Source organism: Cyprinodon tularosa, unplaced genomic scaffold (assembly GCF_016077235.1).
Source record: "Cyprinodon tularosa strain WSP-4 unplaced genomic scaffold, ASM1607723v1 ctg463, whole genome shotgun sequence".
NCBI lineage: Eukaryota > Metazoa > Chordata > Actinopteri > Cyprinodontiformes > Cyprinodontidae > Cyprinodon > Cyprinodon tularosa.
Window position 1 is genome coordinate 1,272,501 of NW_024039189.1, and position 207,979 is coordinate 1,480,479.

At 36.5% G+C, this 207,979-nt stretch overlaps 3 protein-coding genes across 5 annotated transcripts; 1 reads left to right on the forward strand and 2 right to left on the reverse strand.

Annotated features, from left to right (window-relative positions):
- Positions 1–20,197: 20,197 nt before the first annotated feature.
- Positions 20,198–28,377, forward strand: dct (dopachrome tautomerase). 2 transcript variants are annotated; one of them, XM_038301203.1, is made up of 8 exons: positions 20,199–20,723; positions 20,808–21,107; positions 21,486–21,586; positions 21,683–21,849; positions 23,315–23,494; positions 23,595–23,730; positions 23,815–24,016; positions 26,022–28,377. In XM_038301203.1, the coding sequence occupies exons 1-8, from the start codon at positions 20,405–20,407 to the stop codon at positions 26,192–26,194; spliced, it is 1,578 nt and encodes a 525-aa protein (XP_038157131.1). In that variant the 5' UTR covers positions 20,199–20,404; the 3' UTR covers positions 26,195–28,377. The 2 variants fall into 2 exon arrangements, with proteins under 2 accessions (XP_038157130.1, XP_038157131.1); XM_038301202.1 differs by having other exon boundaries at positions 20,198–20,723; positions 23,595–24,016.
- Positions 28,378–31,798: 3,421 nt separating this feature from the next.
- LOC119793886 (glypican-6-like) lies at positions 31,799–162,107 on the reverse strand. 2 transcript variants are annotated; one of them, XM_038301170.1, is made up of 10 exons: positions 161,629–162,107; positions 116,076–116,234; positions 104,192–104,583; positions 97,449–97,614; positions 68,396–68,526; positions 67,604–67,747; positions 65,515–65,544; positions 35,620–35,756; positions 33,815–33,990; positions 31,799–32,180 (listed from the first exon to the last, which is right to left on the reverse strand). In XM_038301170.1, exons 1-10 carry the CDS (start codon positions 161,777–161,779, stop codon positions 31,975–31,977), a joined length of 1,692 nt encoding a protein of 563 aa, XP_038157098.1. In that variant the 5' UTR covers positions 161,780–162,107; the 3' UTR covers positions 31,799–31,974. The 2 variants fall into 2 exon arrangements, with proteins under 2 accessions (XP_038157098.1, XP_038157099.1); XM_038301171.1 differs by lacking the exon at positions 65,515–65,544 and having other exon boundaries at positions 161,629–162,105.
- Positions 162,108–183,347: 21,240 nt separating this feature from the next.
- On the reverse strand, positions 183,348–185,866 carry LOC119793920 (zinc finger BED domain-containing protein 4-like). Its single transcript, XM_038301220.1, has 2 exons — positions 184,398–185,866; positions 183,348–184,146 (listed from the first exon to the last, which is right to left on the reverse strand). Exons 1-2 carry the CDS (start codon positions 185,693–185,695, stop codon positions 184,038–184,040), a joined length of 1,407 nt encoding a protein of 468 aa, XP_038157148.1. The 5' UTR covers positions 185,696–185,866; the 3' UTR covers positions 183,348–184,037.
- Positions 185,867–207,979: the final 22,113 nt, after the last annotated feature.

Consider the following 207,979-nt stretch of genomic DNA (forward strand, 5'->3'; position numbering starts at 1 on the left):
CAGCCAGTGCTGGCCTCTCTGCAAGGAACCTCAAAGAGTCTGATCACTGACTCCTCCATCTCATTTTAGGCAAATCAAAGTGTGAAAAGTCTTTCCTGAAGCAATATCTCCATCATCAGGTTGGGTCAAGAATGTTTATGAAGGCTGTGTGTCATATTACCTGTAATCTCCCAAGTCTGAACCGTTGTATTTCTTACTTTCTCTATGCTCCGGGAAAAAATGCCAAAATTATCTTGCATAGCACCTTTTTCCGCAACACCTCAACATGGAGAATCAAAGCCTCAAAACCATACATGTCGCTGTGCCCAAGGTCACCGGGAGAAATGAGAAATCTCTGTGTACTGTACAGTCCACCCCATAAACATGCCACACAGTCCTCTGAAGTCTGACTCCGCTTTAAAGAGAGTCCAAGTTTGTTTAATAGCACATAATGCAATAAGTCGATGCACCCGCACTAGAGTTCAGAGAGGGAACGCTTGAATTAGGTTTGGGGGCAAGAAGGTGGATGGAGAGGAGGGGCTGCTGAGGTGAGTTCTGCAGGTGAGACGGATGTACTGACACAGTGTCTAACAGAACATCAGGCTTAACACTTTTGAAGTCAATTGCTTTGGCAACAATTTTTTTGCTGTAACTTTTCTAAAGATCTAAGAGGCACCTTTATTATTAGTAGGAGATTTTTGTGGCCGACTAAACCTGAGTAAATCTTTTTTTCATATTTCACTGCAGTGTGTGAAAACATTTAGATAGATTCAGACTGGACATAAGATTTTTTTTTGTGCCTAAATGCATGCATTTTTAAAATAGAAATTGTTAAAGTTATAATTTATAGATATCTGCAAAACAACCTGTAAAGATGAGGTCAAAGAAAATGATTTTTACTTTGTACAATCTGAAATATTTGGCTTTTAATGTTCATGGTGTTGTTTTCTAGCGAAGATGATGTCTTGTTCTGTACTATAGTAAATATAGTTTATGGTCTAAAGATATGCTACATTTTTTTATAACTTCTTTCTTCCCTAAATGTACAGTAAACAATTTTATATTTATTGCATAGGTTTAATTTGTAATATATATATATATATATATATATATATATATATATATATAGATATATGTATATGTATATATATATATATATATATATATATATATATATATATATATATATATATGTATATGTATATGTATATATATATATATATATATATATATATATATATATATATATATATATATATAATATATATATATATATATATATATATATATATATATATATATATATATGTATATATATATATATATATATATATGTATATATATATATGTATGTATATGTTTACATATATATAATATTTACAACACAAAAAAGTAATAATATAAGAACATATTTTTAATATTTTAATTTTAATATTTATCTTTATAAAAGAGGAAACAATTTTAGGGTGTAATGAAGCAGAAATGATGTGGATGTGTGTTGTATCAATGGTGAATTATAGCAAAAGGAATTAAATTCAAAGTGAGAATCAGATTCTTAGCTTTTTTTCTTTTTTCCTGGCTCTAAAGCTCCCACTGCTGTCTGAAGGGCCTCATTGCAGCAACACTATGTGTTTAGTTTCAGAGGACTGAAAGTTATTGTAAAAGAAGAAAAAAAATTATATATATATATAACTCACTCAATTACAACTATCTTATGTTTTTGTTGTTTATATGTTTCCTGATCGGTCACTGAAATGATACAGTTGATAACCCAAAAGACGAGGTATGAGATTATTCATTCTCTCTATCCATCAATAAGGATGAATAATGTCAGTGAGCTGCCTAACAAATGTTTTTTAAACTGACATGACATTTTTTGTTCCATTGCCAAATGACCGCTGGCTGAGATTGCTGGCACTCATATTAATTCTCAGGTTTTCAAGAGAAAAAAAAATCTATGGTATGTAGAAATAATGACGTTGAAGAGCAGATGCCCTCAAGGAAGAGTCACAAAGAATTATATCTGTCTTTAACACAGGACACAGGCGAAAAAAGATAAGTACCTGTCACTTGGCATACTCTCGGCTACATGTGCCTATCAATAAGAGAGATTATTTTCCCCAGTTATTACAACAAAGATCTGCAGGGCTCGGATATTGCACCTTTAATGAGAAGGAATGATTTCCTCCTGCACACTTATATAGCCACACTTAGAGTGAGTGAGCTGTAAAGCCATCAACACCCCCCTCACCCTCTGTCAATTCTACTAGAACTTATTAATATGAAATATTGCCAACATAAATGCACAGGGATTATTTATTACATTTTAACAGGATTATAGTGTGCAAAGCTTGATTTAGGATCCCCACACTTTATTATGACATTGTGGTGCAGCAGTCAAATTCCACAGACTTGTTGTAATTAACAGAAACAAAATAGATAATTTATGGATATATGGAACCAGAACTAAAGAACTAATCTTTACATACAGACTATATATTTATTTCACAATGGTTTCCATCTTTTCCTCTAAAGCTCGGGTCCTCTACCAGGTTCTGCACAGTATCTTTGCTGTTCTCAGAACTGCACTTTTCTGGACCGACATGTCAGATGATTCGGGGGTCCCTGCCCTGGTGCCCCAATGACCAATGACCACGGGCATCACTGGTGCGTTGACCTTCTAGGTTTTTCTCTCTCTTTGTATATATATATATATATATATATATATATATATATATATATATATATATATATATATATATATATATATATATATATATATATATATTAACCACGCATGATGAATATGTATTTTATTGTAGTAGTAAGCTTTATACATATACTACTACTACTAGCTACATTAAGTCAATGTGTTACATCCCAAATTATATGAAACAATTTTTTATACTTCATAAAACTACCTTTTGAAAATAGATGTGATAATTTAATTCATTTGACATACATAAAAAGGTATATTAATACAATTATCCCTATCTAAAGTGGTCTAGTTGGTAAGGATGACAACAGATAGATAAATAGACAGATTGGATTAAAATGCTGCAATTAAATCAACTTAACGACACCTGTTGATTTTTCAAAATTCATTGCTTTGAAGCTAGAAAGGACCTTGATTCTATGCCAATGAGGACACCAGGTAGGTCTGGATCTTCTAATTTGACCAAAGGCCACAGTTTCTGTTAAACTTCCCATAGTATAGCAAGCATCTTGGTGTTTTTTATGTAATACTTGATTTTTAATGGCTAAATCCTGACCTTTGATTGTATATTTCTGAATACTTGTCTTTCTTGTCTCTCTGATTTTGAGAATTCACCAGAGGGAAAAACTGAGTTTGGGGAATTACAGTGGTACTTCCACAGCACCAGAGGTCCTGGATTACAGAAGGAAGTATAAGTCACAAAAATTCTTCACTTATATTTATTTTTTTATGAATTGTTAAGGGTGTGTGCTCAAATAAACCTTTCTTTACACATCTTTTCTGGTCTGCCAGTAGGTGTAAAGGCTCTGTATGAACATTGATCTATACTTGTCAGTTGTTTTTTTCCCCCCACTCACCGCTTTACAGACACGCTGGAACAACCATACAGATGCCTGCCTAATGAAAATATAAAGAATGCAAGTGTATGCACCTTGATGACAGCATAGCTGTAATTTTGTGTGGGCACCTTATCACATTGAGCAGAAAACATGCTTTTAATCTCAAAACATGCCCAACTCCTGAAACGTGCCATTAGTTATACTGATGAAGGAGCATGACTTCATCCTCTAATTGGGAAGGGATATGAAGGGGGTCCTCAGAACAAATCTATTAGAAATGGTTCTGCTACACATCACACGGCAGGCTACCCCATACATCCCGCACTCTTTAGCCACAGCATCACTGTATGACTGTGGACCAACTGGGTTGTGGACATTTTCCATCTTCTTTTTTACCACAAAAAAAAAAGGGTTGCTCTAAGGGTAACGGCTTTTGAACATGACATTTATACTCTCTTTGTTTGCTTGTGTGCTGGAAGAAAAGAGATTCATGAAAGGATGTGAAAGAGGAAAAGCAATCAAAAGTCTGGCCTTCACTCTCACCCTGCTGCTATAAGAGAGCCGATACAAGGCTGGGTGCTGCTGAAGTACCTGCAGAAAGGGAAACATCTCTGTTCCCTTCCTACCTTTTTTTTTTTTTTTTTTTTTTTAAACCATGGAGACTTCTCCTATAAACAATCACCACCTAGCAAATATGGAGTTGCATTCAGCTAACACAATTAAGAGTGCTAAATATCAAAATAAATAAATAAATTGCCTGACACATATGACACAGTTCCTGAAAATTGAAAACTTCCAGCCTACTCTTTTAAGCACGTTGAAGTTGTTTGCAAAGAAATAAAATAAAATGGGTCAAGTAGAAACGTGCTCTTTGACAGTCCTTTTCAGATTATAATCAAACCTTGCTGTTGCACCATGTTTTTTTTCTCTCCTCCATATATAAACTCATACAGGAAACACAAATGAACTTGAGTTTCTTTAAAGTCAACCTCTCCTCTTTGATATTGACAGAGGCAGGTGTAAAAATACACAGAGCTAGCATGCGGCAATGATAATAAGAGATTTATGTATATAGGGCGAAAAAGAAATGCCGAGCTGATGCCTGCTGCTGTCAGGTTGGTTTTCCTGTTGCGTCATTCAATGTGCCAGCAATGCAGCGCAGCCAAATATGGTAGAGTGCATCCACTTCTGGTTCCATGTGCTGCAGGATGTTCTTGTCAGGAGAACAGATGTCTGAGGACTACAGATTGTTGGATGTTTGTGTGAGAGAAAAAATAGTAAATAAGTTGAAATATTGCCCTTCCTTAATTTGATGCACAATGCATCCTGACAGCTTATTCAGTTAAAGATCTGGTGTCATGTGTCAGGTCCTTTCTGTATAGACAGATAAGTCAGTTTGGCTGCATGTGAATGACATCACCATATCCAACCTCAGGACAATCAATTAAATGTTTCTGCAACTCCTCGGTATTTATACCTCTTAAATTTCAGATTTTCTCCCATTACATCCGTAAACAATCTATTTAGCTTTGATTTTATATAATAGACCAACACTAAGCATATTTGTGAAGCAGAAAGAGAAAGATATGAAGTTTTAAATGTTCAATAAAGGAAATGTGAAACCAGTAATATATATTTATAGACAGACCCCTTTACTCTGGTACCTTAAAAGAAATCCAGTTCCACCTATTAGCTTGAGAATTAGTAAATGGTATACACTTGTATGTAATTTATTTTAATACACATATACTTGTTTTATGAAAGCATCAAATGTTATTTAGAGATCATTAGTAGATAAACAGCCCCTTAAAGATAAAGGAACATAGGTGCCAAGCTAGGCAGCTTTTAAAATCAGGCAAGCAACAAGCTATTTGTCCATCTAAACCAACGAGCTTGGTGCAGATAGGATTAATCAGAGAAGGAGCCAAGAAGTCCACTGTAATTCTGGAGAACATACGGTGCTAAGGTGAGAACATCTATTTGCATGACAATAATTTGCAGAACATGCTACATATATCACCTTTATATTTGGAAGGTTTCTTACAAATATCCTACTTATAACTTCCCATTTTTTTTTTTTTTTTTTGCTATACCCTAACCATCAACGGGCACAGAAAATGTTATTAGATGATCAAATCTCTTGGCTGCAGTCTGTGAGTAAAAATCAAGAGTTCAACTATTTCAATCTAGTAAACTATGCAAAGGGCACAATATTTCTCAGTTGTTCTAATCTGTCTGTAGGAAACCACTTGTTCATGTTTGTAATAGGTGAGTATATGTTTCAAGAAAACAGATTTGTTGCAAATAAGACTGATTGCTGAATAGGAATGTTTATACTGGTTTTGGTCCAGGTGGTGAAGAGGAGTTTGAAATTCACCTTGGTGCTGTTTTTATTTTACAGGTGCAGCATGTCGCCGAAGTAGTCCAGAACTTTACAAGTGTGTTTGATGAATTTGATTAACTACAGGTATACCTGAGTGTAGCCCAGCCCATATACCCAGGCAGGCTCAATAGAACTAAAGGATAAGGAGAAAAGTGAGAGACAGCCAGCCTTCCCAGACCAATAACAATGTAGGGAATACAAGAAAAAAGAGAAGAAGGTCGTGTAGTCAGATGAGAGCAATTTTAAACTTCACCCTATATTTAATATGTGGTGGAAAACTCACACTCCTTTACAATAAACACACCTTTATAATTGAAAAATATGCTAGTATCAGGCTAAGGGGATTTTTTTTTAGTTAGGGAAGCTGGTTAGGAAAACTGGTCAGACCTGATGGAGAATGGATGGAGCTAAATACAGAGTTATGAACAAAAACCTTATTGAAAGCTGCAAAAATGCATGACCCTAAACAAGGATGCAATTCTGCGGTTTGAGATTGTACTGATGTTTTAAAATGGTTCAGTCAAAGTTCAGAATTTCATTTAACTCAGCTACGACTACAATATCGGTCTTTCTTGCATCCAATCCTAAGTAAGTTTGGGTAATTCTTCCGAGAGTAATGTTTGTAACCTTCAACGATAACCCAAACAAATCTGTAGCTGTAATTTTAGTAAAGAATATTTGTTTTTTAAAATTCTGGATATTTAATTATAAACTATTTGAAATCATGTATCTATTATTGATACAGTTAGGCACTACTTTAGGTGAATCTATCACATAAAATCTTCATAAAACATATTACCTGTATGTTTTTTGATAAAATGTTGAAAGGGACGATGTAAAAAAAAATAGGGCACCTTATTCTGACCCAATCTAACCTTATTTTCTCTACAATCATGCAAGGCTAGATGATAAAAGACCCCAAGTGAATGGATAGTGTGTAACGTTGCAGCCGGCAGCGATTACAGAGGTAACACGAAGACTTGGAAGCATTAGTAAAGCAGGGTTTATTGTGTGTGCTAAATTGCTGGACGGCTCCAGGGCTGACATTTAAAACATAACATCACCAAACAAAAAACACATTAGAGGAGAAAAGCTGAGCAGGGAGCTTTAAGCGAAACCTGAAATTCAAGTTTTTGGCGAAGGCGACTGACCCAAATTTCCTGCCCCTTCTTCTCCTTATAATGCTTCTGTGAGTTCAGGCCCCGGGGGTGATGTATCCCTTACACTGGGATTGCCAGTACATTTACATAGCATGGTTAATGAGAGATCAACACCAGAGAAGAGCTTCAAATATAAAGCTTTCTTGTATAAAAAAAAAAGAAGAATATAATGAGCGAGCGATTGATCCATACTCAGGCAAGCCGGTTTGCTGAGTTAATACCAAAGGCAGATTATAGTTGGTGCCAAAAGTGCCCTGGCGTGCAACGCCTTTTGCTTACAGCATCCCCAAAGTTGTCATCACATTAGCACATGGTCAAGGACTACATCCTACCACTCTCATAATCTGCTTTGCTGCACAATTAGCCTTCTATAATAAGGAAGCTTTCTGTCAGGCAGCAGGGGGTATTACACAGGATGGATGGATCGCTTACTGCCACTGAAATATAGCCTCTGAGGTTATTCTCTTTCCAAGTCATCACCAGTTTTCTCTGTAGGTGTGAATATGGTGACAACATGGAGGGTTGTTCTTCTTTATTGTGCCAAACATCTATTGCACTTTGATGAAGGCAGACAAAAGGAGGATAAAAGGATTGTGAGTAGGGGAGTGGAGGTGGTTGAGGGGAGAGCCCCCATGACCAGGGCAGATGTGTTTTACCTCAGAGATACAGATTCTGCAGAAGGGGTGAAACAGCAACTTTTCTGAATCAAATAATAGATAATTTCATTTCAACAAAGGCAAAGAAACTATGGGCAAGAGAACAAAATAGCAGAAAGATGATGGAGTGGGAAAGGGGTTTGAAAAGAACAAGAACAATTCAGTGCTGCTTCTTGCGAGGAAAAAGAAGAAGGAGAAAAAAAACATTGATGACACCCGGTTCCATTCTTCCGCTTTCCCCTTTCTCTGCTCCTCGCCTCGCAGCACGGCGGGCTAAGCTGGGAGCTGTAATGTCATTAAATTGCAAATGCTTTTTTTTTTCATTTCCGACACACACTGTTTACTTATCTGGCAAAAACATATGTTGGAAGGAATCCGTTAAATTCTGCCCATTGCCTTGGGTGAAAGTGCAATAGAAACGGGCCCACTGAGCTCCTTCTGTCGTCTCCTTTCAGCACTTTGCCTTATCTACAATGCTGCTTAGCAGCAAACTGGGGAGTTCAATGAAAAATGAAGATACAGCGCAAGATTAGGGGGGAAGAACAGTGACGGGGGAGAAATGTTCGGAGAGAGGGTCATCCCATTGCAAATGATTTCATTCCTCTCCATCTGCATAAATGACTATTTTTAAGGCATCTCCAAGCGTCTGTATATTTTTCTCACTCTGCCACACATTTAATTTCACGCCCCGTGTTCTGAATATGCTTAAATGCATATCTCTGATGCACCTTTAAGCCAGAGGAAAGAGGATGGTGGGGAGGGTGGGAAAGGAAGTGGGGAGGGCACGAAAGCAAAATTAAAGATAAAATGGTGTGATTTGCACTACAAGTCTATTACTTTATGGCATTTACATATAGTTTACCTCTGCAATTCCAAGATTTTCTTCTACCAACCTACTATCAGTACTTGGACTTGTATAAATATGTATAAATCTTTGTTGAGGGGAAAAAAATAGAATTCATGGCGTTGCACTGGAAAGTTTGGAGGGTGCACTTTCTTGCTTCAACTTCTCCTGTGACCATTTGGCTGTCAGCAAATCTTTTTGGAGGGTATTATTTACCTGCCTATCTCCTAAAAAGGCAGAGATTTCAAACACATTAGTGGCACATGTAGAAAGAAGGATCAAGACCTGCCCTAACCTTTCAAAGAAAAGGCCTAGGAGAAGCACTGAGTGGCAAAAGAACAACAAGGACAACTTGTATTGCATGGAAACTGTCAGGGAGAAAATGTGTAAATCTGATAGAGTGCGAATACCTGTCTGCAGCTGCTGTGTTGTTCTGTGGTGGCAAAGAAAGTTGGAGCTATGAATGAAAAAGCCCACCCCTGACAACAGAGTGAAGACGAAAGCTGTGGATTGGCCTGGGAATGAAAAGGAGAGAGAGAGAGAGAGAGAGAGAGAGAGAGAGAGAGAGAGGCTATTCAGAGCACGATTCCTTTCCCTCATTGTCTGCCCTCTCTGATTTAAATACGCGTACTCAAAGAAGACAAGAAAATGCTTCAGCCTCTCGCTTTGTTGGCCTTCTCTCTCCTCTTTTCTATTTGCAATTAAATGCATTTCAAATGGAACAACTGTACAGAAAGCATTTCTGATAAGAAAGAATTTCATTGCCTTTAACATTGTTGGTAATGGCTTTGCAATTTCCAAGCACTCTCATTATGAAAGCTGCACAATCAAAATATATCTCTGAATAGAGAATGCCAGACAACAAGTACTGTAAGTAGTGCCTCATTGAAAATTAAATCGCATTTAAAGAATATTTTCTCCTTGTTCTTCTCTGCAAGCCTTACTTTCTCTGTTTTGCTGCCTTGACAGAGGCCATTGTGTCCTAAACAGCATCACACAAACGAGTCCCAAGCAGTCAATTAGAAATAATGTCATCTGGTCATTTCGGTTGAAACACCCTCTGTTTTTTATTGTTATTTTCTTTGTGTGCAAAGCATCAGCTGAAAAAAAACAACCAATCTCATTCTCCAGACAGGGAATTTTTATTTACTTTTTGAAGGATTTGAACGCTGTAAATAACTCCAAACCCTCTCTTACGAGGTTTACCCCTGCAGCACTTTGTAACTTATCAGGGCTGCCTTGTGCCTCCTCTAATGCTTGCATTATGCTCAAATGTAAATCGGTAAGCTGCCAGAGCGGTGGGCGGGAATCACTGAAGAAAGAATCACTGAAGGGGTCTAGCCAGTGTTCTGACTGGGGCACAGAGAAATAAACAGTATATTTTTTGTGTATCTGAAACCCTGACAAACAAAATGTATAACAATGCTCTGTTCAAGTCAAATAATCAAAAAACAAGCAGAGATTTTTCTCTAAATATGTTAAAATTACTTATTTGCCTTTGGTGTATGATATCTTGCTAGGTTTTGCAAGTTTGGAATCCTTAATTTTTTCAATGCCAAAACTTCTATTAAGAGGAAATTTCAAATACATGTTCAGTGAATCACGCCGAGGGGCCTGTTTTGTATTTTTTAATTTCCATCTCTAATAGTACAAGGGACTGATTAGTAATTAGGAGAGAGACATTAAATGCATGTAATGAGCATTATAAGTTTCCCATATGCCCGCATGAAAACAGATAGCATCTTCATCAATTTAAAAGCACGGTGACCTTTAATGGTAATTATTTACTTTACTCTCCTTCGTGCCGCTTGTCCCCCAATTGACTTTACATTATAATCATAATATCACAGAGATCTTTCAAATACTTGACCTAAAGCATATTTTGCAGCAATGCTAATAATCTCATTTTACAATGAATAATTCTGAAGTGTGTTTATACATGCACAAAACTAGTGCAGAGGGATATGTGGCCCCCAGATATTAATTTTGAGACGGATAGGAGTCTTAAAGAGGATTAAAACTCTATACAGGGTGCTCATTTCACATAGCTGCATAGCACCTTGTCTAGTGTATATATGCTGTCAGTCACTCCCTGGCATGGTTAAGATTTGAAATGGTGACAGTTAAAGTACAAAGATGTCCAATCCTAGACTATTTCATGGCGTATTTGGCAGTGGAAATGCAAACTGTTAAGGCTGGTCATTTTGGCGAGGAAAAGACAGCCAGGCACAACAACACTGCCCCCTCCTATTGTAAATTGGCACTGCAGGTACCAATGTCTTTTCAATACATAGAAAAGAAATACAAAACACTACTATATCTCTCACAAGATTTCACCTTGATCAAAGATTTTTCCTAATAATGGCAAAAGTAGATAATTCTAAATGCTTGAAGTGCTGACAGGAATGTCGGTTTGAATGTCTCTATTAAAAATAAGTGTTTCAGTTTCTATGTATAGATATACATATAGAAGTGAAAATAATAGTGAATATATGGTAATTGTTTGGGCTTTTTGCCAAATACAATCATATCTAAGTGATGATAACGATCTTCTTTTTTCCTTTTCCCTCAATAGTTAGTGTGGAGTGTTGAGAATTTGTTCATTTTATGCAGCAGAATGATACCAGGCCTTATAGAAGAATCTAAACATTTTGAACCTTTCCACATTTTGTCCCGTTACAACTACAACAAAATGAACAACAACATCTGGAATCTTTTAAATATGTTACTGAATACTGTTTAGTTGTTCCTGTAAAACTGAGAGAAATATGCAAACCTAATAAGACATATCCAACAACTTGTATGGTAATAATGAGTAAGGATAGCATTTATCAAAGAAGCTGCAAAGTGAGCCACAGTGACTTTACAAAACTGCAAAAATCTTCTGTTCAGGGGAATAAATCTGTCAGCAGGACAGCTGTTGGTCTTGGGCCCATAAAATTTAGATTTTTATTGAAAACTGACAAGAAAGCAAGTTTTGAAAGTAAACCATATAAGATTCAGAAAAGAGATGGATGGAAAAACAGAACATTATAGATTAAAACAGCCTAGTTAAAATCCAGAAGCATCTAACCAAATGTCAGTGAAAAGAATTGAATATAGACAGATGTTTATAGATGGTTTTCATCCAGTATGGCAGTTTGTGATTTTTTTCCCAAAAGTAAAAGGGCATGATTTCAGTCTGCAAACCGTTTCTGAAGCATAACCCAACAGGTGGCTGCAGATCTCTGCTGGACTTTCACATACAACTTACAGTAGCAAAAAATTGCTTACAAGATTGTTTTGTTCACAGCCAAACTACAAAGTATAAAACCAAAATTTAGATGTCATACCAAAACAGAAAGATATTTTTATTACCAGAGATGTAATGGATTCTGTATGAAGAATGTATTTTTTTTTTTTTTAACGAATATATTTTTTATTTTTAAAAGTTCTAAAGAAGTGAAAATAATTAAACCATAGAAATGTATACAGCAGTTCTTGGTACGTTTTTGAAATGGACTAAAGACCTAAATTTCAATCACTTTTTTTTTACATTGAGTCACATCACATCAAATTTAATCATAAATCGCGTTGTCAAACTGGGTTCCAAATACACAGAATTTATTTTGGTCTTATTTAGAACACTATAGCAAAATCTATCTGATCATAAAATGCTAACTAAAAGGGAAAGAGTGATCTATTAAAGTGAAAAATTCTGATCACTGCTATGTTTTGTTTTTAGATAACCTTATTAAGCAGATCAATGTTTACTTTTTTCTACTAGCGATCTGTTTTAAAATAATTTAATACATTTTCAAAGTTCAAAACGTGACTAAACACCAATAAGGCTTGTATTCTGTGTACTGTTGCGCTGGGTAACATTTGCTCCTGGCTGATTTAAAACACACATGAATATGTATAAGTAGTCCCCAAAAGCCCTGCAGAGGTTGTTGAATAGCTCCTCAAGTTCCATGTCATTAATGAAACAACCAGCTAAAACATTGAAATTAGCACCAGCTCTTTTCTGGAAATGTAACTGAAGTGTCCTCAATTAAAAATGTGAAAGGCCTGTAATATAAAGCCCAGACGTGGTGCTGCTATAAAACGTGTCCAGAGAGGTTCAAGTGTTAAGTGCAACACTCAGCTGTGTCCAAAAACATAGAAAAAACCTTATCCTGTCCACATATTTCCTCCTCCATCCGGAGTTTTCTCTGAAAGATTCAATGGATTCATTTAGAGCTCTGTGGGTTATTATGCACAGCCCAATGATAATCTATTGTCTAATATGCAAAAACATTTTTTATGTTTTTTCCTTACTTACATTTGTTAATGGAGCATACTGGGAGAGGTGCTGTTTGCTCTGCAGAATATTCAAGGATTTCTTTTATATATTGTGGTTTATAGAGCTCTTAGCAGCAACATGTTTAATTCTAAGCCATATCCTGTGTGCCATTATGTGCTCTTATTATTTCCTGATAGCTCTCTGGCACCATCCTGTGTTTCTATGAGAATAACAGATCCTAGGAGAAATCTACAAGTGAAGTTATTGTCAGTAAACAATTGGAAACTGAGATTTTAGTAAGATGATATGAAAATGTTGTTGTGGGAACTTCAACATTGTATTGTTTTGAATATTTTGATTTTTGGTGTTACTGGTCAGTTTGATGCATGCTAAATAATTATGTGTTTTTTGTCATTTGGGAAAAAAGATATAGCATCATGTGACAAAACCCCATCCTTTTAAAATTTCAGCCTAATATAAAAAGAAATGAAAAAAGACATTTCTTATTTTAATCCTCCATTCCTTCATTTATCTCAAATTTTCCTCTGAGCTGTCTTTTGTAAATTCTTCAGTTCACATTTGCTAGTTTCCTGCAGATTAAGGTTTACCTTAACTTAAAAGTTTTAAGTGTCTAACTGTGTAGATGTGGGTAACTATCCGCTGCAACAATAGCAGCTATTAAAATGTATAAAACATAGAAAAAGTCTTAAATCCATTTTTTCTTATCTTGAAATCACTGTATAAACACTATGTGCACATTTTGGAATATCTGGTAAATATAAAAAACTATATTTCAGTATGGAAATTTTAGACATTTTTTTCAAGTATAATCATTAATGAAGAGGTTAGGTTGAGATTTCCTATGGGGTTTGCCTAGCGGAGGCAAACAATAGAATAGAACAGGGTGGTTAATTGTCAAAGTTAGTTAGAAAAGAAAAAAACTATGAATTATTCATGATTTATTATATCTGAAGTTCTTATTTGTTTTAAAGGACAACATGATTTGACAGTATGGCTAACTAGTTGGAGTTTTCCCCCCATTGGATTAGCTCTTTTTTGGTATCTGCTTTGCTATTTATCATAAGAGAAAACATCTTTCATATAAATAATTTTAGAAGAATATTCCGTAATAATATTATATTGATTATAATAAATTATTTACTTACTCGGGAAGTTGAAGTTAGAGTGAACATGAAGTTAATGGCAGTAATAATTACAGATATCTTTCAGTGATAGTTAGGGGCAGAAACTGGGAAGAGACCCAACAGGAGAGGAGCGTTTCAACCTGTAGATACACAAAGAAAAGAAGCAATTAGAAAGATTTTATTGTAATGAATGAAACAAGTGCTTCGGCACTCGGACCCCGACAGACCACACGATGCTGTAAGTCGACGAGCTTGGATGCATAACTTAGGAAGAGGGTTAACACAACTGAATGTGTCCATAATTCTCTTCAGGGTTGCTTTTCAGCTGCTATAAGTGATTGACTTTTCCTCCTGACGTGCCCTGTAATGTTTATTTCTATTTTAACTCTCTTTCCTCCAAAGTGTTTTTAATTTTGCTTCCAAGGTGTTTTGATCTTTATTATGGGTTCATATTTCCACAGACATCCTTATGTTCTCGCATAAACTAAACTCTGCAAAATGTAAAAGTATTGAAGAGGATTTTCGCGAATTTTTGAAAAAGACCCACTCCCTCCACTTAAAAAAAAACGCCAATATACAACCCTGTACCCGCTCCCGAGAGGGAACTTCTATTAAACGTGTACGAGAGCATGCATGAGCCCATTTCTCCTCGTGCACGCTCTGTTTATAAGTTGCTGTTCTCATATCTCATAAAAGCTTACTGTGCCCGAATGTCCTCCCTAAATCACTCAATCACTATATAGAGCGGGGACTATATAGTGGACTTTATAGTGGAGTGGAGATAGATGAAGTTGGTCAGTCTGTAGACTGCTGGTTAGCGAGACGGTATGCTGAGCTTCATGGGGAGATCCAGTGGACTGCGTGAGCTGATACTTGAGCTTCACTCAGGGACCTGGAAGTGCGCAGTGCCTGTGCCATATTTGTAGTGACAGCGGGTTGCTGTGACAGCATATCCCATAATGCTTTGCGGTTAGAGCTCTCCACGCAAAGTATTCCGGGATATATCTGACTCTTCTGAGGCCTTTCTCTTCTTCTCATACACTTCGTAGACACTTTTTCTCTTACGACCCTCAGCCATTTTCAAAGAACCGCGGTGAGAAAGGTGACCTTCAGGGCTTCGGGGTTTCCGCGGGTCATTAAAAATCATTAAAAGTCATTAAATAATCATTTTTTAAATTAGGGCCTTATTTGGCATTTTATTTCATTAAATGTGTTTATTGTGGCATTTAAAATGCTTTCTTTAAGAAAAAAAAAAAAAAAGAAGAAACATTTATAAAAACAATTTCGTCAGATATATTATATCGCAATATTTTTACACGGAACTTCTTCCCGGCAGAGAAAAAGCTAGAGAATGGGAAAATGCTAATTTCAACAAAAGTATGTGGAAAACGAGGAATTCAGGACTGCAGTCTGTTGACGGGTACATATTGATGGCATTAAAATTATTTCTAAGAGCATTTAAAGAGCATTAAAAAGCATTAAATTAGAGTTACTCACTCCTGTATGAACCCTGTTGAATGACTGGCTGAAACTGTGGCTCACCACAGACATACGCCTGAAAGTGTGCATATGCAGAAAAAGATTGCTAACTGGGGATGAGCACGTAAGATGGCCTTACATGTTATCACCAGAATGATGGACCGCTTACTGTATTTAGATGATCCACCCAGAAATAAAAGATCGTCCTCTCTACCTTTCATGACAATGACAATAATGCTATGTCCTCTAGCAAAAATATTTGGTTCTTGATACACTTGTAATTTTCTAAGTTTAATCTAAGTTTGGACAACATATGCATTCCAAGTTGCAGTGGTTACACTTTGATTCATGTTTTTCTGTGTTTTCTAGTTTATTGATTCATTGATTGATTGATTCATTTTTATTTTGAGTTGTTTTCTTGTTGTATTTGAGTTCCTATGTATTTCTTGTTTAACCCTCTGCTGCCCTCTTGTGTCCATCTCCTTCCCATAGCTCCCTTTTAGATTTTTCTGTCCACACCTGCTCCAAATCAGTTGATAACACCAGTCTTTGTTCTGTTTGACATATATACTCCTTCTCTTCAGTTCAGTTCTACGTTCAGACCGCGCGCTAGAGGCAGCAGAAGCAGCTAGTTTACATGCAAAATCAATGGTTGAAGCGCATCAAGGCACAGCAAAAGGTCCTGCTGCACGTTTTAAGCAGCAGGGGCAGTGTGTCTGAGCAACTGAATTATTTGGTTTTCTGTATTTCGTTATTTAGGATTTTTGCTTCTGTTGCCACCTTTTGGATACTTTTGGATTTTAAGTCTTCAAGAAACCACCTCAGCCTTCCGCCTCTGCATTTGGGTCCTCTTCAAACTGCCATACAACCTGACAGTATTTAGATAAGAAACAAGAAAAGACTTGTTGGAAGTTGGTGAAATATTTTAAGTGCTTTAAAATATAGTATTTGAATTGGTTTAGATGAAGGGAATAATGTGATCCACAGGCTTACTAATGATTTGGTTATCTTGGGTAATGAATGTAAAATTAATAAGAAAAGAAATTAAAATGGGCCAGTTCTAATTCTGACATTTCTGGGTTATCTAATAAGTTTAGCCAATTTAGGATTTAAAATTTTTCCCTTCAGCTTGGCTTCTTTGTGTATTATCCCTAAACGTCTTAAAGTTCATACATGTGGTTTTACCTATTATTCTTTTATCTATAATTTATATATATTGCTGACAGAGAGTTACCTTGATTTCCATATACATCCAATTTTTGTTTAACAAAAACAACTAAACCAAAAGTTACATCTAATAACATGCAGTTGTGCTTGAAAGTTTACATAACCTCCTATTAAAAAAATTATAAATTCACACCATTAATTCAAATAACACAAAACTGAAAAATGTAATTATTAAAATACACTATACACTTTTATTTAGTAAAATTTCTATTTCTTTTAGTTTAGTTTAGTATCACATTTGTCAGTTGCAGTCTTTTAACTGGCGCCTGATTGTTTTCTGTCTTAAAGAAAGGGTATGTAAACTTTCTACTGTATGGATTGAATTTATTTACCATAATGTAAAACGCCATCTAAATCAGTTATATGAATACATGGCTGTCTCTTGAGAGAATTTATTAAAAGCAATTTCATAAAATTATTTTATCTAATGATGACCCTTTAAAAGGCACTTCAAATAGCAAATTATGTACTGTATACAGAAAAAAGTATGATAAACTAGCTGTTTTAACTAAAGTTTATGCACTGACTATTTAAGCTAAAAATATCACACACATATTAGAAAATAACTTTAGATAATAAACAAATGAATCTAAATCAAGGATCATGAAATAAATAAATAAATAAATAAATGGATTAGAAAAAAATCTAATTTCTAGATATATGTCAAACTTTACTGGATCCCTGTGAGATATTTACCAAGTATGGTTCTGCATCACTGTTGTCGACCCTTCTTTTTTCTCTTAATTATCTGACTTTGTTTTAGCCTTTTTGGTGTTGTGTAAGAAGATTCAATATTCTACTCTTAATGGTGATATTGTGAATCCCCTGACAAGCCTTCTAATTTAATACCCCATGACACTGAGCATCAAAGCTCTAGTGGAAACAGAGTTCTTGGAAACACATTTTACGTGTAAATTAAATATATTTCACTTGAATCTGTTGTAACATCAGTTGACTTCTAAGAAAAATGCAACAATTGCAACATGATGAGTACAATGATGGCCCTTTCTCTGATAATTCTAGACAAAACGATCAATACACAACTATGTAGTTCTTATATATCTTTCTTTCTTCAACTTTGCACATCTTAGTTTCAAAAATACAGCTAAGATTAATCAGTAGGGGAATTTTAAAAAGTCTCTTCCAGTTATGTATTTCACCAGAAAGATGCAGATAATTTGGTGAAACAATGTTACCCAAAAACAAATAATGCATGTATTTGGTCTTTTAGATGAAAATGTAAAAAAATGAATGCAGCCCAGTATTGAAAGGTATGATTTCAAATACTGTGGCAATTGTGTTGTGCTTAAAGTGGGCAGATTAATTGGTCTTTTTTCTTTTAAATAAATAGGACTTCATGTGGCTTTTAATACAGTGTCTAAGTATTGACTAGAGTGGGGGTTAAAAAAATGCATTTCAAACTTTATCAATAAAATGATGTTGCAAAACTTTGATCATATTACCCCCTTGTCACCCTGCATATTTAACATTTTGTATTCACCTATACCATTGAATCCTCAAAATACATACATCTGGTAAATGCACAAACAATTTAAAAGGGGGCAGAATAGTTTCGCTTGGAGCTGTAAGACAGGGAAAATTGTTGAAATTTTCTGAAGGGCCTCTTGTTAAACCTGCCTTCCTAACCCTGAACTGGGCATCTGACCTTCAATCATATAGGTGGTCATGTGCTCAGAGGCTGACTTCCAGCGAAGAGCCTTCATCTCAACATTATTTTTTATGTATTGGCTTGAGCTTGTTTTTTCCTACCTTTATGGAGCCAATTTAATTGGTTTAACTGTATATGTCTGGAAAAAAATAGATCACTATGTTGTTAAATCTCTAATTTAAACCTTCCACTGTTATGCAGATGCCTCCAAGGTTTAACTCCCTCTTAAAAAAAGCCAAGGGCTGCTCCTTTTTTCATTGTTCATATATCTCAATGATATAAAGTCCTGGATGGCCTCAAACTTTTTGAATTTAAATGAGCAAAACATAGATATTGGTTCTGTGGCACAATATGTTTAGCCTGTTATCACAAATCCTGGATTTAAGATGGATGCTGATCTTAAACTTGAAAGCCAGATCAGGATGGTTGTCAAATGATTTTTTTTCATTGAGGCAGCTAGCTAAAGTAAAACCATTTATAGCGAGGCAGCATTTAGAAACAGTGATCCATGCATTTGTATTGTAACTTTTAGGCTGGATTACTGTAACTCACTTTATCTTGGAGTTAGTGATGCATCTCTTAGGCGCCTGCAGGCTGTGCAAAATGCTGATGGACGACTTGTAACTGGATCTAAAAGGTTTGAGCACATTATCTCCATATTAAAACTTGTTTTAAATTTCTCTTGTTTAAATCTCTTAATGGTTTGCAATTAAGATGCTGCATTTGCGTACCCTATCCGATCCCTAAATTCTGCAGACCAGAAGCTCCTTGTTGTTCCTATATCCAAGTGGAAACAATGAGGAGATTGTGCCTTTGCTGTAGCAGCTCCAGTTATGGAATAATCTGCCCTTGGTTGTCAGGCAGGCATCCACTATTTCAGAGTTTCCATATCTTCTTAAAACACCCCACTTTGCTAAGGCATTTTGTATATCCTGAGACCTTATTTTTTTATTTAACTTAATTTTTTATCTTCTGTTTTAATTACTTTTCATTTGAGCTACTTTAACACTACTTTTAATTCTTAATCTTTATTTTAGCTTGTTTGTATTTCTCTGTCTATTTGAATTTTACTGTTGCTTTCAATTGTATGTGCAGCACTTTGATGACCTTTGTTTTTTTTAAAGAGCTATATAGATAAAAGGGTATGGTATGATATATCCTTAATGATAATTCTTAAAAACAAAATTCTACATCAGGTCTAGAAAAGTTCCATTTTATGAGCAGGTATAGGTAAATTACCAAAACTGCATAGCAGTAAGTAAGTAAATGTTGCCATTCAAGAAGTTGTAAAAAGGTTACTCAACTATATAGTATATACTGTACACTTGTCTGACCTCCAACTGCCACAGCGGCTTCAAGCTTGTGTAGAAAAAATAACTTTCACTTTAGCATGTTAATTCATTCATCCATTCAGTGATGTTACTCATGATGGGCAGAATCAAAAAATGTACTTAGTTATTTAACATTATAATGTGACCTAAATAAAAGTATAAAAAAGGTGGAGTAAAAGTAGATTTTTCTTAAGTAAATTAGACTGAAAAATCAGCTAGTTACCCCTGTGAATGATTCTGATGGGACACTAAGCTTAAAGCTAATTTTAATTCTTTTTCTTTTCATTTTTGGGGAAGGCGTGTGACTCGACCACAAGGAACAACTAAACATCACATTATCCTCTGCTGCAATTAAGTGGTTGTACAACATAATAGCTCCTTCAGACAGATTCCTGGTATTTTTTTCCAGATCTTGCTGCAACTCACAGCCAGGCTTGTCAGGTGGCCATCACAAGACCAATGTCTTAATCCTCTTCATCCCTACAAAAGCAAGAATGCACATTAGAGGCGTCTTAATCTGCGTGTAACCAGTTGCAACACGGCGTGCTTTGGCTTTAACTGCTTTTTCCAGAGATTTTAACTTTATCACTGAATCTAATTTGAAGATACACAGCAGCAGACCGTGGTTGAGTGAGATTCCACACTCCTTGGGGGGGAAACAAATTGACTACCTCACATCGACCACTTGATCTGCAAATTGATTTTTTTTAACATGTCATTGGAAGAAAGAAACAGGTGGAATATGAGGACCGTGCTGCTTCTCTGCATTGTATCTTTGCTTCTCTTTGTTTACCCTGCAGAGGGGCAATTTCCTAGAGCTTGCTGTACAGTGGAGAGTATCAGGTCTAAGCAGTGCTGCCCTTCTCTGGGTTCAGATCCTGCCAACGTCTGCGGCTCTCTGTCAGGGAGAGGAAACTGCAGTGCTGTGCGAGTCGACTCCAAACCCTGGGGGGGACCCTACAGACTCAGAAATGTTGATGACAGAGAGAGATGGCCCACCAAGTTCTTCAATCAGACTTGCAGATGTAATGGTGAGTGAATGAAATAATGTATGTGTAAACCATCACAAACACCTTAAATTGCAAATATTTTAAAATTGGCTTTTTGTGCTTCAGGTAACTTTGCTGGTTATAACTGCGGTCAGTGTAAGTTTGGTTGGACAGGTCAGAACTGTGACCAGAGAAAAACACCTGTGCTTCGGAAGAACATCCACTCCCTAACCAGTGAGGAGCTCCAGGAGTTCTTAGATGTCCTGGATCTGGCTAAGAACACCATCCACCCAGATTACATGATTGCCACACAGCACTGGCTGGGCTTGCTGGGACCAAACGGGACTGAGCCACAGTTTGCCAACATTTCCATCTACGATTTCTTTGTCTGGCAACATTACTACTCAGTCAGAGACACTCTTTTAGGTAAATAAAAATTTTGATATCTTTAACAATCAAAATCCTATTGAATAAGGAGATCAAATTACAGTTTATGGTGTTTAGAAACAGACATAACTGCATATGATGGGGCTAGATGATGCATTATCTTTAAGTTTATGTTTAAGCTAAGGTACTAATTATAGAAGAATAATAATTCATACATCTGTAGGAAAGCCCCCTGCTGAAATCTAGAGTCAGGGCTAATCCTTTACAAGTGTTCTTAAACATTTAGTATTAACTATATTTGTATCAACTGAACTGATTTTTAGTATTTTGTGTAGAGCCATATTATAAATTATTGGATACCATGCTTGTTCTAATGTTAGTTTTGAAAATATATATAATATACTAATTTTCCTGCAGGTCCTGGTCGCCCATTCAAAGCCATAGATTTCTCACATAAAGGTCCAGCATTTATTACCTGGCACAGGTACCATCTTTTGAGCTTAGAAAGAGAACTTCAGGTAATGTATGTCTATCTGTAGAAATACAACTTAATTTTTATGTAAAAAAAAAAATAATAATAATATTAAGGATTTTATTATTGTCTCTTACGGCAGAGACTCACAGGTAACGAGAACTTTGCGATTCCGTACTGGAACTTTGCCACAGGACAGAGTGAGTGTGATGTGTGTACAGACTCTCTGCTTGGAGGCAGGAACCCAGAGAACCATTTCCTCATCAGTAACCAGTCCAGATTCTCCAGATGGGGGATAGTGTGCAACAGGTCAGCAAAACAAGGGATGGGAAAATACTGTGCGTTTTATTGGAAGATGAACACCCCCGAGCTATATCATTTAGAGATGAATGCTTTAGTGCAAGACAACTTCCAGGGAGAGGAGAACTGGCTAAGCTCTGGCATTAATGTTTAAGCCACAGCATGGCAATTGTATCACGTTTTCCAGATTTTAGACATTAGCCCAACAAAAACATAGGTATTTAGTGCTCTGGAATCCAGTGATACAGCTTTGATAAGTCAGATTTTCCAAAAAAGTTAAAAAAACAATCCACTGGACTTTGTTTCCAAGTTTGAAGACATTTCTCTACCATCCAGAAAGCTTTTTCACCTTAAAATGTCAGAAATTTTGTTGAGTTCAAGGCTTTATAGAGTTGACCAAAAACAAAGCCTTGTTTTGGATTCGAAAACATGCAAACTGAACCGGACAAACGGGTACACCCCTTAGGAATGGGCAGTCGTTTGGGTTCTTTGTTAGCCTGCAATACCTGATACCTGTCTATGTCTCTGAAATTGGGTCGTTAGGGGGAATTGTTGGCCTGACTGAACAAGCAAGATGTTCTGTTCAACTGTATGGGGATGGGGGTTGCGATGATAGTGGGAAGGAATCTTTATTGCTGAATTGTAGTCTATAAAGCCTCAAACTCAACGCTATCTCTTACATTTTGAATTGAAAAAGCCTCCTGGATGGGAGGCAAAACGTCTTCAAACTTGGAAACACACACCAGTGGATTGTTTACTTTTACTTTTCTGGAATTATTTTGAGCTGGATGCCTGAGAATCTTTACCAGCAGAAGTCAGAATTTATATGACACAATAAATAAAGAGCAATGTAATGTAAAATTTTTTTTTAAAATGTATTACCAATGAGTCTGAACTTTATCATATAAGTATTTAGAGATCCCTTAGATTCACCCTTTGTTGCAATTTCAGCTGTAATTCTTTAAGGCTGTGTCTCTCCAAATGTTTGGGTCCCAAGGCTAAATATCTTTGGGCATACTTCTTTGTAAAAGACCTCAGAATCAGTGAAACCAAGGGAATGAATCAGTAAACATCTGATTTTAAGTGTGGACTTTATCTGAACCATTTATATAAATAATTATGCTTTGCTCTAAGCTGCTTTATTATGGTTCTGTGAGCAAATTTAGGGCCAAGCAGCTCTAATCTTAAGAGTTTAAAGCCTTTAAAATCATTTCAAGGATTTCTCTGTTTTTCAGTCATCGTTTTATTATATCTTATTTATTCATGTTAAAAAAAGATTTGGATGACCACATTAACAATAAATAAAATTAAATATGTTCTAACATGACAAAATACAGAAAAAGATCAGGCTGCATAAGTGCTTGTTCAATCAAATGCAGGTCTCAAAAAACAGGTCTTAAAAAATACAACTAAAGTATTACAAGTTTGTCCATTTTGTTATGAAAAAAGTTAACTCTTTATTTTCTTGTTCTAGTTTGGACGATTACAACCGCCTGGTGACTCTTTGTAATGGCACAAGTGAGGGATTTATTCAAAGGGGGTTGGTAGGAAGAACAAACATGTCTTTTCCTACCATGACTGATGTAAGGAGCTGTTTGGGAATTAGAGACTTTGATAGCCCTCCATATTTTACCAACTCCTCCTTTAGCTTCAGGTAAAAACAAACACCTTGTTTCATAAATGTGTTTGAAGGCTAGAAACTCACTGCAATAATGTAAAAAACAGTAATTGATTAATTTGCTTAAATTGAACAGAAATGCACTTGAAGGGTATGAAAAGCCAGATGGAGAACTGGATGACTCTGTTAACAACCTTCACAACCTTGTTCATGCTTTGCTCAATGGAACCAGTGCTTTGTCCCACTCTGCAGCCAATGATCCCATCTTTCTGGTAAAAATTCAATTGCATAGCATTAATCAAAATAAATTAGGATTCAGGCCAAATAACAAATCTGTTTCTGTCTTCATTTTAAAGGTTCTTCATTCTTTTACCGATGCAATTTTCGATGAATGGATGCGCAGGTTTATTCCATCCAATGCCACCTACCCAGATGAAATGGCCCCCATCGGTCACAACAGGGACTACAACATGGTTCCTTTTTTCCCTCCAGTCACCAATGAAGAGATCTATGTCACATCCGATCAGCTGGGATATTCATATGCTATTTCCCTCGATGGTGAGTAAATACTCAGCAAACAAGTTAAACATGATTAGAGGGCCATTTTTCTTTGTACCTGAATGTTCACTTATTGTGGCAAGAGTTTTTTTCTTCCTCTGTGTTTTTTAATGGGTCCTGCATTAAGCTCAGTTGTGTTTTATTACAATTTTATTCATCTATTTCATTTATAAGGCATATTAGGTCAAGCAGGTGTTGAGAGAATTTGGTGGAGATAAATCCAGCTGTTTAGAGCTTAAAACTGCTGTAAAACTGAATATGGCTCCATCTCTGTCAGGGGAGTCGATATGTGGTACTGTCAATCAACAGACAACTCCAGAATTTCATGACATTTTATCATTAATAAGTAACCATAACATTTGTTAATTTTATCTTTTTAATTGTTTAACTTTATTTTGTAGCACTTTGACATAGGCCATTGTTGAAGTGCACTATAAAAGGTATTTATTATCAATAAATTAACATTTCTAGAATATTTATTTTCATTATTAGCTCCAAGTCCTTGGCTTAGATCATCATCTTTCTTTAAAGCCACTCTTAAACTGTCAGTTACGTACAAATTCTTTTTAATTTTATTTTATTAGATCACCTGCAACATGTCGACTCATTGAAGGCACAATTTTATTTTTTGCAATTTAACACACCTTTTAAGGAAATTAACAGTTTATTGATGCTTCAATAATTCATTAACAGTTTATAGAAATATTTAAATATTAATTCATTATATGTGCTAATAGCATATATGATCTTATCCTTTTTATTTAGTACAATTGATAGCCCTGGGCGTGCAGGTGGTACAGTGGTTGGTCCTCAATGCTGGCGACTGGGGTTCGATTCCGGCCTGTGGTCCTTTCCCGCATGTCACTCCCTCTCTCTCATAACCCCTTTCCTGTCAGCCTACTGTTGAAAAAAACAGCCACTAGTGCTGTAAAAACAAAAAAAAAATGAGATAGCCCTGTTTGTGGGGCTTTAAGTGTTATAGATAAGGTGGTTTGTTAACAGATGAGCCAACGTGCGGCATTTACTGTAGCCAATCAGCTTTACAGTCTATCTGATAACGCCTAATAACTATTTAAATGATTATTTTATTCAAAATACATTTCATTTGAAAATTTTAGGCTTTACTAATTAAATGTATAGTGGGGAATTTTCATAAATTTTGAAAAGACCTGCCGTCTTTTCAAAATAAAAAAATAAAAAATGCACATGCACAACCCTGTACCCACTACCGACTACTGGGGCCGACAGTGACGTTGGATGTAGGAGTTTGCCCTGAAATCAAAGGGTTGACTGTTCAAGTCCTGACTCCGACTTTCACTGTTGTTGTGTTCTTGGGCAAGACACTGATTTGTCTACTGATGGTGGTCAGAGGGCCCAGTGGCGCCAGTGTATGGCAGCCCTGCTTCTGTCAGTGAGCCCCAGGGCAGCTGTGGCTACATTGTAGCTTGCCACCATCAGTGTGTGTGTGAATGGGTGAATAAATGTAGTGTAAAGCGCTTTGGTCAAGTCTCTTGACTTGAATAAAGGCGCTATATAAGTACATGCCATTTACCATTTACCGATAGGAAACACTTATTCGTGCAAGAGCATGCACAAGCCCATTTCTCCTCATGCACGCTCTGTTCAAAAGAGCTTGCAATTTTTCCACTATGTCGGACTTACCATGGGTAAGTGTAAAATGTGAGAAGCATGTAGGATGCCCTTACATAAACATATCACCAGAATGATTGACAATTAGGAGCACCACTTATTTTGATGATCCACTTTGAAAGATAACATCCTCCACTATAACTTTAATATATCACGCAGGGAATGATTTTTGACCAGGTTCAGGGACTAAATATTGTTATTACCTTATCAACACTGATAATCGCAACTGAGCAAAGTAATCAAATTTATCAAAGATGAAGTCAATATCATTGATGATGTCCTTAAATGTTACATTAGGATTATTCTGCTGAACATGTAAACTTTTAGTTTTTCTGTGTGTTTCTCTTTTCTACAGATGCAGATGAGGGAGCTGTATTTGTACTTGGCTCCACGTTGGGAGGTGTCTTTGTTGGTCTACTGGTGCTCCTCCTTATCTTTGTGCTCTACCTGCGTCAGCGTAAAAACAGAGGCTTTGAACCGCTGATAAGAGCAGATTTCACAAACAGAAAGTACACAGAGGAGGCCTAGCTTTCACCTGTGGTTCCAAAATGAAATCCCAGCGCTCAAACGTACCTCAGAGCAATGGAGCTGTCAGTGTATGATGTTAGAAAATTCCCAGTCCTACAATCGAATGAAAAACCTTACCTTTAGTTTTTAAGTTTAACCATTAAAGAAAGTTTATCTTGTGTACAGTGCCTTGCAAAGGTTTTCATATGCCCTTAAATATTGTTAAATTTCCTATTTTAAAACACAATCTAACAAAAACCAGTTCAAACCAAAACAATTCATTTATTGAAAGAGACAGAAAATTATATATGGATCTAATTGAAGAATGGTACTTTCTAACCCAAATGGGCTTTGATATATATATTCCATGGTAGCTGTGGCTATGTTTTCAATGTTGTTCTTCTGAAAAAAATGACAAATTTTTCAGGCTTTTTATAGACTTTCCCCCCTATTTATTTAGCAGGGGTGTAAATCACCAGCTTGATTATGATACAATGTTCTATTGATTTATTGGGATGATGCTAGGCTGTTTGCAGATATATTACAGCACAACTTCCATTAAAGTCAGTTCTCAAGTCCACGACTGATTTTAAGTAAAATCATTTGACCATCTAACACAACAAGCTAAAGTATGATTTGACCATTTTTAATCCAATCTGTAAAGCAGTTGTTCCATTAGCAGATTCTTAGAGTTGAGCTGTTGATCCCTACAGCTAGATTGGAGTTACCAAGGGGCTGTTATCTACTGTTTAGGAAACGCTTTCGTCAGCTATACCTTGGTAGGCTTGTAGTTATCCCAATCAATAGATTCTTATATAACTGAAAATGCTTGATAAAATGTTGAAAACTTAGGATATTGTTCGATAAACGATAAGTTATTCCTTCTTCTTCCTGATGCAGATCTTTTTTTTTATAAAGTTCTGTAAAAGAAACCTTTACAAAACTGCTGTGTAGGCTTATTTATTAAGATGCATGCTGAATAAATATCTTCATACCCGACTCATGATTGGAGTTGCTACACTTGATTTCAATAATAGGCATCAGACTGAATGGATTTGAGTGCAAATCAATGCAACTTTTCAGATCATTATATGTATATAATTATTTTTATATAGATCTTTATGTATCAGTTTTATTCCACTCCCCAGTTCTACATTCTGCAAGTTGCTAATTCTAAAACGTAAACAAAAGTTTGTGGCAACGAATTGAAAAGCTTAGGTGGTATGCAAAGTTTTGGGAGGCACTGTAAAAAAGTAAAATGTCAAATTTCTTTTTAAAAAATATCTTTAAAAAAAAGTTATAAAACTCAGTATTCTGTAAAAAAACCAAATCAGAATTAATTCTCAAATGTATTAAGACAGAAATGCAATGACCTCAGGGTTAATATACATTATGGCATCTTTGCTCAACTAACTCCTTACCTCTAAATAAAGAATAAATATAACTGTGATTTATAGAATTGATGTAATTCCGCACTGGATGAGCTGTTGTTTTAACTTTTATTGCAGAAATGTTACAAATTCAATGATTAAAAAAAATAAAACACAAAAAGGGCATCTTGTGAGATCAACATTCAGAATAAAGAATCATGTTCATTAATAAGCACTGAATATGTTCTCTCTGTTGGTGTTCCTGCACTGTGGATTTAAAGAAGTAGTTCAAAACAATATTGAAAAGCCAGATAGATTTTCTTTAATATTTGTGAAGGGGAAAACATAGGCTAATTCTGTGGATGTCTACGCTCAGTTGGCCCTCTGGTTATGAACCTGACAGGCTCTCAGGGAACAGGGATCCTACATCCAGACATGTTTTGTCCGCGCCCCTCAGCGGTGCCAAGGCCTCTCACATTCTGTGTAAGTACGCTCTACTGAGGAGCTTCACTGAAGCATTCAGGCCTGTCGGGTCCCCACAGATTCTCATTTCACAGGTGACTGTGGTCGGCTTCAAGCCTGTCTGTGCTGCAGACATAACCATTCAAGCTTTCCAGATAAATTCAGGGAGTCTTTCTTAACATTCCCTGTCACCAATGTGTGCTGTTGGCCGCTTGCCTCTCTTAATAACTCCCACACATCCTACAAATATGGTAATATGTGTTTCTATGTTCTTTTCAAATCTGTGAATCTGTTTGAAGATGGTTTTTGACTTTTCTTTTGCAACAGTGCCCATTCAAAATACTAAAACAGTTACACAGTAAGCACTTTTCTAAAAAAAAAAAAGGCAAAAGTTCCAGTAAATATGAAACATGTTTGATATGTTATTTAAATATTTGGTTACTATTGTGTAAAGTATTCTGAGGAAGCAGCAGAGAACAGGATAGACTCGTTTGCTTTGAAATGATATAGATTTTACAGCAGAACAAGAGAATAGATTTGCTCTTTTAAAGCAACACCAACTGTAGAAAAACCCACATTGACTTAAATTGATAATTTATTCTTGAGAGAATATTTAAATTGCGTATTTTAATTTATGATAGCAACTAGAAATCTCCTAATCTGAATTTCTTGCCAACCACTAGTGTTAAAAGGGTTGTTCAGATGTCTGAAATGGGTTTCTGTTGAGAGATTATGAACAGTCAATAACTTACCTGCAGCAGATAGTTCCATTAGTCCTCATTTTGATAAAAATAGATTACATTTGACCCCAATAGGTTAGTAAAAATACAACTGAACATACTTATATATATATATATATATATATATATATATATATTCAGTTGTATTTTTTTTACTAACCTATTGGGGTTATATATATATATATATATATATATATATATATATATATATATATATATATATATATATATATATATATATATATATATATATATATATATATATATATATATATATATATATATATATATATATATATGTTCAGTTGTATTTTTTTTACTAACCTATTGGGGTTATATATATATATATATATATATATATATATATATATATATATATATATATATATATATATATATATATATATATATATATATATATATATATATATATATATATAAATCACCTTAAACTAAAGTGCCTTCTAATAAGTATTAAAGAAGCCTGATGTTATATTTATTGGCAACTATAGAAATATATATATATATATATATATATATATATATATATATATATATATATATATATATATATATATATATATATATATATATATATATATATATATATATACCAGGTATATATATATTTATATGTATAATTTTATTTACAATAAAATATATATATATACCAGGTATATATATATTTATATGTATAATTTTATTTACAATAAAGACTGCATTGGTCCATGGTGTACTGAAATTGCACTTCATTACTACATCTTTTGACATGCTAACGGTCTGATGGTAAAATAAACAATAAAAACAATTAATAATGGTTTTAACTGATACGTTTTTTTGTTATTCATTGTTACTTGGGCATAACTATATTCAAATGTGTGCGTACATGAGTGGCATTAATTTTTCCAGACCACTTTGAAGAGAACAAAGGAATTTCTTACATCAGGAGCTTAGGCTTATTTCCTTGTGACATCAATTAGGACTCTTAGATCAAACACAAGCTGTTTTATCTTGAAAGAGTTACAGTATTTTGCTTTGTAGTTGAGAACCCGACGACTGCTGTACTTGCATCTGCGCACTGGCTTGCTTTTGGCTGTTGTATACTATATACCATATTATACTACTATATACTGGCCTTATTATGCATAATGTGCACCGGCTCACTTTAAATCTAACAGTAAAAGCTGAAGGTCCAGATCTTTACTGATTTAAAGGGGTAGATTATGCTGAGTTCTCTACCTCAATTTCTGTTGGCAATGCCTCTAATCCTGCTGCTGGCTGGGAGAGAGTCCAGGTTAAGGTTTCTAGATAGAAAAAAGGCAAGTACTGAAGCTGGACCTGAATACATTCTGTAAATTCTACCAGGTAAACATAATCAGGGAAAAAAAAAAAAAAATATATATATATATATTTTTTTATTGTAACACGTTCATTGTAAGCTCGGTAAAGGTAAAGTAAGAGTTTGAGTTACAAACATATTGATCAAGCAAACGCCAAGCAGCTAAGACTGTTAAATGACATGATCATTTATATTTGTTATATACAGTAGTAGCCATTCAAAATATCCCCACTTTCCTTGATTGGCCCTTGGATGCTTCCCTAAGATTCCCTTTTTAAACATCAATCTTTGTGCTAAAATATTCCTCATGTCATGATTTTTGGTCATGTATTTCAGTGAAAGGGTGGAGTAAAAAAAAAAAAAAAGTTTGCCCAGGAGAAGGAGGGGGTCACTCCAATGGCTGGAAGTTGGCTAACATTCGGCTGGAGTTTGAATGGGAAGGGCCATTCTGAATGGCTGCTACTGTATAATTTTTCTATACTATATTATAACTGGGTTTGATTAAACATGATTGTGAACAAATGTATGTATTAAGTGTGACTGTAGATCAAACTATTAGGAAAACAAGCTATTAATATGGATACATTTCGAGTTAACCTGTGTGAACTCACATTAGAACTATTTCCAGTGAAGGATGAACTAACATAACACTGGGTTGTATGGATAAACTTAATCTGTAATTTTCACTGTTTGTGTTATCTAGAAAGTCCCTTATGTGCTACAGGCAAGAGAAGTCTTCATAATACATAGCCATAGACCTCTATGTAATAACAATCTCAGTCAAGTGTGAGTTTAGTTTAAACCTTTTATTCTTGTTTCAATAACCCTATGATATGATAGATATCTACTGAAGGTTATTGGCCATAACCTCTCACCAGAATCCCACTTAAACGAATGGAGAGAAATCTCTTATGTTGGCAATGAAAGACCAGTAATTACTCACTGTCAACCCAATTATAGATTAATCAATCAATAATTTTGAAAACAATTAGCATTTAGCTCTCTCTTGACTCTTGAAAAAAAAAATGGTAACAGCGCTCCATAATAAAAAAAAACACCCCTTTTAATGAGTTATTTCACGCCGTACACTATTAAAACTAACATAAGAACCTAAGATTATGGAGCTATGTCAGGCTTAAAACATTAAATGTTAATCCTAATCCTGGAAGTTTTAGCAAAAGGCCACATGATGAACAGATTTCTTTTGAATACCTAAGTCTCTTCAGATTTTGCATAAAACAATATGTGTATTTCTCTAAAAAAACAAAACAAAAATAAAAACATTTAAATTGTGACAAAGATAAAGATTTTTTTTTTGTTCCTTTACAAATCAATAATTGATTTAGTGTTATATATAATCAAATTTAAACCAAAGTGGACATGGTTCCTGAATCCATTTGCACTTAGACGGTCATTTCTTTAAAATATATTATCAAACATTTATCAGCTTATTGTACCTTTTTAAGGTGCATATTTAGACCACATCTCTTTTTTACATTTTCTTAAGACAAAAAAAATTTGCAATAAAAAAAATCAAAGTGCACACTATAGTTTTCTTTCTAAATGGAACCCTATGTTTATACTTGTGACATGTGAGAGAAATGTAAAGATTTATAAAAAAAATCTTTGAAGCAAAGTTTGTTGGATCCACATCAGTTTTAAAAACTGAAATGATGCCAAAAGATATAAGTCTAAGGATGCCACTGCATGAAAAGTGGAAAATCATGATGTGAATGGCTACTCTCTTTCTCAGAGCAGAATCCTGCACCATCAAAGCGGGTAGCCTGCTCTTTGCTTGACTGTAGCTCCAATGTGCCTGAATACAAAAACTGCCGGAGAGGAGGGGAAAAGGAAAACTCTTCAGTCCATAACTAGCTTGTTGCTCCAGCATTATCTCCATTGTTGGTGCAAAGCTAGTGCTAAGACAGCCAGCATGGTTGGCAGGGCTATGGGAGGTGCAAGGTGCACAGCAGAGTCCTCCACAGGCCCGCTCCGGTCAGCTCTCACCACTGGAGTTTCGGTAGCAGCACTGTACATGTCTGTAGTGCAGCCCTCTGTGCATCCGCTTCCACTGCCTGAGCCGCTGCCTTCATCGCCTGAATTACAGGAGCAGAGCAAAAACCCAAAAGGGCACATCAATGCCTCATTTATTCTCAGAGATAGAGAATTCAAACTTGACATTTAAACTTGTATAAGATGTTGATTTATATGAATTAATATGAAAAATGGTCAATAACTGTTTCTTCTAGATAATGTGTAATTATCATAGCTCATAAACTGAAGTACTTTAGTTTAAGTAAATAAGAATTTCTAACCTATAAAGTAGTCTAACATATTTTTTTCTGGTAAACAGTTTTTGTTTTGCATGATTTCTGTTGCAACTTTCTGACATAACCTTTAGGTTTTGTGCTTTTAGTTTAAAAACTTCCACTGGGATACATTACCAGTCAAAATAAAAATGGTTGACACAATCTTTATACTAATGACAATCAGCTGTAGTCCTCTTTTTTCCATTTAGTGTTTGAAAGTTTTTTTTTCCATTAGGCCTTTTATGGACAGGTTTCAGTCTATCCTTTCCTTTATCACCCAAACTCTGTCATCAAGCAAGTCATGGTCCCACCCAACTGGCAGCACAACCCTTAGAACTTAATCTTTTTAATCAATAAAACTTCTGTTCCTATTAGATAGTTTGATGCTTCATGAAAGTACCTGAACTCAATTTTATATAGGAAAGCCTGATATATTGCCTATAGATTTCTAGCATCTTATTGTGATTTATTTAATGGTTGAAATCATGTGGTTCTTATGTGTAACAATAGCTGTGCTTTACTTACTATTGTTAAAGCTATTAAAAAAACAATAGTGATTCAAAGGAAATGGAAGCTTGGCATTTTTTTCAGTAAATTAGTAAAGCAATGTAATTTTGCTAAAAGTTGGCAGAACATGCATGATTACACGTTTCTCTAATAAGAAAATGGCAAGGGGAGCTGTTCAAAGAAAGAGTCGTGTTTAAGTTGTGAGTCAGAATATTTTTATATATTATATTTTTTTCCTGGAAGCATATAATTAAGGCTGGAAGTAAGGCTTAATCTATCTAGATAATTTTCAAAAAGGAACAACAGCGATGGAGCAATTGCCTCTTAAATTTGTTTAGCTATTTGTTTCTACTCTATATTTTTACTTTGGTGATATGATGAATAAAAACACGTTTGTGCCTGCGGTTTATTAAAAGGTACAACTGGAAGGTTGTGAGTTTGACTACAGCTTCCTGCTGTCACATGGCAATAGATTTAACTCTAAGCTGCCTCCTTATCTGCATATGGATGTTCAAATGAGTTAACATGGCTATAATGTAAAATGCTTTGATTATATAAAAAAAAAAACAGAGTTTAGTATATGATAAATCCAGTACACTTGCCAAAAATTATAATAGTAAATTATTCTTACTGCCATCAAAAGCTAAAAAACCCCAGCTTTTATTGATTAGAAAAAAATTGTATGGGTGCACTACCTTATCATGGGTATGTTTAAACATGGATGCTTTGCGTTTCTACTGGAAAAACACAGTGCAGCCGTGCATGTAAGATATGTTTTAAATGTTCCAACAAGCAAAAAAAAAAAAAAAAAAAACAACAACAAAAGAAAAACAGTGTGACAGCTGCCTGAAGCAAAGCAGAAAAAAAACATTCAGACTCATTTGTCTACACAACAAATCGGGTTAAGAACTTACTTGTGTCTTGAAAGTAGATGTCATTGCCATGGTATGCATTCCTTAGTTTGTTGGTCATCACCCTCAGAGCCATGATCTGTTGACGGATGAAGGTGTCAGGACGTGTGATGTCGACACCCACCTCAGGATTATTTAGCTGGTTAGTAAGGCCATCCTTTTGGACTTCAGGGAAATACCTTTATTGAAAAAACGTAATTTAAAAAACAAAAAAAGATTCTACCGCATTAGTTTCAAAAAGGCAGTTGTTATGCAAAGACATCAATCAGAAAGAATTATCATCAGAGGCTTTAGGGAAGCATGAAACAAGTGCTTTTTTTTTACCCAATATTTAAATATGCGTCTAATTTTCATACAGCAGTTTGGGAAATGGCGCTCAAGGGTTACAGCATATATAAAAAATAGGAATTTGACCCCATAATGTCAGTTAATGAACTGACATACTGGTGAGGTATTTCTCAAGGGAGAACTGTGTCAGCTGCCTGCTCTCCTGCTGAATAAATAGGCACCGGGTCGCCATGTGATGGAATTCCACTAATCATCTGACACAACAGTTTGTTTTCTCATAAACTCCGATCACTCAAGCTAAGTACCTCTGAAATGTCCCTGAATTTGAAAAAGTAACGGTTTTGTTTGTTCCTTGACTCATTCAGGCTGGATTAGTAAACAGTGCCTTTTTAAAAGGTATACATAGTTCTCCAATCTCTTCACATTTGATGAAAAACAACCAAAAAAATGTTCATTCGTTTCAGTTTATGAAACGAATGTGACAGAAAAACACAAAGCAATGTACCACTTTGATGTCAAGTGAACAAAACTATTTAAAAAATGGAGGGGTATTCATTTGCTTTCATTTACTCTGAGCCTCCTAAAAAAATTCAATGCAAGCACTGGAATTTCTAATCAGTATATTACCAGGCTACCAGGGTATAGACAAGTCTGTAGCACTGATAACATTTAATCAGGCATTTTAAAATGTAGTCCTTTATGAAAGAATATCTGCAGAAATATTGGTAAAAAAAATCACAAGAAGCACAGTTTGCAGTGATACAGAAAATGCTTATTTTAAACAAAAAAAACAAAAAAATAAATCCTCTATAAATACTAAAGCTACATGCAGCAGAGAGGTGTACATGTCATCCCCAGTGTAAAACATGGTGGTGCGAATCCTTTTCTTCAGGGAAATAGAAGCTGGTCCAGGTCAGTTAGAAGAGACAGCGCAAACACTGAGCTATTTAACAAACAATAACCAAATGTTTTAGGCGTAAAAAGTTGATCAAAGAGTCTCTAAAAGACTTGCCACTGTAATTACACACATGTTTTAAACCTTTTTTTTTTAATCTTCATTACTACAATAAACTGGTTCATGTTGATCTTTTCCATTAATGTGATGGAAATACTGTACATTAAAGTGTTTTTTCCATGAAACTCTCTATACATACATTTGCATCTAAGAGGGCAGTAGGAGTTTTTATTTTTTCTACATAAAGAGAGCAGATTAGGAGTTAACACTAAGCTGGTTAAATCTACAGAAAAAATAGAAATTGGTTCTCTAAGAATGGATAACATAAATATTCCAACTGATATCTAATATAATAAAAGACGAATACAGTAATAATATACTAATACATCCTTATTCTAATTAAACACCTCTTGATGAAAATATGCCAAGCTCCCTGAAGTGAAACGGCTTCCCCCTTAATTCTAAGATCAGACTGCTTAACGCCAGGCAGGCTGAACAGACTTTGGACTTTTAAGTAACCTTTTGTGTTAGCCTGCATTACGCTCCTGGGCAGCATTCCCCTTACCTGCCCTTGGTGTGTCCATTCCAGCAATTCTCCTCACTGGCGTTTCCTGCAGTCACTCTGTCATCCACACATATTGCCTCAGGCAGGCTTGACCAGAACTTCTTGGACAACTTCAGTTTCTCTTTTATGTCCACAACCTAATAAAAGACAAATGCTTTTAGACAAGTCTAAAAAGTTTTGACAAAACAGCAATGTGCTTGTTATTTTACTTAAAATATTTAAATTATATGATATAATACATTATAATGTAAAAAATTTTATCAAGAAAGGCAGGGCTAATAAATATTTTTATTTATTTATTACTGAAATTGTGATTTAACATTTAAAAAGCAACCAATGAGATGCCTTTAAATGCCTGTGTAAAAAATATAACAAAATAAAAGCACTCAACATATGTATCTACAAAATGCATCATTTGCTTTAGAGTCATCTTGAATCTGCTTTAACTTTAACTTTTCCAAGAAAACCACAAACTTAGATATTTGTCTAATATAAACAAATTCTCAAAAAAAAAACCAACAACAACAAAATAACAAGTAAATCATCACTTGGTTTATAAAAGCAACCAACTACCTGGGTACAAGTAATTATAAATAAATCAAGAAAGTGTTTATGAAAACAAATTGTGAAGTGTGACCTAAGGCCATGAAATTTGCATGGAGCCTTAAGGTAGATGTATAAAAGAGAAGAAAACAACAACAACAACGACAATAAAAAAAAACACACAAAAAAAACAGGGCACTGTCTAAAAAAAAGGATAATTGAATATTTCCCTGAATACTAGTCATCATACTAAAATGACTGTGTAGCGATATGGGAAACGGATACAAAATACAATACATTCACTTTACACACAGAACCATAAAAACATAAGATAAGGTGGGACAACTTTAAAAACCAAATTTGATGTATTTCTAAACAGTGTAAAATTGAAAAGTTCTTTTCAAACTGAAAACTGCTTAAATTATGGACAGAGCAAGTAATGCTGTACATTTAATGCCAGAAAAACAAAACAATTTATTTCACTAAATATTTCAGAGACATAAAAAACACATACAAATGAGGAAAATGACTGAGTAAACTCTGCAATACTGTATTGTATTTTATTATTATATTTATTATTTTTTATCATTATTTATTTATATAAATATATATTAAAAATAAAAACTTGTTAAAACTGTAAATTTACAGTCATTTTTACTATTTTTCAAGGCTGAACTTTTAAAAGATGAAATTATCCAGTGAGCTGTTTCCAAACGAAATTTCTTTTTGTTTTACACTTGTGTAAACAAAATGACAAATACAATCTGTCTAAAGTCTAAAGTCTATAATCCTCTTTATTTATATTTATTAATCATTTTTAACACTGGCAGAATATGATATAAAACAATTTTCATTCCGCAGATTATCTATCAGTTTCAACACAGGAATGTGGCTTGACTTTAAAATGCTAATATTACTGTACTTATAATCAGAAGAAAATACAATAAACAATCAGTTTAAAATTTAATCTGCCAGAATTATAAAAATTTTTGAGTTATCACATTTACTACAAAACCCTAAGATCTGAACAAATAAGTATATAGTGCATAATACATACAAAATAATAATAAATGTCACTTTGTATTTTTTTTTTATTTAAGTTGCATTTCAGTGACATGCATTGTATAGAGTTTGTTGTAAAGGAATGTACATCCACATTATAAAAGTATGCATGATGGATAAAGTTGGAGAGGAACCGTAAAACTTTTTCTTTCTGAAATCCAACCTTGAAGAAGCAGGATATGCATATTACATATAATCCTATTGTTTTTCATGATTTTCTTATCTCAGTTTATAGAGTTTAACTGACATAATTTATGTGCTTCAAATGTTATGCCTGTTTATTTATTTTTTATATTTACCAATTCATAATTTTTTTTTTATTCATTCATTCACATTCTTTTTTCATATCAAAAGCCTAAATGTCTTAGCTTCCCAGTCAAATGTCTAGATTTAATTCCAAGACATCAAACCTCTTAGACTCCTTGAGTTTAACTTTTTCTCCTGTTAACTGAATATTTGCATGATAAAAAGTAAGACCATGCAGGCTTGAAGCAATAATTTCAGCTCGAATGTCAGACCTAAATGGTCCCTTTGCATCCCAGCCATGTGACAAAGTCAGATATCGTTCCCTGACTTAAGCCTGTTGAACTCAAATCTTTCATCAAACACATAGAATTTGACATATTTCAGTGCAGCTGAAGGAAAGCGTGATAGCAGCAGGTTGGCCCCATTATCTTTTTCCGTCTGACTTGCTGTTGGCTTACGTGAAATTGTGGTGAACCTGAGCAGAACATGAAAGGTGCTGCACTGCCTGTGTGACGCCGCTGTAGGCCCTGACTCTGCTTTTGATGTGTTAATCCTGTCACACTGATGCCAAAGCACTTCAGCGGCTCTGATACTGCCCAGAGGGGTCAGGGCTGCACTCAATGCAAGAGTTTTGACTGGCAATGTTTGACTAAACCTCACACATTAAGTTTAGTTTCACAAATAACAGAGATTCAGAGCTTTACTTTGGTATTTGTCGAGGTGGGTGAAAAGTGTGACTTTAATATGGAGTGACTCCCATTTTAGCAATGCAAATATTTGATTAGCACATATGTTAGGCACAGTTGCAGGAAATAAACCCTTAACTTTTTCCAATTATTTATGGATACAGGAAATATATCCTTTATGTGAAGAACTAACATAAAAATATTAGTTTAATTTTAGATTCATTAGGCACAATGAGTAAAAAACTGCAATTTTTCAACTAGCTCAACAAAAAACAGCTGTTTAAAATTGAAAATTTAACATTTACATTTAACATTTAAAAGGAAACCATTGAGATTAATACAAAAATAACTGATTTAGAATGCTGCAAATATTTGTTGCATTCAGAGGAATGAAATAAATTTGCCTCTGGAAAAAGTCTGCCTCTTCTGTCACTGCTAGTTCCCTCAATGATGCGATGCACCAAATAAAACACTAGATGGCAGTGTGTGGCTATGAAATGAGGATCTGAAAGCAACAAGACTGGAAGAGTGGAAATAAAACTAATAAAAAACATATCAAAGCAACAATCTCTTTGCTAATGACATGAGACTCCAGGTAACCTTAGATCAATTGCATCAAATTGTTGTATGCGGAGGGAAACACATTTGGTAAAATGCATCTAACACATTCTTAGAAACACGACAGCATAATTTGTCTTTGCATGTGAGGGAGAAACATATTACGATCTGCTATTACAGCACTGACAGCTCTGACATCCTCATTAAAATCACAACAAGGATCACAGAAGACAACACCTCCCCCTCTCCCTTCAGACCAGGATATTACTCTGTATTTGTTTTCATTGTTATCCTACCAAATGACTGTTATTATGAGAGCTGATACTAAAGATGGCTCTGCTCTATAATAACGATTGACAAGGCAGCGGAAAGAGAGTTCACTTCCGAATCACTGCCTGTATCTGAAGATGGGCACATTTTCAGATACAGCTCTTCTTAGGAAATGTTTTTTTCTTTTGTAATTTTTCTCCTATTTAGAAAATTGTACAGGTATATAGAATTAGAATTTTATAATATTTTTTTTTTTCTGTATAACAATGATCCAAAACACAACATGTTCCCCTTAATTGCTAAAAAAAAACATGCCAATACAAAACAGAAATAACCAAGTTTTAGAGGTGGCCTAGTCAAAGTCTCTGTTTGAGATGAGGTGTGGATCCTATAGAACAATATAGAGTATATATAGTTAGAACAATTAGAGTGGGAAAAAAATTCCTGTCAAAGACTTGTTGAACGCTCGCTTAAACCCAAATGGCAGCTGCTGTAGTAAAAGTTTCCACAGCCATTTGTCGGGTTTAGAGGGAAAATGATTTTATTTCACAGAACCAATGATTTGTAAAACCTTTTGCTCTGTTAAATAAAATCATAATGTCACATTTTGATTTGAAACATAGAAGTGTGGCAAAAAGAATAAAAAATAGAAGAAATCTAAAACAGTTTTAAATTCAATCTGCTGTATCCATGTTTTCTCCTTACTAATTCTACATTAGCCCGTTTTACCAAGTGGATTGTGTCTGATTCAGTTCCCTCTGCTTTCTGCAGTTTGTTATGAGGAGCCGTTGCTCTAGATAAACTAAATGTTCTTAGAGATTATTTCATGATTTTCTTTTTATAATATTCATAGACATACACCTTTGGAACAGGCAGTTATGCTATTCTAATTGTATTCAAGCAGTACTGATATAACACAGTCACATGGTGAACTCAATCAATAAGTGTAGTTGTTATTTTACTATAATTATCCTTTTCTCCATTTCTAAACATATCGTTATTGGGGACATATACCGAGAAATAATTTTAAAAAAGGCATCCCTCCAGCCATTTTCTGTCACTCTTAATCCTGGTGGGGTCGCAAGGGGTGCTGGTGCCTATCTCCAGCTGTCAATGGGCTAGAGGTGGGTAACAACCTGGACAGGTAGCCAGTCTATTGCTCAACACAGAGACAAACAGGAAAAACATCCATTCATGCACACACTCACACCTAATTTAGAGAAGCCAGTTAACCTAACATTCATTGTTTTTAGACTGTGGGAGGAAGCCGGAGGACCCAGAGAGAACCCAAGCATGCTCGGGAAGAATATGCAAACTCCATCCAGAAAGTACCCAGGCTGGAAATCTAACCTCCAACCTTCTTTCAGCAGTGCTACCCATTGCACTACTGTGCAGCACAAAAAAAAAAAAAAAAAACATTACAATTTTCTACATTCCAACACAGTTTTTCTTTAATATTCAACCCATTTTAGGCAGCAGGGAGGCAGCATGCAGCTCAAATTTGTTCATAAGACTGGCTATTTACAGGGATCCAACCAGGTAATCTCACCCTTTGCAAAATGCAAGCACTCTGCTCTAACCACCAAGCCACAAATTGTCTAGGTAAAACACATTCCACAGCCAAGACATTAGGGAGGTAATCATAGTGTTTACTACTGACATAAAAACAAATTCCAGTTTCTTTGCTTATTTTAGTTCTCAGACTTCTTTTGGCTTTAATTTTGCATATGGCATATGTTTATATTTCAAATGACTCATTTGTTACACACCTTAGAAAAAAAATCATGATTAAAAACCAAACTAATAAAGATTGAGGCTGATGAATTTGGCTATGTTGAAATAATGGGCAGAAAAAATTATTTGCTTCATTGAACAAATTCATGTATCAACATGGATTTGGCCAAATAAATCACATATTTTGTTTTCTTCTTTTTGATTTCTGCATGTTTCTATGAAGGCAAAACTTCATAGTACAAGCAGAAGTATCCTGCAAGTGTTTAATAGTACAAAGAAGGAAATTCATTAGTATGCATCTTTAGTGACAGCTTGTAGATAAAAAACTGCTCTAAAATGTAGCGTTGTCCTTTCCTTCCTTTCCTCTTAAGATTTTTTTCCCCCTCACAAGCCCTGTTTTCCTCCCTCCTGTCGTGAACCATAAATAATTTCATTGTGTTTTTCCGCTTCTGTCTACCTTCTAGCTTCATCTGTGCATGGCCCTCTTCCTGTTTCCTCCCTCTCTTTCCCTCCCTTTCTGTCTTTCTTCCTTTAGTCCAAAGCAAAAGCAAATGTTTCATGGTTGCTGACCCCTGATCCTGAAGCAGAACCCCAATTCAAGGGTGATTTGAGAATAAAACCATGGATTTTCTTCAACTCTGATCTCTCTCTACCTTTTGCTGAGTTTTTTCTTCACCTGTCATATTTTTTGTGACCCTCTTATCTTTGACTACGCCACTGCATAAGTAAAAAAAAAAAAGAAAAACATTTTAATTACTGCTCCTACTGTAGATATAAGCAAATTAAGGTCAATTATGAAATTCGTGTAAACATTTTCTAACAGTAATTTAACACATCATCTTTACATGACATGCCATTTTCTCTTGTGTTTTCCATCTTGAAGGTTGGCAAAAAGCCATGAGCTTTGTTGGCCTGACCTATTAGTACCCCAAGAAACAGGAAGCCAGAAATTACCACACAAACATAAAAAAATCCAGTATATATAAAAAATTTTGGTTTATTTTAAGCAAACCCTTACTATCAAACAATACTATTTCTTAAAGTGTGACATTTACAGTTTTAAAAAATTATTTCTAAGATTGAATTTTTCAAAATTTACTTTTTACTGTGAAATGATGCCTGCTCAACGGAAATCGAGTCATTTTAAGTCCTTTTATGCAGCTTTATCCTGGGTTCAAACAATTGTTGTGGGCCCTGCAAGAAAAGTAAATGTGCAGTAAATTAACTTTTCTATTAAATATTAGATTTTTCAATATCAAACTGTATTAAATATAAACTGTTCTCCTGACAGCAGTAGGTTCCTAAGATTAAATCATGGGTACATTTGATAGTTTCCAGGTCTCAAATTGCTAATTTCTTCATATATAAAATTGCAAAAGAATTAAATTCCACTCAAGAATACTTTATTAATCCCAAAGGGAAATTAAATGTTGCAGTAACGCAATACTTATTTTTCAAGTATAACAACCATATTTTTCCACATTTCTGTGCCTTTATAAACCTGAAAAACAAAGGGATACCTTAATTAAATACCATAATTTGTCATCCTACATACCAATAATTAGCTCAAAACAAGATATGAGGCACTCAGCATTGGCCCACACCTACAATGATAATGCACTTTATTAAAGTTCAAAGAGATTAGTGCTTTTTTCCAAACACAAGTTTAAATGTGTTTATATGGCCAAAATAATCAACACAAAAAACCTGTTAATGCATAAATGAAGCACAGTGTTTACATGAAGTAAAAGTAATTAGCCATCCTAAATGAATACACATCCAGAAAAGGTTTACAGAGAGTAATTCTATCTGAAAACAGCTGCATGAGCCACAGAGATAATTGAGTTAGAAGGCTTAAAGGCCTTTTGTTTACAGGCACTTAAAGTATTTCTAAAAATACTCATCACTTGCTTGTTTGTGTATTTAGTAGATATGGTGAGCAGATTGACAGATGATGAATTTCAGTGTCCGGAGGCGGCATCCATGTTTCATAAAATCCAATGCAACCAATTGTCTTCTGAAGTGAGACCTCAAAGGACCTAAAAATAAAATCAAGCTTTATGAATGTTGTTCCACAGAAGGGATGGGGAAGAGCTAATGAGAAATATGGACGGAGCTATACAGGGAAATTTGATTAAAAAACACCTTTTGTAGGTTACAGAAGACTTTAGCTTCACTTTCTAGCAGAAGAGAAGCTCTAAATATGTGTAGAGCCAGAGCTACACTGAAATGGTTCAAGGCAAACAGATTAGTTAGAATGCCTCATTTCAAGGTAAGACCTAGACCAGTTAAGAAGTTATACTAAAACCTTAAGATTGCTGTCAACAGACATCTTTCAATCAATCTGCTTTGAGTCAGCCCATTTGCAAATAGGGATTAAATACCTTGTTCTTACGATTTGTAAAGTTGGTAAAGACATATCCTGAAGAAATTGAAAATATAATTGGAATGTAGTTCAAAAGCCTATAATAAACTTCTTCAGTTTTTCAGGCACTGATAGGCTTTCGTAAAAGATTACCCTAAGATTAAAGTAAAAGATTACCTGATTACCTGTTTAGCTCAATCTAACTTCCCTTTTACTCTGACCAACCAAACTGTCACAGCCAACCTGATTTTTTACAATGCTGCCCACTTTGTGTTGCTTATACATTTCCTGACCCTCATAATATTACTTGTTCATTAATGGTTACATAAGCTGACTATTTTACTAATGGAAGGTAAAGTGGAGAATTTTCGCAAATTTTTTAAAAGACCCACCCTCTCCTCTTAAAAAAAAAGCACATGCACAACCCTGTACCCGCTCCCGCAAAGGAACGCCTATTATTCTCCTCGTGCACGCTCTGTTTAAACGTTGCTGTTTGCATCGCTCATACAAGCTTACTTTCCAAAAGAAGATTTGCAGTTTTTCCACCATGTCAGACTCACAATTGGTAAGTGGAAATGGGGACGAGCATGTAGGACGGCATTACATAAACATATCACAACAATCATTGACAATTAGGAGGACCACTTATTTTGATGATCCAACCAGAAAAAGAACATCCTCCACTATACGTTTAAGTGATTTCACTGAGGCTAATTTCAGTATTACCACAATAATTAGCCCAAAAAAAGAGAAAAAAAACAAATTTTTTTACTTTGCTATTGTGTTTTACTTTTCAGACGTCAATTCCATAGAAGCGGTACTAAACGGTGTCACACTTTTATTTTAAAACTGAACTTACACAGTGACCCATGCTCCTATAATGATTAGTGGCTGTTCAGTCAGCTGGCGAAAGCCCTATTCTCTCCCTGTAAAATGTCTCAAATTTTACAAGAACAACTCTCCCTTGTTAAACTGTCAGTCCCTGTCCATGCACATATCTGCGGGTTGTCAGCATACCCTCCTGGCTTCAAGTCTGAGCTAATTTAGTGCAAGTTCAATCTAATCACAGACTCGACAGCAGGTCTTACCACTCAAACCACAATTGCCAGACAAGTCGTCGATCAACCTATTTTCCCTGGCAACTGCTCCTGCTGTCTGTGTTAAAATAGTTTTTCATTTGATACGAAAGCAGCATTCTTCCTGCATCTCAATTACTGAGGTCAGTGAGTCGTTTCAGCTCATACCAAGACCTTGGCTGTACCACATGTCTGTCCAAGACCAGTGACCACGCTGAGGACAAACCAAATAGTTCCTCACCAGGAAGAAGGCCACAGTAAGAATAACTCTGCCTCATCATCGCATTTTTTTGTATGTTGTGCAGGAAGAAATCCCCCCCCCCCCAAAAAAAAAGAAAATACAAAAACTGATCCAATCCTTTAAGCTGATGTTGACAACCTGCAGGGTCAAGTTCTGTCTGACGTGTTGCAAAGTCTTCTGTAATGATTCAGGTCAAACAGTTAACAGCAAAGCCTCTCAACCAAGACCTGCCATCTGGCTCAGGAGCTCTTTAGGCATATTAAAGAAAATGCCTCAGTAGAAATAACATTTACCAGCCTAAAGCACATCGTGGCTTAAATGGCTTGTGCAATAATGTTTTGAAAAGCTGTTTCTGCCACTTTGGCACGTCCACTTTGTCCTTGTCTGGAAATATTCAACTCAAATGTGACCGGCAGTGCTGTTTAGAGGAGGTAACCACCACAGTGCATAAACATGTGGGGTGTTCTTGTTCGATCAATATCCATCAACAGAATGCTAAAGCACCGATGTTTCGCCTTTGTGACTTTGCATGAGATGAGACTAGAAAGACACCTTGCGGTTAAGTGTGCATGACGGAGACATTGCACTAGAGAGAGTCACAGGCAAACTAAATATTGCTTCATTTTGTTCATGACAATGTGCTGATGATAAATGAAGTTTTAGAAAAAAAGATCTCATCCTTCTTTTAGCTTCCTGCTTATTTTGGTTGATTACTACTGATTATAGGTCTGAATACATTCATTGCTGACCATCGTAAAGACATGTAGCAACCTTAAAATAAATTAACCTTTAATTGTGAAAACATAATATCACGCTGAAAATTTAGGAATAAACAAACCTTTGATCGGATTACATTTATATGTTAACCAAAAACCACAGTTACTAATTTAATAACCAAAAGCAACATGTTATGGTATCTTTGTTATTAGGTCTGTGAAAACCTAACTTTTCCTTCTATAACATTTTATAAGGTTGGATCAGAAATGTAGTTTTTCTACAGGGCCGCAACTTGGGCTGGGAAATGAAACAATAACAATATATATTGTGACAGACTCCTAACGAATGCATAAAATCATCTACAGAAAAAAAGTTGATAGAATGATCTATAATTTCACTGAACTCTGATCCAGAATGACACTGCATTCCTGGAAATGTAGGCAAAGGAAAGAATTCTTTTCAACCTCTCATTGCCAAACTAAGCCAGGTTGGTAGGGTTTACCTGTTTTTAAAGGTAGTAAATTTTGCCAATGCAGTTTTTTTTTTTTTCTAAGTTTAATGTTAAAAACAAAATTGGTGAAGAAAATGGTTTCTTCTGCCTGGATTGTTTGCAGTATTCAAAATATAAAATAATTTTATAGCATTTAAAGTACCATCATTTGATGCATCCTCAACATTGAGTCTGACTACACTGCACATAGAACAGACAGTGGTGGAAGAGGTCCCCAATTTCAGGTCCCTGGGCGTCCACATAATGGAGGACCTCACCTGGAGCAACAAAACGTCCTGCCTGACCAGAAAGGTATACCAGGGCCACTAATTTCAAATCAACAACCTTTGTTACTGCCCTGGTTAAGCAAAAACACACAAAGAAATTGCTGGCTGCCAGGACAGCATGCTCTTACTGTATGTTTAAGACTTTCCTGATGAATATACATCTGTGACCAGACAGACAGTGTAGGAGGATATAATGTTTCCAAGTGTGAATATTTTTTTATGATTTTATGTTTACCTCCTGAGGTAACCTCAGCCTCTGACTCTATGTTGGGACCTTTCAGTTGATTGCTTGATTAATAGTTGATTAAAAAAAGGATGACCATGGGGAAGCTTGAGGCTAAACATGACAGAACTACAAAGTTCCAGGTAAAGTCCAAGTAAATTTAAGCAAACTCTGTTAGGATTTTCAGGTTAATACATGAATCCTGATTTATATGCACATGATAATCTTTGATTCATTTTTATTTAACACCATGATCCTCATGGTACCAGGGTGTTGTTGAGATAACTATAAGGCAAATGCAAAAGGAATATACTAAAGAAAATGCATCAAATACATGAAAATTAAAGGAATGTTAGGAGAAAAAAATATTAAGGATAATAATAAAAAATCCTAAGTATTCCTTAATGAATAAAAGGAAATGAAATTAAAACTAAAATGCAAAACTGTAGTAAAAGCATACTGTATTCATAGGGATTTTTACAAACTTTCACCATTGGTACCAGAAAATGTGACGAATACTGTCTATCCATTTTTAAAAATCAGCCAGAACACAATTTGACAGCTGAGACTAGACAAATAAACATCTCAACAAAGCCTCAATCCAGGTCTTCTCTCTTTCTGATGCATCCCCAGGTGACAACACTGTCAGACTTAAATTATATGGCTCAGATACATAACATAAAGGTAGTTTAGCTGTCATGTGGAACTGGTTTTCTATCTTCCATCTTTTCTCATATCCAGCTTGGGTTTCCATACAAAAGAATAAATTAATTGTGATCCATCCTAATGATTTATCCAGCAAACACTGTGGAACTAAAACTGTGAAGGCATCACTTATCACAGTTGCACAAACAGAATGCAGAAACTCCTGTAAATAAATGCTGCATGGTGTGCTGGCACGAATGCACCACTAAGTTTAACTAAATTTGTTGGTGCGCCCTGCGTGATGGGGCTGTCAAATTTAAATGTATTCCATAGCGTAGTCAGAAACAATTGATCTGAATTTAAGCACTCAATTCTAAAACCCTGGAGGCATAACGTTTGCTTAAGATATTTCTCACCATGTTTTAGGAAAAACAATACAACGTGCCTATGATTCAAAGTGATGGCAAATCTTTTTGTGTACTAGAAATGAGTGATTCTGCATGGGGTTGCCACTATGGGATGAAAAATATGTGACTTTTATATGATCTGTCATCTATTTATAGAGAAATGTCACTATATTACTGCCCAGGTAATAGGTGCCTACTTTTAGGAAGAGAACTGCAGGTTATATTCAGTGGCCCATTTAAATATTACAACCTCAAACCATTTGCTCAGTCCCATGAAAGCTACACAATTTTGGCAATATGCTTTATCATAGAGCGCAAAATGTATCAAGCAATGATCCCTCAGTGAGAAGAAAATGACAGAATATTGATGAGACAGTGGCGCGCTTGTGCGTGAGAGTCGCCCAAGGCTACAACAGGAGAAGTTTGAAAAAGATAGATGATTAAAGGAAAGCTGCACTCTGTGGAGTACAGACTGAGCTATCATTGGCAAGTCCGCCTTCCCCCTGTGCTGCCCATTTTCCCTGGAGAGGTGAGAAGCCTTGAGCATAATGGGGCCAGTGTACCTCATTAATATATTGACACATGTGAAATGTAGGAAGGCTTGTACGACACCAGCATTAGTCAATGTTAAAGACTGTGCATTATTCCCTATGTTCCTCAATATAACAGCTGTGTTGGCATTTGATTTTCAGCTAAAACTGAATGAAATGGGTTCAAGTAACATTATGGCAGCCAAGTAATACATTAAAAAATAGGGTACATTTTTACATTGAGAAAAAAACAATCAATTAAAACCTTTATTTGTTTAAAAACCTGCATCCTATGCATAACTACTATATTGTGCACATAATTAAACATCTCTTTCATGAACATGACCAGCTGTGAGTTATAGTCATAATAAAGAAGGGTATTTTCTCTTGTTGGTGATTTTTTTTTTTTGCATATGATTTAACTGTTTACTTGCATTAGATTGCAATACTGTAATGGCAGCTCACCATAAAAGAAATAATAAATAAAGCTTCCAGCATACCTTTCCACTCTGACGTCACTGATGTTCAGTCTGTTTGTCTGTGCTTCATGCTGAGCCTATTAAAAAACATTTTGGGAGAAAAAAAATCTTTCTTGCCAAGAGCTAGAGGTGCGCACTTTCAGGCACCTTCCAAGCTGAACGTTGAATCCATGATTGGGGTTAAACTTTGACTGTGGTTCATACCCTTCATTGGAGAGATTGATGTTTGGGGACAGACCAACCAAATCTAACAGACTGATTAAGAGTTAGCATGCTAAATCAGATACAGTGAGTTAGTTAGTAAGGCTATCCTAGCTTTTTGACTTAAGGAGATTGGTGTTACTAGAGTTGTTTTCGTTCCACCATTAGAAGGAAAATTAAAAAGGTACAGGTGACCCAAACTTCTTGTTGTTATCCTGTCCGTGTATCATCCTCAATTCACCATTGGGCTGTAACTTTGTGGATCACGGCATTGCTCTGATAGCCAGGGGATGAGGTGGTATCAGCACAACTACTGATACCACCTAATTTTTAAGAAGGACGTATTCACCAATTTACCGACAGGTGGTTGGTTTACACTACTCCACCAACTTTCTGTCGCACTTACTACGTCACAGTCAGTCGTGCTCATTGATCAGAGCGTTGGCCAGTAGGCACTGACATGGTTTGAAAAACAACGGGTTGTACTCATCAAAAATCTCACGATGTCTCATTCATCGGGGCCAGACTAAATTACACATTTAATCTCACATTTAGTCTGGTTTATCAGGCTAGCAGTCTGTTGGTATTTAAGATATATATATGTAAGGGTATGTGTACATACAACTCTATGTATGTGTTTATTTAGATTAATGTATGTTTCATTTGCATACTGTGTGTTTAGATTTGCATTTCAGTGATTGTTCATATACCTTGTGATATTTAACAAAAGTTTTTTCTTCTATCTTTCTCTTCTTTACCTTTTTAGTTTTATTATTTTGTTCTTTTTTTGGTTGGCTTTGTCCAAATTTTATGTACGGCTTGGGCTTATGTAGCATAACATGCCACTGGTTGGCATAGCCTCAAATACTTTCGATATGTGTATAAATCCCTGATTAATACAGTCTGGTTTGTAACTGTATAATTAAATATCTTTAAATAAAGTATTAACAAAAAAGACGTTGTTTTAGGTTATTTGACTCACGCTGGTTTGTGACATATTCTGTTATTTACCACAAGTGCTAAAATATGGAGATGTAAGAAGCTTAATGCTTATAACCAAGGCTGCAACAAACAGCAATGCAGGCAGCCCATAAAGAGGCTCTTTTACCGAAAAGACGGGAAACGTGTGATTTGGTTACTTTTGTTCATTTGCAAAGCATAATATCTATCTTGCCCCACGCTGACACAACAAACCTCCTATATCACGTAGAGGACCTTAAAAACTCAAAATACAGCATGTAGAAAAAAAAAAAAAACTGCGGCCAAAGGAAGATTACCATAATCTTAAGCATAAGGCATGCAGGATAAAAAAAAACTTCCAAGCAGCATTTACAAATCACAGCTGCCATCCTGCATCACATATAGAAAGACAAGAATGCAGCTGAGAAAGAAAGCTTCCAGGACCTTGTCAAAGTCCTTGACCCCAGATATGTTATGCCCAGTTGCAAGCACTTCACTCAAGTTGAGTTGTACCGCTAATATGTCGCCTCATGCATTGACAACTGACCTGTGAACAAGCAGAGTGGTAGAACCCTGTATGGGGTGACAGTGAAAGCCAAAAGTGGTGTCTGCTATGCTGCTTTTCAAAAGTGGTATACGGTATTTGAAAAGTTGACACGCATATGCACAGCAGGGGGCGATAATCACCTGTTTGCAACCAGAGACGAAGAAGTGTGGAAACAGTGGCTAGGCTTGCTTAGCAGATAACTTACGATCTACTTCACACTTTAATATTGATAACATGCTGTCGTTTTCGGAAAATTCAGTCAGATTGTCAAAGAAAAAAAATTTTCTCCAACACATACACACATTTACAACTACATATATGAACAATAAATTTTCATTCTTGAAATAATATATAATCAAAATATTATTTCGAGCAGGCACATTTTTTTTACCTGGCATATGCCACTATTTAAATGGTGTATACACATTTTTCTGGCCTCATTTTTTCCGTCAACACTGTGGGCTTGGCTGGTCTTATATTGTTTTTTTTTTTATATACTCTTCTGTTTTTGTTGCTGTATCAATTTATAGACAGACTCCTGATTAATAAAATATTAATGCATCTTGGTCTGAGGAATACACCAGAGTCATTGGGGCTGCAAGACTGCCATTACTGATCCCCCTCAGGAAGGGGATCAAAGCAGCAGATGATTTAGGGGTTCCTTGACAAGGAGAAAGCTCTATGCGCAGGTCTTTCTTGCAAACAAGAAGGTGAGACATGGATACTGGACATTATGCAAACCTCTCAGATGCATCAAGCATAAACTAAACTGAAGTATTTCACACAATAAGCCCAGAAAAAAAAGGACATGTAGCCTGTAAAAAAAATTCTGGGACACCGTCCAAGAAGTCCATTCTAGGGAATCTTTACGATTCTTGTGAAAAATACACCAACATCCTGAAACTTTCAAATAGAAGCAACTGCCTCTGCAAGATCAAAAAGTGTTAAAATGTGTTGAACTGTGAGCTGGGTGGCAAGCTAAGCTGGAGTTTTGGACATGTTGATTCCTATCATAAGATCGCAAAAACAATATAAGAACTTTCTTCTGACTCTTTAACAATCAGAAGAAACTCCTAATCTCTTAGGGACAGTATCCAGTTCTATTATAGAAAAAAGGAAAGTTATTTTTATTAATTCAATAATCCTGCAGCTGTTCTGATCACTTCAAGACTGCACTAGACATTCACCGGTGATACTCCTGAGAGAAAGAGAGGGAAAACAAACATTTTTTTTTTGAGAAGTCATGGGAAATCTGGGGAATCTTTCCCCACAGCATTTAACCTTAACCCACAGCAACTCCACCCAGAATTTCTGGTTAACTGTTTGACAAGAAGAAGACTTAACACAAAGCAGAAAATGTGCATTTGCACAGGCATGGTTAGACCATATGAGTAAATAATGCTTTTGCATGCAGGCTGTTTTGAAGCAGTATTGTCAGTACTTCTAAATGAGAACACGTCACTCAGCAGCATACACTGGTCCATTGTGTTAATGTTTTTGTTCCCTGGGAAATATAAAACATTTTCATGTGGTGTAATGCCGCAGATTTTTGTTTGAAAGCTTTTGGCCTTTAAATAGAAGTTTGATTTATCCTACCAGCAGTAAAGTCATCAGTTTTACTGAGAAAACGCTGCCCTGAGAATAATGTCTGTTACAGAAAGTTTTTTTCATGTTATTATGTGCTCTAAATAAATATAAAGCAACACGAAAACATAAGTGGTTTGTCTACAGCACATAAGTAATTTGAAATGAAAACATTATCATGCTAAAGATGTCAGCAGTAAGTGGGCCTCCTCCGCACTTCTTTGCAGCATCCTTGCCTTTAATTCAATGCATTGTTTGTCTATCCATTGCAAAAGTCATACATGCAAATTTAAATGTAATTCTGTAGGCTCAGTGAAAGCTTGATGGTTGAGTGCCAATCTTAACCCAGGCAACTGTTGAGTTCACAGTCAAACAGTTCTCTGCAGAGCTCTGCCACATGTGCATAACCAGACTATTTATTTTTGTGCGGTCTAAGAAAAAGTATCAGTTATGGCTACAATCTGTGGAATCTCCATAATTGTATGTCTTGTTGGGCAAAGGCCTTCAGATAGAACAACTGAGAAAATGGATCTGTGGATAAGCCCACTTTACTTCTATTACATGTATCCTAAACAAGAATGTTTCAGTGGCTTGACATATTCCTGAAAGGCAGGAGTTTAATTTCAGGATTAGGAGTTTGGAGAGGAGTGGATGTGGTTTTGCCCTTCTTTTTTTGTCCTCGACAACTGACTACAAACCACTTTTTTATTGTTCTTCACTTAAACTCAGAAAATATAAAATGCTAACAGGAGCACTCTATTCCTCTTTCATAATTTAAATGAAGTTTATCTATTTTCTAACTGTTACATGGATGTTTGATTTGAATGAAAGAGCCAGAACATTCACTTAAAAACACAAAGAAAATATTTACCAGACCAGATAGCCTATTCACACAATCCATTGCTTTTTGCACCTTTATTTTCCCTTTTCACACTCTTTATGCCATTCTTATCATAGTAATAGAAGACCTATGCACTTTTTGTTGGCTAAAAAGCAAAAAAAAAAAAAAAAGAGCCTGAACAGACCACTAGTCTGTCACAAAGCCGACAAACAAACACTGTCACACTTAGCAGCTATTCATTGACCCACAGGTCTTTAGGGTAAAGAGCTGTGCTTCCACAACTAATGGAGAAATATAATGCTATCATGGAAAAGTCTGAGAACAAAGTGAACGAAAACAACTTCTTGGTTCATTGGCATCAAACTTTAGAATGTAACACTGACAAGCTGCTTTTTTAATATGTTCTAACTGACAGGCTTTTTAACAACTGAAAGTCACAAAACAGCCAAGCAAAATATTATTTTTTGTTGCAGAGTGAAAGATAGCTTGTATTTATTTTCTGCACAGTCTCTTTCGACAACAAAATGTGTCATATTGTTATTTCAATTGAATTCAGTGCAAAGAATTACACTGCCCTGCAAACGAGGATCCCTTGAACCATTTCGGATTTTCTCATAGTTTCTCACAGATTGTAATAGAAATTGATGCTACTGTATAGACAGACAACTGTTTTTTTGTTTTCCAAATTAATCTTTAAAAGTTTGTTTTACATTTGTTATCAGCCTTCTTTATTAAACATATGCATATGTTTAATTAATTGGTAGAGTCCATATATATACATCCATTTATCCATTTTCCATCAAGCAGGGTGGTGCCTATCTCCAGATGTCTACAGGCGAGAGGTGGGGTACACCCTGGACAGGTCGCCATTCAATCTCAGAGAAACAAAGAGACAAACTGGACAAACAACCATTCACACACACACCTAAGGCAGTTTTATTTTTCTTTTAAAATACAAAATATTAAAATTGATATACAAAGTGTTTTTGTAGTTTGAAAGAGGAATGTGTGATATTTAAAAAAATATTTGGGTTTTATTTATTATTTTACAGTAACAAAAAATGAAATCATTGTAAAAAAGAAACAAAAAAGACCTGTTTGTTCATACTACGAGACTGGAAAAGGTAACTAATGCCCCATTTACATTTTAAGCATGACAAAACAAGATATGCACTGAAAGTGCATGTATCACAAGTAAGTGGGGGAACAAGAGAATGTTTTGCAAGTAACCTGAGGGTGATTTTGCAATGCCAATGGCTTAACTTTAAACAGACACCCTGATTACTAATGTAAGGTGTGTGTTCTTGTTTGTATTGCATTGTGGGCCCCATTTTAGGACCCCACAATTGGGTTAGGTAGGAAACCGAGATAGTTAGGTAGAGTATAGGGTAGGGGGCAAGGCTAGGCTGTAGGAATTAATGGAAGTCAATGGAATAGCCCTGCAAAGACAGTGAGACGTGTGTGTGTGTGTGTGTGTAATTAAATCATCAATTTAAAAAGTCCTACAGCTATAAATACCTAATTCAAGAAAACAGTTGTGAGAGTGATGCAAAAATAGAGTCCAGCCTCAGTTGATGAGCCAAGTGTCATGCATCTATGGTTTAACATAACAAATATTGTTTCCAACACTGTTGGTTTATTGTCAGGTTTTGGTGCCTTGCTTTCATTACTTTCTTATTGCATCATATATGCATTTGCTCAAAAAAAAAAAAAAACTGTTTTACATCAAGGAGAGAAAAGGAACCTCTTTCAGAAAACCACAGTAATTTACCAGGATAGAACTTGCGACAAAAGTCAAATTAAAAACTCCTTCCTTATCGTTAATGTGCCTCTAAGTCTGACACCGTGCAAGCCTTTATCCCTCTTTGGACTTTAAAATCTCCATTTCTCCCAGAGCTTCGAGGGTCTGTGCTCTGACAGAATGTCAGGCAATTAAACAGTCATGGCTCATTGAGCTAGAGGTGGGTCTACTCCTCCAGGCTCCTGTTTAAGCAATGGCAGAAACGAGTACAGGCACTTCCTGCCTTTCCTCGCTCGTTTTTTGATTTACCAACTTTGGAGTAAATCCAGACAAGAAGTTCTTATCAAAGGACATTTTAAACCATCTTCGAGTTCCACAAGGCTGAGCAGTGTCACTGTCATGGGTAATTATCCTGTACCGGAATGTAAACGAGGACAGTGAGTGGGACAACAAAGAGGAGCTGTTGCAGGAAGACCTCATCTGCAGGGAGTATTACAGAATAAACACATAAATACTGTCACGCTACTGAAGGCACGACAGAGCTGTTAGAGAGAGACTGACACCTTTTCCTTAATCTGCTGTACAATGTAAAGGCAAGTAAAATAAACAACAGGCAGTGGTGTCAGTCAAGATGTGCATTGTGAGGAATAGCTACAGGCAAAACTAACATTGCTGTGTTTTGGTATTTCTGAGGTGTAACGGACCTCCAAACACAGTCAGTTAAAACCTGTTTGAACTTTTTCCTCATTATTGGGTGGAATAGAGAAATGAGAACTCAAACCAAAGCTTCCTGTGGGAAAAGCATATATCCTCTAGTATAGTAAGAAATAACAACCCACATCATAATTAGCCATGGGTAAAAATACTGTTTTCACACAGATTTTTCAACATTACAAGAATTTACAGCTACTGACTATAATTACCTCAAGCCCTACTTTCAGCTACTGATTTACCTTCTGAATTTTCATTTAAAAAAGGATAAAAACAAGAACACCCCTTTAAATTGTTGGAAATTTTGCACTTTATACATCTGTTTATTAAACTAGCTGCAGTGTGTTGTATTGTTTACTTGAGGTAAGAAAACATGGTAATGGTAATCAGCTGATTATTTACAACCAAATAATTAAAAGGTGGCATGCCTATTTTTACCATAAATATATAAGTGTTGCAAAGTTAAAACGGGTCAAAAAGTTGATCCCTCTATGGATTCCACCTTCATTAAATGACCATTATGCTTTTGCATTTAGCAGAATCACTTGCCTCAGTGGTGTTCATTACTTCTGCAACATTTGAGATGCCTTACAACATTCCAACATTCTATACAGAAAGGGAAGGAAGCCTCCAGTGTTTTGTTAGCTGACTTTCCTTAAATCAAAAGCAGTACATTCAAAATCATGCTTTTTTTATTAGATATTACAATTTAATTATAGTAATTATTCATTACAAACAATGTTATTTAAAAACATTTTAGAATTATATCCAGTCCAGATCTGGTCTGACTATAAAAAAAAAAAAAAAAAATTAATATAGGATTTGAAATATGTAACTAAATTAAGTAGAAAGCAACTTGCTTGATTTTCAAGCATCTATGAAAAAATATGAAATTGTTTAACAAAAACATTATGTATATTTGTAAAAAATAAACAATTGAAGATCTCAAATGTGTTTATAATCCTCTGAAGATGTGAAAGCCGCTGCTAAGTCAGTCTTTATCAACATTATCTAAAATAAAAAAAAGAAATGCACATGTATTCTGTCCCTCATTTTAAGTGAAATACAATTCTTGCTTAAAGTTAATTTTTGGTAAAAACTTGTTCTATTATTCTTCCCCAGAGGTCATTTTTGTCATTTGTATGATGTTTTTCTTGTGTGTGAAGTTTGTGTAAAACGCTGCCCTCTGGTGGCCAACGGTAGTCATCAGAAACTAAACGACCTGCAGTATTTTCTATGATCCAGCTCTGGAGGTGTAACGTGTACATCCACCTCTCTACTCATTTCTTCGTTTGGACTCTTGGCAGATCATAATCTTTTCACAAATTAACATGGTCTTCAGTAAAGACAGAGAAAAGGAATCGTGTCTCTTCATTGCTGGAACCATATGTGTTTAGCTCGCTGTCTAAGTTACGTTAGATACACTAACTGAGGGCAGAAGAGTGAAAAGATTGGTCTACACGCCAAGGCCAAATTCTAGACAGCAGAATGTCACACACTGGAGCCATGTCACAGCTCGAGGTGAGGTCAGAGGTCCACTCGTCTGCATCACGTCACTCCAGCAGCCGTCACTCCAGCAGCTCCACTGCAAGCCAGGCTGCAGTTCAAGCACGGGCTACGGCAGAGGCCGCCCGCACCAGAGCTCAGTATGCCAAACGCCAAATCGACATGGAGGTTGAAAAGGCACGCATCGAGGCGACATTGAATGCCCTAAAGCAGGAAGGTGAGGCTGAAGGAGCGATCGCAGCGGCTGAAGTCTACGAAAGTGCAGCTGGAGAGACTCATAATCCCAATGTAATGGCCCCAGGCATCCCAGATACAACAATTCCCTCTATTGGACGAGCCCAAGCGTTTGTGGACACCCATTTCTACAAAGAAGAGGACATTAAAGAAGAAGAAAAGGTTGAAACGGACAAGCAGTTAACCTTCAACCAACCGCATACCACAATTCCAATCTCAGATCCAAGCAAGTCGTCCCCTATAATGCATCCATGTGAGTATCATGCGGACCCTACACCCAAAGGGTGCCCAAAACAACACTCCTCAAACTACGTAAAATCATACAGCCACAATCATCAGCCCAGACCACCACAAACCCCACGCACTGAAATGTCAGAACTAGCAGCCTTGATAGCACGCCGTGATTTGCTAACCACAGGCTTTAAGGTTTTTGATAACAGGCCAGAATCCTATCTATCATGGAAGTCCATGTTTTGCAATGCTACAGAAGGCCTCTGTTTAAAAGCCAGTGAAGAGCTTGACTTACTCACCAAGTGGCTTGGTGGGGAGTCACTTCAGCATGCTCTGAGGATCCGAGCAGTTCACATAAACAACCCAGAAGATGGTCTGGCACGCCTATGGCAACGCCTAGAAAGAAACTATGGTTCGGCTGAGGTGATTGAAGCTTCCCTATTTACACGCTTAGAAAAATTCCCAAAGATCTCTTATAAAGACTCTAGTCTTTTACAGGAGTTAGCTGATCTTCTCCTTGAGATACAGTATGCAAAAGAGGAAAACTACTTACCAGGTCTTAGTTTTCTTGACACTTCTAGAGGGATAAACCCAATAGTTGAGAAGCTCCCATACAGTCTCCAGGAGTCATGGGTCAAACACGGGTCAAAATATAAAAAGGATTATGACGTTGTCTATCCTCCCTTCTCATATTTTGTACAGTTTGTTAATGACCACGCTGAAATAAAAACTGACCCCAGCTTTATGTTACAGGGCCATAGTTCACATTCTCCTAAGTTCGACAGGACACATATAAAACAAAACAAGTACAGAGTCCCTATTGCAGTAAATAAAACAGAGATTGGCAAAACAGGTGAAAACATCAAAGCAAATCTTCCCAGTCCAGACAAGGAGTGTCCCCTTCATCATAAGCCACATTCCCTAGCCAAATGCAGAGGCTTCAGAATGAAAACACTTGAACAGAGGAAGAGTCTACTTAAAGAGCACTCCATATGTTATAAATGCTGCTCATCCACAGATCACAGAGCCAAAGACTGTAAAGTTATGATTCATTGCTCTGAGTGCAATAGTGATTTACATGTTTCAGCCATGCATGTAGGACCACCCCCATGGTCACCAAAAGATTCTAACATGTCCCCAAGGAGTGATGGCGGGGAGCCAGATGTTCCTAGCCCTATAGTCAGCACGTCCAGCTGTACAGAAATATGTGGTCCAGGGCTTCAAGGCAAATCCTGTGCAAAGATTTGTTTAGTTAACGTCTACCATCGTGCATCCCCTGAAAACAAAAGAAAGATGTATGCCATGTTAGACGATCAAAGCAATTTGTCATTAGCCAAATCCGCCTTTTTTGATATGTTTGGCGTACAGGGCGGTCTGCTCCCATACACTATTAAAACATGTGCAGGGTTAACAGAAACAGGGGGTCGCAGGGCTAACGACTTTGTTATTGAGGACATAGGTGGGAAAGTGTCTATGTTACTGCCCACACTAACTGAATGTGATCAGATACCAGACAACAGAAGTGAGATACCCTCTCCAGAGGCTGCTGCTGCTCATCCTCATTTACAACCAGTGGCGTCATACATCCCTCCCCTTGACCCATCAGCCGACATCCTTCTCCTCCTAGGCAGGGACATAATCAGAGCACACAAGGTGCGCAGTCAGGTAAATGGCCCTAACGATGCACCTTACACTCAACTTCTTGACTTAGGTTGGGTAATTGTAGGTGATGTTTGCCTTTCAGGTGCCCATAAGCCCACGGTAAACACTTTCAAAACAAATGTTCTGAACAATGGGCGGCCCAGCTTTCTTACTCCTTGTAAGAACACAATCTGTGGCAAAGAGAAATATACAGAAAAAGGCTCCTCCCACAACAATGCACATGAAGAACTAGGTAAACACCTTTTCATACATACAACGGAAGATGACAAAGTTGCTCTTTCAGTGGAGGATGCATCATTTCTAAACATTATGCATAACGAGTTTGCAAAAGATGATGGGAATAACTGGGTAGCCCCACTCCCATTTCGTTCCCCCCGACAGCGCCTGCCCAATAATAGGGAACAAGCCCTCACTCGTCTCATGTCACTACGTAAAACACTAAAAAGGAAGACTGAAATGAAAGAACATTATGTGGAGTTCATGGAGAAAATCTTTAGGAAGGGCCATGCAGAGCCTGCTCCTCCTCTAACCCCCGGGCAAGAGTGCTGGTATCTCCCTAGCTTTGGCATATACCACCCACAAAAGCCTGGTAAAATCAGAATAGTGTTCGATTCAAGTGCTCAATGTGACAATGTGTCCCTCAATGATGTTCTGTTAAAAGGGCCAGATCTGAACAACAGTCTTGTGGGTGTGCTCATGCGTTTCCGGTCTGACCCATATGCAGTTATGGCAGATGTGGAGCAAATGTTTCACAATTTTCTTGTTAGAGAAGATCACCGCGACTACCTCCGTTTTCTCTGGTTCAAAAACCACGATATTGATGGAGAAGTGCAGGAATTTAGGATGCGTGTCCACGTATTTGGTAACTGCCCGTCACCATCAGTTGCCATTTATGGGCTGAAAAGGACAGCAATAGAGGGGGAGAGTGAGTATGGTAGTGATGTTAGACAATTCATTGAACGTCACTTTTATGTAGATGATGGACTAAAGTCATTCTCCTCCCCAGACATGGCCATTGATGTGGTCAGTAGGGCTCAAGAAATGCTTGCTCAGTCTAACATACGCTTGCACAAAATCTCATCTAACAGTCCTGCTATTACAAACGCTTTCCCAAATGAAGATCTTGCAAGTGGCATGCAGGGGCTTGAGCTAGGACAAACCTCACCTCCTATACAGCGCAGTTTAGGCTTGGGCTGGGACCTGTCCACTGATCGGTTCAAGTTTCAGGTGACCATCAGCGAAAAGCCCTACACCAAACGGGGAGTGCTATCAGTAATTAATAGCGTGTACGATCCCCTTGGCTTTGCAGTGCCTGTCATTATAGAAGGCAGAGCCATCCTAAGAGACATTTCATCTGATGTCAGTGACTGGGACACGGACCTACCAAAGGAGAAACAAGAACAATGGCAAAAATGGAAAGACTCTCTAAAACATTTGCAACAACTTGAGATCCCCAGAATGTACACTTCAATCCCCTTGTTTGCAGCACAAACAAAGGAACTAATTCTGTTCTGTGATGCCTCCACGAAAGCTGTTGGTGCCGTTGCCTACCTCAAGCTCACAGCTGTAGATGGTTGCAGGAAAGTTGGCTTCCTCCTTGGTAAAGCAAGACTCGCTCCAAAACCAGACATCACCATACCAAGGCTGGAACTCTGTGCAGCGGTGCTGGCTGTAGAGGTCGCTGAGCTAGCCCTCGAGGAGCTAGACATCACAATGGATGAAGTAAACTTTTTCACAGACTCCAAAGTAGTGCTGGGTTACATATTCAATGAGAAGAGACGATTTTATGTTTATGTGCACAACCGCGTGGAGCGCATCAGACGTTCTACAAGAGCACATCAGTGGCATTATGTGCCCACTCATTTAAACCCAGCTGACCATGCCACACGTGCATTACCTGCTGATCAGCTCTCCCTCTCCACTTGGCTCAGTGGGCCTGCCTTTCTAACAGATTACCGTCAAAGCTCACCACATGAACAGCCATTTGATCTTGTAAACCCAGAGGTTGACGCTGAAATACGGCCAGTAATAACTACCTGTGCTACTACTCAGTCAAAAGCTGTGCTTGGAAGCACACATTTTGAGAGGTTCTCAAGCTGGAGCCTGCTACTAAGAGCCATTCCTAGACTTCAGCACATTGCTAAATCCTTCCGTCACAGCCCAGATACTGCATGTCATGGATGGCACAAATGCAATAAACATCTGGATGAAAGGCAGCTTCACCAAGCCAAGGTCACAATCGTCCGTACTGTTCAGAGAGAGCTCTACTCAGAGGACATAGAGCGCATCATACGTGGTGAGTCTATCAAACAGTCTAGTCCACTCAGTAAACTAAGCCCATTTATTGACACAGATGGGGTCCTTAGAGTGGGTGGTAGGCTAAAAAGAGCACAGTTAACGTCGGATGAAACACACCCCATGCTCATTCCTGCTAAACACCACCTTGCTCAGCTCATAATCAGACATTGTCATGAGACTGTAAGCCACCAGGGCAGACATTTTACTGAAGGAGCAGTCAGAGCTGCAGGCTTTTGGGTTGTAGGGGGAAAAAGGGCAGTTAGCAGTTTAATATTTAACTGTGTCACATGCCGTAAATTGAGAGGAAAACAGCAAGAACAAATCATGGCTGAGCTTCCCCAGGATAGACTATCCACTGACCCTCCCTTCACGCACGTAGGCCTTGATATATTTGGTCCTTGGCCTGTTACAGTCAGGTAAACACGTGGAGGTCAGGCAGATGCAAAAAGATGGGCAGTCATCTTTACATGTATGAGTACTCGTGCCATACATATCGAAGTAATTGAATCAATGGACACTTCATCATTCATCAATGCTTTGCGTCGCTTCTTCGCAATAAGAGGTGCTGCCAAACAGCTCAGGTCTGATTGTGGCACCAACTTTGTAAGTGCGTGCAAAGAGCTACAAATAGACAAGAGTGGATGTCGCAACCCCAAAATTGACTGCTTCTTAAAAGACAATCTCTGTCACTGGCTGTTTAACCCCCCACATGCATCCCATATGGCAGGCTCCTGGGAGAGAATGATAGGAGTCACACGCCGTATTCTTGATGCAATGCTTCTGGAACACAAAAATGCTAAACTTACACATGAGGTGTTAGTGACATTCATGGCTGAAGTGACTGCAATAGTAAATGCACGGCCACTAACAACAGTTTCTACAGATCCGGAAAACCCAGTCATCCTTACACCTGCCATGTTGCTCACCCAAAAGGTTGGCACTCCTCCAATACCACCTGGTAGGTTTGAAAGCCATGACCTATTCAGAGCACAATGGAGACGTGTGCAGCACTTGGCCAATGTCTTCTGGAGCCGATGGCGAAAAGAGTACATTACTGGACTCCAACATCGCCGCAAGTGGAAAGTAGTGAAGCCGAATCTACAACCAGGAGATGTAGTCCTGCTCAAAGAGGGATCAGAGCACAGAAACAACTGGCCTCTTGGACTAATCACAAAGACTTTCCCCAGCGAGGATGGGCGGGTCAGAAAGCTAGAGGTGAAAATATGCCGTAAGGGAGAACACAAACATTTCTTGCGGCCCATAAGTGAAGTTGTGTTATTGGTGCGTAATGACAATGCTTAGAGATGTTCACGCTATTTGTTCTAAGATTTATTTGCTGTTATTTAGAAATCTTGAGTTATGACATCGTGAGGATGCCAGACGGGGAGTATTCTGTCCCTCATTTTAAGTGAAATAAAATTCTTGCTTAAAGTCAATTTTTGGTAAAAACATGTTCTATTATTCTTCCCCAGAGGTCATTTTTGTCATTTGTATGATGTTTTTCTTGTGTGTGAAGTTTGTGTAAAACGCTGCCCTCTGGTGGCCAACGGTAGTAATCAGAAACTAAACGACCTGCAGTATTTTCTATGATCCAGCTCTGGAGGTGTAACGTGTACATCCACCTCTCTACTCATTTCTTCGTTTGGACTCTTGGCAGATCATAATCTTTTCACAAATTAACATGGTCTTCAGTAAAGACAGAGAAAAGGAATCGTGTCTCTTCATTGCTGGAACCATATGTGTTTAGCTCGCTGTCTAAGTTACGTTAGATACACTAACTGAGGGCAGAAGAACATGTATAAATAGCTCAAAAGAAATCTGTATACATTTACAAACACAAATGAAATATACATCTTATGTATAGTAAAGATTTATTTACACTGGTCTTGAATATAGTAATCAACCGCTTATATAGATCAAAAGAATTGGGACAGAATCCTTTCTATACAAATGCTGTTTGCATTTTAAAGACTGGTCTCCTGCATGTTGGTTTCAAAAACTTTGAGCTTTTACATCGTTTTGAAAAAGAATTGAACTCGGTCTTGGACAGCACTCTGAGCCAGGGAACCATGGGTAAATATGTTAAGTGATTTCTTAATGCGCCCCAGCCTATCAGTAACACAAAACAGAGGTAGGCTAGCTTTATTTTTCTGTAGCCTATGCAGTTATCTTCCATGTTGTTGTTCTATGAAACCGTTTGTTTCAAATTTTATTTTCAGACATGTTGAAAAAATGCACCAGTGGCACAGCCAACGCACAGCACATAATAAGTTACGTGGGCTACCAGAGTTATGTCTGCGTACAGCGCAGTGTACTGTAATTAAACTTGCACGGTACTGTAATAAAATTCATTAAATGCAGAAACTATCCGATTCATTTCATTTTTCTCATTGAAAAACCATACAAATGGCATTTAGATGATATCCTGCATAAAAAATAAGTGAAATAACGGTAAATTCGGTTTTAGTAATCAACCATCTATAGTGTTCAAATTATCTCTGGACCAACGTGATCACTATAAGCGGATTCCACTGTATTACAATTAGTGCTACTATGTCAAATACCAGTATTTGATGGTACATTGTTTTGTTAAAAGGTTGGGACACTGGATGGAGCCAACTTTAAATTTAATAAACATATGTTTATTTAAGTACATTAGTCAGCTCAACAGGAGCTTTGCTCATACATGTTTTGTACAAGTCTGTTTGGCTTCAATTTAACCATAAACTGCAAAAGTAACAGAATAGTGTCATCTATTATAAAACATTTAAACATAAAGGGTGAAATTCTTTTCACTGACAGTAACATCAATACAATAATGCAAACCAATATGGATGAAATAAAAACTTGAATGTTCAACTTGCTGAAAGAAGTTTAAACTGCAGTTGGAACATTTCTCTGAATGAGAAAGCAACTGTATTATAAGCAGATGGGCGAAGGACTAAGGCTTGACCCTGGACTCTCTCAGACGATGCATTGTAGTCCTTTAGAGTCCCTGAGGACCATATGGAGGATGTTGCTAGCAATGTTCAGGCTGAGACCTCTGCTCTTCTGTTGCCATGGTTTTGAGAATCAGTGGGTGAATGGGAATCAGTGTTTAGACATATATATATATATATATATATGTATGTATATACATATATATATATGTATGTATATATATATATATATATATATATATATATATATATATATATATATATATATATATATATATATATATATATATATATATATATATATATATATATAAATCATGTATGTATGTAGCCTTAACATGTATCTAAAGAAGCTTCTTTTTTTAAGATGTTATTACTCTGGTGATATTAATTGTTAATGAGGTGACATTTATTAATCATTTAAACATTCATTTGATGTGTGGGTCGTAATTAATACTCCTGTTATTGCTTATAGGCTATCATATCTTAGCTACACTTAGAAGCTATGTTTATGCAAAATATTCCTTGTCAGGGTGAAATGTGTTTGGATATTTGGAAGACAAATAATAATAATAATCCTCAAACTTAGTAAGTTTTCCCTTCACAGAGTTATCGTATTTCCCTAAAACAATCCCATAAGAAGGGCTGTACTTCAGCCTATGCAAACAACAACATAAAAAATAAATCATTTGGTTTAAGTTCAGTCTCCTTCTGCATTATGACGGGATACATTTCATATATTAATCATATCTATTTATCTTTCCATTATAATGGCACAACTGACAATCTGGGGATAAGATATCAATGCTCTATAAACTGCTGTCAGATGGCCAGTTTTACTGAATATATGTTATGTATGTGTTTAACCAGTATGTGATAGCTTTTAGGTTTGACTTTCAGCATCTTCCATCCTCATCAGATTAGGACATGTCATTGGGTCATTGCTTAGGCATCTGAGTCAAACTTGTTGTATTATTTCAATACGTCAAGGTGGTAATGAAGAGTCTTCAATGGGGATGCTGTTACTGACTGAAGAAGACTAAAAGTATATATGTATACTTTTGTAACACTTTATTTTCACAATAAGGTTACATATGTTTTGCACTTTTAGGAAATGAGAGGGGGTAAGACTTCCAGTAGAACATAAGGAGGCGGGATGCAGTACAACAAGGTCTCTCCTTTACATCCTTATGAACTACAGACCCTCTGTCTGTGTGGAACACACTAGATTTGGGTAGCCATTGAAAAATAGACAAGACTGCCTTAGTTTTGCCATAGTCTTCTAAAGGTACTATCTGTGCTATTTCTGCTGTGTCACTTGCAACTAAAAGATGCTAAAGTACCGGTAATGGTAAGTTGTCTTACAGCAGAAGCTTTCACTCAAGCCATATTCCCATTCCTTTAATAAATCCACCATGGGAAAACATACTGTGTGGCAACATGTGGTCAGAACAGAATGGATCAGGTTGGTTGATAATGGAATTTGTAGCTCTTGTAAACGGATTTAATCAGATTTGGATGAATGATTTGAAAACTGATTTAGTTATACGTTGTGGAAATTAGTTTTTTTTCCCACTGAACATAGAATGGGTAATATGCTCATTTTTTTCCACCAGCACAGAACTGCAAAAATAGATGTTAAAAATCACTGCAAGCCTGATAATGTGTCCAACAAGGTCTTTGTTTTAAAAAGCTTAGATGTAAGAGTTATTTTATTCTAACCCCTGATATGAAAATGTGACTGTGACAACACACCCTATTCACTATTAGCAGAAAATACTGTTTAAAACTTTTAAAATAATGTTGCATCATCTTTTGAATTATCAGCCAAATGCACCAGACATTAGACCAAACAAAAAAAGGCAGTATAAAATGTCTTACACTGAACTGCATCGTCCTCCAAACCATCCTCTGGTTTGCAGCAAAAAGGCAGGAAAACAGAAAATACTTATTAGTTTAATTATGTGTAAGTGAAAGACTTGATTGACATAAACAGCTTTATAAAAAGGCTTCTGCTGCAAAGCAAGATCAAAAGAGCCTTAGGAAGGAATCTTTTTTTTTTTTTTTTTTACAAAGAATCAAGCAAAGTGTTACATTTCTTTCTGCACTACCAAGAAATCCAGAATTGTTTCTGAACACGCAGCTAGTTTCAGAGTCATACAGCCAATAAATATGTTATTATAAAGAACATAATGCACTAGTTTGTCTTGAGGATACAATAAAAAAAATAATAAAAAATATTATACTGGTGTGCTAAAATAATCAACAGCTGATATGGTAATTATTTCTCGTATACAGTGCCATCTAAAGGTATTCATATAAAAATAACTTCCCATATTTTGTCTCATTACAACCACAAAAGTCAATATACTATATTGGGATTTTTTAATGATAAACCAAAGGATAAATGCAAAGTGGAAGGTAAGTGCTACCTGGAGTTTGAGTGCTTATGACCTTATCTCTGTATAAGTTGTCTATAATGTTAAAGAATAATTTAAAAATAGCATCATGAAGACCAAGGAACGCTGCAGGAAAGTCAGGGGCCAAGTTGGGTTAAGTTATAAAACAGAATTCAAAGCATCTCGTGGCACATTGTTCAATCTATATTTTAAGTATGGAAAGACTATGGCTCAAGTACAAATTCCATCCAAGTAATTCACAGGCCAGGAAAATCTATCATTTTACAGAGAGCCAACCAAGACTCTATTGGTAAATCTGGAGGAGTCGCAAAGATTCACAGCTTAAAGCACAAGAAGTAAACCATAGATGAAAGAAAACGATATTAACTTCCATTAGTAGGTTGCCAAAGTCCATTTTGTCTGATGAAACCGAAATTAAACCTCATAACCTAGTTATAAAAATCTATGTTTTGAGAAAAATATTACCAGATATATAGCCCTGAGCACATTCTCTTTACTTTTACATGCTTCACCAGAAACAGGAATTTTGGTGTTGAGAGCAAGAAAAGGAAGGTTTATTTCAGGTCTGTCTATTGTTACACCTGAAAATTAGATTAACAGGGAGAAAGCCAATCACAAAACAGGCAGAGCAATGAAAGTAGACAGACAGAAACAGACAGACAAAAATAGTTCAGGGTGTGCTCTTGCCCTCTTAGGAAAGACTGTGCCAGGGGAGTGAGGTGCTATGAGGGTGGGACTGCCCCCCCTCATTTATAGAGGAAATCTTGCAGGTGAGCAAAAGCGACCACTTCTTTGACTGCCTAAATCAGCAGGCTTGAACTGTGTGACTACAATGTTAAGTTTGAAGGATGCTTGAGGTATCCCCACTTTTACAAACTAAACATGGTCATCTAACTCCAGTTCAATTACAGAACAGCGGTGGAACACCCCACCAGAAAAAAAACAGTTCTGCTTAGATGTTGTGGCAAGAACAAGCAACCAGACAGTGTTAGGAGAACAACATTACATTATTGGCTGGATTTACTGCTTTTTGTTGTCTTTCATGAAATCCCCATAAAAGATGTTAAGATTTGTGGTTGTAATATGACAAAAAAACATTTTTCTATATTGATAAGTATATAGGGTCTAACTCTTTAAGATAACTTTAAGGTTACGTGTGAGGGATATCCATGTAACATCAGGTTGAACAAACATGGGGATAATCTGACTAAATATAGAAGTATAGTCTGAAGCAACAATTGTTTCACAAAATCTATCCATCTTTGTTGATCCTTTTCTCCTCTGTTTGCAAAGCACAACAAACACAGAAGAGCACTGATCGGCCCGCATCCCACACCTCGCTGCCCTCTCGGGGTAGAGCTGTTGGTTCGTTAACAAACAAAAATCGATAGATGGGCCTGAACAGAGGACAAGTAAAGGAATTAATTTCCAGCTTCCATGGGCTTAAGCTGGCAAGTCACCCACTTTAATCAACAGTGTTGAGACATAAAGACAAACGATGTTTATGCTGTCCCGTCTGAAAACAGCAGCATTTAACCTTGTGTCCTTACCAGCCTTTCCAAGCTTGTGCCAGCAGCCGTGGTGGGCGGTTCCTCTGGGTTGTAGGGTCTAAAGCGGGCGTTGAGCACATCCGAAGCACCACGGGCAGACCTCTGGATTTCTGCAAGTTTTGGCTGGCCACAGCCTTGGAAAACCTGCAATTACAAAGACATGGGCACACAGCTGGCAGCAGTCTCAATGGTTATGGATGCAGGAAAATAAGGGAAAACATGCTGTTTTATTTTAAAGGTTTCCTGACTCATTCACCCCACACCACCGGTGTGACGGTGCTATGTGACAAAGCTGAGGTAACCACACTGATAAGTCAGAGAGTTAAGAGCTGTGGTCGAAGCTATTTAGGCTGGAAGGGTTTAGTTTTTACAGGCTTTGGGGGAAACTCCGCACATATAGTTAAACCGTCAACAAAGCTTCATCTGTTGAATGAGAGAGCCAACAGACCATTGAGCTCTGAATGGGAACTGGCATCTAAATCGGTGTAGGCAGAAAAAGTATTCCTTACAACCACCTACATTTTTTCCCTTCCTAACTGCAGTTTTGTGGGCAAGGAGAAATGTAGTAAAACACAGGAAAGCCATTAAATACTGTTAGCTAAACTGTGATTATCTGACCAATGTGAAACGTATAATTCAGAACCTAAGCTAAAATAATAAGAATGTGCTGTATACACCTTAGTCACAGTCTAGAATGACAAGCAAACGTCCTAATGATAAAAAAATTCTGTGGACTTCATCAACCTGTCTACAATGTGGTTTCTCCTCTTCAATGGAGCATTACTGACTTACCCTGAAAGAAACCTGGGCACTGTTATCTTGCATATTCATGATGGCCTCTGAAATCTTGACATCAATAGGTTCCATGACGGATTCAATGTTGAAAGGCCCTTCGAGCCTCTGTGCCACCAGCAGCATGGCATCTGTCAGAGTGGGAAAGGAAACAGGTTAGAGGGCGAGAAAAGCGTGTAGACTGACATGCATACAGCGAATAGTAGATGAGATGAAAGGACAGGCATGACAAAAACAGAGACAGTGTCTTGCGAAGTAATCAAACTCTTTAACCTCCTTGAGTGATGTTGCAACTGGAAATTTAGAGGTATTTTGGGGGGCAGGGGGTTATGTGATAGATCCAGAAAAAGTAGAGGATAGTTGTAAGGTGGAGATAAATGATAGAGGTTTATTAAATTATTAGGGGGTAAAAAATCATGAGAAAAGAAAGTTATAGTCCATTCATCCAGGCCAGATTGAATTGAGTGATCAGATTTTATAGGCTGCTGGACTGTCATGTTACAGGGGGGGCTCCATGAAATGTCCCAAGCTTGGAAAATAGTTTTTTACAACCAAATCTTTCTTTAAACCTTTACGTTTCTCGGTCTTCATGATGCTGCTTCTTCTTAGTTTGGAGAAGACGCACTGTCGTTTGCCACATCATGTGACCTGGAAGAATGCATCACTTTATGGCTGCAGGCTCTCCTATTGTCAGAGCTAAGCCTTTTGCTCTATTGTTTTTCCGCCTGCTCTACCACTGGTCATGGCTGAGGCAAGGAAATAGTTTAAACCTTCAGAGGGGGCTAAAAGAGAAAACATGACAGGTATCGTACGAGGAAAAACAAGAGTCGATCTTGGAAAAGAGTTTGTATGTTGGAGAATGCTGAAAGAAGGTGGCGAATGTAAAACTGGTTCTCTTTTCTTTATTATTCGACTGGTAGGTAGTGTTGCAGCAATGCCATTTTTTGGCTATATAGCAATACCTGATACATGGCTGTGCAGTATTGGCCGATACTGATACCATACCGATACCATCTGTTTGAAATGTATGTGTTTGTGTATATATGAAGAACTCAATACTACTTGGATGTAAAATAATTGCCATCAGGGCTTTGTCAAGCTGCTGCCTACCTTTAAAAAGCAGGAAAAAGACAAACACAAAGTGAATCCAGTAGAACTTTTTATTGCCTACCTGGAATGGGTGACAATATTTGAATAAACTTTTGGCTCTCAAATTCGTATCGGTGCCCTATTTGTCGGTACTCTCTGATACCACAATTTTAGAGCAATATCGGTACTGGTACTGGTATCGGTGCAACACTACTGGTAAGTTAACACTTTGCTCTTAGTATAGAGTCATATATCTTTGTTATTATTTTCGATGTTTAGTAAAAGCAAAATACGGGCAGAGAAAGCTAGCAGGCTATAAACAAAAGCTACTAGGGATGCTGGACATGAAAGTTACAGGTCTAGCAACCCATAGTGACCAAAGGTCACACAGTGTGCCTTAAGAAGATTCAAAAGATGCATTAATTGTTTTTTAGGAGTCTTTGTGCTAAGAAAAAAATTCTCATGGTGGATAATAGATGGATAATTTCTTATTTAGTATTAGATGACTACTGGGCAAATGGTTGCACTAGATATGGTATCGGTGTAAAGGTGCTGAGTAAATGCACACAACACTTTATGTTTTACTTACTCTATTTACTCATTTATTTTTACTCTATTCCATGCCACAATAGAGTGCTTATTTGAATATAACAATCCCATACCGTAATATTTGGTAAATAGGGGGTTTTATCCTGCAAATATGGAAAATGTTAGCCAGGCAAAAATAGCATCTCTAAGACTCTATTGCCTGTATTGAACTATTCAAGTGGCACAGGCCTCTATCACTACTATAAAAAAATGCTTTGAAAAAGAGGAACATGGTTTTACATGGATCCCCAAAGACAATGCCACATTATATTGCCTCATTTCATCCCACTTACATAAATATCCTTTCTCTTTATATCTGCATCCCTTACATAATTAGCCACAATAAGTTTATGAGAATTTGCTCTGTCTGATGTAAAACTGCTTTTCAAGCAGTGCAAAGGTTATGAAACAGTTTAATGTGCCTTTCTTTTTATTGCTTCTGTCTTCCCAAGCCTCTGGTGGGTTCTTAAGCTGCAGGCTTTACTAGCTTACCCTGTAAACAAAAACAACTCAAATGTAAAGACTTCTTCCACAGAGAAGAATGCATGCCTTTTTGAATTAGTTAAATACTACCACACTGCTCCAACCTGATTAACGAACAGCTTAATCATTATAAAAGTTTTAGCTATTGATAAAGCGGGATACCACACATTTGGTCAAAAATATTAAAACATGTGGATTTGTTTTACAAGTTTATATAATTGCCAAACAAGTGGATGTGATATTGATATTGTTCTTAAGATAAAACTACAAATTGTTACATCTCTAAAATGTCTTTATAAAAGGTTTCCTGTCTTTAGCTTTGCATTTTTTTCTCCTCACTAACGCCTTTACCTATACGTGCCTTAATACTGTAACATATTTCTGCATTATGACAGTGCCAGCTCCATGTTTCAGTGGGATGTGGATCCATCCATCCATCCATCCATCCATCCATCCATCCATCCATCCATCCATCCATCCATCCATCCATCCATCCATCCAGCCAGCCAGCCAGCCAGCCAGCCAGCCAGCCAGCCAGCCAGCCAGCCAGCCAGCCAGCCAGCCAGCCAGCCACATGCTTGGCAGGTCACCAGTCTGTCACACATACCCACCCACACAAGCAGTCTATTTTTTTTGTCTTAGTAAATTTAAAGACATCAATTAACCAGTCATGTTTTTCAAATCAGGAGTGTCCACGCATGCAAAAATAGATTGGGTATCAAACCAAAGACCTTCTTGCTGCAAGGCAACAGTGCTGCAAACAGATCTTGTATGCTGTGCTTCTCTCAGAAAAACAGTCATTTGTTTGATCCAATTTAAGGATTTGATTGTTTGAACATGTTTTGGGTTTTTACATGTATACAGCCCCACTATTGTAAATGAAAATAATGTTAGCAAATATTACAAATAGCCAAAATATTACTACATCTGTTTCTCCTTTCATTGACTACTAACTGTCATATGAATCACTAAAGCTTTTGATGCAAATTGAAGTTTGGTATAAATCCACTTAACAAACATCAAGAATTGCTAATGAGATGCTTATTCAATTAAAAACAAAAGCCCAGCACATCTATTGAAGGTTGGCTGTTTATCAAATTGTATGGACATAACAAAAGGGCTTTTTTATGAAAGCTGTATGGCCTGGCCATTGACCACTGCCATGTTCATGGCAGATCAATCTGGAAAGGAGCAGGTTGAACCCCATTTTAAATGACTAGGGATGTGATGCCAAAACATGTTTTTTTTTTTTTTTGAAAAAGCTCCTACAACAGCCAGTTGTTGATATTTTTAACATATGTACAGCTCTTTCAGGACATAACAAACATCAAAACATTAATTAAAATATTGCTCCACTGCAGTTGCCATCTTAATTGTTACTACGGACCCACGCTGCACTTGTTCCGTTCTATTGTGACTAAATGCTAGTAAGTGGATTTCAAATTAGCTGAAACTTGTGCAAATTAACGGAGTGAGACACAACAAAGAATATATATATATATATATATATATATATATATATATATATATATATATATATATATATATATATATATATATATATATATATATATACACACTTATTCACTAATGTGGCAGTCTAATTCTACACAACAGCTGCACCTGAATGCTCAAGGTGTTAATGTAAAACTATCCTTTTAATGGCAGAAATGGCATTTCGGAACAAGACATCAACAAACCACCAACGTACTGAGCAATTTTCAGATATGGTGGCGAGACATGTTCTCTGTCCACAGACCTCCCAGGACTGGACCGCAGGAGCAGGCTGTCATAATGACTAAAAATTACCTTGTATCTAAACAAGGTCATCTACTCATTTGGACACTATGGAAACAATGACTTCATACATGGAGCCTCTGACTTCCTTGGCTGTTTATTTATTCTATACACAGACCAAAAGAGAGGTTACTCCCATTAAAGGTCTGCCGCTTTAATCGCTCCAACCCTATACACAAAGAGATAGGATCTTAATACACCTTAATTAGAAAAAGAAACAAGATAAGGACATAAGAGAGGGGGAAAAAAACAGTACCGGAAAAAACAAGCAAGAGAACAAACAGAAAAAAATAGAAAAAGGTTGTTCAGCCGTATTTTTTTTTAGGAACAGTAATGTCAGATAAAAAGGGCTGAAAAAACACTCAGCTCTGGCTCCATTTCATTTCCAATTATGTTGAATTCTGAGCCTTTGAACAGCTCTTCTGTTTGTTTACTTTACGATTTGCAAACAGCCTGTTATACTTCCATGGATCTTAATATGCCAATTACATCTCTGCAAAACATGTGTCTTTCACGGCTCCTTAATTGGACCAGAGCAACAACAGAATTGGAAGGATAATGAAATAAAATATATTTTAGAACATGCCACTTTACGGTGTTTATGTGTAGCTGTATAAAGATCCATCACAAAAAATATTGTCCCCGAAAAGTAGTAAAAGTAATTTTACATTCTTGATTGTTTAATATAAAAAAATAATCGGTTTATAATGTTTTCTTACACCACGCATGCATTTTGAAAGATAAGATTGTTTTTTAGATATACAATATTGTTACCTATACATGCCAGCTAAATCAGACTTAACAATTTTAGATTTTTAAACTCTACCTTCTCCATTTTGATAAAAAAAAAAGTAAAATAAAATAAATATTGAGGAGCGACTGAAATGTAATAAATTCAAAGTGAAAATGTGCAGAAATTATTTTATCTCTAGAATATATTTTATTAATTTCAGCATTTTTAAAGTTTAGCACTTATTTTAACTATTGATTAACAAACTAAACTTGTGGTTATAATTCTGTAAAAAATTCAAAACAATCCACTGGACTTGGTTATAAGTTCATCCACTTAAAAACATCCACTTCATTTTTTGGAATCCCCTCACAAAGGCTTGACATATGAAATTATTCAGATACCGCATCTTCCAAAACTGCCTCTTAACGCCATAAAATCCAACTTAATATATAACACATGTAATGTTAAAGGTTAAAATATTTAAAGGAAATAGAGAGACAGAGGAAATATGAGTAAGAAATATTCCAAGGTCTATGTGTCTTTTCATCTTCCAAAAATCAACAGTAAGATTATGAAATATTTTGGATATAATATAGGGATTAATTTGTAGAAATAAAAAGATGTTTTGTACACTGCAAAAACCATCTAGAATTAGGTAAAAAAAAAATAAATCTTAAATTGAGTGTATTCATCCTTAATTTTAGTAGATAAATAAGATGATTTGCCAATGGAATTAGCATTTTTACTTCTAAAACAAGATAATTAGATAATATGCACTTGAAATAAGACAAAGCAATTTTTTGTCTTATTTTAAATGTAAATTGTCTTGTTCCATTCGCAAAGTATCTCAATTACCTCCTGGATTCAAGAAAAATGCACTTGATTTAAGCAAAAATGACTCATTTAGATTTCCATTTTGGGCAATGTACTGTCAAACCCCTCGTAAGCTGGAAAAAATCAAATCCTGAAAGTTAGACCAGAGCATTTTTTACAATTGGGAGATTGTGTTATTTAGCTATAAAATGGCCTGTACTTATGTAGCAAATTGACCAAAGCATTTTACACTACATTCACTGAAACTATATTGTAGCCACAGATGCCCTGGGGCTCACTGACAGAAGTGAACCTGCCTTACACTGCTGCCAAAATTCCCTCCAATCACCATCAGTAGGCAATGCAGATGAAGTTTCTTTTCCAAGGACACTGTAAGCCAGAGCCGGGGCTCGCAACTGACAACCAAATTCCTGCACCTGATGCCACTGTCCCTGATAGTTTATTAAATCACAAGGGCATAGATAGCTGGGCGCATAGATGATGTTGAGAGAGCAATGAGCAGGCTGATCGCACCACTGGGTGGAGTGCAAGCACAGACATGGAGCTAAGTTTGAAAAAGAGTTTGTCAGAATTTAAGGCATACCAGACTGGTATTGAACAAACGTGTGGGATTTAAGCACTGCACATCCACCACACTGTATGGTCAGATTGATGAAGTTGGTTGCACAAAATATCAGGTAGCAAGGAGATCGTCCTGGTAAATACGTCCTGGTGGCATACCCCCCGTAAATCTTTTACTGGTACCAGACCGTTTCAAATTACTTTAACCCCTGATCTAAACCAAAGCAAAATAAAAAGGCTGTGCTACCTTTTTCATATCAAGGTGATGAACAAAGCTCAGGACAATTAGAAAGAGAGAGACTTTCAGACTGAGGCTCCACAGATGTGTTATGCCCTCCTACCTGAAAGATCCCAAATCTTCGCACTCTTTTAAAAAACATTTTTATGCATAAAAGTACCAGTAATGTTTTTGTAAGGCTCTTAATTTGTTTTATTCTTATGCATTTCCTTGAGATTGTTCTTATTTGACACTGTGAGTGCTCTTATCTGTTGTAACCTTTCCTTTGTAGAACTTTAAGATGTTCTATTTTAAGTGCCCTACAATTAAAATAAATTACTATTATTATTGTTGTTGATTTACTATTTTTATAAGTAGTTGTAGTATTATATTGTAAAACTAATGTTAGCAAGCTATGAGCAGTGCATTTGCGATGAGAGTGTGGCTTTGCTAATAAGCTGTACACGTGGATGTCTTGTAGTTCTGTCTACATTCTCCTGGCAGTGCTTGGAAAATTTTCTGAATATTTGTTGAAGTCTTTGTTCTGTGTCACACAAGTATGTGTGGTGCCCCTTTATGTGAAAAAAATGCACTGAATTGGATGTTTGAATTAGTATTGGTATTGGCTCAAAACATATTGTAACATCACACAGAAAAGTGGAGTCAGTAGCACAACTGCTGTGCAACATAACAGCAGCCTCACCTCGTACATGTCTCTGTGGTGAGGTGGGATGTGAGCTTTGTGATCTTTCTATTGATTTTCATGTTAGAGATTTATTAGCTCTCCATTCAGATTATATATAGTGGATTTGTTAATTCAAATGTGGGCGAGTCAAAGCTTTGGAATATGAGTCAGAAGGTCTTTAAGGAAATCTCAGCTTACACTATGAGTGGGCAAGATATTTATATATATTGTTTGGGGGTGCTGAATGTGCCCAAAGAGAGCAAATATTCAGACACCACATTTAGATCACATTTAAATTGTACATAATGCAATTAGTGAAAAGTACACCTATTTTAATTAAGATTTATGTAAAGCATAGCCAGAACATATAAATGTTTTTGTTATGTTTACATAGATGAAATACAATCTGCAGGTTTGGCAGCTTAAGAATAAAAAGAGAAAATCAGCTACCTCCTGTGCTGCTGTCTTTGCACACTTAGCAAGATGAGTGACAAGCTCTGTGGAATCTCTGCTTCGCTTGCTGCAGTGAGGGTGAGACAGGGGACCAATGCAATGCGGGGTAGGAATGGGAGGAAGAGGCAGTAGGAGCATGCACAGCCAGCTTTCCGTGGCACAAATCCAAAACACCTTTTTACTTTTATTAAGGGAAATTTTCAATATGTGGCTGTGCATAACTGTTTTACTTCTGATACAATTACAAGATTGCATGGTGTCAAATCCCCCAGTGCTTTTTTATTTTGTAAAAAATGTATCTTAACAATCTGCAGAAACATAAAATTCTGAGGAGGATGTGTGTCTTGTAATAATTATAATTTTAGAATAGAGGGTGTTTTTCTCCATGTTGTTGATCACATACAGTAAGCACCTGCTATGTTTGTGGCAAACCATAGGGCAACTGGAAATTGACATGAAAATAGATATAAATTGATCCCATCTGCTGTACCGATGGGCAGGTTGCTCCTCAAGCGTTGAAAGAAAACAAAATTCCCAATTTAAGCTGTGCAGAGCTCTGCTGCAAACTACTCTGTCTTTCTGATTTATACTGTGCATGCGATTTGAAACATAGAAGACCTTTGAGAAGCATGCACAGATCGCGCAATAAATGGTAGTGTTAAATACTTACCAAACTGTTAAAAATACTTCACTTTGACATTTTTTGCAGCCTGACATTTTTACTTTTATTTTTACTTTCAATGATTACAATTAGTGTAGAAAAGCTAAATTTGTTGCCTAGTTTAGTGGATTTGATGAAATTGCTATATGATGATTAACTCTGGAGGCAGTTTAATTGCTGTATTTAATTATAATGAATGCATACTTACTGCAGAGTTGTCAGCTGAACAGAGCTGGGTGGAGTTTTAACTAGGGGTAAAACCTCCAAATAATAAAACGCTACAAAGAGCTAACCACCTGAGTAGAATAATATACAGAACATGAAGCACTTGGAGTTCACTTACACTCTTTAAACACCTTGGCTGTTTATTTATTCTATACACAGACCAAAAGAGAGGTTACTCCCATTAAAGGTCTGCTTTAATCATCTTTAAACATCTTTAAACACATTAAAGTCAATGTATTATTTATTTGTGCAGATGGGAATGCACTAAAATAAAAAAAAAATGAAAGAAAGCATAGATTCTTTTGTTATGATTGTATTTTCAACTGTAACAATCAATACAATATTTTAGACAGGAGGACTAATACTTGCTCTTCTGGTTTACATAAATGCAACAACATTAAGTCATTTTACAAGTCTGTGATAATACTAGCGGTAACATTCTAAAATTGTGGTACATTGCAAGATTTGCAATAAGAGAATGCACAGCCAGCTCTTATTGCTAAAAAATTCCATAGCTGTATGTTGGTTATTTATTCTCCAGATACACAGTTTTCATATTGTTAATCTCGTTGTTTATCTGTTAAATCTTCAGTATTATGTTATTCTTATACATTTTCTAAGGTCCATATTTGTGTGACCAATTTTTTCTATAATCTTTTGTGGGATCATAAAGGGATTTTCTATTCTATTCTATTTTATTCTATTCTATTCTAGCAGTGAGGTTTCATTTGAAAAGTTGATATTTTTGCCACTTTAATTTATAGAAAGTAAAAAAATGTTTATAAATTAAGTTTAATTTATTGCTCACATCTAGTTCCTTTTTCTAGCTCTTCATAAACCACTCAAACAAGCATGAAAAAACATACAAATCATGCCACCTTTATTTTACAATATCAGAATAAAAAACCCTTCAAAGCCTCAGAGGTTCTGGCAATCTTTCAAAACACTGGCGACTTATCTGTAACTCAAGAGACAGATAAAACTCGTCATTGAAGGAAAGCAGACATAGACATCAGAAAGAAAAGAAAAGGCAGAGAAAGAGAAATGTAGAAGAAAAAAATCAGAGATGATTGGGTTGCTTGCTCCTATGGTGCTCCTGGGTTGTATTTGAAAAACTACCTACTTGGAGAATTAATGACTCTCATTTATGAGGAGTACGTGAAGTCCGGCCTGCTGTGGCATCAGTGACACGGTGAACATTTTTTTTTTCACTGCACTGGTTTTGCAGTCTGAGATACTGGACAGCCAGAGGAAATCTTTTTATCAACACAACACAGCACATGCAATTAGACGCATCTTGTCCTAGTTTGAGATGAGGGTTTTAGAAACAAATTGGACTTGCTGGAAAGAAATATGAGCACCAAAAGTCACCACGACATAAAACCACAGTAGGAAAAATGGCTAGTTTGCTTAATGTTCAAGTTCATGATATGAAACAACCTTATTTGCTCAGTCTTGCTAGGGCATTGCACATAAATGGGAAAGGCAATATTACTCTGTTGCTATGCCTCTTTATCGAGATTGATGTCCACTTAAATTCAGCCTATGTCAGCCAGCGATAACCTCGGGTAGACAAGGACAAATAAGGAAAGTGAAGAGGCCCATTTACGGCACTTTGGCTGCAAAGAATTTAACCGTTTGAAAAATGGTCTTGAATATAATTTTGATTCCGGAAAGCATTTTCCATTTGTAGTTCACACCTCTAACTAATAGTGCTGTAAAACAGACTTTCAAGTGAGAGAAAAAAAAAAAGCTCATGTTGATCCCAGGTCACAGTATAAAAAACAAATGTATCCTCAGACATACATACCAATTGACCGTAAACACCTCCGTATACTGAGATTCTGATTTACCAGATGTCAGCATTATTTCGTCTTACAAACTACCATACCTAGAGAAGGAAATACTCTTTTACTGTCAGTTCCTAACAAATGTTGTGTGTGAATTCAAATGATAAGGGGTTTCAGTTAATAACAAATGTTTAATTACTGCTAAAGAGAAAATTAGAATAGGTTACTAAGTTAATTAAATTCAGAATATCAAAGCTTTACAAGAGGTCTTAGTTTTAGATGAGAATGTAGAAACGTATTGCATACTGTAGTACCACATATAAACCACATAATCTTCGTTTTACAAGCCCTACTTCGTATATTAGTGAGCAAATGACAAATGACAGGGGTATTACAAAGACTAAGAGTATGAGTAGTTATTTTATATACACGTGGTTGGAAAACATGATTCAAACTAAAATATCAGCCCTTTTCATTTATAAACACATACTCAAGTGAAACCAAGGATTCGTGGCTGACAAAGGGCATCTTGTAGTCAGCACCTCTCTACAGGAATGCTGCTCATGCTTCAAGTAGCAGAAAAGTAGAGCATAAATTAAGGTTTAAAGTTGAAATTAAACCTATTTTCAGAATAAAATATTGCTGTTGTGACAAAAGCTAACCCTCTGTTCCAACATGCAAACTATAGAGCTCTCTGAGAAAATAACATTGTATGGAGTAATATTAAAAAAGGAAAAAAAAATTACAGTTGTGCCACAGATTTGAGGCAGTTTGTTAAAAACAGTTATTTCTGTGAAGTTTGGTACTTCAGGTTTTAATACTGCTACTTGGAATCGATTCTAGATTAATGCAATTATTTGCATGGGTAATTTAAGTAAATGAACATCACCTTAAATGCCCTAACAATACTCATTTGCATTGCATTTCAGTCCTCCATTTACATGAATCATCACTTCATGATCTCATGGTTGGCTTATCGGAAAATGTTAATAACCACAGGGAGGCAGGATGCTGCAGGAAGTGCTCAGAGCGGGGCCTGTGTGTGGGGCTCACGTTGTGTGGATGAGTTTTCTTTGGCTTCTCTGGGTTAGTGCTGTCTTAGGGGAGTGTTATCCTGTTGGTAGGGAATTTAAGGAAGTTCTTTTCATGGCCATGCATTTGTTGTTTGTATTCTGGTTGCGGGGGAATTCATATGGAGGTTAAAGGAGGACTAATGTGAACCATGGGCGTATATTATGCCCCACTGATGCATTGGGTTCACCTATTTTTAATTCACCACAAGCTTGTATAGTGCTAAAAAGAGTGCATTTCACATATAGCACACACGCACATTAAACATCCCATGTGCACAATTCAGTGACCACCAACTCAGTTGAGCTGGGTGAAGCTGAAACTCCCTCTAAGCAATAAAATAGTGGAACACTTGGTTCATTTGGAAGCTTACTTGGAAGATGGTTGACCTCTGGATGACCTAAAAAAATATCTTTAATATCTCTGAAACAAAAGTAGCCCAACGATCATTTTAACTGCCAAAATCTGCACTGACGAAGCACCAACTTTTCAGTCTATTTGCTGAGGTTTTTCATGTGGTTGAGGGGCTGCTTCAAGCCTCTTGTGCTTTCTTTATCCTTCTCTCTTTATCTCCTCTACCATGATTTCTTTCTCTCCTTTTAATGTTTTTACCCACTTCTCTTAATGTTTCTTTTTTCCCTTAACCAAATTTTAAATGTTTTTTATATATTTCACGCAAGGTATTAAACAAAAGGGGCAATTTTCTTCTTGTAAAATTAAATCTGTTCAGTTTATCACTGGCACTTATGCAACAATTCTACTTATATTATGTTCTATATTCTAGAATTGCGCAGCTTAAGGTGGCTACACGTTGCAGTAGCTCTGCTAGCTTGATTCTGACACGCTTTCTTTAGACACTTTAGTTCCTCCATTTGTGGACTTGAGTTTCAGAGTATGTGTCTTTATTTTGGCGCTGATGGTCGGCTTGATGGCTTATTTAATTCACCTGTCTAGCTCTACCCTGTTCCTAATTACTGCTCATCTGATCCACCTACTCCTGCTTCTATTTGAACTCCTTGTTCCCAGTCATCAGTGCCAGATTATTCTTGAGCCTTTTGGTGAGAGTTTTTCTAGCGTAACTTTTTATGTTCTGATTGTCTGATCCTGACCCTTTTTGTATCCGGACCATTGACCCTGTATCGCTAACCTGTGTTTCTCTCCAATAGACGTTCCTTATATAGTTCCTGTCTTAGATGCCCTAGCTGCTGATACCGCAGATACACAGTCCGTTTTTTTGAATAAACCCTTTTAAAGTTATTCCACAGTCTGTCTTGTCTGAATTTGGAGACTGTTCTGAGTCATTACATTGCAATGTAAGAGCTATACAAAACAAGTTACAGAAAATAACTCCAACACCTAGCAAAGACCCAGCACGAACATCGAACCGTGTCACTGACTCCAGAGTCTCTCTGCCAGGTTTTCTGACCATACGAGCAGAGGACGGCTGGAGGTCGGTGGGTAGTGCTTATGAACAACAGATGTGAACAATGGAAATCATTGTAGATTTCAGAAGAAACAGGAACAAGATGAATCCTATAAACATCATGGGAGAAGAAGTGGATGATTATAAAAACCTCTGTGTCCATCTGGACAACAAACTCGACTGTAGAGACAACTGTGAAACCTTCTACAAGAAAGGACATAGCAGGGTTTACCACTTATAGAAGCTTAGGTCCTTCAGTGTATATTCAATATTCAGGGGAATATGGTCTGTAACTCTGTTGTAGAGTGTGATCGCTTGCCATTTTGAATAGCACAACCAATGAAATTACCTATAAAGCATTACATAACTTAACATGCAGGGATAATTCTGTCAGTAAGATTGAACCAACATTAACTATTTAGTTAATTTTAGGTTCACTTGCAGTGACAGAAACTTAAGTCTGGTATAAAGAAGGACAGGAAAGAAGCCATAACTGTTAAATAAGTAAACAAAAACAGAACATATAAAAAACAAACAGACCTATTGCACAAAATGTGAATAATAGATATCTTTTATATTATAGATGAATAAGTATCAGCCTCATCTGATCAAAAGTATGCTGCTAGCAGAATAAAGGAAGCCTAAAAATACCAATAAAATTCATTTAATTTATATTTATTCATTTGTGGTTTTGTGCAATTATATATAATACCAAGGGAAAGACTGCAAATTATTGTTGCTCTCTTATTCTTTTAGATCTTCTAATGTAAAGCAAGAAACCAAAGCATCATCAGAAATGGGCTTCATTTCTAATCAAATGAGACAGCATGGTACACTAATGAGCTGTTCAGGATCAGTTCATGTCAGTAATTAGGTGCAAGATATAACAGGTTCAATCACTGACTGCTGATATATGAATGTTTTTACAGATGTTTATTTATTTATTTTTTTGATTTTGCAAAAGTTTTGAGGGTGTTTATATTGGTACAGCAATGCTCCAATATTACATTTGGAAAAGCTCTAGAGACAACAGTAAAAAAATGAGTAATGATTATGAAAAACCTTTGTCTTTTTGAAATATCAAAGAGCAAGTTGAAATTAAATGTGCTCTAATTTTGTCTTTATGTATTTATTTTTGTGCTGAGAATCATATACTTGACAAGCTGTTCAAATCGGCAACGTGTTGTCATATGTTTTGGGCATTTCAATAGCAAATTTTAAAAAATGAATTTCCAAACCAATATGATTCCCATTAATTTTATAAGTATAGAGTATATAAAGAAAAATAATTGTGTCTTAATTAAAAATAGCACTTATAAAACCATTGTTCAAAAAGAGAAGCTTAAACAAATTGGTCCTGCAGAACTACAGGCCAATCTCAAACCTCCTCTTCATTTGAAATATTTTACAAAAAATTATGTTTGCATTTTTATGTAACAATGACCAACTGTTTGGATGTCTTCCAGTAAGGTTTACATTCTTATTACAGTACTGAGACTGCTTAAGGTGTTCAATGCAATCTGCATAAGTGTAGACTGTGGAAGTACCACAGTGCGGGTATTATTGGATGTGAGTGCAGCTTTTGACACTGTTAAACATTTGATTTTATGAAGCATCTCAAAAACTGTGTCTGCCTTGGTACATCACTTGACTAGTTTAAATCTTACTTAAAGGAGATGGACTTTTAGTTTATGTGTCAGTGGGAAACTTCAAATCAGAAACTCTAAATCAGAAAAACTTTAAGTATACTGGTATATATAAGTATATAAGTATACTGGTGTGATAACTATATGTTATATTCTACGATATACGATACATTTGATTGGTTTTTGGTATACGTCTATTTTTAATTTATAGCCCCTCATGGAGAAAACTCCGCCAGCTGCAACTGATTCTGGGGCCCCTACTATTCAATATCTACATGCCTCCCTTAGCTAAGATTATAGTAAACAAAAAGATCAATTACCATAACTACGCTGATGACACACAGCTTTATATTACAATGTCACCAGGTGACTATAAACCCATCAGACCATTGGCTTTATGTGTTGAATAGATCAAGATATGGATGTGACATAATTTCCTCCAACTAAAAACTAAAAAGTTTACTGAGGCTGAGGTTCTTATGGCTGCCGAGGCCCCAATCCATAGGCGGTGCCCTATAGCGCTGCCTTTATTCTGTGGAAAGATAGGAGCCACAGGAGAGGGGGGAAAAAGCATATTTCACACTTAATCCTTGACAGGATACAGTTTGAGATATCAGCAAAAGAAAAACACATGTAACATGAGACAGACATTTCAGCAGAGGGTCACATCGGAGACTGGAGCCACAAGAAATTCATGGATTCATCTTTAACAGAATCGAGTACTGGTTTTCCTAAAAAGTCCACCAGACAGCTGATCCAAAACCCTGATGGCCATTTTCTCACTAGAACTAAGAAAGTAGAGCACATCAGCCCAGTTCTGAAGTCCTTACACTGGCTACCTGTAACTCAGAGAGTAGACTTAGTCTACTGTATAAACCACTGAATAAACCAGGAACCTCGATACATAACAGATTTGTTATCAGTGTATAAACCTCCCAGACCACTGAGCTCTTCTATTTTAAGCCTACTCTGTTCACCTAGAACTAAAACCAAACATGGAGAAGCATCATTTAGTTCCTATACTCCACTTATCCATTATCGATAACAACTGCCCTACATTCAGTCTATGACTGTTCCAAGTAGTCAGATAAATAGTGGCTGTATTAATCAAACAGACCACTAACACCACTAGTGAGTTGAATCATCATCATTCTCATATCATGTCTCATATTTAAACTGTAGTACCATGAGGTTTGTATTTTCTTTGGAAAAAAACAAACAAGAAAACATTAAAGGTTTTACTGGGTGGGGCCTGCTGAACTCAGGTAAAAGCTGACGAACGTAAAATTAATAGATTTTGTTTTTTTCTTTTTTAAAGAAACAAATAAATGTAATTGTAAATCTACCACCCTTCTAAATGATATTGGGCATTTATTTCAAAAAATGGAATGGAATTTGTACCTTTTAACAGATGGGCCTTCTATGTAACAAACCTTATATAAACTAGGCAGGACTTAATAACTAGATAAAATATTTACAGGAAGCCACAGCAAAGTTTAGACATCATGAATTTTAATGTTTTTCTAATGGTTAGATGACACTTCTTCCCTAACCACGAAATATTGGATTATTCTTATCTGTAAAAAAAAAAAAAATTAGAACATATATTTGATTAGGGAAAGTGTTGTACATTCACTTTATTTCCTTCAGTAATTTAAGTAGCAAACATAATTCTTTATCTGCAATAAATTCACTTAGATCACAAGCCAGTTAGTATTTTTTGCACAGACTTATCAAGATAATAACTCTGCTACTGTAATGAAGGTTTATCTCACTGTTTTGGAGAGGGTGAGATTTGCAAGAAAATGAATATTTAATATAGAGCTTAAACCTTAAAACCCCCAAGCATCCATGTGAGTAGGAACTATTAGTGTGACATGAGCTTTGGCCATTGATTGACCAGTGAATTAGCAAATGCTTTTTTGTCAATACTTTATTAATGAGGATTAGTTTCCACAAAGGAAATGTTTTGGAGTCTTGAAATTAAATAAACAGGTTGCAGCTGGCTTCAGTAACCAAGTGAAGCAAATCAGCTAATTAAGAAGAAATGAGCAGATAGAATCGATGCAGATTGCTTCCAGCGGCGACATGCCTCTCCAAAGGGAATAATAAAAGCCTGAAAAACAGCAGCGCAACAAGACAGAAAAAAAACCCATATAAGAATATTAAAAGCTGGCAGAAAAAAACAGATCACTGTATAGACTTTCAAAGGACCCTGAGCATGTAAGGGAAGAAAGTTCTCAAAAGAAAAATGGTGACACATGAAGTCTAAACTGCAGAAGACAATATTTTTATCCAATTCTTTTGATTGATATGCAAATGACCTGAGAGGTAGAAGACCATTCAGGGGAGGCAGGGTGGCAAATGACAAACAATGGGTAAAAACAACCTGCTTTGCTGAATTATTCAAGAACAACAACACAGAAGTTGAACAGGAATATGTTGTCAAAGTGATGATTTCAAAAGATATTCATGGACTGGATGACGATATTTAAATCCCAGGGGACATTACTGCACATCAACATGAGAATTCTGATAAGATTCAGGTACAATAAACAGACTGACAGCTGTTCACGACATACTCAATGCATCAGCTAATTAATCTAATAGAAATCTAATCCTATTTTAATTGCAACACTTTGCATATGCCCTGCTTTTTTCAAAGAATGTTCCTAAACGGTAATAGTAGCGTTAAAAATTTAATCTTAAAACATTTGGATATTTTCAATATTTATTGCATTAATGCAATAAGTTTTAGAAAAAAATCAGCAAGGATTTTCATCAAGAGGATTTTCATCAAGAGGATCCTACTCTGAGAACAGTTTGATTGCATTTAATTAGTTATTTAGGCTGGATTTATTCAGAACAATAGAAAGCAACAAAATTAAGATTACTCTATAATTTTCAATTTGTGTTTAGGTTTTCCTTTTAAATAATATTTCTTGACCAATATCATGAATAATTTATGCTATTGTCAGTTTACAGCTAAACTCCCAAAAATTTGCATCACAACAAGATTAACATTTAAAATTGAGTTTTATAACCATGATATTTCGAGTCTTCGATTTTTTGGTATTTTATTTTTTGGTGCCAAAATAATTTATACTCATCTCAAAAATTTATTAAAATTTATACCATCAAAACTATCAATCTCTTTTACTAATTACAGGGCACTGATTTGGACTCCATGGTCTTACAATATTGTATGTTATGGTTCGTCTGATGTTATTCTTGAAGTTAAAGCTTAAAGTTAAGAACCTGTTGCACACTTAGATTATAGCATATACATAAACTTGATCTCACAAATATTTATCCACCTTGCATAGATTATACTGAAGGAAATCTTTGGACCTAATCAGCTTTTCCTATGGGAGTAAATAAACTGTTGGTCCATCCAAATCCTGACTTGAATCAGAAAAGTAACCTTTGGAGGAAGCAAAAAAGAATTCAGTTGAATTCAGTTTCTTTATAGTGCCAATTCACAACACATATCATCTGAATGCACTGTAAAGAAAAAAATCTACAGTCAGATTGGTTAAAGGTTTTTTATCTAACAAAATCCAGCTGAGTGCACCGCTTAACTTATTTAGCACGATTCGCTCTGGATGAGAAGGCAGGGACAGACATATACAGTTTTAGTGTCATGATCTGCCCTGATAGCTGACCTTAATTACTCACTTCCTTCACTTGCTGTTTCGTCCCACTCTCTAATTATCATTCATCTTATTCACCTGTTCCCTCTGCTATATAACATTGTTTGTTTGTTTGTTTTGTTACTTTCAGTTTAGTTCAGGTTCACGTCCCGATTCCAGTGAGAAGATTATTCACGAGCTGTGGTCTTCAGGCGGGTTTATTCACTATTCAGTGGTGAGGGTGCTTCAGCATTCCTTAGTGATTTCTGATTAACTGATTCTGTTCCCTCTCAACCACTGAGCCTGTCTGTTCCCATCTGATCTGTTTGCCTGAACCATCTTTAGACTACTGCTGGATTCTGCCCGTCTGCAACTGTGCGTTTCTGTCTGAGCTTGTTGCGTGACGCATGGAAACTGCCTTGACGCTCTGTGGATTCCTGGAACCCTGGATCTGTTGGTTCCTGTGTGGATCGGAACCCATGACTGAGCTGCAGACTCCTAGATTCCTGAACTGTCCTGTCTGATCTGTATCCCTGACCGGTATCAGATTTTTTTCATTTTTTTCTAGATGTACTTCTTTGACGTGTTTTTTTCATATTTAGATAGATGCCTGTCAAATTTCCAAGAAAAAAAATGGATGGAATGAAAGTAGCCTAAGTTTTAATTTAATTCTGCAAAACAGGTATGAATAATTACAGGCTTAACAGTAGTAATCTCAAAAAGGCAAATAACCAAATGGCATATGTAGAGGGGAAATAGTTACTTAATGCCTAAATTTGTAAGTTGGTTCTTCAAGTATGTTTGAATTAAACTATTTTGTTTTTGACTTACGATTTAAACACCATTGTAGCAAGCATTTTCTTAAAAAAAACAAAAAAACTAATGATATTTCAAAACTCTTTTCTACCTCCACTACTTAAGATTTAGTAGTTCTAAAGCTTAAAAAATGGAAAGGTAGAGACATAAATATCATTGGATGAATGTTATGTAATTAGGAAGTAATAAATATAAATATAAATTTAGGGCAGCATTTTTCAAATTAGGCAAGGCAAGCTTATTTATGCAGCACAGCTGAGTAGCAAGACAATTTAAAGTGCTGTATATGTGGAGCAAAAGAAAAAGAATAGTGCATTTTTTGGTTTATGTGTGTAAGCCTATACAACAACGCGACCAAAAACAACAAGGTATCTTGGATTTAAAACATTGGTTTCAGAAAAAACGATAATTTTGATATTGGGAATGAACTAGGGGTCTGAAATAATAATTTTTTAAATTGTATATGAAATTTTTGCAGGTAATTTCTATCATTATTAGGAGCTAAGCTGCTCTTCAAAATGTTCATTAGAGTAAAGAATATTTCTATTTGAAAATCTGTACAAAAGGAGATGAGCAACATACAATGAAAACCGGGAATGTCTTTTATCCAAGATTGTGTTAAAACAGTCAAACATAAATGAAACATATGTAAAAAATAAAAACTTAGAACATTATTTTTATCCCACTGTTATCTAGAAGTTGAATACATTCTTACGCATTTCTAAATTATCTTACATTTCTAAGGAAATGTTTTGCCTTTATAGCCCCATCTCTCTTGGTTTGCCTCAGGCTATGCCTCTTTCAGCACCACACACATGTGGATGGGTGGAGGTATAGCTTTACTTTAATGTTGTATGGCACTTTTTTTGTTTAAGTTCTCATAATGTTAGCTTCTGCAGCGTGAGAAGGGAAAAATGCTCATCTCAGGGGTCGTATTATTTTTCACCTTCAAAATATTTCCTCTCCTCTGGTCAGTGAAGCTGATAAATAATATTATCCTTAACATATGTGAACAGAATAGAAATTATTATACTGTACTGCACCATGTATTAAAATAAACTCATGACTATTCCTTTGGTAAATTTTAAAGCCCCATGGTTTGATGTTTAACATTTTATTTGTACAGTAGGATTTGCATCAGTATGCACCTCAACTGAATGGCATTTCTAGCTGCTCTAATTTATCTTTCTTTGGAAAAAAGGAAAGACGCTTCCTGACAATTTAACAACGATAGCCCAGCCAAGGCTTTTTTCTTTTTTTCGCTTAGAGTTCAAGCTAATTGAAAATCATTCAGCCTGTAATGAGCATGAAATGCCAGAGCCAAGACATATAGAACTGACATTTTGTCTGCACTAGGGAACAATAATCCAATTGACAAGAGCTCTGATAAAGGCAAAACGAACATTGCACAAGGATTAATGGCAGCAATGCAAAGGTGTCAAATAGATGTGGAGCATTTTCTAAAATGAATTCTTAATACCTTTTTACTGGAATAATTGTAAACATTTCTGAAAATATTTGCTTTTGAAGGAAAAAACATATTCAGCTTTTTAGGGATATATACTCGGTTGCAACAGAGCCCAATATTCTTTGAAAAATTCAACCAAATTCCTATAAAACGTTTGAGGAAAGGTTACATTTCATTGTATCTGTGTACCATTATAGGCTTTGACGCATTAGGAGTAAAAAATGTTTCATATTACACAGACTCAGTTGTGAAAGATACATGCTGTTACCATGTTGGACCAACTTTTGCCTTTATAACTGCCTCAATTCTGAATACCATCACTTAGTTAATGCAAATGGTGCAATTATAAAAATATGGACATCAAAAGTACTATACCTAGGTAGGCCTCAACCAGTACTAATATGAGCACAGTATGCTACAGATATACTCCTAACTAGCTTCTGGTTCAGCCACCAGTCAGATTTGGTTTATCCCGTAATGCTTTGCAAGAGCTCTCCACACAAAGAGCCATGAGAACAAAGATGGCCTTGGCACAGTGTGAAGAGCCAGAGGCACATGACCAAAGGGGAGCAAAATGCAGTGGTCATCTGTCCATATGGTAATTACCTGGCTGCACTATAGAGTCCACTATATAGTCCCCCACTCTATACAGTGCATGAGGGATTAAAGGTTAGGGCGGATATTAACACAGGCTTAATTTAAAGTGATGAATCAACATTTGAGTAAATAACCATTTAAGACGGAGGTCTTCAACAGGGGGTCCGCAAACCCTAGGGGGTCAACGGAGGTATTGCATGGGGGTCGCAAAAGTTTTGGTTGATTAGACTTTTTTTATACCCCCCCTACAATTTTTATATTTCCCGCTGCAATTTTGGGTGAGTTTTCCACTAAATGAGTGTGTTGAATTTATTAACATGAATTAAACAGACTGTAGTAAACAGATAAATTAAGGCAGAAGATGTCTTTCAGTCATCAATGCACACATTCATCGACACACAGGAGCTCTTTCAAGCTGGGCACCGTTTCATTCAGAACACCTGTCCCATCAACGAGGAATCAGAATCAGAAATACTTTAATAATCACAGGGCAAAATTACTTTCGTTACAGTACATTACTCCATATGTAATAGAGTGACTATAGGACTAATTTGATATAACACAATTTCATACAATATATATAATTAGGGGGTCCCCGCTCCATCTTGCCATCAGTTTGGGGGTCCATGGCCTGGAAAACGTTCAAGACCTCTGATTTAAGACATAAATTTCAAATATTTTTGTCATGGTGACAATTTCTCTGCAGAGTATTTTAAAAAAATAAAAAAGTTAATGACACTCTCTGAGTTTTTGATATCATAAAATTTAACATTGAAAAATCAGTCTATATAAGTGTCAGTGTTAGCAAGTACTGTGCAATAGAGACTGACATTTTTTTGGGAATCCCACAGGTCACGGGATTCCCGTGGGATTCCCGTGGGATGGGAGTCAGTATTAGTAACGATCACGGGATTGGGACGGTAAAGGATTAAACGTTAACGGGAGCAGACGGGAGCGGGAGCAAACCAATAGTAACTTCCGCTCTGAGTTTTTCACCCGCGCTCAAAAACAACAAGAATGGGAGTGGTGCCGGAGCGGGAGTCATTCTGAATGGGAGCGGGATGGGAGTGGGAGTAATTTCACCAGGAGTGGGACGGGACAGGATTTAGATTTCTACTCTGGCCCGGGATCGGGACGGGACACCATTTTTTTCTGTGGGAGTGGGACAGGACAGAAGTGAAAATCGACTCCCGTGTCAGTCTCTACTATGCAACACATGCTCATTCAAACAGAACCACCTGTTAGAGAAACCTGTAGTATTTGGTTCAGGAAAGTGGGAGTCCAACAGTCCAAGAAGAACTTGAAATTCAGAGAGGGCTGATTATGTTTTAGAGGTATTGCTTTGGAGGATGCAATAGATTTATGTTTGCTTTAAACTGTAAATGTCAAGCAACCTAAATAAGGCAGGCGATCTATGATATTTTCAATGGTTGTACTCAGCTAAAGCTCAAACTGCTGTATGATGAAACCGCAGGATTTAAAAGTTCACAGCTCACGATGTATGTTCTTACACTGTGTGGCTCGATGCTCTGATGCTTTCTAACTGCTCACACTGCACGTCCAAAAACTACACTTTGGACTCACCGGTGAGAGATGGCGCTGGTTGAACTCGTCAATCAAGATGAAGAAGAAAAACTCCATAGTTCTGGTAAATCGGCTCGTAAACGCTCGTACGGATTTGCCCAAAAACACCTTATGAGGGCTGCATGAATTTCAAACATGCTTGATTTTCTCTCGACCTTACAATTCCTGATCAGGAGGTGGTCACGAGAGGCTAATTGTCAGTCGTTACCCCCCCCTTATACAACACAATGCAGGAGGCACGATGAGGCTGAAACTCGGCTCGATCTAAAAAACTCTTGCAAAAAGTTGTACAGTGTATGTCCAGCTAAAGAGTTCCCAGAAAATCTGATTGGTGCTTGAATGTCCTATTTTCTCATCAAAAAATGTGCTGGATGGCTTTGGGAACCACATTTATTCATTAGGAATTTGCAGGTTGTGAGTTTGACTACCCCTAAAAACATACATTTGAAATTAGCTTTTTGACATTTTAATAACAATAGAACAGAAACAACCTACAGAAATTGCACAAAGAGAAACAAAACCTGGAGCATTGGCTGAGTAAAGGTGCATTGAAACCACCGAGTTAATCCGCAGTGATTTCCACCAGAAATGTTGGGAGTTCAGTGCTCTGCATTTCAGTTGCACAGTGTTTACATCCCAGACCGCGTCATCAAATTGGAAGAGCTGAAGCCCCATCAGTATGATAAAACTCAGTAAATAGATTGAATTGTTATTGCTTCGTCAATGCAGGTCTGGCCAGCTAAAAAAAAAATTAAATTAAAGCACTTTTTTAAAAGCCACATAGAAACCTCTACATAGCTTTCCTTGTTTCATTCTTTAACATTATTTTCACTAAACTCCATGAAAAATGCTCAGGGACATTTCTTTAATCTATGTCACAACCACATTCAGTTCCACACTGGTTGCTGCGAACCAATTTTAACAGGAAAGTTCAGATTTTTCAAATTCAGCCGCTCCTCACTCTCCATGCATGTTGTTTTACAACACCTAGGTTCTATGGAGTAGCACGGATGAGAGAGGAGCAATGAAAGCTCTCACCGTGTGGAATTCGCCGCTGGCCACTTCATCCTCTTTCCCTGCACGGTCTACATAGGGATAATATGTAAATCAATCAGCTGCAGACACCGCATTTGATCCTTACCAAGTGGAGTGACTGCGAGCTTGGAAGTTAAATGGTGTACGAGGCAGGACAACAGAAGGAACCATTGGGGAACAAAGATAACCTGTGAGTATATATCGTGTTGAAAAAGTAGAGAATCGCACTGAAAGCAGATGAGTTAATGAGAATATAATATGAGGCAGCTGGGGCATAATGAGTGTAGGGTGAATGTAAAATGAAGACTAATTAACAAGAATGTAGATGGACAGATATACAAATTAAATATCAAGCCAAGGAGAAAATATAACAAAGATTTAACAGAAAATCTACAAATACACAAAGAACCTAATATAATAACTAATAGGGCTGCAACTAACGATTATTTTAAAAATCCATGAATCGGCCGATTATTTTTTCGATTAATCGATGAATCGGACAAAAAATATTTTTCATATTAACCTCTTTATTCCAAAATAAACATTTTAAACAGAACAAACAAGCACACAAGTACAGTTTGCTCATTAACTGTACTGGTGCAATGTGAAAAATAAATGTTTGTGTTAAAACTACACAAACTTACATGAGAAATGTGGCTGTACATCCACAAAATATAGGGTACTTTGTTTGATAAAGTGCAAAAAAAGAAATTTTTGTTTTTAAAAGCCCCTAAGGGGTTCAAACAATAGGCCCCCCCATTTCAACAAATGAGTTTTTTTAGACTAGAAGAGTTTTGCCTTTTAAGACGGGAAAGTATAGCAGTTAAAGTTGCTACTTGAGAAAATACTTTACCATAGAGATAAAAATAGCCCTGTGATTCAAATTATAAATTGTATTTGGAATAAAAATGAGAGAACTAGGGGTGGTAAAAAACACATCCTCCAAAGACAGATATTTACATGGAAATGTGGCATATAATTAATTGACATATAACTGATCTTGCTGGATTTTATGCTTTACTTCCATAAATTGCAGGATCTTTACTTTATCTTTGCCAGAAGATTTAAACTTTCAAAGCCCTGCCTTCATAATTTGCAAGTTTATTTATAAAGTAAATATAAACGCTGCTTAAGCTAATTCAAATGAAATTAAAAGTAAAATAAGTAGGCAACCTTATCACTGTCTGTAACCTACTAACACGGTAAGGAAAGCATCAGATGAGCTACCTGAGAAACTAACGTTACGTTTCCCCACTTTAAAACCAAACAAACATAGTGGTTCCGTGCCATGTTAATTTGTTTTGACAAAAGTTGCATGTTACGACTTTTTTCACTTTACAAAGCGCAGGCTGTTTTAATTATTGTGATCAATTTGCGCCGTCAATCCCGGCGCATGCACGCTTCATTTGCAGTCTGGACGCTGAGGGTAAACATCCTGCGGCTCTGACTGCAGCACTGATTCATGCGGGAGCCGGAGAACGGGGTTGGGATGGGGAGGCGCCCCACGCAAGAGTAGGAACGATACATGCTTTCACGTAAGAGTCTCCAAAAGACGCCAGTGACACCGTAAAAAGTCGCTAGTCGCTTTTTTGAAAAATAGTCGCTGGAGGGGTCTGAAAAGTCGCTGAGTTGGCAACACTGCACCTGCGGCGCTGACTCTCTCTGCCGTATTTTTTTTTCTTCCCCCGTTTCAGTCAAGTGGATGTGATGACGGCGGCGGCGGATGACGCATTAATCGCGCGACACAACTAATCGATGATGAAATTCGTTGCCAACGCTTTTAAAAGTCGATTTTTATCGATTCGTTGTTGCAGCCCTAATAACTATATAAATAAGTAAGATAGTAAACCTTAAGCAATAAAGTAATAAATAATTGTAAATAAATGTATACTGGAGGTGGCAATTTATACGTATTACTACACTAAAGAAAACAAGTGGGAACTTACTTTGCAGTTTGCATAAAATTTTAAGTTTTTAACTTTTTTAAACAAAGATAATCATTCAAATGAATCAAATAATTGAAAAATCTTATCAAACTCTAATACATAGTTGCATAATGGAACCATGATTTGCACAGCAACAATGCTTTGACACGTTTCCTACAATGTCTAGAACAACCAAAAAAAATGCTACAGGGAGGATTTTGTTTTAATTGTAAATCTACAGACAGTGACATATGTGCTGCCGGCACTTCTAAAAAACATGACAAGACGGGTGACAGTGGTGCCAAAATATGTGGGGACTGTGTAGAGTGGTTGGCCTAACACAAAATACTATTGGCTGGAGAGGAAAACAGCGATGCCTTTCCTGGAGTCATAACAAACATGGTTTCTCCGTTCAGTAAGAGACACAATAAAAACATAATTTATTTTCTTTTGATAAAACACAGCTTCAAAACATTTTGGTTTAGCCCAAAATTGTGCGTTTTCTTTTTTTTGTGTGTGTTTAGCTCAGGGTGATGTGAGGTCTGATTCCTGTATTTGATGCTCTTGCTGAAATACCAGAACCAAAACACAAGAGAAAAAATTGAAATCTAATAATAGAGGTGTTATTCTGTGTTTAGGTCCACTATGTGTCTGCTTCAAGGGGAAATAACAAAAACTGACAATCTTTCAACCTTGTGTAAACTCTTACAACAGCGCAGCTGCTAACCACACACTATTTTTCAAAGAAATGTAAAAATGCAAAATAAATGTTTTTGTATCGATTGTTGTGGAAACCAAGTAAAAATCTTTTTAACCTCCAGTAATTAACTTTGGAGAGTTGGTCTACTGCTTTCATGCATTTTGATCATACTTTTACTTATTGTTCCCAGATCACAGCTAATCAAATGCTATTAAAAGCTCTATTTTTACTTTAAAAATGGAAAAAAATAAACAAAAAAAGAAAACTTAACCTAAAATGACAGACCTCAAGGAGAATCAGCTCCCATTCTTTGCTGTTTTCCCACCTTTCAGAGTTAGTTCTGACTCAGTGATCCATTCTGTCCCTGGAGATGAGAAAGTATGAACCCTGACCTGAAACTTGTATGAAGACAGGCAGAAAAAAACAGCATCTAACTCAGGGGACATCAACAAACAACCGCTCAAAGGTGTGTGCGCACATCTATCAGGTAGTCAAATGTAAGATTACACTGTGTTGCTAATACTGCAATAAATCTGGGTGATGTGCTAATTTACTGATGCACATTTAATGAACTACAAACAAAGCTGAAATATGGGGGCTCTGTTACAGTTCATCTCTCCCACAGTAATTAAATATTATTTTAATTGAAGTACAACCCAAGGAGTTCTACCGTTCCCATGCAATGCACGAAAACAGTTTAGAGTTAGATGAGCTCTGAATACTCATATATCACTTCATCAAGCAGAATCATGATCTGATTTTGACCTAATTTATTCTTTAAACCTGACAACGACCCCAAACATGCAGCCAGAAATGAACTATTTCCACTCACAAGAACAATAAATCCCTCAACAGATGGCTGGTCCCAAAAGAGCGCTGATCTCGGCATCAATGAGTCAGTGAGGGATTACATGAGGAGAGGAAAGCAAGCGAGACTGACTAAATCCACAGAAAACTGAAAAAGTTCCCAGAGCAGCCTGGAACATCCCACTTTGCTGGCAAAGATTCAGCATAAGAGTATCAAAGGTATGTCATACTGTTACATTTATGGTTCTATGCAGTGCAATGAATTAAACACCACGAATCCCTTAAAAGCACATCAGCTTATCATAGAAATACTCCACTACTTAGCATCTAATCTAAGGTATGCTTATACAGTTAAGATGAATAGTTTATTGAATAATTATTTCTAATTTTTTCAGCACAAAAACGTTAATCTCAATTGCTGAACATATATTTTAACAGCTTTTTCTCCCTTAGAAAAACAGTATGAATGAATTATCACAAACAAAATTCAAAAAAGTATGTAGTAATCACAGCTAAAACCCATTCTTGAGCACAAATGTGTAAAATAATGTAATTTGTTTCGTTTTTTTTAATGCAGCTTAAGAGCAGGTTGTGCATATAACATATTAGACTAGATTAGATTAGATTAGATTAGATTAGATTAGATTAGATTAGATTAGATTAGATTAGATTCAACTTTATTGTCATTACACAGGTACAGGTACAAGGCAACCAAATTCAGTTTAGGTCTAACTAGAAGTGCAATAGCAGCAAGTGCAGGATAAATAATTGGTTCCATAAGTACAGGACATGGGTTTCTACTGAATAAATATAGAGATGAATACCATTATAAACAGAATTTTACTGATAGATTTGTCCTATGAATATAATATATAAATAACTAGTGTTATGAACTAAATTTACAGCTGGATATGTATTGAATATAATATACAGGTGGATGTTACTATAGGGTTTTTACAGATATGTACAATAGCACAATATACAGAGTTGGCAGGTGAATATGTACTATGAATATTGTACAGGTGGCTGTTACTATAGGTAGGAAAGTAATGTTTCTGTACATTCCGATTAATGTTTAGGAAAATTTGCTTTTTGGAAAAAAAATGTGCTTTAAAATGCTATATGTATTTTATTTGTAGGGTAAAAATTCTATGTCTTTTTAACCACCGATCCTCAAGCTTGCTACAGCTCAGTTAAATCGTTTCAGCCGTTAACAGGGCAAGGCCATCTGACAGAATCATTTAGCATTCTATCAAATCTTCTTCAAATGTTTAAATATTACATATATATTTGTATTCTCTCCGCCTGAACTGACAAGTTTCTTTTGAACTTCTCTCCAGTTAACTTGACACTCCCCTGCGGCGCAGTTCTTCCCTATAATCAGTCACCATTTAGCCCAGCAGGAGAGCAGAATCCCATGAATATTTTTTTTTCTTCATGCAGAAAAAAGTTGAGACAAGACTGACGGAAAAAAAAAACTGAAACTTGTTCATATCTCTTTTGAGATGGGGATTTGTGGATGTGATATTGAAGTAAAATGTCAACACAACCCAATACCAGTTGTAATACTCTTACATACTTCAACACATACATTCCTATAGCATTATAGGCAGTACAACTACTAAAAATAAGTTGAGGAAACTTGCTATAAAAATGACTAACTTGATAATTGAATGTTTTTTATGCTATTTATCAGTTGTGTATCTCTAAAGCTTAAAATCCTGAGGTATCCCATCTGTTCTCCAAAGGAACTTTACTCAAATGTATAATTTGAGTTAATACACTGATGAAAGACAATAAAAAAAAACTTGTTATTTTTATGATAAATGTATAAAAAGCGTCAATATGAGATGTGAATATTCACCCTTTAGGGTTATTGAGGTAAAACACAGCAATTTCCTCCCATTCAATCTCATAGAATTAAATTCAATGTCATTTCAATACCACATTTTCTTCAAAGCAATTAATGTTATTGCCATTAACTAAAGGCAGAATTAAATAAAAGGGTAACAAAGGTAGCTTTGAAAGTGAAGATGTAATCCAGAAGTGTCTCATTTTTTGAAAAACTGTCAGTATATCAGTTTATAATTTCATCCTCTGCATTTGTTAATTAAATTCAACCACATTTTAGAGCGGCAGACTCAAAAGTTCGTTCATTAACAGATGTAAATGTTTCAAAGGCAATTGACAGAACCGCAGGAACAAATGTTAATGGCTGATATGTTTGACCTACCGATGTACTGGTTCCACTCTGGATCGAGATCAGCTTGATTTGCCAGGCAGCCCTTCATCACATTAAGGCAGTAATTCTTGCAGGGTTTCACTCCTGGTATGCCACGGCAAAAAGGGCAGTACAGCATTTTTGTCAGTGCTCGTATACAAGCTGGTGTGCTGTTTACCTGCAAGGACACAAAGTTCAAAAGCTGTCATTAAATTCTGGATAAGCTCTTGATAGACTGATGATAACAATAAAGAGCAAATGTCATCATATTTTACAGCCACGCAACTACAGATCCTACAGTGTGAAGAAAAGACAAATCTGTTTTTAAGTTGTTTTTAAATGGAATTTAAAAAAAAATTCTCCACAAGAAAAAGAGGTTAGCTTATGTTCAAGCAGAGCAGCAATAGAAAACAACCTTTATCTACAGAAACGTAGGTGTTGCTGCTTGTAGACAACAAAATATCAAATGTAGAGTTAGCTCAAAATCATAGTTCAGGGAAAAAATGTCTGTTGTGAGAAACTGAGAAAAAACAAACTTAAAGAATTTCAGAGCTATGAAAGACGGTGTGCTTGGGAACAGAGCTTTGACAGCTAAACACAGAGGGCTTATGAGCAGAAAGTTATGACTTTCAGCTGCTTGCATTCAGCACTATTAAAAGTTTTCACAACCAATACATTGGTTGCTACTCTGAATTATGTAAGTCTCAAAGTTATTCAGCAAATGGTTATTTTTATTGTGGTGACTAACAGGTAGATTATGTCTATAACAGAGCACTTTTAAAATGCTGGTCAGTTGGTTCTCCAGCTTCTCTTTGAAATAGAATATTTTAGGTAGAAACTTAAAGCTTGTACCCAGTTGCCTTTGGCTCTTGCTCTTTTTTTACATTTTATTTCTTACTCCACATATATTTCTAGATTTCAGACCTGGACATTAATATTTGAGATACATCAGGCAGCAAATATTTTTGGGAAAGAGCCTTTTTATTATTTATCATTATCCGCTGATAGATGAATGTGTTCTCCAATTTATCAGTGCATTCAGCTGTGAGGCCTTGAGATCACGGGAAGTGCATAGATTGCTGTTCACTCTATTTGCTGTTCATCCATAAACAAAGAAAAGTTGTAAAAATGTCAAAATACATAAGCCTTTTCGCCACAGCGGGATTTATTTAAATAAATATGTATCAGGATTCTTTTGTGCGAATTCTTTTATTGATTTGAGAGAAAGTATTTCCAAAAATACAATGCAGGAAAATAATAATAAAAAATATCTCTCCTCTGAAGGACATGCATGAACAGCATCTGTGTGAAAAGTCTGGACTGAAACTCAGTAGAGGTTTTCTAAAAATGCTCCAGAGAATTTCCACTGAAGAAGTGTGCATGAGAATAGCTCAACTTTAGAGTGATATCTGTTCAAAAAGGCATGATGAGTGAGAAGAGCAAAATCCTTCATGCCACACAATTTCAAATTTAGTGCTAAGTAAAAAATGTTAATCTAGTTAGCATTGTTGTAGTTTGGAAAAGAGCTATTTACCTATACTTTATCCAAATATCACTTCTTAAATATGGATTAATGGATTGCAATCCATGAAAAAATCAAAAATAAAAGTAAAAAAAAAGAGAGATAGCTACAATTTTTGGCACAAGTGTTCTTTAATCATAAGCAGCTGGATAAAAAGTAGGGCATAAAGAAAATGGGAGGACCATTCAGTAAATGGCCAGGGGCCTAGAGTCAGCCCCAGTGCAGCTGCAGTGACGACTAAAGCCTCAAACTGCAAATAATTAGTCTAAATTCCTTAAAATCAATGTATTCATCCTAACTTTGAGTAGGCAAATAAGATGATCTGCCAAACGAATTTGTATTTTTACCCTTCAAATAAAATAACTAGATTTAAAGCATTTGGTATAAGAGATTGCAGTTGCTTTTTTTCTTATTCTAAATATAGTGTTATTTAATTGGCAAAAAAATACTTATTTGATACAAATGGACTTAGTGAGATTTTTTTTTTGCAGTGTAGCATATGGTGTGCATGTTAAACCAGAGAAACACAGAAAAATAGTGTGTACTGTTTTTTAGGGTTTATATGTAGAGTGCTAATTGTTAAAGAAACAGATGTAGCATAATCATCACTATAATACATATTTATTAAATTGAATTACTGAATATTGAAAAGTACCAACTTTTCCATTTTATTCTAAATAATGTCAGAGGACCTGCATGTGCTTTAACTCGTCCTTAGTACTTTTTCTTTACATTTATGAAAAGCTGTCCCTGGCTGACTGATCACCATAGTAACAATTTCAGGATTTACACATATTTCTGGTCTTTTTAGAGGGTCAGAATAAAGCAAACACTTACAGCATAAATGGTAAGCAATGGTTCCAATTAGCTGATTTCAATCAAGCTTGGAGTTCATATAATCAGCCAATTTTCTAAAAAAAAAAAAAAAAAAAAAAAGAAGAAAAAAAGGAAAAAAAAAGACTCTCTTCTGTGCTTAAAAAATGCTAGAATTGTTAAGCAGCAAAAGGCTTCCAAATTGTATACTTTAGACCATTTTAGGGTTATTTATGCACATAAATCAATCTGATTTACTTACGGATTAGGGTGGTTTTAGAGTGAGCAGTTCTTTCAACTAGTAATTTCTCTGTGTGAAATTCTAACTGCAAGACAATTATTCATTGCAAATGTGATACAAAAACTTTCATGCCAAATAATTAGGTAATCAGATTCTACCAGACCACTAAGCTGCACATAACATTTGTTTTCCTAACTTTTACTAACAAAGAGAAAATGACCAAAACACAACAACTGTTTCAGCTTATTATTCAGCATTTCTAAGCTTTTATAAAATCTGCTGTGCTTCTATCTTTGCGTTGTTCTTTTAAAAATTTAAAAGGAACGGCTACATATTACGAGTTCTTAATTTCTCAGAGGGAAGAGATACAAATACAAGTAGTGACACTAATTTAGCTTTTGTTTTCTGCTACAGTAATTTACTTGTAGTAGTCTGGGTTGGTCAAATTTCTATTCCATGTGAATGCCTATACAATAGATAAGAAGGATTTGGCTAATGCTTTCTATGTCAAGGTCATGTGACTTTCTAGGAAGCATGGTCAAAACTGAACATTTAAAATCATTGAGTGGTGTTAAATGGACATGCACAAGGATAAAAAGCTCCATTAATACTTCTGGGAAGCTAACAAAACCCCAATAGAGACTGAAGTTAAACACCCATCTATTCTTGGTCTATAGCTGTTCATTCTAAGCAGAAACATCCCAGGGTAGGACTCACACCAGATAAATGCAATGCAACAACTAACGTACTGTTCCCTCAGAATGAACAGCTGGAGAGAGTGTTTTGTTTACTCCTCTTGACATAGAAAAAAAACCCAACTTTCTGACAATAGGATACTAGAACTGCTGAAAGTGCGATAATGATATGATCGATGGTATAGCCCATGCCCTCGGTTTAATGTCTTACGGTTATAAGGTGTCTTCGCTGCCCTTTAGAAAAATTTAAAACAAATGTGGATAAGAAAGAGACATAATAAATATTAGCTCTATTAAAACCAGTGTTTAATCTAAACTCAGATGTTTTAAACATTTGAATGTAAATCAAAATAAATAATTTTTAAAAAGTGCTGACACCAACAAAGAGAAACAATTTTAAACACGGGAACAAACCTCCTGAATACTGTAATTATAGTTATCAAATGGATTAAGCAATAAAGAAATCTGAAAAATGAATCTATTACATAAAAAAAATATATTTAAATTAATCTTATATCTTTTTTTATATGTATAAAGGCGTCAAGAGGGTTGAGGTTGGAAACCTGGAGATGAGCAATGGTTATTAACAAAATAATACAAGTAAGAATGTGGCTTAGAAACACAATATGCTTTGTTTTACTTGGATTTCTGTATAGATCCTGTCTTCCAATGATCTGGAGAATATTTAAATATGCTTGTGTTTTTCTAATCATTCCCAGTGATTCAGAGAAAAAAGCTTCATATGCTTGTGTTTTATTTGAATGAATCGTTGTTTTGTTTCAAGATTAACAAGCTATGACATTATTAACATTGCCTGCCGAAGACACAGACGTCCATCCCCGTGAACACATCGACAAACAACTTTCACAGGACATTTTTGGACTGTTTAAAAAATGTGAATATTTTCAAGACTGGACAATCTGATGAATCTGAGTGCATAAACATTATTTTTTTCCTCTGTGAATAATTGAGAGGGAAAGTATTTTTTGTTGAAATGGGTTTGCAATGAGTTTTTGATGTTTTTCTTGGGCTTTTCTGTAAACTAATGATAGTGTTTGATTATCCTTTTTGCTCACTGTATATAGTTGCACCTATTCTTTTAAATTAAAGTTTTCTAATAAAATAGATTAAAAAAACACTGGGACATAACTAAATGGGAAAGGAAATGATTCGTATTTCTTACTTCCACCGTTGCGTGTATTAGCTGCGACATATAAATCAAGATGCTATGACGGAAAACATTTTATGCTTATTTTAAAGTTTGAAACTTGTGATTAGTGCATTTTACCTGCAACCAAATGTCTTAAAAAGGATCAGGATGATTTGACTTTTTGTTTGGATGTATGTACTATTACTTCATAGTTTGTAGGGTACACTGTTCAATAACATTGCTTTTTATAGATACAAGTTTTTGTTAAAATCAACAAGATTTCAAAAGCACAGATTTAATTTAGTTAACTGAAAATTTTGAATTTTTTTTTTAATTAATACCTTATAACAAATTCCATTGTTCTAAGGAACACAAGAAAAGCAGGATTCATTTTTGGTCCTTATTTAAACAATTTGCACTATTTATAATTATTCAATAATTATTATTAACTCAAGAGGAATTAAAGAAAATCTTGCCCTTCATTGCATCATAACATGTTTTCTTTAGTTTTTTTTATTGCTATTTTAAATAAACAATAATTGAAAACCAAAAAGTAACTTAACTGTGAGGTGGTTTGAAAAAGATGAATGCTTTTCAAAACTGTACAAATAAAAATTTTATAATTGTTGTGTCTCTTATTCTGATAGTGCTGCGTAACTCCAGCTGTTCATTTATGGCCTTAGGGGTTTGTTAGAAAACATAAAAAAAAAAAAACAGCTTCATAAAACCAAGAAACGCAGCAGATAGACCAGGGGTGAAACTGACATCAAGAAAGGTTCTTTTCTGGAAAGCAGCCAAGAGGCCAATAAAAACCCTGAAGAAGTTTCTGAGATCTTTGTCACAGAAAATTGACAAACAAAAAACTCATCACTCTGAATGTACCGGTACCATAATGGTAAATCATGGTGGGATCCTGTTTTTCTTATTTTAGCGGCCATCAATAAATCACTTCTTTCTGAAGGTGTAAAAACACTAAATCTAAAGAAAATATATTATCAGATGTAAGAAGACAAACATTTTAAAGATAAAGCTGCATGCATGCTTTGTTAAGCCCTATTTGAAATGTAGCTGCAGTTTATGTGACCGTCAATGAATTATACGTCTCAATTTTGGAGCAGAAAGGAAATATAATTTCAACTTTACCATTTTTAATTCAGTGTATTTCACATCTCTGCAGAAATGAGCATAGCTTTCCAGTCTTGGTGGCAACGTGAAACAGTCGCCTCCAGCAGGGTGTCTCTTTTCATTACATGTTCCCTCAATCCGTCATGATGAGTTTATACACAGTGGATCAAAGAGCTGCAGTCCCAGACATCTGACCCGGATCTCAGGGTACCACCGAAATGTCAAGAGGTGAAGTTGGGACATGCTGGCATGGAAGAGGAGCAGGGTGTAACCCAGTAAACACGTGCTAACAACGCATCCTGTGCGACAGCTTCAAAATGAGCCTAACCACTGTTACTGTAGAAGGGAGGTAAGCTGAAGCGAAGGGAAATATCTTTTAGGTTCAGGGAGTGCACAGTGAGGACAGCCTGAAATGAATGGATCTTGTGGAGGAGAGGAGAATATCAGCTTCCTCTATTCTATCTGTCTCTCATAGTTGAGGATTACAATATTTCCATGGGCTTCTACTTCAGCTGTACAGAGACTCTATTATTATTACTCATAGGGCTGATAATTGAATTAAAGCGATTACAGGGAGAAAAAAGTAAACAGAATCGCTTGAGAAATCATCGCCTCTTCCTATCCTTAAGAGGGCTTTTAGAAACAGCTTTGTTGTTGCTGAATGTGACTATAGCCAAGGTTTAGCCTTTTGCTTTTCATTTTACCTAACTTTGTACGTGATGAGAGCTGTATCAATTCCCAGACTGCAGCACCAACATTATATTGCATCAAACTGAAAATGACTGCAACAGCATGATTAATGGCTTGTATATGCCGTGTGAACAAATATTAGGCGAGAGAGCAATAAACTGTGATAGCAGAAATGCTTTTCTCTTCACTTTCGTTGTCAGGGCATCTCTCCTGAGAAATTCACATAACCTTCAAACCAGTTTTCTAGACAGTGACAGAACGGGCTCCTTTGAGCCTTTCATTTCCTGAAGATGACTACATGAAGAGCATGCATTACTCAGAAAGAGTATAGCAAGGAAAAGGAAGTCTTTCAGAGTCAAAAAATGTTTTGGGAGGAAGTTTTAATTTCATTTAAGGTCACATGATAAATATTTTCCCTCTGAATAGGAAACCTAGATCAAATTCACAGTTTGTTTTAAAGACATTTTTTTACTTAATGAAATAATATTTTAATGAAGTTGAACTGCTAAGAAATTTTACCTTAGACACTCTCTGGGCCACTTCCCGGCCTACAGAAAGCCCCTGGACGAATGTGCGTGCAGCGATGAATGCACGAGTAACCTGAGCCTTGAGCTTCCTGGGCACATCTCCAAATGGCTTCAGCTCATCTGTGTACTTGCTGATACACTCCAGATAGTCTTCAGTGATGACATACTGGGAGTTTAGCAGCGTGAACATGCGCTCCAGCAGCCGAGACCAAAAATCATTAAGCATTTCCTCCAGATTAACGTTTCCTCCTGTGTAGTATCGCTTGAGCTCTGCAAACAGGTTCTCAAAAACTTCAGCGTTCTGCATGTAAGGCTTGCCGTAAGTCCTCACGAACATCTCATTCAGGGACCGCTCTGTGTTTTCCAGAAGCTCCAGGAAAAATTCTGGGTTTGAATATATAAAACAGAAAGAGAAAACAAATCAAATTATACTGTGCAGATACTTACTCATAGAATGATACATAATGTAGATTCAGAAAATAATTAAATAATTCAATTATGCATTTGCAAACCAGTATTTTCAGTAGTACTAATTTATAACACTTAACAGCAGTAATCAAACATCTGTTATGAATTTTAATATTTCTCAATGCATATACTCTCATTTTGATAAATTGTGATGGTTTCTTTCCAAATCTATCCCTGGTGATTACAGTGGATGGTCTGTTTTTTATTTTTGCAAAAGGCCCTGAGAACCTTTCAATACTACATGGTGAGAACTATTTGAAACACCAGGAAATTCTCAAGAAAAAAGTTGGTAGACCTTATTAATTAAAATAAGTAGGCTAATCCTTTCACTGTATCTATAAACAACTTGTTGGTTTAAAAACTTGTTGGTGGCCAAATTGACACAGAGTTGATTTGACAAGGAATTTACATTACACTATGGTCATCTCATTTCTAAGCTAATTCACACAAGCAAAATAAGAGGTTCGGTGAAGCAAAAATCTAAGACACAGGGTTATTTAGAGGGATTATGCAATGATCTCTCAGTAAAGAATGTTGTGCTACAATGGTAAAATGTGTTATAAATGTTTTAGAAGTAGTAAGTAAAGATTATGGTATATGACCTCATATAAAAAAAATGGGTGATTTTTCTCCTTTACTGAATAGACCAAGGGGCACAGTGATCCCTGAAAGTGGATCAAACACAAGAAAGGGTTTAAAGATTGACTGAAAGCTTGTTTATCATTAGGTCCTCTAAAGTCTGTGTTTCTGTCTGTGTGTCCGCGCGTCCGTCCATCCATTAATTCTTGCCAAACTCAGAACAAATAAAAACATCTTGGTTCTTGCAGTATGTAACAAGTTTTAGTATGATCCAAAGATCATCATCCTCACAGATCAGCTGGCAGGTTGAAAAGAATATGCCCAGGGTCAGACTTTTTGCTAAGGACAGGATGATTTCACTGCCTTAGGAGTTTCATAAATGTTAGGAAATAACCTTATCCTTCAGCCGGATTAGAGAACCCTGGTCATAGTTATATTTTAAGGAATATATATATATATATATATATATATATATATATATATATATATATATATATATATATAAGATAATTAGGCAGTGGCCAAAGTTGCTTCAAGAGTTCAGTCATACAGAAACTCTGGAAGTAATCAAGCTAAAGATGAGAAGTACTTTAGCAATATACATGTGAAAATACAAATGACAAGATTGTATTTTAAAATAGGTTACAACTAATGTGAAATCAGAATAAAAGCAACCGAAATGGAACAACTATGGCAGTTTTTAGTCTTGTCTAATCCTAAGAACCAGCATTGCTTGTTTTCTAAAAATGTTTCCGGTCTCAGTTCTCTTCCAATTATCCCAGATTGGGTCACAGGGGGAGAAGGTCAAGTTGGGAAACCTTCTCTATCCCCAGGAACACCCTCCAGCTCATTAAGGGACCCCAGGCCAGATGTGTTTATAATTTCTGATGAATGGCCTAGTAAGGGTTTAAATCACGGTTTTCCAAGGTGTGGACTAAATTCTATAAGAATGGAGCAGAGGCAGGGTGTTGCTGTTTTTACAACCAGTGCTGGAAGTACACACCAGATGTTTGTCCCAAAGTCAGGCCCAATGGGAATTTAATGAAGTCATATTAAATCCATTTACCTTAGGTTTAGGTTTCTCATCCACAAATTAATTGAGCTAATCTCTCATTAAAGGGAATAAACCAAATGTATTAAATTAGGTTCAGGTATTAAGTTTAATGACCTAAGGTTTAGGTTCCTCTGAAAGATCTGATATGAACTTTTTTCTTTTTGTGTGTTTTGATAGAAAAGTGCTTAAACACTCCTACTGTACAAACAGCAGTCAGTGTTACAACATGAAAATGAAACCAAAAATTTTGAGAATAAATTAAAACTCTGAATCACCTTGTTTTGAAAAAAAAAGACACAATTATTTGATCAAACTAACCAACTACCAGTGTGCATTCTCGATATGGATTGTAAAAAATAGTGGTACATTGCGACTAAAGCAGGATGCTTCTTATTTCAATGGGAAGCTCTTGAAATCATGTTGTGCAGACCTTTGACCACAATTTAAAAAAACTGCATCAAGTGTGATGCAACCTCACTTTTTTTCAGCTTTCTAGGTCAGGAATTTTTAAGAAAAATTACAACTCTTTATAAATTCCAGTGGCATTTACTTAAAATCAGAAAAAGGAAAAATAAAAGAGAAAATAATCAAACATATCCTATCATTCTGAGATATAACTAAAATGTTTTCTCTATAACCTAGATTGAAACAAGTTGATTAAAAATCTATCACAAATCAAATCACAACACGAGCTTTATTTAAACAACAATTACCATACGGAAAAAATATTTCATAAACCATGCATATGTGTACTCATTCACCAGCTGACAAATGAGCATATAGAGGGACAGTACGTTTTGATTGGTTAGACCAGTGCCCAATAGGCTCTGGCTGGAAAAGAACATCTCACATTTGCAACAGCATTTCATTCTTGTAAAAAAACAAAACAATAAGCACACTAAAATACTAGTGATATAATTAGGGACTTCAACTTGATAAGAGCAGTAAGTTTCACAATTAGGGGTCAATTTATCTATATAAATGTCATGCTTTTAGCACTGATGGCTTGCTTGATTACTCTTTTTATTCACCTCTCTAGCTGTTTCCTGTTCCTCATCACTGCTCATCTGATCCACCTGCTCCTGCTTCTATTTAAACTCCTTGATCCCAGCCATCAGTCCCAGATTATTCTTTAAGCCTTTGGTGTTGAGAGTTCTATAGCGTTTGTATTGTGTTCTGATTCTGATCCGTTTCTGTATTTGGACCTTTGAGCCTGCCTGCCCTTGTCTGATCTGTTTGCCTGACCTGTCTTTGGACTCCTGTTGGATTCTTCTGTGGACTGAACCTGGATCTGCCTCTTGACTTCACCGTGTAGATTACCCTGTTTTCCTTTGTCAGCTCGGATCTGATCTCCTGCCAGCTCTGCAGCCCTCTAGGCTTCCATGTCTGGAACTCTCTGTCAGCGTCCGCTGTGTCTTGTCAGCCGTTCGGCTGGAATCATCCTTGTTCTCTGAGCACGGACTGAACTGTCAGAATCCGAATTCTGGGTCCTACTTTCGGAACTTTTACAATAAATTGCATAAAATCTAATTGAGGATATAAAAAATGAAATGCATGCCTAACTAGAGGTTTAAGGGGAAAAAATCTAGTATGAATCAAGACTCATACCTTTCATGATCTGTTGGTGTTATACTTTGGTTTTCATTTAGTGTTCATGTATTTCAGCATTTCCTTGGTATTGATTATCATGTTTTACAGTCCTCACCAAATTCTATTATCATTGTTGCCCTTTTAGTTCATTTCTTTATGTTGACTAGTGTCAGGTGCTTTCAACTTCCTTAGTTGATATGTAAACTTGGTATGCATTTCTTTGCCAGTGAGTTTATGACATGTTTTACTGTTTTTTATTTTTTTGTCCTGTACCATTGGATAGGTACTTTAGTTTCCCTCTTGTATTTCTATTTGTCTGCCCCTGCTATTAATTCTCCCTCAGCCTGAATCAGTAGGTAATGAGTATATCCCATTTTCATAGCTTCTGCATATGTAGGCACCCATTTCCAGTGCTTTTACGTGAGGTCAAGTCTGCTAATGTCTGCAGAAAGGTCAGGTTTTCAGAGCTTCATTCTAAAGTTGTTTCCTTGGCGACCGTGTACACCAAGACAACTCCTTCATCAACCATGATTTCAAGGCTGAAGATGGTACTAGGTTTTCTTGCAGGTGTTCAAGCAACCTTGGCGGTCGCTATACAGTAGGTGACCTAATACTGTATACACAAGGTAAAAGCTTGCTGCACCATACTACATAACAAGCCACCGTCACCCAATAGATACCAAGGTTATAGACTTCTCCTTATTCCCTGGCATAGAGGAAGACATCATCAACAACTGAAGGTGCTTATCACTTCAAGTAATGTTGAACAATATGCACAGGGGACAATGAGCTCTAAACTGAATGGTATATATTAAAATTGCCCGTTGTATTTTTAGCCCTGAACCAGAGAAGATCAAATTCAGTCAAGATTAAAAAGCCATGAAATACAAAAAAATACAAAAAAGCTCTTATTAGCAAAATTGGAGGAGCTGCTGTTTGTGTCCATCTGACTTGGACTACTTGCAGGTGTCCTGTGAATACCAGTGAGATTGGCTTGTCTATACGGCCATTTATCAAAAGCAGACTATTGAGTATTTGAAATATGTAACTGGCAGTATTCTTATCGGTGGCAGACTTTTAAAGGGACTGATAAATCTGTCAAAACGACCACCTTTTTCTCAAAGTGAAAACACTCCTTAAACAGTTCACATGAAGTAAGTCACATCTCCATCCAACATGAGAAATGCACATCATAGCAAATTATCATAATGGCCCAGACAAAAGTGTGATGGATTTATAGTGGTCATTAGCTCTAAGCTAAGCAGGTGTAGAAAAATGTTATTACTCTCCATGATATCACACTTGACTTGTTATATCAAAACCAAACCAAGAAAAAGTATAAAAATTGGTCTTACTTCAATGGATGTATGGTGCTTGAAATACTATTGCTATTTGAATGAGACTGTGTATTTTTAGTCACTATATCCACAATAGATAGGATTTCAGGTTGTTGCTGTTTGAATGAAAACTGCTTAGGATTTATCACATGAAATTTGTTTGAAATAAGGATGCTATCTTGTCAAAGTTAATTTTTGTCAATTTCCATGTCTTATCAGGCTTTGTAAGTTTTAGATGACTACAATAGGTCCTCTGGGGAGCTGGTAAAATTAGCTTACCTTTTGTTACACTTTGCTTTCATCCCAGGCTGCTTTTGTTTTACATCCAATGTAAAAAAAGAAACTCTACTACAATGAATTCAGATATTATTAAGTATGCATGGTTTCATAGATATTGGGTGCCAAACTGACACGTATTTCTTAATAAGACAAGTCATCATTGCTGCAGGAAATTCAAAATAAAAATAATGGCAGATGTGCAGAAAGGTCACTTGAAAATTTACAATGAACTTGAAATAAAATCAGTGAAGTCATTTTAAAATAAAATAAACAACCACAAATATAATATAGTCTATTCATAAGACATTTATGTAAGCTGTCTCTGTTTTGCAGTGATTAGAGTGAATAATTATTGAATGTTGTGAATAGTCTGACTGAAACTGAAAGCATGACAAAAACAAAACATAGCAGCCTAATTAATTAGCATTCATAGGAAACAATTGTATTCAGAAATGTTAAAAAGGCAACATTCTTAACACTTGGATGATTAAGATGTTTGACCAAATTAAGTCTTTTGGGAGATGCATAAATACAATATTGAAATACTGGGCAGCGGTGCATTCAATAATTCTGACATGCTGAGAGCTCATAATATTTTACTGACAAATCTCAGTTTCGCACTAGTCTCTCGCTGTGCACACAAGGCTGTGTATAGTTTTGACACAGCTTTTCTTTTTATGTTAGAAAAAGAAAGCAAGTTTTTTTGTGCTTCAACCATCCATTGATGGTTTCTGTTATAACAAAAATATCAGTTGTCTATTTTAATAATCCTGAAACACAGGAGTCCTGTTTTGAGGGTTTAAGCTCTATATCAAAAGTAGTAAGAATTTTTGGATGTCATTTTCAGAAACAAAAGATATAAAGCCAAATATATTGGTAAGGAAATAAGCCAAATAGGAAGACTGGTTGGTGTAGCTCTTTACATCTTTACATTTCTAAGTTTAAAAATCTACACTATACTGATATTGTATGCGAATGAAGCTTTACAAATTAAATCAAGTAATTATACTTTAGTTCAGCACCTAAAAGCTGATAGCAAATAAGACAGGTTTTATTTTAATATACAATGTATTTTTACTATCATTTTGTCATTTTGAAAAGACAAAAATCTTTCAAAAAAAATGGGCCAAGCGTTCTGCGCTTGGCCCATTTTTTTTTCAGTCACAGTACCCAAAACAGGGGGAAGAATCTCCCAGACAACAGATGTAAATTGGGACAGCGTTCCTGAGCTCAGGAACAGCAGGAAATTAGTGCAAGAACAACGGCTGAAACAGCTCCATAACATGGATGAGGCAGCCAATCGTGTCAATGTACAAGAGACGACAGTATTGAAAGCTGGATTTCATGCTGTGATCTAATATAAACAAACCTTGTCACCTTTCTAAGCAAAGTTTAGAGGACAGCAGCATTAACACAACCATCTTTAAAGCAAGCCCTAAATGAGCTGGAAAATGATATGCTGTAAATCCCTTTTACTACCAGTAGAGCACTAGGTGTTCTCTGCAGGACATCAGTCAAATGAGAAGTCCATCACTGTCAGTGACAGTTAAAAGCTGATAGGTTGGACGACAAAGAGCTGCTTTAGTGGCAAGGCAGATAGTCCTTTTGTTTCTACATTACCTTTTGTGATTACCTGAGGCAGTCCTGCTGTCATGTCAAGGAAACACCTCTGATTTTAAGTGCATATTGCATGTAATTCATTGCATAATAAGCATTAACATATGTTCAACTGCAGAAAAACTTAATTAGAAAATGTATGTCAACGGGTATTTTAGAAAATTATTTAATTTCAATACAATGGTCAAATTAGGGCACTATTTAAGACCACATGTTTGCTATATCGCACAGCACCATATTAAAAAAAATATCTGTTTTAGATGCTAATGAGCAAAACCATTTTTTTCAGCTAAGATTTATAAGCAACACTACTTTAATAGTTATACTCTTGATCGGTAAATAAAGCACAAACTGGGGTCCCATAAGTGTGTTTTTGAATCCTGGGGTGCATGCTGTTATTTTAGATCTCTACTCCCACTCACATTTCTCCTAAAATCTTCTTAAAGAAAAATAATCATAAAATCTCCCCCTAAAAATTCAGATTTAAAATAAATACTTTTTACACTTTTTCCATAATCCCAATTTGTTATGAACTGCTGCCTTACTTTGTATTCTGTACATAACTCATCTTTTATCAGCAACATATGGCTGTGTTCTCAGCTGCCTTGTGCAATATTTGTCCTTAGTTCACAAAATACATAAAATTGTTATCAAATATGATCTGAACAGAAGGTTCTTAAAGCAAAGTAACTGCTGTATGTTAGGGGTAAGAGTGGAAAAGTGGATAGTTAAAACATCAACAAAAGGGCTTCCTGGCTGTCAATTCCAGAATATGAGTGGGCTGCTTAACTACTATAGACAACTATAGACAAATCAAAGTCTGCAGGACATGAACAAATATCACAGACAGTATATTAACGCTGTGTAGGTGGAACTAAAAGCATGACAAACGGGCGACTAAATAACCTACCGGTAAGAATGTGGTCTTACTTAGAATTTGATGTGCTCTGGAGCAACATTTAGACAAACGCAAGAAAGTATTATTATGGCGGACAGAGTGATAACAACATAATATTATTAAAGTGTTGATTCATTTCAAGCTGATTACATGATGTTTTAACAATGAGATTACATATAAATTAAATAAACAATATGTCACACGTCCTTTTAAGATTAAAAATGAATTCAGGTAATTATTTCAATTAAAGACACCATGTAGGGGCACATCCTGATTATTAAGTAGAAACAGCCAAACCTCATTTGCACATTAGTACACTGAAGTTCCTAAACAGCCTGCCCTGGAAATATTCAACATAAAGAAAAACAACTTCCAACCAAAGTAAAATGCCTCAAATTTAACATAAACTACTTTAATTAAAAACTTTTTTAACATTCAACTTCATTCCTAAAGACAAAGAAAATTAATAAATGTAGAAAAAAAAGAAAAAAAAAAGACACTAGTAATAAGATTGAAACCGCTAACCATTAAAGTGATACAGTAATATCATGGATCATTGTAAATAGCTGTATAAGTAAATAGCTGAATAATTAAGAATGAGGACAAATTAGCTCTGAAAGATGACAAGAAACAACAATGGCTAAGAGTCAGAAAAACTGTTAAGCAGTTAAGCATAAAAAGGCAGAATAAAACATAAAAATATATAAAATAAAATACAAACATATAAAATAACGCTGAAAAATACTTTGCTGAAATAGAACTCAACTGTTTAGAATATTGAATTTAGTGTTGGCTTGCTATGGCAAACACTAATTGACTTCAGTGATGGACAACCAAGATGGGGGTGATCAGAATCAGAATTTTGCACTGTGGAAGTAATGATGTCCCATCCTGGGGAAGCAGTTTAGCTAACAACAAAGAAGGATAGCAGCTGAAGTGCTGCTTGTCAAACCCTCAAAATTCTACATGTACTTTTAAAAACCCCTAATACACATATTGCCAGGTTGGGTGGAGGTTTTTAGCGGACCCAAATGCAGAGACTGAAGCTGAGGTGGTTCCTCGAAGATTTGACAACATAAAGGAGGCAACTGAAGCAAAAGTCCAAAAACAAAAAACAGAAAACAGGAAACGTCATGGAAAACACAGATGAGGAGCAGACAAACGACGAGAAATCAGCAAAAAGTAACTGAAGAGGAGGAGTATAAATGGGAGACTCAAATACAACCAGAAAACAACACAAAAGGAAAATGAAACCAATGAAGACTCAAAAAGAAAATTTAAACATTGCAAAACCGTGACATGCGTTTATGCCTGCCAGCAGGTTGTAGGTCTAACGTCTAGGACAAGCATCTGCAGACTGCGACAATTTTTAGACATGTTATGTTATATGTTTGGTTTCAAATGCTGTCTTCTACAAGGCAGAGGAAGAAAAACAGTTTCATTAATTAGTGACTGTGCTTCTTCCTCTGTAGCCCTGAAAGGAATGTTCAGATGTTTAGTCTTACTTTTCTCTGCAATATGGTTACCAGATCCATAAATAGAAAACCATACTTTATTTTGAATCCAGTTTTTTTTTTCAAAGGGCAATATTTGACTTACTGAGCCAGATCAAGATGTCTGCATGACTGTCCCCACCTACACAACCTGTGGAGAGCTGTGTCAAAGCTGTGTCTGACATCGCGGTGGGTTCCAGCTGTGAAACTCCTCCTTCCCACTAACTCATGAAAATGGGGTTATACTGTGTATTCAGAGATTTATAGTTTTTATAAATGTACTTTGTTCTTTTTGTGCAGTTTAGCTGGTGTTTCCTCCCATGGCTGGGCCCAAAAGCAGGTTGTCAGCGCAGACAGCAAGTGCAAAGCAAAAACTCTTCACAGGACATCTACTGTGAGTTAGAAATGGAGAGTGGCAACAAATCCCAAGGGAAAAAAGATAGCCTGGAGTTATGCATGTGTGTATGCTACTGCTGCAACCCCCACCCCTTTCACAGTTCAACCTTACAGCAGAGTAAAGGGTTGATTTCACCTAATACTCACAACCTTGTTCAGTGAAGAATGAGGATGACATTAAATTATGCATGTTTTTGTATTTCAAAAGGGGGTTATACTGGTAAAACAATTCAAATTAAAGTATATTCTACTGTACATTTCAGTAACGTATGAAAATGTAAGACTGTGACTAGCCTGCGTGATACCAGAAATACATGACAATACTAGGGCATTCACCAAAAAGTCAACTTGCTGACTTAATTAGGCTGAGTCGACTCACATCTGGACAACACTCCCAGCAGATAGAGCCTGCATGGCGGTGTGTGAAAGGCATGAAAAACTGGTCTGTTATAAGCTTATTCATACTGTAAATGACACAGCAGGCTCAGCAGATGGAAAACAGCAGATAAGCCTTGGGTAAAAAAAGAAGAAAGTGTGTCTCTCAATGGTGCATATTTGTTTAAAAAAGGCTTCTTTTCATTAAAAGTGAATTGATAGAGTAGCCAAAAATGTTAAGTCAAGTAAGAGTGGTGATACTGTACTATCACATTTTTACTTAAGTTAAAATAAAAAGTACAGTGCATTATATCTAATCCTAAATTGTTTTGTGTGGTTTTTTTTTCCCAAAACATTACTCAAGTACTGTAAATCTAAGTGAGTGAATGTAACTAGTTACTACCCACCTCTGGATATGATGTCATCATTGCTTCGACTCAACTTTTACTGTCAAACAGTTGACTTACAAAAACCACAACTCCTTAACGCCCTATACCACTCTATTTAATGTAAGATCTTGAAAGAATAGTTCCCACAATGTATCTGCTCATGAGTAGCTTGTAATAGACTTTTTTTCTTACACAATATCTTTAGATCATTCAGAATCATTGGTCTTCTGTTACATTCCCCTTCCTTTCTGAATTAGCTGGGAAAAATAAAATGGCCATAAAAGAAGGTTGATGTTCCTAAACTCTTTCTGTACTAATTTGTCTAAATTTCTGCATCCTTATCTGGCTGGTATAGTCCTTAATGACCCATTTATTTTCATCCAGAAAACTAAAGTTCATGATGTCATGCATTCTAGATAATGTGTCACCCCTATCAACACAGATCATTCACCATACTTATGAGTGGGCAGAAAGTAGAGATGGACTGTTACATCAGTTGGCAGATATTTTGGGCTCATATTATCTATTTCTTTTTTCTTGTATCGGCATAGGGTTGTACCGTACATAAAGTTATTTGAAAATTCAACATTGGCCATTCTGGTGGTAACATTAATAGCCTATATTACAGTATAAGATAAAACAAAGATTTAAAATACTCTTTTCCTTAAAACGCTTAGCCTTTTGTTTGATCTTTCTGTAAAAAAAAAGGTTTTAATACTTAAGGGGATTTCATTTAAACAAACAAAAAGAGCAATGTCTTGCAAGAATTTCCAAAAAAAAAAAAGAAAACTGAGCTGACAGGTGGCTAATGTTGACAAGTTTCACCCCCACTATGCCTTTTCATTGTCCTTAGTGTTAAGCTTTGGCCACCTACACAGTCCAATGGTTGCAGAAATAATAAGGAGAAAAATAAGGAGAAATAATATTCTTTAATAGAACCCTTTTTGTTAGAGATAAAAATAAAAGATAAGAACGAGGTGAACATTTTGAGGGACAGATAGGTTTGGTTTAAAATACAGTATGATCTCACTCAAAGAAAAATAATGAAACGTGGTGATTTGAACAGTGATATAAGAGTTAAAACAAAATCACATGCTACATAATAACTCCAAGCATCCTTATTCATGTAGAGTGCGTCTCAGTGATGCCATTCAAGCTGTCAATCTGCTGCACAACAAATTGTGTTTAATTCCAACAGGACGTTTTCTTCAAACCAAAGGATATTAATGAGATTTTCAAAGTCATCTCCTCCTCAGGGTAAATCAGAAAAGACCTGATCCTTTAGGATTACTCGCAATTTCTTTTGATTTCTTTCTTCCACTAACAATACTGTGATGGGGAAAGTATTTGAATAATTTTAAAAAGATAAGGTATTAAAACTAGTAACAAGAAAAGACATACCGTCAAATCTTTTATGTCTGGAGACAAATGTGCTTCTCAGCGTATGACTTCTCTCATCAAGCAGATTTTCGATGTCAAGCTTACTTCGCTGACCAAATTTGTCCTCCATTTCTTGCGTGCAACAAGTGTGTTCATGAGTGCAAACACGGAGATCTTCTCCTGTAAAAGAAAAAGAGCAAAACACATATTTGTTGTTTTTTTATTAGTTAATTAACACCAACTGCTAATAGACATGACACGTTTAATGGTGAGATCAGGCCAAATGCGATTTTAGTCAACAGAGTGGTCAGTTTAATTGTGATCTTTATGTAGAAGTACATTCAGGAGCGCAGCAATGCAAATTGATGCAGGTTCCTCTAGAGATGGGACAGGCATAATTATGGTAATGACTGACGCATTTGTTGTAGTGACTGTCGCTGGAGTCAGCATCAAAACTTTTCTGTCTTGTTGCATTTTGACAACCAAAAAGGGACTGGATGTGGCTGTTGCTTAGGGTGAAGGAGCTTTTTTCATACAAAAAAAGAACCAAAACACATTCTGGCATAGGATGAAGTAAACAGTGATCTTAACCTTTTAACTGCATGCTAACTAGGGGTGTGGGAAATAATCGTTTTGGCGATATATCGTGATATTCGGCTGCCCAATATAATATCGATCTTTCACTTCTTAGTATCGATTAAAAAAAAAAATGGTTACATAAACATTGATAAGAAAATGGGCTACCTCTGCACCACCACTCTGGCAGAAAGCGCTGTGGAGCGCTTTAACTGTGCATGCAGCACCAAATCTGTATTTGAGGCAGTCACAGTGGAAGAAAAACCCAAACAACATGGATAATAATACCCAATCAATATTTTCTGATGAAAATATACAGCATTTGCTGTTTTATCTCATCATTTGATTTTGATAGCTGGGGAAAATATGGCAATATATTGTGATACAGTAATATCGTGATAATATCGTATCGTGACCCAAGTATTACGACATGTATCGAATCGCAACACTCATGCCAATACTCACCTCTAATGCCAACTTCCATTTTTGCTGAACAATTGGTCAACCATGTGGTTGATCAGTATGGAAGTAAATATGTGCCATCAGAATTTGAATAAAAAATACCTCTGAAATTTGAATGTTGTATATTAGTGCTTACTTTTTCAGTATTAAAATAAATTCAGAATATATTTTTAACCTAAAAAAAATTCAATGTCATTATTGGTACATTAAAAAAAAAATTCAGTGTAATTTTTTTTACATGGTTGCAATTTTCAGTTATTAAAAATTCACATTCCTATTTCAAAGTGATAAAATTTTCAATATACATATTTTTCACAGTTTAAAATTTCAGTGTTAAAAAATTCAGCATATAAAAATTAAACTTTTCAAAATTCAAATGCAATATTTTCGTTGTCCTCCAATTCAACTTGCTCAAATTCACTGTCTCAAATTCAGCGTCTAAAAATTCGCTGTAAAAATGGCCAAGGTTACTTCAGGTCACAGACATTAGCAATGGATGTCCGATTCCAACATCACCTAATCACGTGACACAACCGTGATATTGAAGAAGTACCAGTATCACCCAGGCTGGCAACCATGGAGGCGAACTCAAACCCAACGGTGAGTTTAATGCTTTCATATTTCTGTAGTATATTTTATTTTGCGCATGAAGTTTGATACGTTATCTTAAAGCCTGATTTAAAACACTGGTTTGGGCCGTTGTTAATCTTACACCGTGTAGTGCCGGCATATTACTTCTCGCTACCTCCGAGCTAACAATACAGTAGCTGATCAGAGTGGGGTCGGAACTGTTCACAGCCCCTCTTTGAAGCACACAAGGCAGCCATATTAGCTTACTACATTAGCGGTAGCATCTCCTGAAAAATTACGACTTTACTAAGACTGCCTGGAGAAGTGGTATTTCTTTTTGAAATAAAACGGGGGAAATTGGGTGGGGGGAGGGGGGTAATATGCCGGCACTACACAATGTAAGATTAACAACGGCCCAAACCAGTGTTTTAAATCAGTCTTTAAGATAATGTATCAAACTTAATGTGCAAAATAAAATATACTACAGAAATATGAAAGCATTAAACTCACCGTTGGGTTTGAGTTCGCCTCCATGGTCGCCAGCCTGGATGATACTGGTACTTCTTCAATATCACGGTTGTGTCATGTGATCAGGTGGATGTTGGAATCGGACATCCATTGCTAATGTCTGTGACCTGAAGTAACCTTGGCCATTTTTACAGCGAATTTTTAGACGCTGAATTTGAGACAGTGAATTTGAGCAAGTTGAATTGGAGGACAACGAAAATATTGCATTTGAATTTTGAAAAGTTGAATTTTTTATATGCTGAATTTTTTAACACTGAAAATTTAAACTGTGAGAAATATGTATATTGAAAATTTTATCACTTTGAAATAGGAATGTGAATTTTTTTAATAACTGAAAATTGCAACCATGTAAAAAAATTACACTGAATTTTTTTTTAATGTACAAATAATAACATTGAATTTTTTTTAGGTTTAAAATATATTCTGAATTTATTTTAATACTGAAAAAGTAAGCACTAATATACAACATTCAAATTTCAGAGGTATTTTTTATTCAAATTCTGATGGCACATATTTACTTCCATAGATCAGGCAGTTTAATGATTAAGAGCTTTGTTGGTGACTTATAAAAAAGCCCTTTAAATACGCTCTTAAAAGGACTGTTAAATCCTTAATCATTTGCGCTAATCTCCTAGCTCCAGAGCTGGCCCCAGCCACCCGCCTCCTCCTTGCTCCGATCTTTGGGTGTCCTCTTCTGCTCTTTCACTATTCCCTTTGTTAACTGCAGACCTGGGCCCAGCCACCCGCGTCCTCTCCCCTGCTCTGGTACACTCTTTGCACAACGTCTTACTCCGATCTCCTATCATTATCCTTCGATCTAACGCTGTAACCTCCCTTAACTCCAGATTGGAGCACAGCTGGCCACCTCTCCCGCCCTCTTGCGGACTCTCTGCCCGCATTCTTGTCTGATCTCCTCCACTTCTCTTGTCTGAGCTCCAGAACCGCCTCACCTTTTGCCTGAGGTGTTCCTCCCTCTTAACCAGGAAAGATGCGGGTACTGGTTAAACAGAAGTGGGAAGTTACTGTGATCCAGCTGTAGCTCCTGGCCTACCAGTACTGGGAGCATCTATGTAGAATCTAGCAGACACAGGAATACTATGGCCGCTGTTAAGCCTTTCATATTGAATAAAGCACCGTGACCGTGGGGAGTGGAGGCCTAGTGGTTAGGGTATAGAGCTTGGAATCCTGAGGTTCTGAATTTGAGCCCCACTCCCACAGACTGCCACTATGGGTCCCTGAGCAAAAGACCCTTAACCCCAGACTGATCCCTGCGTGCAGTACAATGGAAGCCCACTGCTCCCTAACGGGATGGGTTAAATGCAGAGAGTTCATATCGTTGCTCTATACCTATGATAGTGTAATGATAATAAAAAAAAAAAAAAGCAAAGTTGTTGGACATGTTCTTTAATATCCAGGTCCACCACACTTAGTTTAAACATTAAGCAACAGATAGCTGCTTCATCTGTCTTGTGGCATAGTGACGCGACAGGAGAGAAGATTGTTGCACAGCATGCAAATTGCTGCCGATATGTCATGTTCAGTGTGAATGCACTATAAGAATAACATTTAATAGCAAATAAAATATAACACTTTCCAGATTTCAAATAAAAAAGACATATTGTCAGATTACCATAAACATTAGTTTGTAATAGGAGGATGTTTGAACAGTTGAACTAAAAAAGTGTGGGTTTAAGGGTGATACTTCTGATTTACACTGATTAATCTGTTTTTTTTTAAGTGGTTTCATAAGAAGCCAATCAAATAATGGGATTATGAAATGTCATTTAGATGTGTTATATAGAGGAAAGCAATGGTTCTGGTGCACTAGACCTCTATTTATGGCCCTTCAGATCAGCCTTTATAGCGTGAGTGAATTTAATGAAATCTGCTTTAATTCAATTAACATAACTAGTATGGCATGCTCAACAATTAGGGTCAGGATTTGATGTAAATCGCATATGATAATCTTTAAGGAATTTTTTTTCTTGTCTAAGGGAGAATTTCTGTACTTTATATCCCATCATAAACAATGTAATTTGATAATACCTTTTATAAAGATGAACATGGTCTAAAAGTTTTTATTTAAACAGGCATTTAATGTGCTCAGAAAGTTCTATTTTCCCATTAAATTTTATCCAGATTTTTTACCAAAGGAAATGATTTTGGAGAAAGGAGTAGGACAACACTACCATTCAGCAAGCTTTTGCTGTGCACTGCCTGTCAGATGTTTTAAAGTAGTCATCTACAGAATTCTGCTACAGGGGTTTAAGACAGATTTCCCTCTATCTTACAAATTAAAAAAATTTCTTGCCTCAAAGACCAGAAGTGGTCATGGTGCTGAAACTTAAGGAACGCCACCAATAACTCTCAATTTGGTGTGACAGGATTTCTATCCAAGCACTTAAACCTTGTCAAATAGATCTAAATGTGAGGAAATTAAGTAGGTTTTATAGAACACGATGTCCAATGAACTATTGCATGTTTGTTATGTTAAGGGATATAGTAGGATGGGTTACTTTTACAGTGGCTATTCTGAGAAGTTAGATGGTTTCACTAAAGAGGCCCGCTTCGCCATGCAGGTTTTACAAACTCAGACTTAAATCATCAACTCTGAGCTGAACCACCCTAAGGTTGGAAACTGAGTTCATGGTTTGAAAACAGCTGCTGTGAGTTAGTTTAATCAACTCCGAGTAGGTTCACATGGACTTGAGCATATGCATAACAACTATGAAAAGCCATTATCAGTGGAGCCCTGATTTGACGATTGACCATGACAACAGGGAAGAGGATGTGCCTCTTTCACACCACAGGAGAGGTTTTAATGTAGCATTAGAAAAAAATATTGGAGAAAGTTTTTAAAAGAGAGTGCAACAGCACCACAGCAGCAAAGGTGAGGTAGATGGCGTAGGAGAATATCGCTGCTTGAGTCAATGTGTAAGTTTATAAGTAGTGTGAGTTTGCAGGCCGTTTTGATTTTTATTAAAAGCACTCGTCTCTGCTGTTTAATTTGTAGGTCGCTAATATAGGATTCTTCCTGGTCACAATCAAATTCCGATACAAGAATGTAATGAGATTTTCTAAATTAGATTTTAGTCAGTTTTAACCTAATTTTAGAGTGTAAGCAAACAAGATTACACTTCTAAGAAATACGTTTCATATATCTAAAACATTTTACTCATTTTAAGTGGCTGTTTGACATTTATCAATTTGACATTTATCAGTTTGACTGAATATGTATTTATCATATCTGAAATCCATTTCTTCCTGTTCGAAATAATACAAATGATGACCAGTAACAGTAGGAATATATAGATCCAAAATGTTTTAATACATCCAGAATGTTTATCTTAGATATAAAAAAAAATTATTCATTTTGAAAAGAACAGGCTGTATTTCAGATTTGAGAAATGCATATTCAAACAAACTAATGAATATGCCTGCCATAGCCTGTTGCAACCAGGATAACATTACCAGGGGAAAACTATTAATTGAGCTGTTGAATGGTAGTGGATAAATTTATTAATTTTAGGTGAAATGTTAGGGGGGAAAAGGACACCTGACAGCAAGTGAAGTATAAGAATATTGTTTTAATGGGTAGGACCTGTGCATCATCTCATGGGGTTCCTCCTCATTTTGATTCTGTCTTCCATTACACAGTAAATACTAAGTGGCTGTTTGACTGCAACTGTTTCCTATAATGGTGTTACCAAACATCAATGTGCTTTCACTCATATTAATTACTTATAAAGACATGTTAAAGAAATTAGTGCTGAGGATGTGAGGACAGATAAGGTCATGGATGTATATGATGTATTATGAGATGAAACGGTAGCACTAATAAAGATAACTTTCTGAATCTGAAGGACATCTATATGCGGCCTCCTAATGTATATTTAATTCTCTGTGATTAAATGTTGCCCTTTCTGTAATTTGATCCTCGTCTAAAGGACAAGATATGTTTGTGTTTTTAGCATCTAATGTGCCTAATGGACCTATGTGAATGTTTTTCTTTTTATTGTTCGGGTAAAACTGTGACGAAAATCTCCTTGCAAGATCAGAAAAATAAACCAGCGTGATTGGCTTTGAGGAGGGTGGAGGGAGAGGAAAGTTTATTGTTGAGTTTATTGAGGAAACAGAGGTTGAGTGAACTCTCCTTGTAAAATGAAAAACTCAGAATTTCCCCCGATTTCAGTTTAAAAAACTTGGAGTTTTCAGTAAACCTACTTTGTGAAACGGGCCCCAGGTCTTCCTGACCCTAAAAAAGCCAAAATGAAGTAAAATGTTTTGGAATATTGAACATGACGTGCAAGTAGGCAAAAAAATAAAAAAATAAAGAAAAAAATGCTTGACTGAATGTTTGACTATTTGCAATGTTATTTTTAACTTGTACTTTATCAGACAAATATTGAGCTGTTAATGGTAAGAAGGAAATAGTAAACCTAGTAGATTACATATTTTGTATACAAAAATCTTTTATGTATAAAACATGCATAAAGCTTCTTTAACAAATCTAAGTATGATACTTTTGTAAAAAATATATATTATTTTTCAAGGCTGTCTATATTGACAAAATGTGCCAATAAGTAAAGACTCAACACCAAATGTGGAGGGATTTTTGTTTTGTCTATTTACAAATATGAACTTTTGAGGGTCATATAGTATTTCCTTGCAAAATAAAACAAGATGATGGTGGTTAATATGCCAGAAGTAAAAGTCAGTGTGTTTAGAGCAAAAACATTACGATCCATTTCTTTTATCGAACAGTTTTACCATTAAGTATTTATTAACTTATGTCAAAACAAAGGTTTGTCTATTTGTAGAGAACAGACTGTTTTGTTCTGCAGTTCTCATGAATTATAGTTTAGGATATCAGACTAACCATGCGATGAAAAACAGAAACATGAACAATTCTTTCTTCAACAAATGTTTTTCTATTGTTTTCGATTTTCTTTATATAACAAGCTTTTTCTCTATGTTTTTTTGGAAGTGAAAAACAGTGTTTTGTTATTTTATTAGGAAGAAAAACTGGAGTAATGTAAGATGCTCTTTTGTTTAGCTTCTTTTTACTGATAGACTTCACTTTAAGTCTGACTTGTTTTGTGTAATAAACCAATATGTGCCATATGTTAGAAATAGACTGCAGCTACATCTCCCAGCATGCATTGCAGCTCTGACATCACAACACAGGTAATAAACGACTACTGCAAGCACAGCTCCACACTCCTCTGTAGCTTTCACTACCAACAAAGAACCCTACTGCCTTTTGAGCACACTGTGATTAAATCAAACCATTGAACCACTGGATTGAGTTGCAAGCTGGCTAGCAAAGTTTGGAATAGCACCTCTTCATCCTTTCCTCCGACGAAAAAGCTCACTATAGCTTTGAAATCCATCTAACCTTGCCTGCAGGCTGAAACCTGGCAGTATATGTCCATTGAGGAGCCATCTTGTACCACTCCAGCTTTAAATGTTCGAGACCAGCTCAAAATGTCAGTCAATAAAGTTGCAGTATTTTGTTTTAAGGTGGGACATATAGCTGTGTACATATTGGTTAATGAGGTTAATGATTGTTCATTAGTATTCCCAATTGTTAATTATAATCATTAAATGCTACAAGTCCAATACTCACGATTCGGTAGTGTACCTTAGATATCGTTTGTTGGGAATGATTTTGGGTAGAAGTACATATTCATAACCAAATAAGAGAACTGCCCTACAAATGAAATGACTGAACTAAAACAATGATATACATATATAAAGCAAAATGCTGATGTCTATTATCAAAGTTAAACTTCTGATGAAACAGATGAAATGTTTTTTTAATATATTCTCTCGTATTACATAATTGATGCTAAGGAAGTACTTGAGCTAATGAAAACTTTATGACCCTTATAATTTCATTTTCTCCAGCAGCCAGTAAAAGATACAAAGATATTACCAACTTTACCAGTGACTGCATTCATTTTATCACTGTTGTTGGCTGCACTTTTGATGACTTTAGGAATGGCATGTGTTGTCTGATGCTTGGTGGCCACAGTGTTAAGCAAAACAAGATCAGCTGATGCAAGAACTCTTTTGTGCTCCATCTCATGATCATCATCACAGAAATACTTCAAGGTTCATCATATCATAAATCATGTGACAGCACACTGTAGAGAGATCCTTTCACTTCTGAAATCTCTAACTTCCACTTTTATTTTAAAATAAAGACTGACCCACATACCTGAGGGGGGCCCTAATTTTATAATTCAGTTATTTTCAAAAGGTCTGTGTATAAAAATAGAAATTATTAGGTTTTAAAAGGTCCTGGTATACGTTATTTATCGACTTATTAATTTTCTTTAGCAGAACCTTGTTTAAGAGAATAAAACCAGGCATAATTTAACTCAAGTATTCATGAACATTTTCATGGAACTAACAAAATAACTAAAAATCCCATTTAAAAAACACTAAGCATGAAAATATGAGGGGGCTGTTTGAAGTGTGAAAAGCAAAGGGAAAATGCTGCAAACAAAAAAGAAAAAAAAAACTTTTACCAGGTAAAAACAAGCAGAAAACAGGTAAATGGGCTGTAAACACACACGATGCAAACACCAAAACACGCAAACACAAACATAATAGAAAAACGCTTTAAACAAAAATGTATGTAATCACTAAAAATAGACGTAAAAACCTACAATAAACAAAACAAATGGAAACAATAATGTTACAATCAAAAACAAAATGCTTCGTTAACAGAAAGGAACTAGGAAACTAGTAAAACTAGTAAAAACAACTATTAAAACTAGTAAAAAAAGCATCAAACTCGCGCAACAAAACGGAAATGCTCCAGACCATTAAAGGGAGTCGAACAAAAAACAAACCATAGCCGACCAGACCCTCCATGCAAGAACATGGACTTTTAAAATACAAAAATCTGTGTCAAAAAGAAAAAAGTAACATTTTGAAATCAAATATCAGCTTTTTTTTATTTTGATTAACAAAAAAAATTTGTTACTTTAGGAAAGAATATATTTTCGAGACAGGATGTTGTCACATATTTCACACATATTTGTCATAGAGAACAATGTTTGACAGGATGCAGATATCAGAAGTACATGAGAGGGGATGATGTCTGTCACAAAAATTCAGTTGAATTCAGTTTATTTAGGGCCAAAACTCCCAACACACAATCTCAAGGCACTGTGTGGACACAATTTCAATTTGGTCACACTTTCAGACAGTTAAAGGTTTTCTAACAAAAACTAGCTCATTGCATCAAATCATTGACTGTATAAGATTTGCTCCTCCCTTCATGACCATGTTGCGTTGACTGTAAAGGTATACCTCTAATGTTAGATTTTTAAATCTCATGACTCTGGAGGTAAGGTCCTGCAACCATTGGGTTGCAAAAGATTATACAAAAAAATGGTCACACAAATGTGGACCTTAGAAAAATGTATAAGAATAAGATAATAGTGAAGAGCTAAAAGATAAACACTAAAATACTGTACTGTACGTTTTTTTAACAATATAGAAACTGTGAACCCTACTATTACCAATATACAGCTATGGACATTTTACAGTGATGGATATTTTAAAATAGCAGAAACATCAGAGATGTGCAAGAAGACAGCATCATGTTATTTAACTGACTACAGCAGAAACTGTGCAAAATCAGCATGAAAGTAACAACTTATTGAGGTTGTTGGGAAAGTGGTGGTTATACACCTGCTGGGAGAAAGGATCTGTGATAACGCTCCCTGGTGCAGTTAGGGTGCAGCAGTCTGTCACTGAAGGAGCTCTTCAGTTCTGCAACAGGTTCATGCATGGGGTGGGAGACATTATCCCACAGAGATTTTAATTTAGTTAGGATCATTTTGTTTCCCACCTCCTGCACTGAGTCCAGAGGGCATCCAGTCACAAAGCTTTCCTTCCCGATCAGCTCATCCAGCCACTTTCTCTCAGCTATAAGCCACTGCTCCAACAGACAGCTCCACAGAAGATGGCTAATGCCACAACAGAGACATAGAGTGCCACCTACACTCCAAATCAAATCAATCAATCTATCTATCTATCTATCTATCTATCTATCTATCTATCTATCTATCTATCTATCTATCTATCTATCTATCTATCTATCTATCTATCTATCTATCTATCTATCTATCTATCTATCTATCTATCTATCTATCTATCTATCTATCTATCTATCTATCTTCATTTTTTTGTTGGTTCAATCCATAACCTTTTGTTCTCTCTGCTTATTTTAGTCATTGTAGCTTCATTTTATCTGTGTCTTTTTAGGGGTTATTCCATCCTGGAGAGAAATATCAACTGGTTGCTGCCATCAATAGCTTTGGTTATAGATACTGGAGTTGGGACTGTTTTTCAGTGCAGTCCTGTTTCTCTTCTCGACATAGCTATTGGCTTAGCTTTTACTGTGACTAATATTTATATGCATTTTTTTTCTTTACCATGAAAACTGGCTCGTAGCTTGACTGCTTAACTAGACAGAGCCACATGTGGAGCTGGTATATCTACTATCTTTTGTATACCTGCTTCTTTTTTTTTATTTCTCTCTCCTTGAACCCCTAGATGGCCTCGGCAAAAATACGCTCTCACAAAGCCTGGTTCAGCTGCAGGTTTCTTTCTGCTAAAAGGGAGTTTTTCCACTCCACTGTTGCTGTAAAGGTTATGAGTGTGAGGGATTGCTGAGAAGTCAATGACATAAAGCAAGCCACTACTGTCGCTGCGAACTCAACAAGGAGGAGTGAGTCCTGTGAGCTGTTGTTTTTTTCTATAAACATTTTATAAAGTTGGAGCAATCAAAAAGAGGGATATTTTATCATTACTCTTTATGAAGGATGTCTCTACATCATCCAAAACTAGCTCTCTTATTTTGTCCTCGGGCTTGATGAAGCACTATATAATTATAGAACATGTACCATTTTCTTTACCACAACATGAAATTATTAGTAGTAGGACAACCAGTATATTATTTTACCTGGAATATTTGTTGTTCTTTTACTGGGTGAATTTCGTTGCCATGAAGTTTTTACTCAAAGTTAACATACTGAGAATCTCAAACCTTTTTTACAGCAATCAAACATCAAGCCTGTTTAAATGCTGCAAAAGCAGGTGATATGTGTTAAATAAAGAAACATTGACATACAGCCTCACTTTATCATACATTTGTTGATACAAAGGAACAAATACAGAACCTACAAGTATTCTTTTCTGTTCAGTAGAATAATTTCATGATAATGTCAAAAAGAGTTTAAAAGTGTCCGCTTTGACACAACAACCCTACAATGTGCTCCAGCAGTCTCAGCAGACCAAAACATTACTTAAAAATAAGGCTGTCGTACATCAGCATATGGGAGGAAGCTTTCAAGGGACTTCAGCACTCAGCAAAGTGCCCTGACCTTCCAGACAAGGTTAAAACACCACTGTAGCCTCAAAGATAATCTGTCTACTGATGCACAGAACACACACTGGTAATATGCTGTATGGCCGAGAGAGCTAACTGAATAGAAATGCTTGATTTGAGGCCATCTATAGTTTTAAGAATATGTTCTAAATCTTTAAAGTGTCAGTCAGTTAATATTTTTTCAGGTTATTATTTTCGTCCACATCAAATGTCTGAAGTGATTCAATTACTTGGCTCCAACATTGTCCTGATCTGATTATATAAATTGGATAAGATTTTTCATTGAGGTCGATGAACCCAATTCAATAAATTCAAATATTAATTTATATCAGTTATTTAATTCACTAGGCAAATCACATAGATTATTAACACATAGACTGATGTTTTAAAGATTTTATATCTGTTAAATTAGTGATTTTTTTCCTTACAGCTAATGAAACACGATATATAAGAATAGCATATTACATCAGAACAATAAAAAAAAAATAAGAAGGGCTCAAACACATTTTTGCTTTCCAATTTTAAAAATTTAAAATGTCATTGAAAAATTATGTATGGATTTTTCTATTAGATTTTTTGCTTCAAAACAGCTACGTTACTGAGCTGTGTCTCTGTATCTCTCAAAATATAGGAGCAATGTGAATTTCCTCAGATTATGGAAAAGGATCATTTTTAAATAAAGCCCAACTAAAAGTAATTATCACATCTTGTATCTCATTTGCACCCTCAGTAGACATTTTTTCTGCTTTATATTCAGTCTAAGGAGCAAGAGGCTGCTACCTATGATTGAGGTAAACAGTAATGCAAAAAACGTTTGTTATTTTGTCTTAACAAACATATGAAATTGATTTAGTTCCCATTATTAAGCCATTGGGTTTATGATGTCAGCCCACCCGTTGAAGGCACATTTCAACTCAGTTAAAATTGACTTAATCTATGTTGCACAAATTCGTAAACATCCCTAAAAAAATAATGTGTTGGGTTTAATTAACACAAAAGTGCAGATTTGTTTCACACAACCCTTTTGCTTTTGCAGCAGTCTGGAGAGTTGTGGCAAGACTGCCTAGTCATTTTACTTAAACACAACACACTCTTTCACTCTGCCTCCAAAGCTATTTGATCAATTAGAATAAGAATGAAGTTTCAAGAGATGGACATTTTCACAGGGTTTGTAAATTAGTAAGGTAGCCTCTCTATTCTGTGAGCGGAAGCTAAGCTCCCATGTTGTATGAACTTTATTTTCTGTTAAATATTTTGTTATCCTGATTTCTTTACTTCTACATATTGATAATGCAATGTGTGTGGGCGGTGTTCCCCTAGTGGGTTAGAGCAGTGCACTTTTGCTCTGTGAAGGTTGTAATTACCTGGTTTGATCCCCACATCCTCCACTCTCGGTTTCTGAGCACAACCCTTAACCCCTGATTGCTCCCCAGGCGCCAGACAATGGCAGCCCACTGCTCCCCAATGGGATGGGTCAAAATGCAGAGAACGAATTTCCCCATTGTGGGACAATAAAGAGACTTATATTATATATAACATTTTCATATTATGTAGAATCTATTCAATATTGTTATGTTCTCTAAGTACATGTAACAGTAATGATAAATCATTAAGATATGTATGCCTTAAAAAAAGACAAAGATCCAACAGATACTATATTTTTTGTCTTAGATCATAGTACCTTCACAATATTGCATTCTATTTAAGACATGAGACAAGAGTTTTAAAGTAACTTAAGACCCCTAAATAGATCCTAGATTTCATTTTTGAGCAAATATTGTCTCACTGCATGTTACACAAAAAGTGAGTTTAGTTCAAACATAAATAAAACTGCTAAGTTTTCTGGGAAGGCTGCTTATAAGATTTCAGAGTTACATTTTTAAAAGGTTATTTTTCTGAATCTAAGGAGCAAATACTAATTCAAGAGAAGTAACCCAATAGTTCCATCTCTAAACCAAACCTTCCTCTTGACACAGTGCAGTCAGACATATGCCATTCTTCTGGCATCTGCCAAACCCAGAACTGTCTATTTGATTTCCAGACAGATATGTGTAATGCTCAGGAGAACAGATTTCCCTGGTGTAGTAATAAGATGTGACATAGAGGCTGTTTTCTCTTAGCCACTCTTCAAAAAATGGAAATGCAAGGAAACTGTCAAGGATCAGATGTGTCTGTGTTTGCTAGGTGTTACACCCATCCCTCGCAGCTGCTGGTTTCCCGTATTAAAACCATATCAAAGGCTCTCAACCAGAACAAAAGCCCTCCTCCCACACCAAATTCCCAGACCTTGCTCATTAACTTCCTGATTCCACCTAAGATTTCTCCTCACCTGAAGTAATACAATTATCTAACTCTCATGACCTGTTCAGCAGCAAATTCCGTTCTCTCACCTCTTGCACACAGTGTCTCCCAGTGCCTAGATCCCTGACTACATTCTGTACACTGTAATCCATCCATCCAGCCTTTCAATAAACTTTGCATGGGGATCAGAAGACTGCCAAAAACCATAATAGAAAGAAGTGATGAAATGTTGGCAAGTAGTTAGTATCTAGCTTAAATATGCCATATCAACTGTCAGAGCAATCCTTTTAGAAGTATAAAAAGGACTTTTATAAAAAAATCTAATGTTTATTTTTCCACCAATCGTAAAAAATCTATAAAACCTACTGTTAAAGGCTACGTCCTATTGTTCACAGTCAGATTATGTGTGTAAGTACAGCATGAAAAAATAATGTTGGTCTATCTACATGTCTGAATGAGACATACTGTCGTAATAGAAATTATTGGTGCCATAGGAATCTGACTATTCCTACAAAAAAAAAAATGATAAATAAGAATATTAGCAGAACTTACTGAGGTCTAGCTCAAGATACCTTGTATGGCTATTTCTGTAGCATAGATTGTTTTAGCCAGAAGCAGTTTCACTTGCTTCATATTTTATCATTCTGCTGCCACACCCATCTATTTCTATGGAGAAAAAAAAACGTTTCTTTTAATGATCCTGCATACAACTATACAAATTATTCTGACTTTAAATTTTTATCGTAAGAGTAGAGCATTTTATTATGCATCCAGTGATTAAGTATACATAGCTTTAAACCTTTATACTGTATATGTCTTTATAATTCATGTCTCTTCCTTAAAAGAGAAAAGAATGAAAGCACACAATAAAATCAAATGGGGCTGGAAGGGGTTTTTGAACACCATTATCAAAACAATATATTTTCCCAGAAAAAAAACAATCCTTTTATTTTTTAGCAAAACAAAGCAAGTAGCTGAGGGGTAGTTCCAACTAATGGTCTCATCTCAAAGCTGGCCTTTGGCAAGTCATTCAGTATCAAAATGACAGCAAGGCTGAAAGAAAAGGCCAACATTCATTGTCTATTTGTCCATGGTTAACAGAGCATAGCAATGCTTCCTTTTGCACTGATCAATGTATTTAACATTCACACAGAGAAGCAGCTTCTACGTCTGTAAACATAACTGTCATAATAAGCTGCAGTTACATCATATCACATATCTCAAAGTGAGTGCAACTGATGTTAGTCAACTTATTACAAATTCTATGGTATATCTTTTGATATACCTTTTTCCTAATTAATAATTGATTTTTCCTTTTTTGGTTCTCTATTAAGATTATTTCAGCAATGCTATAAATTAGATCTGTTTGTCTATTTCAAGTTCAATAAGTGCATTTAGGTGCATTGACTCACCATGCCATCAGCTGAACACTTGAGAAGAAGACGACTTTAGGTGTGACTAAATAATTTATCAGGTCAAATAAATACCCATAACAGTTTAAAGTTAAACCTTTTTTTGTTTAATCCAGAAACCAAGCCCTATGATTCAATTTCAATTCAATTCAGTTTATTTATATAGCACTTTACAATTCATCCAGATCATACAGTCAAATTGATTCAAAGTTTTCTATCTAAGGAAAACCAGTTGATTGCATTGACTCATTGACTCATATGCAATCCCTCAAACTAAGCATGCTTGTAGTGACAGTGGAGAGGAAAAACTCCCTTTTAACAGGAAGAAACCTCCAGCAGAACCAGGCTCAGTGTGAGCGACCATCTGCCGAGGCTGTGGAATATTACAAAAAACATCAAGTCAAATTAAAATAGTTTTACTTCATACAATTATTATATGTTAGAAAAGTGTATTACATACAGTAAATAATGATACAGTCTGGTCCATTGTTAACTTGAACTCAGGCTTTTATCTCCGACTCAATCACTTAAAGAAATATATTGACCAAAGAAATATATTAGTTATATTAGTGTTGTATAATCAGACCATTGTGTTGTATAATCAGCAGTATCATTTTAGAAATGCTATCCTGTAATTTTAATAATTATCTTAATATGTCAGGTTCTGGAGTTTTCTGCTCATTAAAATATTCATGTTTAATTTTTCCTGTCTTATCTGACTTTTCCAATTGCTGTGGTTCTGGGAGGAGAAAGAACAATTGTGACTTAAATCAGTAGCAAACTGCTCGCATTTACAGATCTTAATGGAAATGTTTGCTACTGTATGTCTTTAAAGCAACCGGCTTTGTGAATCCACTGCAGAAGCTAAAATAAATAACATTGGACTGATAGTTTTTCAAATGCGGGAGAGAAATTTAAATTTCACCCTGCCACTCCAGGCTTGGTGGTAAATAATATCTCTTTGAATCTTTGAAATGCAGGAGATTGCATGGATTTATGAATTTCACAACTAAATTTTTAATGTGCTTCCTTTTAGTTCCTGTGAAAGGATAAAATTCATTATTTCATTCAAAGTCTTACAGTAGATTTAGGCTACTTTACTCTTTGCATGAATTCAGAGTGACAAAGCAGGATATTTTGGTTGTGTAATTTAATGCTAAATATTACAACCACATTGTTTTTTTAATTTAAAGGCATTCAAAAACAGTTTATGCTGTAATAGCTGATTGGAAATTGTCTTATTGCTTCTAAAATTTGAAAATCCACAGAAGTCAAATGTTTCTGCATGACATCAATTAATTGCTTTTGCTATCTGGGGAGGAAATATTTTAAATATATTTTTCATAGCAGCTGATGAGATCCTTTTCCAAGCTACTTCATAAGCTGACATGCGTTTCATGAACCTAGATCTGTCATCTTCTATGTCTACTGCATCTATAAAGTTAAAGGGATTTTTATGGCTATTCCATGACATTGTAATGGGGCTGTGCTGTGTAAACAGTCTAGTGTCTCAGGTTGAGTCAGAGTGTTCTGTGCATTAACCAGCAAAGGTAGGCCACTTCTCTGAAGTATTCCTCAGAGTGGCTGGCCAGAAGAGACCCATAGCATATGTTCTCTGCCATCTGCTAAGTCCCCTGGTCCCCCTGACAAGCCTTTTATGAAGTCATAGTTGAAGCCACTCTTAGCCCTAATGCAGTCAATGTTAAGTGCCATTCCAGCTTCTCTATTATATTAAAGATCATTTTGCAAGGCTATAATCCAGGAATATAACTGTTTTTGGTTAAATTCTAAATTGCAATTTTATATATGGTTTAGCACCTGTTTAAATGTTACCAGTGCAATAGATGAATTATATCATTTAATGTGATACCTATTGAATATTTATAAGAAACATCTGGCTATTCAATAAATGATTGCAAACAACATTTGAGCTGACATTCAAATGTGAATGGGTCAAGCCTAAACCCAAAACTAAGAACTACTTAAGCCCGAAACAAACCAAGCTGTGGTTTGTAGAGATTGTGCTGACAACCATTTTCAAGATAATTATATAATGTAATCCCCCATATTAATGCTTTACAGTGGGGCAAAAATATATTGATTCAGCCTACTTAGACAGATGAGAGAGGTCTGTAATTTTCATCAAAGATATCTTGCGACTGGTCAATAAAACTTTAATAGGCAAAAGCAAAAAAGCTGCATATGATTCCTGTCTTTGAAGATCTGATGTAATAAATGAGACCGCAGTTTCAATCCTGTCCAATGTTGAGATGCCTTCATGTAAACCTTTGTTTTTCGTTGAAAAAACTATAAGTGAAAGAGATAACTTTTGGCAACTTTTAGTTCAGCTTATGTGAGTAAAGAAAACACTAAAGGATAAAATCGATGCTAAGCAACAGCACAATCCATATGCTAATTTTTGAATGGCATTATGACCTCAATATATTTTTAAACTTTATCTCAGCCAAATTATGATAAATTAACAATAGCTAGGTCACACAGAGCTGTGAACATATTTCTAAACATTTATATGATGAATAGTGAACCAGAATCTATTTATTTATACTACAGGTTTATACTATTCTGTTTTCAGTTTCAAAAGTTAGGAAGTTAGGATCCCATGAAATAGTGCGTGTGTTTCCTAATTAAATATTGATAATCATTCCTCTAACAAGCTAAATGTAAATTTAAAAAGTCATAAAATAATAATTTGGGTTTTTTCAAATTGTGTAACACCAGTAATCTCCGTATAAACCAACTTCTGAATCTCTCTCTCTCTCTTTAGATCCTCTGATTTTTTTTAAAACTTTGCATACCCAAAACCACAAACGAACACTTGCACACACATTTCTTATGCTCCACTCCACTGATATCCTGTTTTTCTTTAATAAATCAGTCTTATCAAAACATTATTAGTTAAGTTTCCAGTCCAACTTTTGCTAAATTTTATATTTTTTAATTAAACACTCTATATTTTTTTCTTTGTCTTCTGTTAATATTTAACTTTAATTCTCTTTATACATTTGTGTTGCATCTATGCCACTACAATGCAGTTTCAATGCACTTTGAGAGGTCTTGCCACTAAAATGTAAGATGTATACAAACTGCCTTGCCTTGTTTTATAGATATATATTTCTAAACATTATATAAATAATAAATCAGGGACAGTTCAGAATTTTGGGAGTAAAGGCGTACCTCTGTCAATCTTTTTCTCTGTCTTCAATATCAATACAGAAAAGGTGGTTTATAAGGCGTAAGCCACCATTTAAGCTTAAAGATTATTATAAACTTAAAAAACCTGCTCTACTAACAATCTTTTAAAATCACATTCGCTTAAACTACCAACTGTGGCATATTCACTTTTCTTCTTGAACATTATACTACATATCGTGCAAATAATTTAAAGTGAACTGTTTAACAGACGGAGTCTCTCATTTTCTGCTGTTAGGGGGAATCTTTCATTTACAACACACCTCACAGAATCTAGACCCATTGTTTTGCTTCATTAAGCTATAAAAATTAGATTACATCCCCCTAACTGTCCACAAAAGAGAGAAAAAAAAAGCTCAACCATGTTAACTTTTTTCTCTGTGAAACTCTCATTACAGTTTACACATCAGAAGACCTTTGATTGTGCACCTCTTTCAAAGGTTGGTGCACAGATTCCAATGTGGAATGAACCCAGTTTGAAACAGCTGTTCATTTCAACACTAAGGAATAAAAATTATAGACTTATACACAATAAAACGATAAAACATTACTGAGGCCGATAAATAAAATGCTGCCTGTAGTATTTTTAAATGATCTTATTTCGATCTGAAAAACTCACACGGAGAGAAAAGACAATTAGAAGAAATTTATTGATACAATTACTTTAGTCTTTGGCACTCAGACCTCAGGAAACATAGTGCTATATTTTGATTGATATACATGAACAGGAATACAGAAAAGGGCTGTTTCCCCCCCAGACCTGAAACTGGTGGTGGAGAGGAGATAGATGAAGTTGGTCAGTCTGTAGACAGCTGGTTAGCGAGACGGTATGCTGAGCTTTATGGAAAGATCCAGTGGACTGCGTGAGCTGATACCAGAGCTTCACTCAGAGTCTTGGAAGATGGAAGTCCAGTTTGGATAACACAGGCTGAGAGAACCTGTCCGTGATGAGCAAGCATGAAGCGACAGTGGAGAGGAAAAATTCCTCATTGGGAAGAAACCTCTCGCAGATCCAGGCTCAACATGGCGGTGTTCTGCCGAACCAGTTGAAATGAGACGCGGAATGCAATAAGAGTCCAGGAGTAATGAAACTCTGTTGAAGTTTTAGCTACCATGGTGGGGGAGGGGCTGGAGGTGGGTTGAAACATGCTCATCTGAATTAAGTCACACCGCGCGACCCAGGCCTGTGCACTAGGTAGCAGACGAGTTGCAGATCAGAGGCCTTTTAAGATGAACTTGGATGCTTGTGAACTTGGATGCTGACTGGCTTTAGTGGAGGCATGGGTCAAAACTGATTGGCTGTGTCGTAGTTGAATGAAGGAGAGTTATCAGTTTATTTAGTTGAACTTCAACCTAGGCTCCATTTTAAAAAGCCTAAACTAATCCGTTCAGGCTATTGTCAGTCCTCGATCAATAATACGTTGGAACGTTATCAACTTTATTTGTCAGTATCTTATTCAATACAATATGTATACTTAATACAACATGTATAGGTCAGTTTGTATCAACTTGGCTATATCATAACACTCCATTAAAGCTTTAATAATCCTTACATGCAGGTCTAAACCGACGAGTCTAAATAAAATTTAATGACTTCTGTAAGCCTTTATAGATTTTTTTTTAAATCTACATTACTCGTTTGATCAAAGGGTGACATTTGTTTACTCTGAAAGGAACCACATGTGCCATCCAGTCAGAGTAAACTAAAAGTAGAAAATATGAGGGCAGCACAGTGAAGAGAGAAGATGTAAACTCTGAATAGACAGGTCAAGTAAGAGAGTAACCGTCTAACAGGCAACTAAAGGCAGAGGATTAAAACCAAAATAAATCAATCTTAAGCAATAAAGAGAATAAAATACTTTTAGTCCTGCTTTATCATATTTCTAAGACTTGCTGGAGTGTCTGAAAAACCCAAGACGATTTTCTCCAAACACAAAATCCCAGCACATTTCAAATCAAACAAGACCTTTAGACAAAGGCTAGTGCATCCTAAGGACAAACCCCCAAACCAAAGATGAGCGGAGTGCAGTGAAAAGTGCTCTGATCTTTATATTGGAGAAACCAAACAGCCTCTCCACAGACGCATGGCTCAACACAGGCAAGCTACCCCCTCCAAACAAGACTCTGCTGTCCGCCTACAGCTTAAGAACAAAGGACACTCATTTGAGGACAAGAAAGACAAAGAAGACAGGTGGTTTAAAAGGGGTGTGCAGGAAGCCATTTACTTTAAGAGAGAAAAAACAACTTTAAACAGAGGGGGTGGACTCATGTTTTAGCTCTTGAAAACCTAAAACACAGCGTTGAAGTTGTTTCCTTCCTGTGATCATCTCAATCCTCATCTCCATGCAGGGGATCAAAACATCTCACCTGGTCAGCCAGACCAACAATGACCTCAAGAACTCCCCATTACAAAGAGGTGGACCCGTTTTTGGTTAAATTTGCATGTTTTCTAAGCCATAAAGAGGCTTTTGTTGGGCTACTCTATAAAGCCTGGAACTCAAGCTACTCCAGACATTTTGAATTCAGGAATTTCTGGATGGGAAGCTAAACATCCTCAAACTTGGAAAAACAAAGTCCAGTGGGTTGTTTTTAACCTTTTTTTTTTGGAGTGACTAGTCACCAACATATATTTGTAAGATTTAACTTTTACCAGGTAATAGTTTAACAATTGTCATAAATATGTGATTACAAAATCTGAACGAAAGTCCTCAATCATTTGACTAATGGTTACCTAAACCTCAGAAGTAAACACACTAAATACATACTTTTAAACAAGATAAAAAGCCCCCTCTATTGATATCCCCTGCCATGACTCAAGAGGTTACGCTCTAAAGACTGTCTGCGGGTGTTCAAATAGATGAAGAGAATATTAAATTAATTTGGTTTAAAAGTAAGTGGGAGGATTAGGAATGAATACATTTAAAACATTGTTTTTCTGGCATTATGTTCATGTCATGTGGAAATGATTCACATAATGTGGCTCATTAGATCGAGGCCAGAACTGACTAAACTATGGCCGCATGCTTCTACATGGTATGAAGACCAAATGACAAAAGTTTGGTTATTTGCCCCACTCACTTAAAAGCAAAGAAGAAACAAGTACAATTTTAAACAGGCGCTCAAAGTGTATTACAATTTGGAAGCATAGGCCATTAACTGAATGCTAATATTAACTGTTTGAATATGCAGTTAGACAGCCAAGGCCCTCACAGCAGTCATTTGAATGCAGAATGTATGCGCTGTGTCAGCTTCATCGCCTGTTCTCTGGAGCACACTGGTACATTCCCATTAATTGATGGATAATCAAGACGACAGGAACACCGCGTATAAAAAGAAATATCCTTTGAAATAACACAAAAGAATTATTTTCAATGGCAGCTTAGTCTTACAGATTAAAAAATAAAATACACTGTGTTTCCATTTTCATGGAAATTTGATCAATTGCTATGCAATATGATTCTTTTACACTGACAAAAATTAAATTGGGCATATATTAAGCAGAGAGCAAGAATTAGGAGTGATTGGCCTTTAACAGGAAATGTCAAACTGAAAAATAATCCTAAACTGAGTGTTATTGAGTGAAAAAGCTGCCCATCCAGTCAAATGTTTGTAAGTTTTCATGTGAGTGTATACTTAAGAAAGATTTAATTTTTTTCACTTTTTTAAGACTGTGAAATTATTTTATTTATTTATTATTAATTATAACCTCAAGTAACACTGTGTAAATTTTAGCCAGCAGGGGCCGATTGACCTGTAACTTCAAGGCTTAGCCCAACTTAAAGGTATGGTGGAGAATTTTTGTGAATTTTTGAAAAGACCCACCCTCTCCACCTGCACATGCACAACCCTGTACCCGCTCCTGAGAATAATTTTAATTTTAATTAAGACATATTTTAATATTTGCTGCAAGGACTCATATTTAGTTTAGTTTTTAAAAGGTTATATGCTTTAAATAATTAAATTTTTCTACTTTCCTTTAATTTACATCTCAACTAAACAACCCAGAGGTGTACCTATTTCAAATTACTATAGCTTGTATCTATTAGAGATAAGACCAAGTCTCCAATGACCAAAATCACCCTAAGCTATTACTGGAATTAAATAAATTTTTAGTGAAATTGAGCTAGAATTACATGTATTTAATGACAAGAAACCTAACACACAAATCATACTGACAAAAAAAGGCTAAAAACAGAATAAACAACTAAATATTTTGAGTATAATTTAGAGTAGAATCTCGAAAGTGTAAATTCCTACTTCGGGGACTAATTAAACCATTCAATTTTTTTCCTCAAAAGTGTAGTAAGTTTATTTGTATTTTCTGATTATCTATCTCTCAAAAAGGATGTAAAATATATGGAAAAATAAAGGAAGATGTTTAAAGTCCATTCCAAAATGTGTCCTTTCCAGATATTTGTCCTTGAATCTCAGAGGGATCAGTAATGTAAAGAATCCCAGCTCTTTGCCAGAAGACTTTATTCTCTACTTCTCTGAGGGGGTCAAATGTTTGCAGCGTAGTCCGCATCCCTACCAACTCGCAAGATTGGGAAATAATGCAACTACATCCTTTGAGTTACCCTAGAAAATCCTTCATGAAGGGCTAGGGAAAGCTTGTCATTCATGAATCAGGTGTTCGTAACTGACATAGTCTCAGGATGCTGTATGCGAAAAGGCGTGATGCTCTGGCAGTAATCAGCCTACATTTGGATGGAAAACAGAATGCCAATCTCTGCAGGATTTTAAGGCTGTAAAATGAATTACATTAGCAATGTAATCGCAATTTAACAAAATGCAATTTTCAAATCACAAAGGCAATCAATTTCAGTCCTACTATATATATAGTAAGGGTAAGATACTAAATTTCTCACCCCAGTCCTTTGGGTGGTAGTATAATAGTTAAAGTTGGTTGACCCCTACACAGAAAGCTAGAGAGAGTAGCAGCGTGATCCATGCATGTAAGTACAAGTAGGCACATTTTCACACATAGGTTATAGTAAATCCAGCAAACAGACTCTAGAAAAGCAATCTTTAAAAAATAAACCCCCAAAACCATTCAGCCCTAATTTAAAGTAAAATAAAAGGACTGGTAATCACATTTTTTTCAAACAGCTGTGCCGCAACAGCTGATCAAGAAGGCCCACAGCCTTTTAACCTGGAGAGACTCACACAAAAGGCTGCAATTAGAAAAGTAATTTTCATTACAGGTGGTTCAGGTGAAGCTGATGAGTCTTGCAGATTGAATTTTTGCTTAGGCTTCATGGTATTGAAATTGGGAGCTCTGACAACACACTAACACAATTTAGCATGTATCTTTGCTAAAAACATAATAAAAAGTGTACCCTGTCTTTTCATAGACTGCTGGAGATAGCCCCCCCCCCCCCCCCCCCCCCCGAACCAGATGGATGGATGGATGGATGGATGGATGGATGGATGGATGGATGGATTGTGCAAAAATATTAGGTAAAAGAAAGCAAGACAGTGGTGAAGTCTACAGTATGCCTTTCTTCACAAAGAAGATCTGCATAAAATATATAAACTGTTCCTCACACGTTTACTAATACTAATGTCTCCAGAGTTTATTCTTCAGCAAATAGCCAAGTTCCTTGTACAAATTAGCACCTTCCTCAATCTAAATTAAATAATTATATTCTTATCACATTTTGAGGCATGTCAGAATTCATAATGAAAATCCTGTTCATGTTTTATACAAGTGGGAGGAGAACATTTCAATGGGTAGATGTCCTTGGGTAAATGAGGACATAAGAGGAAAGGGAGACTCACTGACATGAAAAAGTCTACAATAACAGCAGCAAAGCACAATGATATGACAGTATTTTTTTTTTATCATCTAGAGATTCAGCATGAAGGCAAAAAAGAACGGCAACAAAGGTTTTTGGAAGAGCTATATGCTCCTAGCAAATGTACCATTATTTTTTTCTATGAATATATATCACAATATTTCACCTCAACTTGCTATTGGCTTCAAGGATAAAAACATTGTAAAAACAGCATCAACACATTGTTGTCTGGAAAAACAGCGTGTGTTATGCCAAAGCATTTTAAATGGTTTAGTCTTAGCATTTAATCATACGTCCAAATATGCTGAGTATAAAGACACAGTATTAAGAAGAATATGAAGACACTTCTAAAAACACTGGGCCATGGAAATGTATCTTTAACGTTTCAACTTTTTTTTTTCTTAGTAAGTGTAGTTTACAATGAAGCGTCTATAGCTTTTTTCTAGGTGCATTTAAAAATAAGAAAATCAGCTATGAAAATATAAATTTTAAGCATGCTTAGACCTGAATATTATCTTATTTCCTATTATAATCAAAACATATTATCAACATATAAATTAAGAATTCACAGCCCTTACTTTAAGCTGGAAAAAAATAAGCGCCAGTACTTCCCTTAATACAATATGAATATTAGGCAGAAACATTGGTAATATCATTACACAGATCTAACTGTTGATCTGTAGATCTAATTAACAAGAAAAAGAATACAAAGCCATTTCTGAATCAATCTAGAAGAACTACATAACAAAGTGCCATGAAGCCACTTGATTAATTTCAAGTATCATGGCATGAACATGGAAATCTAACATTAAAAGAATAAAGATATAAAATAGATTTAAAAGAAAATAAATAAGAACTCTTTTCCAAGATTTCAATAAATTTATTACAGCTTTCCTCTTTGAAATATATCTTCTTCTTTAGGATTTAGCCTGGCTTAAAAAAATAAAAACCTATGCCACATAAGCTATGAAAAAATGTACCAGTCTTTGTTAATTCTGCGGTGTGAGCTGACAGAATTGACAAAGACTCTTGGATAATTATCTGAAAAAGAAAAAAAAAAAACTTCAAAGTCTGGTTGCCTTCCAATTTAAGTCTGTTTTGTTATAATTGTCAGCTGTGCAGGTGTTAAACCTGGTTTCGGAAAATAGTGTATTTATAATTCTTGGCATTTTAAGAATACTTGTTAAAATAATAACCAAAAAAGCCTGAATCAAGGACTCTTGGAAGAAAAAATATGCAAAACACTACATTTACCGTTGACAGTACATCATTATGCAACCAACATATGCAGGGCATTGATCTTGATGGTAATAGTGATGATTAATGTATGTGCTATACATCTCCTTGTGAGAGGAGCCACAATACAATTACTATCACATAATATTCGGCAACACCATATGCGCCAGGTTTGGGGCCTCTCTCTTTCTCTCTTCCCCACAATACTTACCCTCATCTGCCTCCGACACAAACTAATCAACTTTGAACCACATCTCCACAAAAACCCAATCAGCATACAGAGTTCATCTTAAAAGGTCTCCAAATCCACAACTCAGTCTGCTACCCAAAGCGCAGGCAGTGGTTGCACTATAAATGACTTTAATTCAGATGACCCCAATTGAACCCACCTCCAGCCCCTTCTCCACCATTATAACTAAAGCTTCATCAGAGGGTCATTCCTCCCGGACTCTTAATGCATTACGTGTCTCATCTCAACCGGTCTGGCAGAAGACCGCCATGTTGAGCCTGGTTCTGCCAGAGGTTTCTTCCCAAGGCTGAATCTTTCCTCTCTGCTGTCGCTTCATGCTTGCTCATCATGGACAGTTTCAAGCAAACTATGTTATCCAAGCTGGACTTCCACTTTCTAGGTCCCTGAGGGGAAACATCCCTGTTCTTTACTCCTGTTTATGCTTATCAAAACAAAATTCAGCGCTAATGTTTCCTGCCGAGGTCAGAATGCCAAAGACTAAAGTAAATTTATCAATAAAATTTTTATAATTGTCTTTTTCTTTCCATGTGAGTTTTTTAGATTGCAATATATTTTGTGAGCTTCGTAGTATTTAAAATATTGTTGAAGTCAGAGAAATTGCTTTGAATTTTCAGGACCTAAATCTGCCATAAATGTGAAAGTGCTCGAACACCAGCTCAAAATGAAGCAAGTCCTTGTAGAATGGTCTGAGGAAAATAAATGAACTATATGGCTACATAAAAAATTGCAAACTCTGCTGCATTGAAAACCTTAGAAATATTCTTAATACAATCATACATGCCAAAAGATCCACCTGTTACAAAGGTAGTATAGCAACTCTGGAAATGAATAGGTCAGATATTGAGCCACATTTCTACCCTCGACTTGTTGATATCATCAAAAGGTATGTAGCTTCTGTACAACATACTTTTTTGGCCTTCTGTAAGCATTTCCCTGCTCCAAAATTTAAACAAGGTTGAAGGAGGAGACAGACTGTAGCCAAGCTACTATTTTTGCCACATTACTGAGTGGGCAACAGTGGTGAAAAGCAGGATTAGTAACTGTTCAAAATGTTTTAACGCCTGCTCTTTTACAAAGACAGAAAAAAATCCTTTCTTCATAACTGCAGGTTTAAAGTTAATTTGCCAGTTACTGATAGGACCCCAAAGCTCAAAGTGCCAGTGAGGATTTGGCTTAAATTTGTTTCACAATTATTCATCCGATGGAAGAACATACAGTTTTCTTTCAAAACTAATTTATTTATAAGCAACAGTTAGGTTAAGAAAACACACAAACGCTGTAGAAGCCTCTATGAAATTGTGTCATTGATATCTGCCTTCATTTCTATTCTTATTTTAAAAATGGGCTTGACAAATTAGTGAAAGCTTATAAACACAAGTGGGTAACAGTTTGTCCTTTAATGAAGATTTCCTCTTTGTAAAATCATCACCAGAGGAATTCCTAGAACAGTTATGGCCTTATTTATCAGCTTGTTGAGATTCTTTGTGTAATTTATTCTGATACTATTAACAAAGCAGATGATGGCAGAGGAAATCCCAGTCTCCATGACAGATTTATAAAAGATAGCAGCAACTTGCTGCAAACACTGAAGGACCTACACTTCTAAAAGTACAATCTACTCTGACCCTTGTAGATTAATTCTTAGCTCAATCTCCAGTCGAACATCAATGTATTCATATTTCCTCTACCACCTCCACTTCTCCCATTATGTTAATAGCATTTGACTTATTCCTGTTTTGCTTTTGGGTTTTTTCTATTCCCATTCAGAATTAGATTATTGTTTCCACACCCTGTCACAAAGCAGTTCACTCGCCCCCTGTTCTCAGCATCTTGTCTATCTGTGATGCACCCAACGACTGCAGAGTCATCCTATTATTTCTGCAGATTACAGGACTCTTTCTTTACTCGAAAGTGAAAGTTTCATGACCTTGGTGCTGATGACTGCTCTGATTACTCATTTCATTCACCTGCCTATCTCCAGCCAGTTCTCATTACCATTCATCTGATCCACCTGCTCCAGCCTCTATTTAACCAACCTCAAAGCAGTCATCAGTACCACATTATTTTAGCCTTTGGTAAGAGTTCTCTAGTGTACCTGAGTGTTTCTGATTGCATGATTGTGACCCCTTCTGCCTCTGGACCTCTGAGCCTGCCTGTCTCTGTTCCGATCTGATTGCCTGACCTGTCCTCGGACTCCTATTGGATTTCTGCCTGTGTACCAAACCTGGAACTGATTCCTGACATCGTCCTAGATTTCCCTTCGGTACCTCTTCAGACCTTGGATCTCCTGGCTCTGACTCCTGAGCACGTCCTTAACACCGTCTTTGGCTTCGCCCTCTGGATCATCCTGCCTTCTTTCCTCTGCTTGGTTCTGATCTTTTCAATGACCTTTGCGACTTCAGCGTCTGGGACTCTAGGTGGCACCCGACGCGTCTTGCTGGCAGCCACCCGGCTGGAACCAAACTCATCCACTGGGCACAGACTATACTTAAAGACCAGGTTAGTGACTCACACGTTCATAAACATCCTCCATCAGATAGACGTAGTCACTGACCTGTGTTCTCCTCCTACAGAGGTTCCTACCTTAGACGCTGACCCTGTTCTGTGCAGTTCCATCATAAAAAAAACATTTATTTAACCTTACTGTCTTTCCGCCTTCTTTATTCTGAGCCTGACAGAAAGTGTACAAAGTAAAAACAATGTTTAGAGTACCGTTACCTTTGCTGCTCCCGTGCTGCTGATTTCTTGATTAAACACCTGACCACAGACTGTGGTCTGTTTAGTGTTTGATTCGGGCAATTGTTAATGCCTTCACCTGAATCTTCTTTAGTGTCTTACAATGTGAATCAGGCTGAATGTTTCATATGTCCTGGAGAAATCAAAGAACATGATCCTCACAATGATGTCTGCCTTTTCTAATTGATGGTATGTTTGTTGAAGATAGTGGGCAACCAGGAGTCTATCTAGGACTTCAATGATGTGGGGCTCAGGGGCTCAGACTTATTGGAGAGTTTTTAGTTTTTTTGGGGGGGGGGGTTGGTACAGAAACAAGGTAGGATGTCTTCCGCAGCACTGGAACAATCTCCTTTGTTGGGCTAAGGTTTAATAGGTGCTGAACAGGTCTTTAGGGCCATCTGGTACCTTGTTATGATTTTGTCTTTTGTGTTCTGTTCACTACTAGAGAAGTAGGAAGGCAGAGGAAGCATCATTATCTTCTGATTTGGTTGAGAACAAATGCATAAAAGCAGAAGGTTCCATTGCGGAAATGGATGATGAAGCATTTAAGTTTACAGAGGAGCTTTGGTTAAAGGAAGGTTTGATATCCATTTGACCATATGTAGGAGAGGAGGATGCCAAGCTTGTTCCTTAAATTAAGCAGTTGAAGAATATTTTCAGTTCATTGTCTCTGTTCAGACTTCCATCTGTCTGATATTAAATCTGCTTGAAGCCTGCAATCTTATTAATCCCTGATCACACATCTCTGATATTGTTCGGACAGACAGGGTTCTTGCCAGTGTATTTCAAAGTAACTGGCCTTTGCGGTTAAAGCAGTCACCGTTATGCTGAAAATCTGGCCATAGAATCATTGTTTACAATTACAAAAAAAAAAATCTGCAGACACGCTGACTTTCAATAAGCATAATGGCCACATAAACAGTGTTTTTAAACACATTTACCTCCAATTTTGCACACACAAGGGAGGCGCTGTGAGAACGTAGACCCAACGCCAACGCTCATTAACTCACCGTGGCAGGTGAACACACTACAGCCCCTACAACATAGAACCAGCTTTGAACTCCAGAATCTGGGGACAACAAGAAAGGAGTTTAGCATAGTTTTTTTTGTGAGCAGGGAGTGCTTCCAAAAATCTTCCAAAACACGGAGTGAGACAGAGAATATGGAGCCGTTTCTGAAGTCAGCGGGCGAAGGCTGACACTGCTGTTTATACAATGAACATGAGTCACACATATATGAAGTTTCAATATTGAATTAGAATTAAGAATGTAAATATAATATTCAGCATTTTTATTTCATTGAACCTGTTGCACTAAAATATTTCTTCCATGCATTTAATTAATACACAACTGCATCGACTGTCTGCCTCTGTTAACTGTCTCTAAGTTGAATTCTATAACGTAACATTTCAGTTCGGGCTGAAACATCCTTCTGGAGAACTACAAATGTTTCATAAAGTTTATCTTGAGTGTCCATTGTATTTGCTGTATTTTTAACCACTGTCATGATAATTTTGACTTAGCTAAAATATGCAAATTATTTGTATACCCTAAAATAGTTCCATGTCTCCCTTCCTGAAGTCTCTTTTTGTCTTGTTTAGGAGTTCCTTTATATCACTGGTGGTCCAGGGTTCCTTACTTGGAAATCGTAATGTTCTGGAGGGGTTTTTCTTATCTATTAGGTATATACAGTCAGTCACACACTCAGTCGCTGCACTGATGTCCTTTCCATGTGGCTGTCACAGTGCGTCCCAGTCTGTACCATTAAAACAACTTTGTAGGGCTTCTTAAACTGCATGTGACTAACTTCCTAAAATTATCCTACAATGTGAGTTGCTTAAATAAAGCATGAGAAATATTCAGCCTAGAAGAAAACAAGACATATTCAAAGAGGGGGTGTAACTTGAGAGATGAATGAGTCCTTGACATTTACATAAAACACATCCCATGAAGCTATCTCTGGTACAGAAGTTGACAAACTGTTGGAACTTTGGAACTGTGGCAGACAGTGAGGCTTGATTAAATCAACAGTTATTGCCACAAATGTATTTGGTCATTGTGTCTGTAGCTTGGTAACAACAAAACTGATCTCACCCAAACAGAATCAGCACAAAACAACACTGGTGAACACTCTGGGTAAATACTATGGACAAAAAAAAACTGCTAACAGGTCAATGTCTGGGCTGTAGAGACAAAATTTCACAGTAACATGTACTGGATGAAACCTGTTGTTTACAAGTTCTGCCAACCCACTTCCCTTAAGTTTCCTGGCCTTTTTTAAACTTTTTCTGGCCTTCTTTAAACTTCGGAACTTCTGGCACAGAGACACTGGAGTCAAGGATATAATCCTGCACTTAGTAAAACACATATTGCTGCATTTCTTATATTCTGGCAAAGTCCTTGCTAGGGCTTGGGGATTCTTCTAACTTATTTCATAAAGCTCTCACATTAACTATAGGTGGCTTAAAATTCTCCCTCTTCTCTCTTCTCTTACTGCCGTTCTGCATCCTCCTTTTCAACTTAACTAGAATGCAGAGATAGTTATGGTATTATTTCAGCTTTTGAGCACAATTCTACTGAGCAGCCCCCAGGTGACAAAGCCAACTTGCTTTGGCTCCTATGGTTACAAATCGTTACAAATGTCCAAAAATGAAAAGTTTTTCAAACATGGGTCAACCAGCTAACAATTGGCATTTCGCTCCCTTCCCCTTGGCATAAAAAAAAAAGCTGTATCAAACCCCCCGTTGATAGGCTGCGTTGCTTCTGTCCTCCCGCCTCTCCATGTCTGGTGACACCATCACACTGGGTTAGCGTTGATGATGTCACTAGTGTGACAGAAAACAAAAGTAAACTAATGGTGATATGATTATCGAATGTAAACAGAGTTGTTTCGGCTTGTTATACACTGTAAGACGCATCTGCGGCGGTCGACCCAGGTCTGGACTAACAGAGCCGAGGGGATTTTAACATGCGTCACTTGCCGAGTCGTTTGACCATGGTAGACATAAGTAAGTGAGCTGTTTTGTTACACTAAAAGCCAATTTTTTGCTTGTTTAAACAGGTTTTTTTTGCCAGTGGGAAAGGGTAAGTAATGTCAAAAATCATATTAGCTAAACAGCATCAAACACCAGAGTTAAAAACCAGAATTAAAAAAGGGAACTAAAATTCATCTAAAAGGAATATCAAAATCAAGCCAGCAGAGCTATTTTAACATGCAACCACCTTGAGCAGCGTAACACTAGAGTAAATATCCTGATGGGTTATTAAACTTTAAGTAAAAAAATTATTAGTGAAGCAAAAAGCTCTGCTGGAAGCAGAAGGTAAATGAGGTAAAAAACAGTACTTCGTGCCTTAAAGGAATAGTACACCCAAAACATGATTAGCCTTCATTTTCTACTCACCCCCATGCTGAACAACACTCTGGAGTACTTTTTTGATATCTCAAATGCATCTGGAGATCTGGGAGGCTTCTTGCTGTCTGCTGACATTCAAATAATGGAGGTCTATGGTGCCCGAGGCAGAAAGGTCCATAAAAGTCCACAAAAAACGTTTCAATATTCCTCCATACTGCTCGTCCAATGTATTCGAAGTGTCCTGAGTGGGTAGCATCCAGAATTTACTCGAAACGAAGTCATTTAGAATGTTTTTAGAGCATAAACAGTAGTGTATAGGTTTTCCTGAAATCGCGAGCCTGCGAGTTCACGACGCTACGGAAACCACGGCAGAACAAACCAGATGAAAGTGTGCATTCAGCTCAACAAAGAACTTCTGCTCTTCCTCAACACTGAAGTCCTCAGACATTTTTCTTTCGTTGTTTCTTTCTTTGCACAGGTAAACAGCACATTTCTTCTTCTACGCTTGCATTATCGGCAGAGCAGACGCTGAATGTGTTCAGTGTTGAATTCAGTGTTGAGGAAGAGCATGAGTTCTTTGCCGAGCTGAATGCGCACTTTCGTCTGGTTTGGTCTGCTGGCTTCCGTAGCGTCGTGAACTCGCAGGCGTGCGCTTTCAGGAAATCCTATACACTACTGTTTATGCTCTAAAAACATTCTAAATGACTTCGTTTCGAGTAAATTCTGGATGCTACCCACTCAGGACACTTGGAATACATTGGACGAGCAGTATGGAGGAATATTGACACGTTTTTTGTGGACTTTTATGGACCTTTCTGTCTCGGGCACCATAGACCTCCATTATTTGAATGTCAGCAGACAGCAAGAAGCCTCCCAGATCTCCAGATGCATTTGAGATATCAAAAAAGTACTCCAGAGTGTTGTTGAGCATGGGGGTGAGTAGAAAATGAAGGCTAATCATGTTTTGGGTGTACTATTCCTTTAATAATAGACTTAAAAGCATAAAGTGTTGGGATCTGGAGGTTTTGTCCACTTTCTCCACCAGAGGGCGCACGAGATCTCCTAAGGGCATGAGCTGACTGCAACACCTGTCTTCAATCTGCTCATCAGGAGGCTCCTTCTTAAGGAGGCGGAGACGGACACTCCAGTGCCAGAGTGTTTGCCAGTAATGGGTAGCAAAGCCTGAGCCAGCCTGCTTTTCTGAACCAAGATTTTGTGAACCTGTCTGATCCAGTCTTTTTTCTGTCTCTCAGATATTCCTGCCTGACAATCCGAAAACCTGGAGAGAAGACTTTCTGAGCCCGCCTGTCTGTTCTCAGTGAAACCCTGGAGGGTTATATCTGCCTGAAATCTGCCTGCCCGCTCTCAGAGAAAACTGAGAAGGAACTCTGTCTGGAATCCGTCTGCCTGCACTCAGTAAGCCTCCGCCTCTTCCCTCAGCCCTCTGCCTGCCGACTAGCCTCTGGACCCTCAAGGTTCCCCCCCTCAACTGCTCCGCTCAACTTCAGAACAGGTACTCCCTTGTACACCAGAAAAACCAGCAATACTTGGATCACTACTAACCTCTCTGTGCCCCCTCAGTGGTGAACCCCTGCGTGACCAGTCAACTTACCAAGGACCAGTTCATGACATATATTGTGCTTCATGTAAATGAACCTTTGAACTTTTTCTCTGCCTCTTGAGTGATTTCTGCATGTGGGTTAGGCACCTTAAACCCATCATGACATAAAGCCTAATTTTGTAAATGACTCAATATATACGCTATAATTTCCAGCCTAAAAGGTTTACTGTAATTAGATTTAGAAATTTAGTTAAGGAAAAATATAGCTACTATACAAAGGCATTAATAACATAATTGACATCATTAGCTAATAATGCAAGTAGCCTCTTCATTCAGTGAGCTTTAAAGATTTGCTTTTAACATTTCTCATCCTTAGTTTCTCAGTTACTCAGTTTATTAAAATTTATTCAATTTGACTTATAACTCTAATTTCTAGAGGCTACTTCCTAACTGATTTCAAAACACCTCTCCACCCGTAAATGCTATGTTAATATATTATTCCCAAATTGAATAGGGACTTAAAGAAATACCTTGGTGTGTTTCCTTTATACCCCAAGTAAACCAGAAGTTATGGGTACATTTCTAAAGGTTCTAAGCCACTTTTATTGACTGAAATAGTAATGTGCGGATAAACAATACTTAATTTGCAGCGCAGGGTATTAGTATCTCTTGAACTCTTCCATATGCAATATTAACAAATGCCAGGGAATTGTTTTGTTGTTTTTAGTTTTGTTTTGTTTTTTGTAACAGACCAAAACAATTTAGTCCAAAATAATAAGGTGGAGGGGAAATTACACATTGTCTTTATTTTTTTCTAAATAAAATTCTGAAAAAAACATTGCAGACAGCCATATTACTCTCCTTTACATTCTACATATAATCCAGCTTCTCTGCGAAGATCTGTACCCTTTTTTGTAGTACAATAGCAATCAAATCACCCTATGATTAAAGACATGACAGATAGCTCAGGAATAAAATTGTATATGTAGAACAGTTTGACTTAAAAAAACATATTCCAGGCACCGTTCAATCTAGGTCTGAAACAACTCCTCGGATTAATCTTGATCAATCAGTTATTGAAATGATCATCAACTAATTTAATAATCGATTAATTGTTTTATAAAGTATAGCGACTGTAAAAAAAAATGCCTATAGATGAGAGAACAATCAACTTAGAGCAGTTATGATATTAAAATTGTAAAAAGATATATAAGCATTTTGCGTTTGAGATAAAAAAAAAAGCTTTTTCATCTGTCAATATGCTCTATACAGAACTCCTCAAGTGTAAACATTTTAGTTTCACTTGGATTCATTTTGCAAAAAAATCTTCTTTAAGGAAACTTTGGCCATCCAATTATTAATCGATTAATTGAAAAAATAATCAAGAGATTATTTGATTTGCAAAATAGTCGTTGGTGGCAGCCCTAGTTAAATCCATCAGTTAAAAAATAATAGACACAACTGCAAACCTAACAAGTATGCTGTTCACCTAAGCTGACAGGCTGGGCGAGGCCACCACTGATCAGAGAAGCAGCCTGCAAGCTCACGGCAATGCTATTGAAGCAAAAAAACCTGTCAATACTACCAGGCTACTATAGTCATATGGGAGAAATTAAAATATTCTTTCTAATGAGGCGGCCTGTTTGTCAGATTAAACATCTCTTCAAAAATTATCTTCAACCTTTAAGCAGGTAATAATAAACTTTTGATTAAGGTCACTTTGCTTTATTGTGTTTTAATCTAATGTCATATTATAACCATCATATGAAAATGGTCATTAATTAGCAGAAATATTTATAAGAGGAAAGCCATTGTTAAAGAAAATCCAAAGAAAATTTTTTTTACGCCATAGTTCCCATTGATGTTGGGCACATACAATCCAAAGTAAAGCTTGTAGTTGCATACTGATATGTTAAGTTTACAGGGATGAACTATGTTGCAACTGCTGTAAAGATCTTTTATAAGAACTGAGTAACTGCCAATGACCAGGGTGGGGGAGATTTTCTGTTGTTTTTAAATATTTATTTATGAAATTATGCTGCTGCAGTAAAATACCAATTTTAAGAAGTTTTACAAATTTTTACTAGGGTTTTCAATACATTTCCAGGGTGTTTTCTGTATAAATTGCAGGACACAGTCTTTCTTGTAGCTTTCAGACAGAACAGCTGCTGAAAAGAGCCCATCATGAGGCCACTTTGGCATTCATAAGCATGATTGATGACACAAGGATGGAGACAGTGCTTGAGAAATCCCCTCTGCCACAGTAGAATTGATGACTGTTTGGATTTTTCCTGTTCCCCTGATGGTACCCCCCACGCTGAGACAGATTCACATTACATTTCGGAGTCAAACAGAGGCACAAACATTGGTGCAGCTATAAACAAATACAAAAACTCAATCACAAGCCAAATCATCTGCAGTTTCATCGCAAATATTTTGATGCTTGTTGAGTGAAATGGAACAACATGAACATGCCAGAAACCTATTAAAACTTGTGATCCCTTTAAGGATCCCCAGATCTATTTCCACACTAGTGTGACTGACGGGAAGGTCACATTAATTTCCCAATACATCAGCGCTGCAGTGAAGCATGCTGGGGAGGCAAACTTGACCATGCTTGCAGCAAGTCTTTCCTGTTATTGCCCTTTTGAATGTTTTTTATTGACCGGACCAAACCTGTGCATCTCAGACATCTCAGCAAAGGTCGTTGGGCTTATGTATGCAGAAGATCACATAAAATATCAGCACAGTTATTTCTGTCCCATTTCCCTGTACTTACTTGCAGTAAACAGAAATGGACGTCAAATGTTAGTGCTGAAAAGAAGCTCCACCGAATCCAGCAGACTGCTGTGTGACTCACTTTCCATATCTAGTCTCATACATTGGGTAATCCTCTCAGAAGAAACTGAGACAGCCGGGACAAGACCGTACACACATCAGATCTTTAACAAGTGCTGCGAAAAGTAGACTGGTGAGGCGAAAGATTGATTTGTCAATTTGCCACATCAAAACTAAAATTTGAAAGTTAGAGTTTGACTCATGGACATGACTGTGGCTCAGACTACTAGATGAGTGAACGCCAAGGTCTTTTATTGCGGTCCACAGGATGTAGCTGCTGACAGCTCTCAGCCATGGTCAGCAAGCTAAGGAACGACCTCAGGCTTGTCAAATTACCTTCTCAGCCTTTAGACTTTGGATCATAACACAGACTGCATGCTGTCATGCAATCTGACCTCGCTCCTCTAATCAAACACAATGAGGCAAAGCTATGGCAAGATGTTAGTTTTTAGCTCTTTTTAAAACAAGTGTAACTTTTATGAAGTTGGCTTTGCCTGTCAGGAGTGCAGCACAGCTTGGTAAAATATAACTGAGCATAAATATAAAGTATTTTATTAAGCAAACACTTTTCCTACCAAATCTACATACAAAATAACAAACCATTTTAGCAATTTATTTTTGTATTATTTTTTTATTCTGTAAAAACTATGTATTTGCCACATAGTTTTAAGCAATATAACACAAGTGCATCTCTATACATCAGTTTGTAATGAAAAACTATTCTTTCTTTAAATTTAATCAAAACAGAAAACTACATATTTACAGAGGTATAGAGCCATTTATTAAAATCCAATTTTTGTTTCTATGAGGCTCATTTCTAAGATTATAATCATCCAGACTAATATTTAAGATGATTTTAAACATATTTATAAAACCCACATTTCTATATTATTTTTTTAAGTAGGTCTGATGTGAGATTCTGCAGAATGGTTTCCACTAAAAGTTAATTATCAGTGACTAATCTGCACAGGGTAGCAACTCTCTACTTAGGTAATATCTAAGTCATGAAAATCAGTTTTCTCGCTGTGAAAGGTCTCAGACTTGGTTCAGCTTGCAGAAGTGGTGTGGTACAGTGACGTCATGAAATGAGCAGCAAGCAGACAGGAGAGGCGGCCTTGCTTTAAAGGCAGACGTTTCTCTTCGGGGTGGAAGAAAACTTAATTTCATAGCAAATTAATACTCATATAGATCTAAAGGCCTTATTTCATCATATATTTGCTAATAGATGGCCATAAAAGGCTTAAAAAGCATGATATAGGACCTTTAGGTGAATTCAGTTTTCAACAATTTTCTTAGCTATTGCATATGAGGTTATGTAAAGTGTTTCATTCTAGTAAAATTGCCATCATTGATTTCAGTTTATAAAAAAAAAAGAAATAGTTCCCTAGGAAATGTGAATGTTAAGATGTAAGGGAAGCCTGGGTTACTTTAATAGCATTTCTGCATCTTTCTTTCAAGTTGTTCTAATTTTCTTTTTTCAAAACTCCATTCTCTATAAGGTTTGGATCAGGTGAGTTTACCGGCCAGTTATGCACAGAGATAACAGCTACCACGGATACTTTTGGGAGTTTTGGCCAGGAACAATTTCCTGCTGGAACATGAAATCACCATCTCCATAAAGACTGCAGGCAGAAAGAAAAGTCAAGTACTCTAAAATTCCCTGGGGCATGGATGTACTGACTTTGGACTTGATAAAACATAGTGGACCACAAGGATAGATCACATGGCTGTGGAAACTTCAGCTGGGACCAAAACATCTAGGATTTTATTGCTTCATCTCTCCTCTCTGTATTTCCCCTCTAGTCTATGAGACATTGATGAAATTCAAAATTGACTAACATCTAAAAAGAAGGGATATAAAATCTTCCTTACATAACTTAACATCTAACGTTTCACTCTAATCTCCTGCCTCACAAAGTAACAGGATTTAAATGCTGTTTATATTAAAAGCTGATCATCAAAGCTATTACAACAGATTTCAAGGAATCAAACCATGAAAGTTAATCATTCTAGAAGCAAACACATTATGTAGATAAAATGAGTCATTTATAGACAAGGACCTGTAATATCAGGTCTAAAATGTCTCCTGTATCATTGGTGAGCTAAGAGTGTAGGGGCAGCTGTTAACACCGACAGAAACACTAAACAGGAGGCTTGTATAGTCAGTCTTCACTGAGACCCCCAAGGACCAACTAGCATGGAAGTACTGCAATATGAACTTGAAGGTAATGTTGTCACTTAAGCACTTCACCGCCTGCTGCACACATGCTCCTGTGCTACCCCCTTCAACAGCTCCTTAACACATTGCCATGCTCCTCCATAACCTTACTACAATTGTTACATAACTTTTTTTTTTACTGCTGTTTTAAGGCAAGCAGTAATCATTTTGCATGAGTGCTCTCATTATGCACGCTTAGAATATAGATATAATTTTTAATAAATGGGTTTTAATGTAAGATGGAGGAGTTTAGGAGTTTAAAATGATCTCTCTCCATCTGTCCCTTCTGCTTCATATGTTGTTAGCATCTAAATAAAGTTTTATCTGTATCAGTTATGTATCTGATAAGTAGATTATATTTGAGATAGTCTTTAAAAATGTTGCAATATACTTAGTTACAAAATATGTTTTTACATATGCTGCATTCAAAGACATATAACCTATATGGTGACAATAGGTTGTTTCTTGCAAATGCATACAGGAACAAATATAATTTCATTTTCATTAATTTTCAGAAACATCTTTTTTGATCCAATGAAACTAAAAGTTGACAGAATGCTTGATCATAATGATTATAGTTACAGTTTAAGGAAAATGAAAATTGGAAGCACAAGGGTGGCAGTTCCATGTTGTGAGTGAGACTAGTGCACAAGAATAATTAGGCAGTAATGAGCCAAAGCTTACAGCCAAATTGGTTACAAAGTGATTTACTGTAAGGACAGCAATGAGGAGCCAAGTAACACTCTTGTATGCTTTAGGTACTGACTTGTTGAGCATCAACACACCTGCTTCCACTGAATTCGAATGTTATCTGGAAACACCTGTCAGAGGCTTTTACAGTCACAATTTTATTATCCGGGCTTTCCCAATGTTTTTGAAGACATGCTAATCTCAATGTATACATCCCTCTGACGATAATAAGTAATTCACATGCATCTAAAACAATTATCTCTGTCATTATGCGGGCATCAGAAATTCCAAGTAAAAACTAAGTAAAGGCACATTTAAGTTTAGAAAAAAAATAATTATTATTATTTTATTTTTTTGCTTGTAAAATGGTACTTATTGCATTTAGTATATCATACATTTATCTATCCATCCATCTTCTCCAACATATTCCAACAAAATCCCAGCTGGGCTGGTGCCTATATCTTAAGCAGTCTATGGACAAAGGTGGGGCACACCCTGGAGAGGTCACCAGTCCATCACAGGGCAAAACAGAGACCACTGTCAGAGGAAGCTGGAGTATCGGGAGAGAACCCATGCATGCACAGATAATTCATGCAAACTCCATGTAGAAAGAACATAGGCCAAAATTTGAACCCAGGACCTCCATGCTGCAGGCAACAGTGTTCAGCCCCGGAGTATATTATAACTATGTCATTTTTTGTAGCAATTTATTGCAGATTAGTTTTGAACTCAACCCACACACAATTACTAGAACACTTTTGTTGCAACCTCATTCTTTCATAATCTCGTGAATAAGTAATCAAAAGCTCATGCACCCTGTTCAAATCTGCTATAAACAGCCATCCTCTCAAATACAAAGTAGACAGACTAAACAACTATTCACAAAGCATTACAACCTGCCCCAAGAAATTAGATCTATTTTACCTGTTTTTTTTATGCAAGTTAGCATTTATCTGTGTCATTACCCCAGGTAATATAGTAAGTATAGATATAAGGTTTGGTGTGTTTTTGTAACAAGATATTTACATTTAAGCTATGGACTGAATTATTATAAAAATTTGTAATATTTAAGTATTGAGCATATATTACTTATCATAGAATAGAGTTTTTGTTATGGCATTCTTGAGCGGTTTAACTATGCATGTTAAGAGACATTAAATAAAAGAGGAAATGGATATAAATAATGTGTGACTTCACAGAGCTCATTGCCAGCTAATGTAAACAAAAAACACCCCTTCCTACCTGTCAGCTGTGCAAAACAACTACAGTTCACTCAGATCATGATTTAAAACATTCAATCTGCAGCCGTAGAGCTGACTTTATTTTAGATTCCGCATAAAACAATACATTATAAAGTCAGATTGAGAAAAAATATGCTTCAGCTGCAATCAAAGGGCACTGATAGGTGGAAAGGTTGTCAATTAAGAGAAGATCCAGTGAGAATTTAAAATGTTTTAACTAAAAAAATATATTCTTTTTAATCTATTTCCCTAAATAGCTGTTTAATCAATTAAATTAAATTAGCAGAGGGCATTGACAGATTTTAAACAAACCATTGAGGCTACAGAATAAGGGAGATGCTGATCTTAGGTGTATGCAGTTAAGGGGCACCAATGTGCATTTGCAGGGGTCAGGTTGGAAAGCTTGTGTGTTCGGGCCTTATAATATATCTTTCCTGATATTTAAAAATGTTTTCAGATTTTATAACCTCATAAAGCACTCATGCATTGATTCTGTTTACAGCTTGCAGTAACATCTGCCCACACCAGTCCAATGATCTCCAGAGAGTGTCAGGAATGAACACACTAAAAATGTGTTATGAATTTTTAAATCTTTAAAATGCGCATTGTTTGTCCACAATATGTTCTGGATATGACTGAAGAACTATGAACTGACCCTAAGCAATGCTCTTCAAGCAGATTATTCTCTATTTATCTCCAACTTTTTATACTATCGACCTCACTTGCCACTGCTAACCGAACAGTTACCCAAGGTTGCTCATTACGATATTAATACATTATGCCACTCATTAATTGTATAGTAAATCTTGAGCTGAATTCCAAATTTTTTTTTTCTAAACTTGCATTTCTAGTTAAAGTACATAAAGCAAAGTTTAGCTTCCAAAATGGATTATGGAATCTTGTCTCTGCTATGGGTGAGACACGCCACTGCAACAGACGCTTAGACAGGATCATCAGGCCTATGAAACTTAAGTACGCAGCACTAAGAGTTTATGAAGTCTGAGCGGCCTGCAGCCTCCACTTGAATAATGGGATATTTTGGAAAGTTTCTTCCGTGTTCTAACTGATTTGCATTCAGCAGAGGTGATGCAGCAGCCCTTTAAAAACATAAAAATCTTATTCAGATTCAGTGACTTTAAGATTCCTCTCCATGCCTGAATACTTGTGTGACCATCAACCTTAACTTCATATGAGAAGACTATTATTTCCAAAGCAGAGTGACGCACAGTGAGTCAAGCTGAGTTATCTCTAAGAATCACTGTGGAAAGATTTCTTTCTAATATTCTAATCTTTATTTTATTAATTTAATAAGAACTAGAAACTACAATGAAAATGTATCCGCTTGCAGTCAGTGATCGGATTTTTAAAGAGTAAAAAAATGTAGAAGCAATTTACGCTTGATGCCATATTCTTTAAGGAAAGACAAACTGACAATGTATTAATTTTATGCTTCAAATTTGACCTATGATTAATCATTAAATAAACATATCAGCTACATTTTGAATAATCAACTATAATTCAGATTATTCTATTAGCAGACTTTTTTTTTGTTTATTTTTTTCTTTACATTCATATACTTATTACTATTCTTTCAGTTGTTTTAAATTACATTTCCAATTGGTTAACCTTTAGATTAGGAAGATAATTACCTGTTATTTCTGTTATACTTAATGAAGAACCTTTTCTGTTCGATAAAGAGTGATGTATAAAGTTCTAAGCCTTAAGGGTATATTCATTACTGGATTGTTTTTTTGTGAAATTGATGGTTGAAGGTTTCTGCGGAACACTTTTTAACTCGTTCAAAGATCACTTCAAGAGTATCCAAGATGCCATTTTAAAGGCATTAAAAAAGAAGACAGATTTATCTCTCATTTGGGAGATTAGCTATGATGTCAGCAACACAGATCCAAGGGATTTAATCAGTTAGTTATTCAATCCATCTCTGAACAGGTGTGCCTGTTATCAAATATGCAGCCTTTAACGTGTGCCAGATTTCCTGCTTTATAGAAAGAGGTACTGACGATTAGGCTCTATACTAATGACTCGAAAACATGGCAGTGCAGTATGGAGAAAAAGCCTTTTGAACTTGTTTAAAAATGTTCCCATCAAATCGTTCTCTATTGCATTGAATATTGTTTAAAGTTAAAACTTGCAGATTTATTTCTATTTATATTCTGTAACAATATGCAGACAACGCACTTATCTGTTCCTATACTTAAAGCAACAATAGTTATTAATGAAACCAATAAATGCAATTAAAAGCTTAAAATCTTTGGTTTGAATGGAACAAATGTGATTTGCATATGTGCATGAGGGGGTGTGATTGCAGTGTGTAATAATAAGAAAAAGAAAAGCATTTTAGGCTTTCAGAGTAACAAAACCTTACGTACTAATAATAATGAAAAGCATTTTCTGACTTTTAATGAACTAAAAGAGAAGCATCAAAGTGCATGCTGTGTGTTTATGCATTTACAGACTAAAATGTATGGGAGTTCTTAAATCGATGGATTTATTGAAAAGAACAAAAATCTATATTTTGAACAATTAAAGCTGATCAAATGGTAAATGGTAAATGGCATGTACTTATATAGCTCCTTTATTCAAGTCAGCAGACTTGACCAAAGCGCTTTACACTACATTTATTCACCCATTCACGCACACACTCACACACTGATCAAGGGAAAATTGGCCCTATTCCAGATCAGAGAATTTGCCTCAAACAAAAGCAGAAAGCAGTAAACGTAAAGTAGCCCAAAGATTCTTACACAGCTTTGTTTTTTTAACTACTGCACATACTGTACAACAGGGAACATGAGAAATAGTGATTCGATTCCAGCAGCTACAGGGTGGTAGGAGTTAATACAACAAAACTACTTTTATTTGGCTTTGAAAAAAATTTTTTTGTTTGTCTGTTTGACTCGTTAACAGCTTCTCAGATGTCTTGGACAGTTAGTGTTTTTTTTTAAGTGTGCTTTTTCCAGCATAAGAGACAAAATGAGTCTCTATGCATGGAAGAGTTTAATGAGCACCTGTTGTGTTAAATGTTTCACGACTCTGCTTCCTGCAAATTGCAAATTTCCACAATGTGAAACATATGACAAAAAAATAATAGGCTCTGAATTTCAAGTGCTTTATCTATTAAAATGCCTATTAAGAGCCTACAAAAATGTCTTTTCGTATCTTCTTTGCTTAAGGAAATGTAATATGTATGCAGGGTACACTATGTGTCTAGACTGCAGAAGAATGGCATCTTTTTTTAGAGGAAAATTTTTATATTCGCTAATCATCATTTATATAAAGCACCTAAAAACACTTTTTTTCCCCCAACAAATGCAGGGAGAACAACTCAAGCTCAAATATTTCTTTTTTTTTTTACTTGTGTACTTTGTACTGTTATTTTAAGTACTATTGCTGCAATACATGTGTTCATCTTGCAAATATTTTGGTCTTCACATGTTGTCACCTTGTTTTTGTACAGGCAATATTACTAAGATATAGGATGTCAAAATTAAAAACTTAAAAAAAAGAAACATCCTTCAATGACTCCTCCTTCTCTAAATCACATCTATAGCCATCTCTATCGTTTGGCAACTGACCCCAAAGCAGAGTTAATTGTCACAAAGTAACAAGGGTTGGTTTTCCCTATAAAACAATAGGGTTTAATTAAAAAAAATACATATTTTGTTTTGTTTGAAGATATGGAACTAGATTGTATCATCACTCTATGTCAAAATACATTTTTATTCAATAATCATGGTATTACTTCTCTGAAACACATATCTTCTATTTCAACATAGATTACAGTCTATGATTACAGCATTTGTGATTGACCGTCATCCCGAGTCCTCAGTCTTGCAGAGTTTTTCGTGTTTTGATTTTTAAAGCAAATATTTCTAAAAAAATAAAAAATAAAAATAGGATTCTGTTGTGAGAATTCTTTGCAGTGTTTCTGAGGCTTTTATTTTGTTTATCTTGATAACAAAATTATTGCAGATCTACCAAAGTTTTTTCATATAAAGCCATAAACTACAGTACTTCAAAAGCAGATACAAGCAAATCCACTTTGTGCTTAAAACATTAACCTTAACTTAGTATCAATCCTGTGAATTTTTTTATTTGATTAGGGAAACCGATAAGATAAACCGAACAAAACCTTGAAAAATGAAAACATAATCCTAATATATGTGTATATATATATATATATATATATATATATATATATATATATATATATATATATATATATATATATATATATATATATATATATATATATATATATATATATATATATATATATAAATCTGCCCAATTTTACTCATAAAATCAATGTTTTTGATAAACTAACAAAAAGAGCTTAACTACAAAAAAATATTGAAGCAGCTGAAGTCCATAGATTTCTTCGTTTAAACATGATGTTAATTTCCTAAGATATCGTTGTTATAACATTGTTGTTGTAACATTGTTAAGCTGGTCACTGTCAGTCTTATAAGGGTCTGAACATTTCAGAACCATAATGACTAATTCAAAAGTGGATCAAAAAGTCACTACTGCACAAACAAATATATATATATATATATATATATATATATATATATATATATATATATATATATATATATATATATATATATATATATATATATATATATATATATATATATATATATAAACATATTAATAATTCATAATTATTATTTTTTTATCACATATTTACTTGTAAAAACCGAGTGGACAACATAATGGCAACAGAGCCACCTTTTACACCTGGTTTATTTTTTGAGTCAAAAACTGGACAGTCTGGTCTTAAACAATCAGTGAACATATAAACCTCACACACCTACTTGTTGGCAAGGCTTAATATCAATAACTAGAAGCAAATTCCCTCACTTTAATAAATAAACCTGCCAGATCCATAGCTACATCCTTTTGCGCAAGCTGGGGATACATGAAGGGTCCTAATCAATATCCTGTTAGATAAAGCCCTTAAGGCAGTCCTACTGGCCCCTCACTGGGGGACCGTTAAGTGACAGGTGGTTGATGTGCTGCTGATCAGTAGGATGAATAGTCAAAGTCTCTAAAACGAACTCCATGTCAATCAAAACGGACCCAAATGAATTATAAAGACTGGAAATCAATAACTATTAATTGATACTGAACAGTCAGAAAGGCTGCAGACTTACCTGGGATCTCCTGGTGAGGAACATGTGTGAAGATGAAGCCCTTCTCAGAGCAAGCCTCCCTCACCTCGCTGCAGTTCCGCGCTAAAAAATCAGATTTTGCTGCGACTGACAGCACAGAAAAAGTGCAAATGATGCTCTGAAGTCTCAGCATTGTTCACTTCTGCAAAGATCCTTAAGTGACAAAGGTCCCCGGCCGCATAAAAACAAAAACAAACTCCCCCCTCCTGCAGCAGATCCGCAGGTATACTTATTGACTGCTCATGTATAATGTTTGGAGCTCAACTAGTATGAATGTCTACCGAGACATTTCCAGGAGCAGAGTGGCGGATCGAAGCGCAGCTGAGAATAGGTGGCGCAGAGGAAAGGACTGTGGAGGTGCCACATGAACCCAGGAGGGTGGCTCAACTTGGTCCAGCGAAAGGATTCCCTCTGGACTCTGCGCTGGAGTGGAAATGTGCTGTGAGGAGCGCTCTGTGCTGGGATCAGACTGCTTGGCAAGGCAGAGAGGGACGCAAAATGTGGAGTGGAATCAAGCCGCATCCATTTCAACTAAGCTCCAGGGAAAATATAGATTTAAAAATATGTTGTCATTCCAAGAAAAGATGCCTAACACAAATTAAAATGAACTTTGTTTTTCTAGATCATAAATGTCCTCAGATTTCTTTTTTTTTTTAAATCCGATATTAAAACTCAGAACCAGGGAAGGAACTAGATGGGGGGCCAGGGGTGGCCATGGATCACCCCTACCATTTCCCCCCCCCCCCCCCCTCTAATACAGATGGTGGCAGCAGTAATACTCTCAAGTGGAATATTCAAAACATTTTAATTATTCATATATTTCTTACTATTTTTTCATATTTTAATAATTACTTAACAAAAACCCTGTGGTTAATTATGCACATCAATAATACTAACATTAAAAATGATAAGTACAGAATTCATGCTCTTTTCAGAACTACATTTCCTGTTTCATGGGGTAAAGAGAAAATGATGTGTCTCTGCATTCATCTAGGAGTCCTCAGTGAAATCATAGATAAATAACTATTTTAATTAAAAAAAACATATTAAATAATCAATTTAGACAATGTAGACATTAGTACTTGTAAATATAAATTTCATGCAGAATGATTATTGATAAAAGTAGGTAAGTAATGACAATGGAAAATATGTTCACCCCACAACTCAAACCTGAAAGTATTTTATCCACTATACCTTTTATCTAGAAAGCACAGATGTTTAAATATATGCGTAAAGTAAAGAAGAGTAAAGAAGTTTAATCAGTACTTCCACTTTTACCAGAGTATTTTTTAACACAAGTATCTGTACTTTTACTCAAGTACGGAAAGTGAGTACTTTTTCCATCTCTGTTGATATTACACAATTTCATGCAATATATATAATTAGGGGGTCCCCACTCCATCTTGCCATCAGTTTGGGGGTCCTTGGCCTGGAAAACGTTGAAGACCCCTGCCTTAAAAGACATAATGACCTTAGCATGGGTAAAGTTTTGAAAACAGGAATAGTTTGGTTTGATTCAATATCAGACAGAAAGGAAAATAATACGTATGTATTTTTCTACAATGTATGTGGATATACCTAGACACATGGACAGAATTTTGATTTAGACCTTTACAGGTGTAAACAATCAAGGATTTCTTAACTCTTGGACATTTAGTTGAACTTTGATCTTTGGTCAAATGGCATTAAGATCAGTCTTTTGGTTTCAAAATACTGGAGGTGGGGTTTGGGTAAAATAAAGGCTAATCTGTGGGAAAGCTGTTAGACTTTTATCTATATTCCATTCAGTCTAGTGGAGGATCATTCCATGTAGGCTCCAACCTTGGTAGATATTATACAGTAAATGACAACTAAGTACTGTCTTACCAAAAAACTTTTACTACAGCCATAACAGCCATAGTACTAATTAAGCACAAAATGTTTTTGTAAAGATAAAACATTTTTCCCCAAAAGAATAAATAACTCAAATTACAGGTTGGATTTATCAACAATTTTCCTTTTAGATTTAAGATAATTTTTCTGTGGTAAAAGATTAACTTGTTTTTAGGATTTTTAAACACACCAACACATTGTTCTGTGTCTATAGTTTATTAAAAGATACAATAGGAAAACATTTTTAAAACACTGTAAGCATTGGAGAAAAATTGGCTCACATACATCACAGTGAGTAAAGATAGAAAATCTCTAATAACCCAGTGAGAAAAGATTTGCTTTGTGGCTGAAAAAAAATGAGATTGAATTTCTTTTCTTCCCTTTTCAGACCGAAACACTTTATTTATTTAGATTCTGTCTATATCCATTCTCATCCACCAAAGGTGACCATGCTAAAGAAAAGAAATGTTAGTCATTTTCTTTTCCTTTAACACATGCAAAATTAATACAGTGAATACACTGGTACTGTTAGGAGCAGAAGGGGCTATTGATTTTTGAACAGCTTGATCCTTTCCTAGATCAACAGTGGATTAATGTGGGTTCTTTTATGATGTGAAGGATTGGCATTAGTATGGGGGTGGCACCACCTTGTTAACGTGCCTTATAGTGTGTCAAAGGTAAACCTTGCACAGGATAATTTTGGATCAGGTTCCTGTCTAAGAGAGGGACCAGTCCTTTATTGTTTTTCTTTACTTAAAACATATTGTATACTTTGTTTAGGGGATCATATTTTAAGACTTTAAACAGGACTGTTGAAGTCATTAGAAAAATCATACCCATCTGTCAATCCCCCCCATTCACAGATCAGTGAGAATTTTTAGGGTCTATCACACACAGTGCCTTGAAATTTCTCATATGTCACACTAAAAGTTAATGTTTTTAATGTATCTTATCTGGATTCTATATATTAGAGGTAGTCCGCATTTTTGAAGTGAAAGAAAAAGAAACATAGGGTGATATTTTTTGACAGGAAATTCCTGTCAGAGATTCTGAATAAACTTCATGAATTAATAATCATCCAAGTTATCAAACAATATAGGCAATTTCAGTTTTTTATTCAACTTGATAAACAGTGTTCTATATGCTGATGAAGGTTCTCAGTCATCCAGGTCATAGTCATTCCGTAAAAATTAAAAAAGTATCCACTGGACTTGGTTTTCAAGATTTGAAGACGTTTCGCCACCTCTCCAGGAAGCTTTCTCAATTCAAATGTGAATTCATTCATTTGAATTGAGAAAGCTTCCTGGAGAGGTGGCGAAACGTCTTCAAATCTTGAAAACCAAGTCCAGTGGATATTTTTTGAATTTTTACGGAAGTGTTCTATATGACAAAAGCTGATATTGAATCACTAGATTACAATATTTACTCCTCAAGGATGAGTATGTAGCAACAATGGAAAGAAAAACTCACCTTTAATAGGAAGAAATCTCCAACAGAATAAAACTCAGTGTAAGGTATGGCGTCACCTGTCACAATCAACTGAGGGGGCGTGCAAAGACGGCATACACACACACACACACACACACACACACAAAAATCAAAACTCAGAAGAACTGATTTTTGGGTGCATTTAACGTTAAAGAAAAGTAGATTTTAGTATTGGTAGTATTAGTTCCTTTAGTGCTATTATTTTGGAGAGAAACACAGCTTAAGACCTTAAGCTTTATTTAAGTCTACAAGTTAAAAGAGAGGCTACACAATTGGTCACAGTAAGGGTCAGACAAAAGCTTTGTCTAGGAGAGAGACAGGTTTACACACTGAAATAATCCATCCATCTTCTTCTGCTTTATCCGGGGCCGGGTCGCGAAGGTAGCAGTCTAAGCAGAGATGCTGCTCTGGGGGGGACCCCGGGGGACCCCGAGGCGACACCAGGGCAGCTCAGAGACATAGTTCCACCAGCGTGTCCTGGGCCTTCCACAAGGCCTCCTCCCAATGGGACATGCCTGGAACACCTCCCGAGGTAGGTGACCAGAAGGCAATCAAATCAGATGCCCGAGCCACCTCAGCTGGCTCCTTTTGACATGGAGGAGCAACGACTCTACTCCAAGCTCCTCCCGGGTAACTGAGCTCCTCACCCAGCCACCCTGCGAAGGAAACTCATCAAGCCCAGAGATACTTGAATTCCAGGGGATGTATAAGAATGAGGGCAAGTGGGCATTATATGTCCACCATCCTTCCTTTATGTCAGCAAAATGATAAACAGAATTTTTAGCTTTATCAAAAAGGAATACTTTAAACTTAGTCCCAAAAATTAATGCCTTACAGACTGAATAATGGGAGCTGGCTCCAAAGGAGAAGATCTTATAACTGAACAATCTGCTTCACACCAGCTGTAGAGGTGGTCAGCAGCACCTAATTCCTGGGGGTGCACCTCACAGAAAACCTCAACTGGACTATGAACACCACCTCACTGGTGAAAAAAATCACAGAAGCCATTGTACTTCCTGCAGAGGATGAGGAGAGCCCACCTGCCCCCACCCATCCTCACGACCTTATACATAAGCACCATAGAGAGCATTCTGACAGGCTGTCTCACTAGGTGGTGGTGGTGCGAGAAGAGTGGTGAGAACAGCAGAGAAGATCATCTGGGTTCCTCTTCCCTCCATTGAATTTCATCCCAGCACTGCATGTCCCGAGCCGTAACATCATAAATGACCCCTCACCCCCCCACCATGGACTGTTCTCCCTGCTGCCCTCTGCGAAAATGCTTGGCAACATTCGATGCAGGTCCATGAGAATCCAAAACAGCTTCTTCCTCGCTGCCATCAGATTGCTGAAATGTAAAAAAAGAATAAATCAACTCTAAATCAAGCCACAGATTGCATCCCTACTGATAACACCTAATCAAAATGAAGCTAAAAAAAAAAATCTTCATATATGCACCATATCTATTTGTCTTTGCACTGCCCTGAACTTCCATATCAATGCGTTTTTGCACCATGCTTTTCTTTCACACTTTTTACATTTGATAATTGTTGCACTTTATGAAAATGGAAATGTTAATTTCACTGCTAAGCTGCATATTTACGGTCTGAAAGCTGTACAAAACAAAATTTCATAAAAGTTTTCTAAGTCTCTAAGTCTTAGTCTAAGTTCACATACTGTCACAGTCTTGGTTTGTTAGTTCCTGTCTTCCTGGTTTTCCATTTGTTGTCCTCTGCTGCCCTCTTGTGTCCTCTTTCCCTAGCTCTGTTTTCTGCTCTGCCCTCACCTGTTTTCAAGCCCCTCGTTAGCCCTCTCTTTGTCTCTGTCCCCTTTAAAAGCCCTCCCTCTTCAGTTCCTGTTTGCTGGATCCTCGTCAAACGTCTGTCTGCTTTCCTCGTCTCTCCCTGGCTCCTAGAGTTTGGTTTTCCCCTGATGTCTCCCTGGTTCTGGTTCGTTTGTAATTTCTGTTGGATATTTGATTCCTGCCTCAGCTCCTGTGAACCTTATTAAACCCACCTAAATTCACCTCTGCCAACTTGCCTCTGCATTTGAGTCCTCATTCAACACCAAATCCTGACACATACAGTGTATTCTCTCTTTAATTTGAATGCTACCTTTTTTTCACTTTCCATAAACACTCCAAAGATCCATTTAAGGTTGTAAAAGACTTTAAAGACTAGGAATGATTTTGAAATTCACTATAAAACTCTGACATACTTAAAATAATATAAATCTTTCATAAATATCTGGATAGATGTCCATTTTAGAATCGATATCTATTATCTTATAATATATATTACCACAGAAAATTGAAAATGAGGTTATTATTAATAGAAATATTAGGGAAAATGTTAACTAGTATTATATTTTTTTACAGAACAGATTGTAAGGAAAAGCTGGAAGTATCCAAGCTTCTTCCATCTCAGCTCTGCTTATGAAATTTGACCTTATGACACAGACATGCAAATTAATAATTTTTTTTCATCTTCCATAATACCAGTACAGTTTCACACAAATTATTATTTCCCATACAACGAGAATGTAATTTCATGGAAAATTCTCTGCAAAGAATTCTCTCTAATTTGGATATTATATGGTTAAACAAAGAGCTGAACATGTCTCTTTAAAAAAAATTATATACAGTTTATGGTAAATTTCAAGACCAGCACTAGTGATGTGGTTTTTTTCTTCAAGTTTGGTTCCAGTGATTACATGGCTTGAAAAAGGGACTAAAGATTAAATAAAAGCAGACATTTATTATCTTGACAAAATCACAGGGAGCTTGTCAAACAGTGCATGCAGCAGCCAAGTAACTAAATTGGCTTAAACTGTCAGACTGGCAGGACGTAAGGGAAAAAAGAAAGCAGAGCTTAATCTGAAACAGATTGTGCTCTCTACAATTAGGTTTTAAAATTTTTGTAAGCGTAAAAAAGAAACACATAAGCATATTTGGAATAATGTTACAGATCAAAATCCTGCTGTTGGGCAGTTGCTAAACCTGGCACAAACTAGAGGCCCACATTGTCAAGTTTTTGTTACCTTAAAAGTTGATTTGAGAGCCCCACTATGCTTGTTTTGATTTTTCTAAGAAGCACAAAGGAATGAAGAAGGGCACAATTACATTAGCTACCTTTGCATGCTGGTGGTCATGACTGTAGTCCGTACAGCCTGTGACTTCCAACACCAATGCTAGTATAGATAGCAACACCTGCTTTATTACAACTTATCAGTATTCATTTCACACACCTGAGCCAAAATTCAGAACTGAATGTAAAAGATTTAGTACACCCTGGGCTGTTTCCAAGTAAATTAGGAGGGTGAGCAGACACAAGGTGCCTTTTAAATATTCACATATGATTTATTGATTGCAAATAACGGAGCAACTTTTTTGCAGTTTGCTTGTTTGGGACTTTGAGGTGCAATGTGCATTATTCTGAATATACAGGCTGGTTAATTAAAAATATTGCTACTCATGCTGGTTCTAACAAGCTGCATAATCAAGATCTTTTTTTCACCGTTTGACTTAATTTGTCCTAAAATAGTTATGACACTGTGTAACATGTTGTGTTGCTGTTCTGATGTCAAAGGTTCCCCGAATGCACATGTCTTGATCAGATAATCGGTGATGCGATACAACAAGGCTAAAAAGAAAGAAACTGTGCTCAAAGCCTGACCCCTGAATTACTGTCACACACCTCTCCCTCTGTTGTGGCTGAGACGAACCCCCCCCCCCCTTGTACCAGAATTTTTTCCAACTTTCTCCAGAATCACTTCAATCAAAGACCAATCACGTCGGAGAAGCTGGGATGCAGGCGCTGCTTCCCCAAACATCACTTCACTCAGACCAATCACCTGGAAGTAAGCTGTGATGCAGGCGCTGCTCCCTGCCAACGTCATTCAGATTTAAGAGCAAGAAGCGGGAGCTGTTGGATGTCTTTTCCACTGGGTGTATGCTCATCAGGAAGGACAAATTTGACATGGTATTTTTCCTCGAAGCTAGCTGACCATAGCTTTCCCCTTTTTTCCTGCCGTCCAACGGCACTACAGTAAGTGCAGCGACCACCATTCCATCCCTCTGAGCTTGGGTAAGAAGCCTCCACCTGCACTGCTGCCTGCAGAATTCCTTTCTCTTTACGGTCCAATCACGGGGGGGGGATGCCCTCGTCAATAACCGTAAGTTTACTACCTCGATTAAAGCTCATCAGATTCCCTTGTTGTTTGAATCAGACTGATCTGAGATTTCCCTGAGAGCTGACCAAGTTTGGGAGATGGATTTGTGTGTAGTCGACATCCGTAGCTGCCTTGCCTCCTCCTCAGAAACGGACCTGCAAGTCGCCTCACAGGAAAACCTTTCCATTATTCCATCTGATGCTTTGAATAAGGTGCTGAGCTTTGGCAAGCTAATTAAGTCAGGTTTTGCAAAGTGTTTATTTGAACTTTGGGACTCTTCATGCTGATGTTTCATCTTAAAGGGTTTATAAGAGACCTCTGATTTCATGGTGTGAATAAATGTGAGTGAGTTTATTTGTTTTCGATCATCTTGATTTTCTTGGTTTCCCTTTTTGTCCTGAGGTTATTATAGTAGTGTAGTTTAGGGTCTGTATGCCTTTTAAACCGTGTGCAACCGCATGTTAGGGTTGACTATTTTTGGAGTTCTTACACCTGTTGTCTGAAGTTTTGTAGTGCAACCTTCTACCTTTTGTAATAGGATAGGAGCGGCCATTTTATGAGTGTTAGGAATCCAGTTCTGTGTGCGTTATGTTTTTGTTTGTATTTTCCCCCTCCACCACCAGGTGGCACCCTGTTCTCGTTGGCCCTTCCACACAACTGCGGCTGGTTGGCTCATTATCTGAGGACTCTTAAGCGGTGGACTGCCACAGAATGTTTGCCAGTTTCGGGTACTCTAGCCAAGCTGAGTTTAGCTGAGTCTAACTGAGTCTTTGTCTCTCTGAGTTCTAACCTTGGTTTTTGTCATTGCCTCTCGGCAGGAAGTCATCCTACAAACAGGGTGTTTGGGCCTTCTTCCCCTGAAAGGATTGTTTGAGCTTCACACTGAACAGGGGATAAATCTCCACACGTACCGTTCAAGTTCTCCTGGAAATCTAAGTGGCAGTCCGCTCCATTGCTCCTCAAGGAACCAACCTAACCAAAGTAAAACCTGTCCGCCCACCAACGAGTCAAGCAAGTTCTGGAGTAACCCACACCGACTGGATTCTGGGAAGAATACCTTTTGGGAAACGTGAGTCCCGTTTCAATCTATGTTTTTGCAAGTCGTCGTTCAAGTTTCCCACGGAACCTGAACTTAACTCTGAACTTCCCTTCTCACTTCGAGTTGCGGTTCACCAGCTCTCTGAGTTACCCTGGATCCAATGCATCGTGTTTTCAATAAACCTGTTAAACTTTGACTCTGGTTCTCTGAGTGGTTTCCTGCATGTGGGTCAGATCCCTTAAAAAGAACATGAGAATGAGTTCTAAAAGCTAATACTACCTTTGTAGTCTAATCCTCGCCTCCAGGTCAACTGAAAACGTCCACCATGTTGTGATTCACACTTCCCGGTAGTTTTCCATCTTGTTGCTGCACCCACTCCAGACCGCATGGTAGGGGCCCACCATCTTCATTCTGCCTTGTTGACTCTGCATCAAAGCACCCTTCCTCCTTTATGTGACTAAGTTAGTTGAATGTAGTTATACTGAGGTGCTACAATGTCATATTGTTAATGCATTTGTAAACAGTAACCTGAATATAATCTGAATGAAGTTACATTGTTTGGTGGTATCTATTATTGCATTAATATCTGCTGCTATTTTTGAATAGACATTAATGAACATAATGACATTTGGTCTCTCTTGGATACCCTTTATAAGACATCTCAACGGACTCTTTGACCCCTTTTTTACCCTCTGTCAAATTATTAATTTAGTCTACCTCATGTTTTATTTTCTAGTAGTGTGTAGTGTTTGCATAGATGTTAGATTTCTGTAATCATGGATTATTAGAAATAAAGACATTGTTGTTTAACTTGCAATCATTTGTGCTTATTGTACAGCAAATGGTTTATCAGTCAGGCCAGATTCACTCTCCTTTTGTTGACATTTGAGTGACAAATATTTCTCTGGTTGGTAATTAATACCTAGAGCAATAGCTCAATAGTTGCCAATAGCAACCTGCTCCTGAGCGTAGCCTAAGTCACTAAACTGGTGAGAAAAACTGGATTTTAACAGCCGGTCCAAAAGCCACCCGGAGTGTTAGAGACCTAAAATCCTGGTTAGTACACAGGTTATAGTTATAATTATTCAACTAAGAACATTAAATTGGTTTTACCCTCTAATTTGAATTATTTAAATCATTAACTCAATTTCCAGTTGTAGTTAATCATATAGTCATATTCTACAGGTAAAATATCACAACGTCAGTTTATATATTAGTTCATCTGGCTGGCTTAATCTCTTTACAAAAATGGGAGACCATGTTGCAAGTAAAGGAGTATAGCATAATGTTTAATAAGGAGAAAGAGAAGAATAACAACAGCTAAATGAAATAAACAAATGGAACTTAATTACATGTTCAAACCAATTTATTTTGTCCACTATCTCATCCCTTTCTTTAGTTTATGTGATGTGGCCCAATCTCAGTTGCTTTGCTCAGGAAGCAAAGACAACACACTGCTCCCCTTTTAACATTACCCAGAACATTTTACAAAATCCATACAGGACTTAAGGTTGTGATTGTTCAGTCTGAAATCCCTGAGCTTAAACTTTGCTCACAATTTGGGGATGTTAAAGTTTATGTGTGCTGGATTTTAAAGGTAGACTCCAACAAAGAGTAAGTCCAAAACATTTTAAAAGGGTATGAACCAGTAGGAAAAACAATAGTGCTTAATTGGTTATTAGTGTGGCTTCACCAGCCAGGCAGCATTGTTTGTGGGTTGTGGGTTATGGCGCTTGGCCTAGCCAAGAAAGAGCTACATGAATTATGTCTCAAGATAAAGGTCTAGCAAAATATATTTTAGATATAGAAAGTAGAGCTGTAAACAAGGGGTTTTTTGACTCCTTTAAAGTTCCACCTAAAATAATTTCTTACCTTTTATTCACAATAATATAATTACATAAATATGTTTAGATTAAAGCTCAGGTTATCTTACATGGAAGAGTTTCTGATCAAATAAAGTTAATAATAATAAGTTAGGTCCATTGTTTGAACACTTACCGGGTGCTTTTATGAGTCATATGAGAAGAATTTGTAAATGGCACTTGGAATTATGTGTTTATTAAATGCATTACAAATTTAAATGTAAAGCAGAATATAAATGACAGAACAATACCAAGTTGTACATATTTTTTTAAATGTATTATACCACAAATGTATGAGTCAGCTCTCTTTCCTCTGAAACCCCCAATTACCCTCAGTGTTGTCATCTAGCTTAATTGATTAGTGATCCCCTGTATAATCTTAACTAATTTTAATTATGGATCCAATGCTCAGATGAAATAATCTAATGACAGGACAACAATAAGTTGTGCATTCTACAAATCTGGCATTTATGGTGGCGTGACTGCTCACAAACTGCAAAGGAGACATAGCAAACCTACAAAATGGAACAGCTCAGATGAGGCCAAATTTAAAGTTTTTACCCCATATGCATGATGGCATACTGTGTAGCAATCTAACACTTTGTTTACAGCATCTCTACTATAAAGTACAGTGGTGGCAAGTTTATATAATGGGGATATTTCAATTCAGAAAGAAAAGGAGGCTGGCAAAAGGTAGTGGTAAGATGGATGTAAGAGTGTTAGGGTTAGGGAAATCTATTAGTGGCTGCAAATATTATGAGACTGAAGTGGTGGGGTTCACCTCCTGCAGAACAGCTACAGTACAATGAGGTTGTTTAAATCAAAGCATATTCCTGCAGTGGAATGCAGTCTAGGCAGAAATACTTTCTTACAGCATGAATCCAGTGGTTTGACTGGTCTGGATTTGGCCAATGTTATCAGGAAAAGCCAAGACGATTTTCCCGCTGTTGTTTTTGCCTCTGAAATTCCCCCCTACATTTCAGGTGCGTACATTTGTACAGGGATCTGTCATCTAATGGATAGTTTTGAGGATCAGCTGGCAGAGGCAGTGAGAAAATATGATATTGTATGTTTTGTTTTCTAAGTAATTTACATCAATTTGCTCTCCTCCTCCTCCTTATCAAAATGAAAAATCTCTTTACTTCTGTGTTGCTGTAGTGTTGTTTTTTTGGGAGGTGTGACCAAAGTTACAGTTTATGGAAAGAAGAGTGATCTATCTAAAGATTAAATAGTGGGGTTTTTTTTATGTTCTGCTCCGCCAAAAAACGCTCAAACTGACTGACAGAACTGGGGTATTTGTAAATATTGAGGGCTCCATGAACCATGCGACCATGTATCGGCTAGTTCTCTCTTTTTAAACAAAGGTGGATTGGACTTTCTATGAGTTTTGAAAAGTAGGAATCCTCAGAGAGTAAAAAAGCCCTTATCTTTTTTAATTTAGCCAACTTAAAAACTAAAACAGATTTATTGGTTCTTACAGAATATGTACCTGGCTTAAGGTTGAACTATTCAGCAGAGTAAGTTTATTCTGGTAGAGACATACCTTTTTAAAGACTTGCAACTGTAACTGCAATGAAACTAGTTTTGCAAAGTCATGAATCAGGAGGGCTGAAATCAAAAGTGCCCCGTAAATTATAACAGAGGTTTATCATAGCAATAAATGTGACAACCAAGGCAAGGTAAGCTTATTTATACAGCACCAATCAAATTCAATATAATTCCGAGTGCTTTAGAGAAAAATAATAGATATATTTTTTTTATTTATGATTACACACTACTCTGTGTTCTTTTGTTATATAGCATCTTACAAAGTACATAAAAGGTATTATGGAGGATTTTCTCGATTTTTTTTTAAAAGACACGCCCTCTCCGCTTTTAACAAAATGCTTGTGCGAGAGCATGCAAGAGCCCATTTCTCCTCATGTATGCTCTATTTAAAAGTTGCTGTTCTCAAAGCTCATACAAGCTTACTGTGTCTGAGCATCTACCCTAACCTCTAAATCCCTCATCGCTATATAGCGAGGGGACTATATAATGAACTCAGTAAACTTACCATTCGGACAAATGATCACTTTCTCTTTGGTCCACTGCGCAGTGCCTGCGCCATCTTTGTTATTAGTCCCTTATTAGGCCACTGTGACAGAAAATACCATAATGCTTTGCAAGAAGAGCTCTCCGCGCAAAGCATTCCTGGATATATCTGCCTCTTCAGAGGCCTTTCTTTTCTTCTCATACACTTCGTAGACACTTTTTCTCTTACGACCCTTGGCCATTTTCAAGGAACCGCAGTGAGAAAGGTAAGCCTAAATGACTGTCTGAAACTGTAGCTCATCATAGATATACGCCTGAAAGTCCCCTTGCGCAGGAAAAGATAGCTAACGGGACCAGCATGTTGGATGGCCTTATGTAAACATATCACCAGACTGATTGACAATTAGGAGGACCACTTATTTAGGTGATCCACCCTGAAATAATGTCCTCTATACCTATACAGATGTTAAAACAAAATGTGTTTGGAACTGTAAATAAAGATTCAGTTCAGGTTATTTAAAGTAACACAATGTTAATATGGAATTAACAGTAAAATATTTTAATATTAATATTATTTCCACTTGGAGAGACTTACACAGGGAAAAGCTGAGATAAGAAGATTTTTCTCTTCAATTCATTTCAATAATACAAGTAACACATTGAGGTTGGTAAAAATGTTTACATCTAAGAAAAGCAGCTGATTGCGAAGACTCTGCAATCCCTTACACTGAGCATGCATGTTGTGACAGTGGAGATGAAAACTCCCTTTTAACTCATAAATACCTCCAGCAGAACCAGGCTCAGTGTGAGCAGCCATATGCCAAGGCAGACTGGCATAGGGAGATTTTGACATTAATTAAATAAGTTCTTTGGCACTCAGGCCCAGGCAGAAGACTTTGAGGTTGAGAATCGACAGTCATTTAGATGAGTAACCTAGGAAAAGGATTAGAATAGGCTTTCCCACCTGGGGCCCAGTCACTGGTGGTGGAATAACCTAGAAGGTGAATGGAACTGAGAATAGTATGAGAGTGAGCGAGGAGATGGAGCGGATATGGGTGAAAGTTCACTTGTGGTGTGGGAGAGAAGCTAGTGAAGGAGTTAAATGAAGGAGATCTTGCAAGATGATTGGCTTCAGAGAAGGTGTGGCGGTGGGGTTGCATTACTGCTTTAAATATCCTTCAAACAAGATTTTTCTGGTGAAATAAAGAACAATCTTTGTCTTTAACATGACAAAACATATTCATGTCAATGAGAGTTTATCTGGTTCTTTTAAGATAAATAATTTATGAACTGTAGCTTGTAATAAACATACCTGAATAATTCAGTAACTTCGTGCAATTCAAAAAACATCTGAACAGTCCCTCTAGCATAAAACAAATGGAAAATTGAAGCAGTTTTTTTCTCTCTTTTAAATGATAATCAATTTTTGTTTTGTTTTTACTCTAAAGTCCCAAATGAAAACAGAAAGCAAATATTTCACACAGGGAACTTCTCAACCTGCCAAACCAATCCACCACATTCTCATGGGAACCCAGAAGGTTTATAAACTGGGTGAAATGAAACTCAAAAGTTTACTTGGTCTGTGTCTGTAGTCCTGTCTTATATTACTCAACATACAAAACAAAAAATGCATGTATATATATATTTTTTATTCTGCATAAACCAACTGACTCATTTTTTCCCAGATACTCTGAAACAAATTCAAATTTCTCTCTGACTTGAAAGTATGCTTTTTTTCTCCACAAGTTACCTGTAGATGCGGGACTAAGAACACCTCCTGCTGCACTGAACAGCTGTTCAGTGGACAGGGACATCTAATCCGCTACCAGAGAAACAACCTGCTGTGTTTTGTCAGAGCAGAGAGACAGGAAACCCACTGAGAGGAGAATAAACAAATCCTGGCTTCTTCGTTGCTAAATTAACAATCAGGATATTTGCACTGCTCTTCGTTTTTACCAAGGCTTCCAGAGCAAAGGCTGCTGATTCTGCACTTAAAGTGGGCATGCCTCCAAGTGAAGTTAACTCGGGATCATCAATTCACTTGTAGGGCGCCCAAATTGCCTTTGCATTGAGTTCCAACTGATCCTATTTCACTGTAAAGATTCTCACTGTAGAATGAGACTAATGGTAACTGAGAGTTCTCCAAAGCACAGAAACTCTTCATTTAAAGTGAATCAAACTACTTATACACACTGCTATTATCAATGGTGAGAAATGTATTCACCCTAGATAAAAGTACACAATATTACATTTTGGCATAAGAAATGCATTGGCTTTCTCTTCATCCAGATGGAAATTAAACTTCCATACTTTTTAAAACATAACATTAGGTGAATTTGTTAAAACTAAGGGTACATTTTCAGTAACATGTTTCATATATTTATTCCAAAAAAGTTAAAAAAAATCAAAAAACACTGGACTATGTTCCCAAGTTTGACAACGTTTCGCTTCCCATCCAGGAAGCTTTTCCACTTCAAAATGTCAGAAATAGCGTTGAGTTCGAGGCTTTATAGAGTAAACCAAAAATAAAGCCCAGTTTTGGCTTAGAAAAAGACAGGTATCGGGAATTATAGGCTAGCAAAGAAACCAAACGACCCCCATTCAAAGGGCGGACTTTGTCTGGTTCAAGTTGCATGCTTTCTGAGCCAAAACAAGGCTTTGTTTTTTGCCCACTCTATAGAGCCTCGAACTCAACCCTATTTCTAACATTTTGAATTGAAAAAGCTTCCTGGATGAGAAGTGAAATGTCTTCAAACTTGGAAACAAAATCCAGTGGATTGTTTATTAAGTTTTTTGGAATGATTATGACCTGGATGACTGAGAATCTTCACCAACGTATTGTTTCATTTAAAACTTCATATAAATGAATGTACACTTGCTAAAAGGTGGCTTTGACAAATACATCTCTTACCACACTTTTTCTAGCAATTTGGCAATTTGAAAGGAAACAACTGTAACGAATCAATTCTAACCTATAACACGGCGTTAGAGTTGATTCCTTCCCGCAATAATCTCAATCCTCATCGCCATGCAGGTGATAAAAACATTGAGCCTGTTAAACCAGGCCAATAGTGACCCTAACAACTCCCCATTACAGAGGCATGGGCCAGTTTCGTGTTAATTTGCAGGCCAACAATGACCTCAATGACTCCCTGTTACAAAGAGGTGGACCTGTTTTCAGTTCAATTTGCATGTTTTCTAAGCCATAACAAGCTTTTGTTGGGCTACTGTATAAAGCCTGAAATTCAGACATTTTGAATTGAGAAAGCTTTCTGGATGGGAAGCCAAAATTCTTCATACTTATAAAAAAAAGCCCAATTTTTTGTTTTTGACATTTTTTGGACAGTTATCTATCTATCTTGCTCTATAGAAATAGATTGGTGTCTTTAAGAATCCAAAGAGATTTAATAAAAAAATGTTAATTGATTTATTGCACTATGCATGTGAATATTTTTGTTGGCATAGAAATATTCATCAACAACATGAAACTAGGATAGGATGCAAGACCATTTACGTTTCCTTGAAATACAAGTCTTTCTAATTACATTGTTTCACAAATCAAACCGGCTGGGGGTGTTCTTCCTGAGTACACTACTTCAATGATGATAACAGGGAAAATTATACGCTATTGTTGTTACAAAAATTATCTCAAAAATCTAGTTTCCAAATGATAAGATTAGATAAAAACTGATCCTTTATGGGCATTAATCAATCTGAGAGTATAACTGAAGGCATCCATTTAATGAGGAAAATCAAACACAACACTCCTGCTCATTTTAGGATATTTTCTCCTTACAGAACATTTTGTAAACCTGGACATTATCTTTAAAGGCACAAGTATCTTTACATAACATAAACAACTTAACCATTATATAGATCAGGAAGCAGTCACTTTGACTCTATAAGAATAGGGAGCTGTATTCTCACTAAGACAAAAAACAACAACACATTTAGGACTTTTGTTGTTTAGTCAAAGTTTTCTTTGCCTTTGTCTTCCTGTTCATTTGTTCAATATATTAGGAAAAGGCAGCAGCATGCTAGAATTTGTTTGTGTACAATTGTGTCTTTTGTTAGATAAAGCAAAGAGTAGCTACAACTTATGAGAGCAGCAACAAATAACCTTGGCTCTGTCATCCTCATTACCCTGCAGGGTTTCTGTTGTTTCAACACTGGTTAGACTCTTGCTGCTTCTGTCACCTTTAGTTTATACTTGTAGTTTCTTTAAAATCTCAGAAGAAACAGACCGCCCAGAGTTTCGGAAGCAGCATTAGCAGGTCATTGAGTATAAAAGAGAGAGAATATTTGTCATTCAGGAAAGAAACAAGGAAAAACAATATTTCTTACAGCATAGCATATTCATAGTGTCATAAGGAGTTCTGATTTGTACTTCCCACTGTGCATGGTCCATCATCAGAGGGAACTGCTATGTTTGTAAAAAATAGTGAAAGGTTTTACCAACATAAAGGTATTGTAGAGTAGGTCCACTAGCATAGGATATTTTAGCCACCAGTAAGAGACACGACAGAGAATAAAAAGTTGCATCAAACAAAAAAGTTTTCACTTCTATCATAAGAAAAACTTTAGTTTTTTAGGTCTCAATTATATTTTGTTTCTTTGATTGAAAATGTTTTTTGCTGAAGTAAAAGGAGAAGGCTTAGACTGCTGGAGGACACAGGGACCCCTTTTTCATTATTCTGCTTTATTTTATCTCTATTCTCCCACTCTGCAGAATCTGTTAGTTCAATCTCTAATGTTATGCTCTCGCTGCTTTTTCTCATAGTAGCTTCATCTGTTCTGACCCTGCTTGGCTGTTAATCCATCCCAGAGAGAAATATTAGCTGTGCTGCTGCTATCAATACCTTTGTTTATAGATGTTCAAGCTCAACCTGTTTTTCAGTGTAGTCATGTTTCTCTGACTGAGACTGGCTAGAATTGCTCTCTTCATTCTCTGATGTTAGAGTTCTGTCTCCTTGAACCCCAGTCAGCCGCTGCAGATGGCCGCTCACACTGAGTCTGGTTCTGCTGGAGGTTTCTTCCTGTTAAAAGGGAGTTATTCCTTTCCACAGTCGCTACAAGCATGCTTAGTGTGAGTGATTGCCTTTTGTCTTTTGGTTTTGTTTGACAGTTGGCTGACAGGAAAGGGGGTATGAGAGAGGGGGAGAGACATGCGGGAAAGGACCACAGGTCGGATTCGAACCCGGGTCGCCCACGTCGAGGACTAAGGCCCCCTTACATGGGCGAATTTCAAAATCCTTAATAAATTCAAACTTTTGCAGCCAGTCCTTGTTTTCAATAGATCCTTCAAAATATATATTCTTCTTGTCAGTTTAGCTAAAGGAAACCAGTCTCATTCTTGTCTGCAGGTCAAACTTGAGATTAAATTAAAAAGAAAAACACACAAAATCAAAACCCATTCATCCAATTCTTGTCTTCAAGACATTATTCAAAATGCATGCTAATATTACATGCTTAATATTTGCATTTTGTATGACCAACACAAGTATTAAGATATTTGCAATCGTCATAACAAATGTACAAATTTCTTAGCAGTTTAACTGATCAGAATTCAACCCATAAATACCCTAAAGAGTATAGCAAAGAATATAGGGAATTAAAGATACCGAAGTGAACAAAGATTCATAGAAACCAGACGCAGTGTTTGGTGAAGGGAGCCAGGTGTCCAGGGAAGCAGAAAAAGATTAAGTCTAAACTCAACATCAGCTATTCAGACCATTACAATGTGCTGCTGAATTTGGAGTGCATGCTTTTAATATTTTCATTTAGGAGAACCAATGGAATAAATTTAGTCTGAAGCAGTTTTTAATTTAAAAAAATGTCTTACATTTAATCACTTTTGTCCCAGTGGTATGGAAAAAGGTCCAGAGTATAGAACATTTCCTTTATTATCCATAAAACGTTTGCAGCTTTACTATCAAGACATTCCTACAACTCATGCAGTTGCAACTCTTGAATCTAATAATGTTGTGCATAGGGAGGTGGCTTTTAGTTCCATGGACAATCTGCCTTTGAAAATGAAAGCCAAAGAGATATGATCCACTGACGGGGGAAGCAGTGCTACTGATAACACTATCCTCATTCATTGCTCAGCATAAAGAGGAATCAGAGGCTCATATTTTCATGGATTACTGGTCCGTAATATTTTCTCTATCTGTTTCAGTGTTTAAAATTTTGTATAATGAGTGAAACAGCTCCTATTTCAATATTTTATTCTAATTATGAAGAGCAATGAGCTGCTCCATATAGTCAAGTTCGAAAAGCAATCATCATGTTTCGATGTGAGGATATTGATTTATTCCTTGGGATTCAATCCTTCTGACTTCTGTTGACACTTATTAAATTTCATCTGCAACACTGAATAGAAACAAGCTGGGCATTATGAATCTTTTCCTGTTGTGGTTCACCGCTAAGGCTTTTATAATGTATGGCCATACAATCCCACATGATGTTGACAAGCCTGGGGGATGGAAACACGCTGAACATTGTTTCATTACTCATTCCTCATCGCCTCAGCAATTGTTCACTGCATCAGCAATGAATATGTCTAGGGGCATTGACTTGGGCTAAGTATGAAGAATTGATCATCAGTTACAATTCACAAATTTTGCACATCAGTACATTTATTCATAATAAAGCACCTATTATTTAAAAAAAAAGTATAATTCATTTTTTAGGAATTATTTTCTTCATCACCATTTTATTTCTATGGCAAATACAATTGCACCTACTTGCTAAGCTTTCAAATCCCTGAATGGAATATACTGTAACCCTTTCCCCACTATATCAGGTTTGAATCTGGGTTACCATCATGTATTTTGAAACAAGGATTTGTTTATTTTTCAGGTTTGAATTTGCAAAATCATTGCATTTCTTCATTCAGCTGATGTGCTGCAAGACAGATTTAATATGCTGAGCAATACATCAAGCTTTGCCCCTTTCCTTCTCTCAGGGCATTTAATGCAGCATAATGAATCAGTTGCAGACGCTTTCAGATGAGGCCCTGTGTCAATGTCGATAGTATGGATCTCGAGAAAACACTTCATAAATAATCCAAAACCTGTCATGCGTGTGTAATGCAGGGTTTCTCGCTCTTAACGTCAGAATAAATTCGAAGACCTCCATTAGGCTGCCTTTTTGTTTAATTCTAGTTGCTGAAAGGAACTGATATAAATGTGCATCTGTGGTTCTTAATGAATGCAGGAATAACAAACTAACCATGTAATCACCAAGCAACTGGTTCTGTTGGATAGGAATTTATTTTTCCTTAGGTTTTCATTCACTTAAAATAATGTCACACTGTTTCTTGAGTGCTGTCGTCATGACCACCTAAGCTGAAACTGAAACAGGACCAAGACAAGAGACCAAGACCAAGAGAGGTAGAAAAGTTTAAAGAAAATCTAGTGAAAGCAAGCTGAACTACAGTATAACATGGTTCCAGGCTGGCTGGTTGCACTGGTTCTGCTATAACATTTAGATGAAACAAAGCTTATTTGGAACAAAAATTTCAGATTTATTTCCAATAAATCTGAAAGTCTGGAAGAATGTCATAAAGGAGAAAACGTCCTCTCTAAAGAATATCTGGTTAGATTTTATCTAACCAAATATTATACAATCTAAGCAGACATATTTTTTCATGCCTGTTTTATTCGTGATTGCATTTTCAAATTTCCTTCCCTATTACATATTGATTTCTGTTATTTGTAATTCATCATACTCTCATTTTCTTATTTTTTAGCAAATAGGGGAGTTTGCAGTTTGCAGCTATGAAACTGTAAGGGTATAACTTTTATCATTTCAAAAAGAGGAGAAATCTAAGAATACATTTTTCCCCAATGCTAACTATGCCATCAAATGCATACAAAGATGATGCTATAATATAAATTACTTAAAGCAAATCATCTTCCTGCGCAATGAAAGAACAGAGGAAGCACAAAATAGTGTAATATTGGAAGCAACTCGTTTGACAACCATAGCACCTTTCTGTGCTGATGCTGTTTTCCCAGTTTTAAAACAAGCGTTTTCCAAATGTAGGGGAAAGATTTAAACATATTCGTGTCAAATTATGTAAAATACACCCAAAGCAGATTGCATTGCTTTTAAAAACAAGAGTTGTTTGTGTGATTTCGATTGCTCTGCAAATAATATGTGCTGTAAACAGGTAAAAAGAGAGAAAAATAGATTAATGGTAAATAATCAGTACTTATATAAAGCTTTTTTTTTTCAAGCATTTCAGGAGACTTGACCAAAGTGCTTTAAACTGCATTCAGTCCTTCACCTATTCACAGCCTGATGGCGGCAAGCTACATTGTAGCCACAGCTGCCTTAGGGGCTCACTGTCAGACGCAAGGCTGCCATACACTGGCGCCATAACTCTCTCTAAGCACCATCACAAGGCAAAGCAGGTGAAAGGTCTTGCCCAAAGACACAACGTCATTAAAAAGCTGGAGCCAAGGCTTGAACCACCAACCCTATGGTTGCACCGACGCCACTGTCAGCCTCCACTGAAGTGACATAAATGAGTCAGGGATATGGGATGTAGTTCATCTTCTTTTCTAGTGAAGTGTTTAAAACAACAAGTGTTTAAAATTATGCGGTGTTTGATGATGTGTGATCAAATACTACTGAGAATTGCATAATTTTATCTTCTTGGCCGATTTACGGAACTGTCGCCGCATCCTGAACCTTTATCACGTGTTTACTTCATATCGGGCCGACCCAGATAATGTTGCTTATATGTCTATTGTTGTGTCGTTACGCAATATGCTTCACTAATGTTAGTGGAAGGTTCTACTAGATATTATACAAGAAAATGTTACCCAGCATAATTCTTGGAACTTAAGGGATACCAAAGGTTACTTTTACACAGCAGCCTGAAGCGACCCAAATCTGATTTTTTTGCCCATATGCGACCTGTATCTGATCTTTTAATGACAGTCTGAACAACACAGATCTGATTATTTCCAATGTGACGCAGGCTACTTAGCTATGTGGTCCTGAATCCAAACCCAAATCTGAATTTTTCAAATCCGACCTGTGTCTGAACGACCAGGTTGCATTCATCCCACCTGAACGCCATTAATACTCAACATAGGTCACTTTCTACTAGGGATGTGCCGATACCAGATTTCTTCAAACCAAGTACGATTACAAGTACTTCAACTTCAGTACTTGCCGATACTGAGTACGGATACCGAGTAATATTAAGTGCCATTAACTCCTCAGAATTAATTTGAAAATTTTTTATTTTCATTTGGCTCAAACAGAAATACACTTGGTGTATTTTAATTGTATACATCTGTCCTCTTTTTATATTTTAAGACATAGAACATCACGTTTAGTCTAACCAACCCTGTTAGTTTAACATAGATTTTAACATTTACTGAATAGTTTTAACAGCCTTGTCACAGTTTTTACCTATAGGCAAATTAAACATATAACTGAACATATAATGAACACAAACTGTGAATGTGCAACTAATTAATTACATAATGCTTTTTGTAAAGCTTGTCTTTTAGGTTGGAACCTATTTTAAGAAAGTGAGGGGCAAGTTTTTCTTTATGAAAAGCAACATCTCTGCATTTGCTGCACTTAATCTGTTTCTTTCTTCATTTATGATGTGTGAAACTGAGCTAAAAAGTCTCTCACTTTCTACACTGGTACATGGAGCTGAGAGGTACCTCTGGGACATTTTAGCCAAAGCAGGAAACCGAATTTTATTAACACCCCAGAACTGCAGTGGGTTTTCTTATCGAGCAATTGTAGTCTCTCCAAGGTAGGTCTCTAACTGAATGGCAGCACCCACTGGGGTGGCATGGTTTGTTGAAGATGACTGTTGTTCTTCCGTTATCTCCTCAAAAACTCTGTCCAGACTGCTGCTAGCTTGTGTCATACGAAGCCTTCTGGCGGGTGGCTCTTCAAGATTCTCCTTTGGCTCTCCTGTATTCACACTCTGCAATTACACCTTCAGCATTTCTTTGGCATCCATGGCAATGTTGACGTTTGAGAAAAAAACGATCTTTGTACCTACAACAGAAAAAAATTAAATAAATTTCCTTTTTATGGATAGGCTAGTGTTTAAATTATTAGGTAAAAATTGTAAATCATATCATGTAACTTAAAGTAAGCTTATTGTGTAGTACTGTATGTTAAATGCCATAAGTGCAATTGCATTATTCTAAATAAATGTTTAATTACATTTTTCAAAACGTTTTAGCTTAATTGATTCTGTTTTGATGATATTCTAATATGCTAAACAAAAATGGGCAGACTTTTACCTTGGATCCAGTAGCATTGCAATGCAGTAGAGGGGGATCTTCTCCATGTCAGTGAAGCGCCTCTTCACAGCTGCAGCTAAGGTCGACTTCATTGTTTTGATACCCTGATCATCATCAGTTTCTCTGTTCAGGATTCTGAGAAGCACAGTCACAGCAGGGATCACATCTGATGCCAATGCATCAGAGCAGCTTACTTTTCTTGTAAGCTCTTCAAACGGAGCCAGAACAGCGACAGTTTTTTCCAAAAGTGCCCACTGGTGAGCGGCGAGATTCTCTGGAAGCTCGTTTTCAGATCCATATATTCCAAGAGCACGCTTCTGCTCAATGAGAGACTGTATCATGTAAAATGTGCTGTTCCAGCGGGTCTGTACATCCTGTTGCAATCTTTTTGTTGGTTGGTTGAGCTGCAGCTGAATATCTTCCAGCCGTGAGTAAGCTAACGTGGAGTGTTTAAAATGTCTTACGATTTTCCGGCCGATAGCGACAGCATCAGTCACACTCCTCTGGACCAGAAGCCCTTCGTTAACCACCAGCTGGAGTGTGTGCGCGAAACATGGAAGGCTCTGAAATCCGGCATCCGTCATGGCTTTTATCATGTTTTTAGCATTGTCACGTAGCACAACATGAATCAAAGTTTTGGGAACGCCCCACTTCCGGAGCATCTCATCAAACACATCCTCGATGGCTTGGCTAGTGTGTGATCCCCGAAATTGTTTTGCATGCAAGACAGCCCTCTGCAGGGTAAAATCTTTGTCAACCCATTGCGCAGTTAGGCTAATGAGTGACACCGGGCTTACGCTGCTCGTCCAGATATCAGTTGTCAAGCTAATCGCTGAGACATCTTGCAAAAGGCTCTGAATATGTCTTTTCACAAAGTCATATAGTTTCGGCAGCTCCCGGTCAGTGATGTATTGGCGACTAGGAATTTCATACCTCGGCTCCAGTACACTCAGAAGACGTCGGAATCCAATATCTTCAATGACGGATAATGGCTGGTCATCCAGGGCAATGTATTGGGTAAGAGCTTCTGTTATCTTCATTGCATGTGGATTGTCTCTGGACATCTTCTCCCGCTTCTTCAGCATTTGCGGCAAAGTTGGTTGTTGTAGTTTCCCACCGCTGTGAGAGAACTCCTTGTATTCGGCATCATGTTGCGTCTTAAGATGTTTTATTAGGTTACTTGTGTTGTAACTATTAGGGTTTGTTCCTCCCCTTGAAAACTTTGATTTGCATATTTTGGAAACAGCCTTACTTTTGTCGTCCTCGTTCACTTGGAAATATTTCCAAATAGCGGACATGCTAACTCTCTTTTTGTGTTCGCTCCCTCCTTCTCTATACTCTGGCTGGCAGGTTCTTGACGTCACACTGCGGTCTTCTTCGCTGCTTGAAATGTATGCTAGTATCCGGCCCTGTAGTATCGGTACACATTTACGGATACAAGTACGAGTACAAACACGTGGTATCGGGCCAGATGCTGATACCAGTATCGGCATCGGTGCATCCCTACTTTCTACATCTTGCTACACAGAAGGGGCAAGAAAAACAACAACTATATTGGATAATAATGTGGAGAGTAGTATTTGTGGTTTTAAGGTTGGGAAAGATCGCTAGATGCGCTCCATCACTACCATCCATGTTTACTTTTAGAAACACCGAGCACGCTTGCTTGTGATGTCAAAATACAGGAATTGAGCACTAAGGCCTGCAGTGTGAATGTTGCCTTTTTCCTGCTATCTTTTAGCAGTGAAAAAGAAAAAAAGAAAACATTTGCAGATCATGAAATTTTCTTTCTTCAGTCAAATGTCATTAACATTATGTGATGTGGCTCATCAATTTAGGACCAGAGTTCTATATTCTGTATTAATAAAAAAAAAAAAATGATAAAAAAATCACTTTTCTTACTACCTTTTACTCATCCCCCCTGCTGCTGTTTTTATGACTGGTACAAAAGTTAAAAAAGATCATATCTGCTATAGTTGCTTTATCTAGTCCAATCTGTTGTGGGCATAAAATTCATAAAAATTTTGGTGAAGTAAATCAAAAAGATTATCTATATTTGCTTAGAAACATTTAATAAAACAACTTTATAAGTAAAAAAAACTAAACTAAACTTGAGAAAAATGGGTATCAAGATGCTGTTGCTTAGGAATGAATCTTCCAACAACTATAACCCAAAACTTTAAAGTAGAGGCATATTGATGTTTTTCTTCTTTCTTTTTTTCAAAAAAGACCCTGACACTATACATCACCTAAACAATCAAGCGGAGCTCCAGGCAGTGCTCTGCTGGATACTTGATTTTTTTACTTAGCGCAGCAGACTGACATTGATGATGACTTCGCCATCATGAACAGGAGCTGGACGGATCAATACAGCCAAATTAGAAGCCCAGAATCCCTCAGATCAAAGGCTTACTCTGATCTTCTGAATCTGACTACAGCACAATGTGCTAATATAGAACCCTGTTGTTCTAGTGACAGCTCCATCCCATCCTTAGACGCTTCTCCGTCGGCTTTGCAGGAAAACCAAAGGCCTTTTATTGTTAAAGACTTTATGCAATCAATTTCAATCTAAGGGTAGTGGTCAATCACACTCCCCAGGCAGACACACAGAGCCAGCAGCTGGGTTTGAGTGGAGATAAGTTCGACAAAACCCTTGGAGTCCAACGCCTTTCTGCTGTCTGCTGTGTTTTTGTGCCATCTGTGAGAATTCTCGAGCGCAGGGTTGTAAATGCACACCAGGGGAAAAACAAACTAAAACCATGGCACTCATTCAGCTCCTCTCTGCTTTAATCCCTTACTAACCATGTATCTGCCAGAAACCAGAGTGGCTTGGACTATGCTGGACACCTACAAGATGCTTTGAAAATATTTTGAACATTTAATTGGCTCAGTAAGCCACAACACACCTGATGGCTTATAAAGGTAGATAAGACAAAACAGATGAAAGCAAAGAATAATGACCAAGCTCCAAACTAAAACATCCAAGTTGGCACCAGGAAAAGTCTTTTTTTGTCTTTGTAGCAGAAACAGGAAAATAAAAATAAAAACCTGCATGGGTTAACATTATTATGTGAAGGTGCTCATTTCTGAAACTAATGTTGATTGCTGCCAGAGAGTTTCAAGAGAACAACTAAAAAAATCATTGAACTCCACTTAAAAGATACATATTTGCTGAAAACTAACACATTAGTGTGAGTGAAAAAAATTTCCATAATCATGCTGGCAAAATGAATGATCTAATCATGAAGTTTCAGGGGGTTGAACTCTGCCAAACAGCAGCTGAGAAGTAATAAACTGAAGAATGCAGCTGTGGGATGATGGTTTCAAAAACCACAATGCAATAAAGTGTTCATGGTCATTTAATTTGTTTGTGTGAGAAAATACCTCAGCTGGGAATTTACCATCTATGTCTTTCAGGCGGCTGGGAAAAATAAGGCTGAATGACCAATGGAACACTGTTCATCCCATCCAAAACAGTTAAAGTGTGACAGGAACATGGTACACTTTATATCTTCTGGATTTTTTTCTGGGTGTCTTTAAAGATTGACAGTGGTAAACATTATTTAACTTGCAGAGGCTCACACAGAGAAAAAGGAGGCGTTAGGAAAAGCTTAAAGAAATGACTAATTCTTTTGCACCCCAGCAGAAGATGCTGTTGTTGAATTCAGTTATTCTGTGTAGGCAGGTAGATCTTGGTTAGAGGCATAATTTCCTCAAGTTTGACAGTGGTGCTGGGGAACACAAGGAGCTTTAGGGAGCCTAGTGGAACAAAGCTGGTGATGGGGCAGAGAATGGCTGCCATTCAGGTGGAAAGTGAGCATGTCTAGTCTGGAGCCCTAAAAAAGTAAAGTCCTGAGAAATGGTTGATAGGAAGGCGTGGCGCCGTGCTCCTAAGCTGGAGGAGAGGCACATGATGAGGAGTTTGGTGGCAGGATACAGCCTCCCGCTTTAAATTTGTACATAGGCTTCATATGTAATAGGTAAACGAGTTTATTTTAATTTAATGTCTCAAAATAATGTCAAATGATCATCAACATTATGTAATTCCAGAAGCAAAAACATTTTGTTTTTTCTGTTGTTTTTTTGTTTTTCAAGTAAAAATAAAACACTGAAGTACAAACATATTCAGTTCTCTTAAGACTATATTCGTCATTTTGGTTTTGACCAGGTTATAACTATTTTCAATTCAGTTTAGTTCAAAAATACTTTATTAATCCTAATGGGAACTTAAATGTAGCAGAGATCAATTGTTTTTTGTTTGTTTTTATAGTTGTTGTAGGTTGATACAGTAGCTGTAAGCAGGAAGGATATTCTGTAGCTTTCTGTCTTGCACTAGATCTGGAGAAACTTCTTACTGAGTACACTGTGAATTGTAAAGGGAACGCTCCCTGTTTTCCTTAATGTTTTTCACATTATGAAAAATTATTTGTGGAAATTCATCTCAAGAGGTTTTAGAGGAGAACTTAGATCAAAGCCAGCCTTCTTTATTAGCTTGTTGAGCTTCTTTAAGTCATATAGCTCTGATGCTGTTACCCTAGCAGATGATGAAAGGAGAGATCAAAGTCTCCATAACAGACTTATAGAAGATATGTAACATCTTGCGGAAAACACAGGAGAATCTAAGCTTCTAAGGCTACGTTAACATTGCGGGCCTTGATGCTCAATTCCAATTTTTTTGTGAAATCCGATTGTTTTTGCGTGGTCGTTCGTATTTCCAAATATATGCAACTTGTATGTGATCTCCTGTGTGAACTGCAGTCATACAACGCAAGTGTCCCGCATGCGCAGTAGAGGACGCAATGACGTCAGGACCACATAGCCCAGTAGCCTGGGTTGGATTGGAAAATATCGGATCTGTGTTGTTCAGACTGCAGTGAAAAGATCAGATCCAGGTTGCATATGGGCAAAAAAATCGGATTTGGGTCACTTCAGGCTGCAGTGTGAACGTAGCTTAAGACCCTAAACCTTTCAGTTTTAGCACTGTGGGTAAGTTTAGATTTGTATCTGAATTATGACAAAAAAAATGTTTTTTACTATAGGGATGGTGTCTTGATGATGGTTTACAGTGGGGAATCGGGTGATCTAGTATAATAATTGAACTGTATTGATCTCACACTGGAGAATTTCACTCTCATCATGCTGCCATTAAATGCTACCATTGTATTGCGCCCGGGGAGCAGTCTGATGTTAAGAGTTTTGCTCAGGGAGTGCAGGGTGTGGGGATCAAACCTGGTACTTGGACCCTTCTCAGAGCACAAGGGCACTACTCTAACCACTAGGCCAACACTCCCAATCCTACTTATACCTCATGTTGATATGCCCTTTGTCAGTAGGACTAGAAAAAAACTCTGAATCAATGTAATGTATTTATCAGTGTTATTTTTCCCTAACATATACTGAATCTCTGCTTTGTGAACTGATCACTAATGGCAAACTGCAAAGGCTTTCTTAAAGCAATGGGTTTCTTGTAGACACTTTTCCATGCAGACCAGATATTTTGAATGCATGATTTATAACTGTCATGTCAGCTACGATGTGGATCTCTGAGCTCTTACAGAATTACCATTAGCCCCTTTGCTTCTACAGCTGATGCTTTCCTTGCCAGGTCTGTCGGTTTAGATCAGTAGCCTAATCTCAAACTCCACTCCTTGAGGGCCGGTGACTTGCAACTTTTAGCTGTGTCCCTTGCTCTGCACATGTGATTTAAATGGCCGAGGTGCCTTAACAGCAGTCAAACTCAAGGGCTTTCTGCTCATAAGCAAAGATTAGAGTCAGATCTGTTGAAGCTAAAGCACATCTAAAACCATATTTGTTAAAAAAACAAAAAACAAAAACAAAGCCAACACAAAACAGAGGGGATGAATGAGCTGATGCAATCAACTGGTTTTCCTTAGACAGAAAACTTTCAATCAATTTGACTGTATGATCTGGTGAACTATAAAGTGCCTTGAGATGACGTGTTGTGAATTGGCGCTACATAAATAAACTAAATTGAATTGAATTGATCACGGTTCCAGTTTTTAAACATCTATAGGTCTGCTTTAAAACCAATTCCAAAGAGATCACATGAGCAGTGTCATCAGGTTTCAGGTCAAGCAAACAAATCACATCAAGTCATAAACTCTTACGACCTAGGAGAGAGACAGACATGACAGTGTTTTGCATCTGGAGTTAAATCCACCTAGAAGGATGGGCCTCCATGTGCTCAGAAATATCAATGCTTCGGCTACAGTTTTATTTAGTGCACGCTGTCAGAATTGACAAAGAATCCTTCTTCAGTGACAAACAGTTTTCAGAAAAACTGCGTTAAAGTCCAGCTACCTTTGATATAACCCTGGTTGTGGTTGCCATGAACAGAATGACTGAGGATTTGCACAGGCATGACAAATCAAGGTTGAAGGAGACTGGCCCTCGAGCACTAGGGTTTGAGACAACTGGTTTGGATGGATGGCCATGTCCTAAATGGTTTCCTGTTGAGCCAAAGGGCTCTGCAAGAAGTTCAAAGTTTTAAGTTTTGTTTTATATCCTTATTTTGCTTTAAACTTCTGCACCAATCCATTTCTTCCAAATCGTCTGTGTTCACTGGTCTTCTTGAAGCAGTTTGTTAGTAAATGCTCTCTTACAGCATTAACAGCCATCAGAGAACATCTGAATTTATTCCAAGATTGAAATTTCTCACAATGTTCTCTGTTTAATTATCAGGTCACTACAAAGGGCACCCAGGATTTTATTAAGTGGTATCAGGGTAAAAGAGACAGAATAATTATGCAATTAAGCTGCTTTGTGAAAAAGAAAAGCAAACTTTTTTGTGTGTGTTTTTCCTTAATTATGTACTACTCCGTGTTTTATAAATCACCCAAAAGAAAAAAAAACACAAACATATTTATATTTGGCGCTCAACAGTTGGGAATGAGCAGAGATTTTTTTAAGTTCTGCATCGGAAAATGAAAACAAGTTAATCTTATAAATTAATCTCTGACACACCAGCCTTCCTGTTTATTAGTGTTATTAATGAGTGTCCCCTGCATTAATAAAGTTTATCTCCACCATTTTAAGGGTTCCAATCTCTTCTTTTATCCCATCAGAAATAATCACATGGTATCAAGGATCTATTATATAAATGGTTAATGATTTCTTATTTCGCAAATTCATCTTTGAAATATTATTTTACCAAGATATATATCTATCTTTTATTTGATTTGGGGCCACATGCTGGCACAGTTAGTAGCACTGTTGTATTGCAGCAAGAAGACTCAGGTTGATTTTTGGTCTTTCTGCATAGAGTTTGCATGTTCTCCCCATGCACCTTTGGGTTCTCTGTGGGTACTCCGGTTTCCTCAGTCCAAAAACATGACTGTTATGGGTGTCTTTAAATTGTCCAAATGTGTGCATGGTTGTGCGTCTCTTTATTGCCCTGCAACAGACTGGCAACCTGTCCAGCATGTACCCCGCCTTTAACCAGTAGACTGCGGGAATAAGCCCTACCCTGACGGATAAGCAGAAGAAGATGGATTGATGATTTGCCTTGTACACATTCATACTAAACTGTGACATCACTGAATCATTCTATTGGTAATGGTTTACAATCATTTTCATCTCTATCATTCTTCTATGTCTACATAGTAACCTATAGTTGCCTACTGTTAGGCAATGATCATGTTAACACAGCTGTTTGGGAGTGTGCTCACAGAAAAAAAATTAAATGTGTTTGATCAAATATTAAATACATTAATGCACTTAAATGCACCACAGTGCTCATCATATTTATGGGGCAGATGCCTGACCCAGAGCAGAGGAAGAGATTGAAGCTGCAACATGTCATCTCAAGGCACTTTATAGTTAACCATATCATAAAGTCTAATTGATTTAAAGTTTTCTATCTAAGGAAAACCTGTTGATCGTGTCGATTCATTGACTCGAAGGCAATCCCTCACACTAGGCATGCTTGTAGCGACAATGGAAAGGAAAAACACCCTTTTAACAGGAAGAAACCTCCAGCAGAACCAGGCTCAGTGTGAGCGGCCATCCTCCGAGGACGACTGGGGTTCAAGGAGACAGAAGCAGAGATACAAGAGGCAACTGTAAAAGGTGGCCCCGTCCAGGAAAGACACAGCCAGGCAGATGAGCTCCAAGCCACCTCCCATGTAAGAGGATGAAGAGAGCACATATAGGCTAAAACTTTTTCATTAGAATGAACATAAATTAAACGCCTTAAAATGCTAAATTTCCAAGGTAATTACATTGTTGATGAGCCCTGGATTAAATTGGATCTTGAGTAGTCTTCTTGATTTTAGCAGCAGTGACCAAATAATAATTAAAAAAAAAATTTAACAAATCAATTTCACATTCAATAATAACATAAAAATATATACTTTTTACTGATGAGGTGTTGAATCGAACATTTCTGCCCTTGTGTCTATTTTATACCAATGCATAAGAAATATTCTAGTTCCAGGAACACCTTGATAGTGTGGACTCAACAAGAACTTGCCCTCTGCATTTTCTGAGATGAAAGCACATCCCTATTCTATATAGACCTGTCAGAAACAGATCAGACATCCAGCTTATGCATAAAAAAAGAGCAGCACAGAAAGCCTTATTGTTATTCCAACAGATTATTTCATAAAGGATTTAAACTCTGCCAAAAGTATCAACTTCAATGCTTTTTGTTCAGAATACAGTTATAAACAAAAGTATCTTAAGCATTATTTATACTTTTATTTCACCTTTGCCAGATTGTCAAATAGAGACTACATTCGATGTTTATCTGTTGAATTACCATTCTGTTTGATTGTAGTATATTCCTCTTAAAATATTAGTGCATGTTGCATGCTTTACAATGTCTCTGACACATTTAAAGGATTGTAAATTGTTCTTTAATTGATCCTGTCTTAAGTTAAAAGACAAAAACCCACTCACCAGCACACTCGAAAAACAAACCTTGAAGGAGTAGACAAGTCCAGAGGGGCTGTGAATCTTCTTCTGATTAAAGTGAATTCTCATCAAAAGAGTGACTCCCTCTGAGAAATCTACACTGCCAACATACTGGGGTCCAAGCACCTTGGGGACCCAGAGTCTAATTTGTTTGAAACCTAAAAGGCAGATAATAGTACTGATCTGACAGCCATAGAATTCCCAGCTTCCCTCATCAAGAACACATTCAATTTCAAACATCAAGATGCCTGCAACAAAAATGAAAATGTCTTTGAATGAATGAAAGCTGGACGTGAGCGAAGGGGACCTTAAGGAATTACTGATATTTTTGACAAGTTTGATACATCATCTTCAGTGTTCTGAGTTCACGCCAAAATTTAAATAAATTTAAATAAAATCAAGACACCATATTTTTTCATGCTGGAAGGAAAATATATGATTTATAATGTACAATACTTTTTTCATTTGAATTTCTAGACATCAGGCTAAGATTGAGCTGAAAAGCCTTGCTGTCAACACATACAGTTGTATTTTATAACTGAAAATCTGCATATGCCTTCTGCTAAAGAGTGTTATATAAAGCTACAAGCTGCAGAGAAAATCAAGACATGTACAGGTAAGTTGCCAAACATGAGATTCCCCTTCAGGGCTAAATTTGCACATCTTGTTCCTTACTCTGTATTTTTTTACCTACCTTTTTATCTGTATTTTTTATTACCTAATAACTGTGAATACACATTACAGATATACATTACTCAACTGTTCCATTTTTCATTTTGTGTTTTACTTGAAATTTTCACTATTTCATATTAAAACATACAAACATACACACACCTTCCATCCAAATCGAAGGTGATTATGGTTTAAAAGTTTCCAAACAAGCATATTTCAGATGTTTGTTTTCATAACCCATATGGGATTGGAGGTTTTTTTTAAGGTAATTAAAATTTTCTTTGTTTTTGTATACAGTAGGTGCTATGAAAGCTACATTATCTACTCCAGGTAAGATGTTAACTGCTTCAACACCAGTTGAATAACAAATGTTTTAAAATCTAAGTAATTAAAGCTGTTGTCCATTATTTTAATTGTTGAAATAAAGAAAATAAATACCTGAATATTAGAATCTGGAGGAAGTCACCCCTGATTATACAGAGGACAAATATCCAACCTGAAATTTACTGTAACTTTTAGGACAATATGATGTCTACTAATGTCAGTCTGTAGCTTGAGGCCAACAGAGGAAAACGGGAAGGAAAGTGAATTCATCTCACAATGTATGTAGGCTTAGTGATTAGTACGGTACACTAAATGGGCTTATTGCTTTATGCTGGATCAAAGTAATTATGCACAACATTCAAACACTGCTTGCACAGCTCGTTCACATGTGCATAGGAGGCGAGGCTTTAGGCTCCTTCAGCAAAGGCGGGGGAGCACAGGCGTTAGCTAAAGCAGTAAGATTTTAAAATCACATCTTTTTATTTTAATCCCCAGCTTCCTTCAATAATAACTGCTGCATTACTATCCCCACTTATTTACATACATCAATACTTTCAACAGTTCTATAAGTAACCTAGATGTATTTTTACTTTTAAGTTAACTTAAAAAAAATGCCTACAATTAAAGCTAGACTTCTACTTGCTGTGAGGCTTTCAAATCATCTGGTAATAGTCGCTGGTCTGCTGGCTGGTTACATAGGAAGGAGTACAATTAAAAATGTGATACTCTATTTTCTTATTGAAACAAACATTTTTGTACAACTGAATGTTTACTCACGAGCTAGTTTAGGAATGACTAGGATTACTTTTTATTTATTTTGGGGTTGCCCACTTTTTCTTTTTTTTAAACACAGTTTTTATCTAGGCTGTTGTGAAATAATGCTTTCACAATCTTCACCTTTGTTTTTAATCATTCAAGAACATATGTTTTAACTAATGACTTACAAGGCTCTTTCACCGTAAGAGCTCGTAAAATAGAATAGAAACATCTTTTTTGTCTACAGCAGTGAAAATCCGGTGTTTCAGTGATAACATAAAAAGACAAATAACTGTGAGGTTCATGCAGTAGCTCTTCCTTCGGAGAACCACATATCCAGATCTTTTTCGATGTAGCATTCTCCTGAGACAAATTCATTTTTTTCCTTGTTTAGTAAATTTTTAATAGTGAATCTTGCCTTGTAATCTAGAGTGATCCTTTTGTCATAAAAAACCTATTTTACATGCATACTTGCATGTTGAGATGAGCCCACAATCCACCCACAGGTTCATCAATAAGCTCAAAAAGACTCCTTTATGTAATCCCACACATTTCTTCTTTGATTTCCTCTGTTCTTTTATGATATAATGCACCCACAAAGTATATCAAATCTCTACAGGGTAAAATCCATTGTGTAAAGAGTGCAATACGCTGCATTTTCTGCTGTGTTAGGAAAAGAGCAAAACACTCTGCCAACCAGAGAGAGCATTATGAGTTATCTCAGTCTTTACAAGGTCTGGTCATTGCACTGTTATGGTTATCTATCTGCTGGCCAGGCTACTTGTTTAAAGCTCAGCCTGGCAATACTGCTAATTTCTTGACAAAATTGTCTGCAGCAGAACATCTAGACGGCTCTCTATGAACCGTGATGTGGATAAAGGTGATCGTGCATCCGGGACAACGGACTCACTCTTGCTATATCTATGTGTGTGTGCACCGCAGGAAATGTTTTACCTTGCACACACTCAGAGCAGCCTTGCAGCGAATATGAAATGTAGTGGAACAGAGAGCCAATGCTCAAAGGAAATATTAGTTTATTTTTGACAAATGGAACATCTTTAGAAGGACTCGGTGATGTGTGTCATCCAGAGTTGGCCCCAGCTGTCTCGTTTGACATTGCCAGCAGGAGTACAAGTGTCAAGAGTGATTTTCAGACAAGCAGGGTCAAATAGTCAATTCTCCTGACTGAAGATGGTGACAGATAATTGCTTGCAGCTTTAGCCTGTAAACCTTCCAAGGATAGAGCTGAAACATTATGCAAATTCAAAGTGAGTAATTAGGAGACGCTGTAATCTAATCGTAGCTCAGAGGAGAATTGTTCTCTGATGACAAATTATATGATTCATTGGCCACAGTGGAACTGTAAGCACATGTTTCCTCTTTATGTGGAATCATTGCAAATACTCAGACCTGCGCTGAAATGTGAAGCTTAAGAAAGTTAGTAACAGGTTTTGTTACTCTTACTGTGGCACAGCATTGATACAGTAAAATTACTTACATTTATTAGAAATTATTTGCAATAGATTATCTTCTTTGAAGAGTTAAAACAAAGGCTAGGTATCTTCTTTTTCAGTCAATAAATTGCTGTTTCATTTAGGTTGAAAAACCTATTGTTTAAAAGAAAAGGAAAACGTTTTCAGACACTCAAAAATTGCTAACAGGATTAATGACATTAAAGATGATTGTGCCTCATTAAATGGAATGACACAAAAATTAAAGACATGGAAACAAAAAGTTGTAGAAAAGCCACATAGAGTGAAGAAAGCCCTCAAATAGCTCTGTATGTCTTAAGCAATCCCTTTATGCATCTTTTTCTATCGTATAAGATGACAAGCTTTAAGCTTTGATCTGAAATTAGGTGCTGTAGGTAAAACTGCCAGTCATTTCTGAGTTTAAACAGTGCAATCTGATCACCTATAGCATTCCTGCATATTGAATACACTTTTGTTTCTACAATCAATTTAGCACTCCTCAGTTTAAATTTTTAAAGACCAGGACCCCTTTGTTTAAAAGACAATGCATATCATGACAAAAATCAGTAGTCAGGTTTAGAGGTGAGAACATCCTGATTTTTGCTGATATTAGCAAATAATTGAAAGATGTGTTGTTTAATTATATCCCAGACTATTTTATCAATATTATCACCACTTCCACATTTATTATATTTCAAAATAATTTGCTCTGAGTAAAGAAAATAATAATCTGTAAAGTTTTTAAGATTAATCAGAGATTAACCTGAATGTATCTGATTCCTGCACTGGACTGGGGACCTGTCCAGGGTGTACCCTGCCTCTTGCCCATTGACAGCTGGAGATAGGCATCGGCCCCACGTGACCTCAGCATGGATGGATGGATGGATGGATGGATGGATGGATGGATGGATGGATGGATGGATGGATGGATGGATGGATGGATGGATGGATGGATGGATGGATGGATGGATGGATCGATCTGATTCATTGATTTGCTTCTATTCAGTGAGAAGGAGAGTATTTTTGTTTGAAATTTGTAAGATCTTTATTTCCTAGTACTTGGCATACAAACAAACCCTTAATAAATAAGCATTGTGTTATTTTTCTTTAATTTTGACAATGATAGTAACTATAGCTTACTGTAGTATGTAATAAAAACCTTATAAAAACCTTTATTCTTTCCAATGCTGAGGCAGTTTATTTACTGTCTGTCTTGTGTCTGCTAGACTCTTCAAGTATAATCAATGTGCCATTTGAGCAGTCAATAAAACTCATGAATGCCGAGGTTTTTTCACTGTACACCCTACATCACAATGCATATGTCAGAAAATTAAATTCAATTTTTTGAAATTATTTTTATTAACATTATCATTTCGTATTGAAGAAAGAAAGAACAATCCTTCTCTTATTCCGGACAGAAATTCCTTGGGCAGATTTATTGTAACAGATGGGTATAATACATTTAGTAGTCTCTTTCTTTTTATTTAAATATAACACTCTTTTGTGTAACTGCCAGACAAACACACAGTTGTTGGTTTTTGCCATGGATGTTGTTTCTCATCCAAGAAAAAAGTAAAAACCTGGAGAAACAATGCAGCAGTTTGTGTAAACATGACTCAGTTTGTGGGTTTTAAAATCAGGAACATACTCTCAGTTACTAAAAATGTGCTTTTATATATCATTGTCATATTTTTCAGATAAAACTATATGATGAACTATAGATAGAAGCTAAGCATTGCAATCAAAGTGTGATAGCAGTAGGCTAGTACTGTTCTTTGCTCACAGTAAATTTCAGGTTGGATATTTGCTCCTGGTAAAAAAAAATGTGTTAAAAAACCTTCGAATAAAGGCTTCTATAATCAAAACAGAATAAGATCATCCTAAATTTTCAAGATAAAAATCATTGGCGCCTTGTATTGCTTGATTAGTCATCTATAATCTCCTGTTTCCCCTGGTGTACGAATTAAACAAAATTAAACAAAGGTTCATCTTAATGACAAATAGTTGTTTGGAAATAATACAAAAAATAGTTTCCAATTTCACAGACAAATATGTTGAGTTTTCTTAAATCTAATCTGCTTGGACTTAAAGTAAGAGTATCTGCTTTTGGCCTGAATAGGCAAAGATTGAGCTTTTAGGCAACTAATTCTACAGGTGGAACTGGTGTCAAAACAAACAGAATTTCAGAAGAATAGTTATCTTTATGACTACTAGTAAGCTTGGTGGAGAAATTTGGTGGAGAAACTGCGATGTAGTCTTATGGTGCATTTGTTTGAAAAATTTGTAGATTTTAGATTTAAAAATTGCTGGACTTGAGCAGAAAATTGAAAGAAAATTTTTGAGGTTTTCAGTACAATGATGATCCAGATAATAAAGTTCAAAGGCCAAAAACAATTCAAAAACCTGTAAGGTACAGAGGAGAACATTGGTAAGAGAGAGCCCAGGAAACTGGATGATTAAGATTGTGTGCAGAGGGATGGTCAAATGTCTGGTAATCCAAGTGTTCTACCCTTATAAATTGTTGTAGGAAAAGACTGTACTGTGTCATTTGGAAAAGGATTGCATAAAGTGTTAATGTATTCATCATTAAATATATACAGGGCCAGATCTAGCTTCTTCCATCAAGACTAATGACAAAAGTGCTGGAAATGCGCAATGCGGTAGTAGAAATTTGCTGTCAGTGGGTCTAGGAAATATAAGTGATTTTTTTATTTTAACCCAAATATCTGTTGAAGTATGATGATTATAAAAGAAAAAATATTGAATGTATTTTTGAGCCATTAACTTATATTTTTAATTTATCTGTTCCAAGTGAGACCTCCAGAAAAAATGAAACTAGCCAAAGTAATCCTAATATTTAAAAAGTGTGATAGACATAGCTTACATAAGTCAATATGGATTCAGATCAAATAATTCACTTCTCTTGTATTACTAGTAATGCAAGAGATTGAAGTTAAAGAGGAGGAAATTACAGCTGGCAATATGAAAGGAAATCAAATACAGTGTGGAATGCTCTATCAATTTTAAAGAAAAAAACTTTTTGATTACTATCAACAATTAGTTTTTACTTTTCAGATTACAGGATTATGGGAGATAATGCTTGTAATCCTGCATAATCCTAATCCATTTCTGGTAGAGCAGTTCTTTGACTAAATCTGGAACAAACTTGTATGCTTAGTAATGATTAATCCAATCACCAATTTTAAATGTTGGTCCCCCAAGTGCTATGCTAGGACCTAAGCTTTTTTATTCGGAATATCAATGACATTAATAGGTGTCTATAGTTTACGATTTAGTTTTTTGCAGATTACACAAAATCTATTTTGTGTAGGAATGATTTAAAAAACAACATATATGCTTTAATTACAATACATTGTCAATAAATTGGAATAAAAATAAATTCATGATTTTGGCAACAGGAAAATAGATTAATTCTATTACAATGACTATACCACAACAATATAGTGGAACCAGGGAAATGAGGGTTAAATGCTTAGGGGTTGTTTCTGGATATCAAATTAAATGGAAACCTCTTTTAAAATACATTATAAACAAAAAATTCTGTAATAGTATGGACTACTATAAAAAAGTAAAAAAACATTTTTGAGTTATCAACCACTCCCGAAGATTATATTACTCTTTGTCGACCATATACGTATGACTTATTGCAGAGGCTAATTGGAGGTCAGCATTATATAAAACATGCAAAACATATTGAAGGTCTATGGAAATGGTATTTTGGAAATTAAATGGTGACATGTGTGAGTTTTTTTTATTCTGTTCCCTTTTCATTTGTGTTAAGTAAAATGTTGCCACAGTTGTGTTTCTAAATCATTGATGAAAACTGTTAAACTGAGAGAAAAAATAAATTGATTGAAGAGGTTGTGGTCAATTATGAGTTTCCAAAAAATAGAATGGGAACGCTGCTTGATAGTCATTCCACCACCTTGGATACAACCAATTGAAAAACAGTCTGGATTGTCCTTAACCGTGGTGTGGGCTCTGCTCTAGACGACGCATCATGTTGACCGGAGTGACCGAGTTTAACATAAGCCCATTGCTGAGGTTCAAGTAGACTGGAGCCGTACCTAAAGTACTTTCTAGGGCTATCATCGGTGGACTTGGATTTGTGCGGGGCAGTCTATTGATTTCTAAGGAAGAATGTTCCGTAAAAAGTTTTACAAAAACAATCCACTGGACTTGGTTTCCAAGATTTGAAGATGTTTCACTTTCCCCTCCAGGAAGCTTTCTTCAATTCAAATGTATGAAGGCGTAAACGTCTTCAAATCTTGGAAACCAAGTCCAGTGGATTGTTTTTTAAACTTTATACGGAATGACTATGATCCTGGATGGATGAGCATCTTCATCAGCATGTGGAAAGATGTTGTAAAGCTAAAACCACTTTTCATTGGTTTACATTATTAATTTTCTTTCTAAATTGTACTAACACTAAATTTTTCAGGATTAAATGAAAGATAGGAAGAGTCATTTTAGCCATGGAAAATGGGGATAAATGCAATCAAATTGTACTGTTATGTTACAGCAGTTCTCTATGGGGCAGGATCTATCAAGGTTTTGCCGTGTATAAAAACGTGAGCTATTTCACTCGCGCACGCTTAAAAAAATGTACAAACTTTTTGGGGGGAAAATATCTTTCAACAGGATGCTAAAAGGATTTGGTCTTTAAAAAGTGCTAAATAGCGCCTTTATCCATTTAGTACTTTTCTGCAATGAATATCAATATGGGGGCGTTACAAGAAATAGTGCGTCATGTGGGAGGAGAAATGTAAATATATTAATTTAGCACTCGCAAAGTGATTTATCAAACCTGAAAGCAATTTTGCTAACGGTATCTGACTCTATATTTAACACGTTTCATAGACGGGGGTGCAATTGGTCCGGTATGCGTAATTGCGCACCCATGGCAGCGTTTACTTGGGCCCGGATTTATCAAGATCCAATTTTGAGTCAGTAATTTGCGCTCGCAAAATGGAATTTTGGCGAGGGGGCCTGAAACCATGGTTTGCGGTGGGTGATTTAACAAGAGCGATTGCGTTAACTGGTGGCAGGTGCAAACACTGTTGGAGACGCCCTACTCCTATTTAAATGATGGTTTTGCAGCGTTTGGTGGTTTGCGGCATGGCGAAGTTTGGAATGCAACGAAGCGCAAAAAGGAAATTCGACCCATGGGTAAATGGAAGGTGTTGGTGGTGAAGCAACAAAATTTAAGTGAGCTACAGCCAAAAAAGTGTGACTGTCACACAGATGAACGCTATATGTGAACAAATCTGTAATAAAGTAATCGCTGTTGGTGAAACCTTGCGAACAGTGGATGAAGTTAAAAAGAGATTACCAGGATATTAGAAGGCGAAACCAAAGAAAAACTGGCATTATAACAAAACATCTTGCCGACACAGCAGGAGGGGGGACAGTAGATGAGATGCTCTGACCAGCATTGAAGAATAAGTACAGCTGACGCTCCTGTGAGGAGCAATTCATGAATTGCAGCTCCAAACTGGGCAATGCTGGATAAACGAAATGTTTTGATGATCGTTTCCTCGTTCATTCACAAAAAATATCACACTGAGTGAAAAAATGCGTTTCTGCGTCTTCCTTGGCTCATTTCATGTCTCCTTCTTGCGACAATTAACCGCTGCCATGTGTGCGCAATTACGCCTACAGACCATTTGCACCTTCTTTTGAAACGTGTTAAAAATATAGAGTCAGATAACCGTTAGCAAAAATTGCTTTCAGGTTTTGAATAAAATCACTTTGCGAGTGCTAAATTAATATAGTTACATTGTTCTCCTCCCACAAGACGCAATTTTGCGTGTAAAAGCCCCATATTGCATATTCATTGCTGAAAAAAGTACTAAATGGATAAGAGGCGGCTATTTCGCACGTTTTTTTAAAGAACAAAATCCTTTTTAGCACGCTGTTGATAGATCAGTTTGTACATTTTTTAGCGTGCGCAGTGTAAATAGCTCACGTTTTAATACAGCAATCCTTTGATAGATCCGGCCTATGTCGCAAGTAAGAAGGAGACAATCGAAATGAAGCCAGGCAGACGCAAGAGAGAGGACGCATTTTTTCACTCCGTGTGAATATTTTTGGAAGGGCTGAACGGAGGAACGAATCATCAAAACCATGTCGTTTATCCAGCTTTCTGCCATTTTGGAGCTGTTGGTGGAACACTCAGAATGTATTTGGAGCCCAGCCACAAGGAGGACCCACGCAATTACCACGATATCTACAAAAACTCTTGCTCACATTGCACTTTTTTGCAATTTGGCGTCATTTCAGCGTCACGGTTTGCAGCGATGAGCTGGGATCTCCTAATTCTAGTTTTTCAGTAGTGCTGCGAAGGGGTCAGGCGTTCTTCCCCCTGCGCCTGTGGAGCAACATGCCAATGCTGCGGGATGGCGTAATCTCATCACAGTATACATTCTCGTGAGCCATTTGGTAATGTGCATTTTTCTACTGGCCAAAGAAAAACACCTTTTTTTTTGTTGTGTTTTTTTTTTTTTTTACTGCAGTGAAGTAGACATTAGCCACATAACCACCTTAGGGCATTAAAGCTTGCCAAGTTTTTTCTTTATATATCACATGTAAAGATTTAAATTTCTTAATGCACTAGCTTGTAGAAAACTACAAACTACCTTTGCCCAAACCACAAAAAACGCGCAAAACCATCATTTAAATAGGGCGTCCTCCAACAGTTTTTGCACCATGCCACCAGTTACGCTTCACTCTATGTTAAATCAACCGCAAACCATGGTTCAGCCCCATCTTTCGGATCTTTTTTGTTTTTTTTGGTGGGTTCATGGTCTTGTCTTTTTTTTTTTTTTTTGTGTGTTTGCGCAAAATTCCAGGTTTGCGCAGCGCATATTACTGCAGCAAAATTGGATCTTGATAAATCCCGGCCCTTGATCCATTAAGTTCTCGATTCAAATAGATTTGCTATTTTTTTTACTCAAATTGCCTTCTTGATTTTTTTCCCGTTTGGTTTCTGTCCTGCCCTACTCTACCAGAACAACCTATAAACACTGCCAGATCATAAAAACAAAGGTGAAACAGAAAATCTTTTGTATGTTTAATGGCTTTTTCCAGAAAAGGTTTGCGTCGTTAATTTCAGCTCTTTGTGGTTCAGAAAGTAAATAAAATACAGAATATTTAAGACAAGAAATTACACAATTCTGGCTTTTAAGGACATATTTTTAGGTATGTGGTAAACAATTATTTTAAGGTTATTATTTTACGTTTACTTCAATAATGGCTGGCTAGGATTTAGCTACAAAAGAACAGAACACAAAGATAAAAAATAATAATTATCTCCTTTATTTATGAACGGAAGGGGAAAAAAAAAACACACACAAACCCCTATCCCCAAGTGGCAACATTTCTTTACACCTATGGTTCAGTATAAGTACTCTTTTTAACTTCTTTCTGCAGCTACTAAGTGAGCAAGTAAACCCACTGTACCTTACAGTACTGTTCCCCTTATGACGCGCTCAATGAGCTCAAACGGCTCCAATTAAACCAAGTCTGGAATACAGTAGTTAATGCTATGGAAATTGGGGATATGTGTGAATGGAGTTTGGAGAAATGTTAGAGAGAGTAGTGCAGATTGTTTATTTAGATTGTTCCCATCTTAAAAAAAAATGTGAAATTACACAAGATGTTTCACTTGTAGATTTGCCATTATAAACCTATATTGCCTAAAATTACATTACTCTGCTTCATATGTCATTAGGGGGCCACATGCCGAAGGCATGTCCCACCTACTACTATCTCACATATTTTTTTCGCGTATTATACTAAGCTTATAGTTCTCCTCGCCACCAAAACTTCGGGCACACTAACTAGTCGCACGGTTTGCGGACTCGGGCCCAAAGTTGGCACCACGCGTCGGGACCAATGGGTGCGATGCGTGCTTGTATAAAACTTTCTCATTAGTACGAAGTTCGCGAATTATTAGCTGAAAAGGTTCGCAAAAAAAAATCCATAGGAAATGAATGGGGGAGGGGGAGAGGAGAGGGAAAAAAAAGCATATAAAAACAAGCACTGCAACCTACTGTGTCGGCATACATTCATGTAGAAAAACAGTTTAAAGCTCAGTTGTAGTAAATCCTTAGTCTTATTTAAAAATGAAGAACGGCATGTTGATAACTGCTACGTTTTTGTTAATCAGGACCTCAAGAGCAACAAAAGATTTTAGCACAAATCCACCCTTCTAGAAGTGGTGATGGACTGAAACTAGATTGTGAGGGCCAGCCGTTTTTTTAAAGACCAAAAACATTTTTTAACTCGCCCTCTCGGCAACATATTTATAGTTGAGTCACCATTTTTGGTCAGTTTGTAGACTGAAATCTCTGGACCACACAATGTCTTAGGAATTACGCGTCCTTTAGGATTAATACTTTTCCTTAAAAACCCTCCAAATGCCGCCTTTGAATATCGATCAAAATCAGAGCCGTTTTTTTCATTGGGTTTTGGTAGCCAGCAGTGGGGAGAAAAACGAATGGGACATTATGTGTTTTCAACTAGTCATAAATCATTTTTCTGGAAAGACACCACATACACAAAAGTTGGCATAGTTGGAGTCGAAGGATGGGCCATGACGGTCACGGTGTATTTGAAAAGAATCTTTTGAATAAACTCCATACGGTTTTTGCTCAGCAGTCGTTTGTTGAGGACATTTTTAAGCACCAGAATGGCTGGGTGACAGTGAGCAGCTGTAGCTAGCTCAGTTAGAAAAGCTAAGGACTGGAGGACCCGTTTTTTTTTCTTATTCTTTCTCTTCCCATTCAGGTTGTGTAGATGAACTACAGCCCATGAAAGTTACTCCAATTGAAGACAAAGATATAGCTGTCGCTTAGATAAACAGAACTTTTTCAGTTATCATTTATGGTTTTTACTCAGAAGTCGTTTGTTCCGGAGGGGTGCCATTAGCAGCAAAAAGATGAGAGAGGAGCTGCTGCAGTTAAACCAATGGTAGGAGCAGGTGGGACCCACCATTTTGTTTGTGCTTCGTTTTGGGTTGTGGATAGACCTAAGACATGAAAGGTTACCCAGTCTGAGACAAAGGATAGATGTTTCTTTCACTGAAAGGAATTTTCAAATACCTTTTACGGTTTTTGCTCTAGCAGTAGTTTGTTTGGAGGGTAATGCACCTGGAATCTTACGCTGGACAGTTTGCTTCTGCAGCAGCCCCTGCTAGTGTGCAGCTGCTGACATTTATGTGAGGCGGCCGTTTTCTTTTAAGATAATAGATTTTGTTCTTGCTCACGGCCATCATATTGGAGTACCGTTCATCCATTTTTGGTCAGTTTGTAGGCTTGAAACCCTCTAGGACTTCAACAATGTTTCGGAAAAAATTACGGTGATTAGGATTAATACCTTTTCACCTTAAAAACTCCAGACCTCCTAAAAAGTCGATTGAAAACTCAGAGCCGTTTTTCATGGTTTTGGCAGCAGCAGTGGGGAGAAAAAACGAATGACATTATGTGTTTTACAAACTCCGTCATTGAAAATATTGTTCAGAAGGACAAACATACACCAAGTTGGCATAGTTGGAGTCGAAGGATTCGTGACGCTCAGGTTGAAGAAATTTTTTGATTAACTCATTACGGGTTTTTGCTAAGGCAGTCGTTTGTTCGGAGCTGTTTGGCTCCCATTCAAAAAGGCCTGAGGAGCTAAGGAACGATAGTGCTGCGCTTTTCTCTCTGTCACTGACAGGCTCGTTAAGACGTTGTCAAGGTAGGTACCGTGCTTCAAAGAGATTTTACCTTGCTGTTTTAAAACAGCACAATTAAATCTAATGGAGGGTGAAAGCACTGATTTTACATAGGGAAAATGAGATACAATATGGACTGCTGTCCATGACACTTCCTTGACTCAACACTGATAGAATTTCAAAAATAAGACTCAGGGACCCTACAAAATAAAAAGCCTCTATATTTTTTTACATTTATTAGTTTATTGCCCTATGATGGCTCGAACATTTGACCCAAACTCAACCCCATTTATAGAGAATAGACTATAGAGACTGTTTAAAAACACAACCTAAGCAAATTTCCAAAATAAAAGCCTCCCATTTCATCTTCATCTACTGCCCTAATAACATGGAAAAAGAGTGATTTAAACGATTGCGACAAGTCCATCAAAACTATCATTGCTGGTCTGAAACATTTTCTCTAAACACAAACCTCTGTTGGACTTCTCAAATAAGACTCCAGGGACCCTACAAAATAAAAGCCTCTATATTATACTAATGAAATAATTGATGAAAATGGCTCAACATTATGACCCAAACTCTTCCAGGTTGTTTTTATTAGACTCTAGTGACCTTTTAAAAACACCCAAGAGCAAATTTCACAATAAAAGTCTCCCATTTACTCTGTAATAACAGCAGCTATTCACCTAATAACATGGAAAACCAGTGATTTAAATTTGGAAATGGATTTTTATATCACTGCTGGGCATGACCCCTCTTTTGATGCACATCCATGATAGGACTTTCAAAATAACACTACAGGGACTCTACAGAATAAAAGCCTCTTCCTTATACACACTCATAATTCTGGCATATTGCTCATAGCCATTGGTGATTTCATCACTGCAATGGCTCTTAGAAGGCGGGCGAAGCCCGCCATTGGTGATTTCATCACTGGGAATGGCTCTTAGCAGGCGGGCAGAGCCCGCCATTGGTGATTTTTTTTTATCGCTGCAAGGGCTCCTAGCAGGCGGGCGGGAGCCCGCCAACTGCGCTTTTACCCACTGCGGTTCAAATATGGACAAAACCCCTATTACCCTTGTGCATTCATATGCTGTGCACGTCTATTTCCCAGATTTCAGCACAAGTGGCACACAGCTCTCTTTGCCCATGACCTAGCCCTCTTTCCTTCCCTCAGCAGCCCTCAAAGGCGTAAGCAGTTTTGGGCTGGGGAGCCCCAATGTCACTTGCCAGGGGCCGTATTGGCCCAGTTACCCAGACGGGCAGTAGGTGGCCCCCTCAAAATTTCTTTAGAAATTTTCTAGTTTAAATTTTATCCTCACATTAGCTGCTCTGTGAATGCAGTGATTTTAAAAGACTCTTAATCACAAAGATTTTTTTAATAACTAAAAGGCAAGATAACTCTGAAACTGTTGTGCTCTAACATCTGCAGAGATGGACATTCCTCCAGCTCATGCCTGTATATTACCAGGCAGACCAGAAAAAGGGCAAGAAAGAGTTACTCGCTGAAGGGAAGTTTGATTCCATAAGGGGAGAAAGGAGACAGGTGAAAGCAAGAAATGGAGGAAAAAGGGAATGGAGTGGTGAAGGGGTTGAAGTGCTGTGGCTAAAGACAGAGCGTGATTTTGTTAGTCTCTATAAAACTGTAAAAGAACCTTAAAGGGGTTTTTACTTCAACAAAACTTTTT

Excerpts from the sequence above, each read along its gene's own strand:
- dct (XM_038301202.1), top strand. The coding sequence starts at position 20,405 with ATGTCATTGGAAGAAAGAAACAGGTGGAATATGAGGACCGTGCTGCTT. Across the intron at positions 21,108-21,485 it reads AGTCAGAGACACTCTTTTAG|GTCCTGGTCGCCCATTCAAA; the intron begins GTAAATAAAAAT and ends ATTTTCCTGCAG. Across the intron at positions 24,017-26,021 it reads ATATGCTATTTCCCTCGATG|ATGCAGATGAGGGAGCTGTA; the intron begins GTGAGTAAATAC and ends TCTTTTCTACAG.
- LOC119793886 (XM_038301170.1), bottom strand. The coding sequence starts at position 161,779 with ATGCTGAGACTTCAGAGCATCATTTGCACTTTTTCTGTGCTGTCAGTC. Across the intron at positions 104,584-116,075 it reads CAGACATAAAAGATTTGACG|AATTTTTCCTGGAGCTTCTG; the intron begins GTATGTCTTTTC and ends ATTCAAACCCAG. Across the intron at positions 35,757-65,514 it reads GGAGGACGATGCAGTTCAGT|GTTGTGGACATAAAAGAGAA; the intron begins GTAAGACATTTT and ends GTCTTTTATTAG.
- LOC119793920 (XM_038301220.1), bottom strand. The coding sequence starts at position 185,695 with ATGTCCGCTATTTGGAAATATTTCCAAGTGAACGAGGACGACAAAAGT. Across the intron at positions 184,147-184,397 it reads GCAATGCTACTGGATCCAAG|GTACAAAGATCGTTTTTTTC; the intron begins GTAAAAGTCTGC and ends TTTCTGTTGTAG.